This window comes from Zeugodacus cucurbitae, chromosome 2 (assembly GCF_028554725.1).
Source record: "Zeugodacus cucurbitae isolate PBARC_wt_2022May chromosome 2, idZeuCucr1.2, whole genome shotgun sequence".
Classification (NCBI taxonomy): Eukaryota; Metazoa; Arthropoda; class Insecta; order Diptera; family Tephritidae; genus Zeugodacus; species Zeugodacus cucurbitae.
In genome coordinates, this window is record NC_071667.1 from 56,853,069 (window position 1) to 57,140,337 (window position 287,269).

At 34.7% G+C, this 287,269-nt stretch overlaps 29 protein-coding genes across 65 annotated transcripts in view; 22 read left to right on the forward strand and 7 right to left on the reverse strand.

The window, feature by feature from the left end:
* Positions 1–20,822: 20,822 nt before the first annotated feature.
* On the forward strand, positions 20,823–23,454 carry LOC105209517 (17-beta-hydroxysteroid dehydrogenase 13). Of its 2 annotated transcripts, none has more exons than XM_011179936.3 (6): positions 20,823–21,062; positions 21,745–21,900; positions 21,963–22,139; positions 22,209–22,281; positions 22,367–22,673; positions 22,750–23,454. In XM_011179936.3, exons 1-6 carry the CDS (start codon positions 20,904–20,906, stop codon positions 22,820–22,822), a joined length of 945 nt encoding a protein of 314 aa, XP_011178238.2. In that variant the 5' UTR covers positions 20,823–20,903; the 3' UTR covers positions 22,823–23,454. The 2 variants fall into 2 exon arrangements, with proteins under 2 accessions (XP_011178238.2, XP_054086648.1); XM_054230673.1 differs by lacking the exon at positions 20,823–21,062 and adding an exon at positions 21,268–21,457.
* Positions 23,455–24,786: 1,332 nt separating this feature from the next.
* On the forward strand, positions 24,787–29,663 carry LOC105209516 (short-chain dehydrogenase/reductase family 16C member 6). Its single transcript, XM_011179933.3, has 6 exons — positions 24,787–25,063; positions 28,508–28,663; positions 28,731–28,907; positions 28,967–29,039; positions 29,105–29,411; positions 29,473–29,663. The coding sequence occupies exons 1-6, from the start codon at positions 24,905–24,907 to the stop codon at positions 29,567–29,569; spliced, it is 969 nt and encodes a 322-aa protein (XP_011178235.1). The 5' UTR covers positions 24,787–24,904; the 3' UTR covers positions 29,570–29,663.
* A 708-nt stretch (positions 29,664–30,371) lies between these two features.
* On the forward strand, positions 30,372–34,716 carry LOC105209515 (17-beta-hydroxysteroid dehydrogenase 13-like). 2 transcript variants are annotated; one of them, XM_054230704.1, is made up of 6 exons: positions 30,372–30,614; positions 33,229–33,384; positions 33,447–33,623; positions 33,684–33,756; positions 33,824–34,130; positions 34,647–34,716. In XM_054230704.1, exons 1-6 carry the CDS (start codon positions 30,456–30,458, stop codon positions 34,699–34,701), a joined length of 927 nt encoding a protein of 308 aa, XP_054086679.1. In that variant the 5' UTR covers positions 30,372–30,455; the 3' UTR covers positions 34,702–34,716. The 2 variants fall into 2 exon arrangements, with proteins under 2 accessions (XP_054086679.1, XP_011178234.2); XM_011179932.3 differs by lacking the exon at positions 34,647–34,716 and adding an exon at positions 34,196–34,360.
* Positions 34,717–35,300: 584 nt separating this feature from the next.
* LOC105209514 (estradiol 17-beta-dehydrogenase 11-like) lies at positions 35,301–38,792 on the forward strand. Its single transcript, XM_011179931.3, has 6 exons — positions 35,301–35,580; positions 37,578–37,733; positions 37,796–37,972; positions 38,025–38,097; positions 38,169–38,475; positions 38,541–38,792. Exons 1-6 carry the CDS (start codon positions 35,422–35,424, stop codon positions 38,635–38,637), a joined length of 969 nt encoding a protein of 322 aa, XP_011178233.2. The 5' UTR covers positions 35,301–35,421; the 3' UTR covers positions 38,638–38,792.
* Positions 38,793–38,944: 152 nt separating this feature from the next.
* On the forward strand, positions 38,945–42,163 carry LOC105209513 (estradiol 17-beta-dehydrogenase 11). Of its 2 annotated transcripts, XM_054230697.1 has the most exons (7): positions 38,945–39,910; positions 40,934–40,958; positions 41,066–41,221; positions 41,287–41,463; positions 41,516–41,588; positions 41,648–41,954; positions 42,021–42,163. In XM_054230697.1, exons 1-7 carry the CDS (start codon positions 39,864–39,866, stop codon positions 42,082–42,084), a joined length of 849 nt encoding a protein of 282 aa, XP_054086672.1. In that variant the 5' UTR covers positions 38,945–39,863; the 3' UTR covers positions 42,085–42,163. The 2 variants fall into 2 exon arrangements, with proteins under 2 accessions (XP_054086672.1, XP_011178232.2); XM_011179930.3 differs by lacking the exon at positions 40,934–40,958.
* Positions 42,164–42,377: 214 nt separating this feature from the next.
* On the forward strand, positions 42,378–45,969 carry LOC105209565 (17-beta-hydroxysteroid dehydrogenase 13-like). 2 transcript variants are annotated; one of them, XM_029038550.2, is made up of 6 exons: positions 42,378–43,136; positions 44,867–45,022; positions 45,088–45,264; positions 45,317–45,389; positions 45,448–45,754; positions 45,820–45,969. In XM_029038550.2, exons 1-6 carry the CDS (start codon positions 42,768–42,770, stop codon positions 45,914–45,916), a joined length of 1,179 nt encoding a protein of 392 aa, XP_028894383.2. In that variant the 5' UTR covers positions 42,378–42,767; the 3' UTR covers positions 45,917–45,969. The 2 variants fall into 2 exon arrangements, with proteins under 2 accessions (XP_028894383.2, XP_054086651.1); XM_054230676.1 differs by lacking the exon at positions 42,378–43,136 and adding an exon at positions 44,442–44,703.
* A 17,133-nt stretch (positions 45,970–63,102) lies between these two features.
* LOC105209518 (uncharacterized) lies at positions 63,103–66,312 on the reverse strand. Its single transcript, XM_011179937.3, has 2 exons — positions 63,533–66,312; positions 63,103–63,477 (listed from the first exon to the last, which is right to left on the reverse strand). Exons 1-2 carry the CDS (start codon positions 64,274–64,276, stop codon positions 63,262–63,264), a joined length of 960 nt encoding a protein of 319 aa, XP_011178239.2. The 5' UTR covers positions 64,277–66,312; the 3' UTR covers positions 63,103–63,261.
* Positions 66,313–67,960: 1,648 nt separating this feature from the next.
* Positions 67,961–83,897, reverse strand: LOC114803648 (short-chain dehydrogenase/reductase family 16C member 6). Its single transcript, XM_029038519.2, has 7 exons — positions 82,882–83,897; positions 72,334–72,489; positions 71,809–71,985; positions 71,670–71,742; positions 69,960–70,137; positions 68,963–69,088; positions 67,961–68,594 (listed from the first exon to the last, which is right to left on the reverse strand). The coding sequence occupies exons 1-7, from the start codon at positions 83,224–83,226 to the stop codon at positions 68,507–68,509; spliced, it is 1,143 nt and encodes a 380-aa protein (XP_028894352.2). The 5' UTR covers positions 83,227–83,897; the 3' UTR covers positions 67,961–68,506.
* Positions 83,898–90,359: 6,462 nt separating this feature from the next.
* Positions 90,360–99,855, reverse strand: LOC105209567 (cellular tumor antigen p53). 2 transcript variants are annotated; one of them, XM_029038515.2, is made up of 12 exons: positions 99,617–99,855; positions 99,338–99,541; positions 99,040–99,279; positions 97,886–97,999; positions 97,780–97,819; positions 97,676–97,702; positions 93,803–93,853; positions 93,463–93,736; positions 93,141–93,381; positions 92,796–92,911; positions 92,413–92,721; positions 90,360–92,346 (listed from the first exon to the last, which is right to left on the reverse strand). In XM_029038515.2, exons 2-12 carry the CDS (start codon positions 99,430–99,432, stop codon positions 92,327–92,329), a joined length of 1,527 nt encoding a protein of 508 aa, XP_028894348.2. In that variant the 5' UTR covers positions 99,433–99,541; positions 99,617–99,855; the 3' UTR covers positions 90,360–92,326. The 2 variants fall into 2 exon arrangements, with proteins under 2 accessions (XP_028894348.2, XP_028894349.2); XM_029038516.2 differs by lacking the exons at positions 99,040–99,279; positions 99,338–99,541; positions 99,617–99,855 and adding an exon at positions 98,241–98,625.
* LOC105209519 (putative gustatory receptor 94a) lies at positions 95,132–97,665 on the forward strand. The gene is made up of 3 exons (XM_029038518.2): positions 95,132–97,298; positions 97,358–97,516; positions 97,571–97,665. Exons 1-3 carry the CDS (start codon positions 96,339–96,341, stop codon positions 97,643–97,645), a joined length of 1,194 nt encoding a protein of 397 aa, XP_028894351.2. The 5' UTR covers positions 95,132–96,338; the 3' UTR covers positions 97,646–97,665.
* A 547-nt stretch (positions 99,856–100,402) lies between the features above and the next one.
* LOC105209520 (serine protease snake) lies at positions 100,403–102,284 on the reverse strand. The gene is made up of 5 exons (XM_011179939.3): positions 102,163–102,284; positions 101,589–102,098; positions 101,388–101,524; positions 101,203–101,312; positions 100,403–101,143 (listed from the first exon to the last, which is right to left on the reverse strand). The coding sequence occupies exons 1-5, from the start codon at positions 102,224–102,226 to the stop codon at positions 100,558–100,560; spliced, it is 1,407 nt and encodes a 468-aa protein (XP_011178241.3). The 5' UTR covers positions 102,227–102,284; the 3' UTR covers positions 100,403–100,557.
* Positions 102,285–104,118: 1,834 nt separating this feature from the next.
* Positions 104,119–106,487, forward strand: LOC105209522 (transmembrane protease serine 12). The gene is made up of 5 exons (XM_011179941.3): positions 104,119–104,921; positions 105,181–105,290; positions 105,356–105,520; positions 105,586–105,838; positions 106,161–106,487. Exons 1-5 carry the CDS (start codon positions 104,217–104,219, stop codon positions 106,368–106,370), a joined length of 1,443 nt encoding a protein of 480 aa, XP_011178243.1. The 5' UTR covers positions 104,119–104,216; the 3' UTR covers positions 106,371–106,487.
* Positions 106,488–106,490: 3 nt separating this feature from the next.
* LOC105209521 (small lysine-rich protein 1) lies at positions 106,491–108,038 on the forward strand. Its single transcript, XM_011179940.3, has 2 exons — positions 106,491–106,712; positions 107,743–108,038. Exons 1-2 carry the CDS (start codon positions 106,527–106,529, stop codon positions 107,809–107,811), a joined length of 255 nt encoding a protein of 84 aa, XP_011178242.1. The 5' UTR covers positions 106,491–106,526; the 3' UTR covers positions 107,812–108,038.
* A 109-nt stretch (positions 108,039–108,147) lies between these two features.
* LOC105209524 (heat shock 70 kDa protein cognate 2) lies at positions 108,148–115,583 on the forward strand. The gene is made up of 3 exons (XM_011179943.3): positions 108,148–108,948; positions 113,549–115,030; positions 115,184–115,583. Exons 1-3 carry the CDS (start codon positions 108,775–108,777, stop codon positions 115,445–115,447), a joined length of 1,920 nt encoding a protein of 639 aa, XP_011178245.1. The 5' UTR covers positions 108,148–108,774; the 3' UTR covers positions 115,448–115,583.
* A 342-nt stretch (positions 115,584–115,925) lies between these two features.
* LOC105209529 (uncharacterized) lies at positions 115,926–121,910 on the forward strand. Its single transcript, XM_011179949.3, has 6 exons — positions 115,926–116,179; positions 116,258–116,388; positions 116,457–116,583; positions 117,309–117,740; positions 117,810–118,144; positions 121,740–121,910. The coding sequence occupies exons 1-6, from the start codon at positions 116,027–116,029 to the stop codon at positions 121,807–121,809; spliced, it is 1,248 nt and encodes a 415-aa protein (XP_011178251.1). The 5' UTR covers positions 115,926–116,026; the 3' UTR covers positions 121,810–121,910.
* A 1,900-nt stretch (positions 121,911–123,810) lies between these two features.
* On the forward strand, positions 123,811–127,804 carry LOC105209528 (transmembrane protein 135). The gene is made up of 6 exons (XM_029038517.2): positions 123,811–124,068; positions 124,153–124,283; positions 124,360–124,486; positions 126,609–127,040; positions 127,110–127,444; positions 127,676–127,804. The coding sequence occupies exons 1-6, from the start codon at positions 123,916–123,918 to the stop codon at positions 127,743–127,745; spliced, it is 1,248 nt and encodes a 415-aa protein (XP_028894350.2). The 5' UTR covers positions 123,811–123,915; the 3' UTR covers positions 127,746–127,804.
* Positions 127,805–131,197: 3,393 nt separating this feature from the next.
* On the forward strand, positions 131,198–133,031 carry LOC105209527 (uncharacterized). The gene is made up of 6 exons (XM_011179947.3): positions 131,198–131,492; positions 131,568–131,698; positions 131,787–131,910; positions 131,981–132,379; positions 132,446–132,777; positions 132,853–133,031. The coding sequence occupies exons 1-6, from the start codon at positions 131,337–131,339 to the stop codon at positions 132,917–132,919; spliced, it is 1,209 nt and encodes a 402-aa protein (XP_011178249.1). The 5' UTR covers positions 131,198–131,336; the 3' UTR covers positions 132,920–133,031.
* Positions 133,032–133,256: 225 nt separating this feature from the next.
* Positions 133,257–133,871, forward strand: LOC105209526 (uncharacterized). The gene is made up of 2 exons (XM_011179945.3): positions 133,257–133,541; positions 133,601–133,871. Exons 1-2 carry the CDS (start codon positions 133,383–133,385, stop codon positions 133,697–133,699), a joined length of 258 nt encoding a protein of 85 aa, XP_011178247.1. The 5' UTR covers positions 133,257–133,382; the 3' UTR covers positions 133,700–133,871.
* A 3-nt stretch (positions 133,872–133,874) lies between these two features.
* On the reverse strand, positions 133,875–136,320 carry LOC105209525 (uncharacterized). 4 transcript variants are annotated; one of them, XM_054225789.1, is made up of 4 exons: positions 135,932–135,952; positions 135,403–135,554; positions 134,735–135,344; positions 133,875–134,677 (listed from the first exon to the last, which is right to left on the reverse strand). In XM_054225789.1, exons 2-4 carry the CDS (start codon positions 135,534–135,536, stop codon positions 134,330–134,332), a joined length of 1,092 nt encoding a protein of 363 aa, XP_054081764.1. In that variant the 5' UTR covers positions 135,537–135,554; positions 135,932–135,952; the 3' UTR covers positions 133,875–134,329. The 4 variants fall into 4 exon arrangements, with proteins under 4 accessions (XP_054081764.1, XP_054081762.1, XP_054081763.1 ...); XM_054225787.1 differs by lacking the exon at positions 135,932–135,952 and adding an exon at positions 135,723–135,886; XM_054225788.1 differs by lacking the exon at positions 135,932–135,952 and adding an exon at positions 135,677–135,698.
* Positions 136,321–136,540: 220 nt separating this feature from the next.
* Positions 136,541–150,176, forward strand: LOC105209530 (mitochondrial coenzyme A transporter SLC25A42). The gene is made up of 8 exons (XM_011179951.3): positions 136,541–137,045; positions 147,359–147,569; positions 147,643–147,760; positions 147,830–148,018; positions 148,082–148,201; positions 148,265–148,410; positions 149,669–149,855; positions 149,928–150,176. The coding sequence occupies exons 2-8, from the start codon at positions 147,365–147,367 to the stop codon at positions 150,079–150,081; spliced, it is 1,119 nt and encodes a 372-aa protein (XP_011178253.1). The 5' UTR covers positions 136,541–137,045; positions 147,359–147,364; the 3' UTR covers positions 150,082–150,176.
* A 2,054-nt stretch (positions 150,177–152,230) lies between these two features.
* On the forward strand, positions 152,231–158,273 carry LOC105220588 (signal transducer and transcription activator-like). Its single transcript, XM_054236077.1, has 9 exons — positions 152,231–152,390; positions 154,734–155,283; positions 155,340–155,425; positions 155,488–155,614; positions 155,672–155,789; positions 156,620–156,839; positions 156,911–157,171; positions 157,278–157,463; positions 158,022–158,273. Exons 2-9 carry the CDS (start codon positions 154,787–154,789, stop codon positions 158,078–158,080), a joined length of 1,554 nt encoding a protein of 517 aa, XP_054092052.1. The 5' UTR covers positions 152,231–152,390; positions 154,734–154,786; the 3' UTR covers positions 158,081–158,273.
* Positions 158,274–162,936: 4,663 nt separating this feature from the next.
* LOC128924149 (signal transducer and transcription activator-like) lies at positions 162,937–165,505 on the forward strand (the record flags this gene model as incomplete). The annotated part of the gene is made up of 8 exons (XM_054236079.1): positions 162,937–163,304; positions 163,364–163,449; positions 163,512–163,638; positions 163,696–163,813; positions 164,356–164,575; positions 164,647–164,907; positions 165,014–165,199; positions 165,274–165,505. Coding segments are annotated over 8 exons (1,389 nt in total), but the record flags the coding sequence as incomplete, so codon positions are not given.
* A 2,631-nt stretch (positions 165,506–168,136) lies between these two features.
* On the forward strand, positions 168,137–180,755 carry LOC105209538 (signal transducer and transcription activator). 5 transcript variants are annotated; one of them, XM_054236071.1, is made up of 13 exons: positions 168,137–168,319; positions 174,542–175,106; positions 175,171–175,256; positions 175,319–175,445; positions 175,503–175,620; positions 176,822–177,041; positions 177,114–177,374; positions 179,294–179,476; positions 179,617–179,695; positions 179,919–180,001; positions 180,067–180,177; positions 180,243–180,273; positions 180,355–180,755. In XM_054236071.1, the coding sequence occupies exons 2-13, from the start codon at positions 174,574–174,576 to the stop codon at positions 180,464–180,466; spliced, it is 1,944 nt and encodes a 647-aa protein (XP_054092046.1). In that variant the 5' UTR covers positions 168,137–168,319; positions 174,542–174,573; the 3' UTR covers positions 180,467–180,755. The 5 variants fall into 5 exon arrangements, with proteins under 5 accessions (XP_054092046.1, XP_054092045.1, XP_054092044.1 ...); XM_054236070.1 differs by having other exon boundaries at positions 168,137–168,305; XM_054236069.1 differs by lacking the exon at positions 168,137–168,319 and adding an exon at positions 174,450–174,477.
* Positions 180,756–185,859: 5,104 nt separating this feature from the next.
* LOC105209537 (signal transducer and transcription activator) lies at positions 185,860–195,260 on the forward strand. 5 transcript variants are annotated; one of them, XM_054236075.1, is made up of 11 exons: positions 185,860–186,047; positions 186,851–187,002; positions 188,362–188,523; positions 191,899–192,497; positions 192,562–192,647; positions 192,726–192,852; positions 192,910–193,027; positions 193,289–193,508; positions 193,581–193,841; positions 193,960–194,139; positions 194,417–195,260. In XM_054236075.1, exons 4-11 carry the CDS (start codon positions 191,968–191,970, stop codon positions 194,497–194,499), a joined length of 1,605 nt encoding a protein of 534 aa, XP_054092050.1. In that variant the 5' UTR covers positions 185,860–186,047; positions 186,851–187,002; positions 188,362–188,523; positions 191,899–191,967; the 3' UTR covers positions 194,500–195,260. The 5 variants fall into 5 exon arrangements, with proteins under 5 accessions (XP_054092050.1, XP_011178271.1, XP_028894346.1 ...); XM_011179969.3 differs by lacking the exon at positions 186,851–187,002 and having other exon boundaries at positions 185,860–186,061; XM_029038513.2 differs by lacking the exon at positions 186,851–187,002.
* Positions 195,261–196,240: 980 nt separating this feature from the next.
* LOC105209535 (signal transducer and transcription activator-like) lies at positions 196,241–217,735 on the forward strand. Of its 10 annotated transcripts, none has more exons than XM_054236058.1 (12): positions 197,387–197,759; positions 208,055–208,836; positions 209,376–210,293; positions 210,404–210,489; positions 210,681–210,825; positions 210,932–211,049; positions 211,374–211,593; positions 211,692–211,955; positions 212,028–212,213; positions 212,328–212,451; positions 214,765–214,903; positions 217,374–217,735. In XM_054236058.1, exons 2-11 carry the CDS (start codon positions 208,712–208,714, stop codon positions 214,805–214,807), a joined length of 2,229 nt encoding a protein of 742 aa, XP_054092033.1. In that variant the 5' UTR covers positions 197,387–197,759; positions 208,055–208,711; the 3' UTR covers positions 214,808–214,903; positions 217,374–217,735. The 10 variants fall into 10 exon arrangements, with proteins under 10 accessions (XP_054092043.1, XP_054092033.1, XP_054092039.1 ...); XM_054236064.1 differs by lacking the exon at positions 214,765–214,903 and adding an exon at positions 215,566–215,647; XM_054236061.1 differs by having other exon boundaries at positions 212,331–212,451.
* Positions 201,387–279,121, reverse strand: LOC114803657 (succinate--hydroxymethylglutarate CoA-transferase-like). 10 transcript variants are annotated; one of them, XR_008472834.1, is made up of 8 exons: positions 279,070–279,121; positions 240,015–240,066; positions 210,555–210,815; positions 210,377–210,482; positions 206,930–207,287; positions 203,424–204,020; positions 203,168–203,355; positions 201,387–201,905 (listed from the first exon to the last, which is right to left on the reverse strand). XR_008472834.1 is itself a non-coding variant. In XM_054236078.1 (2 exons), exon 1 carries the CDS (start codon positions 236,455–236,457, stop codon positions 235,135–235,137), a length of 1,323 nt encoding a protein of 440 aa, XP_054092053.1. In that variant the 5' UTR covers positions 236,458–237,081; the 3' UTR covers positions 203,820–204,020; positions 232,632–235,134. The 10 variants fall into 10 exon arrangements, 1 of the variants encoding a protein (XP_054092053.1); XR_008472833.1 differs by lacking the exon at positions 240,015–240,066; XR_008472841.1 differs by lacking the exons at positions 206,930–207,287; positions 210,377–210,482; positions 210,555–210,815; positions 240,015–240,066 and adding an exon at positions 232,632–232,736.
* Positions 232,467–271,543, forward strand: LOC105209533 (fatty-acid amide hydrolase 2). Of its 2 annotated transcripts, XM_011179959.3 has the most exons (4): positions 232,467–232,620; positions 232,791–232,839; positions 252,984–253,164; positions 269,204–271,543. In XM_011179959.3, coding segments are annotated over exons 1-4 (1,632 nt in total). In that variant the 5' UTR covers positions 232,467–232,619; the 3' UTR covers positions 270,605–271,543. The 2 variants fall into 2 exon arrangements, with proteins under 2 accessions (XP_011178261.1, XP_011178263.1); XM_011179961.3 differs by lacking the exon at positions 232,791–232,839 and having other exon boundaries at positions 232,479–232,620.
* Positions 279,122–279,130: 9 nt separating the features above from the next.
* Positions 279,131–281,834, forward strand: LOC105209532 (DNA-directed RNA polymerase III subunit RPC3). The gene is made up of 7 exons (XM_029038569.2): positions 279,131–279,875; positions 279,930–280,057; positions 280,137–280,629; positions 280,687–280,792; positions 280,860–281,209; positions 281,401–281,568; positions 281,648–281,834. Exons 1-7 carry the CDS (start codon positions 279,729–279,731, stop codon positions 281,816–281,818), a joined length of 1,563 nt encoding a protein of 520 aa, XP_028894402.2. The 5' UTR covers positions 279,131–279,728; the 3' UTR covers positions 281,819–281,834.
* A 599-nt stretch (positions 281,835–282,433) lies between these two features.
* LOC105209531 (carboxylic ester hydrolase) overlaps positions 282,434–287,269 on the reverse strand; it is a 34,640-nt gene continuing 29,804 nt past the window's right edge. For both annotated transcript variants that reach the window (XM_011179954.3, XM_011179952.3), the window contains 7 exons: positions 285,856–285,992; positions 285,632–285,793; positions 285,315–285,504; positions 284,717–285,254; positions 284,488–284,657; positions 284,141–284,421; positions 282,434–282,703 (listed from right to left, as the gene is read on the reverse strand). In XM_011179954.3, coding sequence (XP_011178256.2) covers positions 282,511–282,703; positions 284,141–284,421; positions 284,488–284,657; positions 284,717–285,254; positions 285,315–285,504; positions 285,632–285,793; positions 285,856–285,992 — 1,671 coding nt within the window. In that variant the 3' untranslated portion in view covers positions 282,434–282,510. The remainder of the gene's footprint in view (positions 282,704–284,140; positions 284,422–284,487; positions 284,658–284,716; positions 285,255–285,314; positions 285,505–285,631; positions 285,794–285,855; positions 285,993–287,269) is intronic.

Below are 287,269 nucleotides of genomic sequence, written 5' to 3' on the forward strand. Positions count from 1 at the left end.
AATGCTCAACTCATTTCAGATGCCTGCTTGTTTATTTAAAGCCATACACACACACACACTTATCTGTATATATTTCCCTCTATACATACCTACATATGTATGTACAGTTTTGTCAGCTCATAAGTATTAATAAAATATAATTTCTTTATGATTCTCCAATTGGTTGGCATTCGAGCGTTTACAAGCGCAATCATTTCAGCATCTGTGCAGGAGGTGAGTTTTCTATTTATTGATGACATGCGTGTCGCAGCTAGAACACGCTTATGCCACTCTGTACTGTACGCGCTTACGCTTACGCTTATGTGGTGCTGCGTCGTTTAAGGTTATTAAAAGTAGCTCTTTTCCAAATCATATTTTTTTCTTTTGTGAATTTGTGTTGCGTTTTTTATGACTTGAACGCTATAAATATTTTGCTGTATTTTGGAAATGTCAAGTGTTGCACGTTGCACCGTTTGAATGTGAACATATTGTTTGTATTAGTGAACAAGTGTATGCGTTTAAGTTAAAAAAAATTTTTTTTTTTCAAAAATGTCATTATTTATGTTGAAAATTTCGTTTGTGTCAACATACATATTCTAATTCATTAAAGTCAAAACGAGCATTTTTAGCTACACATATATATACATATGTATATTTGATTACGTATGAATATTAGGGATAGGTAGAAAAAAAAATATTAATATCACTCATCATAAATATATGAGTTCTTATATTTTTTTTACTGAAAATTATTTTGAATATTTATCTTTTATAACTTGTTGCATAGTGTAAAAATATTTGTTTACAGATCTATGAAAAAATCCGAATAAAAATTAAGTACAAATCTTCTTGTAATAATATTAATTATTACTTTAATAATTCTGGAAACGATTCATCGAATTTTACTCACATCGTGACGGAATATAATGTTTTGAACTCTTTCAATAAAATTCTTTATCATTGTTTTCAAAATAACCCGGTTTTAAGTTAATGTCGCCAGTGAAGCTGAATTTCTTCAGTTCCTTTATCGAATCCCTTTGGTGTCCTCAGTTGACTCATATTGATATGATATTCGACTCAGTCGACATATTATATATTATCCGCAACAGATATTTGAGTTTAATATCATTTAATATTTTTCTTATGGAGTTTCAAATTAGACTCAGAGTACCAAATATAGTCAATAGAATAGCTTAACGTCGACTCCTTTGTGGTTTTATTAACAAGCGCAACAACGCACTTTTTGCCAAATCAACCCATTTTTTATAAAAACACACAGCTTTATAGTTGACTCCATAGATATAATGATCCGATCTTTCTAGTGGGGACATGATACTTTGGTACCAATATTCATCCCTATCGCGAACAGAGTTGGCTGTTAAGGAGCTATATTATTGTGACATTTTCAAAAAATCAATTTTTTTATTTTTTCCTTATTCGATAGTTTATACTTTCAAAATTATCCCGTGAAAGCGGTAAGATCGTATCTTGAATAGTTTTTGAATGGCAGCATTCTAACGAGCGATCGCCCGCAGATATAAGTAGCTAAAGTCGAAACTTAAAACGCGTTTTTCTCGAATTGACATTTCTCAAAATTGCTGACATCATAACTCAACGATACATTTACTATACAATGATCTACGATATTTTTGATTTGTTGAAAAATGTCAATTTGGCATTTAATAACCAAAGAAGACCATAAAGACCATTTTTACCTAAAAAAATAACGTTTTTTTCCAGGACTACGTCATTTTGTCTATTTTTGAATCGTTTGGTTTGAATTTGAAATCGTAGGTCATTGTATAGTAAAAATATTTAACTTTAATATCCTTTTTGAATTTTTTTGTTTCAGCAACTCATTCGGTCGGAATAATGTCAGCAGTTAAGGGACTTTTTTGGCACTTCCGAAAATAGCGTATAACTCCGTTATTTTTAATATTTTTTTAAAAAACAAATGTTGAAATATAGCTGAAAATACACCTTATTATGTGCCAGAAACTTCGAAAAAATCCATCGAGTACTTTCTTTTAAAAAAATTCACGAAAATCGCCTAATTTTTCAGAGGTTACACTGGTATAGCCCCTTAATGTAGTTAAACGAAGAATGTTCTGCAATTTAACGAATATCATAAATGTATTTAATCTTTATCAGTTTATGCATATTGTTTAAATAAACTAGTCTAGATAGTTTTGATCATCATCTTGGGTCAAAACTCCACGATATTTCGAAAATTTTACTCTAGATATTTTAACAATTTTTATCTAGCTACTAGGCCAATTTCAACCAAACTATTTAAAATATCAAAAACCTCATACAATATAATCTTAGTACAGTTCAAATTTATGAAGAACAGGTTGCAATCTAATCTTTTGCTGTTAAAACAACTGATTTTTATTCAATAACTTGAGCATAGGTAATTAGACAATAAGAAAGTTGTATTTATAAAATTTGGTAAGCATATCACATTCAACTTTATGTAATGAGAACCCTAAAAATGCTCGACTAGGTGAGGTAAGTTCGAATATAATGATAACCGTCGATTCGATCCAACCATTGTGAAACCACCGGGACTGGAATCCTTACACCATTATATCTTCTCTGAAACACTCAGAGGTCGTGATAAATTTATTTAACTCAAATAGGACAACTTCCGCGTCATCGTCGAGGAAAACGTGACCGATCAGACAGTGACCGGCTAACACTCCTATTAGGATTCTTATGTCATACATTCTAAATTTCAATAGTCGACTTGTGCGGCTCTTATTCCATGAAGGCCATCTTAGTCTATTTGTTGAGCAAGTCAGGGATTTTTTCCACCGATACTTCATCCCATCTCAGATTTGAGAGACAAATTTCTTTATTTCCAGTATAAAAAGATAAAGAATGCGAAATGTTGCCTACAATTAGGCGCTAACTTCAATTTATCCAAGTCACATACCTAAACTCACAGCTGTGCTAAATTGTGCACTGTGATATTGTGTGTGAGGATGGAGTCATATGTAGAAGTTCACGTAAGTGAGGAAAGTTTCTGACTGCCATTCACTTGGGAGTGGCCAGGAACGATTCTTTTACATGTGGCTCAAGCAGCTCACAACTTCCGGTCTTAGACCAAGTATCCTCTGGGTAGCCAACAGACATCCGTCTGGAAGCGAGCTAAAGTGAGAAGGCGAATCCCGCTTATGCGGTTGTGCGTAGGGCTTGGGACCCACCACATAAAAACGAATAACCAGTGAATAAGAAACACAGGCCTCGGATGAGAAACCCCCCTTTTGATGACGACCACGGCAAACGTATAAAGGACTATGATTTAAGGGCATGCACCTGGAATGTCCGGACCCTTAATTGGGAAGGTGCCTCTGCCCAGCTGGTTGATGTCCTCGTAAGAGTAAAGGCTGACATCACCGCAATCCAAGAAATGCGATGGACGGGACAAGGACGGAAGAAGGTGGGTCCTTGTGACATCTACTACAGCGGCCATATAAAGGAGCGCAAATTCGGTGTGGGATTCGTGGTGGGAGAGAGACTCCGTCGTCGAGTCCTGGCATTCACTCCGGTGGATGAACGTCTAGCCACAATCCGCATCAAAGCGAGGTTCTTCAACATATCGCTGATTTGCGCCCACGCCCCGACGGAAGAGAAGGACGATGTGACCAAAGATACCTTCTATGAGCGCCTAGAACGTACCTATGAGCGCTGCCCCCGCCACGATGTCAAAATCGTGCTTGGCGATTTCAACGCTAGGGTGGGTAAAGAAGGTGTCTTTGGCACAACAGTCGGAAAATTCAGCCTCCATGACGAAACATCACCAAACGGTCTGAGGCTGATCGACTTCGCCGGGGCCCGAAATATGGTCATCTGTAGCACTAGATTCCAGCATAAGAAAATCCATCAAGCTACTTGGCTGTCCCCGGATCGAATCACTCGCAACCAGATCGATCATGTTGTGATAGATGGACGACATGTCTCCAGTGTTTTTGATGTGCGTACGCTTCGTGGTCCCAACATCGACTCGGACCACTATCTTGTAGCAGCTAAGATACGCACCCGCCTCTGTGTAGAAAAGCGCACACGTCAACAAACACAAGGAAGGTTCGACATCGAGAAGCTGCAATCACAACCGACAGCCGAACGATTTTCTACTCGACTTGCACTCCTGCTCTCTGAGAGCACTCATCAGCATCTCGGTATAAGGGAGCTGTGGGACGGCATATCAAACTCCTTACGTACAGCTGCAACCGAAACCATTGGCTTTCGGAAAAGCCAAAAAAACAGCTGGTATGATGAGGATTGTCGTCTCGCAGTGGAGAGAAAACAGACTGCCTACCTCGCAATGTTGCGATCGACCGCAACACGAGCGGGATGGGAAAGATACCGAGAGCTGAAGAGGGAAGCGAGACGCATTTGCAGAAAAAGAAAGAAAGAGGCAGGAATGCGTGAGTATGAAGAGCTTGACAAGCTGGCCGACAGGGGTAATGCTCGAAAATTTTACGAAAAGATCCGGCGACTAACTGAACGTTTCAAGACCGGAGCACACTCCTGTAGGACCCCCAGCGGTGATCTAGTGGTTGATGACCAGAGTATACTGTGTTTGTGGAGGGAACACTTCTCCAGCCTGCTGAATGGCAATGAAAGTACAACACCAGGAGATGGCGAACCCGATTCCCCAATCGACGACGATGGAACAGATGTTCCATTGCCCGACCGTGAAGAAATTAGAATAGCAATTACCCGCTTGAAGAACAACAAGGCGGCGGGGGCCGATGGATTGCCGTCCGAGCTATTCAAATACGGCGGCGAAGAGCTGATAAGGTGCATGCATCAGCTTCTTTGCGAAATATGGTCGGAAGAAAGCATGCCCGACGATTGGAATCTCAGTGTACTCTGCCCAATCCACAAAAAGGGAGACCCCACAATCTGCGCCAACTATCGTGGGATAAGCCTCCTTAACATCGCTTATAAGGTTCTATCGAGCGTACTGTGTGAAAGACTAAAGCCCACCGTCAACAAACTGATTGGACCTTATCAGTGTGGCTTTAGACCTGGAAAATCAACAACTGACCAGATATTCACCATGCGCCAAATCTTGGAGAAGACCCGTGAAAAAAGGATCGACACACACCATCTATTTGTCGACTTTAAAGCTGCTTTCGACAGCACGAAAAGGAGCTGCCTTTATGCCGCGATGTCTGAATTTGGTATCCCCGCAAAACTAATACGGCTGTGTAAGTTGACGTTGAGCAACACCAAAAGCTCCGTCAGGATCGGGAAGGACCTCTCCGAGCCGTTCGATACCAAACGAGGTTTCAGACAAGGTGACTCGCTATCGTGCGACTTCTTTAACTTGATGCTGGAGAAAATTATAAGAGCTGCAGAGCTAAATAGAGAAGGTACAATCTTCTACAAGAGTGTACAGCTCCTGGCGTACGCCGATGATATTGATATCATCGGAAACAACACCCGCGCCGTTAGTTCTGCTTTTTCCCGCCTGGATAAGGAAGCGAAGCGAATGGGTCTGGTGGTGAACGAGGACAAGACGAAATATCTCCTGTCATCAAACAAACAGTCAGCGCATTCGCGTCTTGGCTCCCACGTCACTGTTGACAGTCATAACTTTGAAGTTGTAGATAATTTCGTATACCTAGGAACCAACATTAACACCGATAATAATGTCAGCCTTGAAATCCAACGCAGAATCACTCTTGCCAACAGGTGCTACTATGGACTGAGTAGGCAATTGAAAAGTAAAGTCCTCTCTCGACGAACAAAAACTAAACTCTACAAGTCCCTCATCATTCCCGTCCTACTGTATGGTGCAGAAGCGTGGACTGTGTCAACATCCGATGAGACGGCACTAGGAGTTTTCGAGAGAAAGGTTTTGCGGAAGATTTACGGTCCCTTAAACATTGGCAACGGCGAATACCGCAGAAGATGGAATGATGAGCTGTATGTGTTGTTCGACGACATAGACATAGTCCAGCGAATAAAAAGACAGCGGCTACGCTGGCTGGGTCATGCTGTTCGAATGGATGAAAGTGCTCCAGCTCTGAAATTGTTCGATGCAGTACCCGCTGGTGGAAATCGAGGAAGAGGGAGACCTCCACTCCGATGGAAGGACCAAGTGAAGAAAAATCTGGCTTCACTTGGTATTACCAATTGGCGCCAAACCGCCAAAAGGAGAGATGCGTGGCGCACTGTTGTGGACTCGGCTATAACCGCGTAAGCGGTTTCTACGCCAGTTAAGAAGAAGATATTGAAAGCAACAATACTAAAATTTATGAGACAATATATAATATTTATTATATACTATTGACTAAACTAAGAAAACACTGTTAACAAAAATCTTGAGACAAGCAACATGAAAACATATTTCATATTTTGGTTATTTATTTCATTTGTGTATTTCCGCTGAAGAAAATTGCAGAAAAGCGCGCATATTAAAACAATAACGCCCACTTGTCGCCGACATTATTCTCGTTGCGGTTGTCATGTCAGCACTCTATGTATGTGCTATTTGAGTGCGCGCTCTCTTTCGCGTCACACGCCTCATGCATATTAATAAATACATAAGCGTTTTTGTTGTTCTTATTCTATTTTTATTTCGCAAAATTAAAGACACTCAACAAAAGCGCGAGAAATGCATGGAAATGCACAATTCAGCTTTTTGTAGCATACATTGAGGCGTTGCGGCCGCTGTGTCAACAATATGCAAGTGAATGTTGTATGTATATTAATAAAGGTATGAAAAACGTTGAGATGAAGGACGTTGCGGGGTAGTGTAAAAAAGAGATGTTCAAACGCGTCAGCGGGAAATTCAGCACAGCGCAGCATTTTAAGGTAAATATTCATACCTTCATAAATTTATAAAAAATGTATATAAGAGGATGTGGGTAGCCACCGCTGTTAATAAATGTACAATATGAATGCAAAATGCATTCGCATTTGCCGCGAATGTAGGACACACATACAAATATATACATATATATATATACATATATGTATAAATATATATAAAGCTTATACATATATATACCTAGGCATGTGGACCTGCATGTTGGTACATTTGTATTTATTATTGTAAGCATGTGTATTTTACACACAAGTTTCTGTTGGTTCATGCCACTTGCCAACGAGTGGAACTGCCAACTGTCAGTGGCATGAATTTGGTTTTAATACCGAAATTAAACTTTCAACCTTCTTTCTGCCTACTTTGCAGTTTGCTCTCCGAAGTTTTCTTGATTGTCACCGAAATTGCTGTTTTTGACTGCTTTGTTGTTGTAGTTACAGTTTGTTTTAACACAGCTTAACAACAGCTAAGCTTGCAGTGCACTGTCATTGAAACTCAAGCTGATTTGTGGCCGTGTGGGAGTTGCCACAGTGCTGGAAATTCGGAAATTGTTTACTAAAGTATTTTAGTGGCGATTCTCTAGAAAAGTAACCGAAGCAGATCTCTAGATTTATAATATAATAAAATAAAAAATATATATATTGCTTTAAAAAAGTCTCCGTGTATATGAGTGTTTCAAAAATCTTTAGAATTTGTTCTGTGAATGAGTTATTATGCCGTCAAATTTCCAATGAGTATCCCAAAACTCACGAACAAACTGCGAATTCTGTCTACTTGGTTGAGTAGATTTTATCAACTCTATCCAGAAACCGAGAAAGAGTAATTAAGGCTTGAAGACACCTTAAGGTTTCATACTAAGAGTCACACAATTGCAGCTGGTTTCCTGGTGTTAAGAAGCTTTCGTCACTACCTAACCAGTGGACAGTAATCACTTCAGCAAATAAACCACCCTAGGATACTGTGTTTGTAGAGGGAACACTTCTCCAGCCGGCTGAATGGCAGTGAAAGTATAATACCAGGAGATAGCGAACCCGAACAGATGTTCCATTGCCCGACCGTGAAGAAATTAGAATAGCAATTCCTCGCTTGATGAACAACAAGGCGGCGGGGGCCGATGGATTGCCGGCCGAGCTATTCAAATACGGCGGCAAAGAGCTGATAAGGTGCATGCATCAGCTTCCTTGCGGAATATGGTCGGAAGAAAGCATGCCTGACGATTGGAATCTCAGTGTACTCTGCCCAATACACAAAAATGGAAACCCCACAATCTGGGCCAACTATCGTGGGATAAGCCTCCGTAACATCGCTTATAAGGTTCTATCGAGCGAACTGTGTAAAAGACTAAAGCCCACCGTCAACAAACTGATTGGACCTTATCAGTGTGGCTTTAGACCTGGAAAATCAACAACTGACCAGATATTCACCATGCGCCAAATCTTGGAGAAGACCCGTGAAAAGAGGAACGACACACACCATCTATTTGTCAACTTTAAAGCTGCTTTCGACAGCACGAAAAGGAGCTGCCTTTATGCCGCGATGTCTGAATTTGGTATCCCCGCAAAACTAATACGGCTGTGTAAGCTGACGTTGAGCAACACCAAAAGCTCCGTCAGGATCGGGAAGGACCTCTCCGAGCCGTTCGATACCAAACGAGGTTTCAGACAAGATGACTCGCTATCGTGTGACTTCTTTAACCTGATGCTGGAAAAAATAGTTCGAGCCGCAGAGCTAAACAGAGAAGGTACAATTTTTATAAGAGTGTACAGAATGAGTCAGGTGGTGAACGAGGACAAGACGAAATAACTCCTGTCATCAAACAAACAGTCGGCGCATTCGCGTCTTGGCTCCCACGTCACTGTTGACAGTCATAACTTTGAAGTTGTGGATAATTTCGTATACCAGCATCAACACCGATAATAGTGTCAGCCTTGAAATCCAGCGCAGAATCACTCTTGCCAACAGGTGCTACTATGGACTAAGTAGGCAATTGGAAAGTAAAGTCCTCTCTCGACGAACAAAAACCAAACTCTACAAGTCCCTTATCATTCCGTCCTACTTTACGGTGCAGAAGCGTGGACGATGTCAACATCCGATGAGACGGCACTAGGAGTTTTCGAGAGAAAGGTTTTGCGGAAGATTTATGGTCCCTTAAACATTGGCAACGGCGAATACCGCAACCGATGGAACGATGAGCTGTATGTGTTATTCGACGACATAGCTCATAGTTCAGCGAATAAAAAAACAGCGGCTACGCTGGCTAGGTCATGTTGTTCGAATAGATGAAAGTGATCCAGCTCTGAAAGTATTCGATGCAGTTCCCGCTGGTGGAAGCCGAGGAAGAGGGAGACCTCCACTCCGATGGACCTGGATTCGCTTGGTATAACCAATTAGCGCCAAACTGCCAGAAAGAGGGATACGTGGCGCGCTGTGTTGGACTCGGCTATAACCGCGTAAGCGGTGTCTACGCCAGTCAAGAAGAAGATTGGATCAATTAACGGGCCTCTGCTCGATTTAAACGCTCAATAAGATCGGTTTATCATACAAATGAAATTCTACAATTATTTTTAATTGAATTTTAATCTACTTGAAAATCAAATACGATATACGTTCTTTGTCTGCGATTGGCTGAATTTTTGAAAAAAAGCTACGGTAGATGTCGCTGCTAAAAATATTAATCAACTGATCAAACTTACCCACTTCTCATGAAAAGCAAAAACAAAAATGTATAACAGCTGATCGGTTATCGAGTAGCCGGCAGTATAAAAGGCAAAGAAAGGTTTCTCAATAAAAATTTTAATTGATCAATTTATTTGGCTGTCTAAAAACTCTACAAGACTACAAGACACCTTGTGACATATGTTAAAGTTTCAATGTAAAGGTCACAAATTTTCAGCAGGTTCCCTGGTGTTAAGAAGTATTCGTCACTATGTAACCAGTGGACAGTAATAACTTCGGCAAATAAACTTATCTCCAAAATTGAAATTAGTGGAGCGATGGAACTAAATATTTAAGAGGTTAGGAGTAGTCAGAGGCACGAAAAAATTAGAATTTTCAGTTAATTGACTAATGGTTAATACTATTAGTGAATGAAACTTGTTTATTAAAATCCCAGCAAAAAAATATAATCCCAAAATTTAAAAAATAAGTGTTCTTTCTAACTACGAACCGAAGCTGGTCGATTTCTCTGGGTGACTGCAACATCTGATTCAAGATATGAAGTAATCCAATTTCTAAACCTTCTTAAATGAAAAGTTGCGGGTCCATATCAATAATTTCTAATGGACCGAAGACATGATTCGAGAATTGAGCATCGATTCGAGATCGAATTCTTATTTCATAAATGTTTCATTTCCCAACCGAGTTAAAGAAGATATTGTTTAAACTTCCTGATAAAACGATGAATCCCTGACAATATAATTAATGTTCCTTGGAGAATTTCAGAACAACGGCTTCTTAATTAATTAGTAAAACTCATGGGTCCACAAACACGAGTTGCACATGGGCTCTCTGACTCCAAGCACAATCCTTGAATTTATTACAATGTCGAGTTGACTCTGAGACATTATGAAGTGGGAGGACACGATAGACCACAGGTGGCAGTGAATCCCTCTAATAAATTATATTTTATAATATACGAAGTTTATGATGACATTAACATAGAACATAGAACATCGAGCTGAAAAATTTCCAAAGAACTGTTAGAACATTGACATTGGTTTCATCAGAACCCCAAGCTATAAAAGAGCAGTACCTAAGCCGATGAGATCATCAAAAGTCTGACAATAAAATTTCAAAAATGTCACGTCGGATATAGAAATTGGTAAGCATGAGTCTCTTAATGTCTTTATAACGACACTCTCTCTCTCAAATAATGGCATTTTAATAAGCAAAGTTTAAAATTTCTCCTTCGCCGCAAGTCTCCCATGAAATGCATTGACAGTGAGCTCGTAAAACTTATGCTTTCCCATTCATCAAATAAACTCACATATAAAATCAGACAAAAATTATGAGCACAAATTCCCACGAGCCGCATAAAATTTAATCAACTTCTGAAAGTGGAGTTGGAAATATTGAAGGAGAAGCGAGAGCACCTGTGTTAGAGGAAGACTCGAACAAAGCAAATATGGTTCGTACATGTGTATGTATATATATGCTTGTTTATATTTGTTCTTGTAAATCTAATTCAAGTGTGAACAAACATTTCCTGCGTTTGTATGGCTTTGCTTTGCTTTGCAATTATTGTCTTTCCCCGGCTTATTCTCTGGCAGCTAATTACCGCTTGTTGACACTTTCTCACGCCAATCAATCGCTTTATTATGAACTAAAGTCGTGACTGTTATTGTTTTTGTTGTTGTGCACATTGTTTGCTTTGTTGACATTTGATGTCACTGTGTGGCGGTAATTAACTCCTTTCCGATTGATTAAGGCTGCCGGCGCGCCAACGGAAATGTCTTGTTTGTCAGCGCGCGCTTTAATGACGCCTTCAACACTACTCTGTGTGTGTGCATAAATCTGTATTTCGACGAGGCGTGATAAGCAGCGTTCAAGGGGTTGCTTCATAACCCCACTGGAACTGGCCAATCGCGCTGATCACTCAGTTTGCCAACGAAGCGGCAAGCCGAACACGAAGTGAGATTAGGAGAGCTGGGAACGCCAGAAATTTGAAAAAAAAATGTTGAATTTAATGTAAAACAAAAAGTTTCAAATGTACTTTGTTCACACGACTACGTACGAGTATATTCATTCGCACGAGGTTTTCCATCAGCAGCGAGTCTGAGTGAATTGCCATAAAATTTCTATTTATTTTAGCGAACTTTCAATTGCAGTTACCTCAACTAATGTGCATTCAACGAGTTTTAACGAGTTATTCGCCAGCCAAATCGCTAAAATAACACAAGCTCGCTCATTCACATTCAAATGTATACGAAAATTTAGAAAGCATTTGCAAAACCTGAAATTTAAACCGCAGCAAATGAATTGATTGCATAGTGCTGTCACATCCGAGTGACATTTAAATGACAGCTCCGACTACCGACCTCTCATTGCACTCACGAATATATGTAGTTATAAATGACATTCTCATTTATTTAATCATCATTGTAGTTTTTTAAAGCGTGTCAACATACGACATTGCTTTATGTGACAGTTCTTGTAAAAAAAACAAATAAAGAGATCTTTGCATTTTGTGGAACTTGCCTTTAAACCGACTATTAGTCATCAGAATTCATTATAGTGAAATATTTGCAGACTAATAAATATTAATATTGAAATTGAAATCTTAATCAGATATCTTATTATCTGATTTCGATGAGTTTTAGAAGAGCGATGCCAAACTATAGTATAACTGCAGCATATGCAAAGTTCTGTTCCGATATGTTCATTAGTGCATGTAAAATAAACGATTCAAATCGACTTCAAAGTGCTGGTATATAGGAAGTAGGTGTGGTTGTGAACCGATTTAACCTATTATCAACAACATCAGCAACATATCATTGCGATGCAAGGAAAATATTACAAGCCAAGTTTCATTGATATTGGTCGACTAGTTTCGGAGATATGGTTTTTGACCCATAAGTGGGCGGAGCCCCACCCACTTACAATTTTGTATACCAATTTGGGAGGCAGCCTTTCCTTCTTTATAATGAAATATAAGGTTTCTGGTGTTTTCCCTTAATGAATTAAAGCATTTTCAGCATAACCTTTGTATGGAAGGTGGGCGTGGTTATAAACCGATTTCCTCCATTTTTGGACTGTATGAGGTAGTACCCAAAAGAAACAATTCTAGAAGGCTTGGTTGATATAGCTTTAGTAGTTTTTGAGATATGTACAAAAAACGTAATAAGGGGCGTAGCCACGCCCACTTCTCCAAAAAAAATTACCTCTAAATATGCCCCTTCAAAGTACGATCCTTTGTACCAAATTTTACTTCCAAAGCTTTATTTATGGCTTAGTTATGACACTTATGTGTTTTCGGTTTTCGCCATTTTGTGGGCGTGGCAGTGGTCCGATTTTGCGGACCCAAGGAACATGTGTTCCAAGTTTCATTAAGATATCTCAGTTTTTACTCAAGTTATCCGTTGCACGGACGGACAGACAAACATTCGGATTTTGACTCGTCTCGTCACCCTGATCATTTTGATATATATGTATAACCCTATTTCTAACTCGATTAGTTTTAGGACTTACAAGAAACCATTATGTGAACAAAACTATAATACTCTCTTAGCAACTTTTCTTCCGAGAGTATAAAAAGTAAACTGAGGAAAATTCGAATATGAAATTATATATATGTATTTTTCAATGAGTTAAAACTTGACTACGACCTCCAGTCTTTGATGTCCATTGTGAGTTTAACTTACTGGTGCGAGCTTGTATATTTCTAATCTTTTGTTCTTCAAGCCGCGACACACGCTCCTTACTCGACCCTAAGCGCGTACTTGGGAGGTTTTTAAATTTTGTTCCGCAAGCAACTGCGAGCGCTTGTTACTCGACTCTCTGGCACGCGATTGCGACGCGAAGAGAATGACTTGCAAGACGATTTTCAGATTAAGATTCACCTTCACGGAGGACTTTTGATACCATCACCTGGGAACTATTTCCAGTTGAGATTCTAGCAATAAATATAGCCTTAATTGCTTGAGGTGAATGTAGCTTTCCAATGGTGAAAGAATTTTTTTAAATCGGCATAGTAGTTTTTGAGTTAATTCATTACAAACATACATACAAATCTTTCCTCTTTATAATAGTAGTAAATGTAACGTTTTTTTGAAAAAAAAAAATATGTTCATTCATAGTGCTGCTAACCCTTTAGATATTTTACGACTCTCTATTGAATTCAAAATTCCGCATATTCGGGTTATTAACCGAGAATATTTTAGCCTCGAATGAAATCGGTTAAATTGAGAAAAAGGGTTCCCTTAAATTTCATACATGAGAGAGTTAGGTTTTTTGCACTCAAAAGATGTAAATACCACGTCAAATTTTCAAGTCACAATATCGTTAAAGGTGCAACCATCAGCTAAAAATGTTAGTAAAATTTCATCGCCTGGTTTTGAAATATTTCATTTTTCGAATAACAGCAGAAGACTTTCAATTACTTGGATCTCACTCGGAACTTGATTGATTGAGTCGAACAATTTTCAGCAGGTCAAATGCAAAAACGAAGATGTAATATTATACAATGAAAAACTCTTCGACCTTACGATTCAAAGAGAAATGCATTTCTTAGTATCTCATCTTGGGAATATCCACGAATAATTTAGCTTAGTACATTCTCATATAAGTCGTCTTCACAAAACTCCTTACGGATTTGGTTGAAAGGTATTCCGCCACCTGAGTATACGAGTGTGAAACCCTTCAGAAATGGCTAATTGGTTAATCTCAAGACTGTCTCCGTGCCGTTAAATCCCTGGCAGGCCTCCGTGTACATTACTTTCCCGTCATCATGAAGTTACACAATACTTCCTCTGTGAGCTGTTCAGCTATGAACACGGTGTACGTCAACCCCCACTTTTGTCTCTTTACAGAAATAATCTTGGAACCATTAAAAGCTTACATTCCAGGAGGTGGATAGCGGCTCTGAGTGCGGACCCTATTAGAATGATGAATAACAACGTCACAAAAGTGGACATGAGGGAGAAAACTGTCCCGGGCGGTTGCCTGCGGTGACGAAATCGTCCACCACAAAAGGCAGTGCGAAAGCCCCTTCGCAGATGTGGCTTAATTTTCCTTACAAAACCCGTCCACCACTTAATATGCAATCACATACAGACAATACTCGTTGCAATGAAGTATTTATGAGTAGACGAGTATCTACTACATATTGCAAAATAATTACACATAAACCACTTGATAGAGCTAACATACAATTTGCAACAACAACAACAACAATACAAATAAAGCCTACGGTTCGTGTAACTGAATAAATTTGCATATGCACAGAGTAGTTGTTGTTGTAACTGAGACCCTTCACTATACAATATTGCATTATTGTTGTTGTTGTTTGTGTAGATTGCGGTGTGGGCGGCTTCAACACTGATGCACTTTTAATAATACTTAACAATAAACAAAATGTGAAGAAAATTATATAGAATGCATGAAAAGGCACTTAGTTGTTGTAATTGTTGTAATTTTGACTATACAATCGCTTGTTGTGCCAAACAAATAATGGCCAAACACCAGCATTTTGCTTGAAGTGTTGAATGAGTGTCTACCAGCACTTGAGAGCACATGTACATATATATGTGTGTGTGTGTGTGTTTTGGCAGACAGTTCACACATAACGGTTTATAGTTATTTCATACATCAATAGGCTTTACTTCAATATGGTACAGAATTTTCATATTGGCCATTGGCCGGAAAGTGAGATATTTGCGTTTAAATATTGCATATGCCATGTTACACGCACACACACACACACACACACACACACACACACACAAACACTCGCATGCATGATCACCTGTTGCTGACACATATCCAACAAGAACAATGCGACATTGACGCTTCGTAAGTTTATGAATTTGCTATTTTCTATTTTGTATGCAACATTTCCTGTATTTTTCATGCACTGCTTCGGCCATTTAGCAGCACTCGGTGTCCCAGTATCAATGGTGATTGTAGGGTTTTGTGTTGCAAAATTGAATTTTAATTGAAATTTTAATTAAAAGTTGAAATAAAGTTTATCAAATATTTTGACAAATATTCCACCCATAGTATGTACCAAAATGTATGCAGAGAATTTAGACATAAGCAAAGACTGAATTGTATTTGTAATCATAGCTTGTAAGAATGGATTAAGCGTGTGTCATACAAAAATGTATCGAATGTGTTTTACAAGCGGAAGAAGAGTATACCAAAAATATTTTTTTGGAAAAGGACGAAATACTTTGAAGAGTGCTAAGATTTCTGGCCTAACAATGGAAAGCTGGCTTTAGTAACCACGTTGTTCATCTCACGGTCATTTCTAACACTTAAAACTAAGTGAGATAGGTACAGAGTAATATTTACCTTAATTATCCCGATGATACTGTTTTCGGACTTCTATTCGTCCATCGATCTGATTGAAATATATTGATGCTATGCTCAAAACAAGACTTCTATCCAAAGTATCGTAACCATTTAAAGACTACTTTTCTAGCTCCCATATGCCATCCCTTCAGACTAGCTTTGCACCTTTTATATGACCGTATCGGTCAATATATTGGTCTACAACTTAGCTTCTGCCGTTTTCCAATAGATGTCTTTAGGGTCAATCACTGGTCGAATAAATCGATTAATCAGTCAGTAGTCGATTATAAACTGCACTCGGTCGGCACTCGTAATAGAGATGTTTGATTGTAAGTGTTTCCCAAGATTAGATTAGATTTATTAGGGGATCGCACTGCAACCTACGGTCTATTGTGTCCTCTCCTATTTATCACAGAATACCGTCCAGTCCTGTAGCTCTAAGAAAACTTAGTAACGCTGCAGGGCTGGTGGACGCGATACTTTCCCTTTGGGGATATAGAGACCCTATTTCCTTTCTCCTTAATCCCGCAATCGCGTGACATTCCAGGAGTAGGTGCTCAGGTGTTTCCGCTTTCAAATCACAGAATCTGCACAGGTCCGTAGAGCATATCCCGAGTTTATTCTGATGACACCTTAGTCTGCAGTGGCCAGTGTAGAGTGGCACTAGTTGTCTCATTTTGTTTCTTGGGAGCGCAGCACCTATACCATCTGTGGTCTTAGACCCATCTGTGTAACATTGCTGGGTGCTTTTGCCAATGACTTCCCTAAGGGAGGAGTCCTCCCAATCTCTTTTGTTATTCAATACTAACTTGAATTTCCTTTCAAAGTGCACCTTTTTGGTAATGTTGTCCCCTTGTTTCCCAAAGAAAAATATACATATTATAGATTACATACATATATTCTAATTAAATCTTTTCAGAACTTCCTATAGCCACAATCTACCCAACATAATAATTTCCATTCATCTGGTTAACGTTGCTATGGTTTAGTAATACATATAGCTCAATAAAATTATTGGTTTCGATATTTTTGTCGATTTTAAGAACTAATAAGGTGTTTAGTTTAATGAATATTTGTCTCGATCTAACAATTTAATTCGCACCAGCCCGCGCAGGGAAAGAAATGGCAACCAAGAAAGAATAACTATTAGAACAAAGACCTTACCTATTATATATGGTTAAGCTAAGAGAACTAAGAGAATAGTTTAAAGAGAGAGCGAAACTCTCATTTTGTCATCAATATAGCACACTTATAATTGTTTGATATGAACTACCCAGTTGAGTTAACCATGGTCTCATTTATTATTCTGATCAGCTGATTGACCATTTTCATTTGATTACTCTACTGTACTGGCATGGACAATCATATTTTTCAAAAAATTTCTTCATTTTATTTAAAATTATTTTTCTTTAAGAAGTAATTAAGTCTCTAAGTAGTAACGAAATGATCGATTCGACGCTTTTCCCCACATTAAGGCGATTGGTTGCTCGCAATTGTCGCCAAACTCAACAAAAATTGTCACCAACAACTCATTTCATTTCATTTTCATCAAGTTCACATTAGCCTGAGCTCACTGTAACGCGCACTTATCTCGCCTTAAATTATAAAAAGCCCGTACTCACACCATATCACCTTAGCATGGGGTCAAAATTATTGAGTAATTATTGCTTGTTAGTCGTATGCTTTCTATTCCATTCGAAACTCTATAGTAAGTGAGCAGTGCTTGTTTTTGTTGTTTTGTTTTTTATTTGTTTCGTCAACAAACGCTTCACGCCGCTTTTTGTAGATCGAAATCTATATATAGTCTACAAATAGCGTAGTAGCGTCGCACAAAAAGTGGCTAGCCGTGATTCTAGGCTTCTTTTTTTCCTGCTGCTACAGATGTATATGCATACATACATACATATATGTATATACACATGTAGATGTTTAAAAGATTCTGTATATTTGTTTAGAAGAATATATATATGTACATATATATATGTATAATGTAGCCGCAACAAGTGTAATAAAATTGTCGGAGCAAAAACGTCTAGTTCACCGTTTGAAAATCGATTAGCAGTTAAAATTAATAGTTATATTTATATGTATATATATTATATATACTACCCCCATTCCCGAGTCACCCGCTTTAATTTTCACGAGTGTAGAATAATTGACCTTTTTGATTTCATATGGCTAACTGTAGACAAATTGCCTATGCCTATGCCTATCTGTAGACACGCTTAATTGATATTCTAATTAAATCAAAATTATAGTTTGATTCTCTGGCGTTGTAATACGATTCCCAGTAACCGACCATTATGTAACATTTGTTTTAAATCGTTACATGTGTATAAATTGTATTGCGTGTAATTTTGAATATTTTAATTAAAACACATGGGAACTAAGGCTAGTGAGCCAAATGATAACCTTAAAAATTACATGAACTAGGGAGAAATGAAGTACTTAAAGACGTTTACTTATTTGTATAATTAAAGAAAGACTAGGGACAATTAGAAGTGACTTTTAATTATTAACCGTAAATACAACTGATTTTGAAGAAATTTCGCGAGATTCGATGAATGAAAAGCAACTAAAAAGTTATGATAACATTGGTCTTAAAACCTATCCTCCGACGGAGGCACACTTGGACATTTGTAGACCCGATATTTGTGATATTAAAACTCCTATCAATGAACCTAAAGGCACATACATATATCAACAAGTGAAACTCAAGCAAAATATGAACTGAACACATATTTTTCTTGACCAATATCGAAACGTTTAGAATAAAACTCCAATTTAGTTCCATTACAACATCACGCTTATTGAATGAAGGATACTAGGGCAACTGTGAACTGATTTCATCCATTTTTGGCACACTTGGCCAACCCTTTGTAATATCAAATTCATTATATTATCATCCTAATTTGATATTTCTAGCACAACTGTTTAGATATCTACAACTGTTTAGATATCTACAACGACAGCACGAAAAGGAGTTGCCTCTTTGCCGCTATGTCTGAATTTGGTATCCTTGCAAAACTAATACGACTGTATAAGTTGACGTTGAGCAACACCAAAAGCTCCGTCAGGAAAGGGAAGAACCTCTCCGAGCCATTTGATACCAAACAAAGTTTCAGACAAGGTGACTCACTATCTTGTGACTTCTTTAACCTGATGCTGGATAAAATAATACGAGCTGCAGAGCTAAACAGAGAAGGTACAATATTTTATAAGAGTTTACAGCTGCTGACATACACCGATGATATCGATATCATTGGAAACAACACCCGCGCCGTTAGTTCTGATTTTTACAGACTGGATAGGGAAGCGAAGCGCATGGGTCATCAAGCAAACAGTCAGCGCATTCGCGTCTTGGCTCCCACGTCACTGTTGACAGCCATAACTTTGAAGTTGTAGATAATTTCGTCTACCTAGGCACCAGCATCAACAACACCAACAATGTCAGCCTCGAAATCCAGCGCAGAATCACTCTTGCCAACAGGTGCTACTATGGACTAAGTAGGCAATTGAAAAGTAAAGTCCTCTCTCGGCGAACAAAAATCATACTCTACAAGTCCCTCATCATTGCCGTCCTATTTTAAGGTGCAGAAGCGTGGACGATGTCAACAACCGATGAGACGATTTACGGTCTCTTAAACATTGGCAACGGCGAATACCGCCGACGATGGAATGATGAGCTGTATGTGTTATTCGACGACATTGACATAGTTCAGCGAATAAAAAGACAGCGGCTACGCTGGCTAGGTCATGTTGTTCGAACGGACGAAAGTGCTCCAGCTCTGAAATTGTTCGATGCAGTACCCGCTGGTGGAAATCGAGGAAGAGGGAGACCTCCACTCCGATGGAAGGACCAAGTGAAGAAAAATCTGGCTTCACTTGGTATTACCAATTGGCGCCAAACTGCCAAAAGGAGAGATGCGTGGCGCGCTGTTGTAGACACGGCTATAACCACTACCGTTACATTAAAGGTGAGTGTGATAATTGCCGAATTTCGAATATTGCTTCTTAAGATAGAACCACATGCAATTTTCTCAAAGTTAAAACCACCAGCGTTTCACATTATTTAATAAAAATAAAAGTGTAGTATTTTACATGTCATTACCTCTCTCCCTGAACTACATTACAAATGCATTTGAAGTATGCCATTATAAAGCACTTAAGCAGCCTTCATTATTACAGTTATGTAGTGTAAGTACCTTTATCAATTCTTAAGTGATTTACAATATAATTTGTGTAGTTTATTGTGGGAAAATGCAATAAAGCATTTGTACTTGAAGACTACTAAAGACTTCTTAAAAGAATAAATAATGAGTTCACACAGGCCTTTCACTTTTTATCAGCATTATCTTCGAAACAGTTCTTTGTTTAGTAGGTACATATGTGCAACTTGGTAGAAATAGTTATAGCATGTACTTATTACAATTCTTGTAAGAAAAACTTAAAGGAAACATATTTTTCTACTAAGCTATGAGCTTCAGTCTTTCCGCTTTAAGTCTAAAGTATCAGTAAATGAAATACAAGGTGCGTTTATACTGCTGGTTTCACTCTAATTCCATAAAATTTACCTTACACTCGGAATAATTTGTCTAAAGTTAGAAGAACAAAGAGTTTTTTAAGTCTCTGGCTGTGTTCGAAGTCGTTAACTTACCCACAATGAGGTGCTTCTTGGCTCTGAAGTGACTTATGAGGCATTTTGTACTATTATAGAGCACGTTCTTATCCAAAATATATTCGAAAGTTTGACACTGTCTGTCATTTTGGATTTCAACGTGAGGTGTTATCGGATTTTAGCTTATCATCGTGCTCTACAAGTATTACAGTTACATACTCACGACGACACACCCATTAACTGGAACACAGAGACGACGCTTTCAGCTGCTGACTTTTTATTTCGTCTAATTTAAACCATTTCCTTTTCATATTTTATGACTTTAAAAACATTTCGTTTTTTCTTCAAGTTTAGGCATATATTTAAACGACGAAACCGAGTTAATTTCATAGGGCAATAGTTGTGGAATGTCGAGTGCTGCTGTTACACTTAACTTGTAATTTTGCTCTTAAAATGGTTTCGGAAAATCTACATAAAATTATTGCCTGGATCTTCGTACTAATAATAGAGATATTCATATATCCAATACTCATTGTAGTATCCTGGATCGTTGTACATATTGACAATAACCGTCACAAAGAGGAAAAATCTATCAAAGGTGATGTGGCCGTTGTAAGTGCAGTGCAATTTTTAATCTAATACTAATCTCTATGTGCAAACAAAACAGGAAATAAATGACATTACCGTGTAATAGCTGAAATAAATCGAATATTATATATACATATACCAAAACGAATATGTCATGTGATTTCATATAATCGATTTATGATTTTACAAATTGCGATTAGAAATTTCGTCGTACGTCTTAAAATATGAAGTGCTCTACATATTAGTACTGTGTTCGCGACTGTATAAAGCAGTGTTCCTGAAAATTTTAATACTACTTTACTTGGCATTAACACAATTTTACTTCATACAGGACTAATGTAGAGATTATTTACAGTTTCGAAGCAAATATGATTTCATTAATGCTAACGCCATGCCCACAAGGGCGAGGCTATTTCAAAGTATAAAAAGATTAAATGCCTTAATTGAGTTATTAGACAACTATAAAATATTCTCGCTTATCATCGTATATACGAGTACTTAGCATATTATATGTCTTACTGAGTTATCATAATCTCTATTACGCGGAAATGACAAAGTTAGATTTGCGACGAATATTAAACATAATGAATCACAACGAGTTGGTTACAAAAAATGTGGCACATCTTAAATCTCATTGACAATATGCTCAACACTTTTTATTTGTATGTTTGAATACGCTATTAAAACTAAATTCAAACAAATTCAGGTTACCGGTTCAGCAGGTGGTCTTGGCAAATGTATCGCTGATGAATTGGCCGCTAAGGGCTGCCATGTCGCTATATGTGATATCAATTACGATTTGGCCGTGACAACAGCTAAAGAAATCGCCGATAAATATGGCGTCAAGACAAAAGCCTATAAGGTGAGTGTGTTGAAAGTGCCATTCAAAGAACTCAATGAGTACAATATTGTCACTTGTCACAGGTGGATGTCAGCAATTACGATGAGATTGTGGAGCTCAATGAAAAGGTTACCAGCGATATTGGCACCACCACAATACTCGTGAACAATGCAGGCTTGCTGTTGCATTCAAATCAGCTGAATCCGACAGTGCAAGAAATTAAAAGAATGATAAATGTGAATTATATGTCACATTTCTGGGTGAGTTGAAGAAACCATATTTGGAATCAAAACAGAAAACCTTTCATTTAAATTTAATATTTCTTCCAGACAAATCGTGTATTTCTGGAGAATATGAAACGTGCCAAGAAGGGACACATTGTGGCCATATGCTCGGTGGCCGGTAAGTTTCGTGTATTTTCAAACAAATTCAAATTCAAAAAATCAAAAAATCTACTACTTTTATTTACATTTACATTTACACTTAGGCATTGAAATACTACCACAAAGTGAGCCATATTGCAGTACTAAAATCGCCATACGCACCCTAATGCGTGTCTTACGCGCCGAGCTGAAGTTTAATGGTTTTCAAGATATTCGTCTCATGACCGTTTACCCTTATTTTATGAAAACAAATCCTGGAATTAAATCGATGTCTGAGACGGGTGAATATCCCAATCTCTATCCAATACTGGGAGGCGAAGAAGTGGCGAAAAAAACTGTAGCGAGTATGTTGCGTGGTGAAGTGGAAATTGCCATACCGGGATTCCTTTTACTCACATATCGCATGCAAACGTAAATATATATATATACACGACATCAGCCAAATTAATGTAAATCTAAAATATTGTTTATCTTGTTGCATTTGCAGCCTCTTGCCACAACGATTTCAAGACTGGATGCTAACTAAGATTATGTCTGCTGTTACTAAAGAGAAGAATTAAATAATTAGACATTAAAAAGAACAACAAATAAAAAAGTGCTAAGTTCGCGTGTAGTCAGTCGCACATTACACGACCAAATTGTGGGAAATATTTTTAGGTGTTAGCCAAACTTTCGTAAAGGTCTTAGCTTCTTTACTACAATTTGTTTTATATCCCAAATATTCAAAATAAAATCAACCTGAACAACACAAATTATAATACTCCTCATAGTAGGGCTGCCGTTATCAATAATTTTTACTAACAAATATTCTCACAATATTCTTGTTCACTTAAATTGTCATATTTACTTTAGTAATGTAAACCAAATCATTAACCAGATGTTAACCAGACCCACGAAAATAATTTTATAATATTAAGTTAGAACATTGTGGATCATATTGGCTATATGTAGGGTAGATCATTCAAATATCATAATAGTTTCATTCAAATATCACACATATGGACCGATCTAAACGATATATATGATATTAAGTCATTGGAGCGAGGGAAAGATATACAAAAATTTGATCACAGATGTTTCTCTCTTATTTTGAACTAGCCCAAAAATTAGTTATATATCTATACTACTATTATAAAGAGGAAAGATTTGTATGTATGTTTGTATTGAATAAACTCGAAAACTACTGTGCCGATTTCGAAAATCCTTTCACTATTGGAAAGCTACATTCACCCCGAGTAACATAGGCTATATTTATTGCTAGAATCTCAACTTTCTGGAAATAGTTCCCAGGTGAGGGTATCAAAAAGACTCCGTGATGGAGAATCTTAATCTGAAAATATCCCTGAATATGTTCCTCGGAATAGGCAATTGAAAAGTAAATAAAGATCTCTCTCGACGTACCAAAACCAAACGCCATAAGTCCTTTATCATCCCCGTACTGCTTTATGATGCGGAAGCTCAACATCCCATGAGACGGCACTAGGCGTTTTCGAGCGAAAAGTTTTGCGAAAGATTGGTGGTCATTTGAACATTGGCAACGGTGAATATCACAGACGATGGAACCATGAGCTGTATGAGCTATACGACGACATTGACATAGTCCAGCGATTAAAAAGACATCAGCTACGCTGGCTAGGTCATATTGTTCGAATGGACGAAAGCGCTCCAGATTTGAAAGTGTTTGAAGCAATACCCAACGATGGAAGCCGAGGAAGGGGAAGACCTCCACTCCATTGGAAAGACCAGGTGGAGAAGGACTTGGTTTCACTCGGTATTTCCAGTCGACGCCAAATAGCAAGAAGGAGAAATGAGTGGCGCGCTATGGTGGATTCGTAAGAGGTTCCTACGCCAAAAAAAAAATATATATATACGTACATATACCTGGAAATACGCGGGAAAATTGTGGTAATACTAATATATAAGTTATTGAAAATAGAAAAAAATAGATATGATATATATTTAAAATAAAGTTGATTGAAATATAGAAAGTGTTTTTTTTTTTCTTTTTTAATCTTTGTAATTTTAAAGAAATACCGACGAATAAAATGCGAAAATCGGTTGTTAAATATATGTTACCATATTTATAGAGGAATATTACTGGATATCTATTATATACTAGCTGTCTTCGATTGATCATTTCAGGCAGGAAGAACTAATAATTGTCAGGAATTAAAATAAAAATATTTATTATTGATTTTAACTTCACAGAAATTATAATTGTTGAAGAAACTTTAAGGCATGGGCGAACTATCGAAACTAAATGGTAACATGTGTTTTATCGATTAAAGATAAGTAATTCTGATATAACTGATCTCGATTCGAAATAATAATTTTTTTCACACTGCCGAAGCTTACCTTATGCGCCATTTTAATTAAAAACAATTTAAAAAAATAGTGGAGAACATTAAAAACGATTTCATTGGCCACCCTTTGTAATATTATCACTGTTATCAGTCATTGGAAAGCTTCGGGGAATGCTTTCGAATCAAAACAATCATTTGAGCAATAAAGATGATCAAGTCAATTCTAACGACCAGTATAGTTTCAGCGGCAGCACTGAACACAACGGTTTTCTTAATTATTCACTGCGCTAATTATAGTTTCTTATAAAATACTTAAGGATATTCGAAATCTAATTAACAATGACGTCTGATATAATTATAAAAATTCGCGCCTGGCTGGTGGTCACTCTCTTTACGTTATTGATGCCAGCCATTCTCTTCTTTTCGATGTTGATATATTTCTACGATAACTATTTAAGAAACAAAGTGTGCAAAAATATTGCTGGCGATGTGGCTGTGGTAATTATTATATTGAAAATTCATTATATATTTAGACCAACATTGAAATTTGGTTAACAAGAAACAAAGGCTATAGAATGAACGAAATAATTTTTGAATTTTTGAGAGAAATAACAGTTTTACACTTTACATCATATTATTAAAGTTAAGATTGGTTGAATTGATAACAAAGTGATTACAATACTTTACTTAAGCGTCAAGTCAAATTAGTTGTGCGTTAAAATCGTATAGAAATGATTTTAACGACTTTTAAACGACTAGTTGGAGCACTTAAGTGACACTTCTGTAACTAAATGATATTTTTAATTACTTAATTGAGTAAATATGTTGTAACATTAGTGAGGAGCTAATCATGTCAGTTGAAATCAATTTTGCATAATCCAGAAAATGGACAAGTTACAAAAGAAATCGTACACCAAAATATCAATTTATGCTATTTAATGCTCGATGTGCGCACTAATTTAGTTCATTAACAAGTGCTTTACATTATTGCGACAATTAATTTATTTCAATTATTTAATTTTTTTTTATATATATCTTCCATAATTTCTAGATGGAACACAGCGCTTCTAATTTTCTTTATTACTATTGAAACATTGGCATTAATTAAGTGACATAACTTTAATTTAATGAAGTTAATTGAACATTTACTATATTGCGCTATGAATAAAACATTTATTATATAACTAACGTTCATTTTTACACAAGTCAGCTGAAAATAAGTTGCAAAAGACTACTAGCCTTCTTCAAGTTAGGTAGCGTGTTAATTAATTAAATTACCGTAGCATACAAAGTTAAGAGGCACACCTAGTGTAATGTCCTAAAAAAAGGTGATTTTTGGGAATTTTTATCAAAAAAAATACTTTATCAATTATTTCAAAATTTTAAGAATATATTTATACATGTTTCAAGAATATACAGTGGAATTTTTGAAGAAAAAAATTAAATATATTCTAAGTTATAGTCGTCGTAAAATTCTCGTTAAACTAGATAATATTGTCTGTACAATGACCAACGTTAAAAAATTCAAAAATTGACAATATGGCGGCGTTTTAAAAAAAATAGTCGAATTTTACCCAAAATTTTGGTCGTTTTTGGCCTGCCAAACTTCGATTTTTTGATCAGATCAAAAATCGATAGGTCATTGTATGGAGAACTATATAAAGAACATGTAAAAAAAATTCGATAGTGATCGGATCATTCGTTTTTGAGTAATCACTGCAGCAAATTCGGAAAATGCTGTTTCGATAAAATCGCGTTTAAAGATAAAATAATCATTTTCACTGTTACCGAGCTTCTGCTCTTTAAATTGCTATAACTCAAAAACTATTTGAGATATCGACACTAGGTGTGCCCCTTAAGTTATTTAATGCGCAATATACGATACATAAATACGTATTAATTTAGTCAATTATCAAACAATCTTTAATAATGCGTCAATTAACTGATTAAAGCGCTGTGTGAAACGCTGATAAACTTTTTATAATTTTCTCTATTATATTGCTTGCTATTATATCAGCAATCTAAACCAAATTGGATTGGTAAATTGAGTGCCTCCAAAAATATACAAACATTTAATAAACAATTATCGCACTCTGATTGTTTAATAAAGTGACCAAATGGTAATATTTTGTTTTTTCATTTGATCATATCTACATATAATATATTTAATCATATTGTCAATGACAATTATGTATCGCACAAATTTCTTAGTGAAAGTCAAATCGTATCTTTGCAGTGCAAAATTACTTTTTATGTCACTAAGCGAAATTATTGCTACCGAGTATGGGTTAGCCCAATTGCGTGGACGGCACGAATACATAGATATCAGCATTACGAACCGAAAATATGCGTATCATAGGTTCGGCATTCCAAAAGTTAAAGTAAAAAGTAATTAAAAATGTATTATTAGCTTTCGTTATCAAACTTGAAGTGAAACAAAAACAACAGTAAATATCAAAACAAACTTAAAATAATACACACCAGTTAGCAGCTGATAGATAATCGCTAGCTGTAATCAGTTATTCGCATTATTACTGACAAATTTTTAGACATTGTTGCTATACCGGTTATCTGCGGGGTCATCTGCAACCATATGCGGAAGAAATGTCACAATAGCCTTCAAATTTTGCACAGTCGATGTTCTGCGTTTGTTTATTTTTGCAAAGTAATACAAGTATTTACAATAAATGATAACTAATTTGTAGTCAATTAATAATAAAGTAAAATAAACAACTCAACCCTTGTATAATAGACAAATGTTAAGAAAAAAACTTCATACGAGTAGTTAAGTAAATGACCGATTTAAAAATAAATTATTAAAATCGTTCGACATATTATAAGAGCTAGTATTTCCCTAGCACTTATGGTGTACAATTTTAGTGATTGAGACGGTTCCTAGTCCAAGCGATTATCTCAAAATATGTACTAATTTGATGTTTTAATTATGTCAAATTTATTGGCAGTTACAGTCACCTACTTCATTTTATTTTTGGAACAATTAATGATAAATCTTTTGCGGCGAATAAGTAACCTTAAAGACGATAGCTGATAGTTTAACCCTCATTTTGACGGATACTTGGATTGTCATATAGAGTACTAATGGGCCTGGCTGGACCCAAAAGCAAACCTAACATCATTTTGGAGAAACTTTATTTTTTTTATTTCAAATAACATTTTAAAAACTCAAATAAAGTATTCACGAAAAGCAAGTAAAATATTGAAAATAGAATTAATTTTCCTTTATGCACTTAAAGCAACAAATGGCTACGTTGTCTTGATGAAATCCAAACTCAGATGAAAGAACTGCCCTATTTTTGTTTTTCTTCATTTCAGGTGGGATTGCTTCGAGGGGTTCCAATGAAGGACAGCCCCAAGCTTATTAGCCGCTTACACAAATTTAAAGTGGAAAAAAGTTGTCAGCTACTATTGTGCGCCCAGAATTTGTGCCAGACCCATTAGTACTCAATATGACTTTTCGGTTGAAAACTATAATTTAAAAACTATTTATCAATTTTTATAAATATATATACGAACCAAATCATACTAAAATATATCATCTAGGATATCATGAAGTATTGAAACATAAACGTGTGTACTAGTATATGAAATAGTGATTTAAAGTTCAAAAAAGTCTGGCTGGACCCATCAGTACAAATGAGGGTTAAACAAGAAAGTAAATACGTCAAGTCATGTAGCCGAAGTGGTTTGCTAAGACGATAGTTGAACTCCAAATATTGATGACAATACGATAAAAAGATTGCTGTCAAAATCCAATTTTTTTATTTACATTAAAATAATTTGTTTACAGACTCTCCGTATACCAAAATCACATTTCAAAGTACATATACGTTGGACATTTAAATTTATCTTCTTTTATTTACCAAAATTCACATACTATACTCATATATATATATATATATCTATTATTCAATGCGAATCAAGGTCACCGGTGCAGCAGGTGGTCTGGGTAAATGTATTGCTATAGAATTAGCAGCTAGGGGATGCCATGTCGCTATATGTGATATCAATTACGATTTGGCTGTGACAACGGCAAAGGAAATCGCCGATAGATATGGCGTCAAGGCAAAAGCCTATAAGGTGAGTGTGTTGTATCAACAATCCAAGCAATTCAATTTATACAATATTGTCACTTGTTACATTACAGGTGGACGTTGCCAATTACGATGAGGTTGTGGAACTTAATGAGAAACTAACCAATGACATTGGCGCCGCCACTATACTCGTGAATAATGCCGGGATAATGTTGCATTCAAATCAGTTGAATCCCACAGTGGAAGAAATCGAGTTGATGGTTAAAGTCAATTACTTGTCAAATTACTGGGTAAATTGAAGAATTACATACATTTTACGTCTTCTTAAACCAAATGCATTCCTTTCTAGACAAATCGTGTGTTTCTGCCAAATATGAAGAAAGCCAAGAAAGGCAATATTGTGGCCATTGGCTCAGTTTCTGGTAATTCTTATAGAACAAATTAGAAACCAACAAATTACAAAATATCTTTCCTCAATGCTGCACAGGTCTAGTCACGCTTCCACAATCTGAGCCATATTGCAGTGGAAAGACCGCTGTACGCACGCTAATGCGTGTCTTAAGAGCGGAGCTGAAATTAAGCAATATTAAGGGCATTGGCGTGACCTCAGTGTTTCCCGCATTTCTGACAACTCATGCCGGAGTGGAGAAGTTCGCTCGCGATAGCGGTTATGCCCGAATGTATCCGTTGTACACTGGCGAAGAGGCGGCGCAAAGAACCGTACGCGGTATGCTGCGCGGTGAAGTGGAGATTGCAATGCCGGAATTCTATATGATTATGTATCGGTTTATATCGTAAGTATAATTCTAAATATAAGCAGATTTAGTATTTAAAGTTTCTTCATTAAAATTACAGTATTTTGCCGTCATGTGTCCAAGATTGGTTGGCTTTCTGTCCATCATTTGCCAAATCTACTTACTTCCGCGCAGTGGCAGCAATAAAAACAAAATGAAATTGTTGTATTTTTTTCATATTTTATAATTATAGTCAATTCCTTAAAATAAAGAGTTTAGAATAAACATTGTAGACCAGTGGTGGTCAACCAACTGCTAGTTGTTTCCCTTTAGCTCACAAGAACAATTTAAAAATTTTCGAAGTCGAACCTCGATTCAAGGCCTCAAGTGCACGTGGCCAATTTTTCACCCAAAATATAGGTGAATATGTCAGTTACTTTATAGAAATTCAGAGGAGATGATTTCCGTTAAATAGTCTGTCTCTATGTCGAAAATTGGAAAAATCTGCTGACTACTTACTCTAGCCCCCATATACCTGCTCTACGGCTTTTCAAACTTCCGCAGGCCTTTATACATTATATATCGGTTAATATGTAAGATATCTTCGCATAATTACGTGATTTGATATAATCTTAGATGTGAAATAACTTGGTGGCAAAAATAATTTAAATCGGTCCAGGAACTACCCCAGCTACCATATACTATAATATATAATATAATGATTTTCGTAATTCTAGTGGACTTTTTTGCGAATATACGGTGCGAATTGTGTGTTATTCCAATAACCTTAAATAAATAAATTGCGAAAGTATAAAATGTTCGGTTACACCCGATCCATACATATTCATAAATATTAAACAGCATACATTTTGTTGACAGGGCCATCGGTGATTACATAGACCCTGCCTTGCCTGAGCTTACTTTTCGCGCCAGTTTATTTGATACAAATAATTAATCAAAACATTAAAATAGATTTCATTAGCACGAGCTCAAGTAAAGCTACCTTTCTATAATCAGGTCACTTCGCACGATCAGTATACTTTCAGTAGTAGCGTTGATCACAACTGTTCACAGCACAAATTATTCTTCGAAAGTGCAGCATCGATGGCGTCTGATACATTAAAAAAAATACGTGCATGGCTGGGCTTCGCTCTCTTAACGTTATTTACACCGATCATTCTCTTCATTTCGGTGTTGATATATTTCTACGATAATTATGTGAGAAGTAGAGTGTGCAAAAATATTGCCGGCGAAGTGGCTGTGGTAAATATTTTATTGAAAGTTTACTATATATTTAGACATTTGAACAATAATAACGAATTCTATAAAATCACTCAAATCATTTTTGACAAAAATATCGGTTTTACACTACAGATCACATTATTGACACCTGACAAATTGATTACAAAGCTTCAAATTCAAATTGATTACAAAGTGATTACAAAGCTTCACTAGGGCGTAGGTCAAGTTTTGTCTAGAAAATACAACTTAGTGGCTTATCTTCATAAATGTTTATTTTTAGAGTAATTAATCAACAACTTTGTTTTACGAATTATTTGCGCGTTTAAATCATATAGACATGTCAATTTCTTTGATTAATTGCACATATAATGTAATATAATTGTTGTTGGTGATTGCGTCCATGTAATTCTTGTGAGTATTAATTCAGTTGTGATTAGTCAATTGAGTATTTATATTGTAATTAAATCAAAGGCTAATTATGTCATTTAGTCTCACTTTTATATAAGCCAGTTGCTGAATAAGTGCATAAGAAATCTAACTTACATAATTTTGATACCAATACAATACAATTAACTAATTAGTTTCAATAATGCGCAAATTATTTTTTAAAGGGCTATGTGAAAGCAAATAAATTTGTTAGCATTTTCTATTATAAGTTGAAAATGTCTTAAAATATATTTAAATGTATAAGCTTGAGCAAACCATTAATTGAAAACTTATCTTAAGCTCATCTTATCTTAAATAGTTCATTAAATTTGGTACCATGGTAGCTCTCTAAAAGTTATCTGCAAGCATATAAGCAAATATCCATTTTTAGATTTCGCTCTGAGCTTTGCATTATCAAAATTGAACAAAACAAAAAATCAAATAACAAAATAAGCATACAATAACAACATGCTATATACCATTATATGCAGCTACTAGCTAATCGCTAGCTATAATCAGTTATGCATTTTCAAATTTACAAAATTTTTAAAATTGTTGCTATACTTGTTATCTGCTAGCGGTTCAATATCAACTTCCATATACGGAAGAATAATTCAATGGTTTTCGCGGTCAGTCTTATGCATTCATTTATTTCAGCAAAGCAATCAAGATGGCAATGCACCAATTACAAAGCTTTTTTTCAATCTACTGACAAATATAGACATAGCTTAATGGGTGTATGGACTGATCCATTAACATTACGTGATTATATACCAATACCAATTTTGTCAGAAGATTCAAGTTGATGAATTTGCTTTCATGTTTTCAATAGAGATCAATCATTAAGGAAAACAGTCCGTCTTACAGATTTATATTTATAATTGTTTATATTCCAATTTGCAGTTTAATAAAATGTCTTCTTAAATATGGCAAGTATTTGTTAAGTGAAAGGTAAAGTCCAACCACCTTTATTTTGTTGAAAAGCTGACAATGGGACATGAATTGCAATTTTTCTGTGGATCCCACCCTTTCCTTCCCCCTTTTTCGTTAGTTATCCTACAAAATCGAAATATTTGGCTTCGTATTTCGAAATTTAGTTGATTGAAATCATCATTATTAAATATACATAGTATGTAAGTTACGAAAAACTTACTTTTTTACTTATGACCCGATCTCTCGAAACAAATAGGTTTGGTCCAATACCCAGACGAGTGTTGTTCACTATTCTTTATTATAAAGAAATTTATAAACCACAAAACGAAATATTATGATATGAATAATTACGTTAAGGATCGAAAGTATTTTATTCAAGGTTATAACAAAACTCTTCACAAAAAAAAATTTACATAAAAATTAGAAATTGTAAATAACTCAAATTCACTGATTTTTATTGTGTCACTTTTAATGACAGTTTCAGTGTAACCCCTCATTTGCTTTGTAAATTATTTTTGAATCCCGATCGATGAATCGATTTTTGGTTCATTGATTACACAGTCACACAAAATAAATGTTCCAAAATTCAAAATTACGGATCCAATACTTTTTGAAAAATTCGTCGGAATTGCTTGAAACCTGTTACTCGGGTGTTCTCGGGTATCTGGTTATGTGATCTGTGACCCCTAAAATCCCCAAGAAGCGAGTTTCAAGCGAATCCGATGAATTTAAAAATATTGCTGTCAACCATATGGGTTTTCTGTGGTTGATCTGCTAGGAGTTAAATGGACCACGGATTCGGATTCAGCGACCTCAAAAACATATGGAGTACATAGGTCACAACGAACTTTTTGTTGTGGCTGTGTTATCTCAAAACAATTGACAATTGCAATCAAACCTATGAAACGGTTTTCATTTAATTTTAAGAGTAAATTATGATTTGCGGTGAAACAATGCCACTGTTGAAATTAGAGCTTCTTGTAATTTGAATTACAGTTTTTTTGTCATTGATTTTGACAAAATGTGAAACACTTATAAGTAAGTAAAATCTTACTTCAGTTTTTGTATAATATTTAACCCACAAATTATAAATATGTAAACTGATAGTATCGAAGTGGTCTGCTAGCACAATTGCTGAACATTCTAGATAAAATAAATAAGAGATTGTATCGCTTCAAAATCTGTCCTAACTCTCTTTGAGCTTTTCAAATTTATTATTCATTATTTGTCGAAGTTAACGGATAAACATATAATCTTTTCTCCAAATCTAATCAAGGTCACCGGTGCAGCAGGTGGTCTCGGAAAATGTATAGCTGCCGAATTAGCCGCTAAGGGATGTCATGTCGCTATATGTGATATCAATTTCGATTTGGCCGTGGCGACAGCAAAGGAAATCGCCGATAGATATGGCGTCAAGGCAAAAGCCTATAAGGTGAGTGCGTTGAGACCTCAATTCAAACAATTCAATTAGGTTAATAATGTCTCTTATAATAGGTGGACGTCACTAATTACGATGAGATCGTGGAGCTCAATGAGAAACTAACCACCGAAATTGGGGCTGCCACTATACTCGTGAATAATGCAGGGTTGCTGTTACATTCAGATCAACTGAATCCCACAGTGGAAGAAATTGAGTTGATGGTTAAAGTCAATTACTTGTCACATTATCTAGTAAATTGAAGAATTATATATAATTTAATAGCTTCTAAAATCATATGCATTCTTCTCTAGACAAATCGCGTGTTTCTGCCAAATATGAAAAAAGCCAAACGGGGCCATATTGTGGCTATTAGCTCAGTGTCTGGTAATTTTTATTCACAAAAAATAGCTTCAGAACTAATTACGAAATATCTTTTCTCAATCCTATACAGGTCTAGTCCTGCTGCCACTAGCTGAGCCATATTGCAGTGCCAAAACCGCTGTGCGCACCCTAATGCGTGTCTTGCGCGCCGAGCTGCGTCTAAACAATATTACGGGCATTGGCGTGACCACAGTGTTTCCCTCATTTCTAAAAACTCACTCCAAAGTGGAAAAATTAGCTCGAGATAGCGGTTATGCCGAAATTTATCCATTGTTGAATGGTGAAGAGGTGGCGCGAAGGACTGTGCGCGGTATGCTGCGTGGTGAAGTGGAAATCGCGATGCCAGAATTCTTTATGTTCGGCTATCGTTTTATGACGTAAGTATAGTTATGAAAGTATAGGTATAGTGTTAGTTGTTATAGTTTCTTCATTCAAATTACAGTATTTTGCCGTCATGTGTACAGGATTTTTTGGCTTCTTCACCATCATTTGCTAAATCTACTTACTTACGTACAGTGGCAGCAATAAAAACAAATTAAATTTTTTTTCTTATTTTATATAGTGATAGTAAATTTCTCAAAATAAAGAGTTTAGTATAAACATTGTAGACCAGTGGTGGTCAACCAATTGCTAGTTATTTCCCTTTGGCTCACAAGAATATCGTGGTGATTGAATATTCGATTACGTTCAGATGTTATTGTTGTTTTTATAATTTTTTGTTTGTTTAATGACTTCTTAGTCATATTTATTTCTCGTTACCGACTGCCAATAAGGATTCAACTAAGTCTTTGATTGCGAAATTTAATTATGTGGCACATTTCTGGGTGATTTAAAAAAAAACGCTTTAGAATTAAATCAGAACCTATTTCATACATATTTACTGTTTCTTCCAGACAAATCATGCATGGAATGTACAAAGAATGGACATATTGCGGCTATAAGCTCTGAAGCCGATTCGAGTATTTTTATTTTTTTAATTTATAACCTAATTTGAGTAAAAATGGTCCTCATGTTCGATATCTGGGACTTAGATTGGATCAAAATTGTCATAATTTTGATTGAAATATTTTTTCCGATATCAACATTGGTGATTGTGATTGTGAAAAAATTTGATAGATTTTAATGAAAAGTAGGCGATATGATTGTTTTAAGATATTTCAAACTGCAACCTAAGAATATCAAGATAATTTTGTGTAAAAAACTTGCTACAAACAACAATAAAAACTCCTTCGAAGTCTGCCGACAAAAAGAAGTCATCCAACCGTTTCATACATATTCATAAATATTAACGAGTATAGATTTGGTTGATATAGCTATCTTTGATTAGATACAAAACTTGATTACACTCGCTCACCGATTATATACCGGAACTGACTTTGCAGTTTATTCTAAAACAATATAAATAATTGCAGTGAAGATGAAAAAATATTTCATTAACTTCTATAATTATTTAATTGTATCTTCAATGGCCTTAGTCATATTCGTGAAATGCTGATCAAAAGAATCACTCGTGCAATTCAAGAAATGCTACTTTTCTGCGATCAAGTCAATTCGCAAGCTCAGTATACTTTCAGCGGTTGCGGTGATCACAACGGTTTTCTTCATTATTCGTTGCCGAAATTATTCTTTGATAACAAATACTTAAAAAAGTTTGAAATCTTAATAACAATGACATCTGATACATTTAAAAAAATACGCGCCTGGCTGGCCGTCGCGCTCTTAACGTTATTGATGCCGACCATTCTCTTCTTTTCGGTGTTGATATATTTCTACGATAGTTATGTGAGAAGTAGAGTGTGCAAAAGCATTGCCGGCGACGTGGCTGTGGTAATTATTTGGTTGAAAGTGTAATATATACTCAAGTAAAATCTGAAATTTAGACAAAAATAACAAATAAATTCTATAAAATTACCGAAATTTTACGGAAATATCGAACTAATTAACTACAAAGTGATTGCAAAGCTGCAATCGAACGTGAAAAAAGTATATAAACCGACATAGTCGTCTATCCACATAAATGTTTTTTATAATAATTAATCTATAAATATGTTTATCGAATTATTTCCGCGTTTATTTCATATAAATATGCCAATTTCTTTGATTAAGTGCACGTATAATTTAATATAATTGTTGTTGCTGATTGCTTCCACGTAATGTTAATAACAATAATTAAATATTAATTGAAAAATTGAACAAATGTATAAAGTTCACTTACGATCTTCTAAACGTCTAGGTGAACCACTTAAGTGACATTCCTGTGAATATTAATTAAGTTGTAATTAGTTAATTGAGTATTGTAATTATACATTAGTGCAAGGCTAATTATGTCATTTAGACTCACTTTTACATAAGCCAGATGATAAATAAGTTGCAAAAGAAACCTAACTTTTTCAATCTTTATATTGTGCTAGAATAAATTCAATCATCTTCAATAACGTGCCAATAAACTGATTGAAAGTACTGTGTGAAAAGCATATAAACTGGTTAGAGTTTTGTGTTAGTGTTATTGCATTTACTGTTATTTGCCCTAATTGGTTAATAATTGAGAACAACAACAATAGTTGAGTAACAAAAAAAAAATATGGGTTGAATTGAGAGATCGGCGCAAATAGCGATCAAAATTATGTCATTTCTGTCGAACCGAAAATTCTCATATATTTTCGTCAGCTCTCCAAAAGTTATCTGCAAGCATATAAACAAATGATACATATGTTATTAGCTTTCTCTCCGACTTTTGCGTTATCAAAATTGAGCAAAGCATAACAAACAACAATACCAAATATCAAAATAAACATACAATAAAAGCATGCTATCTATAATGATATGCAGCTACTAGCTAATCGCTAACTTTATTCAGTTATGCGCTTTATTTTTGACAAAACCTTTAAAGTTGTTGCTATACTGGTTATCTGCTAGCGGTTCATTATCAACTTCCATATACGGAAGAGTAATCCAATGGCTTTCAAAATTTTCGCGGTCAATGTTATGCATTCATTTATTTTTGCAAAGCTATTATTTCAATTTGACAAAGCCTCATTTGCAAATTTTTTTTTTTTGATATACTGACAAATATAGACATAGCTTAATTGGTTTATGGACTGATCCATTAATAATACGTGATTGCATACCAATTTTGTCGGTAGCTTTAACTTCACAGATTTGCTTTAACGTTTTCAATAGCGATTAATCATGAAGGCAAACAGTACGTCCGACAGATTTATATTTATAATTGTTTATATTCCAATTTGCAATTTAATAGCATTTCATCTCAAATATGACAAGTATTTGTTAAGTGAAAGGTAAAGTCCAACCACCTTTGCTTTATTGAAAAGCTGACAATGGGAAATGAATTGCTATTTATGAGTAACCACAAGATTAATTTTTGAGTTATCGATAATCGAATTATTTTCTGAATATTGAATCCAACAAATTTTTTCGTAATAAAGTAAACAGAAATGGTTGAAACTGAGTCACTGTAGCCCTATGCTCCTTGCGGAAGTAACAGGACTAATATAATATATAAAGTAAAAAAACCGCTTCGTCCCTTTTTTGAAGTTAGTCTTTGATATTTTAACAAATTTGTTTGTCCAATACATAGCCGAGAGTTGTAAATTGTTATTAAAAAGTATGGATCTAACCACAATACAAAATAATGTCAAATAAATCGTTACGTTAAGAATCGAATGTGTTTTATTCTCGGTTATCGCAAAACTCTCCACAAAAACAATTTAAAATACAATATAAGAAATAAAAAAATTTAACATTTTAGTCATTTTTAATGACAGTTTCTAATATTCTAATATTTTCCTTCAAATCAAATTAAGGTCACCGGTGCAGCAGGTGGTCTGGGTAAATGTATCGCTACAGAATTGGCCGCTAAAGGATGTCATGTCGCTATATGTGATATCAATTACGATTTGGCTGTGACGACAGCGAAGGAAATCGCCGATAGATATGGCGTCAAGACAAAAGCCTATAAGGTGAGTGCGTTGAGAGCTCAATTCAAACAATTCAATTAGGTTAATAATGTCTCTTATAATAGGTGGACGTCACTAAATACGACGAGATTGTGGAACTCAATGAGAAACTAACCAACGACATTGGCGCCGCCACTATACTCGTGAATAACGCCGGGTTGCTATTACATTCAGATCAACTGAATCCCACAGTGCCAGAAATTGAGTTGATGGTTAAAGTCAATTACTTGTCACACTTCCTGGTAAATTATATATAATTTAATATCTTCATAAATCATATGCATGCTTTTCTAGACAAATCGCGTGTTTCTGCCAAATATGAAGCAGGCCAAGCGGGGCCATATTGTGGCCATTAGCTCTGTAGCTGGTAATTGTTAATAGTTAGTAAAAAATAGTTTAAGAACTAATTATGAAATATATTTCCTCAATCCCACACAGGTCTAGTCACGCTGCCACTAGCTGAGCCATATTGCAGTGCCAAAACCGCTGTGCGCACCCTAATGCGTGTCTTGCGCGCCGAGCTGCGTCTAAACAATATTACGGGCATTGGCGTGACCACAGTGTTTCCCTCATTTCTGAAAACTCACTCCAAAGTGGAAAAATTAGCTCGAGATAGCGGTTATGCTGCAATGTATCCGTTGTTGAAGGGTGAAGAGGTGGCGCGAAGAACTGTGCTTGGTATGCTGCGCGGTGAAGTGGAGATCGCGATGCCGGGATTCTTTATGATCCTCTATCGTTTTATAACGTAAGTATAATGATGGAAATATAGATATAGAGTTAGTATATAAAGTTTCTTCATTAAAATTACAGTATTTTGCCGTCGTGTGTCCAAGATTGGTTGGCTTTCTGTCCATCATTTGCCAAATCTACTTACTTACGCGCATTGGCAGCAATAAAAAAACATTAGAATTTTGTGTATTATTTTATTTCAACAACTAAATATTTTAAAACTGACGACGAAAATAACTTTAGCTGGTATTTCTTAGAAAGAAATTTAAATATCTGAATTAAGTCTGAATATATATTTTTATCATAAAATAAAGCATAAAATTGTCAGTTAATCTTGCTTTGTATCCTCAATATTCATAAAATCAACCCAACTAACACAAATCATCATATATGGAAAACGATGCCGAAATCGATGTAAATTGGCTGATTATGTTTACCAGCAAGCAAGTGAATAAGTCTGGCCACAATGTAAATAAATTCCGGAAATCAGGGTTAAATCACGCAAAACGCCCGAAAAAGTGTTGGAAAACGCAGCAAAAACAACAGTTATTTAATCTTTTAACATCTAGCCAATCAAACCGCAATGCTAAGATTACCACTCCTTAACTCCCGGTTGAGTCTATAACGTAAATAACATAACTCTGATTTTTTAAAGAAGTGTGGGAAAACGACACTTCATTTTGAATTTGAATTTTTGAACAGTGACCAAAAATATACGAAAATCACTTGTTAACCACCACTTGATAAATCTGGTATCCGTATATCCATTACATGCATAAACAAATATTACTCGATATCTAGCAGTTACTTTTTGACTTTGGAGTAGATAAACTTAAGGGTTTTCACGTTAACATAAAGTAATTTAGTGTCAGTAATTAATGGATCTGGGGTTCTTTTAGCACTCCTAAATAAATAAAAATAAGTCTTCGAATAATGAGAAATTACTTTTTTTTTTACTTTTGACTCAATCTCTCGAATTTGGTTTGGTCCAATGCCCAACCGAGTGTTATACATTGTAATTGCAGTGAACATTAAAAAATATTTGATTGGCTACCCTCTATAACATTTTCACTGTATTTTCACTGTTCTCAGTCATTCGAAAGCTTCGTGGAATGCTGATCAAAACGTTCACTCGAGCAATTGAAGTAAAGCTACCTTTCTATGATCAGGTCCACACGCATGATCAGTATACTTTCAGCATCAATACTGTTCAGAACAGGTTTTTTCATAACTCACAGCTCAAATTATCCTTTAATAACAAATATCTAAAGAAATCAGAAATCTTATTAACAATGACGTCTGATACATTTAAAAAAAATCGCGCCTGGCTGTTGGTCGCTCTCTTAACGTTATTGATGCCGACCATTCTCTTCATTTCGGTGTTGATATATTTCTACGATAATTATGTGCGAAATAGAGTGTGCAAGAATATTGCCGGCGACGTGGCTGTGGTAATTATTTTATTGAAAGTTTAATATATACTCAAGTAAAATCTGAAATTTAGACAATAATAACAAATAAATTCTATAAAATTACCGAAATTTTAAGTAAATATCGAACTAATTAACTGCAAAGTGATTACAAAGCTGCAATTGAACGTGAAAAAGTATATAAACCGAAATAGTCATCTATCCACATAAATATTTTTATAATAAATAATCTATAAATATCTTTATCGAATTATCTTCGCAGAAAAGCATATAGAGTTGTAAATTTCATTGATTAATAGCACGTAAATTTAAAATAATTGTTTTTGAAGACCAATATTTCTTCCATGTAATGTTAAATTCATTATTTTAATGGCAATTGGAATGTTCGAAAAATATTCAAGGTTCACTTCCGACCTTTTAAACGACCAATTTAACCGCTTAAGCGACATATCTATGTGGCTGTGAATACTAATTGAGTTCGCAATTAGTTAATTGAGTATTGAAATTGTACATTAGTGAAATGCTAACTATGTCAATTAGTTAATCTTTACCAGATGATGAAAAAGTTGCAAATAAAATCTAACACCAACAAATTAATTCAAACTATTTGAAGTTTAATGCCTTTACTAATTTAGTCAATTAGCACATTATCTTCAATTATGCGCCAATTAACCAAAATTAAAGAACCGCGTGAAAGCATATAAATTTGTTTAAATTTTCCGTTATTATCAGGACTGTAAACCACCAGAAAAATCTAGTGGGCTTTATGCCAATTATATGGGTCGAATTGTGTGCTATCTTAATAACATTAAATAAATAATTTGCGAGAGTATAAAATGTTCGCTTAAAAGCGAAGTTATGTTGTCACGCACGTGGTCGCTCGCCCTACAACCAATTAGTGTCACTTACAATTTTCACGCAATGTTATATGTCTCGACGTGATTTATAGTTTTTCCGCCTTTTTAAAAGAAATAATTTAAATTTCGCTAACTATCTAACAATCTCACTAACTTGGTATAATCCTCTCCTACGAATCGATTTAAGGTCACCGGTGCAGCAGGTGGTCTGGGTAAATGTATAGTTTTTCCGCCTTTTTAAAAGAAATAATTTAAATTTCGCTAACTATTTAACAATCTCACTAACTTGGTATAATCCTCTCCTACGAATCGATTTAAGGTCACCGGTGCAGCAGGTGGTCTGGGTAAATGTATCGCTGCAGAATTGGCCGCTAAGGGATGTCATGTCGCTGTATGTGATATCAATTTCGATTTGGCCGTGACGACATCAAAGGAAATTGCCAATAAATATGGTGTCAAGTCAAAAGCCTATAAAGTAGGTGCATTGAAAGCTCAATCCAAACAATTCAATTTGGTTACTGATGCAATCTCTCATAATAGGTAGATGTCACTAAATACGACGAGATTGTGGAACTCAATGAGAAACTAACCCACGACATTGGCGCCGCTACTATACTCGTGAATAATGCAGGGTTGCTGACACATACAGACCAGTTAAATCCCACAGTTCCAGAAATTGAGTTGATGGTTAAAGTCAATTACTTGTCACACTTCCTGGTAAATTATATATAATTTAAAATCTTCATAAATCATAAGCATTCTACTCTAGACAAATCGCGTGTTTTTACCAAATATGAAGCAAGCCAAGCGGGGCCATATTGTGGCTATTTGCTCAATAACTGGTAATTCTTACAACAAGAGTGCTAACCAGCTCAGCTAATTACAAAATATCTTTCCTTAGGTTTACTCACGGTGACACGATCAGAGCCTTACTGTAGTGCAAAGACCGCTGTACGCACCCTCATGCGTGTATTGCGCGCCGAGCTGAGGCTATATGGTATTACAGGTATTGGCGTGACCACAGTATATCCGCCATTTCTGACAACTCATGCCGGTATGGTAAAGAATGTCCGCAATAGTGGTTATGCCAAATTGTATCCGTTGTTAAAGGGTGAAAAGATGGCGCAAAGAATTGTGCATGGTATGTTGCGTGGAGAAGTGGAGATCGGGGTGCCCGGATTCGTTATGATCGTCTATCGTTTTATAGCGTAAGTATAATTATGCAAATATTGACTTAGATGAAATCTCGACTTGTTTCTTCATTAAAATTATAGAATTTTGCCGTCAATTGTACAGGATGGGTTTGCTCACGCACTTGCAGCATTAAAAAACTATTAAGATTTTTGTATTGTCTTATTTTATAAAGATAGTTTATCACAACAAATAAATGCGCACCATGCTACGGAAGCTCATGGAAGTAATGAATGTTCGAATTTCTATAAAATATCTGAGGGTTTTATTGATATTTTTGTTAAAAAATTATCCCTAGGCACTGAGGTCCGCAGTATCTGGTGCATTGAAAAGTTTTAGTCCGATTTGGACAATTTTTAGATGATGATACTTGATTTATATATAAGAAACTGAAACAATCATAAGATGTGGTAAACCGATTTCGCCCATTTTAAATCTAAAACAGCAGGATTTCAAGAAAACGTTTTGCATATTTTTTTTTATTTATCGAATTGTTCCTGATCTATGATTTTTGACCCATAACTTGGCGACGCTGCGCCTTTTTTCAATTTGTTTACCTCTTACAATGTCAAGGAACATGCGTACCAAGTTTCGTCAAGACACCTCAATTTTTACTCTAGTCATCGCTAGTTCGGACGAACTGACAGACGTTTCTCCGCTCTCCGTACCCTAATCTGCAGTCTCATAACCGCTACTGGTAAATAATCCGACATATATCCACTAGTAGAACATAAGACCTGTAGCTGGTATGCTACGTGGTAAAGTTGAGATTTGTCATACTAAAACAGATTGCATTAGCCACCCTCAATAATTATTTCACTGTATCTTCAATGTTTCCATTCATTCGAAAGCTTCGTGGAATGCTGATCAAAACGTTCACTCGAGCAATTGAAGTAAAGCTACCTTTCTATGATCAGGTCCACTCGCATGATCAGTATACTTTCAGCAGCAATACTGATCAGAACAGGTTATTTCATAACTCACAGCTCAAATTATCCTTTGATAACAAATATCTAAAGAAATCAGAAATCTTATTAACAATGACGTCTGATACATTTAAAAAAAATCGCGCCTGGCTGTTGGTCGCTCTCTTATCGTTATTGATGCCGATCATACTCTTCATTTCGGTGTTGATATATTTCTACGATAGTTATGTGAGATGTAGACTGTGTAAAAATATTGCCGGCGAAGTGGCTGTGGTAAATACTTTATTGAAAGTTTACTAAATATTTAAGTCCCGATATATGGATTTGAAAACCATTTTAAAAAAGTTTCTGGATTAATTGCCGTATAATTTATGTCACTTAAGTGACGTTTCTTTAACTTAATAAAATTTGTAATTAGTTAAGGGGGGGGTAAGGTTTGACAACTTTTTTTTTTTCTGAACCATCAACATCTCAAGAATATTGTGTTACAAGTTTTAGGTCATTCGGAGAAAAACCAACGAAGTTACAGCAGGTTGAATAACGGTGCCTCCAGCTACCTGCGCTGAAAACTTTGAATAGATTTTCCCAAATATGTCATTTTTAAAGTCGGTGACCAGCCTACAGAAAAAACTACTGCATCGATCGTTTTGAAATTTTGAACAAATATTCTACATATATATAGCTCTCGAATGACGTCGAGTTTTTCCAAAAATTTTAATTACAAACAATTTTACAATAACAAATAGGTCGTTTTTTCATCAAAAATCATCATTTTGGCTTGAAAATGGTACCAAAAATTTAAAAATTGAAAAATTAAAAAAAAACTCGACGTCAATTGAAAGATAAATTAATAAACTAAAGAAAACATTTTGATTTTTTGGTTTCGGATGATCCAGCGATGCTGTAGGCTGGTCACCACACAAGCACTTTTTTCGAGGTGCCTGCAGAGATCGACGATAAATCCGTTATTCCTCGCTATTTTTCGAAAAAACCTTTTTTAAGTATCCTTCAAATGTTGTACTTTCATATAGTAATAAGTAAAATAAACCTAAAGCAATAATTTTTTCTAAAAAAATTCATGAAAAAAGGTCTTTTTTCGACGAAACAAACCTTACCCCCCCCCCCCTTAATTGAGAGCGTAAAGCTAATGATATTACTTATGTATACAAAAAAATTAATCCTTCAATTTTGTTAGAACACTTTTTTTAGAAGACAAAATAAAATGTTTGACTGTTTTAAAGGGCTGTAAAAGCTTTTTAGAATCTTCTGTTATTGTGCTTGAATTTGCTCTCATTTCCCCTAATTGGATCATTAATTTGAGAATCTCCAAAAGTAAACCCATATTTTCAAATTTGAGTAAACAAGAGTAAAAGCTAAGAGCGAAGTACGTATTATCACGGACGTGGTCGCACGCCCTAGAACCAATTCGAGACTTGGAATTGCTAATCATTTAATAGCCATAAATTAAATTTCGCTAACTATTTGGAAAAAAAAATTCAACTACAGTGCTTTTGATTGTGCATATTTTAGAAGTGATTTTTGTGCATACTCACGCACGTGGTCGCTCGCAATATAACCGATTCGATCGACTTGGAATTTTCGCGCATTGCTAATCATCCCGACGTGGGAGCGCAGCATATAAAATTTTCATTCCATTCAATCCGCTATGCCAAAACAACACAGTAACATATTTATATACAGTACCCTCTCTTCAACTCCGAACGATCAACCTTGTGGTTCCACTACAGCAGCGTTCGTCGATCGCCTAACGATGTCCCGAGATGCACGACTAACTTTTTTACAGGCAACTACTACAACGCTCTCCGTTTATCATAACCAAGTATATTTTCTATGAAGAATAGATCAAATATGTTACCACTTCAACATCTGTACTTAACTACCACTATTTTTGAGCTTCTCACTTGAATTTTCATAATTCGTCGAAAATTATAAAATCATTAAGTTCGTAAAAAATATAATTTTTTCCTTGAAATCGAATTTAGGTCACCGGTGCAGCAGGTGGTCTGGGTAAATGTATTGCTGCAGAATTAGCCGCTAAAGGATGTCATGTCGCTATATGTGATATCAATTTCGATTTGGCTGTGATAACGGCAAAGGAAATCGCCGATAGATATGGCGTTAAGGCAAAAGCCTATAAGGTAAGTGTGTTGAAAGCTCAACACAAACAATTCAATTTGGTTAATGATACAATCTCGCATAATAGGTAGATGTCACTAAATACGATGAGATCGTGGAACTCAATGAGAAACTAACCACCGAAATTGGGGCTGCCACTATACTCGTGAATAATGCAGCGTTGCTGTATCATGCAGACCAACTGAATCCCACAGTAGAAGAATTTGAAGCGATGATAAATGTTAATTATATATCACATTTATGGGTGAGTTAACGAAACCATCTTTTAATATATACATATTTAATATTTCCTCCAGACAAATCGTGTATTCCTGGAGAATATGAAATGCGCCAAGAAAGGACATATTGTAGCTATAAGCTCTATGGCCGGTAAGTTACAAGTGTTTTCATAAAAAAGTTGATTACTTTAACTTAAATTTACATTTAGCCATCAAAACAGTGCTACAAATGGAGCCATATTGCAGTGCTAAAACCGCTGTACGCACCCTAATGCGTGTCTTACGCGCCGAGCTGCGACTTAACAATATTACGGGCATTGACGTGACCACAGTGTTTCCCTCATTTATGACAACTAACGTCGGTGTGGAGCAGTTTGCTCGAGATAGCGGTTATGCCGAAATATATCCATTGTACAGTGGCGAAGAGATGGCGCAAAGAACCGTACGCGGTATGCTGCGCGGTGAAGTGGAGATTGTAATGCCGGAATACTATATGATCATCTATCGTTTTATAGCGTAAGTACTATTATGGAAATATAGATATAGAGTTAGTATTTAAGGTTTATTTATTAAAATTGCAGTATTTTGCCGTCATGTGTACAGGATTTGTTGGCTTTTAGTCCATCACTTGCTAAATCTACTTACTTACGCGCATTGGAGGCAATGAAAAAACTTTAGAATTTTTGTATTATTTTCTTATAGAATCTTCTGTTATTGTGTTTATTTCAACAAAAAAATTTTTGAGACCAGTAGAAAATAATTGTTTCTTTTTGGCTAACGTTGTTGTTATACTAAAATTTTTTTATGGTTTTTGATAAATGACTCCGTAGTCATATTTCTTTATGTGTACAGTTAGATGGTTACAACTGACTTTCAATAACAATCCAGGTTAGTCTTTGATTACGAAATAAACTTTTCACACCGCATCCAACTTCATAATAAAAGGTATAAGCTTTTAGTCATAAAACAAAGCCGGTAGCATCTAAGTTCGAAAATAAAAAATACAAAAAGGATTGAATAATTTGAACGATGTAAGGCAAATCAATTTTGACCAACTACAATACCAACCATTTCATAGTGCCAAGGGTTAAGTGTAACAAGTTGTATTAAGATACTTATCTAGATATTTATTCAAGTTATTCCTTGACCGAATGGTCGAACGTTCAGACGACCGGGCATTGCGACTAATATTTGAAATCTATTATAAACTAAACTATTTCTCAAGTTGGATCGCTCAAGTTTAGGCGTGAATCACGGACAAAAAATGTGACATATATTATATATATATAGAAGAATAAGAAATAAGATATATAGATAGATAGAAAATGGATCACATGTGTGTATTGACTCTATGCTCGTTTCCATGTTTATTCCATGTAAAAAATTATTTTTTTAATTCAAACTTTTTTCTGTCTTATAGATACATATTTAAAGAATAATTTCTGAAATTGTCAAAAAAAAATTAAAACTCCTCCATTGTGACGTCATTTCCGGTGACCCCTCAGAAAAAAGGTGCGTCCGCATTGTCAACATAACTCCTGACAAGATCACCCAAATTAAAAACCAAAAATAAATGTTTTAGGTAAGACCATAATCTCGAGCTTGAACGAAGGAGTAGTTTTAACAATAATACCTGACAATAATACCTGACTTGGAGCGCACACCTTCCAAAGCCTATATCTATGAAACTATTATTCGGATCGAGTTGAAAATTTAGGATAATATTCTTGAGATGTTGTAGATATTAATAAGCCAAAAAACAAAAAATCGATTTTTTGAATCCACGAAACCCATGTAACCCCTTAACATTATTGATGCCGGCGATACTCTTCTTTTCGCTGTTGATATATTTCTACGATAATTATGTGCGTAAATATAAAGTATGGAAAAATATTGGCGACGACGTGGCTGTAGTAATTATTTTTTTTTGGGATTTTAAGCAAAGTTTTTAATAACAGAAATTCACTCGGAGCTTTAACTTCACCCGTCGGCGAGTCAAAAATCATTTAACAAAACTAAATTCTCAAATTGTGAGAACAATCAAAAGGACAAGTGCTCATTTAGATGACACTGATTTGCAAACATCTTGTCGTGAGTTCAGCTTCAAATAACTCACGCGTTCGCCACTTTTGCAGTACGCCTAGAATAGAATATTTATTTAAATGCGCATGAGGTCAAAGACCGTCAACTCAAAAATCATTGCACTCTAAAGACGTAAATGACAATCACAACAACAACAATACGCAACAAACAACCGTTAAAGACACGCATGCGCATTCCGCTTTTGCTATTTTCGAACACAAAGCCGCGTTCGCGCATGAGCCCACAGCACAATGCGCATACACTAACATTTGTCTATATAAAACAACAGCAACAATAAGCGAGCAATGAACCGCCGCAATAAAAATAACAACAACAACTGAACACAACAACAACATGCGCGAACATCAGGTGCCATTGCCATAACCAAAAGCTACGAATGAGCGGCTTGCCGCTGCCGTTGTCTACACGTTATGTTATTTGCTAATGCTGGGGGTCTTTTGTTGCACCACGATTCGTTGCAACGCTACGTACGAAGAGTACGCCACCAAATGTCATAATTGTAATTAGAATTTCACTTGGCGCGTCAAGCGTCTACGGCGCACCGAAGTGCAGCTTTGGGGATAATGTGCGTGCGAGTGTTTGTATGTATGTATTAATTACATATCTTTTATGTAGCGCTAAATCTGTTGCAGCTCAAAACTCCAAAACTCTAGGGTTTGTGTTGCATGTTGCATGCTGCATGCTGCTGTCTATTTACATATTCACTCGTTCACGCATGTGACAAGTGTATTTGAAATGCTCCGCTGTCTCCGCCACATAGCAGCGCTGCATTTTATTGCTCTTTGCTCCGTCTCCGTCTCCATCCTTTGACTGCCGCTTCGCATTCACTCGGCGCACAAGTTTTTTTTTTCTTCCAATGACAATTTCAATTAATTTTGTTGAGCTCGAGTAAAATTGTACTTGCAACCAGCATGCATTAAGGGCGCAGGGGGTCCAATTCGTTGCAAACGTTGCAGTGGAGTTGTTGGTGTTATTATTACAAATTCACTTTTAGTACATTAACGGCACTTAATGGCATGCAAACAAGTAAATAGCAGATGAAAATAAATATGCATGTGTGTGCGCTTGCGCAATTAAGCAACGCAAGTGCATAGGTATTTATAGCATAGGTATCTAGGCATAAATATGCTGAGTTTACATAGTTAATATTTTATTCTTTTTTTTATTTATGAGTCAGCAGTGAGATATCTAAGTTTATGCAGTAGCTTATAGTTGCAGAAATATGCTTGGTAATTCTCGATCTAACGCCAAATCATAAAAATAATTACCGAGTGGCGTCTAAAAAAATTTACAAATCAAAACATAATTTTAAGAGCATTTTACTGTGTAAGTGCTGTTGATACAGCAAGTATTAGCCTCAAAGTAAAAATCAAAATCGATTTGAGTAATTTTAATATTGCAAATCAATGTAGGAATATGTGTATAATAAATGGAATAATTCTAACGTTTAGACGCATTTAGGCCTTTAGGAACCCCATTTTGAACCACCACCGGAACTGAAATCACCTTACACTAATATGTCCTCTCTGAACCACTTTGTGGCCTTGATAATGTTAATCAATTCTACAAGTTTTATATGTAAGTGCAATTTCCGAGACATCGTCAATCAAACCGTGACCGATAATTGCAATTTTTTCTATACAAAAGACTCCGCATAAAAGTTTTAATACTCTCTACTAATAATACTCTAATACTCTGCTACTTCTTCGCAACCTCTGCAATATTCAGTGTATAATATTCCAGTCTTAAATTTCAAGAATCTGCGTCCATTCATGAAACGTTTGGCTGCTTGTTGAGTAAGTAAAAAACCGTTTCCTCCGGTATACAGCGAACTCTATGACATATTTACTAATTAATTGTCTACAAGAACTCAGAGTCATGCAGTACCAAATCTTGCAAGTTCATCTGTTTCACTTGTCTAACGATTAACTAACATTTAGATCAAGCATTATGCACTAAATATCAGTAAAGTACACCCTCACTAATTGACTATGTTTTAGAAACCTTAAAACCGCACAATTGAAACTGAAGCAACAGACCTATTTTACACAGTCTGATGATGCCGTATTTGGGGAACAAAAAATCAATTTCAAATACTTGGAATGCCTGTGTACGATTAAACAGTAGATATATCTTTGTGTTACCAATGGAAATCGATATCGACGGAAGTCAGCTTATTAAAACTGGTCAATATAATATTAAAAAATCAACCTAGTACTTCGGTAAAAATTCCTGAAATATATATTCAATATCAGCAAGTGACGACCCATGTTTTCAGAATTTAATAATTTTTACTTATTTTTTGATAAGATATTTGAATTCCAATGTATACGAATAGAACCTTTGAACAATAAGCAATTCCAAAGCAAGCTTTCAAACCGGCTTTTCTTGAAAAAAGCTATACCGCCGGAGATGCTCGAAAAGATAATGGAAAATTAAAAAAACAAAAAAAAAAAACGGACATTGTTCTGGCCAATAAACATATAGAAGGAAAAGAGGACGCTTCCTGTATTACATAAACACATTGTAAGACCAAAGGCCATGATTACGGACGAATAAAAACTATATGCCACTTAATTTTTACCACATACTTAGAATATACAGTGGAACTTCCATAACTCGAAGTTCTCCATAACTCGAACTCTTGAATTGGCAATGGAAGGCAACTTTCATACAAATTTCGTTCCATAAATCGAATTTTTCGACCAGGGCATAATACAAAATTTAAAATTGTACTATCAAGCCACAACTTATGGATTGCAAAAATCATATAACAAAGGCATGGGATACAGACGTCAAGAGCCAAAAAATATATATTTAAATTTAAAAAAACATTTAACAGAGGCGTCGGTCAGGCAACTCCGAAACGTTATTTTCGTTTTTGGGAGTATATGCTACACTTAAAGTGTCTGAAAACAGGTTTTTGGTAATCCTGGCAGCAATACGAAAAGTTGAAAAAAAAAAATTATCCGTATTGCTATGATACAGGTCGGCTAAATTTGTTGACATTTTCAAAAATGCGCTCAGGCTATATGCTACGCGCAAAATGTCTGAAAACAAAATTTTACGTAATACAATTATAAAATCTATGTACATTTTCACTATCAGAGGTATTGCTATAATACCGACTGCCTTTTTTTATTGACACAGCAGAAATTGCCTCCCACGCAGTTGCTACACTTTCGACCGTTACTACACGTCTAGTCGGGTTCAGAATCATGCAATCTAACGATTTTATAGGGTTTTTGCCGTATTGCTATGAGACAAAAATTTTGGTCGTGGGCTCTCGTACTAATAGGAAAGTGCAACAAACAAAATTACAGAATACATGTTTTAACAAATGAACATTAAATTTTAGGCGAAGTAAACAAATAAAGCTAGGTTTGAAAAACGGTATGTTTTAATGAAAATTCTATAACTCGAAGTCTCTCTAACTCGAAGTTTTTTTTATGGATTATGATGATTCGAGTTAGAAAAGTTCCACTGTATTTGTTTAGGATGTCAATGAAAATCGAAATCGACGTATTTAGCTTTATAAGAATCCGTGATTATAATATCAATAATACAAGTTTTTCGGTAAAATTCCCTGAACTGATCAATATTAGCAAGTGACGACCCAGATTTCCAGAATTGAATAATTCTCAAATATGTTTAGTAAAATACTGGAATTGCAAGTATAGTATAATAAGAATCCTTGAGCCTTAAACAATGTCAAGGTAAGATTTCACGCCGGTAAGAAAGCTATACCGCCCACAATACTCGACAAAATTATGGAAAATACAACATTTTGAATTTTCAATCGAAAAATTTTCAAAAGTTAATATACACATTCTAAGACCAGAGGTCATGCTTACAGATGAATAAAAACGATAGTACAGTATACTCTCGAAAAGTAAATTCTCAGAAAGTACATAATCGCGGAAAAGTTAATCACCTTTAAGATTACACATGCACCTCGAAAAAGTAAATTTTTTAATTTACTTTTCAGAGAGTGTGATAAAAAAATTCGAAACGAAGCAAGCAGCGTTTTTTACGATGTTGCAAAAACACTTACTCTCTTGTTTATCGCGTCTTTTTAGTAAATAAAACTCTCCTACTTGATCAACTGGTTTAAAAATGAAAACGATGAAAATCAGGTGTCAGCTTTTTGAATTGTCGTACAAAAATGGTCAGAAAATATATTGCAAAAGAAAAAAAACAGAAGAATATTCAAGATTTTTTCTCTTCATAGTAAATACATATGTATGCATGTAAATGTAAATATGTTTTTCATGTAAATCCATATGTTTTATTGAAGCAAATAAATGAATGAATTTTTTAAGTTTAAAAATGCATTTAATATTATAAAAACAGATAATTTATGTATATATTTGGAAAAGTAAATTATTCGAAAAAGTAAATTACCCTAAATACCAATCGATTTACTTTTCGAGAGTATACTGTAATAGATTTTTACCTTGTACCTAGAATATGGTTCAAACCAATTTATTTAAATATATACAACAAAAATAATTATAGTTAAAATCCCGTTAGTTTTTGCTTATAACGTATTTTCAGATCTATGAACGCAAATAATGAAATATATACAATTTATAATACTGAAGATAACATTGCCCTCTCAAACTGTCTGTCAACATGATACTTATAATTAGTACTATAGTATACAAAACATCCGCTCACAACTGCCTTTGTGAACCAATAACAATTTCGCAAAGTAAATAAAAGTTAAATCATCAATAAATAGTAAATTGTCTTACATTGTAAATAAATACGTCTAAACTTATAAATTAATTTACCGTTTACAGTTACACCGGCGAGCAGGCGATTCAAAAACCTGTTGGCTGCAAGTTTACCGTTTTATACGTTCTAGATAAAATGAGTGTATATTATGTATTACTCAGCCCACATAATTACAGGTACTATAAAAGGTTCTAATGGGTATCCAACAATAAAATGCGGAAGCTCCATAAGTATTGCAGCACCATTCTTTTTGCAAATTGGTGGTTTGACAGATCAGCCACATACCTACATACTTAAGACTTGAACAAGAATTTTGTACAATTTACCTTATAAATATTAAACTGAACACACTCCCGACATAGCTGAAGTTTAATTAACTAAAATCACTATTTACTTAGCTTTCTTTATAGACACTTATTCACTTTCAATGCATCTAATTGCAATGAATTTGCAATTTTTCACACGCGATTCAGAAATATGTGCTCGACAATGGAAATGGCGCCGGAAATTGACAAATTGACAAAACATTCAGACAAACAGTGCTGCCATAACGTTGGAAAATTTTTATGACATAACATATTGTAATAGATTTTCTTATAAATTTTAGTAAAAAACCGTATTCTGTTGACTTCAACGAATTGGAAATGAGAAGAAAAATGGTAAATATATATGTAAATATATAGTTTCAAATTTTAAAGGGTTATCTCTGAAAAAATTGTTGAAAAAAGACTACAATAATATGAATCTGGTAACGCTTGTAATCTTAGCTAACTAACAAACTGTCAATGCAAATACAGCTAAGTGTACTTACCAGTTTCCGCCGCCATTTCAACTGACGCGCAGTAGCATTCGTTGCGCTGGTGGAAAATTTGTGAAAATTGTGATTTTTACCTTAAATATCAGCATAAATAAAGCATTTTATTGCAAATATCGGTGCAGTATGTGTTCTTAATGAAAATATATATGTATGTATAGTCATTGTTTTATTATAAAATACTCAAGTGTCTTATGAAGTGTCTTGCAAGTGCCCTGCGCAGGCAGAGGAAGAAATCGTGTCAGTGCTAATATGAGTAAATGTTTAAATATAATTTATGCTTTGCGGCATGATTGATTTTCAATCATATATATTACCATAATATTGAATTTGGGTGAGTTTTTATTCATAAAACTGTAACAAATATTCCAACAATTAGTCAATAACACCTGCTGCCGGCAGCGCTGCTTTGCTTTCATAGTGAGCTTCAAAACTGTTTTGGTTGTTCTGCTATTAGAATTTGACAGTTTGGTTTGCGTTGTACATATTTATTGCCGGTATAAACGCAGTTTTAGATGCATATGAAGATATATTCGTATAATAAGACCAAAACAAATGACAAAATATAAAATATAAAATAACCGTTAAATGATGTTAAATATTTAAAAATATGTATATTGCACTAAATTAAATCTTTTTCACGAATGTAAAGGGTGATTTTTTAAGAGCTTGATAACTTTTTTTTTAAAAAAAAAACGCATAAAATTTGCAAAATCTCATCGGTTCTTTATTTGAAACGTTAGATTGGTTCATGACATTTACTTTTTGAAGATAATTTCATTTAAATGTTGACCGCGGCTGCGTCTTAGGTGGTCCATTCGGAAAGTCCAATTTTGGGCAACTTTTTCGAGCATTTCGGCCGGAATAGCCCGAATTTCTTCGGAAATGTTGTCTTCCAAAGCTGGAATAGTTGCTGGCTTATTTCTGTAGACTTTAGACTTGACGTAGCCCCACAAAAAATAGTCTAAAGGCGTTAAATCGCATGATCTTGGTGGCCAACTTACGGGTCCATTTCTTGAGATGAATTGTTCTCCGAAGTTTTCCCTCAAAATGGCCATAGAATCGCGAGCTGTGTGGCATGTAGCGCCATCTTGTTGAAACCACATGTCAACCAAGTTCAGTTCTTCCATTTTTGGCAACAAAAAGTTTGTTAGCATCGAACGATAGCGATCGCCATTCACCGTAACGTTGCGTCCAACAGCATCTTTGAAAAAATACGGTCCAATGATTCCACCAGCGTACAAACCACACCAAACAGTGCATTTTTCGGGATGCATGGGCAGTTCTTGAACGGCTTCTGGTTGCTCTTCACCCCAAATGCGGCAATTTTGCTTATTTACGTAGCCATTCAACCAGAAATGAGCCTCATCGCTGAACAAAATTTGTCGATAAAAAAGCGGATTTCACATTTCGAACCGAACACTGATTTTGGTAATAAAATTCAATGATTTGCAAGCGTTGCTCGTTAGTAAGTCTATTCATGATGAAATGTCAAAGCATACTGAGCATCTTTCTCTTTGACACCATGTCTGAAATCCCACGTGATCTGTCAAATACTAATGCATGAAAATCCTAACCTCAAAAAAATCACCCGTTATTATTTTATGTTTAATTGATGTGACATGGGAGTATTAAAAGTTAATGCTTACGAGGCTTTGTAAAACAAATCTTGAGATGTCTATACATAAAAGGTATATATACAGTGATGATCTTATAATCAATTATAAGGGACTTCGATGCCTATATTTAAAAATATAATTCATCATATTTAAATTAAAAACTTTATATAATAGAGTAACAAATTAGTATTTAATGCAGTATGTGGGAAACCTAATGAAATCTTTAAGAAAATTAATAAATCAGATTGTTCTCATAAATAGAAAATATAGTCAGCCTTATTGTAAATTTCATGTGAACGACATTCCCAATGAAAAAAACTCACACATTTGTGTGTTTTGTAACATGAATTTCACATAGGGAAAAACTCACATCTTCGAAAATTTTCCCTTATTGTAAATGTGATTTTGTTCACGTGAAACAGTAAAATTTGTTCACAAAATCAATTGTAGAGAACAAGTATCAATATTAACAATTTCATCAATATTAACAACTTTTTTAATATGAACTAAGGTAGGTAGTAGTTCTTTGGCTATATGGAACCATAGCTAAATTAATATTCGGTGGAATCCTTGTGTGGTGGAGGGCGCTTCAAAAGTCTTCAAGACTATTTTAGTGCGGGCAATGTGTTGGCTGAGATTTGGAGCAAGTTAGTCATTGATAATTTTCCAGTCGTTGCTGAATATGTTGCACCAACTGTTACTGGACTGGATATTGAACCGGCCATGATGTTGAAAAATAATGCAACTTGGTATGCTAAACATGTACGTGAGTCACAATATTTTTTACAAATAGTTAAATGTGAAACTATTGCATGTTGCGGTGTAAGACGTTCTAGTCTTTGGAAATTATTAAAAGAAGAATTTTTCCCACCACCTGTGTTAGTTAAACAGACATCAGAAGGTTATGGAGTCACAGGGAGTGATGACAATGACGCTAAGTTTGCTCCATTATTACTACAGATATTATTAAACCTCCAAGCATCATCCCATCTAAACAAGTCCCATATGATAGTTATTGCCCTAGTGTCGAGTCATACTTATTTAAAAGATCGTGTAGCATATGTGGCCTATATTTTTCTTCATATAAAGCCACCAATTAACACAAACAATCACATAAAAAACAAGAGCTGTTACCTATCGCGAAAGTTCGTCCTCAAAGAATTGCGGCTAGACGTGCCCGAGAGATTCTCTGTTTAATGAATGATGACGATGCTTTATGGATGTAAGAAGAAGATGTTGATGCGAAAGATGTTCAAAATGTGACAACTTGTGACAAGGAGTGGGGAGGGGTTAAAAAGTCCTTAAATTCGTGTGACGTAATTTATGGATGGCCCCTAAGTGCTCGCTGACTATGCGCGCGAGACTGGTAAAGAAATGTCTACCTTTCACTTTCAGTTGATACCAGTTAGATCTTCACGATTAGACCTGTGCCTGTCTACAGAGGAATCCTAGATAATAACGTAAGGCTAAAGAGCTTTTAAGGCTAGGCACGTCCGTCTTAAGTGCAGTATAATGCGAACAAGTAGAAGCACTTACACCCTTGTGATCTACTGGACAGTTGGACTTCGGCTGACTCCCAGCCTGGTTGTTACAATTGAGGCAATTCAACATTCTTTCGCCGAAGTATGCTTTGCTAGACTTAGAACAACAATCTATGGAGATTTGTCCAAAACAACAGTATTTTCATCCATAAAGTCCACTATTCACTAAACTTCAAATGCGGTTGGGGTCACTATCAAGACGGAGATTGTAATGAATCTTCAAATTTTCGAAACAATGTGGTTTCTATTAGATATTACAATATGCTTTTATATTGAAATTGATTTATTATATCTTGGAAACACTGCCGACTATCACAGATCAAACTCGATGTTGAAGGTTGCCAAGAACTTACGTCTCATATATGTTCATCCATAAAATTGTAGCAAATTAAACTAAGTCATCATCAGAGTTTCTTTTGTTTCGTCTCTATATATGATTTTTGTATAAAGAGCTCTACAAAAACTGGCTCCTCGTGAACATATGTACATGTAATAAAAAGGAATAACTAATATTTGGACAAACCCAACTACAGCTAATTAGTCCAAAAATTAACGAACTAATTTTACCATTCCATCACTATCACTTTGGCAGAGCAAGGCAAAGAGCTTCTCGTTTCAATCTCTCACAAATGGCTTTATGCAATTTTCAAAACGAGCTTCAAATATGTATGTGTATGTATGTTCATATATATGTCTAAACTCAATCTAAGTTTGAAGTACCGTTTTATGCATACCAAATAGAATCGATTTCGAAATTCAAATGTCACAAAATGACTGTCAAACTCACTCACCTTTGACAATTTCCTCTCTCTCGCATTGGTAGTGAGTGAGAGGTGCAAATTTGCGTGGCAATTTTTCTATGTATTTTAGTTATGCATGCAACAGCATTGACGATGCGCCAGGCAAATTCACATTACATATGCGCTCATATACACACATACAAACATACATACATATTTATATGGGCTGCGCAGTTGCGAATTTGCATTCATATTTCCCGTGCATGGGCTAGTGCAAAAAACGGTGTTTTTATATGCACCTACACATACACATATATATGTATGTATGTGTATTGTTAATTAAAATTTTAATTTAAGCAAAAGCGGAAGTTAACACCGTGTACGAACAGCCACATAGACGTTTTCCGTTATGTTGCATGCCACACACAAACGACGCCATCGTTGGTCGCATAAATACGAGTATAAATGTGACAATAGCACTGTCATGGGTTCCTAGTGCCCGAGCACTGGGCGTATAACCAATATTCATGGAGTCCACCAACCATTGCTATAATGTATATATATATGTATGTATGCAATGAAAATATGTGTGTGTGTGTGTGATCACATATGGATGCAATTGAATTTCATTTGTAAGAACAGTTGTTGGCTTGCAATTTAATGTAAATTCAATTTCGCGGCACTCACTTTTTGTCAGCCTCTTTTACTCTGCGCACAACCCTCGCCAACTTGTGTGTTCCTCACCATGTTTTTATCCTCACTTCTTTTCATTATATTCTTCTTCTTCTTCTTCTTCGCTATCTGTGAGTGTCAACAGTGACTTAAATGAGCATTTATTCAAATAACCGTTAGTATGCCAATATATGTATAGACGTACATATCTATATATGTAAATGAGTTCATTTGTATAAAGTTACCTGTGTACTTCAATAAATGTACCAACATATTCACTACAACTCGGCAGAATTATTGCTAACAGCAATTTTGTAGCATTAAATAATGTGCAGCACTCATTAATATGCTTACAAGTATGCCCTGTAGGAAATTAAATTGAAAAATCGAAAATTAAAAAAAAATAATATTTATTAGAAATACTGAAAAATCGAAGTATTCGCTTTGAAAAAAAAATGTCATTTGTTATATAATCGAGCGAACTGAACTCCATCTTTACTATCCTAAAGATTTAAAAGTCTTTCCTTAAAGCTTCACATAACACTTGAACGATTTTTTTTACATTTTCGAGAAATATCTTAATACTAGCTGACACCACAGTCGTTGCACTGCGTGAAATTATTTGTTTTGAAAACAAAGTTGAATTTGTATAGTGTTGGAAAACATTCATTTGCGATTTTTCTAATTTTTTTTTTTTTTTTCAATGCAACGCAACTTAATAAACAACATTTTTTGTTTTCTGTTCCGGTGCGTAAATGTACAGAGAAGATGATTTTTCAACTCGTGAATGAAATTTATGCCACACACCTCCAGCGACTGTTTTTGAGACCTATTGATTGTCATCCCAAATGCAAGTCTCATTGGAAACTGAATACGTTTGAACTGAAATGGCAAATCGTTGGAAGTCAAAGAAATTCGTGGAATCAAGCATTCTGTCCCCTTTTAAGTCCCTTTAAAAAATTCTTGCAACTATTACATTATTCGATAGCTGCTTGAAGATTGCGAAGCATAATAAATGACATAGCATTATAATGACAAAGAATTTAGAAATTTCACTGGATAATTCACAGCTTCGTCTTCATTTTCAACATGATCGATCGATGTGTATGCACACAAATATCCCGGAAGTTGACTTTAAGTCGTATAGATTAAGTCATCGACGTCGGTATTTTTGACAGTTAAAAATCTGCGTACACTCAACCAATCGTAGTTACGATAAATTTGGCTAATGTTCGGATTGATATCAAACCATTAGAAGTATTAACCGGAATTTGCCCAGTTCTTTGCAGATCTTCTGCGGTGCTATCCTGTTGCAGGAACACACGCATATTCATGGTCAATCATATGGTTTTCGCGTGCCGCCACAAGTACGATGACTTGAGACATGCGTTCAATTCCTCCGCCGCTGTTAATTTCAAAATAACAGAATGTGTTTGTCAATAACAGTATCATTACGCCACCAAAGCGATGATTATTATTCCACAGATCTTTCATTGTTCTGTCAAGTGCTTCTAGAAAATTGCGCTCATCTCATATATGTTTCATAGATTTGCATGTTTAACTGAAGCTACAATGTCGTATGTGCCGTTCTTCCAACTTCAAGTAGCGTTGCTGCAATTCCAGTAGATGCGAGAGCCAACGTAATGCCATTTTGAGATCGAATTGTTGCCAAAATCCCGTTATTTACACATTTACCACTGTTTCTTCGCTCCTATTGGTCGTGATGCTATATAGCCTATAGCCTTCCTCGATAAATGGACTATCCAACACAGATAGAATTATTCAATTCGAACCAGTAGTTTCGGAGATTAGCGCGTTCAAACAAACGAACAAACTCTTCAGCTGTATAATATTAGTATAGATTTAACCAATATAAACCATATTTCAGACAAAATCTATTTTACTTTAGCTTTTATAAATAACAACACGAGAAATTCACAGTGGGCTCTCATTCAGACATCTCTTAAATTCTCAATTTCATAGATAATTCCATACACCTTGACCTATAGTTATAATTATGGCTAAGAAATGTAAGATCGTATATTTCTCTCTATCGCTATCTTCTTCTTTGGCCTTCTTCTACAACCGTGATTCGATCTGGACCCACTACACCAATCGTCAGTTCCCTCTATCCGAGCCTATGCACTTGCTCCATCCATTGGATGCGTGGGCGCCCTTGCTTCCGTTGTCCACCTGGGTCTCGAATCGAAGTAGCTTTGCACAGAAGCATCGTTCTCCATACGTACATGGCTGCACCAGCATATTCGTTGGATTTTTAGGCTCTTAACTATATCCATGTCGCCATTGAGCTCATACAGTGCATGGTTTCATATACTTCGGTACTCCTCGCTCAAGGCTCAAAAGATCTTTGCTTCTGGAGCTTTATAGCCAAACATATTCAAGAGCACTTTATCAAAACAGCCAAGAATTCAGTATTCGGAATTTAGGATTACACAGAGAGCTTTCTCCAAAGGAAATTCAACTCCACAAGAGTTCGGAAAAGAGGATTTCAGATAAATGCCAGCTTCCAATATTATCTTAATTCTTTGTTTACTCACCTGGCACCTTATACGCCATATTTGGATCCCTGCGCCTACTTACTAATTCCGAAACTTAAAAAAATTAGTCTCTGGAGTAAGATTTCAATTAAATGAGGAGGTCAAGATGAGAAAAAGCGTCCATTTTGGCGAATGATATAGACAGATATTCTGTCGAAAAAATAGTTATGTTTCAAAAACTAAAACTTTCCATATACAATGGAAAGATCGTTGATCAAAGTTCGGTTCAAACCCAATCAGTCAAAAAAGGTTCACGTAACTTTCAGATTTTCGCTGCTGGGTATTCACTTTGAGTATATTGTGTATGCATGCAACTCGATTCAACTGCTCGACAACACATCATTACAACATTGTAATGTTGTGGGTGGGAAACAGTTGTGGCATGCCACACACGCTTTCCGCTGACAGTGTCACCGAACAAAGGGTTGAGTATCCCCACTTCATTCACCATATGGATATATATGGCAGCAAGAACCTCCGAGACAGTTAATGCAAACACAAACACCTGGACACATATGACTTGTGCACAAATAAAAATACATACATATATATGTTTGTATGAGTGTGTGCTTGTGTGTATTAATGTTTTTAAATATTCCAACGGCACATTTGCCAAGAGCAACCGCTCATCAACTGCCTAATTAAGAATTATGATTTTCACATCATTTTATGAATATGAACGCGCACACACACACACACACATACATACAATAGCCTTATTTCCATGCGCACAGCTGTAAATACACGTTGATGTGTGTTTATGTCAGCTTCGCGGTGATTTATTTGTATTAAGCGGTCGTGTTAAGTATTTATTTATGTACACAAATGAGTATTTAAAAATACATTATACTTTCAGCTTCGGCATTAAATCGTTGAAAGGCAAATGTCTGCACTCACATAAACAAGCGCGCATGCAGCTTCATCGCAAATACAAAGCTTTTTGCACGCAGTTAATATAATTGTCAATGCAAACATACGAACATATGCTCCCATTTGCCACATTTGCCGCATTTGTTGACAGTTTGTATGTAATTGATTGCGGAAAATAAAATTATTCGAGGAGTTAATGGATATTAATTTGCACGCGAGTTATTGGCAGAACTTATAGTATATACAAAGTGTATTTATGAAAGCTGTGAAGCTTTTTTTATTCAATTTTTTTTAAAGAAGCTTTTAATTTTTAAGCTGGTTTAATAATATAAATCCACTTTCCCTATAATAGATTCTCTTGCGTTCCAAAAGTCGGAGGTTTTCTTCAATCTTTTAGATATGAAATTATCTCAAAGCCTTTACCTTGGGTTTCAGTAGTACAACGATTCCGATCACTTGAAAACTTTTCCAATAAGATAAAAATAAACCGACTTCTAAAAGAAATATGTATCAGTATTGCTCATTAGTGAGATTTTCCGATATGAATTGTAAATATCTGGTGATCCAAATTCAAGAGTTTTTCAATCGCCTTTTTTGACAGATCACGCGTGATTCGTGTCAAGCTGTCATATTATTTAGGTTCAATAGTGTTCATCATACTTTTTGTTAAAAATGTGTTTCGCGCGCCTCGCTCAACTTATGATTAACATAACCGGCCTACTGAGCGTACTATTCACAACATCATCTCCCATCTTGAGTCCCAGCATTCATTATTGGATAATATTCGACCGACACAGAGCACATCCAGCACACAGTGAAGAAAATATAGCAGTCGTAGCTGAGAGTGTATACGAAGGCCGTGGAGATCCGATTCGGTGCCATTAGCAGCAACTCGGGCAGACATATGGAACGACTTGACGCATTTTACGTTGAGATATTAATTGAAATACAAAATACAGCTTCTGCAAGAACTGATGCCGCTCGACCTTCCAAATCGAAATCGCTTCGCTCTATGACGTTTTCGAGCTAAATTCTGTTCAGCGATGCGGCCAATTTCTGGTTCAATGGGTATAAAAACATGCAAAATTGTCGCATTTGGGACGAAGAGCAGGCTGAGTAGATTCAAGAGCTGTCATTTCATCCCGAAAAAACAAAGATTTGGTGTGGTTTGTGGGCATGAAATTAAACCTCGTGATCTCGGCGACATTAAGTACAGATAATTTAACGTTCTGTGTTGATCGATTGGCCACCAAGACCACGTTAGCCTTTTTCCTGTGGGCATATGTAAAATCTATGCGGACAATCCCGCTTCGATTCAGGACTTGGAGCAAAACATCACGCGTGTCATCCGTCAGTTACCAGTTGAAATGCTCGAACGAGTCATCGAAAATTAAATTCAACGGTTGGACCATCTGGGACGTAGCCGAGGCCAACATTTGAAAAAGATAATCTTTAAAAAATAAATACCAAAGAATGTTCTTTCAAATGATAATACAACAGTCCCCATTTAATTTGAATATTCTGTGTTTTTTTCTTCAAAAAAGTAGGGAACCTCGAAATAGATCATCCTTTATTAATTTTAAACAATGACTTTTAAAAACTTTCGGATCTTAGGGAATAAAGCGTGAGAATTACGCGAAGAACGCTTAAATGTTAATTTTTAAAATTTTTCAGAAGAAATTAAACATTAATTAACTATCTGCTTCTTCCCGTTCATTTATTAAACACATTACTACTATCTAAAGTGGTCAAGGCGAAAGTACATTTTTCAACAAATCGCTTTCATGAAATGCATAAGTATATAGAACTTAAATATATACATTTTGAAACAAAAACAAAATCACTTTCTAGTCTGCTTCCGCATCTTCTAAAAAATTATAAAAACAGCAATTAAAATTATCTCAAGGACCGGCTACGCGAGTAGTATTAACCGCTATCTACCAAGAACAAACAATATAGCATATTAGCATTCTTAAGGCATGCTTGAAAACAGCAAAAAGACAACAGTGACGTCAATTATATGAAAAATAGTCAGCTAACACAAAATGTACCTACTCGGCCTATATCGAATACAATTGTGACTTTCTAGTTCCGATAATTATCTGATTGCTTGTGAGAACATGTAATTTAGATATGAGCACGCAGTACAAAAAGATACCTACTTAGGCAAGCAAAACAAAAAAAAATACAACAACAAGAAATACAATAAAACAAAGCTGATAACATTTGTTCACTGTTAACTGTGACTTCCATATTTTAATATAAGAGCACATAGCATATTATATGGAGTCTGTACATATGTATTTGTGGGAAGGCCTTACATGTTTATTCGCATATTATTTTGATACATAGTATATCTACTGCGTCTAACCGAACATCGCTTCCGCAATGTCGCTGGAGAAGCATTTCGCTTCCGAACGTTTTACACAGGAGCGTCGCTCATAATCCCACAAATACTGGAAGGGGCATTGGAAGATCATCAAATAGCCGTTGGAACAGAAATAGTAGTAGCCGCAATTGCGTGGATGCGGTATATAATCGTAAACGCCACGATTGCATATCAAACGCACCGGACGATTGTACTGAAAACGAAAAATTAAATAAATTTTCTTGCACGTGGCAACACTGTCAACTTACCGGGCAGTACATATTGTCTTGGCGTACGCAATGCGAGGTCTCCTGATTGAAGTGCATGTGCCTGGGACAAGTCATCGGTAATGCAATACCATTGTAGCAGACATAGTATGCGGCGCAAGACTGCGTATTGGGTAGGTAGATAACATTTTGTAGACCATAGCGCCGTGGACACACTGGTGGTTGTGCCATTGCGATACTGGAATCGGAGCTACCCATATCGATGGCATTTTGCGCCATGCCAATGACAGGTTCGCTGCCAACTACGCCGCCACCTAAACCAAGTAATTGTTGTTGTTGTTTTGCTTGCTGCTGACTCATCACGTATCCTTCAAAAGCATTCCAATTGTTGCCGAACTTATTCTCATTATTAAAGTTGCTGTTGAAGGCATTGACGGGATCTACACGCCAACCATCAGAGCTCGAACCGCCCGGACCGTAAACTTCCTGACTGTTAAACGGTTTATTTTCACCCATCAATTGCTGTCCGACTTTGCACTCGACCGCAGCACGTTCGTCACATTTACCCTCTTTCGCATTGAAGTAGTTATCGGCGAGACACTCGCCTTCGAAGGAATTTTTGCCATCACAATAAATATATTTGGCGCAGTCGTCCTCGCTTACAACATACTTCTGATCGTTTTCAAAGCCGATGCATTCACGATAGAATTTACCATGCACCGTAACGTTCAAAATGGCCGCGTAGACAAGTAGTAACCCATGAAGCATACATTTATTTCGTAGCATTGTTGTTGCTGTTCTTCTTCAACGAATTTAGTCCAATATTTTCCGAAATTGTGTAGCTGTACTCATCAATAACGAAATTTGCGTGTTCACTTTGCGAATATCGAAAAATCACTGGAATTCACTTGTTCGGCAAATTTCGGTAGGCATTGAACAACTTCTGTGTCTTGTTATCTTCGAAGATTGCTCATTTGTTATTACCAGATATTAACCCCGCATACATGTACATGTACATACATATTTTTTTATCAAACCATACATACTCAGTTTCTTCCTCAAAATTTTGCAGAACTCTTGAACTAAATTCGGTGCAAAGTTCACCTTGGCCTCATTTGCATTATATTTCGACCACAACTACAGAGTAGTCTTTCTGAGAAAATTAGTCAATTTTACCAGCCTTTGATGAAATTTTGGAAATTAATGTAAAATGTATGCTGATAATTCATTACTTCTGCCTTAGACATTGTTTCGTCCGTTTCTCGTTCTCAGATAGATACAAAATATCATATATCATAATGTGTTTGTAGCGAAATCTTCCACAATTTAATGCTTCACAACAAAGTCCATAAAATATTAGTTTTAGAGATTATGAATCTGGTTAAATCAGCTGAGGTTAGGTTAGTCTGGCGGACCCATAAGCCAGTTTTGGTCCTTAGCGATACCAAATGGAGTTCTGTCGCAGGTTCAACGAATTTTAAAAGGTTATTTGGGCTCACTACCGATACCTCTTGCAGTCTCTCATACCGCGGGGACCCAAATGCATGCTTCATGGTTTCCCTGGTGCCTTGTTTTTGACATTTTTTGTATTCTTCGCGATCTGTCAACACCATCTTATAGGCGAGCGCCGCCACCAGGCTGTGACCAGTAAGTATACCAAGCTTGTTCCTACATTTTCTTCTATCGAGCGCCAGTAGAAATTTTGTATACTTTTGATCCACCGTTTGCAACCCAGTGGAACCTCCCAATGCGCTTTTATCTTTCTTGCCATGTTCCTGCCCAGATCATCATGTATGGTCAAATCAAGTTTCAAATCCATATTACTGTATGTACATATGTATATATTAGTGGAAGCACTTCTGAATCTCAGTTAATGGAATGAAATTCACATTCTTCTTCTTCAGTTAGCATTTGAAGCTCCGAAAATTAATTATTAATTTTTGGCTTATACCATCGCTTTCGTTAAGCTCTACACTAACAGACTCTCTAAAACAATCTCAGCTCAGATGGTTAAGGGTTCTCATTATTCAACGCCATTTTTTACGAAAAATGCCTTTAAAGAATGAATAATCAAACTGACTGGTTGTTTTAAAGTCGTACTACGGGAAGATGATTGGTTTATTCACATGTTCTGTGGCTTCAAGCGGTCGTACTTAATACAAAAAGTTAGAGTTCGGAGGCAAATCTGTTGACCTTTTGTTACTGCTACGTCACTTATCGTCATGTATCTTGGCAACTACAGGATATCAATCTAAATTTATTATCCATATAAAGGCTTTTTCAAAAGGGACTCTACAAAAGTAGAGCTCTTTTGACATTTGTCTTCAGTAAGGTTTGCCATTTCATCATGGAAAGATATACGTTCTAACATCGAGTCGAAATTATTAAAATTTACTACCGAAATTCGGAGTCAGTGGCCTAAACCGTAAGAGCGTTACGTCCTACGTAGCAATGAGGCTCATTTCTGGCTGAATGACTTCGTCAATAAGCAAAATATGCGATATTGGTCAGGCAGGAATCCACACGTACTCCAAGAGTCACCATTGCATCCCAAAACAAGTAAGGAAGGGCTAAGTTCGGGTGTAACCGAACATTTTATACTCTCGCAATTTATTGATGTAATTTTATAAAGATAACGCAATTCGACTCATATATTGGGTATAAAGTTCAATAGAATAACGAAAATCATCATAAATAGTATATGGGGACTGAGGTAATTCCTAAACCGATTTCACTCGTTTTCACCACCAAGATACAATGTATCGAAGACTATACGCTCACTTAATTTAATATTACTTATAATTAGGTATATAGGATCTGGGGGAAGTTATGACCCGATTTTTACCATTTCAGGTACAGTGAGAAACTGTTATAAGAAAAAAATTCAGAGGGAATGAATTACATTAAAATATCTGAGGTATTTACCTAAGTATATTTTCGGGGAAAAATTACCCTTAGACATTGAGTTCTTCATGTTCGATATCAGGGGCCTTGAAAAGTCATGGTTCGATTTTGACAATTTTTTCACAAGTGATGCAACAGTTCATATACAGTGTTTGTGTAAAGTTTTATTTCGCTATCTTCATTGGTTCCTAATGTATATATTATAAAGAGAAGGAATAAGATGAAATTCAAAAATGAGTTATATGGGAAGTTGTCGTGGTTGTGAACCAATTTCGTCCATTTTTCACACGTGTCATCAGGGTATCAAGAAAATATTATATACCGAATTTCATTGAAATCTGTCTAGTAGTTCCTGAGATTTGGTTTTTAACCCATAAATGGGCGACGCCACGCTCATTTTACATTTTGTAAAAAAATCTCAGTGCAGCTTCCTTCTGCTATTTCTTATGTAAAATTTCGTGTTTCTGACGTGAGTTAACGCACTTTTAGTAATTTTCAACCTAACCTTTGTATGGGAGGTGGGCGTGGTTATTATCCGATTTCTTTCATTTTTGGACTGTATAAGGAAACGGCTAATATAGACGACTACAGAAAGTTTGGCTTATATAGCTTTATTGGTTTGCGAGTTATATACAAAAAACATATTTGGGGGCGGGGTCACGCCCACTTTTCCAAAAAAATTACATCCAAATGTGCCCCTCCCTAATGGGATCCTATGTTCCAAATTTCATTTTCATAACTATGCGGACAGACATCCGGATTTTAAATCCACTCGTCATCCTGATCATTTATGTATATATAACCCCATATTTAACTCTTATATTTCTTGGTGACACAAACAATCTTTAGGTGAACAAAACTATTAAACTATAAAAATTATGGTTTGGTGCGGTTATGGGCTTCTTTCGTGATTATCATGACTCATCGGCACGTTACTGTGAATAGGATAACCGAATATTTTTGCCCGAATTGGATGATATGGACTTGGACAACATGTGGTTCCAGCAGGACAGCGCCACAAGCCCCGCAGCGAATGTCACAATCGATTTATTGAAAACCTAGTTTGGTGAACGTGTTGGCCCAGTCAATTGGCCGCCTCGGTCGTGCGATTAAACGCCGTTAGACAATTTCCTTTGGAGTTACGTCAAGTCTATGGTCTATGCCAGCAAGCCAGCGACGATTGATGAATTTCGTACGAATATCGAACGTGAAATTGCAGCAGTATCGGCCGATTTATGCTTGAAAACCGTCGAATTGGGTTCAGCGTCTGTACTTCTTCAAGGGTGCCCGTGGTGACCGAGTTCCATACATAATGGCATCGAATATATTTTCACAGGAATAAAGAGTTTCATTGATATCCCAAACGTTTTTGTTTTATTATTTTTTTTTTTTGAAACTCTTACTGAAAACCCCTTTATTTATGCGCTCCAGGTTTGTAATTATTTCAAGTGATTCCCAATCTTTATTATTAACGAATTTATCGCGATTCTATAGTCCATCACCTACCCTTATATATAGTCTTAAGCGAACCCCAGCAGATTATAATTTCAGTGGATTCACACCACATTTGTTTATGTGTTAATAATATAAGTATAATATATATATTTATTTAGTAGATATGACTAACATTGTACTCTTAAGCTAAAGATTCATTTATTACACTAACAATATAAAAGTGTAACGCTCATCGCAAACACAAAAGAATTAAAATACAATTAGACAAAAAAATACAAAATGTGATAATAAAATTAAGGATTCACAATGAATGTGAAAGAAGCAGCTAAATGCATGACTGTGTGCAGCAGCGCTGATAATGCAATAAAACGGAAGCGCCAACTGAGTGGAGCAGCGAGTGAATACACACATACACACAAACATGTATATGTATGCATTGCAGTCTGCTTATAAGTATTGTATTTCGAGGGACGCGGGGCTGCTTGTGGAGCTGCAACACACATTATAAGCCAGCAACCAGCCTGGACTACAACTTAAACACACACGCGGCTACAGTTTTGGGTGGGAAGGCACACATGTATATATGTGTGTGTCTGTGTGTATGTATGTGTGTTTGTTTGCTCGTGTGGCGCTGCTGGACCATGGATCGCCGTGTACTTATTTCCAGTAGAAAAGATGAGAGCTGCGCACATCGAAGTGGTAGAAGCGCAACAACATGTAATCCTGCCATTTAGTGGGCAACAATCTGCGTCAAAATAAAATAAAAAACAAAAACAAGAAAAAGTGGGGAAAAAAAGAGTAAGAGAGAAAAGCGAAAAGAAAAGACAAAAAAAAAAATCCGAAAATCATATGAGCAATGCAGTTAAGTGAATTAAAATAGAATAAATGGCGAAAAGTGCAGCGGCAACGCGTTTCACAATTGCAACATAATTAAATAATAACTGTTAAGTGGCGCAGTCTTGCCAGCGTTTGCGCTTTTTATGTGCGCTCTCCTCTCGCATTTTTTATTTTCATTTGTTTTTTTTTCCATTTTTATTGCGCTGCCACTTTCTTAATTGCATTTAATTATTTGCCGCGTTGGCAACAATGGTCACACACACGCGCCATACTCACCTGAGCAGCCACACTGTGAGCGCGAATATTTTCGGCACGTACACCATACGCTCGTTGTAGAGGACGCCGCGTACGATCTTCTGGGCGACGTAGGGTGTCGGCAAGCCCGGATAACTGGCCATTATGCTGGATTTTGCACAAGCAGAGTTGTTGTTGTTGTTGTACAGCACATGATTTGAGGTTAATCCAATTACATGCACGCGTTGGCATTACCAGTTGGTGATTGTCATAAAAATTGCAATATAAAATAATTAATGAATCAATAAAGGAATACACCTTCCGATATACTATAATACATGTGTGTATATTTGTATATTTATGTGGCTTCGGTGCAGGTGTTCGTGTGTGTTTTGTGGCAGTATAATTGCAAATGAGGCGGTAAAGAAGAAGAATATGTGGTAGATGTAGGGTCTGTATGCATATATGTGATATATATTAGGATGGTTCTTAAATATAGAAAATATTAGGTATTTGGGGGCTACAGGAAGAATAAACCCGATTTTGCCCAATTTTGGCACAGATGCCACTAGTAGAAAAATTAGATCTACTTTCAATTTCTTTATTATAATAAAAATTGCAGAAAAGAAACTAAAAAAAAAAATCTTAATTTGACTTATTGAAGTTTAAATATTAATTACTTTTACTTTCTAAGAACCACCCTAATGCAAGCGTAAGGATCGTAAAAGCCGCAAAATTTTGCATAACTATACTTTCTTATGTGTGTTATGTGTGCTTACAGTGCATACTTTTGATTATTACATTCTTGGAAGCTTGCCTCTCACACACACACACACACACACCTCACCACATGTATTCTAATTTCTGCCCGCCACCCACATTCTTGCCACACGGCATTAATTGCTTTTAATCTAGACGCATTACCAACGGCTTACACCTTACACATACAATATACACATACAGATATAGAGCTATTATGTAACTCTCCAAGTTTCTACCACAATATACAATAATGTTTATTGTTGTTGTATGCACTCACCCCGCATCGCTGAGTAAGGGCAAATCGCCACTAGTCTTCATTAGATAGGCATTTGCCACGGTGGTGCGTATGTAGTCGCAGTCGGAGAGGCGCAATTCGCCGCGCAACGCTTCCATAAAGCCCAAAATGCCATATTTCGTGGCAGTGTAAATGCCAGCACCGGGCAGCGGCACCAAACCTGCAATTATGGAATTTTCATATGATTAGAAGAATTTCATGCGCTATGTGATGCTATGCTATGTTTGTAATTAAATTGAAGGTATGTTGTCGGTATGTCAGGAAGCGGGCGAATACCCCATTATCGGTGGTCGTGTGCGATGCTAAAATGTCGAAGATAATTTTGATAAGCGGTTGCGTAATGATTGCAGTATTTTGAGGTATTGTTCCTCATATGTCAGAATGGATTAAAATATGGCAGAGAATAGTACTCCGAACCAAGAACCACAAAAAATTAAATGTATTTATAATGGGGTCTTGTTAAGTTAGATGTCAGCAACTGCAGTGTTATCCAAACACACCTAACGAATCGCCAAGACGCTCATGATTCGATACAGCACTTGGACACTATTACGAACTTCTTAAGTCGGTTAATGTCAATTCCAGCCACTTCGCTGGGTTCGCCAAAGAGTGCCTAAGGAAGAGGCTTGTGCGATATAGAGGGTGATGTCACAACCATAGTCTTTATTTCGAACTTATATATACCTAATAACAATTTTTATCTTATATTTATCTCATATATGCGTCTCGGTCGATTTGAAATCCATCAGGAGCAAAAATAGAGAGATTAATTTTTTGAAACCAAGTAATTGCAAATGATCATCCTTTCTGACCATGCTGGGAATGAGTCGGGGCTTCGTTGTTCTCTTGTGCTCTAGCACTAGATCACTGGACCTCTCGCGACCTTTGTGAGATCCTCTGGTGGTCTAATGTGAAGCGAAAGATGTCGGCAGAACTATGTGCACTTAAAAAGATTCATCTTGCCGCAAACTGCCATGGTTGTATTGATGAAGGTGAGGTGGATACCAAGTAATTTCTTCCGCCACTAGCCATACTTTAGATAAACACATGCGAACTTGCCGGATTAGACAATAGCCGCCTCATAAAATTTGTGATAGGCTCAAAGGGCTTCGGCGATACGTCTTCTTTGCGATCCATAGTTATGAGTTTTGAGGCATGACAATGGACTGGTACCTTTAGCTATCCATGTGGGATCCATCGCGAAACCTGTCGCGGAGGTCAGTTGTTTTAACTAACCTATCTCAATTAATTTCATTCATGTTTCCAGAAACTTGTTCATAAGTAAAACGTTTTTGGGCCGAAATTTATGAAATGGGAATTGCGATAAGTTTCTGTCTATACAAAGGCTACTACCTAACGAAATATAGATCCAGTAGAGATCAAGACTCGGTCAAAGCACCGGACTCCTTTTCGCAAAGAAACAAAAAGAAAGAAAGAAATTTATGGATCCGAACGTAAACAAGGTACATTGTTAGAATTCTAAATATTTTACTTTTATGGAGTATTTCAAACTTGAAACTGTAGATTGGTCATTTACACGAAAAACAAAGATTTCTTTCACAATAATATACAAAAGACTTCCAAAGGTCTTCCAAACAAAAGTTCTCACAAAACATTGGGAAAATATTACAGATGAACAACAGACATTATTTACCATCTATCTATCTGATATATGTATATTCAATCACTCACCTGCCAAAGCTGCCACGGCCACCACATGTCCCGATTTTCGAGCAACCATTTTCGGTAGAAACTCCTTAACAGTCTGTAAGGTTTGAGATTTTATTGTCATTTAGAAAGAAAAAACGAAGTTATTTGTATTATCACTCACCATAATATATGAACCCAAATTGACCGTAAGTATTGTCTCAATTTCATCATTGGTCAAATGTGGCGTGGATGTCATAGGCATTAAGGAAGCATTGTTCACCAAAATTTCTACAGGACCCAACTCTTTTTCGACTTTCACTGCCATCAACTGTAACTCACGCGGTGACGAGACATCTGTCTGCATAATAAAAGAAGAAATAAGAGTTATTAAGATTTGGTCCTTGACACAGGTCCATTATGCAAAAGTCACGAAAAAAACTTAAGAAAAAATCCAATAAGCGTAGCATACCTTTGCGCGCAGTCATATGCAAATGGACAAGTGGGTTCGAAGGATAATAGCCTTGCATGTAATTGGCTTATATTTACCGCTATAATTGAAAAGAAAGTGATTTTGCATGCATGTACGCACATGTGTTGCCAGATATTTGCATGTTTGTACCGCATTTATTGCCATATAAACAGACAGACACACTTGTACACTCGCCGACCTTGCAACGGCATTATACGAGCATGCACGCCTACCTACCTTATATGCTTTGGCCACGGCACTGGGTATTTTGGTAATGAGGTCAACTGTTTCGTAGCAGCCTTTTGAGTTTACATCCACAATGGCCAATTTGCAACCCTTTCGGGCCAGCTCAATGGCTATTTCCCGGCCAAGGCCATTACCTGCACCGGTCACCTGAAGAGAGAACAAAAAATTTGCGGTTAATTTTATGCAAAATTGAAATGAAATTTATTTACACGCCCATGTATGTACGTGAGCTTAATTTTATTTACTGACTACATTTTTTTGATGAAAATCTTTTATGATTCTTCTGCGAAATTCATGAAAGCAATGTTTAAATTGTTTAAAAATCTACTTTAAGCCATATCATAATGCTTAAAAATCAACGGTCTTTATCTGTGACATCATTAAACAATAATCCAATCTTATTGAACTGGCTGTGGAAATCAGAAACAAGTTGTAATTCATAGAGCTTCATAAGTAAACCATAACATGAGAACCTCTACTGTAGGAAGATTCTAGTGTTCCACGACTGTTTGTAATATTTGGTGGCATTTTGAGAAGCTGTTGTATTTCTGAATAATTCATTGAGGCTACGCTCTTTACAAAAAAACTTAGCCTGATACTGAAATTCAAAGCCACTATTAAATATCATATAATGAGTTCAACTTTACACCACAAGGGCGTTCGCCATGGACAGGAACAGGTGGTAATCACTTGGCGCTATGTCCGGGCTATATGGTGGATGCGATGAAACCTCCCATCCGAGCCCCTGTAGCTTCTGACTAGTCATCAACGAAGTGTGCGGTCTGGCGTTGTCCTGGTGGAACACTACACCCTTCCTGTTGGTCAATTCTGGTCGCTTTTGGTCGATCGCCTACTTCAAGCGGTCCAGTTGTTCGCAGTATATGGTAGAATTAAGCGTCTGGAGCAGCTCATAGTGGATGATTCCCTTCCAATCCCACCAAACACACAGCAAAAGCTTCCTGGCCGTCAATTCCGGCTTGGCCACTGTTTGGGACCATTCACCGGCCTTCGACCTCGACCGTTTTCGCTTGATATTGTCGTATGTGATCCATTTTTCGTCGCCAGTCACCATCCGCTTTCAAAATTGGTTCGTTCCGTTTCAGCAGCATATCGCAGGCGTTGATTCGGTCCAGAAGGTTTTATTGCGTCAAATCATGCGGCACCCAAACATCAAGCTTTTTTGTGTATCCAGCTTTCTGCAGATGGTTTAAAATGGTTTGGTGACTAACTCACATCTCCTGGACGATATCACGAGATGACACATGTCGGTCTAACTCGATGTTTTCCATGATTTGATCGGTATTCGTCCTCACAGTTCCTCCGCCGGCTGGCTTATCCATGGTGTCGTTCTCACCCGCTCTGAATCGTCGAAACCATTCCTCCGCAGTTCGAAGTGATAGATAAGAAGGACAGAATGATGAGACGAATGGATATTTGATCTGGATGGATGGAGGTCTATCTGTCGCATTTCTCGAGATTTATAATTTACGAACTTATTTTTCGGGAATATATAATGTTCTAGTTAGGCCTTTACATACTGAATTTTCTTTTTCTCATGCATTCTGAATGAAGAGACTATTAATTCCCCAATCATAGTAAAAAAATATTAGAATTGCCAAATAAAAAATATATTAAAACCAAATGATGTTTTTGAAAATTAAATTGCACAAATTTTTTTAATTACCAAAAATGAAATCTAAGAAAATGAAGGTCTGAATAAAAAGTAATTTATTGAAAGTATATGCCACCTATATTAAATTGACCTAATTACATGTATTTATTTGAATAGCGCCAGCAGAAAAACAAAAATACCAATTATGCACATGAATCAACAGTAGCAGTCTCAAGCTTTTATATATACATATATGTGTATGTACATATATAAACTTAGCTATAAGTGCAACGCTAACTCAATTAATGTCTTTTATCATGTAAATGTTGCGCCACTCACAGTCAAGCACTTCAGCGCACAATCAACAGCAACAACAATGCAAGAGCGCCGCCGCCACCCAGCTTGACCAACAGCGCACACGGCTGCAACCAGTAAACAGTAGCAGACAGCAAGAACTTTATCATCAAGATGATCATCAGCAATTTAATTGCTCAGCTGGCAGCCAGCAGCAACCAAGGCGACCCATTAAGCCCTCGCTGCGCGTTCATGCAGTCGCCTTTCAAAGCACAGCACCGTTAATGAAATTGAATATGCCACATGCTGTATTAGCGCATGCAGCGTTTCTTCCAACACACACACACACACACACGGGTATAAAAAATGCATGTGCTTGTGTTTTTTTTCGCTTTATTGTCTCATATTACTCATCCGCCCCAGTGAGCGGTCACTCAAAATGTCTCAAATAGCGTACGAGTGGAGTGCAATTATTAAATATACGTTTATAGTTGAATATGTAATGTGTGTATGTGTGTATTAATAAATTGACATATTTGGCATTATATTAACATTTTGCCATGGCCTATGCCGCTGACCCCTCCTACTTAATTTAGCGACTGGCGCGCAGTTGTCTGTGTTAGTTTGCCGTTGACAGCCGCCACTGAGCACGAGTCATCTTGTATGCAATACACATAGACACACCTACAATTACAATATGCTAATTGCGCTTTTAATAAAACAACAAACGAAAAAAACTCTCATGTTTATCTCTCATCATTGTGATTTTTCATGTTTTTCTCTTCACTCATTTCAATATTTCCCACATTTTTCATTGATTTCGCAATTTTTATTTTGCTATTAAATTTTAGTGCGTCTTTGTTTTTACTTTACATTGCGATTTCTGTCATTTTGTCTTCACACACGTTTCGCATTTTCGCGCTTTTGTTGTTGTCGACCTTTAATAGTGGTTGTGCCGACTTACAAGTTTTGTTTCTTTGTGTATTTTTTTCCAACAACAAAACATTTGTTGTAGAAGAGTAAAAAAAGTGGTTGTCTTTAATAGTTTCTTTTATGACCATTAAGCGTGTTAAACGATAGTAATTTAATACGAGTTAAAGAGCCTAATTGACATTAAATTTGCAGGTAATTAGTATGCAGAAGTGTGCTCCGTTAAGCGCGAAGTTGGAAACGAGTACTATTGTAATATGTAACCTTAGAAAATGTAATTTTTGAGATCACAAAGATTTTCTTCACAAAGATTTTTTTCATCGCAGCTATTCTCATAAGAGTACAACAACTATAATTTTCATCAGTTTAAGGGGTTCAAGAGTTTCGTGGGTTTAAAAAATCGATTTTCATCTCAAGAATTTTGTCCTAAATTTCCAAGTCTATCCGAATAATAGTTTCGGAGATACAGTCTTTTTTTTCATATACAACTATTTAAAAAAAAAAACAAATCAAAATGGCAAGAAATTTGACCGAAATTCTTATTTTTTTTTTTGGAAAAATGTCTGCCAAAATTTCAAATTTCATTTTGTGTCTTCCCTTCGTTCAAACACGAGTTTATGGTCTTATCTAAAACACTTTTTTTGTTTTTTTATTTTGGATGATAGTGTCAGGAGTTATGCTGACAACGCGGATGCACCTTTTTTCCGAGGGGTACCGGAAATAACGTCACAATGGAGGAGTTTTATTTTTATTTTTTTGAAAACTCCTGAAATTGTTCTTTAAATATGTATCTATAAAACAGGAAAAAGTTTGAATTGAATAAATAATTTTTTACGTGGAAAAAAATATTGAAAATAGGCCATTTTTTACGCGATAAAAGCCATGTGACCCCTTAAAACAACTTCACCACCTAATAAGTAAAAAAAAAATAGGTTACTTAGTTTTTAGACAAAGCTTTTAATAAAGTCAATTAGCTAATTCACAACATTCTCACAAAGCTCAATTAACCAAAATAATTGACTAATTTAAACGGCTGTCTGAACAAACTGTTAGCCAGCTTATTCAAAAATAGTAACTGTTATCATAACGAACTGGTTTAACAGATTTCTTAGGTCCATAGACTCACTTTTGCCTTTCAACAGTTAAGAGTTTCTGAAACTACTATACATATATATAAATATAATATATACTCGCAGAATATAAAAGAACAAAATGGTCAGACAAATACATGATCTATGTGTTTTGAATCTGACATATTTCTAGAGATTTATAATTTTCGATATTAAAAAAAAAATTTTTTAGGGCTTTAAATATCAAATGCAATACACTTATACCTATATAAGAAAATGCTATCCTATAAAGTCCAACTACATATTCTATGTTTACTGTTGAACGTTATAGTGAGAAGCTTAAAATCGTATAAAAAAAACATTTGGAATACATTTAAGTAAATACTTTCTGATCATCAATTATACGAGTATATAGCTTTTGGAAAACTTATCTGTTCAAAGTTCGACGTACTTTCAATTATAGTACGCGCCTCGATTGTCAAGAGATTGGGCATGATTAATCAATATATATGATTTATACCAGTTGTATATTCGCTACTTTCTTAAGTCTGGAGTATAAAATACAACAAAGTTGAAATACATACCGATATAAAGTAAATAAAATTGTTCTGAATCATTAGCTCGGCCATAGCTCGAAATAATGATTCATCGAACAGATTTTCCAGGTTTTCAAACACTATTTGGGGTTTTTCATAAAAAAGTGCTATCGGAAACTGAGTCAGTTGAAACCTTTAGAAACCATATGAAAAAATAACGGGAAATTTCAAATTGTCCAAAAGACCAATTATCAAATTTCCAAAAACGAAAATTCTCGTTAATTTTTGAACACATCTCATATTTCAGTAGTACGTCCATGAGATCATGAACTTTATTTTAGCGTCCTAAAGCTTACCACACATATAAAATCCGAATACATTCGCTCTTATGACGCCATAAGTTGGATAGACTTGACATAAAACCTTCTTAACAGTATTGAAAAAAAAATCCGAAAATCGTTGACCCCAGAACTTTAATTATTTTTAGAACACAAATGTTCGTCGAATAAGAGTTCTTTCCGGTAAATAGTGAATTCGAGTTCACGCAAAAGTCACGTCGAACTTTTTAAACACATTGTAAATATGTCAAAAATTCATTACACATGTAAATTTCAAATGAAACAATTCAAACGCATGATTAAGTCAAAAAAAAAATACGTACATTCATATTACAAAAAAATAAGGCTAAATTATAAACAATTACGATTGGGCACGTCTTGCCAAAATTCAGCGCAACAATAAATATATGTATTTGCTTAAATGGAGATTTTTATTTACATACATATATGTATGTAAAAGTATGTATGATTGTACACATTTTTGTATAAATGCTTGACTGAATGATTGAATATAAAAAGCTTCGAAAGCATTTCGAATATTTAAATCAACAAAAAATATGCGCATCAAAAACGCATCATGCTAATTGACGATGCCATACGAATCGAATTAACACTCATAGAAATCAACACTGCACACAAGGTAGACAAAGCCTAGAGACGCTGAGTTTTTAATGAATCACCCATGACCGGTTCATAACCACAAGTATAAGCACTTTAGATACATTCAATAAGCTCACGAAACCAGAAATCAAGTAGAATATGTCTGTCCAAATATTTTCTCTCTATGTCTATTGTAATCGATTATCCTATGTGGCTTATAGATGAGAGAGCTATGGATGTAAACTGCCTTTGAACTGCTGGAAATATCTGAAATAAAGTCGGGGAATTGTTAATAAGTCGAAGTCGAGTCGTCGGTGAGAACCGCGCAAGCTCTTAAGTCACCAATTCTCAGACTCACCATGGAAATCTTGAAGTACTGAGTTTCGAATTTCTTACGCATTCACCGTTATTTCCAGATATACATAACTTCCTGTACTCAAACTTCATGGGAATAGTTGCAGGAAAGACCTCAACGATACTTATTAGTTGTACATATTTCAAACAAAATCGTATCGAATAGTTGAAAGATCGCTGTAATCGAAGAATCGCCAGCGATAGAACACTTCAAACTGTCTAATATTATAACTATGATTTTTTTATACTTGCCTTGACTTGTTATATCGAGTTTAATTTACTTCGAAATCCCAATAGAACTAATTCCAAACTGAAATACTTGAACTAGTTATTATTAGACCACATTTTAAACTAAATTTTTTCTTTGCGCTTCTAATTTTTATTCATTGAGTAAACTCCAGTGTACAGTTCGACACATACATACACAATGAGGTTAATATCGACAGATAAATATCGTTGAGATCAAGTTCATAAAAATGCCGGACAACAGCCAAATTGGAGGCATTGAAATCGATGAGTGAGTGCTGCAGAAACGTCATAAACTGGAAATATTTTGTTGACACATACAGCTCAGCTGCTCGCAAGCGAGCTACAAGCGCAAATTTCGGATTCTTAGCGAAGCGCCGATGTATGAGAATGAGTTAGCGCTTGGCTTTGAGACCGACAGTTATCGAGTAATATTTATGTATGTGAAGTGAGCGAGAACGTCACGAGGAAGCAAGTTTCTATTGAGTTATGCGGCATCACGACATATACTATATATGGACGGACATGCTTACTGTGGCAAACGGAAAGGGGGAGGAATAAACTAAAATATGCACAGTTTAGCACGTCCGTAAAGCAACATTCCTCAAGCCGTTGCCGCTTCCCGGGATTGACCTTGAACACTAGTCTCATTTGCAAAGCAAACAAAAACACCAAAAACGAGCTTCGCAAAAATGTAATACCGTTTCGCTTTGCTTACACACTTGCCGCCAGTTGACTTTATAAATAAATAAATATGTTGTTAATTAAAGTCAGTGGCTAGAATAAACAGAAACTTGCTTACTTTTTATATTAAAATACAAAAGGCGCTCTGTATACACCGCTATAGTTGGAACTGTAAGTCAGTTGACCGTCAACAAAACCGATAGAGTTACCAAATTAATTATGAAAACAAACAAATACGTTTGTATGCGAGTGTGAGTGTGTGTGTGTCTAACTATTTTTTATTAAATGAATAAAAACAAAAGTTTGTATACAAATGTCAAATAAATATTTTCACTTTTGTTTTCATGCTTTGCCAAGCGCTTAAACGCGCCGGGCCACACCCAAACAGCTGCGAGCTCAAATAAATTTTTTGGTGAGGCGCGTTTAAAAAAAAAAATAGTATTAAAGTCGCTAGAATGTTATTGAACGAAGTCGTGAACAGCGGTATGATATGCTAATAATTGTAATTGCTTTCCGAAACCTCTGTTTACATATGCTTCAGATATGTCTATACCCGTATGACCATAAGAAAAGACACGAGTAATATTATTAAGAAAAACTTTATGACAGCGCTTCGAATTTGGGGAGCGGTTGGCATCTCGGCGACTGCTTGCAGCTGCCTAGCTATACACGCATCGATGCGTTAAGTCAATTCATTGAATGGAGCGGATGACCTAATCGCCAATGTACATATGTATATACTTAGGTAAAAAAGGTGTTACAAAGAAAATGTTAAGCGCAATGAGAATTTTAATGTGAATGAATGTATTTAATGAGAATTTTAATGTATATTTATTAATTGTTGTTGTATTATTTCTCAGCGGTAACAGCGTTTTATTATTATTATTTATTTGATTTATGTATACATTAGTTTATCGCATATTTTGCTGTTGATCGCAGATAATATGAAGATTATCTCAGATCTCGAATACAAAAAAGCTTAGCTCATCAATGCAATTGATATTATCTCAAGTAAGCAAGTAAGTACAGTCTATTAGACGGACACCTCCCTTGAGCGGACATTTTTTCATGCACGAAGTTAAATTTTTAGAACAAATGACCATCTCTTGGACGAGCAAAAATCACTCGACGGTGGGTTTCCATCCAAGAATTCACTGTAATTATTGCAATTGAAGCTTATATTGTATATATGTATAAATAGAAAGGAAGAGAAAAAATATCTTCACCAAATCAACAAAGAATATATAGAAAAATAGAACCTTAAGAAAATGCAACCATATCTATTATAATACAATAACCATATATGTACATGTCGAGGAAGATTCCCTTTCGAATGTTCTCAAAAAGTATTAGAAAATTTATATTACGACAATTTCGTCCCATTAATTTTTTCGGGGTTCATTTGACTAAAAAAATACATAGATGCCTGACGTCATAAAATAAAGGAAGTATGGGTTTTGTTTACAATAACTTAGGAAATTTGAGAGTTTGTTTCGAGTAAAATGTGGAGTGTCGCAATATTTTCCATAACAGTCTTTGATACTTTAGAGCAATTGAGTAGAGTTGAGAGTCAGATATAAATCAAGGTTTATTGCGGTTATGTAGACCATACTATGATTGATTATAAGTTTTGACGAGTTTTTATTTTTTATGATCAAGAATTATATGGCAGTTTATAGGCATATATTTAAAGGCATTATAATACACATCCACTCAACACATTCTAAATAATGAAAGCATGAAGAACTTAAATAACAAACAAACTCCCGCACAGTTTCAATGTGGACCTATGCAATATCAGCTTCCTTCAACTCCTTAGCGATAACCACAGGGGATATTTTGGTTCTATAAGCACATAAACTTAACTTAAATCGTGGTTACTGCCTCGTTCAGCATAACTACCCGAGCATTCCGCTTTATTGATAACGGAATGGCTATTGTACAACATTAAAAAGTGCTGTCGCATCCTCCACAGGGTTTAACCTTCAATTCCACTACAGTAGAACTCCAATTATCCGAACTCCGACTATCCGAATCGCCGATTATCCGAATCACAAAAAATAAACTGAAAGGCCTACCGTCTGAGAAGAACAAAAAAAAAGAATCTGAAGAAAATGAGAAACAAGAATATGGAGAGGATGATGATGATGAAGATGCGTTGTCACTAGAGGAAATAAGAAAAACGATTGTAAAAATTCCTGGTTGTACAGAAGTAAGTGCTGAAGATGTAGGAGAGTGGATGGCTTGTGACACGTCTGACCCTGGTTTTCAAATTCTCAATGACGATGAAATTGTTGTAAGTGTGAGAGAAGATGTTGAAGTGGAAGTGGAAGAAGAACTTTCTGCTGATGTTGAAGTAGACGCTGGACCATCAGCTAGTGAAGCATTAGCCGGCCTCGAGACTGCTTTGAAGTGGATGAAGAACTTTCTGCTGATGTTGAAGTAGACGCTGGACCATCAGCTAGTGAAGCATTAGCCGGCCTCGAGACTGCTTTGAAGTGGATGGAGCGTCAGCCCGAGTGTGACCACTTGCAACTGCTCACCGTCAAGCGAATGCGTGACCTGGTTGCCCGAAAACGGTTGAAGACCGCAAAACAGCTTACATTGACGGAGATGTTTAAAAAACAATGATTTTTATTTCTAAAATTGTACATAAGTACATTTTATTTATATTTAAAATATGTGAAAATTTCATGTTTCTTTCATTTAATTCAATAAAAAAAATAGTGTAATATCAAAACGTAGCTTTTATTCTCTCCAATGGCAATTTAAAAAAAAAAATCCGATTATCCGAATATTTGATTATCCGAATGGGTCCCGGTCCCCATTAATTCGGATAATTGGGGTTCTACTGTATATAGGCAAACATCTACGGGCCTATATGGAGATAAAGCTACCAGAACCCAAAGTTAAGAGTAAAAATGAGGTTAAGACTGCTCTTCAGAACATATGGACAAATATACCTTTCGAATTTACACAAAATTTTATGCATTGTTGGAAGACTGCAAGCCTTGAAAAATGCCAAAGGCGCCGATACAAAGCCTAATTTTTCTTAAATAACTTTGTAATCTTCATCAATGCAAACTGTACGCCGAAATCGAAGTTATTTTAAATGTTTTAAGTTTTAGGAGAAAGCTTAATTTTTTAGATAAGTTTTATTTACATTCAAATAACTAATAAAACGCACTTTATCTCACTTTTGTCAATATCTTAATTAGTTTAAGACATAATTAATTTCAAAATCAAAACCTTTCTCTGTAAAAGTTTTTTTTTTTGGTTCACTGTGTATGAATACACTAATTCTGTAAGACCACTAGCTCTAGTATAGTATCCACTAGGTACCCGTACATCAAAATATTTATTATGTATGGCTATCGGATACCAATCCCAGTCAACTCATGCCAGGCGCGATTCATTCTCAAAAAAGGAAATTCAGATTTTTATATGTAACTGAGTTTCCAAGTGCTAATAGCGACACCAATAGCTATTCGCAATGGGAAATCATCTTATAGTCACCAGGGCATGTAAGCCGACAACTATTCTGACACAACTAGGGTCTAAATTTCTCTCTTATAATAATTTCTCCCATAAAATAAAGTAAAAAAAAAAAACAAACCGTTGACGTTTTCATGTCGCGCAGCGTCTCATAAACAAAGTAATTCATTTCCGTTGCTTATTAAAACTTTCCCAATAGCAATATATAATATCGTTTTTTTGCACAACTGACGCTGACACACTCACCTCACTATGCACTTTATCAGGTGCTTTGCGCGCTTACACCATGCAAGTGTTTCCCCCCCCTTTATTGCCACACTACCGCTTGCTTGCGCAAACTTGAGCAATATTCCCCCCGCGCACACTGAAATTTCACTCACCACAGCCACTTTGCCGCGCACATCCTTCTCCTTCTCGCCCAACGAAAACAGGTAGTCGAGCAAATGCTTCAGAAACACGGCAAACAGGATCAGTGGCATCAGCAGCAAGAAAACGATCACCTTCAGATTGTAGATGCCACGCGCGGTCTCATCACGACGTTGCGCATTCCGTGCCGCTGTCGCCGCCGCCGCCGCCGCAGTTGTTGTCGCTGTTGTTGGCGACGCCGCGGATGCTGCATTGACGGGCGCGGTCGCTGGTGTCGATGCGGCTGCTGGTGCCGCGGCGGACGCTGGCACAGCGGTGGTCGTACGCGTAAAAGTCGTTACTTTAACCGATTCGACCATTTTATCGAAAAACTTTGGCGCTTTCAGTTTGCCAGCGATATGAAATAGTAATAAAAAGAAGATTTATTTTTACACTTTTAACTGCGTCTTTGGATTTCACTTATACTGTACATTAGACTACACTCGGATCTCGCGGAGTCTACGCACGCACTGTCACCCAAAATATGATTTCGAAATGTCGACGCGTTGCGCTAGCGATCTTGTTTTGCTCGAATGTTTGTTGTCGCTTTTTTGATTTTTTTTCTTGATTTTCTCTTGCTGGCACTTGTTATTATTTATAGTTTTCGCTTTTCTTTCCGCTGGAATTTCTTAACTGTTTTCTATGTTCATTGTGTGAATCGCTGTATGCTGTTTGTTATAGGTAGTAACTTTATTGCTTTGTTGTTGTTGCGGTGTTTGCTCCCAAGTGAACTCGGCGTAGGTAAGCGAGCGCGCGCTTTGGATCTCGACAATCTCACCCGTTCGACGCGTAAATAGCAATTGTCGCGCCGCCTGCCGTCAAGCTATTTGCGTTCGCACAGTTGCTCCGAGTGCCATTTGTAATGCACACATAAGCCAAACAAAATTTCTACTCAACTCTTTTATTTTGGCTCAAACTTTTTTTAATTGCCATAATTCATTTCATTCCTTTGGCGATCGCGCTCAACTCACGGCGCGTCTGTAAATGGTGCCCGCTTTCCTGCCGGTCAGTCAGGTTGGCATTAAAGCGCCACAAATGGCAAAACTCCCCGCAATACTTCTCAGCGACAACAACAAAAGCAAGCAAAGTCAAGAGCCCGTGTGTTGAGTGTTAGCCAGCCGAGGTGTGTGGTGTTGTTTTTGTTTTTGTTTCTATTTTCTCTTTTTTATTCTCACTACTGCGCCGCTGTTATCTTAACTTTTCTGGTGTGTTTGTTTGTCTTGCTGCTGTCTTGGCCTTGTCGTGAAATTCAAAACGCTTGCACTCACTCACTCACACGCTCGGTGAGCTTCTCCGGTAACAAGATCGGTGCGATCGAGTGCTTTTGCACCGTCGTTGATGAGTGAGAATGCTTAAGTGGTTTGAGCGCAACAAGCTCCCAAAGCCAGTAACAGTCATAACAGACACAGCAACTGTCCAATGATGTTCGGCAGCATTCCATACAAACTTGGTAAGCACCGTGGGCGAAATAGCTTAAAATGTGAACATTAATATGGATTATCATTGATTTAAATGTCCTAATAACACATTTTATTCGAGTATTCCAGTTATGCAAGCGGACATGATAACTTGGCTTTGCATCCGCTTTTTTTGTGTCGCTTGTAGTTATCTCTTCACTTCGAGTTGAGTTCTGGTGTTGAACTTACCATAATCCGATTTAATAATGAACACATTTATTTGTTGAACCCTATATTCTGGGGCTAACGCTCCCTGGCTATTACACTTCTGATTATCTCTTTCAAATGTTGTCCGTGGCTACGTCTCAAATGGTTCATTCGTTGAGTCCAATTTTCGATGATTCGTTCGAGCACTGTCTAATGACACGCGTCATGTTTTGCTCCAAAGGCCTGAATCGAAACGGGACTCATATCCTTACAGAAAAAAGTCTAACGATGTAGTATCAGACGATCTTGGTGGCCAATCCGCCGGCCTAAAACTTGAAATATTGAAATCAAGAGCGCATAGAGCGAAGCGATATCGCTTGGAAAGGTCGGAGCGGATTCAGTTCTTGCACAAGCTGTATTTTCTACGCTTTCAAATTAAGATCTCGACGACGAAAATGCGTCAAGTCGTTCCATATGTCCGTCTGGCGCTGAATCGAATCTCCACGATCTTCGTGTATACTCTCAGCTATTGCTCCTATATTTTTTTCACTGCGTGCTGGACGTGGTCTATTCGATCGAATATTATCCATTAATGAATTTTGGGCCTCAAAATGGGTGATGGTGTTGTAAATAGTACGCTCAATAGACCGCTTATGTTGACCATAAGTTAGTTGAGCGAAGCGCTTGAAACACATTCTGTACAGAACTTGAATTCTCGTAATAAATTTGAGCATTTTGTAAACGTTGTTCTGACGTAAGTCTTTCTATGATGAAATGGCAAACAATACTTAACAAAGATAACACGACAGCTCGACTTACGCGTGATCTGTCAAAAAAAGTATATTGAAAAAAGTAGCTCTACTTGGAACAACCGATATTATCATCTTCGGTTATATTACCTTGGATTCGAATTGTCAACTTTTTTTTATCACATAGGCTTTAATCTGCTCAGTAAGACTTTTTAGCATTTTTCAAGATGAGCACTTTTCTATTATTAACTGAATAGTATATATTGGCATTCCAGGTAACTTCTCTATTTGATATTTCCTTATACGATTACCTGGACCGTGTCAACAGGTTTGCGCACAACTTCAATCCAATGAAAAATCTGTGATGGTGATTTATGAATCGAAGATAATATAGAGTAACAGTATCATTACTACATCCTAAGAACATCTCTAGCATATCTTTTGCTGCAATTCATTGTACTAAACTTGATAAAAAGGTTCGTGAGCTTTGAGCTTCACTGCCGACAGGTTTTCATATAACAAAACCTAGGAACCCAGACCATAAAATAAGAAAACAAAATAAGTGAAACCCGAACTGAATGTAGCTTCATGGTATGTTCCAAATTTAGACTCGAATATGGGAAGTATTTAGCAACACAAGCATTGCTTAAACCTAAGTTTTAAAGTACCTAAGCAATCTAGAGAATTTCTAGACAAAAAATAGGGAAACACTCAATAATACTGATTATATATTAGGTCTATTTTGCTTCCGCCGTTTTTTTTTAATTTAATTTTTTTTTTGTATAAAAACGGTTACAAATGTCGATGAGCCTCAGCCACACTTTTCTTGGAATCAAAAAATAAAAGCAAAATTTCCCGCAAATGTCGAGAATTTTCAGATCTCTACAAATATTTTGTTGGGTTAATGTTGACACAAATGTCCAAGATCGATATAAAACGATTTAATCGATTTAATCGACCAGTGCTTGACCCTACAGACATCTATTGGAAAACGGCGGAAGCAAAGTTGTAGACCTAATACTTCGGCACTATTGATTATGAAATATTCATAAGATTGTTGGAACTTCCTAAACTGGGCAAAAATTAAAAGTTGTGGCTTGAACAGGAAGGTAATTTATCTTTTACAAAGAATATGAAATTCTATACTTATATTTAACTTCTTTCGAACAAATTGGAACTGTAGTATCGATCATTACGAATTCACTTAATCGCCTGGTTTTTTTTCTTCTAAAATATAATGTACCATGTTTGTCTGGAGTAATTGAATTTTTTGCAATACCTCATTCCGTTTTTTTTCGACTCAATATCTTTATATATATATATATATATGTATGTAATATTCCATATACACAGTACTTGAAAAAGTGAAGAAGTGAAAAAGCTCCGCCGCAGCACGCATTCGCCGAACATAATCAGATAAAACAGGCACTTAAAAACCTTAATGATAAAGACATTTGGACGTCATAATTGCCACAAAATGCACAAAAAAGGCAAACTTAAATGAAAAAGCAAACAAGTACATCACGACCTACGATCGATCGATCGTACGCATAGCACAGGTGCGCTGCAATAGACATATCAATAGAGACGATTGAGCAGCTAATGCCAATAACTTTATTTGAGTGTTTTTACGAGTGCGGAAGAGCAGTAGGAAGACGACACTTTGAAGGGAAATAGTTCGCTATTGATCGCTGTGCGTTGTTTACACGATTCAATAGTAAAATTGATGTTTTTCTTCTTGGATATTACGCTTTTTTTGCTGTCTACAGCAGATAAATATACAATAGGAAGGTTTCTTTATGCCGCTCACGCGCCAACACGCACAGTCAACATGCCCAAAGAGCGCTTGGATGTGCCGTAAAAGGCTTTAAAACATAAATGGCAACGACGAACAGGTCTTCCGCCTGAGTTGGCCGACCAGCAACAGCAGTTGTCAACCGGGCACACAGACACATAAACATATATATATATATATGTGTAAGTGTGTATATATGTTTAAGAGTATGTATGCGTGTGTATATTAGTATCTATATGTGTTTGCATTTCAATGCGTCGAACGAGTAGGCATTCGAAAGCGCAGTGCTCACACCAGTCAATCTTGTGACTTACTCAGTTTTGGCTTGTGGCCATATTGGCGCGTTTGCCACAAATATGCATGTTTTCGATTGGAAATGAATATTCGAACATATTTTTTTTGTTTTTGTAGGCTTGTACTGTTATTGCTTTTGACTGCGTCAGGCGCGCATGCGCAGAACCAAAGTTATTTCTATATGTTGTGATTTCAGCTTGTTACCCGACTTGGAATCTTTACATACATACATATATACTAGAAAAATTACATAAATATATTTAAATTATTAAAATATAGAAATTATATAATTTTATTATTAATATTATTTTTTGCCTTTCAAATCGCAGCACTCACTTCCAAACACCCTTCAATTCAAGCAAATGCTACAGATACTTTTCGCTTGTCGCCGCCAATGCAAACAACATTAGGATAGGTCAATGGCCAGCCAATGCGTTCGTGGTTGCATGTGCCAACGCCACATGTGGCATAAACAGATTTTTATGCTAAAAATTGCAACTCAGCATCTGTGCAATTATCATTATTTTTGTGCGAGTCGTTCTACATGGATGTATATATTTATGCATTTTCCTACATGTGTTGCAACGCGTGCAATAGCACGCATGCGCAACATGAAATTAGCATGGAAAAGACATTTGCTACAATAACAACAACAAAATAATAAGTTGTTTGCTGCAGATGACATTCTTGTGGCTTCTTCTCCGCTATCTATAACTAAGTTTTCCATGTGCTGTTGACTCTAGCAGTCTAGCCATGACTGTAATCAACTTTTGAAAAATCACAAGTCTTCGCAATTCCAACTTTGCAGAGAAAGTTCAATGGATTCTCTTCTGGTGCACATATGTTGCAACTGAATCGGAGGTATCTACCATATATGAATATATACATACTTACATTTGTTGTACAAGTAAAAAGTGTTAGAGAAGATATTATAAGTGAAATTATAAAAACAAACATTTGAAAAAAATCAATCCATAGAGTACACGAAAAATCATTATCCGTTTTGTGTTTCCGTCGTAAATCGGGATTTTCATTCAAAATTTTTCAATCCAAACCCCTCAACATAGATATATTTCCCATAGCGGTTCCTAAGCCAAACCTGCACCGGATGAACTATATGAAATATCTAAATCTTTCATCAAAATATTGGTAGCCCGTCTCCATTTTATTTTTTGACTTGTGTAGTTTATCGACACACAGGTGAGTTCCACCAAATTTACGAATTGCAAGTTCAAGCCACAGTGCTGTCGAGTCCAACCCAAAATCACATATCTTGAAGTAGTTAGTAAGAGTGATTTCGCTTTGACAAATAAAAATTTCGTTGTTCGTTTTTGGATATCATCTTCTCTATTGCTCTCCTTCGTACCGCTTCACTTGATTCCAACATCTTTGATAAGAGTTACCAGCATCAACTACACCAACAATGTTAGCCTTGATTCCAACGCAGAATCACTCTTGCCAACAGTTGCTACTTTGGACTGAGTAGGCAATTGAAAAGTAAAGTCCTCTCTCGACGTAACAAAATAAAACTCTACAAGTCGCTCATTATTCCCGTCCTACTTTATGGCACTGAAGCTTGGACGATGACAACATCCGATAAGCGACACTGGGAGTTTTCGACAGGGGAATTTTGCTCAAGATTTAAGGTCCTTTGAACATTGGCAACAACGAATACCGCGGACGATAGAACGAGAGAGAGCTGTACGAATTATACGACGACATAGACATAGTTCCACTAATAAGACAGCGGCTACGCTGGCTAGGTCATGTTGTTCGAATGGACGAAAGTGTTCGATGCAGTACTCGCTGGAGGAAGCAGAAGAAGAGGAAGACCTCCACTTCGATGGAAATACCAGATGAACAGCGATCTAGTTTCACTTGGTATTACCAGTTGGCGCCGAATAGCGAGAAGAGGGAGTGGCGCGTTCTGTTGAATTGGGTTAAAATCGCCGAAGCGGTTCCCACGCCAAATATACATATATGGAGAATACGAGAACTACTCGTTCCTTAGAATAAGTATTAGCTGTCAGTTACAATTGCTCCTTCCTGTGTATCACCGTACTCCCCTCTAGGATATTAGGACTCATTTCCTGACATCCAACATCTCATTTGCTACTCTTACTAAGTGCCATCGTCTCGTCTCGTCGAATAAATCTTAATTTCAAGCTATCGAGGTTCTGCTACACTAAATAGCAATTAAAGCGTCAAGCTAATCATCGTTGTTGTAATGATTGTAATGAAACATTACCTAAATAAATTTAGAGAGTGGAAAGTCTTTGACTCGGTTGAGATCTTAATCTGTATTGTGGAACATGTATTAAATGCAATCTGCTTATTTAATATCAAGAATGGTTGAAGAAGAAGAACTGTCTTCGCGTGGTCTATCACACGATGGCTGAGCTTTGATGATCGTTAGTCAAACGAAACGCAAAAAATCCATTTATACTATCTTGTCACCGTCAAGGTTCGTCTTTACAGCCTTCGCTAGACTAATATTGATCAAATTTGGATGCCATATATTCGGTCAACCGAGCGAATTGGAATAAATTATCCAACTCAGTATATTAGTGGACCACAATCGACCAGGTAACCATAATGAACTCGGATTTTTATTCTGTCAACAACAAGATTGCTATACTCGAAGATCTTCGTTGATGCAAGAGGTTGTTCTCTGTTGTTGTTGTTGTTGTCATAGCGGTATAAAACATAGTCCCCAACTAATTTTGTGGAATTTTAACGATTTGACGGATAAAAATTAGGTTCCATTCCGGTTACGTCGAACCAATTGTGGGTTTTCTGTAACATACGGTGGGAACCGACTATCTGTCACATGGATAAACTGCGAACCCTATCCTGACCTATAATGAAAGAACGATTGATGTTGAAAATCACACGTTTTATATAACAATTTAAGCTTCTGCTATTTTATAAGCATAGAGTTCGATGGATTTTTTTTCGTCGAAGAACCACTTCAAGTCAATGCATATAATTTATGAAAGAAAAACACAAACTTTCGCCGCGTTTTTACAACAAATTTATTGGTCATTTAAGTTGTTTATTTTTCGCACATTTTACAATAAATTTACTGGCACATATAATTCATTAAACAATAACTTAAATGTAATACAATTAAAGCTATATTTGACACAAAACAAAAACAAAGAATTCATACATCTGCAATCTGCAATCGCAATAACTTGTGGCTCAAAACAAAATTTGATAAACAACACTCAAATCATATGGCAAACTTTTATCAAGCATTTTTAAGCCAAATTAACAGTATTAAAACAAAGTAGTTCTGGTGTACATTCATTTAATTTAATTATTTTTGAATGATTTCTATGTAAATATGAAATATTATATTCACGGCCTATCCGGATGGATGGCATAATTTTATATGCATATATAAATATTTTGGCGAAATGAATGTATTGTATATTATTTGTTAGATTTTCATATTATTTTGTACACTGTACAATTGAAATACAGTTGGACTTCCATAACCCAAAGTTCTCCATAACCCAAACTCTTGAATTGGCAATAAAAGTCAAATTTCATAAAAATTACCTTCCGTAACTCGAAAGTCTCTCTAACTCGAATTTTTTTTTTGTGGATTATGGTGATTCGAGTTAGAGAAGCTCATTTGTAATTAGTAATTGTGCGTAAAATATATAATTTGTTTAATAAATTCTAGAAAAGTAATTTTTTGATGAGGTGGCAACTCGTTTGCTTTATTTCTAAAATTTTATATAAATTTATATATTTTTTTCTTTAAATAGATATCGCTCATTTACTTGAATAGTGTCACAACTCAAAAAACACGATTTTTGAGTTGAGTATGCAGTAATGTGCGCACTTTCATCGTCCATATTGCATAAAAATTGCATTTCGATGCGTAGGAATATATAAAAAAAATATAAATATAAGAATGTGCCGTTATTAAACTTGTTATGTTGCATTAGCTTTTAACCTCAATAACGACACATTTCAGTTGTGCCAGAATTAGTTATAATTTTTTTACGAAATAGCGACATATTTTGTGTTCCAACATATATTGTGAAAAGGTGAATTTGATTTTCTTTCCAGAAAGAACGAACGACACATTTTGTATTAAAACGATATTGGTGAAAAATTAATTAAATTTTTCATATTGCTTTTTTCAGCAAAAGCGACACATTTGACTTATGACGGCGAAATTTATTTATATTTTTCACAAATAACGACATAATTCAAAATGGGTCACATTTATGCCCCAGAAAAAGATTTAGTACACTCTATTTGGTCCAATTATGCCCAACATTGTATTTAATATATTACAGGCCACTAGATTTGTCAATAAACTGTTGGGATTTTATTATATTTGCTAAATAAGGGACAATTGAAAACTTTAAATCGCTCTCCGACAAAAATCGACTTTTTTGAGTTGTGACACTATTCAAGTAAATGAGCGATATGTACATATACATATATTGCTCTTAATAATTTCTCTCTTTTATAATTTCTTTTGTACCAATTTATTTTTGTAAAAAAAAAAAACAAAATTGATCATTCACAGTTATGGTTTTATTCACTTTAAAATACTTATTTTTTTTTTTTTTTGTGTAAGTAATTTCAATACGCAAACAACAACAAAAAACGTATAACTAAAAACTTACACACATTAAAGCGCTTTAACAGAAAATTTCAAAGCATACAAGGAATTGAAATATGTCCGAAAGCCCAAAAATAACATAAAGTTAACAAAAAATGGAAACCAAATGCAAATACATGTAGGCGCGTAGTGCGTAATATTTCACTGGGAAATAAATGCATACAACTTACTGGCTGGATACAAGACAAATCAGATGAACTGAACTTCAACTTCAACAAGACATTGTAAGTACACATAAAACTAGAACTAACTTTAACCTCACTTTACTTATAACTAACTATATACATAGTAGTAAAGGCAATTTTAACACTGAACTTACACTTAAAATTATTTACGCTGCAGCTTTTCTGTAACGAAAGTAAAAGTGTTGGTTAATAATAAGCACATTATTTGAAAGCTTAGCTTTATCTCACCTCTCCAACGACTCAGCTTGCGACACATTTTATTATAATGCTTGGCTTGTTGTGGTTGATCAAAGATTTTCAGCGCCACCACCTGGTTTAAGTTCTCCACCGCTTTCTGCATCAACTCTTTATCGAGTTCGATGACAAGGCGATAACCGCCGCTTGGCGTTGGCTGCAGATCAAACTCATGCGCAGTGCTAAGACCACTATCGCTGTTCTCTAAATCGCTGCTTGTGTCTTCATCTTTCAAAGCTTTTGCATGCTTGTTGTTGCAGTCATTGCTGGCACGCATTACTTTGGCCGTGTGACTGGGCATTTCTACAGTAGAACAAAGTGATTGTTTATTAATAATTATAATTTAATAAAATAATAATGTAGTGAAATTAACAAACCTCCATTCGACCTACGCTTCGTTGGCACGGCGCGTTTGCCCTCATCAGTTTCGTAGTCGCGCTTTGGACAGCTACAAATCTTCACGTCCAGCACACGTTGTGAGAGAATTTCACCACTAAACGTAATTAGAGAATATGTATGAATCAGTGGACTTTGTATCAATAGGACTTTCACAATACACACACACACACACACAAACACACAGGTATGCACTGTTGCATGCACTAACATGTTCGCAAATCTACTTAATGATAAGTCCAAAGATTTTTTTTTTTGTTTTTTTTTTTATACATATAATAAAATAATTAATATGATAAAGTTAATGTGCGTCGCCACCTACTCACCTCATGCCCTCCAGCAGAAATATAATGCTTGTCTCCCGACGTCCAATACATGAATTCTGACACGTGAACTTGATGGCGATCGTTTGCGAAATGGAACTGTCATTCTTTGGCATAGCGCTAATACCGAGCGGCATTAAAATCGAATAACGATCATTAATGCTCTTACCATCAGCTGTGCCGCAGTACTCAGCAGTAGGATTTTCACAGCGCAGCAAGCTGTGACGGCGCTGCTCTTGCGTCTCTGAAAGGTGGTTGAAAGTAGGAAAAGTTAGTTAAGTTAAAAAGTATAAAGCTCAAGTAATAGACGATGTCAACAACATACCAGTATCCTTGCTGAGATGATTCTGACAACGTACCACAGGCTCGCTCACTTCATTCTTAAAACTCATGAGCACACGCACGCGTAGTTGCTGCACCGGCAGCTTGGGCACGTACACAGCCTCCAATGAAATGATTTCATTCATGCGTATATAGAGCTTCTTGCGATTGGGCGAGTACATCCAACTCTTCTTGGCTTGAATATTACTATCGATTTGCACGTTGAATTTGTAGCCACCAATGTCGTGTTCCTCGAATGTGGGCAAAATGTCCAAATTCTAAGTGAATGTCCGAAATTAAATATTAATATTGAAATATAAATTCAAATAAATTCCACAACTCACCGGTTTAGCATCCAATTGCTGCTTCAGTATCAACTCCTGTATGGCCGATTGCTGTGGGAAGGAAAAAAGATAAAATATATTATATTATTTGAAATATATTTGTTTATTTACATATTGCTCGTAACGGCGGTATAAGTGTTGTAACTTCATGTTCTTGCACTCGCTTGCTCTGCAGTTGACTAACGACTAACTGACTGTTTGACTCACTGACAAACAAGACTATTAGTGCACAAACACACAACGCAACTTACTAAGCAAATTTTGAGGTTTCATTCACAATTTCAGTTTGTTTGTAAACAAATTTCAAAGCTACTCACTGGCGGCTCTCCTTTTGTGCTCTTATTTATCTATATGCTGAGTCACTTGTAGTGGTGTTACTACGCCATTTATGAGTGTCTCTCCATTGCTCACCGTAGTAAGTATATATGTAAGTGTGCGATACGTCACCGATACGTATAAGCAGCGATAATGCGATATTCTTGTGAAAATACTTGTAGCTTCTGGTGAAATACACGAGAGAGTTCTTTGAATACCCCTGTGAGAAATTTAACGATTTGAGCAAATAAAAAAATGCTGATTCTAAAGATTTCATTATCCCTGAAGGAAATTTATGTCAACATTTTGAACTATTCTTTTGAGACAAACGAAGCATATAAATGGGAGCGAAAGCTATACGAAATCAGAATTTAAATATATTTTCCTCAAATGAATTTATTTCTACAGTTTCCAATTTCCTACAGGGTCCGAAGGAGTTTGGAAATTCGCACTACATTGCAATGACATTACAGCTGTACGTAATTTCAGATAGGATATTGTAATATACATTAATACATTACACTTCGATAGAATTTTACTAAAGATCAGAGGATACAGTACGTGCGTCTAATCAGCTTGGTACCATGCTTTGCACTGTAAATATCAATAAAACAGCTTTTATTTTAAAGACCTGTACTATTTCCGACCATTTTTCAAGAAATTAGGGTTTTTAACGAGCTGACTTAAGACTTGTCTGTACTACATGTCATGTATGGCATACCGTCGCATCGTGTAAAGCCTGGTCTGTACACCAAATATTAGGTCTGCCTGCAAGTATGCACAAAATTGAAATGTTTCAATTTTTCTGCTCGTCGTTGCGACGGGTAGCAAAGTGTATTGTGTGATACTCAGACCGATCTCATTCTTGCTTCATTTTTGCAGTGGAAGGTTTTGTACGCATCATGGCGCGACACGATATTTCGAAAATGTATGAAGCGATTTTGTTCAAATTTTGCACATTTCTTTGCAATAACATTATGTAGTTAATGAACTAAGGATTATATATATTTTTTTATTACAAATATTTCTTTGAGCCAAAATAAGCCGAATATTTTAGTATTTTTTTTTGTTAAAAATCTGTAAAAAATTTAAATTTTAATATAATTTTTTTCCTTCGATCATTAACTAGATTTATCCATTTACTGTCGAAATATTTTTGGTTTTTTGATTTTAATATTGAGTTATAATGTCCACGGCAAGAGCCTTTTTTGGACACATGATCAGAGATGAAGTACCAACGGCTGAGTTTTCGAAATTTTTCAATAAAAATTTAAATGAAACAACCCTTAAAGGCTTATGAAACTCCTACAGGAGAGAATTCAGTAAAATTTTTACAAATATGTTCGCACCAAAAGGGTTGCTTTTGTTTTTTTGCTTTTCATTTTCAGCGCATCCCGAAATTGCAAGTAGCGCCACAATTGCATCATCCGATGCCATAACGTCCGCTCACTTCAAAGATTGCAACGAAATGATGTATGAACAACTTGTCGCATAAGTGTACAGTGAACTGACTTGCGACCCGGTATGCATACAAGTCTGCAAGTGTATTCACTGCTTTATTGAATATCCGACTGAGGTTTCACAATTATATTTAATATTAAATAAAATGATCTCAGTAACTTAACCTCACTTTATTACTACCAACCGTATTTGAGGTTAAACACGAAATTATTAATTAATAACACTATACAAGATGTCTTCACTAAGGCATAAGTATATAATATATAAACATTAAAGTGCTTCCTGACCATTAACTTGATATAACAAAACCAAACTATAAACATTACACAGTTTTCCTGTATATTACAAAGTATAATATACTACTATTAATAGGAGTATCTGTAGACTGCTTAGAATTTTATGTTGAAGATTATTTCTAAAGGCTTTCTTGCTTCATTCGGTGTAAAAGCGCGTACTTGAAGAACTATTAACTATAAACTCTGTTAAAGTCAAAACCATGACGCGCATGACAAACTCATGTTTGAAATAAAGAATAGGGGAAACTGTTGATTTGATTTGCAGATAACCACAAACAATTAAAATGCAATTAACAGCTATTTACTTGCATTTTCGATATGTTTAAAAAACGTTGAGTGGATTTTGCGCCAGTGTTCAGCCGGAAAGCAAGTAAAACAAACAACATTTGGAAAAGTTTCGCTACTGAAATCCCAAAAAAATTTAAAAAAACACTGAATTACCGTTAAAAAGTTTATAAAAGGAAATGCAGCACTTGAAATGGGTGAAAATCTGTGTGGGAATTACTATTGGCAATCTGATGTTATTCGGTTTCTCAGCGCACGGCATATCACTGCGGAATTATCGCTTTTACAATTCTTATATAACAGCGTTGTATTCACTGACAATTGCAATCGCTTTCACAGTGTGCTATGGACAAAGTATGTTGAACGATTGGCAGCAAAACCAATTTGATTTGGAGAATGTCATTAAACTATACAGTTATATGAATATCACATCAGTGATTATCAACTATTTAACAGTACTCCTACTGTCACGTACATTTGTGCGTTTCTTTAATGGTGTTTCACTTTTTGAGACGCTCAAATTCTTTGATGTCAGCGCTAAAACAGTGATTGTATCGGTAAGATTGGTTATCCTTAAGGCCATACTCATACCTGTCATATATGAGGTGACATTGATATTACAACAACTACGTAATGAACCGGACAAACATTTATTGTGGACATTATATACACTCTTGCCAATGGTGCTCTCACAAATGTTGCCGCATCTCTTCTTTGGCACATTAGTTATTAGTAAAGTGCTGATGGAAACATTAAATGAACGTTTAAGTGAAATCGCCAATGAGACCAACTGCATGCAAACTGCATTGCAGATGAAGCTGCACAAACCATATTATCGTATGCAGCGTTTTTGCGACTTGGCTGATCGTTTGGATTTGCTGGCGCAAAAATACCAAATTATTTGCCGGCAAACAACAACGTATCTACAATTGCTTTCGGCGCCACTAATTTGCTCGTTGCTTTGCAATTTGTGCGGCATCACAGTGGGTTGTTTCAGACAATATTTAGCTATTGCTGAAACGTTTGTAAACAACGAGCCCTATGATGTATTTCATGCGCTAACTAATGCAGTCTTTCTGGCCATATCGGTGATCGAAGTGATGTTACAAGGGCACATTTCTGATAATAACATTGTGAAGGTGGGTGTATGTGAATTTGAAAATTACTTTTAATGCAATGTAATGGATTTCTTTTCCAGGTGCAAGAAACTGGCTTGATACTACAACGCATTAATCTGACACATGCGGATTTACGTTTCAAACAGTCGGTAGAGGCATTTTCATTGCTTGTATTAGTGACAAAATACAAAATTCAACCACTCGGATTGCTGGAAATTAATATATCACTCATTCAAGATGTAAGTGTACAAGTACGATTTCTATACAACTTTTCAATAATATACACTTGCTAGGTTCTTTCGGCGGTTACCAGCTTTTTGTTAATATTCGTGCAAAGTGATCTTACTTTACGTTTCTCATTGAAGTAAAATAGCTACAAGATCTGATATTTAGCTTACCTGGCTGAACTGCATAAGATTATCGGACTGTAAAGAAATGAAATATGATTTGATAAATATTTATATTTAAAAAAAAATTAAAAATTTTGTTTAAACTAACTTACATTAAGTTCTTGTAGATATTTATACGGCTCATCATTTGGTCTGCAAAAATGTTTTAAAATTATAAGTATACATATTTAATACAAATTATCGCTAAATAATACTCACATAATATCCTCCTCACGGTTTAGCTCATCGGAAGGATTGGATGCATCGGAAACATGCACAACATCAGTCATGCTTGTGTCCTTGTTAGTTTGATTTGAGCTACAAGAATATTCACTGGAAGAGAGGAGTAAGCACTTTAGCTATAAATACGAACAGTTGTCGCAAGCTTATATATTATTTTTACGAAACTCCCCACATTTTAATATAGTTGCGGACCTGCCCCAAACTTTCGTCATATATAAAAAATTGTTTTTATACTGTACGTTAGATTATGAAGCAACCCAAAGATTTTGATTTTATCTCCATGTAATTGGTCCACTAGCAAGATTCTTTGTAAAAAATTATGTCAATTTACCTGATCACATGCCACGACATTGCGAATTAAAATATTAGCAGTTTCAATACAATCACTACTTTAACCACACGAACAAATTAAAGACCGAAAATAAAATATGCAGGTAAGTAAATAACAATAGCCGTATTACTGCAGAAAACTAATCTGCGCAATAGCAGTGTTGCCATCTCATGTACAAAACAAAAAAAAAACACAAATTAATGATCATCGATAATCATTTATATCAAAAACTTCATTATTAATTGTTATTTAAATATGAGAATAATGTTAATGACAAAAAATTCTTGTCATCTCTATATTTTTTATCTTAAATTTCTTTGTAAATTTATTAATTGCTTTTGGCTGAATCACTAAACTTTGCAACATGACATTTTGATCACAATCCACAAGTCAGCTGTCTACACAGTAAACCAGGGTTACCACTGCATAAGTAAATGCCTTATTTACATTTGTTTTGTAAACAAAGTGCAAAACAACTGAATCAGAAAATGAATTGAAATTGCAAAACAATTTTGTTGTTGCTAACTAAGTTATTTTCAAGATTTTAAAAGGAATTTGAAATCATGAATTTACTCCAAATATTTAAATGAAATCAATATCTCTCAATTATCTCATTTTAAAAGTTAAAAAATAATTGTTGTATGAGTTAAACAAATATGCTAAACAACACTATACCAACTGATACATATACATCTGTATGTTGTAAATACAATAATACTTTAAAGTATTTAAATTTAAAAGAATTTAAAAGAATTCTTTTAGAGTACTATATGTATGTAAATAGATTATCTCTACTTACTTGGTTATGACACTAGTTGGATAATTTTCTGGCGTTAATGGTAATGGTTTCATAATATCTATCAAATGCTCGTATCCGCAATTAGCTTCGGTAGTGAAAATGTCAAGTTCATTGGTTGTAATATCACAACTATTCTGCACACCAGATTGGGTTAAAAGCTGTTGCTGTTCGTTTGATTGAGTGTGCAGTTGCAATGTTACATATTTACTTTCTATTTCGATTTCATGTAACTGGTTAGTGCTAAAGCAGAATAAATTGTTATTATAACTTCGGCATTTAATAAACAAGTAATGCACACCTCATGTTTATCGTTGTATCTGACAAAATTGAAATCTTTATCGGGCTCACGGTAGTGTTGCTACTACAGCTACTCTCGCAATGGTTTTGAATCATCTTGGAAATTTATATCTCGACCGGAGAAATTTACAAAACCAGGCCTTGGTAAATCCTTTACCAACCTTGTAAGATGTTGTGGATTGTGGTGAAATTCGCAGCCTCTTTCCTGATAAGTTGTCAAATTCGATGTAGATGTTTATAAAGAATAATCGGAAGTTTTAGATGCGGCGGTGGCGCTTACCATTCACGTGTACCATCGAATATTATGTTCTTATAATATTTATATTCACTTATTTTATTAACAATGAAAACGACTTGAAAAATGTAAACGTAATAGCTGGAACCGTTTTTTATATTTAAACAATAGATTTGATCCCCACATTTGCTTTTTAAGCAAGTTAACACATCCAAAAGACAATTAATCTTTACTTGAATGCCAATAATTACATTTAAAGAAAAAATATGTAAAAACCAGACATGAACAACCGGCAGAAACCAACAAGTGTGTGGAACGTAAAAACTTCAATTCATTTTGCGCAATGATGCCAACTGTTTAATAAACTCTATAAAAGAAGATAGACAATTAAAGATGCCGTATTTATAGAAGATTTGTTTTAAATATTTATTATATAAAATTATAATTATTTTACTTATATATTGATCTAATTAATAGTAATAAAGTTTGCAATAAAGCTAGAACTCTTAACTCGAAATGTGAACATCAAAGTTCACAAATATACTATTCGAAGATAGCTTAATATATAGGTGGTACCCGGATTTATATACTTATATTGTTTAAGGCCAACAAATTGAAATTAAATAATTTAAGTGAATTAACAGTTAAAATGAAGTTGTAGTTTGAATGTATTCTAAATGAAATTCTTTAATTATGCCAGTTGTATGTAAATCTCTGCAAACCATGACCGGAAGTTGACCTAGTAACTAACTATTAATTTACTACTATTTTGAAAATCCTATGCTGTCACAACACAATAACAATGTATAACTAAGTAAAATATGAAACAAATAATTTTACAAAAATTTATTGCATACGCACACAAAGTACATATATGTATAAGATACAAGGGGACGTACAATTAGTAATGCAAATAAATAGTTATCATTGAGTGCAGCAATAATTTAAATTCATCTATGCCAACTTTCACAAGATTTTATGAACATTTAGTTTTCCTTAAACGCAATGCTCTCGATCCATTTCAGGTATGGGTAAACCTTTGTGTAGACTCCCGGTGCATTGGGTTTAGCGCAAAATTTACCAAACGAAGTTACGCCAATAATAAACTTTACACATTTCATTTCCGGTAATTCAGCATGCAGCGGTCCACCGGAATCTCCTTGACATGTATCCTTTCCTCCAGCCATATGACCGGCACAAAATTGTTCATCCGTAATACCGTTTGGTAAACGACGTTCTTTGTTATATAGTTTTTTACACACATTCTGGTCAATCATGCTTAACTCCACCTTTTGTAGCTTATCGGAACGTGAGCCACGAAACTCGGTGCGTCCCCAGCCAGTGGCAACCGTAGTGGCAATATCTAGATCAGGTAATTGCCAAAGACAGCCTGGTTGCACTTTCGAAGTTATTTGCACTCTACTCTCCAGTTTTATCAACGCTATATCATGATAGTGGGAGAATGATTTATACTGCGGATGCAATATAATGATTGCTACGCCAATATCTTGTAAATCAGTTGAGATTTCATCAAGATTAAACGCACCTAGACGCACCACATCAGGAGGCTTTCTAAAATAAAAGTGTATTTAAGTTTTTGGTTTCTGATTATTCGACTAATTATAACTTACACGCTTGAGGTTGCACAATGAGCTGCTGTGAGCACATACAACTCACTTATCAATGAACCGCCACAACCCCATCTTATGTCCTCGTCCACTTGAGACCAACCCAATGCGGCCTATAAGGAATAATAGATCGAGAATTAAATATAATTTATTGTACATATATATTATTTGTGTCTTTCTTAAATTACCATATGTGGATATTCGCCTTCATTGGTGATTTGGCCGCCTACAATTAGCGGCAAACTTGGTACACAGGTTTTCCCAGAAAACTTGCGCGGAAAATCGAATTTGACTCCTTCGACTTTGTCATTATATTGCTGACATTCTGAAAACAAAGAAAATAAAATATTTAATTATAAAATTAACATCTATTGGTGGTTTAATCTCACTTCTTGCGCTGGGGCTTTTGATCTCCACATGCTTCACAAACAATGGACAGCAGATTATCGGTATATTTTGACGATACGAGCACACATCTAACTTTGAACGATGCACACGATAATTGTTAATGGCATGTAGACATTGATGCGCCAAAACGCAGTACCCGGCTCTGCCATCAAAGCTACGACGACAAAAGGAGCCCTCTCGTCGCTCCACTGATATACCGATCTCATTTTTTATATTACCAAATAAGCGGTTAAAGTCAGCATCAATAAATGGAATTGGTTGTAATGTAGTCAGTGGTTTGTTGGTCGTTACTGCGACCGCCGTATTGCCGCTGTTGGACACATTATAATAGTAGGCGTTAGCAAGTTTTGTTTCACGCTTTGGCGGACGTGGTTTCGTCTCAAACATATTCATGCCATTTGGCAATTTTTCGAAAAATTTCTTTCCACCACGCCGCGAATCTGTGTACTTGGTGCTTCGGTAGTACTGGAAAATTTGTGGACGCTCAAAAGCTGAAAGACAATGTATTTTTATAAATATATTTTTGCATTTTTACATGAAAATATTAATAATTACCAATGATTAAAGTACAAAACAAATTTAAAAGTAGAAATTTGTTAAATATTCGCAAACCGCACATTGTTTTGCATAACGTGAAAAATCCAAAGGTGACATCGCCAAGAGACAACAAAGCTAGCCTGTAAAGAGAATTAATATAATACCGTTAGTTTCACATATTCATTAAAATAAATGTCAGAAAAATAGAAGTAATAACACAAACTAAGTATGTGTAAAGAAGTGGTCATTCTCTTGGACTAATATTTAATATAATTTTATGGAATTTGGTAGTGTACACTCACACTTAAACTTAATATTCGCTGTACCTTACATTTTAATATTTTTTTATTATTATTTTCACTTTATTATTTAATTTTTATTTATTAATTACAGCTGCACACAAATATTGTGCAATAAATTAGTTTATATTAAATTGAAAAAAAAAAATATGAACACTTCAAAGTATTTTCTCCGCTTCAACAACTTTCACTCTACAACTCTAAATTAATACTGACGCCTTCATACGCTGTTAGGTCCTAAGAAACCCACGAACGCTTAAAAAACCAACTTCAACCAGTCCGACTATTTGCTATCTATTACTTTCCAAGCATGGGAAGCCCTTCGAAATTTCCCTGTTGAAAATCCTGTCCGTATTACTTATAGTAGCTTATATTTACAGAAATATTTTATTTTTCATAAATACACTTCAAGGTTCGCGGTAATCCCAGCATCAATTAAAATTTCAAAAGGATATAATCGTCCATTTCTTTGTTCGCTTTATTTGGTCGTAACGAAGAGCTACCGGAAAAACCACATAAAACAATGGAACGTATACTATACCTGTGTTCGGCGCGTGTGCATTCAGGTTGGATCTTTTTTCATTAAGGACATTCTACTAATCGCGATATTTTCCTAATTAAAGATATAGATGAATGTAGTAAACATTACTGAGAAATGGTGACGCTCTTCTACTTTCCAAAGATAAGATGTTAGTAAAGATTCGATAAGTTGCAGCATCATCCAAATCTAGATTAGACACTGAAGCAGGTATGCTGCTTATGCAATAATCGTAGTTGAAAAGTCAAGTTCATATTGAACGATCAAGATCCTTTAAGGTAGAGATCGTATGAATTGTCACGTAATCGACTTTTTTCTATAAAAAACAAGAAAAAACGTTAACTGTACCGAATCTAATATACCCTTCATAGGTGCATTTCTTTTAGTAACTATGTGTTTAAGCAAATCTAAAGACGTAAGAAAAAGTAAGTAAAAAAAAGAAAACATTTTACGAATTCTTTTTAGCCGGGTTGTTTGCTAGAAACATTAAGGTTATATAGTTAACCGATCTTAACAATTTCTACGAAGATTATATTATTAACTTAAGCAGTAATCCATGTCAAATTTCGTGAAGATACCACGCCAAATGCGGAAGTTTTCCATACAAGCCCTTGATTCCGATCGTTCAGTTTGTATGGAAGCTATATGCTATAGTGAACCGATCTGAACAATTTTTTCGGAGATAAAATTATTTCTATGAACAATAACTCACACCAAATTTCGTTAAGATATGTAGTAAAATGCGGAAGTTTTCCATACAAGCCCTTGATTCCGATCGTTCAGTTTGTATGGCAGCTATATGATATAGTGGTCCGATATCGGCAGTTCCGACAAATGAGCAGCTTCTTGAAGAGAAAATAACATCTGCAAAATTTCAAAACGATATCTTAAAAACTGAAGGACCAGTTCGTATATATACAGACAGACGGACATGGCTAAATCGACTCAGTTCAACATAATGATCTAACACCAACAATTTCATTCTGGATGCACCCATATAGCCTTAATGAGCACAAAAAAAAACATAAAACACGATTTTAAAACAAAAGCCCATTTTTCTGTTCTGAATAAAAAAAATTAAAAATTAAATTAATTATCTTTTGAGTTCGAACGTTGACTAAAATTGTCATTTCAATATGGCACAGCGTTCAGTCTGGCGCTTGATAAGCTCAGCGCTGGTTGTTAAGTAAATATTGTACGAATAATTAAAATAATTACCGAACTCACGTAACACGATGCATATTAGAATACTGCTCATCTTGTACTACGGTGTGTTGTGTATACACAGCATTGGCGCGTCCGGTTTGCGAAAAACCCGAAAAGTGCACGGTCAAGGTCGCAATCCGCAAGCTGGCATTCAATCACCACCTGGAGACAATTATGACATACAGCAAGATTTGTTCTCCGCACTCGATGGCGGTCAAGGTCAAGGCAAAGGAAACGGAAATGGAAGGGGACATGGTAATAATGGTCGTGGTAATGGCGGTAATAAGAATAAGGGTGAGAATTATGACATACAAGAAGATTTGTTCTCCGCACTCAATGGCGGTCAAGGTCAAGGCAAAGGAAATGGAAACGGGAACGGAAAGGGGCATGGTAATGGCGGTAATAAGAATAAGGGTGGCAATAATGGTTTGCAAGGTTTCGTCTTGGCCACTGAGTCGGACAACAGTAACGCACCGCCAGACTGTGCAAACCCCAATGGACCGGGTAATGGACATGGACGTGGACATGCTTATGGCAAATGTCGCGGTAGGGGTAACAATAAGTTCGGTCCGAAACCACCGCCACCAGGACTCTATAAACGTTTTGCCGCCATCTACAATAATGTGGAGAGAAAAGTACATGGTGCGGCTTACGATGAGACGCTCGAAAATGATGAGGTGAATGATGATTTCAATGGAAGATCCATTGTGGCGCCCGGACAATATCCACACATGGTAGGCAAAATATATATATAAACACTATATTCATATTCCATTAGCGATAGAGAGTGCCGCATCAAACCGGTTTCACTTTTGTTTCACGCTAATCACATTTAATGATTTGCATTGAAATCATTTACGAAATTGAGGCCAAAGCCGTGCATTCAAGACAATAATAATCGAACATACACAATGAGGTCTAAATAATTAATTAATGTTGATAATCCGCGTAATTAAATAATAATCATATATTTTTTTTCTATTACTCACACAGGCTGCATTAGGTTTTCGCTCCTTCTCCGACAGCTACGAGTACAAATGCGGTGGCAGTTTAATTAATGAGGTCTTCGTTTTAACGGTAGCACACTGTTGCTACCACAGCGGGTAAGGACTACTTACAGAAATATTCTGAAAAGAGTTTTTCTATATTCTATTTTCACACTACGCAGCCAACAGCCGGAGACCGTGAAAGTGGGTGACATCAATCTGAAGAACGTTGACTTCGATGAGGTATTTCAAGTGCGTCCCATTGCCGAAGTGCAGGTGCATCCTTTATATAACGCCTCGTATTACTATCACGACATAGCGCTCATACGGCTGGCACAGCCAGTGGTGTAAGTCCCTTAACTGCCTCGAATTATTTCTGTAATTTACAATCCCACAACTAAATATATTTTAGTTACACGAACTTTGTACGTCCGATACGCTTGTGGGTTAGTGATGACATTCCTTATGATAAACTTCATGCAATGGGTTATGGTTCGACCGCCTTCGCAAAGGCACCCACAAATATCTTAACCGAGTTGGAGTTGTCCATTGTACCATTGCTGCAATGTAATCAAATTTTGCCTTCAGACACTGGTGTGCCGGAAGGGCTGTTGGATTCACAGATTTGCGCTAAAGATTATGAGCGAAATCGGGATACGTGTCAGGTGAGTTGCAAATATAGAAAATTGTGGTAGATTTTAATTGAACTAGTTCAAAAACATAACCCCAAAACTTGAGTATCTTTCAATTAGTGTTTATGTATGGTCTATCGTCAGTATAACGATAGAAGGTTATAGGTTTTCAACTAGAGATATAGCAATTAGAACATTGACTTTGGGTTTTCTTTAATTTCATATGAGTTTCGGACACAAATGAGTCCTATTTAAAAGCTTATTCGAAGTTCGGAGTGGCCTACAACTTGTAGGGTTCAATAAAGCAACCCTAGTATTATGTATACATCCTTACTATTTTATAACTATTTTTCAGGGAGACTCCGGCGGACCACTACAATTGAATTTAATGCGTAAAAATCGGAAGCACTTCCGCTACTATTTAATCGGAATGACTTCGTATGGCACATTTTGTCGCAGCGAATATCCGGGAGTTTACACGCGCATTTCCTCATACATTGAATGGATCACCTCGGTTGTTTGGCCAGAACAGTATGACAGTTACTTTCCAGAACAATTACAATAGTTGGCAACGACTTATAATACAATACAATAACCTATTTCATAATCTATGTTACTAAGGAAATCTACCGTTGTTTATTATGACAATACAAGTATTCATTTAAAATGTGTTTTAACTAAAGTATTTCTCTTCTGGAATTATTATAAATTTAATCCGTAAATGGGTGGAAAGGGCAAGAAGAAGCGTAATAGCAAAGATTCCTCTTCCAGTACTAATGGTAACGGCGAGGAGGGGGAGAAGAAAAAAGATGGTAAGAAGAAGGGCAGCAGCAGCAAATCGCTGGGTTGTGACATCTTCAATGATGTAGCGATGGAGAATGCCTACTATGTGTGTCATAATGTGCAGGTAAACGAAATGTTATTAAATACATACATACAAAAAGGGTTTTTCAATAAGAGCGCTACAGAAAATTTAAAATTTTAAATGAAACAAAAACGGTTTGGGATATCAGTGAAATTCTTTATTTCTGTGAAAGTACATTCGATGCCATTATGTATGGAACTCGGCCACCACGGGCACGCTTGCAGAAGTCCAGACGTTGAACTCAATTTTCGACAGTTTGGCATAGACTTGACGTAGCCCCACAGGAAATAGTCTAACGGCGTCAAATCGCACGGCCGAAGCGATCATTTGACTGGGCCATTTCGTGAGATAACACTTTCACCAAACTTGGTTTCAATAAATCGATTACGATATTCGCTGTGTGGCCTGTGGTGCGGCCCTGTTGGAAACAGTTATTGTTCAAGTCCATATTCGGTTATCATTGAGCGGTAGCGATTCCCACTGACAGTAACGTGACGGTCTTGATCATCACGGAAGAAGTATGGCCGAATAACCCCGCCGGCCCATAAACCACAACAAACCGTAATTTTTCGGGATGCAATGGTGACTCATGGAGTACGTGTGGATTGCTGCCTGACCAATAACGCATATTTTGCTAATTGACGAAGCCATTCAGCCAGAAAGGAACCTCATCGCTGAAGATGATTTTTCGATGAAAATCCGGATCATCTTCAAGTTGTTGCTCAGCGCAATTTACGAACATATGACGATTCTGGTGGGCCAGTGGCTTCAGTTCTTGCCTCAATTTGATTTTGGCGATTATGACGACGATAAAGTGGACGTAGAGCTCTTAAAGTTGAGGCCACTGACTCCGAATTTCGGTAGTAAATTGTTGGATCGTATATCTTTCCATAATGAAATGGCAAACCTTACTAAAGACAAATGTCGAAATGAAATATGGCGTCGTTTACTGTCCCTATCGGCCTACTTTTGTAGCGTACCTATTGAAAAACCCCTTATAAATATAAATTTAATTTATACATCGTTTATTAGGAAGAATACTTGGCTGCTATTAAAACTAATTTTATTTTAGGATTTACTTAAGACACGCGGCTTCGCTTGGCCCGATGGACAAAAGAAGAAGAAGAAGGGAAAACGCTGAATACTAAATGATATATTTTTAGCGATCTAAAATTGAAATAAATCTAAAAATATTTTTATTTTATTATTAAATTTTATTAATTTAAACTCGTAAGCCACTATACTTAAATGTTATGATTTAACGGCGAAGATACATACATATAGACATACAAATAAAGATATATGTATGTACATATATACGCACAAATGTTGTATTTGTTGTTGTACATACAATGTCTACAAACTAAAGCACCGACAGCCGCTTGCTGTCTGCCGACGCAAAATGCTCCCACACCGCCCACTCAATAATAAAAAGCGAAAAACAAAAATCAAATGAAATTCTATTTTTATGCCAGAAAAGTCATCAATATGCTCATTTACATTTTGATATCGGGAATCTAATAAACAAAATTCAAAAGCACTGTTCTAGAAGAATTTCTTTGCCACAAAAACAGAACTAAATTAACATTTGCAACAACACTATTATTTGTTGAGAAGTTTTCCACAAACAATTGGCCGAAAGCATCTTAACCACTACTACTACAATTACGACCACCAGCAACGCAGTACAGCCGAAGCAGCACAACATTCACTTTCGTTCAAAACAACTTCCAAACGTAAACAAAACTTTTCACAAATCGTGCACAAGCGCATGCGCACAGAGATTCGTGTACTCGGCGAGATCGCGCTACTACGTCGTCGTTACGAAAAGCCAAAAAAAAATCACAAATATTCGGCAAATTTGAAAAATACAGCAATAGAAGCGCGAAAGCATAAAATCGAGTGTGGCGGCAAGAAAAGCCAACAGTTTGCCGGCGCGTTTGAAAGCGAGCATTTCATATTCAATTTTTTCACAAACAGTCAAAGAACACTGCCGGAGAAAGTGCCGAGTGCAATACAGATAATATAAAATAAAATAGAAGAAGAAGAGATAAGCATTGCATTGCATTTATTTTTAGTGCATTTGAGATATTAAGCGAAAAATATGGTTAAGGCACCAGCAATCGGTATTGATTTGGGCACCACCTACTCCTGTGTGGGCGTTTGGCAGAACAACAAAGTCGAAATCATCGCCAACGATCAGGGCAATCGCACCACACCCAGTTATGTTGCGTTCAACGATACGGAACGTTTGATCGGCGATGCGGCCAAGAATCAGGTGCGTACACACACACACACACACACATAATTGAATGCAGAATGCTAAATAAGGAGATAAATAGTATTAGGCAACCATTTTCCAAAGGCTTTGCTGGTTTGAAATGGCAGTGAAAATATAAGAATATTTTTGTTTTAGTGAAGAGAGGACATTTGAAAGTCATTGAAGAAATTGTGAGAATTAAAAACTGAAAAGTTCGTGTTGTTTATATGAGAGAATGAAACATTTAAGATTAAGACTTATGCTTAGTAGTTTGAGCTGATCTTCAAATATATTGTAATTTTCAAACTTCTCGGACAATTAGTTCGAGAGACTGACATAGATATGGGGTCAATGAAAGACTATGAATTGTACTGAGTGTTGATATATTCAGACGAATGGTTGAAAAGATATTTCTCTCTACTGTCCGAACCGGTCTCTCAATAACTTTTTCCTGTTGCCAGACCTCTAAAGAACGCCGTTACTGTTGCCTATTTTGAAACAACGAATTTGCCGTTCGAACGAATAATTGAATTTTAATTAAACTTAAGGCACACAAAATGGCAGCAGGCTCAACCATGATCGAAAAAGATATGACTGATATTTGTTCTCATAAATCTCCCTTTAATCTATGAAAAGACAATTACTAGGCTTTTGGACAGTGTTACCACAAATGATACTCTCTTTAACTTAGAGAAAAGGATTGATTACTTTTTTTTCGAGCAAGCCTTCGGCAAATAACATCATTTAACTACTTTAATATGATTTAAAGTCAGTTACTCTCGGCTTTATATATAAATGGTGTTGTGAACGCGTTAAGCCAAGCCGGCTTAATGTTCTTACATAAGCAGTTCTAGATGCCATACCTTTCATCATTATTCTAAGAGCAGGTGCAAGGTTCAAAACTGCTGAGGTTGAAATAAAGAGATCCAAATTATGATTCTCAGTTTTGCAGTGCTAGATTGCTACCGTGTGGTGCGGAGATAAACCAGATATTACAAAATATATTAATTTGAGAAATATTATATATTGTATATTGGTTCGTTGGTTCGCTTTCTACAGTGTTGGTCAGAGCTGATTTATAAAAAGTAATATTTTGGTAGTTAATCCACCGGTTCTGTGACTGTGGGTATACCTCGTGTATTTTAGGGAGTGAACGGAAGTCTATGCAAGGACATCGAGTTGTATTGAATGAGGCATATAAGAGCTCAACGGCATACTCTAGTTATCGTGTCATAAACGGCGTCGAGTTGATGTGGCTATAAAAACCAGAGTAACCATGGTCCGTCTGCAGCAAGGGCCGATAGATATAATGAGTTCGACAGCTTGGTCTCCCTACTTATTATGAAATTTGATGTTCTGAACGTAGAGAAGGAACAAAAGAGTTTGTCGAAAACTGTTTCGACATTTCGACGTGTCATAAACTTTGTCTTATCGTTCTTGATTTTGTTTGTACTTTTTTTATTTTTTCAGGTCTTAAGTTAAGTGGAGGGTATAAAAAAGCTATATCATGAAACCTAGAGCTGATAGAGACAAACTGATTACAGATTTGAATTCAGCGCACCCAAATTAACTAGAATCAGTTGATAAATTCAAAGAAGCAAATTGAGTGTTGGTCTGTGTTATAGTAATTGATCAATTTCATTCATTTCAGAGACGCTCGTATTAATTTATCTGGGAATCATACATTCTCAATAAGATCCAGGGAACATCATTCCTCTTCTTATTTTATAAATGGATCTTCCCTGTCTCTAAGGCAGATTTGATTCTACAGATAACAAAGCGACACGTTCGGTAAAAAATGCCGAATATTAATTCATTTTCACTGAATTTAAATCATCCAATAATCATATCAACATGTTAGGCCTGAATACCCGTAATCTTCATGCTGCAACTTAGTGATCTAGTACAATTGTCTAACAAGTTCTACAAAAAATTACAACAAAATCGGTGAAGTATATATTTCGCACTTGTTCTTTCGCGTTTCGCCAGCCAAAAACGCATGTTAATTGTCAATTTGTAAAATTTTATTAGTTTTCACACCAAATGTGTACGAGTAATTTATGATTTCATAAATTGGTATAAATGCAAACTGTCAAAAAACGCACACAAAAAACAATGCGTTAGCATAATATCGCGCTTCGACAAGCTGTCACCATAAATATCGCAGTTGACATTTCAACGAAGCACAACCAAAAATGCAATATTTGCGACGATGTTTTTCTTGACCCTACACTTTACGGGCAAAACACAGTGTTGGGAATTGCAACGTGCGCCCGTGTCGCCGTTGGCTTGTAATCTCATTGGAATTCTTATTAAATTATGGCACATACACTTGTCAGCGCCCAGAAGCTGTAAGCCAAATTTGATGAAGCGACATGTTAGACAGCATACTCGCATACTCATAAATATATCTGTTTGTAGTAGGTGAAAAGGTGTATTAGTATGTTTGTGCATACCGACTCGTACATACATTTATGTCGGTTTAGGTGCCGTCACTCATTATTTTTACAATAGCAAATATACGTAATGAACGCCGCAGACAAGCACCCAATCGCTCGTAATGCCTTTATATGGATCTGACTGATCCACTCTCCGACATTTACTACCATTTCGATATATCTACATGACATAAGTCGTCGACACCTGTTCAGTGGCCATAAATGTGAAAGCATTCGTCATGCATGTCGTGTATATGTTCGATGCTATGTTTTGTATATATGTACATACATATGTATATGTATGAAGATATGTACTGTATATAATTTTTCCTTTTTTTAACCCAATTACCAATGTTGACCAAGTCATAGCGACATAATGTGGGAATGGTGTGAAATTTTTGGTGATCGTGTGGGTGTACGCGAGTTGTGGCATCATTTAGATTATTTCTCCATTATATATGTATACAAAGCTACATATAAATAAATAAAATATAAATAAATATCTTATAAGTCACGTCGCGTGGAACATTCTGGTTTGGTGGCACGGCCAGTGTAGAGGATGTGTGTTTCCATGTTGTTTTGTTTCAAAAATAGCATTGGCTGCAATGAAACGTTGCTTTTATGTTTATTTTCGAAAAATGTTTATAAATGTTGGCTATTTTTAGCAATGAAAAGGAAATGAAAACATAATTTAGCGATTATTTCTTTAAATTGTTATAGAATCTTATAGATGCGAAGATTTTAAAATTATGTTTTTGTAAATTTATTTTGAATTTTTTTCACTTACAGGGGTTGCTATATATATTTGTAGGAAAACAATGGATATATGTGCATAAAATATTTAAAACGGTTGTTTTGAAAAATATTCAACCTCACAATGAATGAAATGGTGTGACAAACAAAAAACGAACTAGATCCTTTATTATGTCCAAAATAGTTTTAATTGAAAATTTCTATGGGTGACTTCGTATTGTCTTATTGAAGACAAGTTCGCCTCTTTTAGGTGGTCCCTAATCCCAAAGTTGTATCAATCTAACAGTTTGAGGCATGACGATTTGTTCATGGCATTGAAACTCTCTATGACAACAACTTATGTCGGTGGGTCTTCGACAAGCCATTTAAGGGGTTAGGGGTAGTCAGAGACACGAAAAAATTAGAATTGTCAGTATTTTTTTCCTATTAACTCGTGCTATTTTACAAAAGTAATAATATGGCATTATTATAATTTTGACTATGATTTGATTATTATTTTGACTTAAGGACACGAAAATTTGAAAAAAAAAAATATAATTTCCAAAGTTATAGCTGTCTGTGTTGACCCAGTTTCAAAAAAAGCTCCTTGCGGTGACAATCATAAGTCCTTGGAGATTCATCTAAAATCAATCGGATAAAAAAATTAGTTTTATAAATAGATAATCCTGGGCCTGATCTAAGGTTTTTTTTAATTAACAAAATGGCGGCCTCAGGAATTTTTTTTTTAGATTTTCGGGAAAAAATCAACAGTTAATTGGTTTTGAAAAATCGAAATTAAAGAAAAAATCCTTCGATCAGGCCTGAGTTTATTATGTATTCTATTAATTTCATTAAAATCTACTGAACGGTTAAAGGGTTACAGTTGTCACCTGTTCAAAAAACATAGTTTTGAGAAAAACGCATTTAAAGTTTCACACCAGTGTGATGGAGCGCCCGAGCGATCTTTGTTATTTGTCGAATAACTCGAAAAGTTATTATCGGATCAACATCAATTTTTAGAGAATATTTTTAAGATATTACACGTAACGAAAATGCAAAAAAAAAATGATTTTTTGAAAATCCTGACTACCCCTAACCCCTTAAAGCTATTCACTACAATCAGATGGCAACTTTTGCATAAGAAAGACCCTACTACACAATACACTACTATTACCCCGACTACATAATATATTGATCTTCATAGAATCGCATATGTCCGCCACCATTTTTCAAATCAAGTGCTGAACGAACTTTAAAGATAAAATATTGTACACTTTTGGACCACTTTCCTTCTATAACTTTCTTTTGTTTCGTTTCTAAATACCACATATTGTTGAAAATATGTATACGTTTATAAAAATCTCCTCAATTATCTATTCTATACTAAATTCATATTACTACGAGTAACTAATAATAATACTAATTTTTTACACATTTCTGCCATTTAGGTCGCTATGAACGCCAAAAATACAGTATTCGATGCCAAGCGTCTGATCGGTCGTCGCTTCGATGATACAAAAATACAGGAGGACATGAAACATTGGCCCTTCAAGGTGGTCAACGACTGTGGCAAGCCTAAAATCGAGATCGAGTTCAAAGGCGAAGTGAAACGTTTCGCACCAGAGGAAGTTAGCTCAATGGTGTTGACTAAGATGCGTGAAATCGCCGAAGTTTATCTGGGTGGCAAGGTTACCGATGCCGTTATTACAGTACCCGCCTACTTTAACGACAGCCAACGTCAGGCCACCAAAGATGCCGGTTCAATTGCCGGTCTCAATGTGTTGCGCATCATAAACGAGCCCACCGCCGCTGCTTTGGCCTATGGTTTGGATAAGAATTTGAAAGGTGAAAAGAATGTGCTGATCTTTGATTTGGGTGGTGGTACTTTTGATGTCTCCATATTGTCCATCGATGAGGGCTCACTCTTTGAGGTCAAATCGACAGCGGGTGATACACATTTGGGTGGTGAAGATTTCGACAATCGATTGGTCAATCACTTTGTTGAGGAATTCAAACGCAAGCACAAACGCGATTTGTCCAGCAATGTACGCGCTTTGCGACGTCTGCGCACCGCCTGTGAGCGCGCCAAGCGTACGCTGTCCAGCAGCACAGAGGCTTCTATTGAAATCGATGCCTTGCATGAGGGTATTGACTTCTATTCGAAGATCAGTCGCGCACGTTTCGAAGAGCTGAATATGGACTTGTTCCGTTCGACTCTGCAACCAGTTGAGCGTGCGTTGAATGACGCCAAAATGGACAAGGCGGCCATACACGATGTCGTACTGGTGGGCGGTTCTACACGCATTCCGAAAATACAAAAGATGTTGCAGGACTTCTTTGGCGGCAAACAGCTGAACTTGTCCATCAATCCCGATGAGGCTGTGGCTTATGGTGCCGCCGTGCAAGCTGCCATTCTCACCGGTGTGGGTAGTTCACAAATTCAGGATGTGCTACTGGTTGATGTCACCCCACTTTCGTTGGGTATCGAAACTGCCGGTGGTGTGATGACCAAACTAATTGAACGCAATGCACGCATTCCATGCAAACAACAACAAACCTTCACAACATACAGTGACAACCAGAATGCTGTCACCATTCAAGTGTACGAAGGTGAACGCGCCATGACCAAGGACAACAATCTTTTGGGTACTTTCAATTTGACTGGCATACCACCAGCACCACGTGGTGTACCCAAAATCGAGGTCACCTTTGATCTGAATGCCGATGGCATATTGCATGTATCCGCTAAGGATAACAGCACCGGTAAATCTGAGAAGATTACCATCACCAATGATAAGGGACGTCTATCCAAGGCCGAAATCGATCGTATGTTATCGGACGCCGAACGTTATAAGGATGAGGATGAGAAACAGAAGGAGCGCATACAGTCGAGGAATGCTTTGGAGAGTTACATCTTCAGCTGCAAGCAGGTGGGTGAAGTACTAACATAACATGTGATGTGTCCAAGTTTCACTTAACTAGCTATGGTCATGAGACCTCTTGTGCCAAATTTTTTGTGTGTTTGATACTGTTTACCGTTAATGCTAGATTATAAATTTGTTTTAATTTTTTTTTGTTTGCAGGCCATTGAAGATGCACCCGCTGGACGTCTGACAGACGCCGACAAGACAACGGTACGTGATAAATGCACTTCGGAAATGTCTTGGCTGGATGCCAATACACTCGCCGAAAAGGACGAGTTCGACGATCATCTCAAGGAGTGTCAACGCGTTTGTGGTCCAGTAATGGCGAAGATGCATGGAGGTGCTGGCAGTGGTGATGCAGGTGCGGCAAAAGGAGCACAAGGCGGACGCGCCGGCGGACCGACTGTCGAGGAAGTCGATTAATTTAGCAATAATTTAACGCCATTCTCATACTAAATTACACGCATAATTTTAATTTCACTTTTAATTTGCATTATTTATTCCTATATTTTCTAAATTGGACAATTATATATATACGATATACAATATAATAAATTTATTTTTACTGTTAAAATGCTATATAGCGAATGTACGTAAGTAATTATATATATAATACTAATGTCTTCTATATACATATAACTTCATTACAACCAGATTACTTAGCGTCTCTTAGGCTCGTGCATAGTGTATATTTACATTCGATTTAGAATTTGATTTGATTTTCTTGTTATTGTTTGAATCGAGCATTTATAATGACGTAGTGTACCCAGCGCAGGTTCAAGCGACGATTACAAATGCGCGTACTAAACTAAGTATAGAATAAAACAAATGCAAATACAGGGCTTAGAAATGGGTGGAAAGCAAAACATAAAGGAATTCATTAAATTGACGGTCACAACTTTAATTTCGAATTAGTTCTAAACACACGCTGGTGCGCGCAAGTTCTATTTCTTTTGTGAAAATAATTCTTTACTGAGCTCGACAAATTTTCGACACTGCAACATGGTGGCCATGAGTAAATTGTTTGAGTATGTGATTGAGAACGACTTAAAGTGTGCCGACGTGTTTCACACGAACAGCTGTAAAATGAATGCGCTACACAACACATATGGATTTCTACTGTCGAATATGAAATATTTCGCGCCTATTATTGGTGTAAGTGCAGGTTTTGAAAGTGAATGCTGAAGGCTTGTCTTTCCAGAAAGTTAAACTTTTCAAATTTTTTTTATTCAGCTGCCCTTGCTGCTGCGTATACGTTCGCTAAATAAGAAGGTCCTGCAATCGACGCTGCAATATTATGTCGAAGCAGTTGTGGGCGGTACGGCTACCGGCTGGTCGATAATGATCACGATTTGTACTATGCGGTTGGTTTCACGAAAGACACCTGAGCATCTACAAGAACACTAGTAACATTTTTCAAATTGCCTTACAGACATTTATTTGGAAAATTCACCATTTTGAGCACCGTTTTGCTGCCAACTTTCATAGGCAGCTTTGGCAAATACGTTGTACCTAGTCCACGAGTTCATCGACTGTTTGCCACCACGATCTTTCAGTGTGTAAGTATAATTGTTTTTTTGTTTTTATTTTTTGTTTTAAATCAGCGAATTCCTTAAATCAGCATTAATTAAGTACTGATTCAATTACTAAGTAGTAGTTGTAGTATTATCCAGAGTAAAACCTTGATATATAAATAGGTATGTGAAACAGAGACGGGTATATTGAAAATGTTTTTGTTTGTTTAATAAAATGTTAAGTAATGTTATGCAATTATTCTGTTATATTAGTGTTCGTGGAACACATCAACGGAATAAAATTATAAAAATTATTGGCAGACAATACTCATATATGCAGTAGCCTCGAGGGAAACGTACAAAATTCACAAATTTTTGGTAGATAGTTTTTAAGTCAATATATTGATTGTAATATCTAAATAAATGAAAATAAGAGGCCTATTTTCTTGGCCACAATTTGTTTCAGCGTTAAATATTAATGAAATCAATCCAGATCTTAGTCTAGTTCGCATATCAATACATAGTTAATGGTTTCCTTCCTGTTGAATTTTCTCGCATATATTGAATTTCGTAAAAATTAAAAATATCGCTATGTGCCTCCAGTCAGACTTAATCTGGCGAATATAAGTATTCGTTTGTATAATGTAAAAACAAAAAAAAAAACAAGTGAACCCATGACCTATCAGAAGTTAACGAGATCGCATAGTAACTATTGATTTCTAATGAAAGTGTTTTATAATATAAAAAACTGTATCTCTTCATCTCATCAGACGCTCGAAACTTTGATTATTCAAAAGAGGAATGTGCTCATGAGATTGATCGCTAACTCGTCATTGCTGCGCACATTTATGTTTATGTGTTGTAGTGCCTTGATATTGAATGCCAAGCGAAGGAAAGCATTCAACGGTTTTTGGTTAATGGAACCGACGCCTCAAAATGCAACAACAGTGGATCAGGAAGCGAATGGCGACAATGGAACGTGCAACAGTACTTGCGGTCACAAAAGCAAATCCTGCAAACAATATGCACTGCAAGGCATACGAAATTTCATGATGACTGGACTAGCTTTGGACGCCATCAAAATGCTGATGGCCAATGTGCCAGCCAATGTCAACGGATTCACAGCGAAACTCTGGGTCAAATTGAAAACTTTCAAAATACGCTCGGCCGCACTGCTCACCTCGTATGTCGCCATATACAGGGTAGGTCTTTAACGCTTTCTGCTTCATAAATCGAAAATTTCATTTAATTTGAGTTGTTAATATTTACAGCTTCTGCACTGTTACTTTAATCGCAATTTCGGTGGTGACTCACAGCTCAAGCACGGCGCGGCGGCCTTTCTGAGTGGCTCATGCTTCATATTCTTCCCAAAACTGACGCTACTCTGCTATGCTTTGATCCTCGGTGTACAAATTAGCTGGAAAGAATTGACGACTTACTTGAGCGCCGAGCGTTTTGGCGGATCCTTTGAGTGGATCCAACGCCTGCCTTGCAGACAGATAATTTATCCAGCTGCGGTCGCATACTTGGTGCATACCTATGCCTTACGCAAACGTCATGCCAGCAATCTTGGTGGCATTGTCGTAGACGGCATCACAAATAACTAGTAAGTAGAGTTTCGAGAAATGTTTGGGTTTATGATTATTGCGTAGACTTTATTTCTTATACGGTTCTTAATCCACGGTTTCATATAGTTAAAACAAATCGAGATAGATAAAGAGTCGGATTGACGAGACGAGTTCTTAAATATTTTTCCGTTCGAATGTGCGTTCATAAAAACGATAACTTGGGTAAGAAGTAAGGAAGTGCTAAGTTCGGATATAACCGAACATTTTATACTCTCTCAATTTATTGACGACATTTTTTACGATAGCACAATTTGACCCATATATTCGGCATAAAGTCCATAGAATAACGAAAAACATCACAAATAGTACATGAGGGCTAAGGTAATTCCTGAACCAATTTCACTACACACCACCATTTAACCATTTTTGGTACAGAGACACACTATTAGAAGAAAAAGATTCCTTCTGAGTTACATTAAAATATCTGAGAGATTTACCGATATTTTCGGTGAAAAATTACCCTCATGCACTGCGTTCTTCATGTTCGATATCAGGGTACTTGAAAAGTTATAGTCCGATCTCAGCAATTTTTCCACAAGTGATATCGCTATTCTGCTATTATCATAGGTTCCTAATGTATATACTATAAAGTGAAATAATTAGATGGAATGCTAAATTGAGCTATATGGGAAGTAGGCTTGGTTGTGAACCGTCCCAAAATAAGAAAAGTGACTGCAGAAAGTTTGGTTTATATAGCTTTAGTAGTTTACAAGATATAATATGTATGTGTGTATGTATGTGATTGGCGTTGCAACCGTTTAGCCGGTTATAGCCGAATCGACGATAGTGCGCCACCTCTCTCTCTCCTTCGCAGTTCGGCGCCAGTTGGAGATCCCAAGTGTAACCAGGTCGCTCTCCACCTGGTCCCTCCAACGGAGTGGAGGCCTTCCCCTTCCTCCGGCGGGTACACTTTCAGGGCTGGAGTGTTTTCGTCCATTCGGACAACGTGACCTAGCCAGCGTAGCCGCTGTCTTTTTATTCGCTGAACTATGTCAATGTCGTCGTATAACTCGTACAGCTCATCGTTCCATCGTCTGCGATATTCGCCGTTGTCAATGTTCTGAGGACCATAAATCTTGCGCAAAATTTTCCTCTCGAAAACTCCTAGTGTCGTTTCATCTGATGTTGACATCGTCCAAGCTTCTGCACCGTGAAGCAGGACGGGAATGATAAGCGACTTGTAGAGCTTGATTTTGGTTCGTCGAGAGAGGACTTTACTGTTCAATTGCCTGGATTTCGAGGCTGACATTGTTCGTGTTGTTGATGCTGGTTCCCAGGTATACGAAATTATCTACGACCTCGAAGTTATGACTGTCAACAGTGACGTGGGAGCCAAGACGCGAATGCGCCGACTGTTTGCTTGATGACAGGAGATATTTCGTCTTGTCATCAGGTTAAAGAAGTTGGATAGAGAAGTCATCAGGATAGAGAGTCACCTTGTCTGAAACCTCGTTTAGTATCGAACGGCTCGGAGAGGTCCTTCCCAATCATGACGGAGCTTTTGGTGTTGCTCAACGTCAACTTACACAGCCGTATTAGTTTTGCGGGGATACCAGATTCAGACATCGCGGCGTAAAGGCAGCTCCCTTTCGTGCTGTCGAAAGCAGCTTTAAAATCGACAAAAAGGTGGTGTGTGTCGATCCTCTTTTCACGGGTCTTCTCCAAAATTTGGCGCATGGTGAATATCTGGTCAGTTGTCGATATTCCAGGTCTAAAGCCACACTGATAAGGTCCGATCAGTTTGTTGACGGTGGGCTTTAGTCTTTCACACAGTACGCTCGATAGAACCTTGTATGCGATATTTAGAAGGGCTGATCCCACGGTAGTTGGCGCAGATTGTGGGGTTTCCCTTTTTGTGGATTGGGCAGAGTACACTGAGATTCCAATCGTCGGGCATGCTTTCTTCCGACCATATTTCGCAAAGAAGCTGATGCATGCACCTTATCAGCTCTTCGCCGCCGTATTTGAATAGCTCGACCGGCAATCCATCGGCCCCCGCCGCCTTGTTGTTCTTCAAGCGGGTAATTGCTATTCTAATTTCTTCACGGTCGGGCAATGGAACATCTGTTCCATCGTCGTCGATTGGGGAATCGGGTTCGCCATCTCCTGGTGTTGTACTTTCACTGCCATTCAGCAGGCTGGAGAAGTGTTCCCTCCACAAACACAGTATACTCTGGTCATCAACCACTAGATCACCGCTGGGGGTCCTACAGGAGTGTGCTCCGGTCTTGAAACCTTCAGTTAGTCGCTTAATTTTTTCATAAAATTTTCGAGCATTCCCTCTGTCTGCCAGCTTCTCAAGCTCTTCGTACTCACGCATTTCGGCCACTTTCTTTTTTTGTCTGCAGATGCGTCTCGCTTCCCTCTTCAGCTCTCGGTATCTATCCCATCCCGCACGTGTTGTGGTCGTTTGCAACGTTGCGAGGTAGGCAGTCTGTTTTCTCTCCGCTGCGAGACGGCACTCCTCATCGTACCAGCTTGTTTTTTGTCGTTGCCGAAAACCAATTGTTTCGGCTGCAGCGGTACTCAGTGAGTTTGAGATGCCGTTCCACAGTTCCTTTATACCGAGATGCTGATGAGTGCTCTCAGAGAGCAGGAGTGCAAGTCGAGTAGAGTATTTCGTGGCTGTCTGTTGCGATTGCAGATTTTCGACGTCGAACCTTCCTTGTGTTTGTTGACGGGCATTCTTTGCTGCACAGAGGCGGGTGCGTATCTTCGCTGCGACCAGATAATGGTCCGAGTCTATATTTGGTCCTCGGAGCGTACGCACGTCTAAAACACAGGAGACATGTCTTCCGTCTATCACAAGCCAAGTAGCTTGATGTTTTTTCTTATGCTGGAATCTGGTACTACAGACGACCATATTTCGGGCCCCAGCGAAGTCGAACAGCCTCAGGCCGTTTGGCGATGTTTCGTCTTTACCCACCCTGACTCAACCTTGAGTCGTATGAGGACATCAACCAGCTGGGCAGAGGCACCTTCCCAATTAAGGGTCCGGACATTCCAGGTGCATGTCCTTATATCATTATCCTTAAAACGTTTGCAGGGGTCGTCATCAAAAGGGGGGTGTCTCATCCGAGGCTTTCGTAGATTTTTCATTGGAACTTCGTTTTTATGTGGTGGGTCCCAAGCCCTACGCACAACCGCATAAGCGGGCTTCGCCTTCTCACTTTAGCTCGCCTTCAGACTTACAGCTACTCTAACGGGTCATTTAAACTCGTCTCGTCATCCTGATTATATATAGGAGTATTAGAATCAGGATATATTTATAAACATTAGCACCCTAAGGAGGTTTGTATTGCAGTTGGGGCATAATAGAACTATTACCACTCTAATAAATTATACTGTCTGAAAGACAATAGTCACTATTTAGTTTAGTTATTTATACTACATAACTCAATGATAATAACCCATATGAAAATATAATGTCATTTTGAATGAGATTCCCAAATCACTTATAGTAGATATATCATACATCAATGCAGATAATTACCCAGAAGTTTAAAAAGTAGGAACTAGACATGATATTTGTGGTTTGATAATAATTTTAATTTGTTTTCCATTCTATTCCAGTGTGAAATTCGTACATGCAAACGTTGAGAGAATAGAGCAACTTATGGCGCAATGTACACCTACTTTGTAGGCATAATTGAATGAAATTGTAAAATTGACATTTAATATACTACTTTAAACAAATATACACCAAATTCATGGTTAAAATAAATGTTTTCAAATTTTACTGAATTTACTGATTTTGATCAGCTTTCACAGGGCATGGAAAAAATATCATTACTTTGCATTATTATTACTTTGAACTTTGAACTTTATGAATACATGTTGTAAAATGTAATAATCACTTGGTGCTAGTGGATGGTGGATGCATTAGAAGAACCTCCCAACTAAGCTACTGAAGATTCTGGCGAGTCACTAACAACACGTGTGTTGTGGTGTTGTACTGACCGAACACATTTCTTCTTCTATCAGCCAAAGCAGGCTTCTAGGCGATTACTTCCTGCCGAGTTAACAACAGCGCTCCATTCGGTTTTTATATTCGCAATTTGGCGCCAATTGGTCATATCAAGTGCAGCCAGGCCCATATGGTCTTTTCAGCGTAGTGGAGGCTTTCATCTCCCTCTGATTCCCCCAGCGAGTACAGCATCGTTTACTCTCAGAGCTGGTGTGGTTTCTTGATTCTGGAGAGCTGATTCACTGAACTACGTCTATATTACCATATAGCTCGTACAGCTCATTGTTCTACAGAATGCGCTATTCGTAGTGGCCAAGGCGGAAAGTCGTCTCCGCAAAACCTTTCTCTCGAAAACTCTTAACGCATACTCATTTGTCGTTGTCATAGCAGGACGGGAATGTTTAGGGACTTGTAGAGTTTAGTCTTTGTTCGTCGAGAGAGTGCTTTACTTTTCAGTTGCTTACTCAGTCCAAGGTAACACCTGTTGGCAACACTGAATCTGGTATAATTATTGAAATGATAGGTCCTAATTAAGAGTTCGGTTGTAATAAAACAGCTCATAGTAGATGAATCCTAACAAATGCTTAGCTATCCTAACTCTTAATCCTGGCTTGGTCGCCGTTTGCGGTAGTTCAGCCCCATTTGACTATGAGTGTTTTCGCTTGATGATGTCGTAAGTGCCTGACTTTTCAACGCCAGTAACCATCCGCTTCAGAAATGACATCAAAATTAGCGGAACTGTATCGACGGCACAAAATTAGGCCTGATTGGCTATTACAGTATCAAGACAAAAAACACTACATATTCACATTTTCAACCAACTGGTTTCAAGATTTATATGGAAGAAAAAGGGGCGAGTATGGCGAGTTTTGATGCGTGCTTAAACTAGAATTCGACCGATTAATCGGCCTTGGCATCGGCATCGGCCAGTATCAGCAAAAAAAATAAGCACCAGCATCGGCCAACAATTTGGAATCGTCGGACACTAGCTTAAACAATACTGAGTTAAGCAATCACAAAACTGTCAAGTATTTTATACAGATAGAGACAGTTCTACGCTGGCTAGGACATGTTCGAATGGACGAAAGTGCTCCAGCTCTGAAAGTTCGATGCAGTACTCGTTGGTGGAAGCCGAGGAAGAGGGAGGCCTCCACTCCGATGGAAGGACCAGGTGGAGAAGGACCTGTCTTCACTTGGTATAAACAATTGGCGCCAAACTGTCAAAAGGAGAGATGCGTGACGCGCTGTTGTGGACTCGGCTATAACCGCGTAAGCGGTGTCTACGCCAGTCAAGAAGAAGAAGAAGAAAAGATAGTTCTACAAAGCGAGATATAGATTACTGAAACCATCTATTGGAAAAAAAACTACAACATTTCTTTCAACTAGATATTTCTACTGGACCTCACATATACTCGTACTTAGTATATCTTCATTATGCAGAGATGATTTACCGCCTCTACAGTTTATAAATAGTGTATATTTCGATTCGGTTAGGAATTTGATTTGTTTTTGTTGGAATCGATCGATTCGTAATGACGTAGTGTACCGAGTGCAAGTCATTTAACGATTACAAATGCGCATACTTATAATACTTTAATAGAATAAAACAAATGCAAATGCAAGGCTTGAAAGTAAGGAAATCAAAACAGAAATAAATTCATTAAATTGACGGTCACTACTTTAATTTCGAATTAGTTCTAATTAAAAGCTGGTGCGCGCAAGTTCAATTTCTTTTGTGAAAATAATTCTTTAGTGAGCACGACAGATTTTCGACACTGCAACATGGCGGCCATGAGTAAATTGTTTGAATATTTGATTGAAAACGACGTGAAATGTACAAACTTTTTTCACAAGTACAGCTGTAAAACCAATTCGCTACTCATCACATATAAATTTCTACTATCGAATATGAAATATTTCGCGCCTATTATTGGTGTAAGTGCATGTTTTGAAAGTGAATGGTGAAGGCTTGTCTTTCAATAGACTTTTGTTCAACTTTGTTGTTGTTGTTTTATTCAGCTGCCCTTACTGCTGCGTATACGTTCGTTGAACAAGAAGGTCCTGCTAGCGACGCTGCAATATTATGTCGAGGCAGTGATGACTGGCACGGCTATCGGTTGGTCTGTAATAGTTTCGATTTGTATTTCGCGGTTAGTTTCACAAAAGACACACACACATGCAAATCTAGAGCATCGTTATTAAATATTATTTTGAATTGCCTTGCAGACACATATTTGGAAAATTCACCTATTTAAGCACCTTATTGCTGCCCACATTCGTAGGCAGCTTTGGTCAATACATCGTTCCAAGTCCACGAGTTCATCGCCTGTTCGCCATCACCATCTTTCAGTGTGTAAGTATAATTGTTTTTGGTTTTTATACTCTCGCACACATGCACAGAGTTTAATGATTTTGTTCACTTAACGGTTGTTTATAACAATTAAAAGTAAACAATTTAGATAGTTATATACATCCTAAGTGATCACGATAAGGAAGTGATCTCGTATCGTCTAGTTCAAATCTGGTTGACTGTCAGTCGGTCCGCCTGTCTGTGGAAGAGATAACTTGAGTAAAAACTGAGCTTTGTTACTTGCCACCATGAGTGGGTCGGTATTGCAAATGAAAGGGCTTCTGAGGTTTCAAAATTTTAAAAAAGTTGGCTTGACCCGTACCTAATAGGTTTTTGTATTACCCTCGCTGGTAACATTTCCCTTGATCACACCCACACCTCTTACACATGTTATACTCGTATTGAAAACTACTAATTTGTATAGTAAAACAGTTACAAAAGAGCTACACTCATATTGTTATAAAACATGGATACTAGGCGTGGCGCCGCCCACTTATGGAACAAAAATCACATCTCAGGAACTACTCCACTCAAAGAAGCAATTAATAGACTAGCGGGAAAAAACTCAGTTAGTATTATCTGCGTACCCGGTTATATAAGTATAGAAGGAAACGGAAAGGCAGATGAGTTGGCTCGCTCAGGAGAAGCTGGGACACAGTTCCCTTAAACTGCCCAGACCTTTCAGGAACATGTGCAACACGAGTCGCACCACAAAGCTACTATGGGGTAGTGTTGACACTGGGCAGACCAAAAAACAACTTACTACGTCAAGCAAAAGAGAATTAAGCTGTCATCACGGGACACCTACCTCTAAGAGGCCACCTGTAGAGACTTGGCATAGTAGAATCGGCGGAATGCAGGGCGTGCGCCGAAGATGATGAATGGACCACGCCTACTTTCCATATAATATAATTTTATAATCCAAATGATTATTGCACTTTAAAAAATTTTAATCAAAAAACAAGATATCGAAAATATCTAAAAATCGAATTATAACTTTTCAAGGCCCCAATCAAATTTAAGTGTTAATACTACTTTTTACTGAAAATATCGATGAAAATATGTGGCATTTTAATGAGAACATCCTGTTAACGCTATATCTCTGAGCCAAAATGTGTTGAATGAGGTGAGGTACTGTCTATCCCCCATAAAGCTGTTATAAGGATTTTTAAATGTCCGCTGGGCTTTATATGGCATATATCAGTCAATATGTAAGATATCTTAACAAAATTAAGTGAATCTAATCCTAAATATAGTGTACTTTTGTGAGGAAAATATGTGAAATCGGTTCACGAATTACAACAGCCCGACAACGATAAAATATACTATAAATAATGACTTTCGTTATTGTAGTGAACTTTATATCGAATATGTACGAATACAGTTCCCTACGTATAGACCTTCCCTAACCACTATTACACTAAACTTATACCAATACCAGAAAGTGAATTGCGGGAGTATAAAATGTGCGGTTCCACCCGAACATTACCCTCCCTTACTTGTTAAACAATGAATTCCTTAAATCAGCATTAATTAAGGACTGATTCAATTACTAAGGCGTACAAACACTGTGGAATTATCCAAAGCAAAGCTGAGATCTGTATATAAATAAGTATGTAAAACAGAGGCGGATATAATGAATTTGTTTTTGTTTGTTTACCAAGCTGCTATGCGTCAACAATACCAACATTTAATTAAATAAAATGCTATTTTTATTCAGTGCTCTCATTTCATATTCAACCCTCAAGTGAAAGGTACAAATTTCACCCATTTTTGGTAGACAATTTGGTAGAAGCGCTAGCATAAGTGCATAACCTCGATTGGGGACTATTTTGAAGGCGACAACATTATTGCAAAATAGTGAATATATACATATTTAAAAAATTGCGAAAATTCCCGTTATTTTTTGAACTCATATCGGGTAATGATTTCCGTCCGTATATATTTTTGCCAACAAGTGAACATGTAACTTAGACCCAATGCGGTTTGATGCGAATAATGTAAGAAATCGGTCCATATATTCCCCGATTAATTCGATTTTGTTCTTTTTTTTCTGTTTTGCTACGATTTTTACATTTATTACTTACACCACCTACCGGTTCGCTGCAACTAACCAACTCAACAGACGCTCGAAAGTTTGATTATACAAAAGAAGACGGTGCTCGCGAAATTGATCGCTAACTCTTCATTGCTGCGCACATTTATGTTTATGTGTTTTAGTGCCTTAATATTGGATGTCAAGCGGAGGAAAGCATTCAACGGTTTTTGGTTGATGGAACCGACGCCTCAAAATGCAGCTACAGTGGATCAGGAAGCGAATGGCGACAATGGAACGTGCAACAGTACTTGCGGCCACAAAATCAAATCCTGCAAACAATATGCGCTGCAAGGCATACGAAATTTCATGATAACTGGACTAGCTTTGGACGCCATCAAAATGCTGCTGGCCAATGTGCCAGCCGATGTCAACGGGTTCACGGCAAAACTCTGGGTCAAATTGAAAACTTTCAAAATACGCTCGGCCGCACTGCTCACCTCGTATGTCGCCATATATAGGGTAGGTCTTTAACGCTTTCTGCTTCATAAATCGAAAATTTCATTTAATTTGAGTTGTTAATATTTACAGCTTCTGCACTGTTACTTTAATCGCAATTTCGGTGGTGACTCACAGCTCAAACACGCCGCGGCGGCATTTCTGAGTGGCTCATCTTTCATATTTTTTCCAAAATTAACACTGCTCTGCTATGCTTTGATTCTCGGTGTACAAATTTGCTGGAAAGAATTGACGACTTACTTGAGCGCCGAACGTTATGGCGGAACCTTTGAGTGGGTCCAACGGCTGCCCTGCACTCTGATACTTTATCCAGCTGCGCTCGCATACTTGGTGCATACTCATGCCATTCGCAAACATTATACCAACAAGCTCGGTGGTTTAGTCATAAATGGTCTCACAAATAACTAGTAAGTATACATACTCAATTCCTATGATTGCCTTTCATATGTTCCACAATCGAATTCATTTTATGCGGAATATATTTCCCCAACCATGTTTTAGTTTAAGTAAATGAAATATCGGATCATTGCATCTTCATTATCCCCAATGGAGGGATATTTTGACTTTCCGGTCAACTGTATATATCGGTCAATAGTTGTTTTGCTTAAATTGTTAATTTATTATCCACTTTATTGCAGTGTGAAATTCGTGCAAGCAAGCTTTGGAAAAATCGAACAACATTTGGCGCAATGTCCCCCCGCTTTATAGACATAATTGAATAAAATTGAAAAAATAAAAATAAAAATAAAAAATAATGTAAGTTAAAACATTTTTTTGTTCACAATTTACTGTTCTCAAGAAGTGAATTTGTTTAGTTTGTAAGTATTTCTACGGTGTGAAGTATTTGGAGTAATAACCTTGTCGCACATGAGTTAATTGATCAATTAATCGGCTTTTACTTGATTAAAGTGACACATTTACTAAATTAAGCGATCGTTAATCGAGTAGCCGGCTGTGCGAAATGCAAAAACTGATTTCTCAATTATAATCTTCATGTATTAAATTAATGTGGCTGTGCGAAAAGACTATAAAATTATCTTTTGATTAATTACAGCCAACTTGGTATGTAATATAACGCATGAGCTAAGGAATAATAGCTTAAGTCGATTTCGTACAATTTTAATGCGAACGCTTACAACATTAATAGTAATTATAATTACTTAAAACATATTTTTTCGACTGAGCACGAAGCGAAATTCAAAATGAGTGTCAAAGTGAAGAGATTTAGAGATTTTTTTATCAAAATATTAAAACTTGTCTCCATATAAGATCAATAATTTAGTTTAACTTTATAAAAAATATTTTCTTCAATAACCGATTTTTTTCCCAAATTATACCGGTTTTTAGTCAAACAGCTCACAAAAAAATATTTAATACGCCTAAAAGCATGCAACATATCTGTGTTATGTCTATTACATAGACTTAAGGTTTTATGGTTAAGGTATTTACGGAAAATGTTACAAATTTCTTATCATATTTGATACGCATTTAAACAAGGTTATTGTTAACAAGTAAGGAAGGGCTAAGTTCGGGTGTAACCGAACATTTTATACTCTCGCAATTTATTTATTTAACTTTATTAATATTATATAATACACAATTTGACCCACATATTCATCATATATATTGTATAAAGTCCATTGAAAGTTGGAAACCATAATATTGGGTTAGAAGCACCGAGGTCCTCGTGTTCGATATATGGAGCCTTAAAAACCTATGGTCCGATTTCGGCGATTTTTAGAATGGGGCTGACACACTATAAACGTAGTATTAGTGCAAAGTTCTGCACCGATATCTTCACTAGTGCTTACTTTATATATTGTAATGTAAACGATTCAGATCGTCTTCAGAGTTCTGGTTTATAGGAAGTAGGTGTGATTGTGAAGCGATTTGGCCTATTTTCACAACATATCATTGGGATGTAAGGAAACTATTACAAACCAAGTTTCATTGAAATCGGTCAAGTAGTTCCTGAGATATGGTTTTTGACCCATAAGTGGGCGACGCCACGCCCATTTTCCATTTTGAAAAAAATCTGAGTGCAGCTTCCATCTGCCATTTAGTGTTTCTGACGTTTTTCGTTAGTGAGTTAACCCACTTTTAGTAATTTTCAACCTAACCTTTGTATGGGAGGTGGGCGTGGTTATTATCCGATTTCTTTCATTTTTTGGACTGCATTAAGAAGTAGCTAAAAAATACGACTGCAGAAAATTTGGTTTATATAGCTCTATTGGTTTCCGAGATATGTACCAAAAACCTATTTGGGGGCAGGGCCACGTCCACCTCTCCAAAAAAATTACATCCAAATATGCCCCTTCCTAGTGCGATCCTTCATACCAAATTTTATTTTCATAGCTTCATTTATGGCTTAGTTACGGCACTTTATGTGTTTTAGGTTTTCGCCATTTTGTGGGCGTGGCAGTGGGCCGATTTTGCTCATTTTCGACAGCAACCTTCCTATGGTGTCAAGAAATAAGTGTGCCAAGTTTCATCAAGATATCTTAATTTTTACTCAAGTTTCAGCTGTCACAGACGGACGGACGGACAGACAGACATTCGGATTTGAACTCCACTCTTCACCCTGATCACTTTTTATATATAACCCTATATCTAGCTCGTTTAGTTTTGGGTGTTAAAAACAACCGTTATGTGAACAAAACTATAATACTCTCTAGCAACTTTGTTGCGAGAGTATAAAAATATTACTAAATAAGTTATGTTAAATAAATATATGTAAATACTGAGGAAATCAAAATCAATCTGAATGTTTTTTTAAATTGATATATAAATAAATTAAAAAATAAACAATAAATAGTGTTTAGAAGAAAAATAATAATAATACTTTTTATAGCAATCAGGAAAAATATGACAATTACATTTTTAATTGAGCAAATAACTTGTTATTGATTAGTTAACAGTATCATTCTTAGAACCAATTGTTAGCAATTAGTTTATTAACATATGATAATTAAATGTTAAACATTTCGCAAATAATAAAAATCGAGTGCTCGGTCTACGCACGGAAGAATGCGCTGTATGTATAATGTAATGCGAAAACGTGTTGATCGTTACATTTACATTAATTAGCATGGCACCGCTACAAGTTAGGGTGTTAATCCCATAACGCTGTCACTTGAAGCCATAAAGAAAACCTAGTTAATTTGAATTTATGCTTTAATGTGGATGTTACGCTACTTGTGACATATTACCAGCCAACCATAGCGATATTGTAAACTTTAAATTCGTAACGGCACTTTAATTAAAGACGACAATAGTTGCGCTTGTCGCAAAACCGTTAAAAAAATACGTAAGCCTAATTTCATATACTGGTCACTGAAGTTTGTTAGTGCAGAACGGTTGTGACGCTAATACAGTAGTTAGCAACAACGACCAACGACTGAGCACCCTAAAGCTACGTTCGAGTAAAGTAAAATAATTAAGGTTTTGATACCAATGCAAACACTTGGCGTAACGAGTTCTTACCGGAGATTAACATAGAATTTACGTGTTCATCAGACCTCGTGTCATTATAGGCGAGTTAACTTTATAAAAAATTTAAAAAAAATTGTTTTAAGAATTTTACCGTGTACGCTCCGCACTAATATTAAAAAAATGTGTGTTGGAACTTGGTACGGTTAGACTAACTTGTAAATACGTAACTCAGTATTGACTGCAATATAAGGAGCTCTGTACAAATGACAAATTCATTGGTTACTTGACTAACACTCGGTGGGTCGTGAGTTCAAACCATTCTCCAGGCAAAATATGCATTTGAAAATAATATTAAGGCTTTGACAACAGAAAACTGCTCATGCAATTCAAAGAGCCGTTATTATCCGGTATTTACGAACACCTTCATGGCGCACAGGTTGAAAAAGAGATATAAGAAGCTCGGCCAAACATGTCCAACAGACATACACGGTAATTATAGCCGTAAAATAAAAACAATCATGCATTTTGACACTTGAGGATAATATTTACTTTGGCCATTTGTTTACCATACACCATACTTGAATATGAGTCGAAAGGCATTTCGTAGGGTATCGTCGTTGTCAACGCAATTGCTTGCAATTCGAGCTAATGTGTTACATCGAATCATTAATATACATATTTACAAAGTGGCCTTCGGCCTGCAACAAACTTAAGCGCGCATGGCTTGCATTAGCACACGGCGGGAAGCACTCGAATCAGTTTCTTTCAGTACGCAACGGCCGATAGACGAAATTGTTCAATAAGCTTTACGGCATATAAGTGCATTTCTTTATAATATCTACGTATATATATATATATATTTACAATATGGTGGCGATGAGCAAACTCTATGCACCACCATATAATGTTTTACCGTGTTCGGTGTTGTTATTGCATGAGGGTGTAACATGTAAGCAATTGATTTGGAGGAACTGGTATCTTTGTTCTTTGGGTTGCTTGAGGTACTTTTTACCGTTAGCAGTCGTAAGTGCACATCATTTGTTTGAATTGAAAGTGATTCGTATCCAATTAATTACATATATACATACATATTTACAGTCACCACTGGTGCTCAAGCCGCGTAGTTTGAATCGTCAGGCGCTCTTAAATATTCTACGCTACTATTTGGAAACTTCATTATGGGGTTCCACCAGCACTGCTTTGGTGTTTTCCGGTATATGCTTTTTCAGGTGATTTGAATTGATCAGTTTGTTTTTTATTAAAATCAACGAAAAATTGACTTTTTTGTAAAATTTCTAATATAATCCAACCAACCAGGCATATACTTGGAAAATACTACTTATTGAGTACGATTTTTTTGCCAACGTACTCGGCGTTCCAGTTAATTTGGTTCTATCCGATACGCACTGTGCGTCTATACGGCACTGCCACAACACAAGCGGTAAGATGTTTCTAAAAAAAACGTAATCTACAGCATTGTATTAAAGTGCGACCAAATCAACTCTTTATAGGCTTTAGAAACTTGGTTACGCAAACAAAATCATTTAATAACAAAGTCGCTGCCCCTTCAGACACTAATCTTCATGCTCTCCAGCGCCGTTATATTGCATTTTAAGCGACGTGGAGAATTCAATGGATTTTGGTTTATACAACCCATCACAAATGAATCAAAACCAAAGAACGTAGAGAACATGGAGAATCTTAAAACCAAACGAAAATGTGATGTGCATGAGGGCACAACATGTACCAAATATATATTGAATGGAATGAGCAGTTATCTAATGTATGGCATACCATTGGATTTATTGAGCACGGTATTTAAAGGAAAGATGCCGAGACGTTTGAGAGAGTTAAAGACGATACGCTTCGAAATGACTGCCTTCTTTCTCTCCTATGTGGGAATATATAGAGTAAGTTTTGTAGTTAATTTTTCTTTAATTTATTTAACTATTTCGCATATAATTCACTTTTTGCAGTTGTCAAACTGTCTATTAACGCGCTACACACTTTATGGCACACGTGAACACATGCTGTCCGCCGGTTTGGGTGGTCTCTCATATTTCTTTCTAAACAAGCTGGCGTTTGCCGTTTTGGCCTTGGTGTTGGCAGTGCAAGCGGTTTGGCAATCGTACTGCTCTCAGCATGTAGAGCAACCAGAGAATGAATTAAGTGCATTTCTAAAAAGCATTCCGTTTGCTAAATTGGCGATACCATTTAATCTCGCTTATTTGACACACATTTGTATATTTCATCGTCACGCCTTGTCCAAGGTAGCAGGTGGATTCATACGCGCATCGACGGGTAATCAGTGAGTAGAAATTATTTGAGGAATACTTATGTATTTGTGAAATTAATTTACTTTAAATTTTCTGTAAATTTTTAGATTTGAACAAATATATCAAAATTTAACAGATCTGTTGGCGGAACACGAAAAGATGCGCTTAAAGTAACTAGTTGTGTGGGGCGTTAAATGCAGAGTTATTAAACACATAAATTATGTAAAATATTGGAAACATGAGCGATTAATGAATACAATAAAACCATGTGGTGATTTTGCAAATATTTTTTAGTTGAATAACTTTTATACTTTTTTAACTGTAAATAATTAAACTATTAAATAGTTGTTTTATATAATTTATAAAATTCCTGCAATTGTTGCAGAAAATTCAGCGTTTTAAAAGTAACGGTTTATTAATTACGTCTAGTGTTGCCCTTGTCCGCAAAATGTTTTAGAAAGTCTTTGAAAGCGGTAACCCTGATACCATACAACATATTAAACACAGCTGCTGTCAAATTCATTTGCTTCGTTTTGATCCATATATTCAAATCAGCTGTTCAGTAAATCCAAAAAAGTTGTTTTACTAAGGAATCGGCATTTGAAAGTTTACAAATTTCTAAAATAAAAAAAATACAATGAATAAAATGAAAAAGAATCAAACATTTTTACAACGCAATTTGGTTACCATTGTGATGATCCCTTCCCTTATTGGCATGCATTACGCGTGGAGTGTAATGCAAAAAAATCGCACATTAGTTTCCGCCGAAGAAGAGATCGATCTGCCAGTTGTGACGGTAAATTGAACTGATACAACTGAATCAAATTCACATTCATTATCTAACATAAATTGCAGTTTGCAAAATATTGCTGGAGGCGAGTGCAAGGCGTGACGGGAAGTGAGCAAAATGTTGAAGCCACAACACCCGCTGCAACACCGGCAGCAGCAAAGTAAAATCAACTCAAATGTGCGCGTATTCGAAATAGAGTATAGAATGTTGTAAATATCACATTTTTTGGTATTTAAAATATGTATAAACACGTATTTGCCTTTCCTGTTTATGTTTGTAATATTTTAAGAGTTCAATACCCAGACAATACAGTAAAATACATTTTATTTAATAATATTCAGTGTGTTCTTGCATCAAAACTAAGACGGGTCATATATACTATATATGTACCTATCCTAATGTAAAAGTTATACACAATTAAAAGGTATTAATATGTATGTATTAAGCTTATAGCTATAATTATTCACACATTCAAATAATATGTCAAGCTTTTCTATTAAGTGTATGAATTCACATAAATACATAATATTAAAAATATTTTGCACCCCACACTTACACGCCTATTACCAGTCGATACTTGGAATAGGGTTGTTAGTAAGTAATGCAATATATATTATATACATATAAGTTTATGTATACACCTCGAGTTTAATTTAGAAAAGCCTATTATATTTTCATAATATACAAATACAACTTACATAGTAGCCTAGTTAATTAGCTGTTTATTTATATTATATAACTGAAGTTGGAAATTATTACCTGCACAAAATTTGCTGTTTCGTAAAAACATATTTTCACTGAGTCAGAGTTGAAGACACACTGAGATTATCCAATTGCCCATTGAATAGCACGTCACTTATCAATTTCTCGGCAATAATGCGTTGAGTGGGATTCATGACTCTCAACTTGGACGCCACATTTATACCGATAGCATCGTATTCATCCTCTTGCCGATGAGTTGTAGTGGTTGCATACGAGTTACCGAACAACGGTTGCAGGTGTTCACGTGCAATTTGTATGGTTGGAACTTGCTGATGAATTTGTGCGATTTGCGCCGTACCAGCTTGGTTTTGTTGTTGTTGCTGCTGTTGTTGATGCAACTGCTGTTGATGCAGTTGATGTTGTTCCAGTGAATTGACAGCCTAGTGAGCCAGCGAAAATATTTATCAATTTCTCAATATATGAACCACACAATATACCTGCTGTATTTCGCGTTGAGAATTCGTATCCAGAGACGTTATTTCCAAAACTTTGACTTCTGTTGCGTGCTGAGGTTGCGTTGTGGTTGTTGCATGTTGCATGTGCTGTTCGGTGCTATGTTGCTGCTGTTGTAACTCGTGTTGGTGCTGATGTTGATGCTGAATTTGAGTTTGGTGCTGATGCTGATGTTGATGTTGGTGTTGTTCTTCATCTTTTACAATTACACATTCACCCGCTGTAACGGTCATAGTTTTAATTTCCGTTGCTTGATTGTGATTCTCTGAGGGTGAAACTGTTGTAGCTTCCACAACTGGTTCCTCGTCAAACTCCATAGAATCGTCAACATCGAAACTTATTGTTAACGGTCGTTTAGGAGTTTTGGCATCACGCATAGCTGCAAGGCGTTTGGGATTTTGTTCGGCGATAAAAAGCAGTTTGTCATAGTACCACAATCTCGTTTCATAGTTGTTCTTTGAACTTGATTTACGAAACTCTCGTCTAAATGCAGAACGTAGAGAGTTGATCTTGCGCACAACCATCGCACGATCTGGATTCGGTTCAACTTCCTTAAGTTTTTCAACCAGACGATCATAGGCCTTATTCCGTACACTGCATATATCAAATAATATTATATTGATTTATATGAAATATTATGCATTTTATCTACCTGTGATTGCTGTAATCTGGATGTTTCGGATGCCATAAGCATTCTTCCTGCTGATATAGTTCAATAAACTCACCGAGCCAAAGCCGTGAATATGATCTTAGATCACAATGTAAAGGACTTAAAGCAGCTGACATTGTAGACTTTTAGTTGCTCTAGAAGTGGAGGAATATAAAACAAATAAATATGGCTATTTATAAATTATTATGTGGCTTTTGTAACGCTTAAGGCATTTTTAGTAAATTACAAATATACTATAGAGAACCGATGTATTAACTGATTTTGGCATCAGCTGTTAAAAAAGACTCGGAAGACTTAAATACTTATACAAGTCTGCGGATATGCTCCTTAACCTCGAGCAGGTTGAGCGAACACGCTCGGGTTCGGATGTTGTTCTCTGGTTGCGCGCCGTATAAATTGGGGAACTACAAACGCGTCCAAACAAATATTTACAATTGCGCCCGTTTATTTATTAGTACTCGAGTAGTCTGACACCAAATTTCATTAAAAATTACATTTCTTAAAAGTTTACCAGATGAATTAGTGATGAACCACAGTCGAATAAAATGTCACATTTAGCACATGCTTACCTTTTTCGTTTTATTACTCTTTCCTCTTTGACGCACTTTTCACACACGAAATATTTTTCTGAATGGAATATGTAGCAATGTAGACTACGCAATAAACACAAGTATAAGTAGTAATAATAAATTATTTTAAACTTTTGTTTATAGCATAAGTAGAAATTTCAGAGCCACTCTTGCTTTTTACTCAACGCTAAAAGTTGTTGCTGAAATGTTGTCCTGGTTGGTGATCGACTCGAACGTCCAACATACGCAACGAACATAACGAACGAACAACCATTTTGATAGCTCTACATGAGCATGAAACGTTTGCTTTAACTTGCTTTCTCACTCACACAGCTGCTGGTAATGAGATTTAGCATATGTTAGAAGGTAACAGCTGCTGCATTGTAAATAGAAGACTGCACAAGAAAAATGTGTTGATAAAGTTGATAAAGCAAAATAGACAAAATGTTGGAGACAAAACAAAAACAAATGTGAAATGTCAGAACATAGCAATTGTACAGAAGTTTCGTAATTTTTTTTATTAAAAAGAAATTGTACGTCGCTAATAATTTTAGTCAGTGGCGCTAAGTGTTGTGAGAATATACTAATTTTCCAACGTAGTGAAATGGTGAATAAGCGATTGATTGAGCAATACTAAGGAGGTTTACAAATAGCAATTGCCAAGACGTGAAATCAAGAAGTGAAAAATCCAGAAGGCGATAACAATTATTCAAACTTACATATACATATACATATATAAATATATACACCTTAACTTCCACAGTGCGCAATTATTGCAAAAAAAAAAAATAAGTTATAAAAATCAAAGATTTCGATCTAATAAAAAACAACATTAATTTGCTTTAAACACATAAATAGTAGGGCTCTAAAGTGTGAATAAGTTACAAATCGATGTGTGTAGTGTTAAGTTCAGTTGGAGCTGAGAATTTTGCCAGCCGCCGCGGAGTACTAGGAGCCATCGTGCTCTGTTCGAATCCTCCTTTCGCAGAGAAAGCATCGCCAAAGTTCTTCTAAAATATTAAAAAAAAAAACTGCAACACAATTGGATGAAGAGTGGTAAGAGTTGGTAGCAATATATTTTCCAATTGGAATATCATGACTAAGAAATAGTTCCAAACAAAATGTGATTTTCATATTATATAATTATCTCGAGGAAAAGCTAAACAAATAGAATAGGAGCATACAAATAGATATACTTATGTATATAACAAACAATTTATCTAGTTACGTTTTTTTATTTGAAACAGTATTTGTGAAAACAAAATTAAAATGTTTGTGATAATTTAAATAGATTAGTGACTTAACCAGATTTGGTACAAAAATTTCAAATTAATGATGACAGATGAATAACGATAATTTGCTTTGCATATATGTACATATTTTTTGAATATGTATGTAATAATATATAATTGTGTAAATATTTAAATATATTTAGAAGGGCGCAGTAACTTATTTGTAAATCTGAGTATTATTACGTTGCATTGCATATACATACTTACATATATAGGTAGATTGCTTTTATTTTTTATGATTCTTATCATCTTCAATCTTGAAAATTTATTTCTTATTTAGTTGAACAATAAATGAAGATAATGAGTGGCAATTTAATCAATTAAATGAGTCATTCAGGTGCTAAAAATATCCCTAATGCAGATATGTATGCAATACAACATAATTAATCTGATAAAATCCCTGCCTGATGAGATTAATTCAAAGTTTTTAAAGCTATTAAACATCATTATGTACTGTCATTAAAAATATCGCAGTATCATCTCTTAATATTATTCAAGTAATTCTTTAACATAAATGCATATAATTATTGTTTATTTCCTTTACATAATAAATTGCTATATCAGAGCTCTACTTAATTGAAACACCTGACTTCACAAACAACAATTGGAATCAACTTTTGTTGAATTGTCTAGTTTTACGTATTAATAAACAAAATATAATAAATGTGTAAATATATAAAGATGTGTGTGCTTAAGCACGTAACAGATATGATTGCAATATTTTTGCAATATTCTTTAATGAAATCTTGTTTTTTATTACTTGTTTACTTACTAGCTCTATCAGTTGCGTTATTTACCGGGTTAAGTTCAAAGTCCACATACATAATACTTCATACAAAGCGTGTTTCTGCGCGAGCCTCTTTCCACGTTTTCTTTTCTTATGCTTTGCCATAGCCATATAAATTTGTGTCTAAATATCCACAATTTCATATACCGACACAAATTTATTTAGTATGTGTTTTATATATAAAATTTGTATGTATTTACTATGTGTATAGTATGTGCGTATGCTCCCCTGAGTCGTACGCTTTTGTCGTCTATTAGCATCTCGAATTGTAGTGCAAATCTATAAATAAGTTCAACGAACAGAAACACCATTAAGTTTGCGATAATGTGTTCTATATTCATGAAGTATGTTTTACTTTGTTCTACATTATTTTTGGAATTTTTTTTACAGGAATTTCATACTAATATTCATAAAATAGATACACTTATTTATTAAATTAAATATGATTAGTTGTCAAATAAAATATAAATGTGATAGTTTTCATACAAAAAGATTTGGAACTGGTTGAGGAAGTGGTATCTTGGAAAGACTTCTTCTTAAGATTTTTTTAAGGATTATTTTAATTTGTATACTTTTACGCACATGTTGCTTTAGCAGAATTGATGAAAATAATATAATGAATTTTTAGTAATTTAGTTTTTTAGGTTATTCTGAACAAATTATTATTAAAATATAAACAAAAATCTAATTTTCACTGAATTTTAGTAATTCAGTTTTTTTTAGGTTATTCTGAACATTTTTTACATAAACGACAATGCAATAAAAAATAAAATATTTACTACAAATTATTATTTCCGAAAAATTGTGCTATTCATAAAGTATGATAGTTAAAAATTCGTAATACACTAATCAAAATTTGTAAAATTTGTAAATTAAAAAGGAAAAAACTTTTTTTTCACTATGAATCTGTTCCAACAATTTTCCAACCATGAATCCACTTAGGTAACCGCATATTCATATATTAATATAATATGCATGCATGTATGTATGTAGAAGTGTTCTAGTTCATATGCATCAAGATCAAATGATCGTTGAGCATTTGGTGCAAACCTTGAAAATTATTTAAATGTCAATTACGTGGGCAAATATACACATGTACATAGGTATGTACATGCATTTATTCACTGAATGTTAACAGACGCGTGTTCATAGCTCAATAAATAGTTGCAACTAATTTTAAAAATAGAAGAAAATTATATGGACATACACGTACATAAATTAATGCACATTTTTATACATATGTATGTATGTATGTATATTGGCGAGCATTTGCCAATGGACGTCACTGCAGGGCAACCGTTGTTGCGCACAATAATTTTCAAATCTAATGCAATCAATTTCAATTGCAAAACATTAAAAATAAGAATAATAATAACAAACACAATATAAAATGCATAGAGCAAGCGTTTGAAAGTGCACGACAACATTTCTACACTCCTATATGAAAGTGTTACAATATAGTGCATACACACCTACGTCTATATGTATCTGTATGTATTCAAAGCTAATTATTTATAAATGCACTTCAAAAGTATTTTAAACTACATAAATTTGTGCTTTTACGTATACATAAGTTTATGCATTTGTTTATAATGCAAAACGTCTTTGACAGCGTCCCATAATTGTGCGTTGCCTTCAATCAGCTGTTTTCTGTTACTGTCTTTTTTTATTTACAACACGCTTTTGCATTGTTTATCATTACGATTCTTGTTTTGAGCATATTCGTTGTGTATTGCTTTCCAACCGCTTCGCATTGTTTTGTTTACTCATACATATGACCGCGGCATGAGGTCATATTTGCCTTTTGCGTTTTGTAAACTCGAAATAAACTGGCTGCAATATTCTCATGTATGAAAATCTATTTATAGTGCACAATGAAAATTCGCATGTTCTCTGCCATTTACGAGTGGAAGTGCATAATTTTGAATGTAAAAGTATGTGGAGACCAGCTTGATGCGATTGTTGACTTTTTGGTTCTATAAAACGTATGAGGAAGTCAAAATACCTTTCTACATATGTATGTATGCGTATACATTTTTATATTCTTGTAAGAAAGGTTTTGCTGTCAGTTAAAATATTTGATATGGCGAGCTCTTGCTGCAACCCAAGGAAGCATGTCTGTCCTTCAATTTTTAATTTTTTGTTTTTTAATGAAACTCTGGGAGTGTGGTATCAAAAAAGAAATTGTTTGAATTTATATTTAATCGTCCTGCCTTTAGAATTAAATATCACGATTACTGTGCTGTAATTCATAGATTCTAGTCTCTAAAGTACAAAACTTTTAAGGGTTTACATGGAATTTGTCGGGTAAAAAAGGCCTATTTTCAATTTTTTTTCTATGTAAAAAATTATTTAATTAATTCAAACTTTTTTCTGTCTAATAGATAAATATTTAAAGAATAATTTCTGAAATTTACAAAAAATTAAAACTCCTCCATTGTTACGTCACTTCCGGTGATCCCTCGGAAAAAAGATGCGTCCGCGTTGTCAGCATAACTCCTGGCAAGATCATCCAAAATGAAAAAAAAAAAAACAAAAACAAGTATTTTAGGTAAGACCATAAACTCGTGCTTGAATGAAGGAAAGACAACAAAATTGAAAATTGGAATTTTGGCAGAAATTTTTCCAAAAGAATTTAAATTTCGGTGAAATTTGTTTGATATTTTTTTTAATTAGTTGTAATTGAAGGAGAAAATCCATCGTTCAAGCACGAGTAAATTATATCTCGAACAGCTGTGCAAAATTTCATCAAGATTGGTTGAGTAGTTTTCGAGAGCATTTGACAACCGACTTTAAAAACACTTTTCCGAGAAAATCGCGTTTAAAATTTTGAGTAACAATAATACCTAACCTGAGCGCACACCTTCCAAAGACTGCGAAACTATTATTCTGATCAACTTGAAAATTTAGGATAATATTCTTGAGATATTAAATTACAGAAGAATGCTTTTTAGTAACAGTGCAGTGTGTAATGTTAAAAATCCGCCATAGTGTGAATGATCTATTAATATTATCGTTATAATTTTTTCAAATCTTGCACTAAATAGCAAAACGGAAAATATTGAAATATGAATTAGTATATTCTTATAGCAATAGAACTTAAATCGACGCTTGTTATTGTTCTATAATAGTAACTAATTGAAGTTTTTTCGATGTTAACTTAACTTAAACTGTAAAGTCAACTAACCTGTTTGTTTTTAAAGCAATTGATATCGCAATGTAAACATGTTGATCACATACACCTTGCTAATGTATAATGCATACATCTTAACACATTTCGTTCGGCACACGTGTGTAATAGCGTTCTATACCAATATTTTTGCACGTACTATTTGTAATCAAATAAATATTTTATTGTTTAGGCACATACAACAGTACAATAAATACACAAATAAGTTATTGAAATGAAGTATTCGTCGTACATACATACTTACATGCATATGTACATGAATATTTGTACATACTTATACATATATATTTATTTGTAAATATGCATGTATGGATCTACTTATGTACATTGAATGTCACGGAAAGCTGATAGAATCAATCAATGCCTATCGCTGTACAAAGCTAATTGTAAATCATGAGGATTCAGCGCTAAACTAGAATATGCTTGTAATTATGTACACACATATGTTTTGCACTCATTAATCATTAATCTAACAAAATTAATGAGTATTTTTGTTACAAAGTAATACTTGTGCACACATGTTTGTATGTATATTTTGATAACGATTAAGTAATACTTGTTTAGTTGCACAGTTTATTACATTAAATGATCTCGTTAAACTTCAAAACCTAATCAGTTATAAGAACGTGCTGAAATCTACAAATGCATGTTCTCTGCAGTGTTCTTAGCAGCTTTAATTCATAATTAACTAATATTTAGTAAAATGGTATTAAAATAATGGTGAAACACTTAATTCCTTAGTTAAGTTGTATACATAAATATATACTATCGTACATAAGTGCTAAGTAATGTTATATAAATTTATTATTGCATATTTTTTATATTTTGCTAACGAGTCAAATACTTTATATAAAAGTATGTATGTACATTTCCCAAACGCCCACAAAGTCGGAAAAAATTCTGCTATTTTTTATAGCCACTTGACATATTTTTGGATATAAGCCAAAGATCTTTTGTTTTCACACACTAAATCCTTTTCTTTGGATTTTGGACTAGTATTTTAAATATATACCTAGCATGGCTAGCATCTATACATATTATAGATGTAAATATAAAAATGTTTACGAGAATTGGACTTTCTTGTGAGCAAACACGTGCTAAAATGCTGTAATTGTGTCTATTATTCCATAGATTATAGTAATTATATTTTCATTTGAAGTTCTATATCAAATCAAAAATGAAAACTTTCTCCTTAATAGTAAACATAATATTGCAGATTGCTCTTCCCTACTTCGCCCTACAACTCGTGTGAGAATTGTAAAAAGTGTGTTAACAATAATTTTTAATACCTTTATATTTAAATAGCAATTTCTACCATTATTCACAGCAATGCAGATGTTCACTTAAAAGGCGGTGTGAAGTTTAAATTTAGCTGCTTAAATTTACAGTTGTATAATAATTTGCACACTTTTGCTAAAATGTTGCACTTGAATGCTAGCTAATATTTGTGTATGTGTGTTTATGTAAATACTGAAAAATATTTGTTTTTGTAATAAGTGCAAATATTTTGGCCAATAAACAATTTTCATAAATATGAATATACTTAGTGAAAAAAATTAAGCTCGATTTTTTTAATAATAATGGAAACAAAGTATGAAAAAATAAATGATAAACAAAACAAAAATTAAATTTAAGAACTTAAATTAGTAATATTTTTTTAATTAGTTAGGCTGAAAATATTTCTCTTATTTTTTTCTTTTAACAAGTCTCAAAAATTAAATGAAATTAATTTAATTAATTAAAATAATTGTTGTATGATATACCTACATTTATGTATTTTTTCCATATATGTACAGTTTTACTTAGTGCTTAGGTAGATATGTATAATATTTGCTTACTCATTTATATTTGTATTCATGTGTGTGTACTTATGTGTACTTAACGGTTATCATTATCTTCAGCAATAAATTTAATTTTTACTACCCATATCAGTAGCAGATGCTTAGATTTAATTTTCGGCCTCTTAGTTATAACAATATGTTTATACATATATACATATGTACATATGTATATGTATATCTATTAACACTTATGTATGTGCATATGTATGTACACGCGTATATAAAGCTTTACTGTCGCTTGTCAAATATTAAATACCTTGTTTATACAAATGCGGTTGAGTTCACTTAATTTTTGCATAGGTACATACTATAACATATGTACATACTATTTACATAATTGCATACATAAATAGATAGTCCACTTTATATACTAATTGTTTAATTTGTTTTGTCATCTTAGGGTGTTGCAGCTTTTTTTTGTTTTCTAGCAAACAATTTTTTTTTTGGTCTAGCAAAAAGGAATCCATTAAATTGTTTCTATTAAATTGAAGGTTTCATTTTTCATACTTAGAATGAACTAATCCGAAATATGCACACTTTTGCTCGATAATCTCTTGTCATTTTGAAATTCAATTCTTAATAAATAACACTCTCATAGAAACCTTCATCGCTATTGGCGAAAATGTGAAATAGTCCTGTCCTTTGTCGTGTCATGGTGATGTTATTCTTTGTAAATATCAAAGGTATTTTATTTGACGGAAGTGAATATCAATTAAAGCCTGCTTGTGATTTCCTTTCATTTCAAGAACAATTAAATAAGCTAAGTCTTTTATAGTACTTAGAAAGGTCCCGCCTTAATGCCCCCATGTCCGCGCATATCTATGGAAATGGTATAAACAGCCGGCAAAAAATATAGAATGTTATTTTTCGCTTTCATCACATATTCGCTACATATTCAATCTCTATAGAAACAAACACTTATATACCACATAGCTGCCACTGATAATGTACAGTGTACACGTACTTATATCCACGGCGCTACGTATCAACTCACAAATACTATACAGTTACTGATTTTCTGCGTTTATAAAAATGTGAACAAACAATTAAGACTTTTGCTTTATAGAACTTTTCTACAATTGTTTGTCGATGATTATTTTGTTTTGTTATTCCTGATATATATAATACTAAAGCATATATGTGTTTAAATACATACTTACATATATACTATTTATGGACATTATTTATATGGGCATTTGTATGTAATTATGAGAAATTATGTCTATATATAAGTTTGTTCTTATGTGTTCTTCTTGCACTCAATATCTATGAATTCATTTAGCTATCTAATTACATATGTAATTAATTAGTTTTGTTGTAATTTCCATTATTGAAACCCTGTACCTAAGAATATTAACTTAGCACAGCCTCTACTATAAAGAATCTGTCTCATATCAGAAACACGTACAGTCATCCTCATTGTATGCTGATGAAGATACATATAATATAATCTATCCCAGTGGGACTTGGAAGTAGGAAAGAATTGGATACTTCCTACTGAAAAGATAAGTAGAGGTACTTTCCTACAATAATACTATCTAATTTCGTTTTTCTGATCAATGTCATTGGAGCGAAGGACCTCCACTTCGCTTACGAATTCATATGACGGAAAGTACTTTCCCACACCTAATTTTGATTAATTCAGTAGGTAGTTACTATAAACCTAATATTTCGTGTGCTTCAAAGTACTTTCCCCACACCAATATTTTATTAATTCGGTAACTACTTACTATAAACCCAGTATTTCGTATACTTCGAAGTATTTTCCTTCAAACTATTTTTTCTATTACATACTAGTAACTACTTACTATAAACCAACCATTTGCAGAAACAGTGGACACCATTAATTTTATTTAAATATTTTATTTTTTAGATTTTAATATGCAGTTTGTTTTAAAATGACGATTTTTCGCCAGTTTTAAAGCTTGTCGCAAGTCTTTAACAAACTCGCCATGGAAATATCCTTCTTTCATTGATGCCTCTGAAATCATAAAAAATTTTAGAAAATATGTATATATTTTTTCCTTTCTATAATTATTTGCCAAACAAGCAGTCGATTAACCCCTTGCATTCCTTTAAGGAGTATTTGGAATGAATGCCATCGTAGTTCAACTGAACAATAAGACTCCTTTCGAAAATACCCTCAATAGATTTAATAATCGCCGTTTTGCCTATTATATTTTTAATGATTTTTATCAATAGAAAAATAGGTATAGTATTTATTAGTCAAATAGTGAAACTTAAGGGATTATATAGACTACTTACATAGTCTGCACTGGAACCTGCCACTATATCTGCATTCAGTTTTTTTAATGCTTCCAAGTTGGACAACGCGAACACACTTCTCGTTCCATAGGAGCCCACATCTTTTTCAAATAGCTGCTTAAACATCGCCGCGTATCATCTGATAATATTATTAGTATGTACGATATGTACATGTATATAACATATTTAATAAAATTTAATGATTAATAAAATTTGATGTTAGTACTTACCTTGATAACTATATACATATGTATATATATCTCCACTTTTATTTCTTTGCACTTTATATTTATTGCTTAATTTATTTGCAACACCCACAAGCAAACTTCTTCTTTAAAGTGACAAATAACTTCATGGACGAGAACGTTTACCAAAAAATGCCGTTACTTCTTGAAAAAAAATTCAACATATCAAATACAATAACAGAAATTTGTACAAGCATACAATTTGCTGAAATCGTAAGCGGCTTAGTAGCGAGGTTGAATTAAATTTATAAACCTTTTCCTCATTGGCATACCATCAATTTACGAAGTAATCACTTTCATCTTCCATAGCCAATAAGTACTTTCAAAACTAATGAAATATAGAAGTACTTTTTCCAAGTTCCACTGGGATATAATCTAAGGAATTGGGTTATAATCATGCTAAAGAGATCTTAGTTACATATGTTATACTCTTCATAGTTTTAATAGTTCATATAGGACATGCTTGCAGATTAAAATAAAATATGTGCCAATCTTTTAAAGAAACAGTATTTTTATAAACAGATTGCTGAGCGGTTCAATATTGTTCAAAGTGCAAAATGGATTAGATAGGCGATTTCAGTTACTGCTTTATCAAGTTCAACGTAGATTATAAAGAAGAAGTATTATCGTTATCTTAGAAGGAAAGGGTGCTAAGTTCATGTGTGCAAAATATAAATAAATGTAAAATGATAGATAGATACACACAGATAAATATACATATAAATATTTGAACACTTTTGTTTTATAAAAGCTAGGTTAGAAATTTACTCGTTTATAAATTCACAATTAATAAAACATAAATACTAATAATGTCAAATATAACCCATTTCATTTCGAACCCTTTTCAACTAATTTCCAAATGGCTTTTGAACCTTATTTTGGAATTCAAGTAAACATACATGTACAACATAAACCGTTTTAACTTTTTCAAAATCTATCACAAAAACATCATTTTTACTTGCGAACTTTGTATGTACAACATGTACTCTTCGGTAAACAAAAGTCACTTCTTATCTCGCGCCTTCTTCTTATTTCATTTCACTAGTCATCTGTGCGTCATCATCTATTTAATCTGTGTGCTAATTAGCTATTCGAAACCATCAAAGTCGACACACACTAACGATTGCATTCTACAAGTAATCTGCCACTTATACTCTGACCTTCACAGCTGTGGAACATTTACGCACACTTCTTCGTGTCTGTATATATTTTTATTTATTTACATAGATGTCTATCCGATGTAAATGTACTGATTTGTAAGAAAAATGTTAAAGAAAGTAGTCAAGTTTTAAAACATGTTTTTAATTAATATGTATTTCACATAATATACGGTACTTATTATATGAGTGTGGTTGCAAAAGCTAAGAGAGTCCTTTGTTGGGTAGGTTAGGTTTATCTAACAAATCGAAAATCAAAATATCTACCTCCGCTTAAATCTACAATAGTTTAGTTTGCCACAGAAAATATTTCCTTGCATCTGATCTCTCTGAACAGTTTTATAAGGTTATTTCAAATTCCTATATAATTAAGGTTTTCATAAACACCGACATAGAGTGCTTAGTAAGTTTTTAAATGAGTGGTTCTCACAAGTATTATTGATATTTTGTCAGCAACACAAATGAAGCACAACAAATGACACCAATTTCCAGCTGCTAATTAAATTGTGAACGAAATTAGTTTTTCATCTGTTATTCCATTACGATTATGCCGCTTCGTGAAGTCCCTAATTGCTTGTATATGTATTTTCAGTTTGCAATGAGCCGTCTTCTCGAGAAGCCCAACATAGCGATGTCCATTAAGTCGTCGTCAGGTAGTCAATTGTCCTCAAGTGCTGCAGCCGCCGGTAATGCCACCGCATTAAGTGTTAGTGCCAGTGAAATAGTAACGCAAAGTGCAACGACAACAACAAACACAACACCAACACCAACCGCAGTACTCAGTTCGAACGCAACTACTAATGGTAAGTAAAGTGTAAGAGTATGCAAATCCCTACGATTTATAACTAATTTCTGTCACTTGCTCAACTACTACAGGAACCCATACAATTTTCGATGAGGTCTTTATAAGCTTGGTGTCCGGTTCGGCGGCTGGAGCTTTAGCGAAAACCACTATTGCCCCACTTGATCGCACAAAAATCAATTTTCAAATAAGGTACGTTTCGGTTTTAAATAGTCAAATTTGATTTTTCGCCTAAACGTCTTATTTAAATAATTTCTACAGTAAAAACGTTCCCTACTCATTTAAAGCGGCGATCAGTTTTCTTAAGAATACCTACGAGAAGGAGGGTATTTTGGCGTTATGGCGTGGCAATTCGGCGACCATGGCGCGTATTGTGCCTTATGCAGCCATACAGTTCACGGCGCACGAGCAATGGCGTAAGATTCTGCAAGTCGACAAGGATGGTAGCGAGTAAGTTTCTACAGTTATATACATATATAAAAATAATAAAAAAAATATCATTTTATTCACCAGCACAAAAGGTAGACGTTTTATAGCCGGTTCATTGGCTGGCATAACCTCACAGTCTATGACTTATCCACTGGACTTGGCACGTGCCCGTATGGCCGTAACGGACAAGTACACCGGATACAGGTATGCTAACGTCAATTTAAAGCATTAATTTAATTTTATAATGTAATTTTTGTGCATTTACAGAACGCTACGACAAGTTTTTGTAAAAATTTGGGTCGAAGAAGGACCGCGCACACTTTATCGTGGCTATTTCGCCACCGTCTTGGGTGTGATACCGTACGCGGGTGTTTCCTTCTTTACCTATGGCACACTCAAGCGTGAATATTATGGTGAGTTTCGAATTTAATCTAAGTCTGAAACTTAACTTAACTTTAGTCTGAAAAATTCCATGTAAGGGTCAGCGATTTTAATCGCAGCACTTGTGAAGGCAATGTTACAACTTCGAGTGTATTTTTATTAGTAAACAAGTAAGGAAGAGCTCTAAGTTGGGGTAAATGTAGTTTCATAAAGAAAATATACCACTTGACTCATATCTTCTGCATAAAGTTCACTAGAATAACGGCAATCATTATATATGTATAGTATATGAGGGGTGAAATAATTCCTCAAACAATTTCATTCATTTTCTTCACCAAGCTACATTATATTTAAGACTATACGCTCTCTTATATTAGCTGAGCTATTTCACGTAATAACCGATATATGTACATATACGGTATAGAGTTCTCCCGAAATTTTAAAATCGAACTATGTGGTACATAGGGCTCGGGAAATATTGACCCAAATTTGCCAATGGGTCGAGTACCTCACGTTCGATATATGGGGCCTTGAAAACTTATGGTCCGGTTTTTAGAAGGCCTGTTCCGATATCTTCACTGCTGCTTGACTTATATATTGTAAAGTAAACGATTCAGATTGACTTCAAAAGTCTGGTATATGGGAAGTAAGGGTGGTTGTGAACCGATTTGGCGTATTTTCACATTTCATGGGAAAACAAGGAAAATATTATGAACCGAATTACATTGAAATTGGTCCTGTAGTTTCTGAGATATAGTTTTTAACACATAAGTGGGCGGAGCCACGCCCATTTAAAATTTTATATGGAAATTTGAGTAAAGCCCATCTTTACCATGGAATTAAAGGATTCTGGTGTTTTTTCATACTGAATTAAAGCATTTTTAATAGTTTTTAAAATAACCTTTGCATGGTAGATAGGCGTGGTTATAATCCGATTTCCTCCATTTTCATACTGTATAAGGTAGTATCTGAAGGAAACGACTGTAGAGAGTTTCGTTGATATAGATTTAGTAGTCTACGAGATATGTCCAAAACACTTAGTAGTGGTCGGAGTCGTGCACATTTTAGTTTTACTAGAATCTTCTATCTTTATCGTCGGTTTCTACGATTGCCGGGTCCACATAACGGCCCGGAACGGACCTAAAATATTTTTCTGCTTCTACAACAACAACAACTATATATGTATACTGATATACAAACATCGATTAAATATAATACAAAAATTAGCTATAAGGGTATAAAAAATTGTTATTGCTGCAACTAAAAAATATTATTGTTATACATTTACAGAGGTGACAGGCAACGCAAAACCGAATACTCTAGTCTCACTTGCATTTGGTGCTGTAGCCGGCGCGGCAGGGCAAACATCCAGCTACCCACTGGACATAGTGCGCCGGCGTATGCAAACGATGGGCGTCAATAAAGGCGCCAACGATCAATACCGCACTATATACTCGACATTGAAGAAAATTTATAAGTAAGTACCAAGTTGGCGCACGTTTAAAAAATGTATTTACCGTGTATTTATTGAACATTTTATTTCTTGCAGGGAGGAGGGCATCAAAAATGGCTTCTACAAAGGGTTAAGCATGAACTGGATCAAAGGTCCGATTGCGGTTGGCATCAGCTTCTCTGCCTACGATTTAATTAAGGAGCTACTTAGGGAATTATACCATTTGAAACGTGGTCGATACGATGCGTAAATGATGAAATTGTTATTGTTTATATTTTAATGATATTTATATGTATTGTTATGTTAAATTTTCTTATTTTTTACTTGAAAAAAAAAAAAAACAAACACACACACTAAACGATATACTAAAGGACGAAAATAATTGAAAGTGAATTAAAATACGAATAACCATGCATTACTGTTATAAACTTACTGATAAGCTGAGTAAAAGCGAGCAATGTTCAATTATTTTATCTCAACATTTACAATGGATATCTCTGCATACATAGTGCATACATACATACATTTATGTATTATATATACATATGTATGTGCGTTCGAATATATTCAGTGCAATTTGCCACCTACATATGTCTATTCTATACGGAATATGAAACGGTAATCGATTCCGCTTCAAATTTGTAGCGAGCCAATGTTTTGTTCCTTTTTATATGTGTTAAAATATACAATATATAAATAAATATAAATTACGAGTAATTTAATGTTTAAAAATATAGTAAGCACAATGCGACAATAAATCTTAACTGATTTTTCATATACATACATACATAGTTATCTACAAGATACGTGCAATCTTCTAGTTACAGATTGTACAACTTACATGTCTGGATGTTATATACACATAAGGAAAGCAAAGAGTTTGGAGCTAATTGAAATCTTTTTCAAAAACTGTCTAATATTAGTGTAATTAGTTTCTGATTTATACATACATATACATATAAGATAAAAGCTAATTATTAACTATGTTGTACAAATAACAAATAACATTTAAATGCTTATATATACTCTTTACAGTTTAGTTGTGCATCCAAGTACTCGTATAAATGCATAGTACGGGATTGTTGAAGTTTCGTAGGTCTTTTGGTGGATATTCTATTGTCGAAAATATTAGAGAAATTGTAAATAAATGGACTGCTGAATTGAAAGTGTCGTCTTTTTATTGTTTTCAACTGTTAATAATATCATTTGTTTCGGAGTTGCTGAAAAGTCTTCGAAGGAATTCATGAAATTGTTGTGGCAGTTGTTTACGAAATAGTTAACCTTTGTATTATTGGGCGTTATGATGACATGTTATTGCATAGATAATGCTTGGAAAGCATTGATTAATTAAATCCATATTAGGATCTATGGCTGATCACTGAATTGAAGTTCACATTTGTTTTACAAAAAACAATAATTTGTAAATAACTACTATCGTAGGATCTCAATTTCTGTGCCCTTTAGTACACACGTTTATGCAACAAATTACTCTTGAGACGATATGATATGCGGCTTAACTGAATATGTTTGGATTAAACTGTTGAAAACCATGCAACGGAAACCGAAACAGATCCGGAATATTATACGACTAACGAATATCAACTCGGCAGCATTTCTCAAAATTATTTGGAACATGTTACAACAACAGTAAAAAGGTGGATCAGCTCTTTCTGCAAGCAACAGACTACAGTCAAAGAATTTTTAAAGTTTCTTCAAATATAACGGCCATCAAAATTTTACTTCCGTTACATTACCGTTTCGCGTATAATGCTGCTTGTGCTGAATTGGATGGCAACACCGCCTATTTCATTCACAATTGTGAGAAGGAGAAACTTATACGAATTGCCTAATTGGATATAAGTCGCATTCGAATGGTTGATGTACTTTTGCTTTATTTTAACCTTATTAACGCTTAAGATATTAATTTTAATTAAAAGAAACCGACGGGAATCATAATGGCGTTCTATGGAATACAGATTAAGAAAGTGAAATATAAAATTTCTAATAAAGTGGTACGTTTCAAAGCTAGCAGATCCAATTGAGAATTTAACTGTAGTAAAATTTGACGTTTCTGAATTTCTGACAGTTAACTAACCTTACTGTTATTAGATTCAAGCATATCCGTTTTCTATATATTCTTTGTGACAATGTACCATGAAAAGAAATATTTTTTATCAATATATCTGAAATTTTAATTTTGATAATACATTATATATATATATATATAACAGTTAGGAGAACAAAACTATTATACCATTGTAAAATACGTTGCGTGAGTATAAAATTGGTGAGGTCTAAAACCCTTTATAACAGAAAAAATCATTTTTTGATAATTGCACATATTTCATACAGAGCGTAGCAATACGATTCGATGCTACCCTGGCATATTCTTACTGTTAACCGCAAGAGCTTAGATTCGACTATTTGTGCTCGCACAGTGATTATCAGACGTTCATTGAGTGAATAGCAAAAGCTAAGTCTGCGCTAATTTTTAAACTAATTTATATTCTTCTGAATTTGTACTTGCTGCCTTAGCAAATAACAACATAACTAAGTAAGGTAAGTAAATGATCATAAATTTGTAAAAATAGCAAGTAAGGAAGGGCTAAGTTTGAGGTGTATATTTTGTAAGGATCAAAGGAGAGAAAATATATTCAGGTTTTAAAAAAAGTTTGCCAAAATACTAATTATTCTTTATTCGCCGAAATCGTGAATGGATTACAACCATAGTGTCTTATTATATAGATATTGAATTTTGTCTATTTCTTTACTATACTTAGGTAAGAGGCAAGAAGAATATCTTTAGACTTATATTCAAATCAAACAAATATTTTCATTCATCATATTGTGGACAAGAAAACAAAATATCACATACATATATATGTATGTATATATATTAACCAATATATGCGGAATAATGTCAACCGGTGGTTTCAAACTCCTTATATTAGGTATAGGGGATCTAATCGATGTACTTAACCGATTTTATTCTTTTTAGTGAGAGAATTTTCACAGCAAATTTCAAACTCAATTTCATTAAAAGAACACACAATTTTTCCAAATATTCGGCATAAAGTTCACTAGGATAACAAAAGTCAATGAAATCGTATATATGTATGTAGGATATGGCAGTGCGGTGTGTTTCGCCATTTCGAGTGAATTTCGCGAAAATCAACAACCATAACAATAATGTTTTATGTATTATCCATAACAATTTTATAGCTTTTTGCGTTTTTTGTCTGTCGTCCAGCTCTTATTTGGCTGCTATTTAAACAAATCAATATTCTAAATATGCATGACTTCAGAAATTTTTAACTATGTTTAACTTAATGACTAGTTGAGCATGAACAATAAAAAAATTATTCTCACAAAATTATTTTGCAATTGACTAGACCGAATATAAAAATATACGTACTTATATATATTTACATACATATGTATATAATACATTTGAATTCCATAAATCGAACTCTTGAATTGGCAGTTAAAGTAAAATTTCATACAAATTACCTTCCATAATTCGAAGTCTCTCAAACTTGAAGTTTTTTTGTGGATTATGGTGATACGAGTTAAGAAAGTTATCTGCATATACCATCCCGCTAACTTCGAAGTAGGTCGAAAGCTTTTACACAGAGCTTTGGACACATCTTAACTCCGTGAATCGTACGTTTCAAGTCTTTTTACTGCCGAAACAAAAATACATTTCTCTGCACTGTATTACAACTAAAAAGAGAACTATACTTTATTCAAAAATACATATATACACATTGTATAATATACTACATGATTTATTGGTTCACTTAAATAGAGACACTTACTAAGAAAGAAAACATAACTACATAAATACAGAAAAATAGATTGTTTTGCATTTATTCTTAATTTTAATTATTAATATTTTGTGACGCTATTGGGATTTTAAATTTTTTTAAAAATTGGTTGAAGAGATACTTTCGAGTTAGCTTAATGGAATTACAGATTAAAACACTTCCAATACCAATTAACTCAATTATGTTGAGGTTTCAATAATTGGGAAGTCGGCAACCATCATCTGGTTGAAAGAACCATGAAATATGTCCAAAAAATTCACTAATCTCTAAAAAATTTGATCCCAAGGTTTTAAAGCTAATTCTCGTAATTTTTTAATCTACGATTTTCAAGTCGAAGGTCGAAAAACGCTATCTCCCAAACTATAAGACCACCTTTAGGGCTAGAAGTCGATTCAGGAGACTCTTTTCTAAAATTATGAAAATAATAGTTGTACCCATACGGTCCTCCATATTAAATTTCTTTTCACTGGATAGAATTTTTCTGCCCACGGAGGTGACTATTTGTTACCGAACAATAAACCATGCATTTGTAGTTTTTGTCAGAGAAGACATCTTGTTTCATGCAATGGTCTACTATATTTCGACTTTAATTCATTTTTTTTTTTGACAATTTGACGAATCGAATTTCCTTCGTAAGTCAAGATATTAATATCTATGTCTTTTTTCCCGATCAATTAAACTTTTTCTTTTTCCCCATTTTATTCGTAATTAGAAATTATCGATTAAACACATTGAATTCTTTAAAAAACGGTAAGGTTTTACATCTCTCTTATGCAAATGATGTTAACAAACAAAATACCGTTAACTTGAATAATATTTCTATGTTTGTATATTTTTTAATAAAAATTTAGAATAATCAAAAAACCATTATTTTATTTGCTCACTTTGCTTTTTGTATTTTTGCACTGTCTTATCAGACACTTTTGATTTAGTTTTTTGTTAAATTCCGGTGTTGATAAATTGGGTTTTTTTTATGGTTGCTTCAACTCAGAGCTTGGGTTGACCTCAATGTGCTTTGTTTTCTAAACTGCCTCGTTTCTTAGAGTATTTTTTTAAATGTCTTATCAATTTTCAGTTGCTTTGTATTTTGGCGTTATCGAGCTTAGCAAGATATTCTCAAAAGCTATAATGAATGCTGAAATGATCATTTCACCTGGAACTGGAAATGGTGGAATGGTGCCGTCTTTGGGAGATGATGACTTAATACAGTTATACTCGGATTTACAACATTTGTCGGCATCCATTTTAGCATTTCAAAGCGACCAACACCAACAATCAACAGAGCGCAACGGTTTAATTATGACTTTGGGTAATCTACTTCAAGAATATGGTGTCATCCAGGACCAATTGATAGGCGCATTGAAAGCTTGGCAACGAAAACAGACATTAGCCGGCAATGGTGCACCACCTCCTAGCAATTTGGATGATATACAAAAGATTGTGGAGACATTGTTTGACCACATCACAGAGATTATACTATTTATAAATAATCTCCTACAAATGGGGAATGAGGCAATTCTCAATGAGTACTTACAACAGGCACAGGAATTAAAACATATTCTCATAGTTTCAACATTCATCGTTGAAACGCAACCACCGCAGGTGATGAGAAAACTAGCAGGAAAGTGAGTAACATTTGAAGAATGTTATAAATCAAAATTAAATTATATGATACTTTCAGAAATTCGGCAACTGTTCGCTGGTTAATCGGTGATAAATTGGACATACATTTGAGCAAACCAGTTGTAAAATGTGAAATACTCTCAGGTAATATTACGATGCAAAAGAGAAAAACACTAAAGAAATTTCATGTTTCACAATATTTTCAGAGGATTTAGCAAAGCGACTTACTGTTGAAAACATCCGTATGCCACCAGAGAGCAGTGGCACAATGACGAACAATGAATGTAAAATGATATATGATAGCAATACTAGGAAATTCTCTGCAACTTTTTCGTATGTTAAATGACATAACATTTGTTAAAGTTAAATGATTAGTTTGCTTTTTTACAGAAATCTTATGATAAGCGACGTTCAACGCTTTGAGAGAAGGGGTTCTGAATATGTTACGGATAGAAAACACTCTTTGCTCTTTTACACAACTGCTCTTTTTAATGGTCATACGATTAATGTAAGTGTATCCATAGTTTTGGGGTGGGGGCGGTGTCTAAGGTTTGTTTCGTCGCAAAAAAGACCTTTTTTCATGAATTTTTTTAGAAAAAATTATTGCTGTAGGTTTATTTTACTTATTATTATATGAAAGTATAACATTTGAAGGATACTTAAAAGAAGTTTTATCGAAAAATAGCGAGGAATAACGGATTTATCGTTGATCTCTGCAGGCACCTCAAAAAAAAGTTTATGTGCGGTGACCAGCCTACAGCATCACTGGATCATCCGAAACCAAAAAAAATCAAAATTCCTTCTTTAGTTTATTAGGTTATCTTTCAATTGACGTCGAGTTTTTTTTAATCCTTCAATTTTTCAATTTTTGGTACCATTTTCAAGCCGATTTTAGACGAAAAAATCGACCTTTTTGTTATTGTAAAATTGTTAGTAATTAAAATTTTAATTAAAGTAATTAAAATAAAAATATATATGTAGAATATTTGTTCAAAGTTTCAAAACGATCAATGCAGTAGTTTTTTCTGTAGGCTGGTCACCGACTTTAAAAATGATATATTTGGGAAAATCGATTCAAAGTTTTCAGCGCAGGTAGCTGGAGGCACCGTTATTCAACCTGCTGTAACTTCATTAGTTTTTCTCCGAATGACCTTCAACACAATATTCGTGAGATGTTGATGATTCAGAAAAAAAATAAAAAAAAAATCATGAAAAAGTTGTCAAACCTTATTGACCTTATTTGTGGAATTATTTATGATTTTCATTAACAATTGTTAATTTTGTATTTGTATTTTATACTTAACAATTGTTAATTTTGTATTTATATTTTATACTTAGAGCTGGGCAATTAGTGTACCCTTAATTGTGATAGTACACGTTAATCAAGCTAGTAATGCCTGGGCTACGATTATATGGGATAATGCGTTCTCTGCAATCGAACGTGAACCATTCAAAGTTCCAGAGAGGGTACATTATATACAAATCTTGGAGGCATTAGATATGTATTTTGGCTACCATACAGGACGTAATTTAACTCAAGATAATTTGAATACTATTGGTAAGTGGAAACAATATTTGAACATTATAATTTTCACGACATTTTCTTAATGAAATCATTAAATTTGGCAGCCAATAAACTGAGAGTGGATGAAACTGGTCAGCTCAACGATTTTATTAGTTTTTCGCAATTCTGTAAAGATAAGATGCCTAACTGTACTTTTACCTTTTGGGAATGGTTCTATGACATAAAGGAGTTTACGAAGAACGTTCTACAGGAAGAATGGACGAATGGACATATTGTCGGATTTATAAGTGAACGGGAAGCCAGAGAAATATTAACTCATCAAGACAATGGCACTTTCTTATTGCGTTTCTCGGATGATATAAAAGGTAACAACACTTTTATGCACACACATATGTATGTATGTAGTGCATGTTCATACATTTGTATATGTGTTTATTTGGATGAATGCGTTAATTTAATTATTAATTTTAGGTGGCATAAGTATTGCTTATCGTGACTGTTGTGGCGAGATAATAATGTTGGAACCATGGACCAGGTTTGATTTCCACATACGTTTCCTAGCTGATCGTATACGAGATTTGAATATTTTAAATATCGTATATCCAACGATGATGCCTAGTAATGCGGCGTTCCGTACTCCATTTCCAAGACACGATGGTAATTATAATGATTTAGTTTAGTTTATGTAGATACAGTGTAACTTCCATAACACGAACTTCTATAACTCGAAGATCCCCATAACGCGAACTCTTGAATTGGCAATAGAAATCAAATTTCATCTATATTTCCTTCCATAAATCGAACTTTTCAACCAAAGCATAATACAAAATTTAAAATTTACTATCAAGGAGCAATTTAAAAAAATCCCTATATCTTATGGAAGCAAACAAAATATGATATTACACCTATGGAATGCAAAGACTGTATAAAAATCATTATTTTACAGCTTTTTGGAAAATGTTTGTTTTAATGAAAATTTCTTTAATTCAAAGTCTTTCTAACTCGAAGTTTTTTGTTGATTATGGTGATTCGAGTTAGAGAAGTTCCACAGTATATAATTATTCGAGACTTTCCAAGAAGTTATTTTATATATAGTAGTTAGGACCTGAAAATATATATATTTAGATATATAAGTCCACACCTATATACTAACAATCACGCCTTTGTGATGTATAATTACTCTCTCTCTCTCTCTCTCTCTCTCTCTCTTTTTAGTGCCGGGTTATATAAATCGTAATACATTTATTCTGAATGTAATGGAAAATATTGATTAAAATTGCTCAGTGATCATAAGATAACTTAATTATTATTATACAAATGCTTATACATATATGTATCTACACTCTTTACATTTACATCCAAGTACTCGTATAAATGCATAATAACAGGATAGTTGAAGCTTTTGGTGTATATTCTATTGTCGAAGATTTTAAAGAAATTGTAAATAAATGGAATGCTGAAATGAAAGTGTGGTCTTTTTATTCTTTTCTATGGTTAATAATATCATTTGTTTCGGAGTTGCTAAAAAGTCTTCGAAGGAATTCATGAAATTGTTGTGGCAGTTATTTACGAAATAGTTATACTGTATGTTAAGGGGTGTTATGAGGACTTTACTGACTGAATCATAAGGGCCATAGGAAATAGTTGACGGCAGTAGTAGCGATTGCGGGCATCTGGAAACTGCACAAAGGCGATATAATGAACATCTTAGGAATGGAATAAGTTCAAATTAGTAACATTTTTTTTGTTTTTTTAAATATACAATTTTTCAACAAATTTGTTTGGCATCAATTAACAGCTTCGAGATTACTACCGTTTAACTAATTTGGGTGTGATATAACGACAACGTAATTGCTAAATTTCCTCCTCTCCTCAGGATACATAGTCACATGTGTTTCATTAAGATATGTATGAGGTATTTTTACTTGGATAATATATTAAACAAAACAAAATGTTATGATATTGTATAATAATTTGCATTGGTTTAAAATTGGAGGGGTTTAGAACCCTTGTTTACAGAAAAAATTCATAATTGCACATATTTCGGGCAGGGTGACGCAATATCATTCAATGCCACCCTGGCATATTCTTACTGCTAACCGCAAGAGCTTAGTATGCGACTATTATTTATTTAGCGTCGGCAGTTGTGCACGCACAGTGATTATCGGACATTCATTGACTGAATAACAAAAACTACGTCTGCGCGAATTTTTAAACAAATTTATATTCACCTGAATTTGTATTTGCTGCCTTAGCAAATAACAACATAACTTAGTAAGGTAAGTAAATGATCATAAATTTGTATAAATAGCAAGTAAGGAAGGGCTAAGTTTGAGGTGTATATTTTGTAAGGATCAAAGGAGAGAAAATATATTCAGGTTTTAAAAAAAATTTGCCAAAATACTAATTATTCTTTATTCGCCGAAATCGTGAATGGATTACAACCATAGTGTCTTATTATATAGATATTGAATTTTGTCTATTTCTTTACTATACTTAGGTAAGAGGCAAGAAGAATATCTTTAGACTTATATTCAAATCAAACAAATATTTTCATTCATCATATTGTGGACAAGAAAACAAAATATCACATAGATATATATGTATGTATATATATTAACCAATATATGCGGAATAATGTCAACCGGTGGTTTCAAACTCCTTATATTAGGTATATGGGATCTAATCGATGTACTTAACCGATTTTATTCTTTTTAGTGAGAGAATTTTCACAGCAAATTTCAAACTCAATTTCATTAAAAGAACTCACAATTCCAAATATTCGGCATAAAGTTCACTAGGATAACAAAAGTCAATGAAATCGTATATATGTATGTAGGATATGGCAGTGCGGTGTGTTTCGCCATTTGTGTTTGTGTGTGTGCGTGTGTGTGCGATAATACATAAATTCACTTCGAGTGAATTTCGCGGAAATCAACAACCATAACAATAATGTTTTATGTATTATCCATAACAATTTTATAGCTTTTTGCGTTTTTTGTTTGTTGTCCAGCTCTTATTTGGCTGCTATTTAAACAAATCAATATTCTAAATATGCATGACTTCAGAAATGTTTAACTATGTTTAACTTAATGACTAGTTGAGCATGAACAATAAAAAAATTATTCACACAAAATTATTTTGCAATTGACTAGACCGAATAAAAAAATATACGTACTTATATATGTACATACATACATATGTATATGGGTGATTCTACGATAAGAGGCAACTTGTGCGGCAATCAGCTTAAAGTATTATTTTTGTCCTTTATGTTGTTATTTTTTTTTTTAAATGAATCACGTCATATTAATGTAGTGTATTAAACAACATCACAATTTACCGCATAACACGACTCTACAAAAAAATATGTTTTTCTTTGTCCTAGAGTTTATGATTTTCTGATTAATTTTGAACAAAAACGACAAGAAAGTACCTTCTTTTCGTATAAAGTTTGCTTTTGTAAAAGTTATAGTAATAATACTATATTTGGGGTTTATTAAGAGATAGTACCAATGAACATAAAAGAAAAAGAAAAAGTGTGCACTTTTAAATTATTTTTTACTTTTTTGTAAGTTATTTTGATAGTAAAACTTAACTGAAATGTTTCTTTAAGTGATTTCATTTTCAATTAAAAATTAAAACCACATTTTTTAAAAAACTATCGTTAAAACGGTGTCCTAAATAAAAAAGCACACTTTTTCATGTCATATATTTTTGTTCGTCTAATTAAGATCTAAACAATGGAAATTTACTGCTTTAAAGTTAAGGTCAAATTTTGTGTTGACCCGTGTAATTAACACAAGTTTTTCTGAAATTCCTTACAAAGTCTAAAAAAGTATCTCCTCTGGCTTGTCCCATTGCTACTTTTTATTTACCTTTCGGACAATACATATATTTTTTCTATGAGAAGCTAAACCTAAACTATGTTCAATCGGAAGTAAAATAATTAAAATTAAGTATGGTTAAATAAAAAACAAAATTATTTTGTTTATTTCATATAATTTTTATACTCTCGCAACAAATGTTGCTAAAGAGAGTATTATAGTTCTGTTCACATAACGCTTGTTTGTAACACCCAAAACTAAACGAGTTAGATATAGGGTTATATATACCAAAGTGATCAGGGTGAAGAGTGGAGTTCAAATCCGTCCGTCCGTCTGTGCAAGCTGTAACTTGAGTAAAAATTAAGATATCTTGATGAAACTTGGCACACTTATTTCTTGGCACCATAGGAAGGTTGAGCAAAAAAAAGCACGCCCACAAAATGGCGAAAACCGAAAACACATAAAGTGCCATAACTAAGCCATAAATAAAGCTATGGAAATAAAATTTGGTATGAAGGATCGCATGATGAAGAGGCATATTTGGATGTAATTTTTTTGGGGAAGTGGGCGTGGCCCCGCCCCCTGCTAAGTGTTTTGTACATATCTCGCAAACCAATAGAGTTATATAAACCAAACTTTCTGCAGTCGTTTTTTTAGCCACTTCCTAATACAGTCCAAAAATGAAAGAAATCGGATCATAACCACGCCCATCTCCCATACAAAAGTTAGGTTGAAAATTACAAAAAGTGGGTTAACTCATTAACGAAAAACGTCAGAAACACTAAATTTCACATAAGAAATGGCAGATGGAAGCTGCACTCAGATTTTTTTACAAAATGGAAAATGGGCGTGCCGTCGCCCACTTATGGGTCAAAAACCATATCTCAGGAACTACTCGACCGATTTCAATGAAACTTGGTTTGTAATAGTTTCCTTACATCCCAATGATATGTTGTGAAAATAGGCCAAATCGCTTCACAACCACGCCTACTTCCTATATACCAGAACTTTGAAGACAATCTTAATCGTTTACTTTACAATATATAAAGTAAGTACTAGTGAAGATATCGGTGCAGAACTTTGCACAAATAATATGTTAATAGTGTGGCAGCCCCATTCTAAAAATCGCCGAAATCGGACCATAGGTTTTTAAGGCCCCATATATCGAACACGAGGACCTCGGTGCTTCTAACCTAATATTATGGGTTCCAACTTTCAATGGACTTTATACAATATATATGACGAATATGTGGGTCAAATTGTGTATTATATAATATAAATAAAGTTAAATAAATAAATTGCGAGAGTATAAAATGTTCGGTTAAACCCGAACTTAGCCCTTCCTTACTTGTTTAATCAACGATTTTCAAGTCGAAAGTCGAAAAACGCTATCTCCCAAACTATAAGACCACCTTTAGGGCTAGAAGTCGATTCAAGAGACTCTTTTCTTAAATTATGAAAATAATAGTTGTACCCATACGGTCCTCCATATTAAATTTCTTTTCACTGGATAGAATTTTTCTGCCCACGGAGGTGACTATTTGTTACCGAACAATAAACCATGCATTTGTAGTTTTTGTCAGAGAAGACATCTTGTTTCATGTAATGGTCTACTATATTTCGACTTTAATTCATTTTTTTTTTTTTTGACAATTTAACGAATCGAATTTCCTTCGTAAGTCAAGATATTAATATCTATGTCTTTTTTCCCGATCAATTAAACTTTTTCTTTTTCCCCATTTTATTCGAACTTACAAATTATCGGTTAAACACATTGAATTCTTTAAAAAACGGTAAGGTTTTACATCTGTCTTATACAAATGATGTTACAAACAAAATACCGTTAACTTGAATAATATTTCTATGTTTGTATATTTTTTAATAAAATACAGTTCTCTTTATAATAATTAAAAAACCATTATTGTATATGCTCACTTTGCTTTTAGTATTTTTGCACTGTCTTATCAGACACCTTTGACTTATAGCGCGGCTCTTAGCTTTTGTTAAATTCCGGTGTTGATAAATTGGGTTTTTGTATGTTTGCTTCAACTCAGAGCTTGGGTTGACCTCAATGTGCTTTGTTTTCTAAACTGCCTCGTTTTCAGCTGCTTTGTATTTTGGCGTTATCGAGCTTTTAATTGCAATCGCTTCGCAAGATATTCTCAAAAGCTATAATGAATGCTGAAATGATCATTTCACCTGGAACTGGAAATGGTGGAATGGTGCCGTCTTTGGGAGATGATGACTTAATACAGTTATACTCGGATTTACAACATTTGTCGGCATCCATTTTAGCATTTTAAAGCGACCAACACCAACAATCAACAGAGCGCAACGGTTTAATTATGACTTTGGGTAATCTACTTCAAGAATATGGTGTCATCCAGGACCAATTGATAAGCGCATTGAAAGCTTGGCAACGAAAACAGACATTAGCTGGCAATGGTGCACCACCTCCTAGCAATTTGGATGGTATACAAAAGATTGTGGAGACATTGTTTGACCACATCACAGAGATTATACTATTTATAAATAATCTCCTACAAATGGGGAATGAGGCAATTCTCAATGAGTACTTACAACAGGCACAGGAATTAAAACATATTCTCATAGTTTCAACATTCATCGTTGAAACGCAACCACCGCAAGTGATGAGAAAACCAACAAGAAAGTAAGCAACAAGATTTGAAGATTGTTATAAATCAAAATTAAATTATATGATACTTTCAGAAATTCGGCAACTGTTCGCTGGTTAATCGGTGATAAATTGGACATACATTTGAGCAAACCAGTTGTAAAATGTGAAATACTCTCAGGTAATATTACGATGCAAAAGAGAAAAACACTAAAGAAATTTCATGTTTCACAATATTTTCAGAGGATTTAGCAAAGCGACTTATTGTTGAAAACATCCGTATGCCACCTGAGAGCAGTGGCACAATGACGGGCAATGAATGCAAAATGATATACGATAGCAATACTAGGAAATTCTCTGCAACTTTTTCGTATGTTAAATGAAATATCATTTGTTAAAGTTAAATTATTATTTTCCTTTTTTACAGAAATCTTATGGTAGGGGCGGTTAAGCGCTTTGAGGGAAGGGGTTCTGAAAATTTTACGGATAGAAAACACACTTTGCTCTTTTACACAATTGCTGTATGTAAGGGTCATGCGATTTATGTAAGTGTATCCGTAGTTTAACCCACATACATATATGTATAACATGCAGAATGAAAAATATCGGTTTTTTAAATTATGATATAATGGTAAAGTCAAGCCAAGAGATCTTACATTCACCTAAATTGACATCTTGAACTTCTAAAGGATGAAGTGTATTGTGATCGAAATTTAGTTTTAGAGATGTATGTAGACATTGGTGAATGTTTGGATTATGAAGGTGCTGTCCTTTAAATAAAGAATGCTGATTTTTAGTGACGAAATAACTAGATAATAGATCTCACCAGAAACTCAAAAATTCGTTCCTGATCACACTCTTAATGGCTTAATATAAAACGAAACCAAAGAAAACTTCAAACTTCACGAGTTATAATCATTAGCATGTTTAATTTTGTCGAAAGCCGTATATTATAATTAGTAAAACGGTCATGAAAGTGAGGAGATCATAAAATGTGTTTTTCCTTTTTAGTTTGGCTAAACATTTGTGGAATTATTTATGATTTTCATTAACAATTGTTAATTTTGTATTTATATTTCATATTTAGTGCTGGACAATTAGTGCACCCATAATTGTGATAGTACACGGTAATCAATTATCATCGGCCTGGGCCACGATTATATGGGAAAATGCGTTCTCCGCAATCGAACGTGAACCATTCAAAGTTCCAGAAAGGGTACATTATATACAAATCCTGGAGACATTAGATATGTATTTTGGCTACCATACAGGACGTAATTTAACTCAAGATAATTTGAATACTATTGGTAAGTGGAAGCAATATTTGAACATTATAATTTTCACGACATTTTCTTAATGAAATCATTAAATTTGGCAGCCAATAAACTGAGAGTGGATGAAACTGGTCAGCTCAACGATTTTATTAGTTTTTCGCAATTCTGTAAAGATAAGATGCCTAACTGTACTTTTACCTTTTGGGAATGGTTCTATGACATAAAGGAGTTTACGAAGAACGTTCTACAGGAAGAATGGACGAATGGACATATTGTCGGATTTATAAGTGAACGGGAAGCCAGAGAAATATTAACTCATCAAGACAATGGCACTTTCTTATTGCGTTTCTCGGATGATATAAAAGGTAACAACACTTTTATGCACACACATATGTATGTATGTAGTGCATGTTCATACATTTGTATATGTGTTTATTTGGATGAATGCGTTAATTTAATTATTAATTTTAGGTGGCATAAGTATTGCTTATCGTGACTGTTGTGGCGCGATAATAATGTTGGAACCATGGACCAGGGTTGATTTCCACATACGTTTCCTAGCTGATCGTATACGAGATTTGAATATTTTAAATATCGTATATCCAACGATGATGCCTAGTAATGCGGCGTTCCGTACTCCATTTCCTAGACACGATGGTAATTATAATTATTTAGTGTAGTTTATGTAGATACAGTGTAACTTCCATAACACGAACTTCTATAACTCGTAGATCCCTATAACTCGAACTTTTGAATTGGAATAGAAGTCAAGTTTCATACAAAATTTCTTCTATAAATCGATTTTTTCGACCAGGACATAATACAAAATATATGTAGAATTTTACCATCGAGTCAGAATTTTTAAACAGTCGTATGGAGGCGAACAAATAATACCAAAATGCAACAAACAAAGTTCCAGTATTTATGTTTTAATGGTATATATATAAAATTTTATGCGAAGTAAATAAATAAAACTGTGTATAAATCTATGTATATTTTGTAGCTTTTTGAAAAATCTTTGTTTTAATGAAAATTTCTATAACTCGAAGTCTCTCTAACTCGAAGTTTTTTTGTGAATTATTATTTATTCAAGTGCGTTATGTCGACTTGTCTAACATGATCGAAATGCATTAAATAATAAAATGAAGCGTAGTAACGTTCTATGGCTGATCACTAAGTTGGAAAACACATTTGTATGGCCTGAAGACAGTCTGAGTCTCTGATTTGATCTTGAGATGTACGCATTGGCTATTTGATCTGCTTCCACAATGATTAAGTTTGTGTTAAAAGTAACAACGGCAACAACGAATACCAACTCGGTGGTATTTCCCAAAATTATTTGGAACATGGAGCATTCTGCTGTTACAACAATAAAAACAGTAATAAGATGGTTCAATTCATTATCTGATATCTTCACATTACAATGAGAACCGTTCTCACGAAATTTGAGTATAAGCAACCGGTACAAACATTTGATTTTTATCCGGTCAAAAGCTGTCAACTCGGCAGCAAAATAGTGAATGTTTTTAACCATTACAAAAACAACTGTTATTAAATCCATTTGTTCTTTTTGAAACCATCACACTACCGTCAACAAATTTTTAAAGATTCTTGAAAATTAACGGTCATTGAAATATATTTTATGCATGAATGTTTCCGTTCCGTTGCTATTAGCCTCATCAGCCGCTTAATGCTGAATACGATGCAACCCTGAAACTCTAATGTTCAAAATAGGTCTTGGATTGTAAATTAACAGTATTGAATGTTTATTAACAAATATTATAAGTATATGAGACAGTATGGCAACGCCGCATATTTCATTCACAATTGTTGAAATAAGATTTTTTTCTAATTGGAAATAAACTGAACTCGAACGGTTTGAAGAGTGCTTGAAATATTTCTATTGTAAATTCTATAAGTAAATGAAACTATTCAAATACAAAAAGAAGGTAGTAAGAGTATTATAAATACAATTCGGTTCACATTTCTCATTCCTCATAAAAAGGCGAAGTTACACACCTACTAGATTCAAGTGTTTTAACCGATCCACTTTGCAACGATGTAACATGAAAAGCAAATATTTTCAACGTATTTCATTGGCATTTATTTGAGTGCGCGGCCACGCCTACTTTATAAGATTTCTAAGGTGTTTCAACATCTCAGAATACAACTTAAAAAGTTTTATAAAAGTAGAAGAAAGTTTGCACAATTTCTCGTTCTCACGGAAGAACCGGCAGACGATCGGATGGACAATCAGACATCCGGAAATCGATTATGGACATCTTATTAATTTTGACTCAATCTTATATATATTTCGATTACTTGTCGGTGTTTCAAACAACCCAGTAGTTCGGCTGGTGTCAAGCGATTACTAGAGCGCTAAACCTACTAGCGATTTCATGCATTACTAGTAATTAGTCTTTTCGCTAATGATTTGTAATGCAACGAGGCATTACTCGAAAAATGAATTGGCAAAACCCACCCCTAAAAACACTACTCTGAGTTGTTTTTTTTTCATTTCGCGCTCTCTCTCTCTCTCTAGTCTCTTTTGTCACACAATTTTTTTCCAAAAATTTGACGCGTCATTTCACATTTTTCCGACTAAGAGGAAGATGCGTAATTTGCGTACGGAAAATTATAGAATATTTTTACATATAGTGAAAAAGTAATGTGCAAAAAAGTGAAAATTAATTTAATAGGTGAAAAAATAATACAATTAGATTAAGAACGCAACAACAGAAGAAGGCAAAAAAACCACGGACGGAGGCGCCAACACCGGATCATCACAAACAACAACAAAATCACCGGAGATCACCCATCTCTACAACCATAGAACCATCGCGGGATTATCTACCCATAGATCAGGTATATACTTAATATAATTGAAAACATATTATTATCTACAACCATAGAACCATCGCGGGATTATCTACCCGTAGATCAGGTATATACTTAATATAATTGAAAACATATTATTATAAGTAATATAAGAATATTTGTACATGAATTAAATAAATATATTTCTTTGTATTTCGTAAACATTTGTTTTATTTTTTGTAAAAGTGTTGTTTTCAAAAGTTTTTCTCAGGCGTAGAACCACAAGCGTTAATGGACCAGTAGAATCGCTAGTGATTTTGAATTAATGAAACCTCTAGCGTGTCCGAATTAGTCAAATCACTGGCCATTTTGAATTAACGAAAACGCTAGTGATTCTGTGTGCGATTCACTAACGATTTTGGAACTAGTCCTTTCACCAGTGACTGGTAATGCAGAGTCGCACCGCTCGATTACTCTCGTAGGACATTGCAATGTAAAAATCGTTAGTCAAATAACATTGCATGTAATCGGGCTGGGACCGGTGCTAATGATTCGGAATTAGTTATATCGTTAGCTCTTCTCCGATGGTACCGAACTACAGTTAACTGTAAGGTGAACGCAACGATCACACAGTTGTTCAATATAAAAAATTGAGGTGGTCTAAAAACCTTTTCGACAGAAAAAAGTACTGATTATTTGCAAAAATTCGTATATTTCGTACAGAGCGTAGCAATACGATTCCATGCTACCCTGGCATATTCTTACAGCTATTTAGAACCGACAATTGTGCTCGCACAGTGATTATCGGACATTCGCTCAGTGAATATCGAAAGCAAATTTTGCGCGAATTTTTGAATTAATTTATATACTACTGAATTTAATCGGGCAACAAGTGACGGAACATAAAATCGTTTGAATAAAAATCAATTCGTTTATAATTATCGCAGTGAGTTGACTGCTGTATGTAAAAAAATAATTATTATATGCATTCGATGTATATAGTATATTTAAAACCTGAATCGTAGAAGTGCGCCGCATTCAAGAATATTTATGGCATGTACATACATACATACATACATACAAATGTGCAAATTATTATTTACCCTTAATGGCAAACATCATGAAATCCATATGATTGTTCCACCATTTATTCTTATCGCTGCATATAATAAGTACACAATTAAATCAAAATGGGATGTGTTCCAAAATGTTGCAAAATGTTGTGAAAACAAGACAATTATGTGAAATTACTTTTTCTATATACATACATTCTGATTTAAATACAAATAAAATAAACGTATGAGTATTAATGATAGATTCAATGTGAAACAGCACACGTTTGTAACAATTGTGCAAAATTTTTTATATATCTGTATGTACATATGTATGCATATTTGTATATATGTATATGTAATGTGTCTAGCTATAATAATATATAATCAAAATCTAAACCCAGCTTTGACACTTTGTAGACTATTTATAATTTTATTGCTTATCGCAAAAACACATGTCTAACTTCGTTTAGCATTTAGCATTTATAAACATTAGCTATAGGCATATCTATATGTGTCTACCGCATACAAACTCTACAAATATTTATAAATATTTTCATATTATGCATTTCGCAATTTGTATGTATGCGTGTGTGTGTGTGTGCTCATATGTCGCGTCATTTTTCTGTGAATTCAACAACAACAATACTTTTCATTACAATTCTATAATTTGAATTTATTGCTGTCTAATTGTTTTTGGCAACTATTTAAATAAAACAATATTAGAACATTTTATGTCTTAGCAAGTGTTAAAAAACTCCAAATTTGCTGCTTAAAAAATATTTAGAAATTAATGAGACAGTATATAAAAAATATATGTACATATGTATGTACAAACTTTTTAGTATTCCGTGTGATAACTTCCAAGCCCTGTCTGAGCAATAATTTTTTGAATTAAATCTTTTTAGGAAATTTTGTGTATTCAAAAGCTGTTCTACATGGCTTTTGTAGGTTTTCACAAATCTTTGGTGTTAAATAGTATCCAATTTGAGTGCGATTTGTTTCGAGCCTTTTGCTGTTGAATCAAAAACCCGTTTCTAGAAAACACCCTTCTTTCGCACTGGAAAGCAAAATTTCTCCGACCTCTTAAACTGACATAAGGATGTCGATTACAACGGATCTAGCACAACGTTAACGGTATTTCGCATTTGAATTAAAAACTATAAAGAAACAAGTAAGGAAGGGCTAAGTTCGGGTGTATGTATGTGATTGGCGTTCGGGTGTAACCGAACATTTTATACTCTCGCAATTTATTGATATATTTTTATTAAGATAACACACAATTTGACCCAATTTGAAAATGCTATAATTAGGTATATGAGAGGTAGGGGAAGTTACACTATTAGAAGAAAAATATTTCCTCTAAATTAAATTAAGATACCATGGGGCACTGAATTCTTTATATTCGATATTCGGGGCTTTGAAAAGTTATAGTCCGATTTCGACAATTTTTTCACAAGTGATGCCACAGATCATATACAGTATTTGCGTAAAGTTTTATTTCGCTATCTTCATTGAAATCTGTCGAGTAGTTCCTGAGATATGGTTTTTAACCCATAAGTGGGCGATGTCACACCCATTTTCCATTTTGTAAAAAATCTGAGTGTAGCTTCCTTCTGCAATTTCTTCTGTAAAATTTAATATTTCTGACGTTTTTCGTTAGTGAGTCAACCCACTTTTAGTAATTTTCAACCTAACCTTTGTATGGGAGATAGGCGGGGTTATTATCCAGTTTCAACTAATTTCATGGTGTGTGGTGGGGTACGTAAGAGAACCGACTGTAGAAAGTTTGGAAGCTTTATTGGTTTGCGAGATATATACAAATAACCGTTTTCGGGGGTCCCAAAAAAAATAACATCCTTTGTTCCAAATTTTGCCTTTATAACTTTATTTATGGCTTAGTTATGACACTTTATGTGTTTTCGGTTTTCGCCATTATGTGGGCGTGACAGTGGTCCGATTTTGCCCATTTTCGAAAGCAACCCTCTCACGGTCCCAAGGGACATGTGTTCCAAGTTTCATCAAGATATCTCAATTTTTTTCAAGTTATCCGACAGGCATTCGGATTTTGACTCATCTCGTCACCCTGATCATTTTGATATACATAACCCTATATCTAACTCGTTTAGTTTTATGACTTACAAACAACCGTTATGTGAACACAACTATAATACTCTCTTAGCAACTTTTGTTGCAAGAGTATAATGACTACAATATCTTTTACACCGTCGGAAAACCGCAAAACCCTTAGGACTGCATCCATTTCTACTTTTTTATGTCAAAAATTAAACAAATGTCTGCGGGTGCCTTCATCTAAAATATAAAAAAAATCACAAAAACACAAGTTTCAGTAAATTTCGCAAGTACTGTCGCTCCATACAACATGACATTAGGATCTGTAGGTCTACGTGTGGTTTCCGGTGTACCATATACAGTCGCCACCCAAATCTAAATTATTGTATTTGTTCACATGAAGGTTAGTGGTATTAGTCACTGCCACTTGCTATTGGCAAAAAAAATAGATTATTTTGATTTAGAGTGCTGCTCATAGTTTCTTGTTATGTTTTGGTACTGATAAGCAGGGGGTTTTCTGTTTTTTTTTAATAATTTTGGATTAGTCGTCAGAGCTCGGGTTATATACTAAACTAACACGTTTCTTAGAGTATTTTACATTTCTTCATTTTCTCACTGAAGTGTATTTCAAATGTGTCATATTTCATAATATTTCATATAGAACACGTGTTGTAGAGTGTTAAAATATAATCACTTTTTACTACAAGAGATATACCCCCAGGGGTACATTCACTTGGTGATAACAGGTTTGCCCTGTTATCATAAAATCCCAAATCAAAAAAGAAAAAAACTCAATCATTTCCAATTAATGATTTCCCAAGTCTTCCTCCAACAACAAAAGATAATCCCAAATACGTAATGATAAGTGCATTAAATTCCCAAAGACCTATAAGTAAATATATATGTGTTTTGTTGTACATAAAGCATTAAATAGTGAAATAATTAACATATCGGAACTTAGAGACGGGAATCTGCAATTATTAGTAAACAACTATTTGTTGTTCTTTTTTTCAACAATTCTTAATAACAAAAACATAACATGACATATGCGACGTAGAAATCAAACTCCACAACAACCTGAATGAAGGAATCGTAGAACATTTAAAAGAACAAGGGGTTGTGTCAATTTTTAAATTTACTAAATATGTAAGCCAGAAGTCAGTACCTAGCGGAGTCGTTCTCCTAACTTTTAATAAACTTCACCTGCATGAAACAAATTGAAATGTCTTGGTACACAACCAAGGTAAGACCATATTATCCTAATCCCAGGAGGTATAAAAGCTGTTAAGTATTTGGCCACTAGTGATGAGCGATATGCTATTTTTAAACAATTTTACTAAAAAAAATTAATTTATGAGAATATGTACTCCAACAACCAAAGCACCCAAATTCCTTCATACAAAAATAGCGAAGGTATCACTAAAAATAATGAAAATCAAACAAAAGAAACAAACGAAAATAATTTCACCACAGTAGATCTCACCAACACATCAACAACAGCATCAGCCGATGCCTCTCAAACGCAGGCAATGATCTCATCATTGCTATCTATTTTCATTTTTATTTTTCATTCTGGGTCCTGATTACTTCACTAATGTCGTAAACTTGTCTTCTATCATTATTGATATTTACCGATGGATCTTAAAGTGATACCTCCCCCACATTTGCTGTAGCAAATGAGATAGGTCTCACCATCATTTTTTTTTGGCATCGTACCGCTCGATATTAACGGTTGGAACAACTGCCATATTAGAATCGTTACTTTGTGCCTCGAATAATGGAAAGAAAACCATTATATACAGTGACCGAAATAGCCATAGTATCCATTTTCAAATAATCAAACGATTCCCTCATGATCACAAAAAAATTAAACAATAAATTTTATTTTTATTGATCAGAACATGAACGGTGAGCGCTTCAAAACAACATTCAGTCAGTTTTTCTATTATTCAAAGATCTCTACAGATCTATCCCCTAGATTTTTCAAAAAGATAATGCTACAATTTATAACGCTCGATTAGTTAAGTCATTGATTTCGGGTCAAGACGTTAATATCATGACTTGGCCACCATAATCTCCGGATCTTAACATATTTGAAAACGTTTTGAGTAGGCCTTCTTCATAGAAAGTTTATGATGAATGAAAGCAATACGAAGATAACGAACCATTCATTGTAGCAATTATACTTGCTCGAAGTGAAAATTCGCTGAATTACATAGATTCTCTCTTTCATTCAAGGATAAAACGAATATATGAAGTTATAAGTTGAAATTATGGCCTTATTTTAAACTGATCTAAGAAAATGTTTGGAAACACATAATTTTGATTTTTTTTAATTTTTTGGCTTTTGCATGTCAACTTAATCGCCATAATTAGGTTAGGTTAGGTTAAACTGGTAGGCCAATACGCCACACATAGACCTATTTAGGTCCTTTGCGATACCAGATGGAGTGCCGTCACGTTGTCCACGAGGAGTAGTCATCCTTTAGGATGCCTGCGCTTGACGCGAATTTTAAAATCATTTGTGGCTTCACTTTCGATAAGTCTTCCAGATTCTCATATTGTGAGGCCCCCAAGTAGCGAAGTCGCTGCCTTGACAATGCAGGGCAGGTGCACAGAAGATGCTTCATTGTTTCTATTGCACCTTGCTCTTGACATTTCCTGCAGTTATCTCGATCTGTAAGTCCCATTTCCAGACAGTGACCTGTGAGTATTCCCACCAAACTCCTACAGTTTGGTGTACTTCTGGTCTACGGTTTTACACATGGCTTTAGCGGTTTTACACCCCCGTATATTTGTCCAACGTGTTAAGATTTTTCTTTTCATGCCCCTGTCCAGATCATCGAACAGACAGTGCATGGGTTTGCCAATGTTAGTCGCGTTTCCGGAAGACAGTTTTACATCATTCTTGGCAATTTCGTCCACAATCTCGTTGCCTTCAATGCCACTATGTCCTGGCACCCAGTAGAAGGGAAGACACGTGTTCCTAGCAACTCTCTCCACTGCCATCCTGGTATCCAAAACACTTTTGGCCGAAATGCAAACCGAGGTTGTTGCCTTGATTGCTGCTTGACTGTCTACGTAGATATTGACTTTGAAGTAGCCGGCTGCTGTAATGAGGGCTAGCTCTGCGGCTTTCCCAATAGCAAATACCTCCGCTTGAAAAATACTGCAGTGGTTCGGAAGTTTAAAAGGCTGCTTTACACCTAACTCCTGACATAACCTATTCCAGCACCTACCCCGTCCTCCATTTTCGAGCCAAGGGAATGATAACCTCACGCAGCACATTGAATATTTACACGATGTGCTGCGTGAGGTTATCATTCCCTTACGCCAGCCGTCTTTTTCCAGGTTCACCCGGAATCTTCTTTCCCAGTTCATGAGTGGGGTCAAGTAGTCGGTACTTGCCAAACCGCCCCTACCCACCGAGCTGTGCCCAAAAGTTCTATGTGTAAATTCTCCACCCGCCAGTATTTGCCCCACAGATTTTGCCGCATAAGTTTCGGCAAAGAGATCTATCGGCGGCAGGTTAAGTATCCGTTCAAGAGCTGCCGAGGGGTGGTTCTTAGAGCTCCCGTTATACAGATCGCTGCGAGTCGCTGAACCCTTTCCATTGGCTTTCGGTAAGTCTTTAATCCTGTCTACCACGCAATAGCACCATAGAGCAGGATTGGTCTCACTATCGCTGTGTAGCACCAGTGCATGAGAAAAGGAGAAAGCCCCCAGGTAGTGCAGAGCAGCTCCCTAAATGCATAAAGAGCATTACTAGCCTTTCTTACCCTTTCTTCCACATTATGCTTCCACAGTAACTTACTGTCCAAGACGACTCCTAGGTACTTAGTGCGGTCCTTTGGTGATAGTTCTGTTCCGTTTAGCGAGGGCCATTGAGGGATTTTCACATAATTGAATCCAAATTAAAATTTCTAAGCTGAATACTATTGTATGTAAGGGTGCGTCTAACCTATTGACGAGGAGTGTACATGTATAAGTGGAGTAATTATTTATAATTTTTTCTCTTCTAAATAAATAAACAAATAAATAAATAAAACATTTTCAGCTCGTTGGAATTTTGGTGTTATCGAGCTATTAATGAACTTCGATATGAATATGTCACCTGGAAATGATGGGATGATGCCGCCGTTTGGAGATGGTGACTTAATACCAATAAATTCGAATTTAAAAGATTTGTCGGTTGGCATCGACGATATGCGCGTATCCATTATAGCATTTCAAAGCGGCCAAATGGGGAACAATTTTTTTAATGGCTACCAACAACAACAATTAAACGATTTAATTATGACTTTGGGTAATCTACTTCAAGAATATGGTGTCATCCAGGACCAATTGATAGGCGCATTGAAAGCTTGGCAACGAAAACAGACATTAGGTCGCAATGGTGCACCGCCTCCTAGCAATTTAGATGGTATACAATTGATTGTGGAGACATTGTTGGACCGCATCACAGATATTATACTATTTATAAATAATCTCCTACAAATGGGGAATGAGGCGATTCTCAATGAGTACTTACAACATGCACAGGCCTTATATCATATTCTCATAGTTTCAACTTTCATCGTCGAGACGCAACCACCACAGGTGAAGAAAAAGGGAACTAAAAAGTAAGCGACATTTAAATAATATTATTCACAAATAAATAAAAGTGATATTATATGATACTTTCAGTATGTCGGCAACTGTTCGCTGGTTAATCGGTGATAAATTGGGCATACATTTGAGCAAACCAGTTGTAAAATGTGCAATACTCTCAGGTAATATTACGATGCAAAAGAGAAAAACACTAAAGAAATTTCATGTTTCACAATATTTTCAGAGGATTTAGCAAAGCGACTTACTGTTGAAAACATCCGTATGCCACCAGAGAGCAGTGGCACAATGACGAACAATGAATGTGAAATGATATATGATAGCAATACTAGGAAATTCTCTGCAACTTTTTCGTATGTTAAATGACATAACATTTGTTAAAGTTAAATGATTAGTTTGCTTTTTTACAGAAATCTTATGATAAGCGAGGCTAAACGCTTTGAGAGAAGGGGTTCCGAAAATGTTACAGATAAAAAACACACTTTGCTCTTTTACACAACCGCTGAATGTAAAGGTCATGCGATCAATGTAAGTATATGAATATAAAGCAAAACCGAACCACTGCCACGCCCACAAAATGGCGTGGGCGTGGCATTGCCCACTTATGGGTCAAAAACCATATCACAGGAACTACTCAACCGATTTCAATGAAATTTGGTATATAATACCTTCTTGACACCGTTTCGACACGTGTGGAAAATGGATGAAATCGGTTCACAACAACGACAACTTCTCATATAACTCAATTTTGAATTTCATCTGATTCCTTCACTTTATAATGTATTCATAAGGTGCCAATAAAGATAGCGGAATGAAACTTTACACAAATACTGTATATGATCTATAGCATCACTTGTGGAAAAATTTTTGAAATCGAACTACATCTTTTCAAAGCCCCGGATATCGAATGTGAAGAACTCAGCGTCTATGAGTAAATTTTCACCGAAATTGTCGGTAAATCTCTCAGATATCTTAGTTTAATTCAGATGAAATATTTTTCTTCTAATAGTGTGTCTCTGTACCAGATGATTAAAATCGGGTCATAACTTCCCCTAGCTGTCATATACCCAATTATAGGATTTTCAAAAATACGATCGGCTTAATAGCTTATAAATAAAAAAAAGAAATGAGCATATAATCTTAGATATAATGTATGTTGATGGTAAAAATTGGTGAAATCGGTTCAGGAATTACATATACTATATATGATGATTTTCGTTATTCTTTATGCCGTGAACTTTATGCCGAATATATGGATCGAATTGTGATATCTTTATAAAATTACATTAATAAATTGCGAGAGTATAAAATGTTCGGTAGCCTTTACTTTCTTGTTTGTAATGTCTTGTGGGACCTTTCGAAACTTTGCTTAGTAGTTTTAAAGGATTCTTTATTTCTGTATTTGCCTCGATACGTTTCTGAAAACGCACAACATACTACTTCAATTTCTTCAATTTTTTTCGAATTTTTTCGTTCTTTCGGTATATCTTCAAATTGTTTGGAAACTTGAAATGTTTGCATGGAAAGTTGTGCGTGACTGCGCAGGTGCAGGTGTTATGAAAATTCAAAAAGAAACCAAAGAACTACATGGCAGCCTAGATTGATTTAAAAATTTCTATTTTAACATGAAGGAAAGAGCACATACAGTTTTTTTGTTTGGTTAAAACATTATGTAGTTGTTCAAGATTATTGTTAATTTAGTATTTTAATTTTTTTCTTTCATATTTAGTGCTGGGCAATTAGTGCACCCTTAATTGTGATAGTACACGATAATCAAGGCAGTAATGCCTGGGCCACGATTTTATGGGATAATGCGTTCTCTGCAATCGAACGGGAACCATTCAAAGTTCCAGAGAGGGTACATTATATACAAATATCGGAGGCATTAGATATGTATTTTGGCCTCTATACAAATCGTCATTTAACTCCAGATAATTTGAATACTATTGGTAAGTGGAAACAAGCATTGGAGCATTAGAATTTTCACGACATTTTCTTAATGAAATAATTCAATTTGGCAGCCAATAAACTTAGATTGAATGAAACTGGTCAGCTCAACGATTATATTAGTTTTTCACAATTCTGTAAAGATAAGATGCCAAATTGTGTTTTTTCCTTTTGGGAATGGTTCTATGACATAAAGAAATTGACAACGACCTATCTAAAGGAAGCATGGGCGAAAGGACATATTGTCGGATTTATAAGTAAACGTGAAGCCAGTGAAATATTATCCCGTCAAGCTCATGGCACTTTCTTACTTCGTTTCTCGGATAGTACCAAAGGTAACAACTCTTTTATGCACACACATACAGTCATTGACATTTGATTAAACGCACTTTCAATTTTGTTATTATTTTTTAAATTTTCAATATTTCATAATTTTTTTTGCAATCGCACGCAGAACTAATTTATAAATCGTTTTAAAGAATTTTTTTAGTTAATTAAAAAAAAATATTTACTCGAAATAATAATAATAAAATTTAACGCATTTGACTTTTTGTTAAGCATTAGAGTGGAAATTTATTTTTCTCGTGAATATTCAATAGTTTATTAATTAATTACACTTCCACTTCTTGAGATGTTTTGAGTTTGAAAAATCTAATAGGGAATGTCTCTCTAATTGACCACGAGGTCAATTTCCATCCAACAATTTTTTTTTGTTCCTTAAGCTCAGAACCCGTATTGAATTGCACACAATTTGCGTATACCTTTAAAGGCAGTATGTATGTATTTGATTGGCGTTCAACCGTTTAGCCGGTTATAGCTGAATCGGTGAGAGCGCGCCACTCCTCTCTTTCCTTCGCAGTTCGGCGCCAGTTGGAGATTCCAAGTGTAACCAGGTCGCTCTCCACCTGGTCCCTCCAGAGGAGTGGAGGCCTTCCCCTTCCTCGGCTTCCTCCGGCGGGTACTGCATCGAACACTTTCAGAGCTGCAGTGTCTTCGTCCATTTGGACAACATGACCTAGCCAGCGTAGCCGCTGTCTTTTTATTCGCTGAACTATGTCAATATCATCGTATAACTCGTACAGCTCATCGTTCCATCGTCTGCGGTATTCGCTGTTGCCAATGTTCTGAGGTCCATAAATCTTGCGCAAAATTTTCCTCTCGAAAAATCCTAGTGTCGTCTCATCTGATGTTGACATCGTCCAAGCTTCTGCACCATAAAGCAGGACGGGAATGATAAGCGACTTGTAGAGTTTGATTTTGGTTCGTCGAGAGAGGACTTTACTGTTCAATGTCCTTATCAGTCCAAAGTAGCACCTGTTGGCAAGAGTGATTCTGCGCTGGATTTCGAGGCTGACATTGTTGGTGTTGTTGATACTGGTTCCCAGGTATACGAAATTATCTAGAACTTCAAAGTTATGACTGTCAACAGTGACGTGGGAGCCAAGACGCGAGTGCGCTGACTGTTTGCTTGATGACAGGACACCTCCAGACCCATTCGCTTCGCCTCCTTATCCATGCGGGAAAAAGCAGAACAAACGGCGCGGTTGTTGCTTCCGATGATATCAATATATACGCCAGCAGCTGTACACTCTTGTAGAAGATTGTACCTTCTCTATTTAGCTCTGCAGCTAGGATTATTATTATTTATTATTATTATTTTTTCCAACATCAAGTGTAGTCCGTAAAATTGCTTCCATTGTCTCGAAACCACTGTTTCGCTTGTTTCGACGCTTGTATGGCAAAATTGTCTTGCTGAAAAATGTACTATTTTGTATAATTTTTTTGTAGTAATAAAGTACGGCGAGAGCTTATGATTGTACGCAATGGCACCCGATACAATTACAAAACCCCCTCCCAAGTTTCGTATCATTCTATGGACATGTTTTTTGTCGGTATCCTTCTAAGAGAAGCTCAAACCATCAGGACCGTAAAGATTGAATTTCTTTTCGTCTGAAAATATGACGTATTCCCAGTCTGTATATACTTTTGAGTAAACGCCGACCTCGTCTCTATATGGAACTTCGACCCTCGATCGTTTTCTTCCATTTTATGCCACCAGTTTCACTAAAAGCACGCGCAAGGTGTCGTTTGATCACAGAAAGACATGTCTAGAATTTTTTTTTAATTATCCAAATAGCCAATTTCCAAATTTTTAAGTGCGTTTAATCAAATGTCTATGACTGTATGTATGTAGTGTCGGCATATACATATATATTGATATGAATGCGTTATTTTACTTGTATATATATTTTAGGTGGCGTAAGCATCGCTTATCGTGACTATAGCGAGATAATAATGTTGGAACCATGGACCAGCGCTGATTTCCTAATACTTTCCCTAACTGATCGTATACGAAATTTGAATTGTTTAAAGATCGTATATCCCACGATGGTGGCAAGTAATGCAGTATTCTGTACTTCACCTCCTAGACAAACTGGTAATTATGCTGTAAATCAGTAGATACGTGCATTTGGTATCATAGATGGAAACTTAATCACACTTATAAAATATTAATTTAATTCGAAAACAATACACATCGAATGGTACTTTTACAGCTATAGTCTTTTATAATTTCAGCAAAAAATGGAGATGGTTATGTACGCACTCGAATACAAGTGCATGCTAACACCCCTCAGCCCGCCAATGATCCACAAACGTAAGTGGCTTACACATTTCCTACAAGTACATGCATGAAATTGTGCATAGCTTTTGCATAAAGTTTCACAATTTGGCGAATAAATTGATATTTACTGTACATACAAAAGTAAAATTTTCAACGACTAAGGGATTGCAATACGATTTTATGTCATTTACCTAAAACACTTTTTTTATTGTAAACATGGTTGGCTAAATACATAATTTCATTATTTTTACGCCAGTTCGCCACAAACACAATCAGGAACAACTGTGTCTGATAATGTCCACATGCAGAATGGGTATAGTTTCTCAACGGAACAATCTGGTAAAATACTTATTTTTTATAAAAAGTTGTATATTATTATATATACTTTCATTATACTCTTGCAGAAAATAGTTTAGATTTTTGCGACGCCAGTTCGCCACAAACACAGTCTGGAACAACTGTGTCTGATAATGTCCACATGCAGAATGGGTATAGTTTCTCAACGGAACAATCTGGTAAAATACTTATTTTTTATAAAAAGTTGTATATTATTATATATACTTTCATTATACTCTTGCAGAAAATAGTTTCGATTTTCGCGATCCTCAAACGTGAGTTGGCTATACAATTGTCTTTCATCTAACTAAGATTTCTTAACTATTTTACAAATATTTCTATATTATTGGCAATAGTATTAATTGGCCTGATTGGGACAACTCAGGATCAGCAGCATCAGGAGATTACTTTTCTGGCATTTCTTCTTTGGAATTTGACCAATACAGGCACATACATATATATAATTAAATAATAAATTGCATTTTACGCGACATGAAACGCATAACTTAATCAAAAATAATTGTATTGAAGCACAATTATATGAAAAATATTTGTAATTTAACTAGTTTTTAGACTTACGTAATAATTTGAAACATATTTTATTGTAATTTTAATATTTGTAAATACTATATTTTTATATATGATATTGTTTTATAAATACATATGTACGTATATATATCCAATCTGTTTGTGTAAAACTACACTTGTGAAGTAGCCCGTTTTGTAAATATATATATTGAATTTTTTATAAACATTATTAACTTGTATATTTATGTATAACTAGCAGACCCGGCCACACGTTTTTGTGGCTAAGGTATACATTAAATTAGTAAATCTTTCAATGCAGAGAAAAAAAACCTTACGCATAAAGACGAAAACGTTATAGCCGATAAACTTTAAAATGATTGATAGACATTATTGTAGATCTGTGTTAAGCTAAGCGTAAATCATCATAATTTGTAAAACTTTGATTTTTTTAATCGTATATTGGAGAAAGTAACAAATGACCAAATTTCTTAGTTGACTTTATCTTGGCTTTGGTGACGATATTGTTTACCTTCTTCACAGCCAGTCTTGTTCTTTTGCAAAGTTTGATGTTGATTTATGTTACGCAGCATGATGACAACTCAAACTACTTTTAATTGCAAGTGAGTGGGGATAGTCCAGCAATTTAAAATAGTCGGTGGGATAATTGAATAATTCATCCTGGTTTGTAGCTGTATCAACTCTCCTTTAACGAAATTTTAAATTGTCGCATTAAGATCAAAGAGATCCTTGCTTTTTTACCACCAATATAGGTCATTCAATCAGCCATTTATGTTTATTATATTATGGTTTCATGTCAGGAAAAACACGATGAATAAGCTCCTCCTTTCGAGGCCATGAAGTGACAGACAGAAACCCGTTAAAATGTTATTAATCCATCGAGGTGTCAACTGCGTCGCTACCATTTTCAACTATTTCTACAATCGCAGTATGATATTGTTGGAAAAACACTCTATGTTATTTGTTAATTGGCGATTCTTTATGTGTCGCCACAAATTAGATGATTTTAGGAATGTGATTAGTTCGTCAGCAACAGTTGATCCAGGAATAGTCTGGCGAAAATCACCTGCCAACAGAATCATGGATTCACCAAAAAAATTTTCGTTGTCGCGTAAATCTTTTAAAGTCCTGTCCAGTACCTCCAGCGACTTGAATATCTGGAAAATCTTCTTTATAGCTCTTTTTTTGACGTTTTTGCAGACTGGTGTTTCGTTGATTGCAATTTAGGAGTAATTTCAAGGCCGAATTGCCGTTTGTCTGCTTACTAACAGGTGTCAAGTTGCCCATATTCCCATTATAACTGGGCGTTGAAAATGAGTGAAATCGGTTCAGGAATTACCTCAACCCTCATGTACTATACATACATATATGCTGATTTTCGTTATTCTATTGGACTTTATTTCAAATTGTGTTTAATAAAATTAGAGCAATAAATTGCGAGAGTATAAAATGTTCGGTTGCCTTTCCCTACTTATTACAAATTGTTTTGGGCTATCGACACAGCCTTATACAATTGAACAATGATAAAAATATTTTAACAAAACAACAATGACAACTTTCAAAATATTATTATTTGTATACTCTCGCAACAAATCGGACCACTGCCACGCCCACAAAATGGCGATAACCAAAAACACATAAAGAGCTATAACTAAGCCGTAAATAAAGTTATGAAAACAAAATTTGGAACATAGGATCGCATTAGATAGGTGCATATTTGAATGTAATTTTTTTGGAAAAGTGGGTGTGACCCCGCCCCCAAATAGGGTTTTTGTATATATCTTGCAAACCAATTAAGCAATATAAACCAAACTTTCTGCAGTCGTTTCTTTTAGCCGTTTCCTTATACAGTCCAAAAATGAAAGACATCGGATAATAACCACGCCCACCTCCCGCACAAAGGTTAGGTTGAAAATGACTAAAAGTGCGTTAACTCACTAAAGAGAAACGTCAGAAACACCAAATTTTACATAAGAAATGGCAGAAGGAAGCTGCAATGAGATTTTTTTACAAAATGGAAAATGGGCTGGGCGTCGCCCACTTATGGGTCAAAAAGAAAATATCTCAGGAACTACTCGACAGATTCGAATGAAATTCGGTATATAATATTTTCTTGGCACCCTGATGACACGTGTGGAAAATGGATAAAATCGGTTCACAACTACGCCTACTTCCCATATAACTCAATTTTGAATCCTTCTGATTCTTTCACTTTATAATGTATACATAAGGAACAGATAAAGATAGCGAAATAAAACTTTACACAAATACTGTATTTGAGCTGTGACATCACTTGATGAAAAATTGTCAAAATCGAACCATGACTCTTCAAGGCCCTTGATATCAAAAATGAAGAACTCAGTGCCTAGGGGTAACTCCCGAACTTAGCCTTTCCTTACTTGTTTGTTTTGTTTTTTTTTTTATAATTTTGTTGTCAATTCAAATAAAATCATCTTCTTGTTATCTTCCTCACAATTTTTCGATATTCTTCGATACTTTCTAATCCTTTCCTGGCCTTCCATAAATATTTCAAAACTAAAATTAGCCAGATCGGTTTGGCCCTTCTCGACTTTTTTCGAGACTAACGACACAAATTGTTTGTATGGGTGATTAGAAAATTGTGGATTTAAGACTTTTTCAGGCAATTTTTTAATTTTTCTCTCCGTAAGAACCATCCCGGTACCTCTAAAAACATTCTAAACAAAGAATTTGCGAAATCGGTTCAGCGGTTCTCGAGTTATGCGCTTAGCAACACATTTTGCGATTCATTTTTATATTATAGAAAATGTATACATATACATATACATATATACATAATGTTGAGAAAAGGTTTTCAATGATTTTAACTCACTCTTCAAAATATGTTTACTCCTGTAGATGTAGTGATTTAGCAGGTTTTGCATAACGCAGAAGGGATTTGTTAAAATCATCATGGATGCAATTTTTGCGGTAAAGTGGGCGTGGACCCGCCCCTACATATTTTTTGTATATATCTCGCAAACTACTGAAACTATATCAACTAAAACTACTATAATCGTTTTCTTTAGGTTCTTCCTTATATAGTCTAAAGAATGGAGGAAATCGGATTATAACCACGTCTACCTCCCATACAAAGGTTATGTTGAAAACTACTAAAAATGCTTTAATGCAGTAAGGAAAAACACCAGAATCTTTTAATTTCATGGTAAAAATGGTACAGAAGGGCTGCACACCAATTTCTATAAAATGTTTGAATTGGGCGTGGCTCACTTATGGTTTAAAAACCATATCTCAGAAACTACTCGTCCAATTTCAACGCAATTCGGTTCCTAACATTTCCTTGGCAACCCAATGCTATAGTTTGGTTCACAACCACGCCTACTTGCCATATATAATGCAACAATGCATTTGTTCACTTAGCAATCTATAAATTAAGCACCAGTGAAGATATCGGAACAAAACATTGCACAAACATTGCGTTTCTAGTGTGACATCAACCATCTTAAAATCACCGAAATCGGACTATAACATTTCAAGGCCACAAACATGAGGACCTCAGTGCATGTGATCTATTTCTTATGGAAACTATAGGTACATCTCCTAGTTATTATAAAGAAATGGTATGGAGATCTGTACTAGTGTGACTCTGTGCCAGAATTGGGCAAAATCGGATCTTCCTGTAGCCCCCATATACCTAATATACGGATTTTCCAACTTACGATGGACTTCACTTTAGCAAAATCGAGTGAACATATAAGCTTAGATATGATGTAGGTGTGTGGTGAAATCGAGTAAAAATGGTCTAGGAATTAGCTCAGCCCCCATATCTGTATAGTGATTTTCGTTATTGTGGTGGACTTTACGCCGAATATATACAAGAACTCGTATAAATGCGTATATGGTAACGGGATTGTTGAAGTTCCAACAGAACTTGGAGGTTTTCCTATTGTCGAAAATATTAGAGAAATTGTAAATAAATAGAATGCCGAAATGAAAATTTGGTCTTTTTATTGTTTTCAATTGTTAATAATATCATTTGATTCGGAATTGCTGAAACGTCTCCAAAAGGATTTATGAAAATGATGCGGCAGTTATTTATGAAGCAGTTATGCTCTGTGTTAACGGTTTTCTGCAGACTTGACTGACATGTTGGGATGGCTAAAGACAGTCCTTTGTAAATAAATATTATAGCAGGGTCCCGAATTATGTGCTCCTATTTGATCTTGATACGTATGCCTTGGCTATTTGATCTGCTTCTTTACATAATATCTTTGAATTAAGGTGTTGAGAACTATTCAATGGTAACCGGAATAGACCCGAGCCCAACGAATATCAACTCAGCAGCATTCCTCAATGTAATATCTGAATGTTTTCTGCTTGTAGTTCTAACGGCCATCAAAATATATTTTATGCATCTGTACATATATACATAAGTATATGTAAATATTTTACTTCCGTTCCATTAACGTTTCGCTTATCAGCCCCTTGTGCTGAATTGGATGGCAACACCGCATATTTCATTCACAATTGTGAGAATGAGATTTTTTGCCATTTTGAAAATAAGTTTTATTCGAATGGTTAATGCATTATTGTGATGAGTTTTGTTTTATTTTAACCTTATTAACGCTTAAGATATCAATTTTAATTAAAAGACACCAACGGGAATCATAATGGCGTTCTATGGAATACAGATTAAGAAGATAGGAGCGATTGCGATTGTTTTGAAATTGCACAAAGATGATATAATGAACATGTTATGAAAAAAAAATTTTAAATCTAAAATATTTTTTGAAATATAAAAATTTCATAAAAGCAGGTGATTTTACAGCAAATACTTCCAAATGAGATAATACTGTATTATACCTGTAATCGAACTTGATGTTTTTGAATGTCGAACAATTAACTAACCCTACTTTTATTAGATTCAAGCATAGGCGTTCTTTTGGGAAGTGAATGTGATTAGCATCCCTTTGCCATTCTTTGCAACAATGTACAATGAAAGCAAATATTTTCAGAAAATTTTGTTTCTCATTCTCTCAGAATACAACGTAAAAAGTTTTTTGAAACAATTTCTCGTTCTCACGGAAGAACAGGCAGACGAACGGATGGACAATCAGACATCCGGAAATCGATTATCGACATCCTATTAATTTTGACCCTAAAACAATCTTATACATAGTATCTCAATTACTACAGTTGCTCAATATATTGCGAGCATATAAAATTGATGAGATCTAAAACACTTTTTTACAGAAAAAAGTACTAATTATTTGCATAATTTCGTATATTTCGTACAGAGCGTAGCAATACGATTCCATGCTACTCTGGCATATTCTTACTGCAAGTCGCAAGAGCTTAGCATTCGACTATTATTTTACTTAGAGCCGACAATTGTGCTCGCACGTTCATGCAGTGCATATCGAAAGCTAATTCTACGCGAGTTTTTAAACTGAATTTAATCGGGCAACAAGTGACGGAACATAAAATCGTTTGAATAAAAATCAATTCGTTTATAACTATCACAGTGAGTTGACTGCTGTATGTAAAAAAATAATTATTATATGCATTCGATGTATATAGTATATTTAAAACCTGAATCGTAGAAGTGCGCCGCATTCAAGAATATTTATGGCATGTACATACATACATGCATACAAATGTGCAAATTATTATTTACCCTTAATGGCAAACATCATGAAATCCATATGATTGTTCTACCGTTTATTCTTATCGCTGCATATAATCAGTACACAATTAAGTCAAAATTGGATGTGTTATCAATTTTCCAAAATTTTTCAAAAAACGGAAAATTCGCAATTTTTTTTCAAAGTCCAATTTTTAGATATATTGACCTGATCATAATGCGTTCCATGCATTTAAGCTTACAGTTTAAAACGCCGCTAACTTGTTTTGTTTCCGATAAGCCAATCAGCCGGAATCGTCTAGGAAGTGCGAGCCCATTTCTCCGAGGCGGGCGTGTTCAGAACTCTGTAATTCATGTTCTACACAATATTTTTAGCTGGAAATTTTTATTTTATATTGTCGAAATGTTGATTATTAAATGATAATAAACTTAAGTCTCTATCTAAATCACTAAGTACCAGGCCGTCACACATGGGTTAACCTCCTTAATAAAACGTTTTTATACCCTGAACAGGGTATATTAAGTTTGTCACGAAGTTTGTAACACCCAGAAGGAAGCGTCGGAGGCTTTATAAAGTATGTACATATATAAATGATCAGTATGTTGAAGTGAGTTGATTTGGCTGTCTGTATATATACGAACTAGTTCTTCAGTTTTTAAGATATCGTTTTGAAATTTTACAGATGTTATTTTCTCTTCAAGAAGCTGCTCATTTGTCGGAACTGCCGATATCGGACCACTATATCATATAGCTGCCATACAAACCGAACGATCGGAATCAAGGGCTTGTATGGAAAACTTCCGCATTTTACTACATATCTTGACGAAATTTGTTGTGAGTTATTGTTCATAGAAATAATTTAATCTCCGAAAAAATTGTTCAGATCGGTTCACTATAGCATATAGCTGCCATACAAACTGAAGGATCGGAAACAAGGGCTTGTATGAAAAACTTTTCTTTTTTTTACTTACTTTTTCTTACGTCTTTAGATTTGCTTAAACACATAGATTGTACGATTGTATATATACAGTGAAACTTCTCTAACTCAAATCACCATAATCCACAAAAACACTTCGAGTTATAGAAATGTTCAATAAAACATAAATTTTTCAAAAAGCTGTAAAATATAGATTTTTGCACAGTTTTATGTATTTTCTTCGCAAAAAGTTTTACTAAAATACATTAAAACATGTATTCTGTAATTTTGTTTGTTGCAGTTTGCTTTTTTTGGCGCTTCACGTCTGGTTCCCCAGGCCTTTGTTACACGATTTAGGAAATCTATAAGTATAAAATCATATTTTTTGCTTGCCCTCATACGATATAGAGAGACTCTTTTAAAATACTGCCTCGATAGTAAAATTTGAAATTTTGTATTATGCCCTGGTGGAAAAGTTCGATTTATAGAAGGAAATTTGTATGAAATTTGACTTCTATTGCCAATTCAAGAGTTCGAGTTATGGAGAACTTCCAGTTATAGAAGTTTGAGTTATGAAAGTTCAACTGTATTTTTATATCTCTAGGTATGTATGCATATTTGTAGATATGTATATGCACTATTAGTCTAGCTATAATAGTGTATAATCAAAATCTAAACCGAGCTTTGATATTATTAACTATTAATAACGTTATTCCTTATCGCAAATAGTTATCAAATCTGCAAACGTAAATATACATGTATTCATAAGATAGCATATACATAAATATGCATACATACGTACATGTACATATGTATATATTCGTGGTTGAAGCATTTATAAGCATTAGCTATAGTTAACAGTGTCCATTGCATACAAGCTTTACAAATATTTATAAACATTTTAATGGTATTATCGAGCGAGCGATTTGTTTTGTCATTTGTATGGATATGTGTGTATGCGATCATATAACACGTCATTTTCCTGTGAATTTCACGAGAATTGAACAACAACAACAACAATAATACTTTTCATTACAATTCTATAATTTGAATTTATTGCTGTCTAGTTGTTTTTGGCAACTATTTAAATAAATCAATATTATAACATTTTATGTCTTAGCAAGTGTTAAAAAACTCCAAATTTGCTGCTTAAAAAATATTTAGAAATTAATGAGACAGTATATAAAAAATATATGTATGTACAAACTTTTTAGTATTCCGTGTGCTAACTTTCAAGCCCTGTCTGAGCAATACTTTTTTGAATTAAATCTTTTTAGGAAATTTTGTGTATTCAAAAGCTGTTCTACATGGCTTTTGTCGATTTTGTCAAATGTTTGGTGTTGAATAGTATCCAATTTTTGACGTCGTGTACGGTTTGCTTCGAGCCTTTTCCTGCTGAATCAAAAACCCGTTTCTAGAGAAACACTTCCTTTGCACTGGTAAGCAAAATCTCTCCAACCTCTTGAACAGTTCGATTCACTTGATTAGAGGCACTAATTTTTTGGTGAAAAATTTCGATTACAACTACTATTAATGGTTTTTTGATTAATCAAAAGAGAATTGTATTTTATTAAACAAGTAAGGAATGGCTAAGTTCGGGTGCAACCGAAACTTTTATACTCTCGCAATTTATTTAAACAATTTGACCCACACATTCAGCATGAAGTTAATTTGAATAAGATATGTCACATATTAGCCGATATAAGTGGAATAAATACCACCGAATTTTTGAAAAACCTATAATTATGTAGCTAGCTAGGGAGCTAGGGGAAGTTATGACCCGATTTTAAACATTTTTATTACAGAGGCACACTATTAGAAGAAAAGGATTCCTCTGAATTAAATTAAAGCACCTGAGAGATTTTCCGATATTTTCGGTGAAAAATTGGGCACTGAGTTCGATATCAGGGACCTTGTAAGTTATAGTTCGATTTCAACAATTTTTCCACAAGAGATGTCACAGACGAAATGCAGTATACATATGTGTAAAGTTTTATTTTATTGGTTCCTAATATATATACAGTGGAACTTCCATAACTCGAGTTTTTGAATTGGCAATAGCGCTGAGAAATCAAATTTCATAAAAAATTCCTTCCATAAATCGAACTTTTCCACCAGGGCATAATACAAAATTTAAAACTTTACTATCAACGGAAAATTTTAAAGGTGTCCTATATTCGTTTGGAGGCGAACAAAAACAAGAAAAACCCCCAAGTACCCTTCACAGGTACATTTCTTTTAGTAACTATGTGTTTAAGCAAATCTAAAGACGTAAGAAAAAGTAAGTAAAAAAAAAGAAAACAATTTACTAATACTTTTTAGCCGGGTTGTTTGCTAGAAACGTTAAGGTTATATAGTTAACCGATCTGAACAATTTCTTCGGAGATTATATTATTACCTTAAGCAGTAATCCATGTTAAATTTCGTGAAGATACCACGTCAAATGCGAAAATTTTCCATACAAGCCCTTGATTCCGATCGTTCAGTTTGTATGACAGCTATATGATATAGTGGTCCGATATCGGCAGTTCCGACAAATGAGCAGCTTCTTGAAGAGAAAATAACATCTGCAAAATTTCGAAACGATATCTTAAAAACTGAAGGACTAGTTCGTATATATACAGACGGATGGTTTTTGACCCATGAATGGGCGCCGCCACACCCATTTTACATTTTTTGAAGAAATCTGAGTGCAGCCCCTTCTGTCGTTTACTCTGCAAAAATTTGTTTTTCTGCTGGTTTTCGATAAGAAGTTAATGTACTTTTAGTTATTTTCAACATAAACTTTGTATGGGTTATTATCCGATTTCACCAATTTTTATGGTGTGTAATGGGTATAAATCTGCATTAGTTGGCGAGATATATACAACAACGTGTTTGGGGGCGGGCACCGCCCACATTCCAAAAAAATACATATAATATGTTCCTCGTGGTGTCCTAAGTTTTTTGTTTGCCTGGAACTACTTTAAGAATTGTCGGCCTTCGGCCACATTTGAAATCCCCTTAAGTTATTTCGAAAGTTTGTACAATTCCAATTTCCTCAACAAATGTATGAAAGAATTTATTTGTGGATTAGCACCCCAAAATATTAATAATTAAGTGAAAAAATAAATGCAAAATAATATTTTCTCTTGTATTTATGAATTCATGTTTTCTTATTTGGTAAGTGACTCTATTCAACTGAACCAATAAATCAAGCACAAGATTACACACTGTCAGGTCACTTTATAAGAAGATTAGCTCTGATTAATCAAAAAAACATTTGTTGCTCAAATATCAAAATCAAATGATTCGGACTGTACATGCAACGTGACATTAGGATCTGTGGTTTCCGGTACAATAAGCGCACAATCTTTTGTTTGGTCACTTGAAGGCTAGTGTTGGTCACTTGCCATTTGCGACTAGCTAAAAATAGATTATTTTGTTTTAAAGCGCTGCTCTTAGTTTGTTGTTATGTTTCGGTACTGATAAACAGGGGTTTTTCTGTTTTTTATGTTTTTTTTTTTTCATTTTTAATATTTTTTGATTTGTCGTCAGAGCTCGGGTTATATACTAAACTGCCACGTATCTTAGAGAAGTTTTATACTTTCGCAACAAAGTTGCTAATAGAGTATTATAGTTTTGTTCACTTAACGGTTGTTTGTAAGTCATAAAGCTAAACGAGTTAGATATAGGGTTATAAGTATATGTATATCAAAATGATCAGGATGACGAGACGAGTTCAAATGTCTGTCTGTCTGTCCGTCCGTGACTTGAGTAAAATTGGGACCACGAGAGAGTTGTCCACAAAATGACAAAAAACGTGGCAAAATAAAGTGGCATAACTAAGCCATAAACAAAGTTATAAAATTAAAATTTGATACAAAGGATCGCACTAGGAAGGAGCATATCTGGATGTAATTTTTTTGGGGGAAGTGGACGTGGTCCCCCTTCCAAATATGATTTTGTATATATCTTGCAAACCAATGAAGCTATATAAACCAAACTTTCTCCAGTCGTTTCCAAATGGAAAATGGGCGTGGCGTCGCCCACTTATGGGTCAAAAACCATATCTCAGGAACTTCTCGACCGATTTTAATGAAATTCGGGTGGAAAAACGATGGCGAAATCGGTTCACAACCACGACTACTTTCCATATAACTCAATTTTGAATTCCATCTCATTCCTTCTCTTTATAATGTATACATAAGGAACCAATGATGATAGCGGATTTTAATTTTACACAAATATTTTGAGGTGTGGCATCATTTATGGAAAATTTTTTGAAATCGGGCTATAACTTCAAGACCCCAGATATCGAACATGACGAACTCATTACATAAGACTAAATTTTCACCGAAATTATCGGTAAATTTCTCAGATATTTTAATTTAATTTAGAGGAAATGTTTTTCCTCTAATAGTTTGTCTCTTTACCAAAAACGGTTAAAATCTGGTCATAACTAGGGGAAGTTCCCATATATTTTAAATTCGGATTATCAAATTTTCGGTGGGCTTTATATCGCATATATCGGTTAATATGTGATATATCTTAGCAAAATTATAATTTAAAAATTGCTGTCGAAAATCAGTGAAATCGGCTCAGGAAATACATCATCCCTTAAATACCATATATTATGATTTTCGTTATCCTATTGGACTTTATGCCAAATATATGGGTCAAATTGTGTGTTATCTTATAAAAATATATCAATAAATTGCGAGAGTATAAAGTGTTCGGTTGCACCTGAACTTAGCCTTTCGTTACCTGTTTAAAATATCTCATGGAATATAATTTCTTAAACCGTTCAATAAATACATTAAATATATTTTCAGCCGATTTGTAATTTGGTGTTATCGAGCTTTTAATTGCAATCGCTTTGTAGGATATTCTCAAAAAGCACCATGAATATAGATATGAATATGTCACCTGAAAATGGGATGATGCCGCCATTGGGAGGTGATGACTTAATACCGTTATATGCGAGATTAGAAAAATTGTCGGGTGACATCGCCAAAATGCGTGAATCCATTACAGCATTTCAAATAGCCCAATTGGCGAACGACTTTTTTAATGGCTACCAACAACAACAATTAAACGGTTTAATTATGACTTTGGGTAATCTACTTCAAGAATACGGTGTAATCCAGGGCCAGCTGATAGATACATTGAAAGCGTGGCAACGAAAACAGGCCTTAGCTATGAATGGTGCACCGTCCCCTAGCAATTTGGATGGTATACAATTGATTGTGGAGACATTGTTGGACCTCATCACAGCTTTTATACAATTTATAAATAAACTCCAACAAATGGGGAATGAGGCGATTCTTAATGAGTACTTACAATATGCACAGTCCTTATATCATATTCTCATAGTTTCAACATTCATCGTCGAGACGCAACCGCCGCAGGTGAAGAAAAAACTAACAAAAAAGTAAGCAACATTTAATTAAAGTTATTCACAAACAAATAAAAGTGATATTATATGATACTTTCAGAATTTCGGCAACTGTTCGCTGGTTAATCGGTGATAAATTGGGCATACATTTGAGCAAACCAGTTGTAAAATGTGCAATACTCTCAGGTAATATTACGATGTTTGTTTTGTCATTGAGAAATGGGAAATACACTAAAGAAATTTCATATTTCTCAATATTTTCAGAGGATTTAGCGAAGCGACTTACTGTTGAAAACATCCGTATGCCACCAGAGACCAATGGCACAATGACGAACAATGAATGTGAAATGATATATGATAGCAATACTAGGAAATTCTCTGCAACTTTTTCGTATGTTAAATGAAATATCATTTGTTAAAGTTAAATTATTATTTTTCTTTTTTACAGAAATCTTATGATCAGCAACGTTAAACGCTTTGAGAGAAGGGGAACTGAAAATGTTACAGATAGAAAACACACTTTGCTCTTTTACACAACTGCTCTATTTAATGGTCATGCGATTAATGTAAGTTTATATTTACGCACTTTAAGCATCTAAAATAGCAATATACAATGCAATATATAAAATTGTGTTTTTTGTTGTTGAGCATTCGGTATCATGTCTTTGTTATTTTAGCAAGCTTGATTGACTTAAAAAGAGTCTATTTTAAATAAGTAATGCTCTAAATGAAGGAAAAAGATCATCAATTGTTTTTGTTTAGGTTACAACTTTATGGAATGGTTTAGGATTATTGTTAATTTAATGTTTACATTTTTTCATATTTAGTGCTGGGCAATAAGTGTACCCTTAGTTGTGTTGGTACACGATAATCAATCATCATCGGCCTGGGCCACGATTATATGGGATAATGCGTTCTCTGTAATCGAACGGGAACCATTCAAAGTTCCAGAGAGGGTACATTATATACAAATCTTGGAGGCATTAGATATGTATTTTAGCTACCTTACAGGTTGTTATTTAACTCAAGATAATTTGAATACTATTGGTAAGTGGAAACAAGCATTGGAGCATTAGAATTTTCACGACATTTTCTTAATGAAATCATTCAATTTGGCAGCCAATAAACTTAGATTGAATGAAACTGGTCAGCTCAACGATTATATTAGTTTTTCGCAATTCTGTAAAGATAAGATGCCGAACTGTGCTTTTTCCTTCTGGGATTGGTTCTATGACATAAAGAAGTTGACCAACAAATGTCTAAAGCAAGCATGGTCGGAAGGACATATTGTCGGATTTATAAGTAAACGTGAAGCCAGTGATATATTGTCTCGTCAAGCCCATGGCACTTTCTTACTTCGTTTCTCAGATAGTACCAAAGGTAACAACTCTTTTGTGCACACTCATATGTATGTATGTAGTGTCGGCATATATGTACATATTGATATGTATTTGTTGGGATGATTGCGTTATTTTACTTATACATACATAAACTTTAGGTGGCATAAGTATTGCTTATCACGACTATTCTGGCCAGATAATAATGTTGGAACCAGCAACCAGCGCTGATTTCCAAATACGTTCCCTAGCTGATCGCATACAGGACTTGACTATGTTAAAGATCGTATATCCATCGATGACGCCTAGCAATGTAGCGTTCAGTAGTCCTAGAGAAACTGGTAATTATGATGATTTATTGTATTTTATATAATTTATGTAGATACGTGCATTTGGAATTATAGTTGGAAACTTAATCATACTTATAAAATATTAATTTAATTCGAAAATAATACCAATCGAATGGTACTATTACAGCTATACTCCTGCATTGTCACAGTTATGACTTTTATCGGAGAGTTTCCAACAATGATTCAATTATTTAAAAGATTATTGTTGAGATACATGCATACGTGCATAGTCACAAGAGCACTTATATTATGTCTTTTATAATTTCAGCAAAAATTGGAGATGGTTATGTACGCACTGAAATAAAAGTGCAAGCTAACACCCCTCAGCCCCCTAATGATCCACAAACGTAAGTGGATTACATATTTCCAACAAGTACATGCTGGCTCTTCAATATTTGGAATTTAACCAATACAGGCACATACATATATATAATTAAATAATAATTTGCATTTTACGCGACATGAAACGCATAACTTAATCAAAAATAATTGTATTGAACCACAATTATATGAAAAATATTTGTAATTTAACTAGTTTTTAGGCTTACGTAATAATTTTATACACATTTTGTTGTCATTTCAATATTTGTAAATACTATATTTTTATATCTATATTTTTTATGGTTTTAAAAATACATACATCCAATCCGTATGCGTATTAAAATTATATCGATTACACTTGTGAAGTAGCTCGTTTTGTAGATATATTACTTTTTTTATAAACATTATTAACTTTAATATTTATGTATAATAAATGTCTAAAATGTTTTCAATGGTTTTAACTCACTTTTTATTATTTTTTACCTTTCTAACTGAACTGATTTAGCAGGTTTGGCATAACGCCGAAGTGTTTTGTTAAAATCGAAGTTTCTCATAATCCGAAGGAATTAATTAATCGCCAAATTGTTAATAGAAATACAGCTTTTGCATAATTATCGATCGCCACTTCACTGCACAAATTAGTATGCACTTTTATTTACTCAAAACTATAATAAATTCACAATTTTCACTTATTTTCAACGCAAGCATCGGAAACTTACTACGACTGACAGTTGAAATGGCGGCGGAAACTAGACGACGCGGTCTGACAGGGTTACCAGTTTTTTTTTTTTTTTCAAAAATAAAAAGTTCCGTCAAAAAATGTTGTAATAGATTATTAATAATTCCAATGTGCTTCAATTTAACGTTGTTTGAGAGATGAAAAGATATTGAAATATAATATTTTTTGTAATATATAATATTCTACTTAAGCGAAAAAGGCTTATTGTGTATAATTCGATAAATTGTGTAGTACATACGTAATCAACCGATCTGGCATCATTAGATTGTCAATTCACACTATGTGTTTGTGCATATGTTTTCTTTAATTCTTTATTATTTAAAATTTCTCATAATAGTTAATGTAATAATTTTAAAATTTCTTGTGTGTTTTATTATTTATTATTACGCTAAATTATAAAGTTGACTGAAAAATTCTACTATAATACTCCACAACCAACAATCTGTCATCTTTATGACTAGATAAACTGTTTCCGGCGCCATTTCGATTGTCAAGCAAGATTTCGAGTGCTCGTGAAAAGTTTGTGAAAATTGTGATTTTAAAATTAAATATAGATAAAGAGAAATAAGTATTTTGTTATACATAAAGGTCAAGTCTGATTCTTTTTATATTACTTGATAGCCTAAACTAAATAAAATCATCAACCAATCAATTGATAAATTATCCTAATGGTATATGCGTGTGTGTGTATGTGTATTCATAAATATATGTTTTCATATACAATGCTCAGTGTTCTTATTTGCAGCTCACTGCTCATGCCGCTAACAAATTGGTGGAACATCAGTATATTGGTGGAATAGAAAATGCAGCTGCAGGAGAGGCAGTGGCTGTGCGTGACAATTAAAAAAGACGAAATGGTTTGTTAGGTAAGTTTTGATTTAATTTTTTATTAAATATATATATATATATATATTGTGTTATAATTAACAATGATGTTTGACGACAAGTCCAATTTGAAAATATTAATATAATATTTTTGTTTCAATTTTGTAGGGTAACTTCGAAAAATGAAGAAAACATCTATTTACTAATGAGTTAGTAAACACAAGTGATTTCGAAATGCTTCTGTTACAATTTCCAATATGGTATATGTTTTCCAGTAAGCTATAAGACAACATCCCAAGGATTTATGGCGAATAAAGGTAAGGTACGCTAGCTAAAACACAGATTATCTGAAAAAATCTGAAAAAAAAATTGTCATATTTTTCGCGTCATTAGTTGTTTCACAATCATTCGTTTTTAACATTTTCATTTCATTGCGAAATTTTTTTCAATACCCACTTTAGCCATGTTTCTCGTTTCTTATTTTCATTCGTTTATTACGGTTGATTTTCTTGTGTTGTTATTTTTACTAATTATTTATTAAAATACTTACATATGTACAAGCATTTGTACGTACATAGTCACATACTAGTTGTTATCCGCTAAATCATGCATTGTGTAAATGCACATCGTGCATGTGGCGGCGCTTAGTGCAAGTTTTGTGTTAAGTGGGCGGTGAATCGTCTAGAGAATTGCGCTTCAAGTTGCAATTAATTAATAAACATTTTTTTACAACCAAACATGTACATATGTATGTATGTAAGTATATCCATATTATGTCTTTTACAGTGAAATGTCACATATGAACCAAGACATTCCCATCTTCATGCAATAAATTCAAAATTTTGATGGGCCCAAAGCGAATTACAGCTGAAAAAAAGTGTGTAAATAAATAAATATTGTAATTAAGTGAAAGATTTATAGTATAAGGTGCTGACCAAATGATTTTCTAAAGTTAATATATCTAGTTTATGCAGAAAAAAATAACAGTATCCTTACGGATACGCTGCAGTTTCTTCAATCCCTGAAGTTAGACTAGGTTTTTGGCTTTCTTCTTTAAAAATCTGCACTTTCTTTGCACACAAATAATTAATTCAACAGCATTTATATATTATTAATTATAAAAAAAACCTACAAAATACAAAAATTTTGTATAGGAAAATATTAGCTGTTATATAAAAAAGGAAAATTATTAACACATGCCACTATTTTTAATGTAATAAAAGTTAAATATAATTTTTGTTATAAATAATCATTTACATTGAGTAGCTGTGAATTAATTGTAAAAAGCCGGATTATAATTAGAGGAATTCCTGTTTTTATTAAAAATATGGAACGTGGCAACATTGCGCGATTGGCCATTCACAATAGTGTAAAGGTATCGATTGCGTTTGCAAATATTTTCCGTGGCTCGCATAAATAATTTAATAGATTTTATTGAAGCGCATTGTGGTTGCAACGGTTTCTATCAAACATATTATACAGCGGTTTCGAAAATGTGTATTGAAAATATTTTGATCTAGTGTTTAAATTTTACATTCCTTTCCATAATAACTGATCAACGTGTTGCGCTTTTGCTTTGTATGTTCAGCAAAATCCTTGAAAAAGTTGTTGCCGTAGGACGGGGGACGCAGAATCATAAGCGCACCCCAATCATACATGAAGGAATTATAAGATAAGAAGTCACTGATAAAACAACCAACAAAACAAATTGCAGTGAAAAGTGTAGGTGAGTTGACTGACAATATGTTGACAGAGTTGCCACGTCTGTTCAAATTGATAAGAGATGAGAAAACAATTTTAGATCGTAAGTGTACATTTTATTTATTTACGCTCCAAGTAATAGTAAAATTTTGTTGGAATTTTTCATAAAATTGCACTAAAAATATTTCGGGGACTTACATGTGTGTTAAATTGCACTGGTATCATTGAAATTTATTTTCCAAATACGTGAACTGAACGAATGAGAATTTCGAGAGAATGTTTGTTAATAGGTAGTGGAATATATTATTCACTTTGTATATGCATAACATTTAAATATTATTTTAATTAGAATTTCAAAAGCAATAAATTTAAAATTTTTGTTAACACTACTGCATATTGCATATAAGTATTTATAATATTATTGTATCTACCGTTTGTATGGCAACATTAGGATGCATGGAAATACAACCGTGTGCATAAAAATAACTACATATGACGCCGATAGCAGAGCAGAACGGATAAAGACTTCGGCTATTTCATATGTCGTAAATTTTGTTCTCGAGTTAATTTTTATTAGTGAATTTTGTTAAAACTGTGTTTAATGGTGAAAATATTGAGTTCTTAAGGATCAATACACTATATATTATTAAATATAAAAACTTCGAAACAGATGTGACAAATTTGTACGCGAATACATAATAAACGCAAAATTTTATAGTTGAAAAGGTTAGTGCGAAAATGAAGTGAAAAAGTATGTTTTAAAAATAAACCAGGAGTCGTTGTGCATATATGTATGTGTTGTATATATACATACTATTTTTATGAAAGGTTAGGACAGAGAACGCATTAAAAAGAAGGTGGACATTGAAGGTTGTTTGTGTTGATATGCAATGGTATACATATTTATAAATATTTTAAATAAGAGAGGACTGATGCAACAGAAACATGAGGTGAACCCAGGAACAATTACGAAGTTTTGTGTATTTACCTTTGTGAATTATCATTTGTGTGTAAACTGTTACTGGTAAATAAGCACCTTCAATAAAAACAGTGCGAAAGAAATCGGCTGTATATATAAATCTCAACTGTTTATTGAAAAAAGTTATCGTAGACAATTGAGACAATTTAAATCAGTAAAACTTGTTATCTATGACATATTCAAAATGTAATAAAAATATATAATATTTTATTGCGTAACTGAAGTAAACGTAACTGATATAAACATACCAGTTAATTCCAACAAAAAGTGATTCCTTTAACACCCAATATTCAATGATTACATTTATGCTCAGCAATTTAAACCATCTGAAATATTTTCTGCTGTCGATGTGTATTTCATACATACATACAATAACCTATTACGTTGTAATTCGTCGGGTTTTTCATGACGTTTCTAGTATATATTTTGTTATTCACTACGTTCTTACCACAATTATCGCTGTTGTCCTACACAATAAGTGACGCCATTGTATTAGTTCTAATATGCCATAGTTTAAATGTAACAACAAATATAAGTTCTACTAATAAATATTACTTCTGCCAGGCTACACCTTTGGCTATAACATTTATGTATGTGTGCATTAATAATATGCATATTAATCATTTTTTGATAACAAATTGTAGTGTTTTTGACACTGTTTTAAATTTTCAAATTCTTAACCTATCGACACTTATCTATATTGCAAAAAAAATAATTTTACAAAAATTTTTTGACTTTATCATCATTTGCTTCGTTGATTTAGGAAGTCTTTCAGTTTCACAAGGATAAGCGTGTTATAGGTTTGGTTGACGTTTGTAATTACTAACTTCAAAATTCACTTTTCGTTTACATCTATGAATTTTTGACGCTTTAAGAACTTGCTCAACTTGTTGCCTCTAACACACAGTTAAAAAAAATCTCGCTATTCGGTTGAAATGAGGGTGGTAGCGAGGTGTTGTTTATAACATTGTCGATTAAATTTGTATTAATTATATGGTTTGCAATGTAGTTACACCCGTTTGCTTTTGTAATAGTGTTATAAATGCATATATATATATATATATGTATGAATTTGAAGTCGTCTTTGCAATTCGTTCACTGCCTGTATGGCGCGAATACGTAAAACGAAAGCCAGCATGAACGTTCACTCTATTGCGATATTTAATTTACATATTTAGTACATTAACACAATTTTTCTTGCCGCGCAGTTTCGTAGTTAGAGATTTTTGCTTTGCTGCTATTGGCGCTTAATTACAGAACTAGTTTTTAATTTGCAATATGTTTCTGCGAAACATAGAATGAATTTATTATTTCTATTCGAATAAAAAGTATACTATTTATTTAATCATTCATTTATACCTACAGACAAATGAAATTATGCACATGATTGTGGTTTTTGTTTTGAATATATTTTTTTTTTTTGTTATTTCTTGCCGAATGCTCTAATTACCTGTTGGAATGGAAATTATAGTCACTCGTAAGCAGAGTATGGAACTAACATTGAGATTAGAAATTAACCGACCCTACCCAACATTTTCGATAATATCCTAACACCTAAAAGGCATTAACTATAATTAGCATATGCAAAGAGAAGACTAAAGTGGCGGAATAGTTGTAAAGTGAAACTTTATAAGCTTTTAATGTAATGATTCTTGAATTCTGACGAAAATATTGTTATCACAAAAATGGAATCGGGTTGTACTATATGTAGACGTCCAAATTAATAAATTAAATCAAGTAAAGCACATCTAAGTCGTGTCGCTTATTTGAAAATTTACAATTATCGGAAAATAAAAGTTTGAAAATGTGTTTTAGCACAGATAATATTGTATTTAAACATATACTTACTATATATAATGTCTTATATACTTCCGTGCAAAATCGACTGATCAATACACTTGTTTGTGTGAATGGGAGTGATGGGGTTATCAAAAACATTGATTCCAATAAAATAGCCCGCCTTTGGGCTTTTGTGTAATGCGTAACGTGTATGAACTATTGATAAGCGCTTAGTTTATTGACAAACACTTATTTTTTTAATGTGAAATATATATATATATTAACTTGTATACATATATAAATATATACATACTTATATATAGATAGCTCTGATTTCTTATTTTTGCTTTAGTGCATAATTCACTGAATTTTCGTTTGAATTAACTGGCGCATAATTTTTTAAGTAATTTGTTTTGTTTGTATTAAAAATTGTTTGCCTTTATAGTTTATACTTCCTTATAATAGCATATATTGCATTTGTTTTGTTATTGATAATTGAGAAGGAATGCAAGGATTGTTTTTCAATACAGTTGAATATTTCTGCAACAGGTGTAATTGCTGCACTTATAAAAGTTTCTAGTCATATCAGCTACCCACCAAGTAAACAAATAAACATTGAAGTAAATAGATAAGGTAAAGTGAAAAATTTCATAGTTGTCTAATTCCAAGTATATGTTTACTTTATAAGTAAAAAGTATAATTGAAATCGCGAACTAAAAGTAAAGCAGGAGAGCGAATAGAAAGGCGTTTTTCAACTTATGTACATAAACAGTTTTGACAATGCGACACTAAAAAAACATACTTAATGTCGTATTTTTTTTATGGATTCACTTTTCTTGAAATAAGTTTTAAAAAATTCTAATTTCAAACAAAAATTAAATACATTTATAATAGTAAAATTTATCTCAAAGTGTATAATTTTTATTTTATTATATACATAACATTATTACATTATTTTTTGTTACAAATAGAATTTAAAATAAAAAGTTTCCCCATTTTATTTTTTTGCAACTGTGGCGCGTGTGGGGTCCATTTTTTACATTAATTACTTCAATATTAACTTCCGCCATTTATTTGTAGCTAATTTGTTATTTTAATAAGTTCAGTTTACTCTTAAAATTTGCGTATATGTAAACATCAAGACTTTGCAAATCATTCGTTCAATGCTTCAAGTTAACTGCCATACATATGTGCATATGTAGTATGTTAATGTGCCTTGTTGTATATCATTAATTCTGTGCATTTGTTTATAACACCAGTTGAATGGGTGTCATCGAATAATGCAACGTTAGCTTTTCTTGTCCCTCCCATTACGGATGGGTATCGATGTTAAAGGCCAGTTAAAAATTGTCAGCTGTTTGTGTATGCAGCATAAAAGATTCTGCTCGCCGGTTGACATTCTTGGAAATTCGTCTGCAATGGAATTTCACAAATCATATTTTAGCAAATTGACAAATATATGTGAATAAATTTGCAACCGATATGTATGTATGTATGTATTTCAAAGTGCAATTATGCATTTATATATAATATACACACAAGTGTCTGGGTATAATGAACGCCACGATATAGTGAATAGCAAAATTTTTACATAAAATACTTTAAATAGTGAACTATAGAAAACCTCGCAAAAGTGAAAAAAAAATTTTAAAACAAACTTGAGTAGACAGCAACGGAAAATACAAAAAGGAATGAGACTTCCACTCGGGTATTTCCCTAAATTGTACTCTACTGCTTATTCCTGCTGCAAAATCAGGGTCATAGCTGTGTTTGTTTTGCCTTTCATCGCGTGCAAATTGTTTGTGGGCAAAATCTTTTCATTTAATGCTAATACATTGATAGTGCAATCATGTCTTTGAGAAAATTTCTTTATTTAAAAGAAAACCTGAAAATATTGAACAATCCGGAACGACGCCGAAATAATTATGAAAGAATCTGAATAACTTGTATTATATTACACTTATACAATATAATGAGAAATGCGTTCCAAATTTAATTATACTTCCTTGCATTTCTTTCGCTCTTCTATATTATGAAGTGACCTGCTTATTGTCTCAACTTAGTACCTCTCGAATTAACTATTCTAAGTGTTTTGGTTTTCTTCTCATTTAAAGTTCTCTAATGTGTCGTATGAATTTGACGAAATTTAGCCTAATTTCTACAATGCTTACGATTTTTTTCACTTTTTGCAAATTCCATGTGTTAAGATTATGAAGAAACTATTTAAAGCGCTGTGGTGTTCCTTCTTTGAATTGTGACTAGCGTTTTAAAATAAAAAAAAAAACACATTTGTTTGCTCTCACGCTAATAAAACACACGGTTTTGATAGTGTTATCAAATTATGATTACTCATCTAAAATCTTTCTTGCAAGTCCGTCGAAACAGCTCGTTTCGGTTATCTCACGCTGTATGACGTCGATGATCTAATTACTAATTTATTTCTGAACCGTACCGACTTAGTGGCTACAACAAATAAATATTTTGACTATTAAAAGTGATTAAACTGACTACAATAAAATTCTGCTATTGTTTGCATATCTGTTAGAATGATGATTCACCTAAGCCTATTTTTGTTGTCTCAGCAATTGTTGACACACATACACATACAGACAATTGCCAATTTTGGGTTAACCTTGAAATTGCAAAATATTGAGATAAAGCACTAACATACATACATACATATATTCATTCAATGTGAACATTAGGCGCCATGAACTCATTTCACTTTTCTACTTCAACTGAGAACTTTTGTTGCTTGCAACATTACGATTAAATAGGCAACTGCAACCTTATCGCTATTGTACAAATTTACTTAGGTCTATGCATACCGCTTAAACGTTGTTTAACAGGTTTTACCCGGCGGCTAAAAGGCGGAAATAAAAGGAAAAATGCAACGCATACAGCGACCTGCTTAACTCAAAATTGACCTACCTGTTGGTTTAGAAAATTACCCTCGCATTTCCCCCCAAAACAAACAAAGCGTCTGCACGGATTGCCTTTATTTTCAACCTGGACATTGTGTATGCACGGAGAGATCCTTATCGCTTTAGGCCACTTACGTACATACAAACATAGAAATATATTTGTTTGAGATTCGTGCTGCCCAAGGAAATTTCTTGTTTTCCCCTATCTTACTTGCAAACACACATACCTATACGCACTCACCTTCGTTTATATTATTATATATAGTGTATGTATGTGTGTGTGTGTTTTTTTTTTATTTTTCTTGTTCGCTCCATTGGTCTCACCGGTCAAATTTTATTTATTTGTTTGTTGTTGAGAAGGTTATTTATATTTTTAGTCACGTATTTTATTGTGTTTATTGCATTTGTTGTTGTATAGTAAATTGTTTTACTTTCAAGGCTCAGACGATGCGTTTGTATGCGACTTTTTCCAGCTCAAACGACGTTTTCTTGAGAAATCGTATAAATTCTATTCCGTGTGGCTTTTGCTTGATTTGCATTCATTATAGGTCGTTATGTTGCAGCGTAAAGTGTTTTCTTTTAGTGGTTTTCCATTCATCGGTCGCTAGGTGGAAACTGTGCACAAATAATATTGAAATTTAAATTTTGAACGAATTAAAAATGAATGTATTTTAAATTAAAAACGGAAACATTTATTATTATCTTGTACAATATGTGTGTGTTTGTATGGCTGCAAAAAACGCGAAATATTCTCAAGTGTTATTTTTTAATCTAAATCTTTGTCATAATATCTGTGTATGTGCATTTAATGCATATTATAAAGTGACTTCGAAAATATATGGGGCTAGACAAACAACGCGCTGTAACGTTAAGTGAGTGAGAATTTAAAATTAAATTACTCATAATATTGTGTGGTCATATTTATAAATTATCAAGCAATCAAAGTAAATGCAGCTATTGTTTAATATCATTAAATTATAACAATATATTGTTGGTGTTCGTGATTTGGGAATAAATGCAGATGGTTATTCATGCTTTATGAAAATTAATTATAAAATAATATATGTACCTACAAAGTGGGAAGTCAAAGGAAAGACAAAAGTGAAGAAAGTAATAAAAAAGTGTTGCAATAACAATTTAATGAAATGAATACTAATAAATATCGGAATATGTATATGTATACAAGTACATATACATATAAAGCTAAGAAGTGACTTTAAACTAGCCGTTAAAATGAAAAAAAAACATATTACAAAAAACAAAATTAACTTACAATTTAAAAAATTTCATTCTACGGTTTTACAACATTCGGTTATGTATTGGAGACAAAACTAATTTTTTTCGGGAGATTGAGCCATAAGTAAAATAAAATGAATTTTCCGATTTTCGAAGTTAACCTCTAAAATCGAAATATTTAGATTCAAAGTGCGGAAAAAGAACTTTAAATAAAAAAGTGTTATTAATTACTGGATATGGCTACTAAAAAATCCAAAATCTAAATTTTCTTCTTAATTTAATAGTATACAGTGCACGCTCGAAAACATGAACACTATAAAATGTGACCATCCTGAAACGTGAACACTCTTTTTTGTGCATTAACTATTGAAAAAACTGCGTACATCACAGCTGTCCAAAACTAAAATTTATCTATTTATCGTTTGTTTATCCGTGTGCAAAATTAGTACTGGCAATAGAGTGCTTTATTGTTGAAAGAAAAAGCCAAAACCCTGCATTTAAATGTGTAATTACCTTATATTTTTGGATTTTCGAAAACATGTACAATTCGCAAATGTGAACTCCATTGGTTTTAATTAATTCACGTTTTCGAGCGTGCGCTGTTATTTTTTCATCAAGCTTATATGTCAGATGTTGTAAGGGGTCCAGTATTTTTTATATAATTTTTTTTTTTCGAAAATCAACCTTGTGATCCTTCAATAGCATCAGTCATATATAAGCTTGATCGGAAAGTTTTATACACCATTGAAATAAGAGGAAAATGTAAATTGTATCCTTATTTCGATTTTTTAGTAGCTACATCCAGTAATTAATAATACTTTTTTTTTAATTTCTTTTTTCGAACTTCGAATTCAAATATTTCAATTTTTATTTCGACAATCGGAGAATGCAATTTCTTTTACTTACAGTTGTCCACAAAAAGTAGGAGTGCGCTCATGAACAAACCGTATCTTTATATTTTCCATAATAAAAATGATTTTTGTTTCAAATTTTTTACACAATATAATCGCTAATGATGTACTAATATTTCCATGGTCCATTTTTTATCAAGACTTTTGTAAAATAAACTCAAAAAATAGATCCACAAAAAATAGGAGTATTCCATGTAAAACACTTTCAAAGCTTTATTGAATAATTAATAATTCATTAAATGGCTTCAATTTTTTAATAGAAGTCCACCCGTCCGGGGTATAAAGTCTATAAGATCCTGCCAACGTTTGAATGATCGTCCTTCCAAACCTCCTTCACTACCAGCGACAAATCTCTCAAATTGATTGGTTTCCGTTAAGTATAACTGTTTTTGATATCGGTACTCATGTTTTTAAAGAAGTTGAGGTCAGGAAACTAAATAGTCCAGCCCGTAAACTCAATTGCGTAGACACCTAACCACTTATATGCTCACTCTCTGGTATGCTTAGGCAAATTAATAATGTTAGTGTACCCACATCAATGGTTTATTCCATGAGGGGTATGGTAGCAATACTTTTTCTAATATTTTGATATATTCCATTTTGTTTCGTCCTGGATGCTCCTAGCTAATGCATAGGGATACATTTCGCGGTAATATCCTATAGTGTGATCACCTGTATTGCATTTTTTGCACTTTTGTTCACGTATTTCATATTTATTACTATAATGAGCAGATTATTCTACGATTTTCTAGAGCTCCTTACACGTTTTCAGTAATTTTCTTAATTTTTTTGATTACTTCTCGAATTTTTGCGGTCTAGTGCTATCCCTACACCCAGATAAGAAAAACACATTGATTAAATTAAACTTAATTAATTAAAATTGCTCCTAGATTATGGAACTCTATTTACTTTTCTTTGTTAAAATTTTTAAGTTATAGTTAATTTTTTTAAAAGCAAATGTCTAACACTCCTATTTTTTTGTGGAATGCAAAACCAAGTACTTCTGAAAACTTCCAAAACTGTATTAAAATAACGGTTAATAGATATTGATTGGTATTATAAAGCCAGTATCCCGTTATATATACCGTTTTTTATACTATAAATTTCTCCAGATCCTAAAGGCAATCCTAATATTGGCACTCCTATTATTTTGTGGACAACTGTATGACTCAATCTCCTGTGAAAAATTAATTTGGTCCAATACCCAGGACAAAATTCGGTTTTGCCGTATAGTGTATTAATATAAATGTCTAATATGGCTATCAAAATATAAGGCAAATATAAATGTATGGATGATTAAATTTTTAACAAGTTATTGTTATAACACTTTGCCGTTGCTTCCCTCAACTGATTGGTTTTCACATACCCGATATAGCGGTTGTCTGATGTAGCAGCATACAAAAAGTTATTTTAGAAAGCGCTCAAGTTAACAATAATTGGCGGGATATAAATCGTTGTTCGATTCTGTTACATATAACAATTTGACAGGGTATATCGTGATAACTTTTTGATTGTGTCGGTTTAGCTGTTTGGTGTGGTTGTTATCTGCTCTATTGCTATCATCACACTTTTTATGCATAATTTTCTCAAAATTTTGTTGGATATTTTCTTCTATTGAGTAGGTGGCTTGTAAAATTGTATAAGTAAAGTTCCGCGAGAAACTCAGTTTACGAATTTAACATTTCACGTACTTTTTTACCATCTCAATAAAGTATATTTACTATCTGAAATGATTTATGTTTAATATTTTCAAGGCTCAATAACGGAATGATAAGCTAATTGAATATAAATGAACATAATATCTACATTTGTGTACGTCCATACATTTAACGAACGTGTGTGATTCCCTATATACATACATATGTATGTATGTAAGTATGTACGTACTATATGCTACATAATAAATTCCAATGAAAAAAGGTCGCTGAACAACGCTACCAAAAATGTTTACCATTTCAAAAATAAATTTTTATATTTATTGTATGTGTATATTTTGTTATTTAACGGCTTTAAAACATAGTCATTTGTTATGAAAAAATTGATAAATATTTAAATAGAGTATTTCCCTGAAATCTTAACCGCACAACAGATTTCCAAGAAATCTGTGTTTTAGGTTATAACGAATATGAAACAACTAATACCTACCAATCTCCTTATTCAGCACTGTATTGTATTTAAAATGAAAGTGAACTCAAATATTTTGTACTAAATAAAAATTATACAATTGAAGTGTGGTGCACACATGAGCAAAACTCAACTCATATTATTTGCGTAAAAATGTTTCATTCTTGATTTGCGGAGTACAGACGTAGGCGTGCATACATATATATACCATATAACAAAGATATATGTATGTACATACGTATACATACATACATAAATTGCATTTGTTTAATATTGTTCAAATCACTAAATTCTAATTGAAACTATATGTGTATACGCTTTGCTAATTTGCCACATTTCGCTTCTTTCCTCATTCATTTTTTTTTAGTTTTTCATTATAAAAACAAAAAAAAAATAATAATCAAATTCGCATGCACGAAAATTGGACAACCAAAAAAAAGAACAAATAAAACAAGTTATAAATACAAAACGAATCGATTCATCCACTCATCCACACTGCTTGGTGCACGGTTAATTCAGATTTATAATATTTTCGGATTGTGAAGTGCGTTCATTGGATACGGTTTGGTTATCAGACACACTAAAGAGTGCATGGGACATTGCACATCAACATCACTACTAAAATCACCACCACCACCACAACTATCACTACCACTACAATAACAACAGCAACTACTACTCCCAACTTCAACTTCAACCACAGGCATTAATGTCAATATAGGCGCTTTAATCAGTATAAAAACGCAATTAGTTAAGTTGCAGGACATCATAAGCATCTCAGCGCCTTCTACTGCATATTTGTGGCCACGCATGTTGTACATTGACCGAAGCAAATAAGCAAGAACAAGCTAAGGGTATTGTTGCGCGCGCGAGATATATTTTGCATACATACAAGTAACGTGAGAAAAAAAGAACAAAATTAATAAATTTGCAATCGAGAGTCGGTTATATAGTAAATCAAAAATAAGCTAATTGCACATACGCACACACATACACACACACACACACATCGCTGCTCACCACAATGAGTCTGTGGAAGAGTATCGCTCTCTTTCCAGAGCTTGAAAAGCGCATGACTCAATACTACGACGTCAAGGGCCTCGCCGAGATACGCGTGCAATTTGCACCGTGGATTGAAGAGATAATAATGTAAGTAAAAAGAAAACAGAAACAGAAACAGAAAATAGACAACAGTAGAGTGCAAATGGAAGAAGTAGATAATGTGTGTGGCAGGCGTGTAAACTCGCCTTGCGGCAATCTAGCCAAACTTAGCATTCATTTATATATGTTATAACAATTGCATTAGCATAATTAAACTCAATGCTCTCGCCACACCGGCTGCATAAATAAATTATATGTATTTCTGTGTGTATGTATGTATGTTTCTAATATGTCTAGTATTTGTGTAAGCGTGACTTATTTGTTTGAATCCTCTGTGCACGTACTCGTCGTTCGAAAAATATGTGCAATTTATATACCAATCATTTAAAATCTAGAAAGGGTTGGCTTAGTTAGGATTAGTTGTGTTTAAATTTAAAATATGTTTTGCTTAAAATATACTATTGTATCGGTACATTGTTGAGTTTATAAAATTTTTTTGAAATTATTTCCATAAGTCAATATTATGTGCATACACATACATACAAAAGTACTTTGGTGCACTAACAACACTGTTGTGTGTCTTACAGGTCCAATCACGAACCGCCGAGTAACGAAAAAAGCTTCGAACTATTAGTCAACACATTCTACGAGGGACTCAAACAGAAACTCATTACATTGGATGGTGATAGTTTATTGAAATTTAAACTTCGTGAAATTGTCGCACATCTCACACAAACCGCACCCGTCGAGCTATTTTCATACGTGCGTAACGGTTTACTACGTGAAATTCAGGCATTAAAGGAAGGAATGCCTCAAAATCCCTACATGTATAATTCAAATATTATTGGTGGTCATGTGAATGGTATTGGCGGCATGAATGCAGGTAATCCCTATTTAAGCGGTGGCGGCGGCGTCGGCGGCGTCGGCGTTGGCAACGTTAATGATGTGCATATGACCGATGATGCGTATACCTTGCCGGCGCGCATACAAAAATTAGCCGTCGATGTGGAGAATATGCGTTTGGCTCTAACGAATTTTCAAGCTGAACAGGATTCGGTGTACAATTATTTTAGTGATTTCAATCAAACGCGTGCAATGATGTCGCCACAAGAGATACAGGAGCGTGAAAATCAATTCAAGGGACAGTATCTTATTTTATCCGAACGTAAGCAGGTGGTCGTAACCGATTTGCGACGCGTTATCAATGAATACGATAAGGTGCAGGACCAAGTGATAATGGCATTGAAAATGTGGCAACGTAATCAAGCGTTGGCTGGCAATGGTGCGCCATTCCATGATAATTTAGATGACATACAACGCTGTATAGAGATGTTGGTGGATATGATTGCCAAAATTCAATCATACGTTACTAATCTGCTTGCGATGGGCGATGATCCCGCATTGACTGATTCGCTAAATCACGTGCGTTCCATACAAAGGATACTAGTGTTGTCCGCTTTTATAGTGGAACGTCAGCCGCCACAAGTGATGAAAACACATACGAGGTTAGTTACAATACAATTTTCATATATACATACATACATACATACATATAGATAAAGATTTTTGTAAAAACGTGTATGTAAACCTGCTAATTTTGCATGCCTCATTTTAGATTTGCTGCCGCTGTACGATGGTTGATTGGCCCACAACTCGATATTTTTAAAACTAGTCCAAATATTGAATGTGTCATCCTCTCAGGTAAAAAAATAAAATGAAAAAAAAAAAAATGTTTTTATAATATAAAAGCACAAAACGACACTTACCTTTGACGTAGCGGGTAACAGGTGTTCCATGTGCCATATCATCAATATAATTTATGTCATATATATACTGGATATTTTACAATTTCATATGCAATATTAATACGTCAATGTTTTGCTTTGTTCCAGAGGCCCAAGCTCAACGACACGCTGCACTTAACAGCACCACCGATATGCAAACAACCGCTCCACCGCAGTCTTCTGGTGAAATCTTGAATAACATGAGCACTATGGAATTTCAGCATGCTACACGCGTATTTTCAGCTAGTTTTAGGTAAATTATATAATTATACATATATAATATATATATTTGTGTAAAATATATTACAATATTTGTGTAAAATATTTGCTAACTGAAAAACACTATTTTAACTCTACAGAAACATGCAATTGAAAAAGATTAAGCGTGCCGAGAAGAAAGGCACAGAGAGTGTTATGGACGAGAAGTTCTCTTTACTATTCTATACAACTGTCGTTTTCAACGAATACAAGATAAGCGTAAGTTAAAAAGGAAAATATTTCGTTAAATTGTTTATTATAGAGTGCGCGCTCGAAAACGTGAACTAATTAAAATCAAGGCAGTTCACATTTGTGAATTGTTTATTTAAATGCAGGGTTTTGGCTTTTTCTTTTGCCAGCCAATAAAGCATTCTGTTGCCAGTTCTTATTTCCCACACGGATGAACAAACGATAAATTTCAATGTTGGGCAGCTCTGAAGTACAGGAAAAGTGTGTTCTCGTTTTAGAGTGTTTATGTTTTCGAGCGCGCACTGTAGTTATTTTATTTTAATTAAACGTTAATTAATTTCATTTCCCGTTCAGTGCTGGACACTTTCTTTGCCAGTTGTTGTGATTGTACACGGCAATCAGGAGCCACAGTCTTGGGCCACAATCACTTGGGATAATGCATTTTCCGACATAACGCGTGAACCCTTCCAAGTACCAGAGAAAGTACGCTGGGCGCAATTATCTGTGGCTTTGGATACGAAGTTTGGTTCGGCGACCGGAAGAAATTTAACCGAAGATAATTTGAATTTTCTTTGTAAGTTACATTGAGTTAGCAGCACACGCTTGCTTGCTTGCTTCGTGTATTAACAAAAACAATTTACTGATAAAAATCATAATTTTTGCGCGTTTTAGATGAGAAACTTTTCCGCAACGATGCTGGCGAACATAATGAGTTCATAACATGGGCTCAGTTCTGCAAAGAACCTTTGCCAGATCGAACTTTCACCTTTTGGGATTGGTTCTTTGCCATAATGAAATTGACAAAGGATCATTTGTTGAATCTGTGGAAAGAGGGTCTTATTGTTGGTTTCATCAATAAACGCAAGACTTTGGAAGAGATTTTACCAAGGCAACAATATGGCACGTTCTTACTGCGCTTCTCCGATAGTGAATTGGGTAAATATCACGTTGGATTCATTTGCAAAACGGAAATAAGCTAATTATTTTGTTATTTTTGTTGCATTTTAGGTGGTATAACGGTGGCTTTTGTGGACGATCAGGGCAATAAGCTTATGCTGGCACCTTGGACGTCACGTGATTTAAATATCCGCTGTTTGGCGGATCGCATACACGATCTGAACGTATTACGTACTGTCTATCCAAAGATGTTGCCACGTGATGAAGCATTTGTAACCTTCTATTCACACCACGTCGGTAAGTGTTAATTTGTACACATTGAAAAATATGGTATGCCCATAATTTCCTCTCGAACTCCGAAATTTGCTTTAACTTATATCGTTCGTTATATTAAATAAACTCTGTTTTTAGAAGAACAAACAACACGTGATGGCTATGTTCCAAATACAATAAGAGCACATGTGCCGGCCATAGAGGGGGGCGGTTCCGTGGTGGGCACACCGCTGCATCAGTCACAAGATATGTCGATACCAAAGTGAGTTTTTGTTGTTGTTCGTTATACAATTAATATTTGCTTTCATTAATTTTCGAAATTAAATTATTCTATATAATACTTTTTCAATTATTACTTACAAAATTTCCGTATTTATACGTATAATGGGCTGCTTATATACCATACTTTTATCTGACTAAAGTAGTATATTTTTGTTGAAGATTTTGGTTAACAATTCTTTTGTTTTTAACTAGTTGGTTTTATCTTATTTGCCAATATTATTGTCAAGTCATATGTGTTGAGATTATTTCTTAGTTCTCCGAAAAGGAATTTCGTTTAGAATGGCCTTTGTTTGATGATATTTGAAATTCAAGCATTGCTTAAAAGTCAATTTGATACGTTTGAGCGCGGTTTGAGGTTATCCTATTCATGCTTATTGCTATTTAAATTTGAAATGATGTAGGTCGTCCATTGAACAGTTAAAATCTAATTTGTCTTATTGTTGTTCTAATAATATAAAGGATTACCTAATCCTTTGGATTTTCATAATCCGGTAGAGGAAGAACGCTAAATTTTTATACTCTCGCAATAGTTTTGTTCACATAACGGTTGTTTGTAAGTCATAAAGCTAAACGAGTTAGATATAGGGTTATATATATGAACATGATCAGGGAGACGAAACGAGTTCAAATCCGAATGTCTGTGTGTCCGTCCGTGCAACCGATAACTAGATTAAAAATTAAGATATCTTAACGAATCTTGGTACACATGTTCTTTGGGACCGTGAGGCTATTGCTATTGGATGTTAAGTGGGTGTGGCCACGCCCAAAATAGGTTTTATTTTCTATATATCTCGCAAACCAATAAAGCTATATAAACCAAACTCTACCCGTATGTACCCCATCACACACCATGAAAATAGTTGAAATCGTATAATAACTACGCCCAACTCCCATACGAAGGTTATGTTGAAAATTACTAACGGAAAACAACAGAAACACTGTAACCGGAACGGACCCGGATTTTTATCCGGCCAAGGACTGTCAAATCGGCAGCATTCCTCAAAATTATTTGGGGAATGTTTTATGCCGCTACAACAACAACAACAGAAACACTAATTTTACAAAAGAAATGCAGGAGAAAGAAGCACTCATAATTTTTTAAAAAATGGAAAATGGGGCGTGGCTTACACAAATACTGTATTTGAGCTGTGGCATCACTTTTGAAAAAAAAAAATATCGAAATCGGACTATAACTTTTCAATGCCCCGGATATCGAACATGAAGAACCCAGTACCTAAGCGTAATTTTTCACCGAAAATATCGTTAAATCAGAGGGAATCTTTTTCTTCTAATAGTGTGTCTCTGTACCAAAAATGGTTAAAATCGGGTCATAACTTCCCCTAGCTCCCATATATTTTCATTCGATATTGTAAGCATACATAAGTGCTATGAATCAATAATACTGTATATATAATGATAAAAGGTGTAATTGCGACCGGAAGTGGAATTTCTCGCTGAACTAAATATGCATAACTGCACGTCAAAGTTGTTATATACTATTTTGACACGAAAAGGTGATTTTAAAATTTCTCAACTGCTCGAATGTTGGTTTGGCTTTCGTGTATTTCTAATACACATATTTTTATTACAAATTTAAATAATTTCCCACATATGACTTGTGCAATGTTTCGTCATATTTTACGTAATTCGAAGTTATTATTTTGTATATTATATTCTTGTTCTTGTTTTCGTTTTTGTTTTTGTTTTTTAACTTGGCAAATGAACTTAATTTGTATATATTTGTATTTTGCTTAAACCTTTGAACACTATCTCTATAAATGAACCTTGCTTTTGCTCTATTTGAAAAGTAGATCGCAATACTTTGAAAATTAACTATCTCACCTGTTGAATTAATAAATATTTTATATATATATATAGTTTTTTTTTGTATAATGATGACCGGAAATCAAGCTTTTTAGCAAAAATCACTAATGGTGCGTTGTTTGCATTGGGTTGTTTCATTTAATCAAAGCTAAGCTCAAATGAGGTCAGTCAGCGCAGTTTTCGTAACGACTGTGCCGATTTTGGAAAATGTTGATATGTTTAACAGAAATAACAAAAAACTCTAGTCTATTTTGTGTATAAAGTGTATGATTTATTTCTGAATGTAACTGAACACAATTTTGTCTTTTATTTTTCTCCCGATTCTTCTGGCTGTCCGACAACTATACTCTCGACAACTGCGCGCATCTTAAACATTTTGCCACTACACACACGCTTAACCTCACGTTCGTTCTCCCTGTGGTGTGATGAAATCACCTCACCCTGTTTTCTAAACACACAATATCGATAGTAATTATATCGATGAACTTGGCTTCGATTGGAGTATCATCTGAAATGGGTGGGCTGTATGTAATTGGTATGATAAATGGTCAAATGTTTAGTGGAGTGTGCAACATGTCGTGCAACAGTTGCTCAAGACTTTTAAGCAGGTATTTTTTCTTAACATTTCGTTTTCATTGATTTGGTAACATGTTTTTTTTTTCTTAAACCTTAATTGAAAGTGTTGCACTACTGTCTTGAAATGTGGTATAATGTGCTGTTATGTTCTATTTTTTTTTTCATTAATATTACGTTTTTTTTGTACGTTTATAAGCAAAGCAAATTGATGCGTGCGTTATCACAGCCATTCAACCATTTAGCCATATAGCCAATCAATGCAAGTCACCACTCAAAACTTCTCATTACCACCATCTATTTACCTAGTACTAACTAATTTCTATTTAATTAAATACACAATTTCCGCCATTACTTTTGGGTAATTTAGATTAATAATTTATGGAGATTATTGAACGCTTATTAAGTAATGCAAAAAAAAAAAAAATATATGAAAATAGCTTAACGAATAACGGTAAACGGTACTGTGTTGGTAAGAATATAAGCACAATGCGCTATTTCACCACTACCGCCAACAACAATTGCATACCATTTTTTTTTTTATTTCTAATTACAATTAATTTATATAATAATTGTAGCATAGTGTTAAGTGCTTTTCTACTTGCGATTTCGCATATACAAAACCGTTTTTTTATTGTTTTTGCTTCAAATCCCACAGGCTTAAGCAACTTAAGTTCACTTTCTTCACTACTTCTAGGTACTATATGCAATTATGATGTCTAAGTTCTTAACAATTTCTTTAGAAAAAATTATCACTAATTCATGGATATGTGACCTACGTACGTACATACTTACAGTCTGTGTTGTTGTGCATTAAAGTAGTAAAAAAATCAAAAATCAAACAAAAAACTTTTAAGTTTTCGCCACTTAGTTCATGCTCTAACTCATTCATACGTAAATTGTTGCAGTCGTCCATTTTACTTTCCAATGACCAGCTAACAACGCGAAAATTTCTTGGCAAAGAAATAATATTGTCGCTGTGCCGCCGGTTTTTTCACACTCATACTCATAAACATTTTGTTGTCATTTGTTGCGTATTGAAAAACATTTCGCTACTACCGTTAGAAATCGTTTGAAACGAGAAACTAAACTAAGAAAAAAAAGTATTGCCATCTATATCAAACTAACCACACCACCACCACCCAACTAATTAATTATAAGCTGCCCTAGCTGTTTAGCTATGGAAGTTCTTTTACTACAATAATTACGTATATAGTAAATACATACATATATGTATATATATATATATATAGAAAAACATTCTCTAACTAACATATTTACAGATTTTTGCTAATTTTCATTTTAATTTCATTCGATAACAAAAAAAAAGCATTAAGAATAACTTTTGCTTGCATTTATTTAGATCGCAGAGTAACACCCTAATGCATCTTTGAGTACGCACACACATTAATACAATCACCTACTTGTAAAACAAAAAATGTAGAGAACATTGTGTACCGAACCAAAATGAAACGATTCGGAAACATGTTTGGGCAAATACTAAAAAAAAAAAACAAAAAAAAAATCTTACAAATTCTGCTTCACTTCTGCTACTCAAAATATGCGAACGATTTGGGAAATTAAGCGCATGCCATATTTAAATGCTGTGCTTTGAAAAAGCAAGAAACACAAAAAATGTGAAACAAAAAACCAGAAAAAAATATATATATAAAACAGAGAAAAAAAGCATATTACTGCACTTGCATTCAAAAAAAAAAAAATTAAAAAATCAAATTTTAAAACACTTGTAAAATCGTTAAAAGTGATGACATTATGAAAGTGATCATTACAACAACAAAAAAAAACATAAAAAAAAACACTTTTAACTTTTAAAACACTCTTCAAGTCAGTTGCCACAATAATTCTGCTGCAAAAAAAATTTAATTGAAGAAAAAAAAAATTAAATTAATTATAAAAAAACAACAACAAAAAAGTCACAAATTCAATTATTCGCAATTAATGTGTGTACTTGCATGCCCACACAATGTCTTTGCATATTAGTAGCCGCTATACTACAGTATAGTGATAAATGTGAATGTAAATGTATTTGGCCATGACCCCCACCCACCGTGTATTAAGTGTTCCATACTACATAAATGTTAATATATATGTGCTTTGCAACTGTTTTTGATGTTGCATGCCAATGCTGTGCTATTGCTTGTTAATTAACTGTACACATTACACAGAGCGATTTAAGCGTTTAAGAGCATGCTAGGACTGATTTGTGTTGACCTGTTGTGCAGATAACTAATATAAGAGTGTAAATTTAATAGCAAAGCTGCAACACTTGACTTTCCTTTTCCACTAGCAATTGCATTTCATACTTTTCATTTCATTTCATTGCATTTAACACGCCTATCAATGTAGCTTTAAGTAGTAATTGATTTTCAATTTTCATACCAGTATACATATATATAGTAATATTGATATTTATACATTTTATGTGCTGTTGTTTTACTATTTAATATCTATAATTTGTGTTTTTGTTTATATTTTTTCTCTCAGTTTTAGTGATTTTGATGCAATAATTTATGATGGATGCGGTTAAATACATACAAACGCACGCACTGATTTACATTAAAAATAAAGAAAAACACACACGTTAAGAAATTGATTGAGAGGAGCAAGGAAAATAATAACAATAACAATAAAAAACAACAAACAAATAAACAAATACAAAAAAAACACATAACTTATACTACAAAAAATACATTTTAACTATTTGCCATCGTTATATAAAGTATATAATTGCTTAGAAATTGTTGCTTTTCTATTGACTTTATGAATTTTACAACAACAATAACAAACATTTGCATATATATAACACACATATGTATATGGCAAGAGTAAGCGGGAGAGTAACGAATTAATTAGCAAAGTAAAATTAAAAAAAAAATCCCTGCATTAGTAACTATCAACAATTAACAATACACATAGTCCACACATTTAACAACCGTTAAACAATTGCCGAGCAAAAAAAAATTTTTTAATTTTTTTTTGAAAACAACATTGCCGCGCATATATTGTTAAAATTCGCTGAAAAATTGATGTTGCTGAGTCTGCGCAACTTGAAAGTCATCGCGCTAAACACACACACACAACTAAAGCAGAATGCCATAGCATTAATGGTTTGAAGGAGTACACAAAGAAAAACGGTTTAATGCAAAATACTTCGAAAAGGATACTTTGCAGTTTTATCATTTTGTGAGCGCATGGTATGTACATATTTACATTTTTATTTACTCTTCGAATAAATTTTAAGCTCTATTATTGTTTAAAATTAAAAATTTTGTATTTTTAATAAGAATTTTTTTTCTATCTTAACTAGTGATTTTAATATAAAATCTCTTCTAATTTGATATAATAACTTTTTTTTTTAATAAAAATATAAAATAATAGTCTTAATCTTAATGATTCTAATACAAATATTTTGTATACACAGTATAATAATAGCCAAAGAATTATCACAAAACTCAAAAACAATAAAAAGGGAAACTTAAGGGGTTATACCAGTGTAACCCATGAAAAATTAGGCGACTTTCGTGAATTTTTTTTAAAGAAAGTACTCGATCGATTGTTTCGGAGTTTTTTTTGCACATAATAAGGTATATTTTCAGCTACATTTCAAAATTTTTTCTTTACAAAAATATTGAAAAATAACGGAGTTATAGCTGTCTTCGGAGGTGCCAAAAAAAAAAAAGTTCCCTAACCGCTGACATGATTCCGGCCGAATGAGTAGCTGAAACTAAAAAATTCAAAAATAGTATTAAAGTTGAAGCTATTTCCTATACAATGAACTACGATTTTTGAAAAATATCAAAAATTGCCCAAATGGCGTAGTTCTGAAAAAAAACTTCGTTTTTTTAGGTAAAAAAATGGTGTTTTTTTTAAATGCCAAATTGACAATGTTCAACCAATCGAAAAGATTGTAGGTCATTGTATAGTAAAGCTTTCACAGGATATTTTTGAAAACTATTGAATAAGTATCAAAAAAATAAAAAAAAACGATTTTTTGAAAATGTCACACTGGTATAGCCGCTTAAGAAGTTAAGTGGATTTCAGAGGCTAAAAGCAAGGGTATTTTTTTATTTATTAATCTAGTTAATGAACGAAGGAAAAAAGGAAATATTGAAATTTGATTTTTTCATAGGATTTTAACCAAAAAAACTCACTTTTTTCGCAATATATTGGCTCGAAAAAAAATAGTTGTAATAAAAAAAAAAATAAACCCCTTGTTTATTAACTAGATAATGTCATTTCAAAGAACTGTGCAAAATTTGAACAAAATCGCTTCATAAATTTTTGAGATTTCGTGCCCACCGACTTGAAAAATTTAGTTTTGAGATAAACGCGTTTAAAGTTTTACATTCATACTGAGCTGGCCTGATGGGCGGGACTTACAAAGGTTGTCTGATATTTTTGAATAATATTTCCAACATATTGCTCCAATTAATAAGATTTTTTTTTTTAATTTCGAAAATTTGAAACCCAATAGACCCACAAAAAATCTTAAATTTGAAATATATATAATAAATATTTAATGTTGATAAGAACTCAATGGTGGAAACGGTAGCAAATCTTGAAAAGCGGTACAAATTTAGACCGGAATCAAAAGTTTGGCAATAATTTGTGAGCAGCCAGTTGCGAAAGTTTAGGTTTCAGTTTGCAAAATGTCAAACAGATTCGACTTTATTCGGCGACTGTTCTAATTGGCCCTAAAGAAGTGATATAGCGCCAGTTGCCAGTTACTATTTTCAATACGTTCGAGAAGAACTTGTTTTTTTTTATAATCGCCCATATTCCCGTTGTCGTTATCGTTTTAAAACGACTTAAGAACGCCTATTTGGCATTCCTGTTGGCGTTAACGACATTTATCGAAAATAAATTGAGATTCCCCAATTTGAAACGACTATAGAAACGACATAGAAACATTCGTTTTTTGTCGTTGCTATAATTGTGAGCAACATAGAAACGACGCGGTTGTTTTGAAGGAATATTTGGAGTGAAGATGAAAATTCCAAATCGGAAACAGTTTGAAATTTTAATTTCTGAAATGGAAAAATATCCTGCATATGCCAAGGACTTTAGAAAAGGGATAAATCCTTTAAATTTCGATTTTTGGGAGGGATATTTTTTTCTAAAAAAAAAAATAAATCCATTCCACCGCCATCTCGCGTCGGAAATTGTTGGCATTAATAAAATTGCATTTTTATATCTAAGAATATATTTAAGATATGAAAGATCTTATAATTCAAAATGAAGAAAAAATAGTACTTCAACAAGAGGAGGAGTTAATAAACAGATACCCATTTCTCCTTTGGCTGGACCACTAGGTAGAGTAGTCGGATTAGCCAGAAGCAAGGAGCATGAGACGCTGGAAGTATGACATATTTTAGAAGAAAGTTTGGAGGACGCAGATGTCACCACTACTTCTTTTAAAAAATCAAATAAAGATGGAAGACTAATATTGTTGTACGTAAGTACAATAATTACAGTGATAACGTTATTTAGAGTCAATATAGAATGGCATAAAATCCATTAAGGACTGCTTTAAAAATGTGTCTCGCTGCATAAGAAAGAAATTTTTATATGGGAAAAGAGCTCCGTATAGTATACTATATAAAATATGTAGACAAATTTTGATAACTTTTCTTAGGCGTTACGATATACTTCAAGAATACCAATTTAGGAAAGGAACGACGATAAGAACGACAACGACTTAGAAACGACTATATAAACGACAACGACAACGGGAATAGGACCGAATATAGGCATTTTGCCCTCAAGGGTTTGAGCATAAAGAAAATAAAAGTTATAAAATATATATTTACGCACAAATACACAATAGAGGTTATTATATAGGGTATATGTGACACTGTGGTAAATATATATTATATACAGTTGAACTTCCCTGACTCGAGCTCTTGAATTAGCAATGGAAGACAATTTTCATACAAATCTTCTTTCATAACACGAAGTTTCACTAACTCGTATTTTTTTTGTGGACTATAGTGATTCGGGTTAGGGAAGTTCTACTGTATATCTTTAAGTATATTTTTGTATTTTTAAGTAGTATTGAAACCTCTGATTTGAATGTAAAAATTTGCTATAAATATATATAAATATGCATACATAAACTAAAACTGGAATTCAATTGGACGAATTGAAGCATGGCGCTGGGAAATATATTTCTTGAAAATCCGCCGTAATAAGTCAATTTTTGAAACAAAAAAAAATTTTTTTTCGTATCATCATTACGTGCAGTAGTCCTATTTATATACTATAAATATTTTGAAATTTTGTACTTTTTTTTACTACAAACTTAAGTCGTTCTTTTTTTTAGAAAATAAAAATCTGAAGTTTATAAAAATATTGAAATAAATATTTCACCATACATTTTGCACATAAACTAATCTATAATGTAATTGCAGTGTGAATACAAATGAAATATTTTGACCTGAAATACAAGTTACTTGGCTGTCTTAAATATATAGTTAATTACAAAAAAAAGAAAACTAAATCTAGAATAAAAAAAAAATTAAAATTACGAATTTACACACACGAATTTAGCGAAAGCGCTGAGCCAATTTTAAATTGATGTTTTACACGTGTATTTTTAACTATAACTAAAATATACTATCTAGCTAAATGTTATTTAAATGAAATTTTAAATGTTTACAAGTAAGAAAAAATAATAAAATTATTAAAATATTATACATAAATATACATATATGTATATATAGATGTATAGCCGCAATGTGTGAGGTGTGCTAGTAATTATGGGAAATACATTATTTTCTCTTTTTTTACAGACACACATTGTTAATTATAGATTTAAAAATATACAATGTACCTAGTATAAATGTAGTTATTTGTTTTTACCATTTAAATTTTGTTTAATTAACATTTTTTTGACAATTTTCATTTCATTAATATTTGTTATTCATTTCTATTTACAGTGTACACTTTCATGTCGTTTGTCGTTGCTGAAAATATGATATGATATTTACATTTACCGTTATGCATGCTGTTTCGCTGTTTCCTTGAAATTATATATTTAGTCGTATAACTGCTATACACAAAAACAAAAACAAAAAAAAAACATATTTTTTTATATATTTTTTTTCGCTGTACACTACTACTCCTTACTCTACTACGAAACACTTTTAGTAAATAACGCATAGTTTATACAAGTATGTAAATGTTATAGTTTTATACTCGCCGTTGCCTTATATAGTTATATTGAATTTTCTCATTTAATTTGTGTTTTATAAATCTATTTGTAATAGTGAAATGAACTCTTTTCGATGTTTCTCGAGTGCTTGAAATTCTTTAACACCGATGATGATGATACTTGTTGTTTTGTGGTTAACTAAATGTAATTGCAAAAAAAAAAAAAAAATAATTTATAATAAAAAAAATGAGAAAAATATTATTAATAATTCAGTGCATGCCAACTGCTGCGAAGAAGTGTCCACAATATAAAATTTATGAAATTTAATATTCAATTCAATGAAAATATGTATATTTGTTTTCGCACAAAAATTAATACGAAACAATATAGATTAATGAAGAAAGGAAATGATAAGAAAAAAATCACAACTGACTAACTGATTGGTCGCTATGTTGTATGTTTGACGATAAGTGTGTGTATACTACTTAGGCGTAAGTGTAACTAATTTAAGTAAATAAATTTAAGTTATTGATTTGTACGCGTTTTTACAGCAGCAAAAATCTAACTGTATACTATATTTGTGAATTATAAAAACCGCTACACGACGAATTGTCTCAAAAGGTGTATGTTATGTTTTGCGCTAAGCTATTCTATGCTATTCTATATTGTGCATATTGTTTATCACAATTATCTTTTAGTTAAACGGTTTTTATATTTTAATTATTATTTTTTTGTTTAATTAACTTTTTTTATTTTAATTTAATTTTTTTTATTTTTATTTAATTTTTTTATTTAAATATTTTTTATTTATTTATATATATAAATATATGTATACATATTTTAATTTTTATATTTTTATTAATTTTTTTTATATTTTTATTTGAATTCTTTTATTTAATTTTTTTATTTTAATTTCTTTTATTTTTATGTAATGTTTTTTATTTAAATATTTTTTATTTATTTATATATATAAATATATGTATATATATATATATATGTATATTGTATATATGTATATTGTATATATATATATATATATATATATATATTTTAATTTTTATATTTTTATTCATTTTTTTATATTTTTATTTGAATTCTTTTATTTAATTTTTTATTTTAATTTCTTTTATTTTTATGTAATGTTTTTTATAAAACTATTTTTTATTTATTTATATATATAAATATATGTATATATATATATATATATTAATTTTTTTTACTTTTATATTTTTATTAAATTTTTATATTTTTATTTAATTATTTTTTTATTTTAATATTTTTATTTACTATTTTTGTATTGAAAATTTTAAATTTTTAAAACAATTCGGTATTTATTAGATACATGTGGTATGACGAAATTTTGACTTTTTCTTTAGTGAACAGTATTTGCTGACTTTATTTACATTGGCATATTATCATTATTTAAAACGTTGTATTATTTTAATTCTTTTTTAAATCTTTTTAATTTAATTTTTTTAAACATTTCTTATATTTCCATTAATACTTTTATAACTCTTATTTATGTTTATTATATTATTTTAATTACTTTAACTTTTTTGGCGGACTTGTGGAGGACCACATGCGCCGTTAACATCAACATTTTCTTTGCTTTGACAACAATTCACGCATATGTATGTAGTAAAGTAGTACTTACTTAACGTAATTATAAGCAACCAATTCGTAATAATTTCTAATGTTCTCAATAAACAACAAAAACAAAAACAAAAAGCAGAAGAAGAAGAAGAAGAAAATCTTATATTTGTATGTGCATTAATTTGCTTTAAATTTATAATTATTGTATACAATAATTTGTGATGCTTATTTTACAAAATCAAAAATGTATGAAACATATATATAATTGGCTTCCATGCTTCATGTCTCTAGCAATTAGCTTATTACGTTAAATTCATGTTAAGTTTTTACTTTGTTTTTTGTAACAAGTACTATGTTAAATAATGTGCGATATACAAGCTTGTGCTTGTAAGGAAAAATATTTGAAAAACAAAGAATAAAATTTATTTGAAAATATTTGCATTAAATGTGGTGAAATTTGAAACGATTTCCGAAACAAAAAACGAGAAAACGTGTAAAATTACTAAGAATAAATAGAAAATAAATTTAAGTGAACAGGATATACGTAAATATACATTTATTTATACAGTTAGCGATATTAATATGCGCAATGCAGAATTTGAGGTTATGTCGAAGGAATATATGGTATATAGCTAACTGAAAGGATATTAATAAACGCAAAGCCAAAAAACGAAAGTTGAATTTTTGAGGTTATGTCGAAGGAATATATGGTAAATGGCGTTAAAACAACAACAACGGTATGAAAGCAGTCACTACAATGAAACCAAGAAAGTATGGATACACGTTTTCAGCTGTGCAGGTGTCGAAAGCGTGGAAAGAAATTATTTTGAAAATATATATTGCAAAGACATGATTTTTAACAAATCTTGCACTTTTCAATAAAAAAATGAAAAATAATCCACAATTGACGACAATGGGGCACGTTCATTTAATGCGCATATTAATATCGCTAACGGTATGTTTACAGAGAGCGACTACTATTTATCGCATATAAAGTCATATATTTGTATTTGTATTTGTATGTACGTTTATGCATAGAAATATACATTTTACAAAAAATAAAAATATTAACTACTTACTATACACACATACACATTTAACTAAATAATAATAATGATAAATGAAATGCAGTGAATAAAAAATGAAAATTTTTAAATAAAAATGAATAAATAAGTGCAAAAGGCAGCGAGTGTTGTTGTAATTGAAAAATTGATTTATGCTGTAAAGTGATTGAGAGAACTAGTTCTTAAGCACCCAAAAGAAAAAGATTGTGTATAAATGTATGTGTACGAAATATATCGAATGTTGACATGTCAGTGGCTTTTTATTAACTACAAACACACACACACACACACATACACATAACTGAACTTTAAAGAAATGAATGTGGAATTTTAGAAAATCTCATAACCAACAAAAAGTTAAAAAAAAAAATAAATATTATAGAGCAAACGTTGGCACTTTCATACACACACACACACACACACGCTAATACTTTGTACTTATGTACCAAACTATATTATTAACAGATTTGCAACTAGATTTCTACTATTTTAAATACAAAAGTAATAAAAAAAAAACCAAGAAGAAAAAGTAGAAATTTTATAAACTTCAAATCATATATTTTTTCAAAAATTCTCGTCGTTTTACTATTGCACACACTATTAATGCAATTCTCTACACACACACACACACACATACAAACACTTACATATTTAGTAAATAACAATACATATTTGTATACAAAAAAATTAAGAAGAATTAATTGCATACATCGAAATAAATGAAATTACATTTTATTGCGCAGAAGAAAGAAGAAGAAAAAAAGAAAAGAAGAAGTAAAAAAAAAAACAAAAACTAATAAATATCATCGCACAAGTGCACATACTATGTAGACATTTTTTGATGGTGAATTGTATGTAACAAAAGCAAACATTTATTTACAGCAACAAAGTAAAATATTAATTATTAAATATTAATAATAATTATAATAAAATATATTGAATATGTGTCATTGACGTGTTTCTAATTGGTTTATTGTCATGTAAACGACTAAGAGACCAACTGGTTATTTTATCAATAAACGTAAAATAATTATTAAAATAAAATATGTGATTTTGTCTTTTTTTTTTAAACAATTTGTATAATGGAATTGATGATGTTCTGTTTGTTTTGCACAAGTTTCTTAGTCCATATGTGATTTGATTCTAGCAAAGTATTCTCAGAAATATTATATTGAATGTTTACTGTTACAGATAACTTATAACACTATACAGCAAGATCGACTTTTTTTCTAGGTATAAAAAAGGGCATTCTCTGATTTTCGAAGTTATACTCCAAAATGGAAATATTTGTTTCGAAGTTCGAAAAATGGCTTTTTTTTAATAATAGCAGTCATAAGGGCAGCTCATTTTCGGGCCATCGTAGGCAGCTTGAAAATCGTTGTTGCACAGTGTAATAATATAGTATTAGGTCTACAACTTTGTTTCCGCCGTTTTCTAATAGATGTCTTTGGGGTCAAGCACTGGTCGATTAAATCGTTTTATATCGATCTTGGACATTTGTGTCAACATTAAGGGGTTATATACAGTTAAACGGCCGAAAAAAAGTGAATTTTCCAGATTTTTTTCTGAGAAAACTTTTCAATTTATTGATCCAAAAATTTATACACATATTATGGTATCTTTTAACTGTAACTGTTTTAAGACTTAGTTTTAGTAAAAATATTTATTTGAAAAAGAGCTACAGCTGATCTCCAGGAGCTCCTCTCAAAGAAGACGTTTTGCGGTAACCACTATATCTCGGACCTGGATCATCCGAAATTAAAAAACCAAACAGATTTTGTTAAAATAATGTTAAATCTAGTAATTAATCGAAGGAATAAGCAAAATAAAATTTTTTGACAAAATGGCGGTTTCTCAAAAAAAAAATCGATTTTTCACCGAAATTTCGGCCTTAAATTGTTTATAAAAAAAAAATATTTATCGGAGAGAAAAAATCTACGATTAATTACTAAAAAATATATTTAAGAAGGTCGTGTTAAAATTTGAGACTAAAACATCATCATCGACTTTGAAAACATCATTTTGAGAAAAACGCGTTTAAAGTTTGGACCTTGTACTTAAAAGCACTCTGAAACGCCTTTTCAAATTTTTCATTTGCTTGTAACTTTGAAAATATTCACCGGAACGATATGAAATTTTCTGTGTGTATTCTTAAATATATGTACATTAAGAAAATGAAATAAAAAAAAATCGATTTTTTGAAAATTCTAACTGTATATAACCCCTTAACCCAAAAAAAAATTTGTAGAGATCTGTTTGCATCCCAAACTTATTCTCAACTGAAAATGTCACTTTTTTAGCCGAGCTCTCGACATTTGCGGGAAATTTTGCTTTTCTTTTTTAATTCCAAGAAAGGCTCATCGAATGCTTTCGGAAACGTACGGTGAGGATGTTCTAAGTGAAAGAACATGTCGCGAATGGTTTCAACGTTTTAAGAATGGCGAGGGAAGCGAAGCGAATGGGTCTGGTGGTGAACGAGGACAAGACGAAATATCTCCTGTCATCAAACAAATAGCGCATTCGCGTCTTAGCTCCCACGTCACTGTCATACCTTTGAAGTAGTAAATAGTTTCGTCTACTTGGGAACCAGCATCAACACCGATAATAATGACAGCCTGGAAATCCAACGCAGAATCACTCTTGCCAACATATGCTACTATGAACTGAGTAGGCAATAGAAAAGTAAAAGTCGACTAACAAAAACTAAACTCTACAAGTCCCTCATCATTCCCGTCCTACTTTACGGACATCCGATGAGACGGCACTAGGAGTTTTCGAGAGAAAGGTTTTGCGGAAGATTTATGGCAACGGCGAATACCGGTATAACCGCGTAAGCGTCGTCTACGCCTGTCAAGAAGAAGAAGAAGATATGAAGTCGAAGACCGGCGTGGTGGTGGAAGGGAGAAGATTTTCGAAGATGCTGAATTGGAAGCATTACTCGACCAAGATGAGTTTCAAACCCAAGAGGAATTGGCCGAATCGTTGCAACTGACAGCAAGAGATGTCGAACAGCTGCTTCAAAGGCACAACCGAAAAGGGATTTTTACATAGCTGGCGGTGAAAAATGGGTCCACTACGATAATCCTAAGCGAAGAAAGGCATGGGGAAAGCCTGGACATGCCTCCACGTCAACGGCAAAACCGAACATACACGGCGCCAAGGTCATGCTCTGCATTTGGTGGGACTAGCTGGGGTGATATATTATGAGTGACCACCACAGGATATCGATACCGAATGGAATTGATGCGTTTGAGTCGTGCACTAAAAGAAAAACGGCCACAGTACGAGGAAAGACACGATAAAGTCATTCTCCAGCATGACAATGCTCGGCCTCACGTCTCGAAAGATGAGGAGTTATTTCGTCACGGAATACGCATGCTGCCAGAAAGATGGTCAAAAGTAGTAGCTAGCGACCGCCAATATTTTGGATAACATTTTTGTAACCGTTTTTATACAAAAAATCCTTAAATTACAAAAAAACGGCGGAAGCAAAGTTATAGACCTATATATAAACTTCATTAGTGTACACTTTTGACCGTGTTTTACTATTTGTAGCTAGTATTTGGATATTGTCCGACAAATGGAATAGCTTACAGTTTAAACCGACCTCCGAGCTTTTTTAAGAAGCTTTTTAATGCCAAAAATACGTGGTATCTGCACATCTGTAATCTTTACGATAGGGCAATCGAGACACAGATCAGTTCATATAGTACCAGTACCTTTAAAAAGGTTATAGAACGATCAAATCTTCTTCTTTACCACTATAACCGTGGGCCGGTTTGGATCAAGAACACAAAATTTCTATTTGGTTCTTCCTTTGAATATGTAGGCGCTTTTACTTCTGTTATCCACCCATGCGTTTCGAATCGAAATATATTTTCACTGGAGAATCGCCTTCCATACGTACGATATGGTTTAACCAGCGCATTCGTTTTATTTTTATGCGCTTAATTATATTCATGTCGCCGTAGAGCTCAAACAGTTCATGTTCTATCTTCTCTCAACTTCATTCAAGCTGACGGTTCCAAAGATCTTGCGGAGAACAGTTCTCTCGAATGCTCCAAGTACCTTTTCATCTCGGGTTGTCATTGTCAATGTTTCTGCGCCGTATAATAGGACGGATGTGATAACTGTGTGATCAATAAGTCTCTGAGCATAAGTTTTGTTCGTCGCAAGTGGGATCGGCCTCTCAATTGCCTACCGATCCCAAAGTAGTACCTGTTAGCAAGAGTTATTCTGCGCTTAATCTGATTCCGAGATAAACAAAGTCCTTAACATTTTCAAATGTATAGCTGCCAATAGTGATGTAGTTTCCGAGGTGCGAGGAATCTTTGTGTGAGGCTTCCAGGTACTTCGTCTTGCCCTCTTTCTCCACAAGACTAACATCTTTTGCTTCTCTTTCTTGGGTGGAATAATCTGCCCTGACTGCTCTGTTGAAGTCAATATCATCCGCACATCACAGTAGAATTGTCCTTTTAGAATAGATAGCGCGTATCGCTTTTTAAAACTTCTAAAACCTCGTCTCTTATCGAACGGCTGGGAGAGGCACTTCCTTAATTGGACGGAGCCAATAGTTGTATGGGTTTCGCAGGGATACCAAATGTAGACATGTTGTCGGCAATAGGCAGCTCCTAGTCCTAGTCAGTGCTATTAAAACAGCTTTGAAGTCGACAGAAAGCTGATGGATGTCGATCTGTTTGTCGAGGGGCCTTTTTAGGAGTTAACGTATTGTCAAAAATTTGGTCAATGGTGGATTTGCCAGGTCTAATGCCACTCGGATAAGGTCCAATCAGTTTATTTACAATGGGCTTAAGTTTTCCACACAATAGTTTCGAAAGAAGCTTATATGCAATGTTAAGAAGGCTGACCACGCGATAATTACCGCTGACTGCGTGGTCTCCCTTCATATGGGGACCAAATCACGCCTTTCCAGCTCCTCGTCGCCTTTAAACAGCTCATCCGGTAAACCGGATTAGAACGATATAATCGCCAGAATATATTGACTTTTGTGTACATATACAAAAGACAATTCAGAGTATCAGCCCTATTCTGTGCACTTGACAAAATAACAAAAAAATTGGAAATTTTTTCAGATTTTTATCAAGTAAGAATTTTTTTGGTATTCTATGACAATTTTGATAAAATAAAAAGCTTCAGAACGCATGCTTTTCCCCACACGTGTGGGAAACAAAAAATGTAAACAGAAACAGCTGATTTCTGTCCAATTATATTGATTAGAATTGAAGAATTTATTTTGAATTATTTTATAACGCAAGTTTTCACATGCTTTTCAATATTTATTGCAAAATAGTTAATAATTTAACTTCAATTTCACAATAAATCCTTTGCTCTTGGTCTAGACGTGAGGTTTCTGAGAGAGCGCAAATATTCCATGCTCCGAATCTCGTCGTTATTTGGATGAGTGTTTGTTTTAACCGAGCCTTCTTCATTATGGCTTCGTTGATAAGTTTGGTTTACGATAGACCGGTTATCATCCTATCTATCCGATTCTGATGTAGCGAGAATTCTGAGATATCGACTGAAGCTTTTCAGGCCTGATGCAACCCCATTTACTCCCCATTTACTCTATATAGATGACAAGGTTATACCGCATTTACGCGGTCGCCAGAGCCTCGCTAATCTCTCTAACCAAACAAGGAGAGCCGCGAGTAAATGAGGTTGATTGATAATCGGATGACAGAGGCTATATATTCGCTTTTCCATCCCAGCTCCCACCCCTAGTCTTTTGCTCCCCCTCAAAGCCACAGAATACTACATAATATAATACATATACATATGTCCTTTATAATATATTTAAAACTATTTGGAATGCAATTTTGATTTAGTTGGTTGTTATGTTTAGCTTCAGAAAGGTTCCTTGGGGACTACGAAATCTAAACTTTGTTCTTTATTGGCAAAAATTTGTTAAGCTGTAATGCATGCAATATCTAGAAAACAATTTCGTCAAAGTTAGCCTCATTATCTTCATTTTTGTATACAAAAAAGAGAAAAATAAACTTCTTAATATAAAAACGGCTCAATAACGCGAGCCATCCACATGTTTATATTTTTCCTCTTTGTACAAAAATAACGACAAATGTAAAATATCTCCATTGCAACAAATTCACTTTCACAACTATCCACAGCGAGATATTTTATTTGTCAAGAGCATTTTACTTCTTAACAACTTATAAAGAAAAGAGCTTTTTATTTTAGACACAGAATACGAAATGCTTGATAAATTTCAATTTTTTACAAATTAGAAATTTGTTGAATTTGTAAAGTGCACAGAATAGGGCTGTATATGTACATATAATTAATTTTATGAACGGTTCAAATGTACAATGTTATATACACTCATTTACTCGCACATTCGTTCATTGAAACGTCTCCAAAGGTCTTGAAATTATAGCATATTGTAAATAATCAGTGTTTGTGCATATTGTATTTGTAAACATGCGGTTCAAATAAATAAATTATAGTAAACTGAGAAATGTAAATACATAAATGGTACCCGGCATTGTTACATAATTACTTGGGTGACCTAAAGACTTTCAATGTTTTACAATTTTTAAATCAACTTAGAACAGTTTTAGTTTGATGGTGTCATGATTCGACTGAGACGTTTATACGCCACTAATTGCAGTGTGAGTAGAGACCGTGCTCCCGTCTTTTGGGATCTTATTGAAAATGTACTTAAAATCATTAAAAATTAAAAAAAACTAATGGGATATTTCCAAAATAAAAAAATGAGGGAGTTTTTTGGGTAAGTCTATACTACAAATCGTGTAATCGAAGGTATAAATGTATCTTGAAAAAAAAAAAAAGGTAAAGGCAATGAATCGGAAAAAAAGGAATCAATATGAGCACCTCAGTCAATGAATTTTTCTAATCAGATTTTTAATGAATTTCGTGATCTTAGACCTAAAGAGGTAATCGCGAAATAGTTGGAAGATCTCTATAATCGGTGTATCGCCCTCGACGGAGTTTTTTTAAGCACTATGAGTGATTTTTTTATCACTAAGTTTTTAAAGGCTAGGTAAGTTAGGACCGCTATTGCGAGGCGGTCACGCGGTCGGTTTTCAAAAACAGTGGGTATGCTTAGCCATTCGAATGATGTATAATTTATGAATCTCTTGTAGGAACAACCTTATAGTTTACAGTCACAATATGTTTACAGTCTGAAATACGATTCGGTCGTAGTTGGCATCTCTTTTTACTATTTATTAATAATTTACTATTAATTTTCGCGCATTCGCAGTCGCTGCACAACACACATAAGTACAACAATATCGACAAGGTGAATCCACAAACCGTCGCTGCCACCACCAGCCTCCATCGCCGCCGCCCACAATGACAGTTGTAAACATGCATAACAACAATGTAAACATAAACATCGTTGACATCGTCTTCGTCTTCGTCCACTATGTTCGTCCAAGCGTTTTGAATGGAAAGTGTGCGCCAGCGAGAGAAAAGGGCGCTAGCATTGACATTTGAGCGTCGAAAGGAAAATAAAGCAACACTGCATAGAAAATAAACTGTGAAATTTCTTGGCTTTAAATTTCTACTCTTTGCCGGCAGTTGTTGTCTTGCCTTTAAAGTGCTATTTATCAATGTGCGAGTGTGTGTGTGTGTGTGTGTGAGTGTGAGTGTGAATTTTGGTTTGATTGTGCAATTATGGCGCTGCCAGTGCAAGCCAAGCGGCGTAGAAACTCACAGATGCAATCCAAGTAGTTTCATTTCGGTTTCAGCAACGGCTGTGTGCGGCGGACATTCTCCGACATTTCGTATACAGAACATAATCATAGTTTGAGTCGCGCTTTTGTGCACTGTGACGGTGATTACAATTGATTAAGTACATTAGTTAGTGGTGCTGTTAGTGGATTAACTAGAAGAAAGTCACCAACCGAACGATTGAAAAGTAAGTGCTACCTCGATTCTGCTCCGTGCTTCCTTTGAGTTGTTCGTGTCGCTCATTTATGTTTTCTATTCATTTTTTCATCATCTTGCTTTGATTCGATTTTCTCACATCTTTTGCTACAACAAAACAACAACAACATAATTGTTATGGTCATTTCTTGCTGGCATTAGTGCAACTGCTTAAATCGATATTGACATTCGCCGATCAGTTTTTATTTTTGTAAGTAAATATTTTTTTAAAAACTTATATTTTAAACTATATTTTTTTGTAACTAATTTTACGATTAAGTAGCGTTAAATTTATCTCGATTAAAAAACTATAGAATTCTGATTTACGACTTTGTGTTAACTTTTATATGAAATTTTGTTAAATCGAAAAATTTTAAATATCCGCAGAAGTAGGGTTATGTCTTGCTCAAATTTACCAATTATTAGTGAATAGTCAGTCGTAATACGGCAGTAAATCTTTGAGTTGTATTCTGGTAAGAAAGGGTTTCTTAAAAAATCCTATCAGCATTGCTAAAACAGTTAACAGTTGATAAACGCTATATTTATCCGATAACGTTCACGATGAACAACATAAATAGATACAAATGTAGGCGTCAATCTGGTTGAAAATCGGGTTTTAATACATATGTAGACATTTTAGAAAGGTGTTTAACTCATTCTGCGAAACCCATCCATCTTTCATGTTTCACAAGAGTGCAAGTGACATTTTTCTTTAAATGGAACGCGGCTATGTATGGCCAGATCAAAATACTGCAATTGTCTCCTCCATATTAAATTAATATGTTTAGAACAGATCGAGTGCCTTAGTTTAAAACCATATCTGATGTTAAATAACACGGAAAGTTGTTCATAAATTCTGGTTAAATAGTTGATTTACCTAACATAGCCGTAAAATTTTTGAACAAGAAAACAAAGAGACGGATTACAGGTAATTAATTTCTTCAAAGATGGCCTTAAATTCGAAATAATCTAAATATCATAAAAATTACAAATAAGCCACTCAAGGGATATCTGAAGATGTATACAGCTTAACAAAAAATATTACTAGCATAGAGTTGCCACCTAGTTCTATATATGATTTAAAGATTTGTCATAAATAACAAAATGTGTAACCGTTGAAAGGCATTTTAACACACTTAATACAGAAAATATTTGCATAGAGTTGCCACCTGATTTCAAATAAAATAAACACAATTTAATAATTTTCCATAACATGTCTGTATAAAACTTAATGAATTTCAAAGTGTATAACAAATTTATAAATATATTAAAGGGAACCTTTTAAAGTTCGAAATACGAGGAGTGTTCAAAAAATACCGGGAATTTTCGTTTTTTGAAAATAATATATTTTAAAATTGGTATACATTATTGTTGTCACCTTCAAAATAGTCTAAATTCGATATGCGACACTTATACCAGTGATTCGTTCAATCGCCGAAACAGTTCTGAAACTCGAATTTTATACTCTCGCAACAAAGTTACTAAGAGAGTATTAGAGTATAAGTGATAGGGCTGAAGCGTGGAGTTCAAATCCGGATGTCTATCTGTCCTTCCGTCCGTCCGTCCGTCTGTGCAAGCTGTAACTTGAGTAAAAATTAAGATATTCAAGGTGAAACTTGGCAGACTTGTCAGGATAGCCTTTGGTTCTTCCAGCGATTTTTCATAAGCTTGTAAAACGACTGTCCTTTAAGGTTCTCTTTATTTTTGGAAATAGAAGAAAGTTAAAGGGAGCCATGTTTAGCGAATATGTAGGCTGGGGCATAGTACAGTGTTGGTTTTGGCCAAGAATTCACGAACAAGCTAGAAGTGTGACCTTTTAATAAACGAAAATCGCTAAGCTCATAAGAAGACGTTACTTATCAGGTATCTAGGTGCATCTGATAAAATAATTTCATTTTTTGACAATTGGTAAAAATGCAAATTTTGAAAATTCCCGTTATTTTTTGAACACATTTCATTTGTACAAATTTGATAAATAACGTTGTCACCTGATTTAATACGTAAAAAAATAATCCGTTATAAACAATTTAATATGATTCTAAATAAGGTTTAAAAGTTGTAATTCACATCGTTTATTAAATTATCCCGTTATTTCGAACAGAAGAAAGCAAAGAAAAGAATGATTCTAAATAATTAACTGCGTAGGCGGTTAAGAAGATTGTTGTATATGAGTTCATTGCTGAGAAATTTTGTTTACAATATTTTTGGATTTTGGATTTTGTTTTCAAACCTCAATTAAATATTCAAACCATAATCCATCTTTGGTATCAACAATTACCAAATATAATCGACAAGTTCATTGAGATTCCGAGTACAAATTTACATTTATTTTTGTATATTCATAAAAAACCGTGTCGAAAAATTATTATAAGAATTTACCAACAACAATATTATGTTTAAATTCTAATTTTGCAATTTCACTTATTAAACTATAAATGCACTTTAGTCGAACTGGGTTATTATCACAAGTGCATCTGTATGTAAATATGTGCATACAAATGTGTGTCTATTCTATGACTTTCTTATCTCTAAGTTCGGCAATCTGTTCGGCACTGTAACCCAAAAGCTGTGATAACACCTCATCTGTATGTTGTCCCATGAGAGGTGGAGCTGTGCGTGCGTCATTCTTAGACTCACTGAAGACGACAGGTGGTCCCACCACTTTAACACTGCCGTCGCAGGGATGCGGTAATGTTTTCACCAAACCAATTGCCTGTATATGCTCGTCCTCGAATACCTCGCGTACATTATTTACGGGTCCCACGGGAAATGAGGCGCCTTCGAATTGTTGCATCCAGCGCTTCGATGTCTTCTGCGCCAAGATATGCTCAAGCAACGCAATCAATTCCGCACGATTACTAACACGATCCTTATTCGTTTTGAATTTCGCATTCTCGGCAGTGTCGGCGATTTCGAGTAAACGACATAATTCACGGAACTGATCGTCACTACCAGCACCAATTGTGAGATAACCATCGGCGGTTTTGAAACTCTGATACGGCACAATGCTCGAATGTGCGGTGCCCCAACGATGTGCCTCAATGCCGGCATTCAAATAATTGCTAGCCACATTGATTAGCAGCGACACGCCTGTGGATAGCAGATTGACGTCGATTTTTTGACCATGCCCTGTACGCTCGCGCTGCAGCAATGCGGCCAAAATGGCGCCATGCGCATACAAACCGGTCGCTGCATCGGTAACTGCCACGCCCACCTTGCATGGTGGACCATCAGCCTCACCGGTTATATGCAAGAGACCGCCAATAGAAGAGGCAATCACATCGTAACCCGGTCGCTTAGCATACGGACCCACCGAACCGTAACCGGTCATCGAACAATAGATGAGCTGCGGTGCGACCTTGCGCATTTGCTCATAATCCAAACCATACTCCGCCAATTTGCCCGGCACATAATTCTCCACGAGCACATCACATTTCTGTGCGAGCTCATAAATGATTTCCTTACCACGCTTTAAATCGATAGCGGTACTCTTCTTGTTGCGATTAATCGCCAGGAAATAGGTGGAATCCTTACTGTGCGTCAAAAATGGTGGTCCCCATTTACGCGACTCATCGCCACCATAAAATGGGCGCTCTATCTTGATGACTTCCGCGCCCATATCGGCCAGCACCATGGTGCAGTAGGGGCCTGAGATGATGCGCGTCATATCGAGTATACGCACGCCCTTAAGCGGGTGTTCGGCAGTGACCGTTGACGTGCCGCTCTCGCTACTCGTTGCAAAATAATGACAGCCCATGACTTGCTTGTTTACATGGTGGCGCAGTACGGCACGCACCGTGTAAGGGAGGCGTGTAGCGAGCGGAAGCATTTTCCAATTCAGTTCCAATTCTTATAATTATTGTTTGATTGCTTGTAAAAATTACTACCTTAGTATGTATGTATATATTGAATTCAGGCGCTAATATATGTTGTTATGTTTATCTGTCTGCCGGTTATTTGTTTATAGTTGTTTTTGTTTTCTTTAGCTATTCTTTTATTTTTGTTTTTGTTTCCACACGAATTCACTTCGGCTAACAAGAAATGTATCGCGCAACCGCTTCTCCACAGGTTTTTCGCAAAACTAAATATACACCTCCAATTCGACAGCCCACTAGTGACAGCGGGAGAGCCTTTACGACTTTCTACCGCATACATATTCACTTCGTGATAAAATGTTGTTGCTTGCTCACCGCTTATAAATTTCTATGAGTTCTATGAGTCGTGGCGCTTGGCGTTCTCACTGTTCTGAATTTTTATTTTGTTTTGATTATGAATTGCGTTTTTTATCACATCTCCTCCCTTGCACACTTCATTTAGTTTGATGTATAGATACTCGAGGTTTCAATGAATTCACAAGACAATTTCCGCAACGAAGCTTTAGTAATGAGTACAAATACTTTTGTAATGCTTTATAGAAACGACGTGTTGCATATAACAAATTTTAAAGATTATCACAAGACTTTTGGATTTCAATTCCACTAATCTAATTTGCACAAACAAGCATAAGTGTGTTGTTTACTTTTGTTTCTGAGTTATTTTTTGAGTGACATTTGCATTAGCAGTCGAATTATACATTTTAATAAACAAGTTGCTACTTGCTAGATAAGTTTGAGATAAGAAAAAGAGATAAGTGATAGAAATAAAAAGAAGAGACATCATTTCAAAATTGAGTAACTTACAACATTTCATTTTATTTAAGTCGGAAAATTTTAAATTAAGGCAGTAGTCTGCTTTACAGGCTTCAAAAATCGATTTTTTTGTTTTGTTTTAAATCTCTTCCAAAACTATCCAAGAATATGTCTTTAAACTTTCAGAGGCCAATTCGACATATTTTCGAAGCTAGAGCAGTTTTAGTGGCTGAGCGTCGAACAGGTGCGAATGCTCAGGCAGACTTTAAAGCGCGTTTTTTTCGAGTTTTCATTTTCACAAGTGTAAGAAAACGGTGCCGGCGATAGCCAAAAGAATGTATGTCCGATCGAAAAAAACCAAAGTAAAAACTACTTGTTTTGCAACTTAAAGAAATTTTTTTTTTCTTAAAAAAGTGAATTTTTTTTTTCAACCTTCGAAAAAATTTGGAATTTTATAACTTGTTCGGTATTTTTTAGTTCTTAAAAAAAAATACTTATAAAAATTAAAAAAAAAAAAATTGGTTCGACTGTTTCAGATGCATTGCACGACCTCCATCAGCGGCACCGATTTACAAATGCAGACTCCAAGCGCTCCAGAAAAATACTTACAACTTTGAAAAATTTTCAATATTTTTTAATAATAAATATTGTTTTTAAGCCTTAAATATAGTATACTATCGTCTTAAAATTCCGTTTATCGCAATCATTTCCTTCCCTTTAAAAAAAAAAAATTGCTAAAAAACGCTTTTTTTCATCACATTATCGGGCGATATGACAGTCTTTGGAACAAGTCCGTCGGGTCAAATCAACTGTTTTGGTAGTGCTTTGGTCACTAATTTGCACCAGTGGATCAATGTTTGGTTGACGGACATGAAGCTCTTTTGGGTTGCATCTAAACAGCGTTAATCACTATTGTGTAGACGTGCAGTTCCGCGCCGTTAGCTTACTCGTACAGGATCCACTAGTTATTTTGAAATACCTACTGTTTTAGCACACGCACCTCTAAACGGCAGTCTCCAATATGATGAGATTTTAACTTTTTTCACGTCATCCTCCGACAACTTTTTGGGCACTTGGGTCTGTTTACTTCTTCTTCTTAACTGGCGTAGAAACCGCTTACGCGGTTATAGCCGAGTCCACAACAGTGCGCCACGCATCTCTCCTTTTGGCGGTTTGGTGCCAATTGGTAATACCAAGTGAAGACAGGTCCTTCTCCACCTGGTCCTTCCACCGGAGTGGAGGTCTCCCTCTTCCTCGGCTTCCACCAGCGGGTACTGCATCGAAAACTTTCAGAGCTGGGGCACTTTCATCCATTCGAACAACATGACCCAGCCAGCGTAGCCGCTATCTTTTTATTCGCTGGACTATGTCTATGTCGTCGAACAACACATACAGCTCATCATTCCATCTTCTGCGGTATTCGCCGTTGCCAATGTTTAAGGGTCTGTTTACTTGGACATACTGATTTTTACGGTTGGAGAACTTATTTCTTCTTTAATAGGAGGGTTAGGTGATTAGAGTATGCGCTTGATCTATTATACGTCTAAATCAACTTTTTTCTGTGCATTGAACCAAACTAAATTTTTCGAAGATATTTAGTCTTAAGTAAAAAAAAAATAGAAGTCCTTATCTTTCGAGTCGATCCAAGTATCAATACAATTTTTGACTTCTTCATAAGATTTGATGTGCTCGTTAGCTAGACCGTGTGCCATCGATCGGAACAAGTGGTAGTCAGATGGAACAACGTCTGGAGAATACGGCGGATGGGGTAAGATCTCCCATTTCAGCGTCTCCAAATATTTTTTGACCACCTTTGCGACGTGAGGCCGAGCATTGTCATGCTGGAGAATGACTTTATCGTGTCTTTCCTCGTACTGTGGCCGTTTTTCTTTTAGTGCTCGGTTCAAACGCAGCAAATGCGTTCGGTATCGATCTCCTGTGATGGTTTCACTTGGCTTTAGCAGCTGGTCTTGGCTTCATAATCACCATTCTTAAAACGTTGAAACCATTCGCGACATGTTGTTTCACTTAGGCCAGCCTCACCGTACGTTACCGAAAACATTCGATGAGCCTCAGCCTCACTTTTCTTGTAATTAAAAAAGAAAAGCAAAATTTCCCGCAAATGTCGAGAATTCGGCTCAAAAAGTGACACTTTCAGTTGAGAATAAGTTTGGGATGCAAACAGATCTCTACAAATATTTTGTTGGACACAAATGTCCAAGATCGATATAAAACGATTTAATCGATCAGTGCTTGACCCTAGAGACATCTATTGGAAAACGGCTGAAGCAAAGTTGTAGTCCTAATAGTTTGTTTCGAAGTTCGAAAAAAGGACTTTTTAATAAATGATTATTAACTAGAGGATATAGCAACTAAAAAATCCCAAATATGAACAGATGCTATGAAAGGTCAAAGTTTGATCTTCGAAATAAAAAAAATTATATATCGAAAAATACTGGACACCTTATAACACCTGTAATATAAACTTGACAAAAAAGTTTTATAAACCATTGAATTAAGAAGAAAATTTAGATTTTGTCTATATTTTGAAAAGTTCTTTTTTCGAACTTCAAATCGATTTCGTATACTTCGAAAATCTTCGAATGTGAATATTTCGATTTGCAGGCTTACTTCTTACTTCGAAAATCGAAGAATACACGTTTTTTACTTAGGACTTAATCTGCCGGAAAAAGTAAGTTAAGTTCAATACCCAGCCGAGTGTCGTATAGTGTTATCGATTAAGACACAACTTGCTTACCTTACTTATTGAAACTCATCGTGTGATGAAGCTATGTGCTTATCGGACCGCCCTTTTAGTTAGTACAACCGTTTACAATGTAAATAAATAAAATGTAATAATACCGTTAATACAACGAAATCAAAAAGCACTTGCATGTATTGTGTTCGGGTATAAAATTTCTTATTTTGAATATTAATTATGAGAAATTTTATTTCGCCTAAAACCAGTATTATCCTCAAAGAGCAAATGAAATATTATTTACAATATAAACAAATACGATATCGAATGGAAAGGTCAAAGAAACACTTATTTTACCGCAAGCGTATACACATATGAATTATGACACAATTTCATAAGGCAAATCTATGTATGTATGCACAAGCACTTTAATATATATTTTTAAAGTATTTATAACATACATATCATAACATATCATTGTTTACCATTAATTATTATTATTTGTGTGTAGTTATGGTTTAGTGTTTTTGTTTCCATTTTTGCGGTTAAACAATTAAACTGGTTCAAGATTTTGCACATCAAACCCGTATTAGTAACAACACGAAAATGGCGAGAAACACACAATCGTCGAAGAGATGAGTGTGCTGGCGCTGAATGCTAGCATGTAAGATAGCGCACGTAAAGTGAACCTTAAAAACTCAAAAAACCTCAAAAAAATAATACATATTACTAAAAAGTTAATAGCTGCGCACGATGACCTTTACCTAGTTAACATTGAATGCACACGAAATAGTGAAACGAACGACTCCGGCACATGCGTATAATGCTCGTAAAAGTTTGTAATATACAAAATATAGAAATTGTATCTGTCCTCAAAGATTGTAAAACATACGTAATATCGCAGAAAAACTTCAACTGAAGAAATCATAATAGTTAAGTTTAAAAAATGTATAATTGCAGTTAAACAGTGCGAATATTTATTAACTCCCGAATTCTTGGATTAAATTTATTTTTTATAACCTTAATTTTAATATATATTCTTAATATTATATCAATCATAACGATATGACGGGTTAATAGTGCAGAAGTCATTTCTCGATTCGGTTTAACACATTGTCTGCCAAACGGTTTTGACGAAAACCGTCCAACTTCCGGGTGCCAATCACATTTTTATACTCTCGCAACAAAAGTTGCTAAAGAGAGTATTATAGTTTTGTTCACATAACGGTTGTTTGTAACACCAAAGTGGTCAGGGTGAAGAGTGGAGTTCAAATCCGAATGTCTGTCCGTCCGTCCGTCCGTCTGGGCAAGCTGTAACTTGAGTAAAAATTAAGCTATCTTGATGAAACTTGGCACACTTATTTCTTGGCACCCTGAGGAGGTTGCTTTCGAAAAAGGGCAAAATCGGACCATTGCCACGCCCAAAAAATGGCGAAAACCGAAAACACATAAAGTGCCATAACTAAGCCATAAATAAAGCTATGGAAATAAAATTTGGTATGAAGAATCGCACTATGAAGGGGCATATTTGGATGCCATTTTTTTTTTGCAGTGGGCGTGGCCCCGCCCCCTACTAAGTTTTTTGTACATATCTCGCAAACCAATAGAGCTATATGAACCAAACTTTCTGCAGTCTTTTTTTTTAGCCACTTCCTAATACAGTCCAAAAATGAAAGAAATCGGATAATAACCACGCCCACCTCCCATACAAAAGTTAGGTTGAAAATTACTAAAAGTGAGTTAACTCACTAACGAAATACGACAGCACACTAACTTTTACAGAAGAAATGGCAGATGCAAGCCGCACTCAGATTTTTTTACAAAATGGAAAATGGGCATGGCGTCGCCCACTTATGGGTCAGAAACCATATCTCAGGAACTACTCGACCGATTTCAATGAAACTTGGTTTGTAATAGTTTCCTTACATCCCAATGACGCCTACTTCCTATATACCAGAACTTTGAAGACGAAGAAAGAAAGAAGAAGAAGAAATAAGTTTTTCAAGTTTAAAGAGAATTAAAACCTATTTACGAAATACGACAGGTCAAGATAGGCTTAATGGTCTAGCATCAATGAATATTCATAGGGATATTGATCTGTCAGTTGATGAAATACTAGAAGAATTCTTTCAAAAACCAAGGAAAATATAACATGGAATGTGAGATCCCGTGTAATCTTCAATTAATCACTGAGCTTCCGCGATACTGCTTGTACAAATGTAGAGAAAGTTTGAATTATATGAATAACAACAAAAATCTTGTAACTTATTATAATTGCTTATAATGTGATGTGATTTTTTTATCAATAACCTCATTCCAAACCCATATCAACAAACATATATTTTTCTCTGAGTTTAGGGGGTGTTTTAACACCAAACACACCCCACTTTCCCCCCAGGAGCCGCCACTGCTCCTACTTATCCAGACTAGAACCCGACGTACCGCATGACACTATCTCTTTGCATGTCCAACGTACTACTCAACTATGGTCTGACCCTGTCAAAACAGTTCGTTTCCTGGGCCTCCCGTTAGATGACCTCGATGACAACTAAAATTACGTTTTTCGCTTCAATGAGAGTCTAGATAATCATTATAACAACAACAACAACGAATGGCGAAACTATTGCTAATTTTGTTAAAACCTTTAAGGGTGGAAAAATGCTTTTCAGGCCATCGTATTCTCGATCAAAGTGAAAAATATATAATTGCTTTTTGAGATTTTTTTTTATTTCACTTTATAGAATATAAAAAGTCGAAGTTTAAGCAAAGGAAAGACGGAGTTCAGAAAGGACTTTCGGGAGTTAGTGTTGTGACGTCACGATACCTTACAAACCCTTCGTTACTTGAAATGACGTAGTACATAAACAGGCTCACGGATGAACTTTGGACAGTCTTCTGGTTTATAAAGTTAGTTAGTCGTTTAAATATTTTTATTTATTTAACCGTATATAAGTACATATGTATGCGTTTCAACAACAAAGTAAAACAAGCTTATGGGTTTGGTCAGAATCTAATTTTTTTGAGGTGATGAGTTAGCATAAAAAGTTATGTATCACAACTAAAAGCAATGGCAATGACATTTTCGTTAGATACGTCATTTAATTTACAATTAAAACACTGAAACACATTTAATTAAAAATACTGTAGAGTACTACTATAGTATTCAGTGTGTACAAATTTATAGTTTATCAGCCAAGTTTGTCGCTATTTTAATAACAATTATACTTATACACAGATATGTATATCAAGCTGTGCGTACACGCATACAAAAATAACAATAAAGTTGCATTAAAAAAATCGTAACGCTTCCTGGAATACAACGGCAAGCACATTAAGGCCACAATTGGAAATTTCCACTGAGGCTTTTTAGTGCGAATCTACAAGTAGTCTCGTTTAATTTAGTCAAATGGAAAACCCATTTTTAAATTGCACTTTAAGACGACCTCAACAATGAAATGGAATGCCGAAAGTGCTGACCACAATTGGACAACTGTGTGCGCTTGCGCATCGTGTGTTTTTTTAGTGCTGACTCATTTCAGTTGCTACAGTTACTTTAATGCAAGCACCTTGAGCAGAACTTCTGTAATTAATTTCATTGTGTTTTATGAACTCGTTTGCTTTCCCCAAGTAAATTTCCATAAGGTCGCTGTCGCTAAGGTCAAACCTTTCAACAGTTATTTCGATAAAGCATTTGATAATAAAATTTGAAAATGAAATATTTGAATAATTTAATTTACGTGTGTATGTGCATGAAAATACATATATGCTTGTAATTTATTAAGTTTAATTACTCGCGCTTAGTCGATTGCGAATATACATTTTTACAAGGACTAGTACATATTGGAGTAACGTTTTAATCCATTGAAGCATCCTCGAAGATCAAGATTAAAGAGTATTAAATGTTTCGGGTTATCAGTGCAAAGAGAGTTCGATGGATAAGGCTATTCCAAAATGGCCTTATCCAAATGGGATAAGACTATCGGGACAAAATTGTCTCTTCGATATATCTTCGGTATATAGTATGCATCTTTGCAAAGTATCATCATATCACAATCCACTCAATCTTACCACCCTCAATACGATTTGATGCTCATTTCTTGTAAATCACATAATTTCTTACTTTAAATATGGTTAAATCAATTTATCAATTAATTTATTATTCATTTATTAGGTCTACAACTTTGCTTCCGCCGTTCATTCGGCTCAAAAAGTGACATTTCCTGTTGAGAATAAGGGATGCTAACAGATCTCTAGAAATATTGTGTTGGGTTAATGTTGACACAAATGTCCAAGATCGATATAAAAAAATCGTCCATTGCTTTACCCTAGAGACATCTATTGGAAAACGGCGGAAGCAAAGTTATAGACCCAATATAAACTACTGATTATTTTAAGTAACAAATAATTGATATGACGGTACCAAATGAGGTAACAAATAATTGATTTCAACAAATAGTAACCGCCTGCGAAAAACGAATGGAGAGAGAGAGAGATTTCTCATTGTTGTCATCGAGGTCATCTAACGGGAGGTGATTGAGGGGAGGTGATTAGTGTCATGCAGGGACTATAAACATCTCCCCTCAGATAACGGTATTAACCACACTGCTAATGAGTGACATATATGTTTAATCCATCATTTACACATCATTTACAAATAGATTTCGTTGCGTCAGCTCATCACTATATAATTTGAATAGATCCATAACTTCGTCAAATAAATACGCAAATTATTATTATAAAGAAGGTTTTCAGATTTCTTGAAATATTTCAGTTTCCCTAAATTCCTGGTAATTGGTAATTTATTTAGTATCTTGTTCTGCCGATAATTCATCATTCATTACTTCGTAAATATTATTTATTCTGCGAAAAACAGTTATCTTCTATAATATAAAAATGAATCGCAAAATGTGTTGCTAAGCGCATAACTCAAGAACCGCTGGACCGATTTCGCAAATTCTTTTTTTAGAATGTTTCTAGAGGTACCGGGATGGTTTTTACGGAGAGAAAAATTTAAAAAATTGCCTGAAAAAGTCTTAAATCCACAATTTTATAATCTCCCATACAAACAATTTGTGTCGTTAGTCTCGCAAAAAGTTGAGAAGGGCCAAACCGATCTGGCTAATTTTAGTTTTAAAATATTTATGGAAGGCCAGGGAAAGATTAGAAAGTAAGTAAATATGGATAAATTGTGAGGAAGATAACAAGAAGATGATTTTTTTTGAATTGACAACAAAATTATAAAAAAAAGAAAACAAAAAATAATTTTATTTTCAAAGTTGTCTTTGTGGCTTTGTTAAAATATTTTTATCATTATTCAATTGTATTCATCGAAAGCCCAAAACAATTTGTAACAAGTAGGGAAAGGCAACCAAACATTTTATACTCTCGCATCTTATTGATGTAATTTTATTACACACAATTTGAAATAAAGTCCAATAGAATAACGAAAATCCTCTTATATAGTATATAAGGGCTGAAGTAATTCTTGAACCTATTTCACTCATTTTCACCAATAAGGTAAACGGGAATAGGGGCAACTTGGCACCTGTTAGTAGGCAGACAAACGGTACTTTCGGCCTTGAAATTACTACTAAATTGCAAATCAACAAACACCAGTCTGCAAACTCGCCAAAAAGAGCTACAAAGGAGATTTTCCAGATATTCAAGTCGCTGGAAGCACTGCACAGGACTTTAAAAGATTTACGCGACAACGAAAATATTTTTGGTGAAGCCATGATTCTGTTGGCAGGTGATTTTCGCCAGACTATTCCAGTTATTCCTGGATCAACTGTTGCTGACGAACTAATCACATGCCTAAAATCATCTACTTTGTGGCGACACATAAAAAATCGTCAATGAACAAATAACATACGAGTGTTTCTCCAACAATATGGTGGAAATGGTAGCGACGCAGTTGACACCTCAATGAATTAATAACATTTTTAACGGGCTTCTGTCACTTGATGGTCTCGAAAGAGGACCTTATTCATCGTGTTTTTCCTGACATGAAACCACAATATAATAACCATAAATGGCTGATTGAATGGCCTATATTGGTGGTAAAAAACAAAGATGTCGATGATCTTAATGCGACAATTTAGGATTTCGTTCCAGGAGAGTTGACACAGCTACAAACCCGGGTGACGTAGTCAATTATCCCACAGAATATTAAAAATTGCATTGACTATCACCTCTCACTTTGCAATTAAAATTAGTGTAAGCTGTCATGGCTATGAAAATGGTAATCATAAATAAGTCACCGTAACAATCTTGGCTTGGCCAACTAGCAAATTTGCTAATTTGTAATTATGATGATTTACGCTTAGTACAGATCTACCATAATGTATATCAACCGGCTATAATGTTTTCGTCTTTGCGCGTAAGAATTTTTTGACTATATTGAAAAAAATTCTAAATTAATGTATACCTTAGCCACAAAAACGTGTGGCCGGGTCTGCTAGTATTTTATATAATTTTTGTATGTGTAATAAGCTACAAACAATTTTATTCAAACACCGAAACATCTTTTCGGTCCGAAAATTTTTAGAAGGCATAAACATGCTTTTGCACTTCACATCATTACGTAAACTGTTGGTTTGTTTAGTGAATTTGCATTCGATTTTGTCAACTCATGTATTTGATACGTGAAAATTTGCATCACGTCCAAAACACACAATACACATCTTTAATTGCTTTTTTGACGTGAATTCTAAAACATTAAAGCATTACATACGAACAATTATTTATTTATTTATTATTATTATGAAAGCATGACTCACAGGAAACACACGCAGAAATTTCAAAGAGTCTGTGACAAAGTTCCCAAATGATTTATGTATGTATGTTATTGGCGTTCAACCGTTTATCCGGTTATAGCCGAATCGATGAGAGCGCGCCACTCCTCTCTTTTCTTCGCAAAATGATTTAACCAAAAGAAAATCTAGCAAAATATCTTAAGTGAATTACATTTGAGCCAATAACAAAGGGGCTTCTCACCAATATATGGGATTGGCGGGGGAAATACACAAGAGCATTTTTTCATATCATTTGATCTATATTTAAAGTCTGAAATTAAGCAACGCGAGTTGAATATCAGGAAATAGAAATAAAATATTTGGCTTCTTTGTAAATTACATTCACATTGTATAATGTCATAAATGATTAACGCTTGAACCTTCAGGAGATGTGCTTCTTGTGAGTAAGTGTAAGTGAAACAAGTAAGGAAGGACTATAATGACGAAAATTATTATTATAGTATGTGAGAGCCTGTGTTATTCCTGCTTCTGATTTCTCTCTTTTTTGTGACCAAACTACATTATATCCAAATATTAACCGATATATACGGTATAAATGTTTGAAAAACCTAATACTTGGTATATGGGAGCTAGGGGACCTGATTTTAACCATTTTTGGGACAGAGTAATGCTTTTATAAGTAAAATATCTCTGAATGTTTTTAGAATATCTGAGAGATTTGTCGATATTTTCGGTAAAAACTTAGCCATAATCACTGAAGTCAATCATGTTCGATATCTGGAGCCTTGAAAATTTATGGTCCGATTGCGACAATTTTTAAATGATAATATTCCGATATCTTCTGGTTGGTTCTTGAAAGTGAACGCATTAGATTGAATTCAATATGTTATATGGTTATCATGATAATAATGTACCAAATTTCGTTGAAATTGGTCGAGTAGCTCATGAGAAATATTTCAGGCTCAAAAATTACACAACCACACAAACAAAATTTTGGTCATGACCTGTGATTCCACATCAGATTCAGAATTTTGACATAACCGCAGAAAACCAATATGGCGGACAACATTTTTAGAGCTTCATCAGAATCGCTTGAAACGAATCCGGTGTCGGTTTTCAAATATTCAAAATGGCGGACGCTATTTTGAAAAATTCAGCGGTATCGCTTGAAACTCGCTACTCGCGCGTTTTCCAAGGCGCTGAAAACGAGTCCGGTGCCGGTTTTTCAAAATTCGAAATGGCGGATGCAATATGGCGAATTTTTAAAATGTGTCCACCATATTGGTTCGCCATTTTGAATTTTTGAAAAGTAACGTCAAATTCGTAATCAGCGACCCCAAAGTTAGGAAAAGTCCAAAATATTATAAGGTTAAAATTGTTCAAAGTATCAGAGAAATTAGTCCGAGAATAATACCGAAATGGTCCTAAAATCGTTTAAAAAAATACATTTCGATAAATAAACAAGTCTCAACTTTTCCCGTGGGGATCAAATCTTATGCTTTTTAAACTTTTTGACTTTGATACCCATTTTGGGATATTTAATGCAACTTATAAATTTTATTTATTGAAATAACAAGTGGCAACACTTCTCAAATAAATTTCAAACTACACTCTCATTGTAGCTTTAATCATAATGAAGAATTATAGCTCAAGATTTTGAGAACTTCAACTAAAATGCCAAAATAAAATAAAAACAAGTAAGGAAGGGCTAAGTTCGGGTGTAACCGAACATTTTATACTCTCGCAATTTATTTATTTAACTTTATTAATATTATATAATACACAATCTGACCCACGTATTCGTCATATATATTGTATAAAGTCCATTGAAAGTTGGAACCCATAATATTAGGTTAGAAGCACCGAGGTCCTCATGTTCGATATATGGGGCCTTAAAAACCTATGGTCCGATTTCGGCGACTTTTAGAATGGGGCTGCCACACTATAAACATAGTATTTGTGCAAAGATTTGCACCGATATCTTCACTAGTACTTACTTTATATATTGTACAGTAAGCGATTCAGATTGTCTTCAAAGTTCTGGTATATAGGAAGTAGGCGTGGTTGTAAGCGATTTGGCATATTTTCACAACATATCATTGGGATGTAAGGAAATTATTAGAAACCAAGTTTCATTGAAATCGGTCGAGTAGTTCCTGGGATATGGTTTTTGACCCATAAGTGGGCGACGCCACGCCCATTTTCCATTTTGTAAAAAAATCCGAGTGCAGCTTCCATCTGCCATTTCTTATGTGAAATTTAGTGTTTCTGCCGTTATTCGTTAGTGAGTTAACCCACTTTTAGTAATTTTCAACCTAACTTTTGTATGGGAGGTGGGCGTGGTTATTATCCGATTTCTTTCATTTTTGGACTGTATTAGGAAGTGGCTAAAAAAAAGGACTGCAGAAAGTTTGGTTTATATAGCTCTATTGGTTTGCGAGATATGTACAAAAAACTTAGTAGGGGACGGGCCACGCCCACTTCCAAAAAAAAAGGCATCCAAATATGCCCCTTCATAGTGCGATCCTTCATACCAAATTTTATTTCCATAGCTTTATTTATGGCTTAATTATGGCACTTTATGTGTTTTCGGTTTTCGTCATTTTGTGGGCGTGGCAGTGGTCCGATTTTGCTCAACCTTCCTAGGGTGCCAAGAAATAAGTGTGCCAAGTTTCATCAAGATATCTTAATTTTTACTCAAGTTACAGCTTGCACAGACGGACGGACAGACCACTCTTCACCCTCATCACTTTGGTATATATAACCCTATATCTAACTCGTACACCAACTCTCGAGATTTACGAACAGAAGAAATCTCTTTCATAATATGCAGTTATAAAGCGTTGTTCCAACATTTTACTACAGCATGACACATTAAAAAGAGGTATTAAATTGAAAATATCAATTTTTGAGAAAGTGAGGACTTGACTTTATCTTACAAACTCATTTTACAAAAATTTTCACCAACTTATTAGGTTCGATAAAATATGTAGTTGAGAGTGTAATCCCATTGTGATCAACTAAGAAAGAGACCAACTAACGGTGGAGTGCTTGATCATAAATTAATAAATAGAGTACGCAGAGAGCTTCGAACAATGCTTTTCGACAATGGCACTTTGGTGGACAAACAAGAACAATTGTAGACTTAAGTCAAATATATCGGGTAGACAACCAATCTACAGAAGTTAAAAACTTAAGCAAATTCATACATATATGCCCTATAGCACTTTTATCGATAAGCTTAAGTTCACAAATATGTATGTGACAATATGTGAGCGGAAATAGTATATTTATAAACATATCTTCAGAGCAAAAGCACAATAGCAACAAATTGAACAACAACACAAAGTGCATTGATTCCAATTATCATAAACAGAGTTTAGTGAAGCAAATGTCCGATTTGATGAAAGCAGGCCGCCCAGAAGCGCTTACGCCGAGTATAATGGCGATAACAAATGACTTATCAACCAGCAGCTAAGCAAATAGCTGAGACAATAGCTCAGCAAAGAGCGGCAATCAATTGCGAAAACAACGAATAATAACAATAGCGTATGCAGAGAGCGCGCTGTGATTTATAAAATTGAGAAAGCGAAACGAGAGCGGATTAAAACTTAATTTAGGAGAGAGCGCGCTGAGCTAAAGCTAATTGCAAGTTCGAGTGTTGTGTCTCAAGCGGCACTTAGGAGACAATGAGATTTATGATTTAACACAGAAGGCTTAGAAATCGCCAAAAGCACTCATCATAAACGTGCGTTTTCCACTCAAAGCCGACTGCAATGCCACTTGTTGCACTCATTTGTTACTCACGAACACTCACTGAGTTCATGGCGCGCAATAAGTTGTTGTGTGGTGTGCGGTGCTTTGCGAAAATCCATTGCTGTAAGTTGTTGTAAGCTGTAACCCTTTGAGCTTAGCGCCGCGCCGGCTGCTGACTTCTGATGAGAGCGAGCTGCGCTTAAATGATATTGCCAAGTTGTTGCAGAAATTATTTGCTCAGCGTATTTCGAGCATTAATGGTGTGGCATACTGCGTAGCGCGTACAAGTCAAAACGAAATCGTAACAAACCGAATACCAAACGTTAATCAGCCGTGACTGTGCGTGTCAGCGGGTGCGCGTGTGTGTGTGTGTGTATATTTATATTTTTGATGCAATTGCAGTCAAATCGATTTTTGTCATTTTTGCTGCAAAAGTAATTTGAAAAGAATTGCAAGAAATGAGATAATATATTAACGAAGCGCCTGCGAAACAAAAGACTTAAGCAACGAACGCGTTGGCCTTACGCTTGCCTAGCCAAAGGCGTTGCGCATGCGCAACATAAACAAAATCGCCAAAAGTGGAAAATAACGAGTGATTTGGTTTTTAAACAATTCAATTAAATAAATGTTGCAAAATAAAATTGTTTATTGAATTTTTGTGCCTAAATACATGAAAAAATATATGTAAAAATTAATAATATGCGCGCATCATACATCTATTAACTGCTGACCAAAAATACAGCAATACATACAAATGTGCATTACAAAATAACAGACAAAACAAGTTTCCATAAACGCTAGTGTGTTTGTGTACAAAACTTTTGTGTCAATTTAGGTCGAGAATGTGTTTTTCGGACAGCTTCGAAGCGCAGAAAAATACGGAAAAAATGTTTTTGAGCGAATTTTTGCATAAAAGTAATGAATGTTGAAAAGTTACTAAAAAATAAATAAATTAAAATTACTACAACGCGTTAATAAATTAAAGCAGCACGAAAATAAAATTCAAAATTATATGAAATGTGTGAAAATATTTTAAAATAAATAAATTAAAAAAATAAAAAATATAAAATAAAAAAAAAATAAACAGAAAATAATGTAAATTTTTTTTTAAATAAAATTAACAAATTAATGTAAAATAAATCAGCCAAAAACGTGCAAAAAATATTTTATACTACAATAACTGCAGAATTATTCAACAAAACGCATTTTTAACAATAACAAAAGTCGTATTTGTGTAGAATAAAATCAAATAAATAACATAAACTGCTCATTCGACCAGAAATTCTAAGCAATTTGCCCCAAGGCGATTGCAGAAACTCGTGCAAAGTGTGGCAAGTGTATTCGCAAGAGGCCTTCCCAGCTGCAGCAGCTGTCACTGCCACTGCCACTCCCCGCGCCTGTATTGACACCAAAAAACTACATACTAACACACAGTTAAAGCCGAGGCAATCGCGCTGAAGTTGTAAACGCTAAGGAACATTGTGCTACATGCCACCAATTTGTCGATTGTGCAACAGCGCTGTGTGAACAAAAGCAAAGAAAAATTGCTGAAAATATTAATGTAAACAACTCTTAACCGCAAATATACAATCACAACAACAACAGCGTAAACCGACGAAATTGCAACGAAGAATCATTTATCCGCAAATCTGCAAGCATCTTACTGACATCGAGTGTGTGTGTGTGTGTGCGCTTGTGCATGGCATATTGCACAATTCTTCGCCGATGTCTGGTGAGCAATTAAGCGCGCTTACAGCGTTCGCCAGTCAGTCAGCCAACCAGCCAGCCAGCCCGTACAACACGCCATGCCACTGCCAAGCCTCTGGCCAAGTCAAGCACCTGAACGCGGTAGCCACTGAAAGCTGCATAGCATCCACATATGCTGCACTCTTGTTGTTGTTGGTGTTGGTGTTGCTGTAATCATATGTGCATATTATACATATGTATGCATGTATAGTAGTGTCTAGTATTTGTGTTTCTAAGCCATTGCTTTTGTATCTGTGTTCATCACTGAAGTGCTGTGTGTCTATTAGCAATGCATCGCAGCTACGCAACAGAAGCACACAGACACACACCAACAAACATAAACACACAGATATACAAAGGCCATGCGAGCGCTGGTGTACTGGTTTTGTAATTGCAACCGATTGCAATGAAGTAAAAATAAAAATAGTAATAATAACCGAAAAAATACAATAACCGAAAAACACAACGAACGAAACTTTGCCAAAAGTTTCAGAAACAAAAATCACATAAAAATATTTAGCGAAGAGTAACCAACAACAAACAAACAAGCATTTAATAGTTGCATGTATTGGAAAATCAACGCAAAGCTAATAAAATAAAAAAATCAACCGAACCCACACACTCAAACACATACATTGCCGTGTGACCTATATACTTAGTTATAAATATACTTTAAGTTGTTGTTGTAGCTATAGTTGTTTTTGTTTTTGTTATTTTCTTGTGAAACGTGTTAACATAAAATCGCCAAAATTGCTGTGCTACTTTGTTCCAGGATTATGGGGTACATCATGCGGCGCTTTCTGCGTTCGGCCATGATCGTCTTCAGTTGGTTCGTGGTGCCCTACAGCCGATTCACCAACATCAAAGTGAATCGCAAAAAGTTGCCGCCCATACGGAGTCACCTGCTGGAAATACCCGCTGTCGATTTGGCCAAACTGATTCGCAATGGAAAGGTGAGTGAGAGATTTGTTTTTTTTTATTTATTTTAGTTTGTTATTCTTTTGTTAATCACACTAAACGGCACTATTTACTCAACGTGCTCAAATAGTAATGTTTATGATAGATTATAATATGGCTTAGTAGTACAGAGAGTCTCAAATTTCTAAAGGTTTTTGAAATTGGTATTTTTTTTTTTTTAATTCAACGTAACTAAGGGTGCCGAGTATCCAAATTATATGAACGACTCAATAAATGTAAGCCCGTAAATACGTTAAAGAACTTTACATAGCGAATGAAAGTATTTGGGGTTTCCTACAGAAATTCCAAGGATTTCTGATATCAACAATAGGTATAATACAAGGTGTGTTCAAAAAATAACGGGAATTGTAAAATTTCCAATTGTTCAAGATCCAATTGTCATTATTTTTATTTTATTTTTTATGTTGATATACATGCCTCGGAAGTGCGAAAAAAATTTCTAGCAGCCGCTAAAAACACTTATTTATGAGCCTGGGGCTTTTCGTTTGTTAAATCCCAAAAATTGTGTTTCGACGATTGGAAGAAGCGCTGGCTTATCGAATTTGGACAACATCATTCGGCAATTGAACAGTAAAGTCCTCTCTCGATGAATCAAAATCAAGCTCTACAAGTCGCTTATCATTCCCGTCCTGCTTTACGGTGCAGAAGCTTGGACGATGTCAACATCAGATGAGACGACACTAGGAGTTTTCGAGAGGAAAATTTTGCGCAAGATTTATGGTCCTGAGAACATTGGCAACGGCGAATACCGCAGACGATGGAACGATGAGCTGTATGAGTTATATGACGACATTGACATAGTTCAGCGAATAAAAAGACAGCGGCTAACCTGGCTAGGTCATGTTGTCCGAATGGACGAAAACACTGCAGCTCTGAAAGTGTTCGATGCAGTACCCGCCGGAGGAAGCCGAGGAAGGGGAAGGCCACCGAACTGCGAAGGAAAGAGAAGAGTGGCGCGCTCTCATCGATTCGGCTATAACCGGCTACACGGTTGCAACGCCAATCACATACATTAAAGCAGACGAACGAATGATTTTTGAAAAAACCAAAATTCTCGTTATTTTTTGTACAAACCTCATAGTCGCCAGATTTGAACCATACTTCTTCTGTGGGGATATTTGAAAATGTATGAATATTGTATCATGTATCTTAAAAACATACTAAATCCATAAAATAGTTTGAGGTCATGCTCCGGTTGATTGAACTTTTGATTTGTAAAAAATTATAAATAATATGGTCTTAAAATGCCAATGATCTTAACTAGACTGGTGCAATTTAATTTTACGGTCATCCAACAAAATTTCACGAATTTTTGCGATTCTTTCCTGTAAAGAGTGCATCACTGTACTGGAACGATTACAATGAACTCAGCAACGCAGTACCTGATCTGAATGTATTGGAGAAGATATGTACCAAGTAATTGAGATTTTTGTTTTGTGACACGATTTAGTATTCAGCCAATAATTATTTATCATCCATATTAATACAACTTGATTGAGAGTATTCTTCAAATTTAAAAATACTGTGACAATATTGATACAATTTGGTACCCCCTGCCGACTAAGTAAAGCACGACCAAGCCTCAGGTGGAAGGATCAAGTCGATGTAGACCTGACGAAGCTTGAAATTTCCAACTGACGACTTCGTTTGCAATGCGTGTGCAATGCAGAAACGACTGTCAAGGGCTTATTGACGTGGCCAAACCGAAACCAGGTTGTGGTGCCAAATTGGTGATGATGGCAATATTAAAAGAACGTCAGTTATAAGAAAAGCAGGAATGTTACAGACAGGGATGGCATCCTCAGTTTATTTGAAAGGCATAATGTCTTTGTAGAATCGAGATGTTCTATGAAATACATTATAGATAAATATATTTGCTTATAAGATATTGTAGAGAAGTACACTAATACACTACTTCAAATTGATGATAATTCAGAACATTTTGATATCCGAAAGATCTTGATCAACTTATTGCGCTATGATCACCTCGTCGTCTTCCAATTTCCCTATGATAATGCTCAACATTTATCAGGATCAGTGAAATTCAAGTAAAAAACTAGATGCTCAATGGTTAAATTAGCCGAGTACATTAATCAATGATTCGTCGAAGTACATCAATTTCAGCTATTCAGCTTCAACCACTGTACTATTTTGCTATATATTTATATATATTTTATTATCTATTTGCTTTTTCACTTAACTCACTTTCACTTCGTTCTATTTGCAACGACGCTTTTATTACAAAATTAAAAGTCTGCCTTCCTCACATTGGTAACATTTTGCAAAGCTCATTAAAATTTATGAATGAAACTTTTTTTATTCAAATTTGTCATATTTACATTTGTATTCGTGAATTCCCAGACAAACATGGGACCGGTTTAGTTAAACGAAATTGGCATAAATTAATTAACTAAAATTTCATGGTTTTATTTTCGCAAGGTTTGTAATAAAAGTTGTATATGGAGTGTAAGAAGCGGGCGCGCCTATGTGTATTTGCGTTTTCAATAACATAAAATGAAAGTATTCTGCACAATTCTAAAGCATTGCCGGTAATTATTATTAAAAATTAAGTTTGTCCTTTTTCAAATTTGGCTTTAAAAGATGGCTGGATTTTAATTAAAAAAATAATATTTTTTACTGTGTTTATTGGCATATTGGGTACAGTTTGGCCAATCCCCTGTACTTTGCGGTGAAAAGGTGTTTATGATACGTGTAAAACACAAAAAATTTACTGAGCTCCTCAACAAGGTTTGTAGAGGTTTTAGCACTCATTGGATAGATAAATCCATAATGGAAATCTTCGTCACGGGTATCAGTCATAATACCAAAACTAATCAACCATCCGAAACGAAGTCGAAATTATATCCGACCAAGGACTGTTAGCTCAGTAGTTTAAATTATAATTTGGAAAGAGTTTTCTGATATTTAACAGCAACAATAAGTCAACACTAGCTTCTTTTATTACACTATACGGCAAATTTCTGGATATTTTATCTTTCTCGCCGTATATGTTCACCGTATTTCAAAGTTAGCTTTTAAAAGCGTTAATTATAATGATTTTTAATAAGTCTGTTTTCGATATTCGAAGGCAAATATTTCGAGGCTAATTTCAAAACCCGGAAAATATTAGGTTGGATAATATCTTCCTTCCGCCTTTTTGTCTTTTGAATTTCGTGGCTTTGTATGAAGCGCTACAGAGCTCGTATCTGGCAATACTATAAATCTTTGAAAGGTCTTGACATAACCTACAAAACGACGCGTTAAACAGTTATAGCGTTATTTTAAAGTTTTCCTTCGTTAAAGGCAAATCCGCTAGAGAAACGTTCCGTGAGATTAATGGTGTTTTGAGGGATGGTACGCTATCACTTCGAACTGCGGAGGATTGGTTTCGACTATTCAGAGCGGGTGAAAACGACACCATGGATAATAAGTCAGCATGCGGAAGACCTGTAACGAGGAATACCGATTAAATCATGGAAAACATCGAGTTAGACCGGCATGTGGCATCTCGTGACATCGCCCAGGAAATGGAAGTTAGTCAGCAAACCATTTTAAACCATCTGCAGAAGGTTGGATACATAAAAAAGCTTGATGTTTGGGTGGCGCATGATTTGACGCAAAAAAAAACCTTCTGAACCGAATCATTTTTGAAGCGGTTGGTGACTGGCGACGAAAAATGGATCACATTCCACAATATCAAGCGAAAACGGTCGTGATCAAAAGCCGGTGAATCGTCCCAAACAGTGGCCAAGACGGGATTGACGGCCAAGAAGGTTTTGCTATGTGTTTGGTGGGAATGGAAGGGAATCGTCCAATATGACCAGACGCTTAAATCTACCATCTACTGCGAACAATTGGACCGCTTGAAGCAGGCGATCGACCAGAATCGTCCAGAATTCGCCAACAGGAAGGTGTAGTGCTCCACTAGGACAACGCCAGACCACATACTGCGTTCATGACTCGTCAGAAGCTACGGGAGCTCGGATGGGAGGTTTTATCGCATCCACCATATAGCCCGGACATAGCGCCAAGTGATTACCACCTGTTCCTGTCCATGGCGAACGCCTTTGATGGTGTAAAGTTGATCTCAAAAGAGGCTTTTAAAGAGTGGCTATTCGAATTCTTCGCAAATAAGGAAGGGGGAAACAGATTATCGAACAAAACGGTGCATATTTCAACTAAATCCGACCACTGTAACACTTTTCATAAAGCGGGAGGTGGTTATTTATCAACCTAATATACTTTTTTTACATAAGACTCAATCTCCCAAAAAAAAATAAGTTTGGTCCAATACTCAGCTGAGTGTTGTACAGTGTTATTATAAATTAACCAAGGGAACCACCTTCTAAATTAAAAACGAGTTTTAGAATAAAAGTTATATATATTAAAAAACATACATATGTACATATAAACATGCTTTAGTTTCTTTCTAAGCGTGTCCAAAGCATTATTGCAAGTCACAATACTTAAATAATAATTATGAAATAATACTTGAGTATTGACTAGAATTATAGCACGGTATTTAAGCATTTCTACTACAATTTATAATAATTAACTGCTAATTACTGCAAAAATAAAACTAACATTCTATAGAAGCATTTACAAATCGACTGACTTTGGTAACAAAACAAAACTTGTGCACAACGGAAAAACACAAAAATAAATAAAATAGATATCGTAGTAGTCTAAGCTAAACACCTTTTCCCCGCTCACTCTGAGGCGGCAGTTAAAATATGAGCGTATTATTTAAGTAATTCAAATGAATGGCAATTAAAATGATTTGTTATGATTACTGCGGCATATACAAAGACAAAACTGCGATTAGCACGAAAGAACGTTTTAAAGATTGATAGTGATGCGGAAAATGTAGGAAGTTCAAAGCTGATATGAGTTTATATACAGTATGGTTGCTTAATTGACTCCTGCTTAATTGGAATGCCTAATCGAGTGGAAAAAGTGTCAAGTCATGTGCGCACATTATTGCTTAATATTTGAAACATTTATCTAAACGAGAAACTGAATGAAGTGTGGCGCTGGAAGAGGTATACATCAACATCGCACAAGTTTTGTATAAACTTCTATATTAAAAGAAATATTCTCGCTTAATTTTATTGAGAAGTATATTTCATTAACCGCTTACGGTAAAAAAAAACAACCGGAAGGAATCGTTACGTTGGTTATATGGATACTAGTTGAGTGTAAATGTATATTTCTTCCATTTTGATGATTTTTCAACTTTTCACAAGCCATACGATCCTCACATACTAGGCACATACCACAAAATGAAGTGAAGTTTGACTAAAACCGACTGATATTAATTTCGCATTTTTCTTCTTCAAATATATCCATAAAAAATAGTAAATAAAATGCATACAAAAAGCAATTGTAGTTTCTTTCAATTGCAACAAATTGAGATTCGTGAGAAATATTTACGTAACTAAAACGTGCCACACGCTACAAATGTTATCTAATTGTATGTGATATGACTTAATCTATAAATATTAGGGTGTACATTACATTAGGGTTTACATTAAATAATATGTAGCCATAATACAGAGGTAGTCAAAATTATTTACACACATTTTTTTTGCGTCAAAAGTATTTACACACGGCGATTTGGCCTTTATCCTTGGACTTGGTTTAAGCTAGAGTAGTAATTGGATTCTATTGCATTCATAACAACCTAACTCAGCCTTAAAATATAAAAATTGGTGAATAAAATGTCGAAAACAAAAGAATTAAGGATTATAACTAGATTGGAGGCTGTTACTAAGTTTAAAACTCGGGTTTCGGCTTCGGAGTTAGTTAAAACTTATAGAATTTGATGGAATACTGTTTATAATGTTATTAAAAAGAAGGAAACGAAGTATTGCAAGGACAATTTAAAGAGAACTGGACAGAAACCTGTGATAACTCAAAGAGAATGCCGAAGATTAGTAGGAACTGTCATACAAAATCCTAGAAGTAGTCCTGTTAATATTGCAGTAGCATCGAATCAGCATATTGCATGAACAGCCAATGATGCTACACTGCTAAGGACATTTAAAAAATGCATAAAGCTGACCACTTCTGAAACCAAAAAAGCTTTATTTCCGAAACCACAAAAGCGATATGCCTCTCATTTGCCTTAAAATGCATCCTAAAGCCTGTCGTGGGCAGATAAGACTGAATTTCAGTTCCAGGGCTTCTTTAGTAAACGCTTTATGCATTTACCACGAATTGAGAAGAAGAATAATGCAGTTTAGACGCTAAATAAAGTCGGGAGAGACATTATGATTTTTCGAAATTTTTTTGGAAATTTTCCTTACTTCTGTTTTGAAGAGTTGATACTAATTTAGGGACCCTAAATCATCCGGATATATCAGAATTCACATAACCATGCCATTCTAGTGGTCCGTCGGCCTTTTCCAACTATTGACTATATTTTACTACAGGACAATGCTCCATTTCATGAAGGATCTTTACCTACGAAAGTTTTAAATGAACCAAATCAGGTTGACCTCCGCACAGCCCTGACCAAAACTTTAGTCAAAATGTTTGGTCTTTCATTAAATATCAGAGGACAATTGATATAATAACCGAAAACGCTGAAATTTCAGACATTTGGTCTAAATTAACAGTTAACTTAGCGCACAATTGTGTTGAATCAATTCGGACCATAAAGCAGGCTGTTATTGATGCCAAAGGCGGTGTAACCAATTATGAATTTATCGCCTTAGAATAGTAACTTAGACTAAACATTAAAATTAAAAAAAAAAATTATCATTAAATAAGAACAGGATAATAGAGTTCAAGTTGTGTGTCAGTACTTTTGACTACTGCGTGTCTTCGGTTCATTTGCGTATTTCTCCGCCATAGCAATTCTAGCCAAACTGACTTCATTCGCTCAGGAATAGATCAAGGTTTACAACAACATAGCATTTTGTTACCCTGCGACAACAACAACAACAAGCGAAAGCTTTTTGAGTAAAACTTGTGAAAAAACGTCCGATGTGTAAATAATTTTGACTACCTCTGTATATTGATTGTAGAGTGCAAATAAACTATTTTTTTTTGCATCATTGTCATATCTTCAATAATAACTCTAGCATAAAAATATACTTTTTTTCAATGGAGTATAATATAAGGCAACCGTATTAAATATTGAAAATAGTCAGCTTTGAGGATTATGAGGATGAAGAACAGATAAGCCAGTGACTTTTTGATTAAAAAGTCAGTTTTTTTATCTCTTTCATATTTCCATTATTCATTTTTCCATTTAGATTGTTTTTATAGCATTTGAAACCAAAAATATATACATAAACTATCACTGACTTATCAAACAATCCTCGCAATGATTATTAAAATATTATTATTATTTTTTACGAAAGATTTAAAGATTAAACCATTTATATATACATAATATTATATATATGTATGCATGATATACATACATATGTACATATGTATAGATTTCAATAAATCCAGCATATGCCAATGGTAGACATTCATCTGGGATTTATAATTATTGACAGTTGAGTGCTATTACTGACGCTTAAAATACTCATATATTTATAAATACGCAAATATGATGACATTTAGAGATAAGCAATTAATAACGCTTCAGGGGGTTTTGAATAACATAAGTATTTAGATTAAAACGCAATATAGTGATTTTGATTGTTCGTCAGTGTAAAATTTTTTTTTCACATACGGATGATAAATAGTTGTATATTGTAAATTGATCAGGAAGACGAGACGGGATCTGTCTATCCTTATATAAATAAGAGATAAATAAACAATTTGACGCCAAGAAACTTTAACACTAAACTCGCAAAAGTAGAGTAATACTAGGTTAAGTTAGATTGAAAGACTGATCATTGCTTTTAGGTCGCAGCGGAACCCACTTGGACAGCTGGTTGAATGCTGGTCTTTTGTGATGCCAACAAAAAGCACTCCTATCTATCTATACCCCACTTATCAACAAACCGCTTTGGATCTTTCGCAAATTTATTGAGTCGACTAATGTCCATTCGCTGGGCTCGGTGTACCTACCGAGATACTACGAGTTTAGTTTGGCGAAAGCTGGACATTGGAGGAAAAAATGTCAAGATGATTTCACCTCGCCCTACTTTACGGTTTTGGCAGCTTGACAAAATCCTTAATCTCACCGCATGCGTGACGATGTCCAGTTAGCACTCCTATGCTTGCTTCCTTGCTGAGACAGAGCAATTCAAAGAGCTCTTGCGCTTTAGCCCGGGCCAGAAGGATCTTGCAACCACACAAGATTGTAAACGGTAAACGCTGAGTTCAAGCGAGTTCTGACTGTTCAACGCTCGAACGCAAGTGGACCACGAACTATCGACTTATAAAAAAATAAATAAAGATTGAAGATATTGATCATTGAAACTCACTGTCCTAATGGATTCTTTGACTTTAAGAATTGGTAAAATTAACCTCATCACATTGATCATTAGAACCCTACCACTACAAAGGAATATTTTTTGCCGGGCACAAAAAAATTTTGTAGACCTAATACAATTCAACCAAAGTAAAGTAAAACTCCGTTATCTAAGAGAGGTTGGAGCAGAACAAGAGATTTCCAACCGTTCCAAATCCTTGCTTATAAACCAAATCCAGCACACAGGCAAGAATTCCATCACAGCTTGGTGTCCATAAGACTTTAAGTGAGAAATAGGCCGATACAATTCAAGATCAGAAAATTATGAGAGTGAGACCTGACCTCTCTGCAAGTTGAGGTTATTTTCGAAAAGAGGCAAGGTAATTTCATAAAGTATATATAGAACAAAATGTTTAATACACAATTTTACATTGACTGCTCTAGAAAAATCTGTGCCTCAAAAAATACCGCCTATACAATTATATGTATGTATGTATGTATTATATGTATAGTCAACCATTGAAACTATTGCGATTTATGAAATTTGTGCATTATTTTGCAATTCTTTTATGATTGTGACGCAAAAACTGACGTTTCCATTAGCTTCGGCAATAAGTAAACCGACAATCCTACGTAACAAGTAACAATGCAAATGCATATGCTGATATACATATATACAAGCTATATACAATATAGTATGTATGTTGGTTTGTTGCTAAATAATTGGGTTGCTCTTCACGCTCAATGGTTTCGATTGTTTATGCGCGCATGCGTACATTTGCTCATTCATTCAACAAAGTATGAAGTATGAAATATATTGACATGTCGGCACATAAATGCGTGTATATAAGATTTACACGTTCAGAAAAAGACGTGCTTATAAATAGTATGGCTTTAGACACATGTAGTAGTTATATATGTAAGTAATATTATTAACTGTTTTTTCTGTTTTTTTGTGGCTCAACGAAACAAAATTCACCTTGATTGTCGCTTGCACCGTCCGGCACAACAATGTAAGTGAACGACATACACATGTGTATGTTGGTATGTACACGCACATAACCTCATTGTACTATAAACAAACCATGTGCAGAATGGCAAAAACAAAATAAAAATATTTTGCAGATTCGTAATTCTAGTTACATACATATGTATATACTATATAAATATATATATGCGCGCACTGATCAAGCTCAACTTGCTGTCAAATAGTCAATTTAAAAATAAAAGCGTAACAGTCAAATTCAAAGCCAGTCATGTTGCCAGACATTTTGACGCTGCTTATTTCACAGCTTTTATACATACATACATATATACATACATATATTGCCAATAGTTGCGTTATTGCATTTGTTGAACGACCTCCATCGGTATCAATATCGTGCGCGAGCGGTGCCCTATGCACGCAGCAAAAACACGTATGCAGACGACAATTAGACAAACATAAAACCATACAAAACTAAAGAGTCACCGCCTCTATTGTCTCTGCTGTCAAGCGCTTGGATTACCCACTAAGCTCTGCGTTTGAATTCAAGCATTTGTCTGCGATTACGCTTGCTCTCGCAGCGGAGCTTGCAATTGCGATTACGGTCGCTGCCCTACATAAGCGTTTGAGGTCGTTTCTTGCCAGCGATGAAGGTAGTGAGTGAGCACGAGTGATGCATCTTTTTCATTGGCATTCTCATTAATTACGATTATATTCCATATTGTCATTTGACATCTACACATTAATATACACATATATATATGTACATCTGTTTACTACCCAGTAAAAAATCTTTGAATTAATACCAAAATCGAGTAATAAAGGAGTAATGATTTGTTCATCCATTTCGAGCATTAAGTGAGCAATAAAGCCATTTTCGTTAGTTTTTACAAAAATCGTTTGTTTCCTCGCTTTTTGATACATTTTGGAGGAATAAACGAGGTTTATGAGAAAAGATAAAGCGTAACGCCTAATCATAACTGTTAATTGTTATGAAATTCTTTTATGTTCTAGAAAAGCGTATTTTGTCAATTTAAATTAGTTTGAATTTTGCAAACAACGCGTCAACGTGAATCAATTTTCGCGAATATTTGTATAAAGTTGTTATACGGGTAAAAAGTGATAAATTATATTATAAATGTATTAATTATTTATAAAAAATGTGTGAATATATTTATTCTTAAGACAATTAGTGAAAAAATAAATTTAAAAAAAGTCTACCAGTTATCGAGAAGCTTCTTATGAAGAGGCGTCGAAACCAAAAGAAATTTTGATATTAATGCATTTGAATAATCAGAGTGAAACTCCTTTTTATAATAATTGTACATAACAAAGTTGAATTTATAATAAATACTAAAACTGAGTATATTGGTCCATCAAAGCCTTCAGACGTAAGAGCTTTACTTACCAGAAGAGCTGATAAAAAACAAAAACTTTTGTTTTTCGGTGAGATCTGAGTTGTTTATATTTCGTTTAAGTAACTAACATATGCTATTTTTTTCATATTTTGCAGAATCCGTTAAAGCAAATTTTACATTATTTATGGACTTTTAAATCAAATCCATGAAATTCACTAAAATCTGCTCCGACTTCAACTCTTCGTAAATATGAAAAATACGTCTATTATTTAGCCACTCTTAACATTATTTTGAAATATCATAACTATTTCTGTTAAGTGAATTACTATTTCTTATATCTTAAAAATGAAGAAATTAATAAAAATTTTCATCTATTTACAACACTGTTTATATTTTTGTGTGTCGGATTTCTGCTCTTTTTCGTACTCTTTCTAGAGACAAAGAAGATTACTCCCTCTGCTCTCGTTTCGGAGGTCAAAAAGAGCTCAAAAGAATGCTCGGTTTGCACTTCATTTGGAGTTTAAAAGGAGTGATCCCTCGTAAGGACATGCTATATTAAAAAGGAGTAATAAATGCATGAGTCTCTGAGCAATGTGGAGTAATCCATGGCTCGGAAAGGAGCGATCTAAGATTAATCTTTGGATGATCGGATTTTTTACTGGGTATATACTATATGTGCAAATATGTCATATGATGTTTCTGGTATTAATGCACGTATGTGTTGAAATTAATATGTTTTTATGGGTTTTTGCTTTTTCATAAAATTTATACATAAAATATGCACAAACACAAATTTATTTTTGGTAATGCGAATCTGGAATAAAATTGGGAAGGCTTCTGACTCATATCAAAAATTCATGCCATATCTATTTTATCATCGGTAGGAGGAAAATATATAGGGTTTAGGCCAATTATTAACCAATTGCAACCATTTTTGGTAAGAATATATCTATCAAGGAATATATTATCGCAAAAATTATTGGGATATTATATATATTCAGATAAAATCTATTAGTACAAATCCACCTAACCACTTAAGACCAACTGAAACGATCTGCCCTAATTTTATTAAGAATTCTCAGTTATTAAAGAATATATGAAAATGTGTTAAACGTCGTAGGTCGCTTTACCAGATTCATTACCATATAATTTTTAAAAAGTGGTCCAGTATTTTTCGAAATATATATATAATATAAATATATTTCGAAATATTATTATTAATGGATCACATTCGACAATATCAAACGAAAACGGTCGTGGTCAAAGGCCGGTGAATCGTCCCAAATTGACGCCCAGGAAGGTTTTGCTTTGTGTTTGGAGGGATTGGAAGGGAATCATCCCCTATGAGCTGTTCCCATATGGCCAGACGCTTAATTCTACCATCTACTGCGAACAATTGGACCGCTTGAAGCAGGCGATCGACCAGAAGCCTTCAGAATTGGCCAACAGAAGGTTGTAGTGTTCCAACCAAGACAACGCTAGACCACACACTTCATTGATGACTCGTCAGAAGCTACGGGATCTCGGATGGGAGTTTTTTTCGCATCCACCTTATAGCCTGGGCATAGCGCCAAGTGATTACCACCTGTTCCTATCCATGGCGAACGCCCTTAATGGTGTAAAGTTGAACTCAAAAGAGGCTTGTGAAAAGAGGCTGTCCGAGTTCTTCGCAAATAAGGAGAAGGGCTTCTACGAGGGGGATATTATGAAGTTACCATCTAGATGGAAACAGATTATCGAACAAAACGGTGCATATTTGAACTAAACCCGATCACTGTAACACTTTTTATAAAGCATTGAATAAAGAGCAAAAAAAGCGGCCAACCTAATATATTGTAGTTCAGAATATTGAGGGAGTAATAAATTTTCATACAAAATGGAGACTTCTTGCCATCTTAGTCCATTTAATTTCCATGTGAGTGTGATGGAACTATTTTTCAATAACCGAGGTTCAAGTTACCCTCAACTTTAACAACGGTCTCTCCTAGAAAAATATAAATGAACAGACAACTTTGTTTGTGCTATTAAATTTCATATTTTTTTCATCACTCTTTGCGAATAATATCAAAGCACATTTAAAGGAAAAGCCCGTCTAAGCATCTAAAAAAGATAGCCATTTACACATATCTATAAGCAATAAACACTAATTATGAAAATTGCATTATTCTACATTAATTTAGAAAATTTAGCAAAGTTTTTAGACCGAAACCGTGAGCAAGCCTCTAAAAGTTAGTCAAGCAGAAAATGAAGCTTATTCCTTAACGAGAAACAATGTGCATTTGTTCTGTATCAATAAATATCTAAATTAATAAATATTTAATATCAATGAAATGAATGGCTATCCCAGGGGGAACCAAATTAGACAATTAAGTTAAATGAAACCGCCATTATGAATCACTGGTTATAGGCTCCTTAAGTTTTTGTTTACTTCATGAAAAAGACCCCCAAAACAAAGTCTCTACCACAGATGAGATAAAAACACTAAATTTCATCAAAAACGAAGACCACCACCATCGTTTAGCTATATTAAGAATGACGACAAAAGTCTATGATAGATGAGACTTATATAAAAATTGATATATTTATTTGTTTGTGTTTTTTTTTTCAAAAAGTAATACTTTCCATAAACAAATTACTGTTCAACTCATTTATCAAATTCGCTATCGACTTTAATTACTTAATTTATATTCTATCCGAAACAGTCGTCAATGAAAATATGGAATGTAAGTCCCCATATTGGGAATTGCACCGTCATAACAAAATTTCTTGATCGCGATAATATTTCCACAATAATCAATCAAAGTGCAAGGCGCAGCATCAAACGCTGCGTTACGAGCGCTGCATTGGCATATTCATTTCCTTCAAAGTGTTATTAGTGGGGTGTTAGTGTCAGTTTGAATAATAATTCGCAATGAAATGGAGTGTGAAACATATCTATTAAAATTAACAACAGCTAATTAAATGCAATGTTTTTTTTTTCGCACACGTAAATAAACCGCTTGCCACTAGAAACGAGCAATTCAATCGGCGCTAGCGATTACTTGACGATCAGACGCTATTAGTATGTAGTCCGTTCACATGCATGGTCGGGACTTTAGGGGCGAAGGTGAGGTGTCAAGAGGTGATAGCAGAAGGCAATTTGAAACAATGGGTGTGTGTGTGTGTTTTCACTGACATTTACTGGATATTATGCAAATTTATGCCAGTCAGCCGCAAATGAGGTGGGACAATATCTGAATTCCATTCAATTAAAGGCAGGCTTGGCTTGTGTGAATAAATTCTTATACATATGTCTTTAGGGTGCGAGATATTCATTTAATAATTTAATGTATTTGTTAATATTTTTTGCATTTAATTCCCAAAAATACTGATTTTTTTAGAGGTTAGAATTGAATCCAAATATTTTGATATTTGAAACATGAATTGTGCTGTGCTGAACAGATAATTTCATTGTCAATTAAGAAAATTAAGTAGTTTAAATAGCCTTGACTGCAACAAAATTTATTTGAATGCCATTTAGAGTATAATTGATACTCAATTAGTGGAAACTTTTCTACGCACATCTGTGAAATTGATTCAATAAGAAAGCTAAAGTTTTTGTTCAATAAGGAAATCGAAATTTAAGTCCTTAATTATAACGAAATTTACTAATTGTCAATTAGCGCTAAATTGCCTTTAAATTAGTGCTAAATTTTCTATGTGAAATTAATACAATTAGTAAGAGAAAGTGTCAAGCAGAAAACGAAATACAAATGATAGGAAAATGAACTTAAATGTTAATGAAGAAAATATTTGACAAATATTAAAGGTTTATTAATGAAAATGCTGTAAAATATTAATAATAATTCAATTAAATTAAAAATTACGATTTGTTCGATATAAATCACTACTCACATCGTAAGTTTGAAAATTCTTATATTAGGTATATGGGGAGCTACAGGAAGAATTTACCAGATTTTGCTCAATTCTGGCACAGAGGCACACTAGTAGATAAAACAGATCTCCTTTAAATTTATTTAGACTATCTGAGAGATTTAAATATATTTTCTGTAAAACATAGGGCACTGAGGTCCTCATGTTCGGTATCTGGTGTTTTGAAATGTTATAGTCCGATTTCGGAGATGGGTTATGTCACACCAGAAACGTAATAATTGTGCAAAGTTTTGTTCCGATATCTTCACTGGAGATTAATTTATAGATTATAGAAGATATAGATGAATCAGATGGACTTCAAAACTGTGGTATAAGGAAGTATGCGTGATTATTAACCGATTTCCATTTTAAAACTATGACATTGGGATGCTAAGGAAATGTCACGGACCGAATCTTGATAAAATTGATGATGAATTGATCGAGTAGTTTTTGAGATATGGTTTTTGACCCATAAGTGGGGGAGCCACGCTCATTTAAAAATTTGCATAGACATTTTAGTGCAGCCCTTCTGTACCATCCTTACTGTCTAAAGTATTTTTTAGCAATTTTCAATTTAACATTTGTATGGGAGGTAGGCGTGGTTATAATCCGATTTCCTCTATTTTTAGACTGTACAAGGAAATGGCTAATGAAAACGACCATAGAAAGTTTGGTCGATATACATAGCTTCAAAAGTTTACGAGAAATGTACAAAAACCATAGGAGGGGGCGGCGCCACGCCCACTTCCCTAAAAAATTACATCCAAATATTACTTGTATATCTCTATTTATGGCTTAGTTATTAGTTTTCGCCATTTTGTGGGCGTGGTAATGATCTGATTTCGTCCATTTTCAATAGCAACCCTCCCACGGTCCCAAGAAAACAGTTATCTTTGCACGGACGGACGGACAGACAGACAGACTCGTCATTCTGATCATTTATATATACCTAACCCTATATCTAAGTTGTTTAGTTTAGGACTTACAACCAACCATTATGTGAACAAAATTGTAATACTCTCTCAGCAACTTTGTTGCTAGAGTATAAAAATATGTAAGATAAATATAAAGAAAATACATCACGTGCAAATAAAGCACACCCTAATGTGTACATGTCGAATGAAAGTCTCTGCGACACATTACTCATTCATTGTACCGATCAGATCGTACATCTTGTTAGCTTGCGAATATCTCATACTTTCTTTCAATTGAACAAATACTTGCTTTTTTACTTTTGCAATTTTTTTGTGAGCGATCGCAGATGTTGCTTTAAATTTAACTCATTTATTAATTTAATGATGCAATACTTGTATAGCTATCCATTTGAGTACTAAAAATAAAGGCAATAAATTACATGCTCGTTTATTTCTCTTCCGCAGATCAAAAGCGAAGAGGTGGTCGAGGCGTATATCGAGCGGTGTAAGCAGGTGAATCCGTTGATTAATGCGATTGTGCAGGATCGCTTCGAAGAGGCGCTTGAGGAGGCGCGTGAAACCGATCGCCTCATCGCGTCCGGTATCAACACCATTGAGGAGATGGAGGAGAATACTCCTTTGTTGGGCATACCGGTAACGGTGAAAGAGAGCATCGCTGTGAAGGGTTTGACTAATCAGGCGGGACGCGTTTTCAAAACACCACAGATTGCCAAATCAGATGCGCCTGTGGTGGAGCAGATCAAACGATGTGGCGGCATTATAATGCTGGTATCGAACACACCGGAACTGTGCTTGCTGTGGGAGACCTACAACAATGTGACGGGACAAACGAAGAACCCTTACGATTTGAAGCGCACGCCCGGTGGCTCATCGGGTGGTGAGGCCGCTTTGCTAGCGAGCGGTGCTTCGCTTTTGGGACTCACTTCCGACATTGGTGGTTCATCGCGTCTGCCCGCCATGTTCAGCGGCATTTGGGGACACAAACCAACACCATACTCTGTGTCGTTCAAGGGTCACCATCCGACCAGTGATTTCCCCAAATGGGGTGATTTCTTCACAATTGCGCCGATGACACGCTACGCTAAGGATCTACCGTTATTACTCAAATGTATGTTGGATCCCACCGGACCGAAGCTGACACTTGAACGCGAACTCAGCCCACAGAGCATACGTTTCTTCTTCATGGATAACGATGGTCCATCGGGCATGATGCGTCCGCTGAGTCGCGATTTGCATGCCGCCATCAATCGTGTGGCCACCGATTTCAATGCGAAACGTGTGAATATACGAAAAATGAAACTCTCACTCGACATCTCACTGTCCGCCATGTTGACCATGAAGAACATCGAAACGATCTATTACAAAACCGAAGAAGGCGAACGTCCCAAAACCGTGTGCACCGAAACTGTAAAATACTTCTTCGGCTGTTCGGATAGCATACTGCCGTCGGTGATATTCGGACATTTGCAGAATTTCATGAAAATCATACCGAATTCACGCCACAAGCACTTGGCCACCATCATTGAGGCGCTCAAGACTGAATTCAAAGAGCTGCTCGGCAACGACGGTGTCTTTCTCTATCCAACCTTTCCGAATACAGCGCATCGGCATTATCAAATCTATCACAAACTGTTGGAGCCCATGTATATGGCGATATTCAATACGCTGGGCTTGCCCGTCACCAACTGTATGATCGGTTTGGATCGACGTAATCTGCCCATGGGCATACAAGTGGTGGCGAATCCGGGACAGGATCACCTGTGCTTGGCGGTGGCGCGTGAAATGGAGCGACGCTATGGTGGTTGGGTGCGACCGCCCTCCGAGGACTCGGCGAAGCGGGTGTAAAGTAAGAAAGTGTGCAATTAAGCGTATGAGCGCGCATATGGTTAAAGAGCGAGGTAGCTAGTGCTGGATAGGTTTGCATATAAAACGGGCTGTACAGACATACATATCTGGAAGATTGGTGACATGGTGCCTCACTTGTGCTACGCATGCGCTGAGTTTAGTAAAGCTCTTGAATGTCAATTTTCGTAGCTTTGCAATGCGACTGATGTTACGTTTTACAAAAAACCAGGATATTTTTATAATTTTATGTAGTTTTAAATTAACTTGTAAATCGAGTGCATCACATTTTTGTATAATAATTATAAAGCAATTTGTATTGTCATCACGAGTATTTATATAAAAACAAAAACACACATTTTTTTCATAAGCAAGACTTTTGTATATTTCAAAAATACATTTAATGAGATTTGTTTTCCTTATTTAGGTTTCAGTTTTGTTATTATTTTATTATTAATTATCATTATATGACATTGTTATATGCAAAATATTGTATTGCTATTTAGACCTTAAAAATGACATTTATAGTTAAAGTATACCGTTTGTAAATACTAGGATATACGCCTATAGCTGTAGAAAATGTCATACATCACGCACACTAACACATTTTAATATTATTATTATCTTCAAAATGCACATTTTACAAGTACCGCACAAATATGTCTTAATTAATTAATTAAGCCAACAACAATCCAAAAATGATTATCATACACATTTATACATTATGACTATTGTAAAAAAAAAAAAAATTATAAAATAATTGTTATATGAGTACTTGAAAACAAAAAAAAAAACATAATAATTATAGATTGTATAGATACATATAATACATACAAACATATGTACATAGTTATAAGCAAGCATGTGTGCTGAGTAATTGCATAACTAGTACGACCAACGGATTTCGAATAAACAATCAGCGAAAATTTCGAATATACTAGACTGCACAATCTTTTCAATCTAATTACCCAGAAGCGCTTGGCCACACAAATTAAATTTTGCGTTGTGGTATATTAAATTTATAAATTTTCGTATTTGTGTTTTGTTTCCAGTTTTTTCTTTTTGTTTTATGGTGTTTTTAGTGTTGTTGTTGTTTGCTATTTCCTTTATTTCAGTACTAATACTAAGAATGTTGTGTGTAATTGCTGTAAATTTTCGCAATGCTTCAAAGCGTATTTGCAAAAAGAAGTTGACCTCCGCGAACACGAAAATGCGCGTGAAAACGTTCATATCAACTACATTACATACATACATATACACATAAATACATACATATGTATGTAGATACATATATTAAGTCACTGAAATTCGAGCAAATTTAATAGGTTCCTATTGTACAATAAATGTTTACACACACTCATAAATATTCCCATAATTGCCTCTAATGTCTTTGACAACGTATTTATGTCGAGTGTAAGTGCCCGATTACGATACGTTTAACTGATGAATTTACGAGCCTTGCAAAATTACCGTTGATATTCAAATTAATTACTTGAAATAAGTTTTATATGTTGGCTGTGGTTCGCAATAGTTTAGCAATTCTAGATTTTGAAAGATTGAATTTTTATAGGGACCTTGAAAAGCTATAGTCCGATCTCGACAATTTTTCCACAATGGATGCCACACCTCAAATACAATATTTGTGTAAAGTTTTATTCCGCTATCTTCATTGGTTCCTAATGTTATATATTATAAAATGAAGGAATAAGACGGAGTTCAAAATTGAGTTACATGGGAAGTTGTCGTGGTTGTGAACCTATTTCGCCCATTTTTCTTTCGTGTCATCAGAGTGTCAAGGAATTTATGTAACGAATTTCATTGAAATCGGTTTAATACTTTCTGAGATATGGTTTTTGATCCATAAGTGGGCGACGCTACGCCCATTTTCCATTTTTTTTAATCTTAGTGCAGGTTACTTCTGCCATTTCTTCTGTAAAAATTAGTGTTTCTGATGTGTGTACTGGGGTACGTAAAGGAAATGACTGCAGAAAGTTTGGCTTACATAGCTTCATTGGTTTGTGAGATATATACAAAAAACTTATTAGGACCGCGCTTACTTTCTCAAAAAAAAAGTACGTTTGATCATTTATACCAAATTTTACATGTATAACTTTATTTATGGCTTAGTTGTGACATTTTATAGGTTTTTCGTTTTTCACCATTTTGTGGGCGGGTTCCAATGCTCCGATGTATGACGAAAAAAATAATAACGTTGTTTTTCGAAAAATACTGGTCTAATTTTTAAAAGTTTTATTTGGTGGTGAATGTGGTTAAACGACCCTTTTCTTGATATGTGCACTTATTTAATTTCAGTATAAATCTTCCAGGAAAAAATTACAAGCTGTAACTTGAGTAAAAATTAAGATATCTTAATGAAACTTGGTACTTGACAGGAACGTTGTTTACGCAGATAGGCGAAATCGGACCACGCCCACATAATGGTGAAAACTGAAAACACATAAAGTGCCATAAATAAAGCTATGATAAAAATTTGGTATGAAGGATCGCACTATGAAGAGACATATTTGGATGTAATTTTTTTGGAAAAGTGGGCGTGGTCCGCTCTTAAAAAGTTTCTTGTACATATCACGTGAACTAAGCTAAAGCTATTATATCAACGAAACTCTCAGGAGTCGTTTCTTTTAGGTACTACCATATACAGTCCAAAAATGGATGAAATCGGATTATAACCATGCCCACCTCCCATACAAAGGTTGTGTTGAAAACTAAAAACTTTTGACTAGGGATCAAAAATCATATCTCCGATCGACCAATTTCAATGACATTCGATTTGTAATATTTTCCTTGCATCCCAATGATATGTTGTGAAAATAGACCAAATCGGTGCACAATCACGCCTACTTCTTATATACCAGAACTTTGAAGACGATCTGAATCGTTACTTTACAATATGTTAAGTAAGCACTAGTGAAGATATCGGAAAATAACTTTGAATAAATACTGAATTTATAGTGTGGCATCACCATTCTAATAATCGGCGAAATCGGACCATAAGTTTTCAAGGCCCCATATATCAGTCCTTCTAATCTCTTTTTTACCGAAAATATATGTAAGTCTTTCAGATATTTTGAGGAAATTCAGGGGAAACTTTTCTTCTAATAATATGTCTCCGGGCCAAAAATGGGTGAAATCGGGTTAAAACCTAATATACCTAATATTAGGGTTTCCAACTTTCGATGGACGTTATACCATATACATATATGACGAATATGTGGGTCAAATTGTGTGCGATATTAATAAAATTAAATAAATAAATTGCGAGAGTATAAAATGTTCGGTTACATCCGAACTTAGCCCTTCCTTACTTGTTAATGGGGGTTTCCATTCAGCTAAATTTCGAAATTGGAAGTCGAATATTTCGATTTTGGTAGCTAACATCGAAAAACACCGAACATACTTTTTTTACTTTTAACTCAATCGCCCACAATCAATCAATTTGGTTGAATCAATACCCAGAAAAAAGAAAAACCGATTTTACCGTATAGTGTTATGAACCAAAAAGTGGCATTTCATTTTGCCATTTGAGGCTACAGTACTGGTATGATCCGGTAACATATAACGATTATGTTTGAAAATTATATAATTATGAAAGGTTGGTATGCCTCATTTCCCTATTCTATTAAATTTATGGCATAAAACTGCACAGAACAAAGTAATCCAAATCAAACAAAGGCGACTTAAAAGGGAAGGTATGCTCATGAAGAACTTAACTAATGTAAAAATAAATTAATTGTATAAAGAGGTTGGACTAGCTTATCTGGAATCAATATTTTTTTCAGAAAGATGCTCAAATTTGTATGGATTTCTATACAGAGAACTTCGAGATAAACATTAACTTGGAATTGAATAAAAAATAAATTAAATCTAATAATGTAGTTATAAATTTTTAATATGTTATATTAGGTGAATTTATTAACCTATAGCTTATATTTATGATATCAAGCTAGAAACTTCGACAATTCGCAGAATAATGTCCTACAATCTATCTTATAAAGGGTGTTTTTTTAGACATATTCAGTCAAATAAGTACCCGAAAATTATCATTTTACATTTTCCCGTTGAGAATATTTCAAAATTGTTTTTTCCAGGTTGTCACAACTGTCAGCCACTATTCTGTCAATTGCTATGTGTCATTTAGTTTATTTACGGCGTCATTAGGAACAAGTCAACCTTTGGTATGCGTTGCGATTTTATATGCCCCTCTTTGAACTATTTACGACATGGTTGAATCACCAAATGTTTTTTCCAACGTTTTGGCACAAGAAATTACATTTGGAACACAATATTTCACACAAACTCTTTGTTCAATATTTTTATCCATTTAAAATGAGAATTTCCGGGTACTTATTTGACATGGTGGTTTGTGTTTTTTTGTGAGGTAATTCAATATTATTGCCAAGAATTTAGATTTGTTATAGAATGGTATAGAATAATGATTTGTTTAATGATTTCAAGCAAGTGACCGTCGGGAGGCCCAATTTTAGACAACCTTTTGCAGCAATTGGGGTCGTACATATGTCAGCAATAAACATTGTTCCAGAGTAAGTCGTTCATTATGAAACCGCAAATCATATCAAGTATAAATCAAGTAACAGCTATCAAAAAACCAACTCCGAAAAAAGTATTCCCTTATTGAAAAATACACTTCTAAACAAGTAAGGAAAGGCTAAGTTCGGGTGCAACCGAACATTTTATACTCTCGTAATTTATTTAGAGATTTATCTATATTTTTGGTGAAAAATTACCCTTAGGCACTGAGTTCTTCATGTTTTATATCAGGGGACTTGAAAAGTCATGGTTCGATTTTGACAATTTTCCCACAAGTGATGTCACAGCTCAAATACAGTATTTGTGTAAAGTTTTATTTGGCGGTTCCTTGTGTTACATTATAAAGTGAACGAATCAGAAGGATTCAAAATTGAGTTATATGGGAAGTAGGCGTAGTTGTGAACCGATTTCGCCCATATTCCACCAGTGTCATCAGGGTGTCAAGAAAATATTATATACCGAATTTCATTGAAATCTGTCAAGTAGTTCTTGAGATATGGTTTTTGACCCATAAGTGGGCGGCGCCACGCCCATTTTCCATTTTGTAAAAAATGACGGACGGACAGACAGATATCCGGATTTGAACTTTACTCGTCACCCTGATCACTTTGGTATATATAACACTATATCTAACTCGTTTAGTTTTAGGACTTACAAACAACCGTTATGTGGACAAAACTATAATACTCTCTTAGCAACTTTTGTTGCGAGAGTATAAAAACCGTCATAATTTGCCGCCAGAATTGTTCAATTTGAAGGAACTGAATTTTTCTAATGGGATATTTGATGTTTCACTATCTATAAATAATAATTTGGCCTTTTGTTTTTCCCATGACTCTTAAGATATGTAGTAATTGGAAGAACCCTGCTACTACAAACATTAACATTTCCGATTTGGAGCCATCAATCATCAATACGTGAATCCAATCTCAATCCTCTCTGCTTAGGTAAACAAGACTTTCAAAAGAAATAACATTACTAAATCATTCGACGTTAACTCTTATTGAAAATGTAAAGAAATCTTTCCCGCCTAATCAGTTTGATATAGCGGAACTGAATAGGGAAATCTTTAGACGTAGCTAAAATCAAACTCAAATCGTTACTATTCAAACAGCACTATATGACTCGATGTACATACATATTCTTCGACCAACACCAATACCTTGGGCTGAGAACGGTCCGTTTTGAAGAAATGTTCCCATTTCTAGACATAATTAGTAGTTTTTCAAATTTTCCCAACTCTACTCAATTCGTCCCTGTATAAACATAATAACAATTAAACAATTTAAACCCGATATTGAAGTAAGATAAACCCCTTCATCAAGACTTCCCGCTCTTAACAACATTCTACTACATGAAATAGTTGCTATTAGATTATGCTGACTAAATAAAATACACATTTGTTATATTTTGGGGACAAATGAACGTTTTTATCTGACTTTTAAAGACATGACCTTTTATATGCCACCTTGACAGCGGCTTCGAAATGTGCGATTGCAATAAAACATTTCTACGAGTAAATGGTTAGATACCGTTCGTAAGTATGTATGTGCGTTCATGGCTTACCTAGAATTCGAAGAAGTCAGTCAGATATATAACTACATACACATTAAAGTATTTGTTATGAAGAATGTTTTTCTTTCAGCCACGTTTTGAGAATTTTACTTCAAACTACTACAACAACACATAGATAGTGCATCTAAACAACAGTCAATATGTACATACATCTGTGGTAATTTCTTCATATGCAATTCCAAGCCAACAAGCATTTCATTTTCCCCATACCACAAACGTTCAAAAAAACCAGTAAGCTGATTTCCAAATTCTTAACAGGTAAGTGGAGACCATAATTAATACCTGCTGTTGGTAGACAAAATGTATACAATATTTTACAAAACATCTTCGGCGTTGCTGAGCGTTTAGCAGTAGCCAAATAAAAAGCTAGCTACCTAAGCGTAAAATTTTTCGTAAACGCTGAGCATTGAAAACCTAATCTCCATTGATGGAAGCATCGCTAGCTCGGCTGCGCTCTATCTACTCTCTACACTGGAAGTGGAATTTTTTACAATCACGACCGTGTACTCTCGGCAGCCTTCACCCACAAGCGCGCTCAAGCGGGTTTTCGGTAAAGAAACGCGCTCTATGTGGTACTGCCACTGGAAAGGCTGGCATTCAGTGCGCACAATCTCTATTCGGGTGTGCTTCATGCCTTTCGTTTTATAAATATTTCAGCGCAACATCGTAAGTGACCAGCGGTTAGCAGTTGCCAACCGTAGAAACTATCTTTCACTTCATTTTCGGCAATCAAACGAGGCTAAAGCATTTTTAGAAGTCGCTACTTTTAGAGCGAGGCAGTCATTTATTACTATACTTATCTGAATTCTTGCATGTCTATACATATATATTCATATGTATGTTTGTATGTATAAGCATAGGATTGATTAAAATTTTTGCTTTCAATAACGAGTGTAATTAAAGTAATTCTTATTCTGCGCATTTGAGGTGGTAAATCAATAAATCAATATTTACACACCGTGATCTCGCAGATATATTAAATATAAAAAATGTGTCTAATACCGTGTTGAGTCAACCGAAAATAATTCATGGTGACTTTAACCCCGTAGGACGCGTACACGTGTTTCAAAGATTTGTGTTAGTTTTAATTGTAGATTACTAGTTATAATTGAAGTTTAATTGCTAGAAAATATGTAATAATCTCATTTCAATTGCTATGAAACAATTAACGTACTTTGTATGTACATAATTGATTAATTCTGTTTTGCTACAGCGTGGCATATCTTGGCCACGTGGTCAGATATGCTTTTGCAACATTGGTTCTTTAAATGCATGGATATCAAACATGCCTGAGCTCCAAAACAATTTTAACTGGAGCACATGTGTAGATACATATTAATTCGTAAATATGTATGTATATATTTATTTATGTATCTAATGTGTGATTAATTTATAAATTTAATTGTTCATTGACTTAAAAGTTTACAATTTATGCGTCCAGTTGTATTTGTTAATTGATAATTGTTACAAATGACTCGTTTAATGATTAAGTAGGTAATAATAATTCTTATTTGTTCTTAATTGTGGTTTTTAATATGATAATTAATGCTGGTACATGTATATACATATGTATGTAAATATGTACGAACATATGCTGAAGTTATTAAAGCAAAAGCTGACTGACTACATGACCCTAACAGCCACTTTGCATGACTTTTTGAAAATGTTTTCTGCTAAACTTACAACAGAAAACCAGAATCTTTTCAACTAACTAATCTAAAACCACAAACTTTTTGATGGAAAATTTACAAAAATCAGAGAAGCATGTTCCGTATTTACTCAATTCGATTTTGAATTAATTATTCTATTTAATTCTACTTTTTGCTGCTACTAAAATTACTATCCTAAAGCGAATACTTTAATTTTTTTAATATTGCTTTTCTGAAGCCCTGTCCGTGGATTTTGTAAATATATTTATCCTGGCTGCAAAAGATATATAGAAAAATATCAGTTAAAAGCGGTAATCCTCTAACATGAAAATTCAAACCTTTAAGTACATTTCTAATCTGGAAAACAGTCTAACAAAAATTGTTTATCCAATTGAAGATACTTTAAACACAGTTTAAATCTAACATACATATTAACCTTCCCGGAAGCATACATATTCTATAAATACCTTCAACAAATAGTCCTAAAGTAAATTCATGGTCCTTAATACTTATATGCATGTACATATATACATACATATGTATGTGTTGTTAGCAAAATTCCTAGGAATTGTACATACCTACAACTACATAGTTTGACTTTTGTAACAATTTACTTGTACATATTTATTGGTAATGAAGTTATAAAATACAATAATCATTATCTGTAGCACTTACCCAGTGAGAAACCAGGGGTCCGCCACTTCTTGCAAATTCTCATCGCTTTGATCAAAATAAAACCCTCCATTGGTTTGCAAATTCTCTTAATATATACATTTTACACAAGAACAGCGAAATTTCTTTAAATTTTCTATTTTTTACACGAACAGCAATCTTTCTTGAAAATGTGAAAATAATTTCTTTCCGTTCTGTCAATTTCTTTTTTTTTATTACAAAAGGGCGCAATTTTCTATTCCACCTGTCATGTTTTACGATATTGTAATGACCCTGTGCGAAAAATTATTGTTAATATTGAGAGCGTACGATACACTTAATCACGATATTTGCGATACTCAGTGAAGTTAAAAGTTATCGCAAGTTAGCTATTCTGTGCTTATCTATTGTAAAAATATTTTAAAATTTAGATAGCTTTTTACTTTTTAAAACATATTACATTATAGGTACATACATCTAATACCGTAAATTGTTTAAAGTTAAAGTTATTTATTTTCAACATCAATAGCACCAATGTGGCAACACCCAACAATTGATTAAACAGCTGACAAAGCGTGAAATATTTGTAGCACGCTTTCTGTTGGAAATAAACAATAATTTTGAAGAAAATAAATAATTAATTTATGTATTAAATGTGAAAATAATACACAACTACCGCCGAAATGTCTATAGAATATGCTAATCTCTGTTCCGTGGTGGTGAAGCAAGTATTCGGCGAGACAGTGCAAATCGTAGCAGATTGTTTATTTTGTGCGGTTTCGCGCACATTGCCGGCTATTATAAAAACAACAAACCTATCACGCAAAGAGGTAATGAAATGTAGTTATAGAAAACAATAAATGTATATTAATATTATTATTTAGGTGTCGCTTGCATTGGCAGTGCTGATTAAATATCAGCTAGTTACGTTTATACCGTGTGAGACAAATCCCTTTTTGGCGGAGTATTCGCTGAAACGTGAAGAAATTTTTTACATACTACGTTATCCAGGGTTAGTGAAGAACATTTCCCTTTATTTACTTAATAAATAAATTTCCTTAATATAAAATAAAATTCTATTTTCCACACAGTTATGTGCAATTGATTCATACAAAGTATGGTGCCGTTGGCGCCGCCATTGCGGAGGAGCTGCTGCATGGTGGTCCGCAAACTGCTACCAATGTCTTGCTTAAATGCATTGCAAACTCAGAAGTCAAGGAAAAAGTCGAAAGTTATCGTGACAATTTCTTGACAATGGTTAGCGATAATTATTTAATACGTCTACCACAACTACAAACGGGCGAAGAGGACACGATTCCTAAATTTCAAATTGACGCATATCAGTACTTTGTGCCACCAGATATAAATCTACATTTCATAGCGCAAGTGCAGGCGGGTAAAGAAAATGTGGAGAAAGCTGCAGATGCAGGCATTTTCTGGCACTTAAATTTCAGTCGTTTCCATCAAGATTTTCGGGATGCAGTTATGATTGGTGCGATTGAGAAAAAACTTGGTGCCAGCACTGGTGAATGTTTTAAATATATATTGAAGCAAATGTATGAACGCACAGATCCCTGGCAAAAGGTGACTATGAAATATTGTTATTTAATAAAATGATATTTAATTATATTTGTGTTGCAGGAATACTCCAATCCATTCACGCTAGCCGAAATCAAGCAATTGATTGAAAAGAAATCCAACAATCTGGATTTGATTAAACATCTGGATCAATACGTTACGCTGTTAGGTTTGTAGTGTTAATTATATTATTATTTATTATATAAAGCTTATTATTCTATATATGTTTTGAACAGCTGATGATCCGTTGGGCTTCATACGCAAGGTCGGCGATATGGGCGCTGGTCAATATGTTGTAGATTTAAATCGCGCTTTTGAGGAGTTAACGTTAACTTGGTTTGGTCGCGTAATAACCGAACATTATGGTTCCAAGGCGTCGCGTATATTTCGCATTATTTACATGAAGAAATTCATCGAACAAGAAGAATTGCAAAAGGAGGCAATGATACCAGCGCGTGAGGCAAAATTGCTATCGTACTACCTATTTCAAGATCAATTTATACAAATAAAAACGATAAGAAAAGCGGGTGGTGGTGGCACGGGACCGGCTAAAGCTTTCTTCTTGTTTCACTTCAAACCTAGACAGGTAATTGTTGGTTTCAATTTAGTACTTTGTTGAGTTTTAGACTTTATAAATGTGCACCTCAAATTGAAGAAATGTTGGAGAAGCTCAAATTTTTTTTTTAATTTTTATAGAAACTGTTTTATATTTTTCCGTTATAACCTAACCTAACCTTATAAACTAAATAATTTTTTTTTGGTTTCTTTTTTTTTCAGAGCGTACGCATGATATTAAATGTCTGCTATAAAGCTTTGTATAACACAATTGAGCGCTCCAATTTCGAAAAGTCGGAGCATAAACGCTTAATTGAGAAATCACAAAAGTTGGATAGCATTGTTGCAACAATGAAGGAACGTGGTGAATCGGCCGAATACATAGACGAAGTATATACTGTTATATAATAAATATTAGCAGCAAAAAGATATGTCATTAATAAAAATTTTCTTCAATTTTATAACGCAGATACTCGAAACCTTAACGCCACCTGAGCGAGAAATACTGGAAAAGGTGAAATCACGTCTCAAGACGCTCTCGAAAGCCGAAATAACATTAGATAGTAGCATATTTTTACTGCAAATGTATTTGTTTCACACGAAAGCGCCCACTTCACTTACAAATAAAGACAAGAAATAAACTCTTAAGTAAAAGATTTTTAATTTTTTTTTTTTTAATTTAAATTTTTTTAAATTTATATTTAATTTTATTTGACTTTATAAAAAATATGTTTGTTATTTGATTTGTAAAAAAATTTGGACTTAAAGTTTAACGCGATAACTTAATGCACTGCAACATCTCAAGAAATTTGACTATATACAAATGAAGGAAAATAACAGTAAACTACAAAGAAACTTTAATGTGTGTGTGTCAATATGTGTGTAGGTGTACAAACATAAATATTGTAAATGCACTGGTCGCACGAAATGCTGTGAATTGTTACTTAAATGCTAAACTACAAATAGTAATGCTAATTATAAACTAATAGTAAATTAAATTAATGCTTTTACGATGCAAATGAATGAACTATTTTAGTTAGATCATGGATATTGGTGACGAAAGTGATGTGTTGAAATTTGATGTAGTGTTTAATAGTTGTTAACAACAAAAAATATTAAAAAAATTTATATTTTTTTCACAATTTGCGCAGATAATTACTGAAAATTTCAAACACATCGGTGTTCTATAACTTTTGTATGTATGTATGTATGCTATGCTGCTTTTGTTATAATACGTCACAGTTTATATTAGTTTATGGCATTATGAACGAAATATGTTGAAAAGAAAGCGGTGCACCGTTATTTATAAATAATAACATGAATTTTATGTGACTACATGGCAGCACCGTTAAAGTGTTCATACATATAATCCCAGAATTGTTGTCGCTCTGACTCCGGATTACTACGCATCTTCAGATTAACCGAAATGTCCAAGTAATTGATGTCTTCCATCACAGTCTGTGGATTTATGGGCGTCCAGTTTGTGGTCAACAATGTGTCATCCACATTTTGTGGCGTTGGGTTGCTGAGTTGAGAAATAAATATTATAAAAACAAGTAAGGAAAGGCTAAGTTAGCGTGCAACCGTACATTTTATACTCTCGCAATTTATTGATGCAGTTTTATGAAGATAACACAACATTTGACCCACAAGAACAACGAAAATCACCATCATATATAGTATATGAGGGGTAAGGTAAGTCCTAAACCGATTTCATTCATTTTCACCACCTATATATATATATATATATATCCCAGACCTTTATACCCCAGACTATACGCTCACGTAAGATATTTCGCATATTAATCGATATATTCGGACTAAAGTCCACCGTATTTCTGAAAAACCTATATTTAGGTATATGGGAGCTGGGGAAGTTTCAACCCGATTTAAATTGTTTTTGGGTACAGAGACAGACTATTAAAAGAAAACAATTTCCTCTGAATTAAATTATATTATCTGAGAGATTTACCCATATTTTCAGTTAAAATTTACCCTTATGCGCTGAGTTCGACATGTTCGATATTTGGGGCCTTGAAAAGTTATAGTCCGTTTTCGACAATCTTTTCACAATTGAAGCCAGAGATGATATGCACTATTTGTGTAAAGTTTTATTCCACTATCTTCATTGGTTCCTTTGTATACATTATAAAGTGAAGGAATCAGATGGAATTCAAAATTGAGTTATATGGGAAGTTGTCGTGGTTATGAACCGATTTCATCCATTTTTCACATGTGTCATCAGGGTGTCAAAAAAGTATTATAAACCGTATTTCATTGAAATCGGTAGAGTAGTTCCTGAGATATGGTTTTTGACCCATAAGTGTGAGATGCCACGCCCATTTTTCATTTTGTAAAAAATCTGTGTGCAGCTTCATTCTGCTATTTCTTCTGTAAAATTTGGTGTTTCTGACGTTTCTCGTTAGTGAGTTAACCCACTTTTAGTCATTTTCAACGTAACCTTTGTATGGGAGGTGGGCGTGGTTATTATCAAATTACACCAATTTTTATGGTGTGTACCCCATATAGGGGAAGTGACTGCATAAAGTTTGGTTTATATGGCTTTATTGGTTTGCGAGATATTCAGAAAAAACTTATTTAGAGGCGGGGCCCGCCCATTTTCGCAAACAAATTACATTCAAATATTACTTTTATATCTTTATTTATGTCTTAGTTATGATACTTTATAGGTTTTCGGGTTTCGCCATTTTGTGGGCTTGGCAATGGTCCGATTTCCATTTTCAAAAGCAACCCTCTCACGGTTCCAAGTAACATGTGTACCAAGTTTCGTCCAAAATTTTCATTTTTACTAAAGTTATTGATTGCACGGACGGACAAAAATATTTAACTCATTTAGTTTTTTGACCTATGAAGAACCGTTATGTGAACAAAACTATAATACTATATGTTCAACTTTGCAAGTAAAACCGAAATATAAAATATTTCATTCCAAAACACTCACCCATATTTAGCGAAATTGGTCCACATGCGCACCATGCGGTTCTTTACAAGCACTTCGGTCGAGCGGGGATCCAAGCTCAAGTTGAAGAAGCCGAACTTGAATAAGTAACCCATTTCATCGCCATGACACACACCGGGACGCGTAAGGCCCAACATGCGCTTGTACAGGCCCAACGCGCCATCGTACGAGAAACGATACATATAAACAGGCGCGCTGCCGTATCTGGCGTGGTTGCGCGCGGTCTTGCGTATGCCCTGCAGGAACATCAGATCCGTTAAGAGCTGCAAATTTAAATAATATTAGTAATTAACCAAAAGTTAGGTTAATGGCAGATTTGAGATACGCACAGCAATCATTTCGTCCACGGATTCAATGCCCACTTGCTTGTTACCCAAGTAGAATTGACGTATGTCGCGCGTTACGCGCTCACGTCCGTCTGTAACATTCAGGTCACGTGGCACCATGCGCGAAAAGTCATTTTCGATGATCTCCAGTAATTTTGGATTCTTACGTAGTCCTGTTGAAAAAGAGCGATAATTATAACTGAGAATATTTTTTGTTGTTGTTTTTTCTCACTTCGTATGAAGAGCATGGCTTCGTGTGTATTATAGCCCGTCATGTACGGCACATTGCTGTGGAACTTGTGTTGTTCATACATTTCGTTGGGATGCTGTGTCATGAATGGATCCTCATAGTATACTTCTCTTCCCTCCTCCGTATTCCAATAACCCTCGACCACCGGCACAAATGGCAAGCCGATATTGTTGCGCGAGTCCTCAACTGTAAGCGTTGTCGGCGCTGCCTCAACTAGCTTCATAGCGGGCACGCGTCGCAGAAATTCCAATATCTCTTCCGTGTCATTGGCACCCACATAACCCAGATTGGCGGCTAAACGGAAAGCGCGTTCTGACGAGCTATCGGCCATGGACCAGGGATTCAACGCTGAACCACTTTGTGAGATCGCACGGTGGAATAGACCTTCGGCGAGTGGTGAGAGGAGCAGCATTTGCACGGAAGAGGCACCAGCAGATTCACCGAAAATTGTCACTTGCTTTGGATCACCGCCGAAAGCGGCAATGTGTTCGCGTACCCACTTCAAGGCAAGTATTTGGTCCTAAGGCAGAAGGAAGTCTGCTTAGTTTTTTTCGTAAAAGAATTTATTTGCTTTGCTTACCTTCAAGCCCTGATTGCCTGGCGCATCTGGACCTGCAGTCAAGAAGCCGAGTGGACCTAAGCGATAGTTGAGTGTGACCAAAACCACATCCTCTGCAACCAAATAGTCTGGACCATAAAGGAAAGTGTTGCCAGAGCCGAAGGAGTAGCCGCCGCCATGCAGCCAGACCATAACAGGCCGTGGTTGTTCACTGTAGTGCAAGTTGGTAGAGTTCAGAAGGTGGAAAAGTAATTATAGAAATATATAATATATGCAAATATATAAATAATTCATTTGTATCAACGTTTTGTTACTAAAATCTCAGTTGAACCACTCACTCATCCTCTCGTGGTAGACGTGTGGTAAACACATTCAGAAACAGACAATCTTCGTTGCCTTTGAACGTGTCCAGTATCATATTCTTGTGCGGACAACTGTTGCCCTCACGTGATGCATCACGTACTCCAAACCAAGGCTTTTCAGGCTCAGCTGCGCGGAATCTGAAATGCAATATAACTTCTATTTCAACAGATTCTTGGTAATCTCAATGCAGTAACTTTACCTTCTAGCGCCTGTGGGTGCCTCGCCATAGCGTATGCCCTTGAAACTGTAGTAGCCGCCGCGTTCGCCAGATCTGTACTTCTGAAAGCGTCCTCGAATTTTACCCAGCGAGGTCTGGATTACAACATTTGTGTCCTTCTGAAATAGTTGTATACAAAGATGTATATAATATAGTTGATGGTCTGAACTCTTAGAAACCCTTTTAGTATGGTCAAGTTTCGACCACTCTCGATAGGATTAACAATTCAAACTCGACAATAATGTTGTTTTTGATCGACAACTGGCATAGACTCATGTATAAAGTGTTATTGATATAACGGATTCCAAGACCACACCCTAACAAAGTTAGAACGCTGATATTTGGACGGATAAAATACGGTTCACTTCTGCTTTAGTGAAATTCGATTTGACCATCAATTCGACATACAAAGTTGGCGCCCCGTTACCAAACCGCAAATCACAGCCCACTCAATGCTAAAGTTCTACCAATCGTTTAACTAGTAAACGTAATTGCCATACAAGTCTTACTACCTTGTCCGACTTAAGTATGTAAATATTAAAGAATAAATGTAAAACTTGAAGGCCAACAACAAATTTTCGGCAGTTAGAATATTACTTACAGTCTTAGGGAAAATTTTCAACACATCTGACAATTTAGAACGACACTTATAAATTTTTGGGTGTAATTATTAAGCACCACCTCTATTATGCAGAAGACTTCTTTCTTTGAAATATTCTGAAGGAAGTGTAGAATGTTTCTAGAGTACAGTGAAACTTCTCTTTTACGGACACTCACCGTCGATCGATTTTTGACTGCCTAAGAGAGGTGTGCACCTAAGAGAGGGTAATTTGTTCTAAAAATTTAATTTGATGCATGAAAAATGTCCGCTCAAGGAAGGTGTCCGTTAGGAGAGGTTTATCTCTATTTTATTCCGCTGTTTAGGACTTCAAATATGTGAAATGATTATAAATATCGATTGTCCATGCTCTTTAAATGAAGCTCAATTTTAGTTTATCAGCATTTTTGAAATATTTTATGTGGTAGATTTTTAAATTCCGCTGCTAGACTTTTCGACGGGACTGTATACACAAATTAAAAATTCTTGATATATTCAGCACAAGGTAACAAATTGCCAAAAATATGCGCAAGACAACAGCTGCAAATCTAGCGCTTGTGGTTAGAACGACATTTTAAACTTGCTACTTGAACAGCATTTTTGGCAAACGGTGTCAATGAGCTCAAAAGAATCTAGTCGCTTTAAATCACATTCGAAAATGAATGTGTGGTTTTCCCTTGTTTGTTCTTACGAGCCGTAGATTGTAACTAAATTTGTTGACCGAGATTGCTGCCATAGTTGGATGTCAGTTCTGAGCTCATGGTGACAGGTGAATCAAAAAAAAATTTTGGAGAAATA

Coding starts and splice junctions, on each gene's coding strand:
- LOC105209527 (XM_011179947.3), top strand. CDS start 131,337: ATGGTGGCGATGAGCAAACTCTATGCACCACCATATAATGTTTTACCG. Junction 131,911..131,980: donor GCACTGCCACAACACAAGCG/GTAAGATGTTTC, acceptor AACTCTTTATAG/GCTTTAGAAACTTGGTTACG. Junction 132,778..132,852: donor CGCGCATCGACGGGTAATCA/GTGAGTAGAAAT, acceptor GTAAATTTTTAG/ATTTGAACAAATATATCAAA.
- LOC105209533 (XM_011179959.3), top strand. Junction 232,840..252,983: donor GCCGATCAGTTTTTATTTTT/GTAAGTAAATAT, acceptor ACTTTGTTCCAG/GATTATGGGGTACATCATGC. Junction 253,165..269,203: donor AACTGATTCGCAATGGAAAG/GTGAGTGAGAGA, acceptor TCTCTTCCGCAG/ATCAAAAGCGAAGAGGTGGT.
- LOC105209567 (XM_029038515.2), bottom strand. CDS start 99,432: ATGATTCAAAACCATTGCGAGAGTAGCTGTAGTAGCAACACTACCGTG. Junction 98,000..99,039: donor CCAACTAGTGTCATAACCAA/GTAAGTAGAGAT, acceptor CCTCTCTTCCAG/TGAATATTCTTGTAGCTCAA. Junction 93,737..93,802: donor AGCAATTGGATGCTAAACCG/GTGAGTTGTGGA, acceptor ACATTCACTTAG/AATTTGGACATTTTGCCCAC.
- LOC114803657 (XM_054236078.1), bottom strand. CDS start 236,457: ATGCTTCCGCTCGCTACACGCCTCCCTTACACGGTGCGTGCCGTACTG.
- LOC105220588 (XM_054236077.1), top strand. CDS start 154,787: ATGAATGCTGAAATGATCATTTCACCTGGAACTGGAAATGGTGGAATG. Junction 155,284..155,339: donor ATGAGAAAACTAGCAGGAAA/GTGAGTAACATT, acceptor TGATACTTTCAG/AAATTCGGCAACTGTTCGCT. Junction 155,615..155,671: donor AAATTCTCTGCAACTTTTTC/GTATGTTAAATG, acceptor GCTTTTTTACAG/AAATCTTATGATAAGCGACG.
- LOC105209538 (XM_054236069.1), top strand. Junction 179,696..179,918: donor CCCGCCAATGATCCACAAAC/GTAAGTGGCTTA, acceptor TTTTTACGCCAG/TTCGCCACAAACACAATCAG. Junction 180,274..180,354: donor GATTTTCGCGATCCTCAAAC/GTGAGTTGGCTA, acceptor TATTGGCAATAG/TATTAATTGGCCTGATTGGG.
- LOC105209522 (XM_011179941.3), top strand. CDS start 104,217: ATGCATATTAGAATACTGCTCATCTTGTACTACGGTGTGTTGTGTATA. Junction 105,291..105,355: donor CACTGTTGCTACCACAGCGG/GTAAGGACTACT, acceptor CACACTACGCAG/CCAACAGCCGGAGACCGTGA. Junction 105,521..105,585: donor CGGCTGGCACAGCCAGTGGT/GTAAGTCCCTTA, acceptor AATATATTTTAG/TTACACGAACTTTGTACGTC.
- LOC105209535 (XM_054236058.1), top strand. CDS start 208,712: ATGAGTCTGTGGAAGAGTATCGCTCTCTTTCCAGAGCTTGAAAAGCGC. Junction 210,826..210,931: donor GTATTTTCAGCTAGTTTTAG/GTAAATTATATA, acceptor TTAACTCTACAG/AAACATGCAATTGAAAAAGA. Junction 211,050..211,373: donor TCAACGAATACAAGATAAGC/GTAAGTTAAAAA, acceptor TTTCCCGTTCAG/TGCTGGACACTTTCTTTGCC.
- LOC105209516 (XM_011179933.3), top strand. CDS start 24,905: ATGACGTCTGATATAATTATAAAAATTCGCGCCTGGCTGGTGGTCACT. Junction 28,664..28,730: donor TCAAGGCAAAAGCCTATAAG/GTGAGTGTGTTG, acceptor GTTACATTACAG/GTGGACGTTGCCAATTACGA. Junction 29,412..29,472: donor ATTATGTATCGGTTTATATC/GTAAGTATAATT, acceptor TTAAAATTACAG/TATTTTGCCGTCATGTGTCC.
- LOC114803648 (XM_029038519.2), bottom strand. CDS start 83,226: ATGGTCGAATCGGTTAAAGTAACGACTTTTACGCGTACGACCACCGCT. Junction 69,089..69,959: donor CCCTTACTCAGCGATGCGGG/GTGAGTGCATAC, acceptor TGCAAAATCCAG/CATAATGGCCAGTTATCCGG. Junction 68,595..68,962: donor CTCACAGTGTGGCTGCTCAG/GTGAGTATGGCG, acceptor ATTTTGACGCAG/ATTGTTGCCCACTAAATGGC.
- LOC105209565 (XM_029038550.2), top strand. CDS start 42,768: ATGTTTCCATTCATTCGAAAGCTTCGTGGAATGCTGATCAAAACGTTC. Junction 45,023..45,087: donor TTAAGGCAAAAGCCTATAAG/GTAAGTGTGTTG, acceptor CTCGCATAATAG/GTAGATGTCACTAAATACGA. Junction 45,755..45,819: donor ATCATCTATCGTTTTATAGC/GTAAGTACTATT, acceptor TTAAAATTGCAG/TATTTTGCCGTCATGTGTAC.
- LOC105209525 (XM_054225789.1), bottom strand. CDS start 135,536: ATGTCAGCTGCTTTAAGTCCTTTACATTGTGATCTAAGATCATATTCA. Junction 135,345..135,402: donor CCAGATTACAGCAATCACAG/GTAGATAAAATG, acceptor TGATATATGCAG/TGTACGGAATAAGGCCTATG. Junction 134,678..134,734: donor CTCAACGCGAAATACAGCAG/GTATATTGTGTG, acceptor CTGGCTCACTAG/GCTGTCAATTCACTGGAACA.
- LOC105209517 (XM_011179936.3), top strand. CDS start 20,904: ATGGTTTCGGAAAATCTACATAAAATTATTGCCTGGATCTTCGTACTA. Junction 21,901..21,962: donor TCAAGACAAAAGCCTATAAG/GTGAGTGTGTTG, acceptor CACTTGTCACAG/GTGGATGTCAGCAATTACGA. Junction 22,140..22,208: donor ATTATATGTCACATTTCTGG/GTGAGTTGAAGA, acceptor TATTTCTTCCAG/ACAAATCGTGTATTTCTGGA.
- LOC105209521 (XM_011179940.3), top strand. CDS start 106,527: ATGGGTGGAAAGGGCAAGAAGAAGCGTAATAGCAAAGATTCCTCTTCC. Junction 106,713..107,742: donor ATGTGTGTCATAATGTGCAG/GTAAACGAAATG, acceptor ATTTTATTTTAG/GATTTACTTAAGACACGCGG.
- LOC105209528 (XM_029038517.2), top strand. CDS start 123,916: ATGGCGGCCATGAGTAAATTGTTTGAATATTTGATTGAAAACGACGTG. Junction 124,487..126,608: donor CCATCACCATCTTTCAGTGT/GTAAGTATAATT, acceptor CCAACTCAACAG/ACGCTCGAAAGTTTGATTAT. Junction 127,041..127,109: donor CGTATGTCGCCATATATAGG/GTAGGTCTTTAA, acceptor TAATATTTACAG/CTTCTGCACTGTTACTTTAA.
- LOC105209530 (XM_011179951.3), top strand. CDS start 147,365: ATGAGCCGTCTTCTCGAGAAGCCCAACATAGCGATGTCCATTAAGTCG. Junction 148,411..149,668: donor ACTCAAGCGTGAATATTATG/GTGAGTTTCGAA, acceptor ATACATTTACAG/AGGTGACAGGCAACGCAAAA. Junction 149,856..149,927: donor ACATTGAAGAAAATTTATAA/GTAAGTACCAAG, acceptor TATTTCTTGCAG/GGAGGAGGGCATCAAAAATG.
- LOC105209515 (XM_011179932.3), top strand. CDS start 30,456: ATGGCGTCTGATACATTAAAAAAAATACGTGCATGGCTGGGCTTCGCT. Junction 30,615..33,228: donor TTGCCGGCGAAGTGGCTGTG/GTAAATATTTTA, acceptor AATCTAATCAAG/GTCACCGGTGCAGCAGGTGG. Junction 33,624..33,683: donor ATTACTTGTCACATTATCTA/GTAAATTGAAGA, acceptor ATTCTTCTCTAG/ACAAATCGCGTGTTTCTGCC.
- LOC105209524 (XM_011179943.3), top strand. CDS start 108,775: ATGGTTAAGGCACCAGCAATCGGTATTGATTTGGGCACCACCTACTCC. Junction 108,949..113,548: donor GCGATGCGGCCAAGAATCAG/GTGCGTACACAC, acceptor TCTGCCATTTAG/GTCGCTATGAACGCCAAAAA. Junction 115,031..115,183: donor ACATCTTCAGCTGCAAGCAG/GTGGGTGAAGTA, acceptor TTTTGTTTGCAG/GCCATTGAAGATGCACCCGC.
- LOC105209532 (XM_029038569.2), top strand. CDS start 279,729: ATGTCTATAGAATATGCTAATCTCTGTTCCGTGGTGGTGAAGCAAGTA. Junction 280,058..280,136: donor TACATACTACGTTATCCAGG/GTTAGTGAAGAA, acceptor TTTTCCACACAG/TTATGTGCAATTGATTCATA. Junction 281,569..281,647: donor CGGCCGAATACATAGACGAA/GTATATACTGTT, acceptor TTTATAACGCAG/ATACTCGAAACCTTAACGCC.
- LOC105209518 (XM_011179937.3), bottom strand. CDS start 64,276: ATGCTACGAAATAAATGTATGCTTCATGGGTTACTACTTGTCTACGCG. Junction 63,478..63,532: donor AAGACAATATGTACTGCCCG/GTAAGTTGACAG, acceptor TTTCGTTTTCAG/TACAATCGTCCGGTGCGTTT.
- LOC105209519 (XM_029038518.2), top strand. CDS start 96,339: ATGCAGCACTTGAAATGGGTGAAAATCTGTGTGGGAATTACTATTGGC. Junction 97,299..97,357: donor CTGATAATAACATTGTGAAG/GTGGGTGTATGT, acceptor TTTCTTTTCCAG/GTGCAAGAAACTGGCTTGAT. Junction 97,517..97,570: donor ATATATCACTCATTCAAGAT/GTAAGTGTACAA, acceptor TACACTTGCTAG/GTTCTTTCGGCGGTTACCAG.
- LOC105209537 (XM_011179969.3), top strand. CDS start 191,968: ATGAATATAGATATGAATATGTCACCTGAAAATGGGATGATGCCGCCA. Junction 193,028..193,288: donor TTAATGGTCATGCGATTAAT/GTAAGTTTATAT, acceptor TTTCATATTTAG/TGCTGGGCAATAAGTGTACC. Junction 193,842..193,959: donor TTTCTCAGATAGTACCAAAG/GTAACAACTCTT, acceptor CATAAACTTTAG/GTGGCATAAGTATTGCTTAT.
- LOC105209526 (XM_011179945.3), top strand. CDS start 133,383: ATGAATAAAATGAAAAAGAATCAAACATTTTTACAACGCAATTTGGTT. Junction 133,542..133,600: donor TCGATCTGCCAGTTGTGACG/GTAAATTGAACT, acceptor CATAAATTGCAG/TTTGCAAAATATTGCTGGAG.
- LOC105209529 (XM_011179949.3), top strand. CDS start 116,027: ATGGTGGCCATGAGTAAATTGTTTGAGTATGTGATTGAGAACGACTTA. Junction 116,389..116,456: donor ATCACGATTTGTACTATGCG/GTTGGTTTCACG, acceptor ATTGCCTTACAG/ACATTTATTTGGAAAATTCA. Junction 118,145..121,739: donor GACGGCATCACAAATAACTA/GTAAGTAGAGTT, acceptor ATTCTATTCCAG/TGTGAAATTCGTACATGCAA.
- LOC105209513 (XM_011179930.3), top strand. CDS start 39,572: ATGCTGATCAAAACGTTCACTCGAGCAATTGAAGTAAAGCTACCTTTC. Junction 41,222..41,286: donor TCAAGTCAAAAGCCTATAAA/GTAGGTGCATTG, acceptor CTCTCATAATAG/GTAGATGTCACTAAATACGA. Junction 41,589..41,647: donor GGCTATTTGCTCAATAACTG/GTAATTCTTACA, acceptor ATCTTTCCTTAG/GTTTACTCACGGTGACACGA.
- LOC105209520 (XM_011179939.3), bottom strand. CDS start 102,226: ATGTGCGGTTTGCGAATATTTAACAAATTTCTACTTTTAAATTTGTTT. Junction 102,099..102,162: donor GTTTTGTACTTTAATCATTG/GTAATTATTAAT, acceptor ATTGTCTTTCAG/CTTTTGAGCGTCCACAAATT. Junction 101,313..101,387: donor AAGGCGAATATCCACATATG/GTAATTTAAGAA, acceptor TATTCCTTATAG/GCCGCATTGGGTTGGTCTCA.
- LOC105209514 (XM_011179931.3), top strand. CDS start 35,422: ATGACATCTGATACATTTAAAAAAATACGCGCCTGGCTGGCCGTCGCG. Junction 37,734..37,795: donor TCAAGACAAAAGCCTATAAG/GTGAGTGCGTTG, acceptor CTCTTATAATAG/GTGGACGTCACTAAATACGA. Junction 38,098..38,168: donor GGCCATTAGCTCTGTAGCTG/GTAATTGTTAAT, acceptor AATCCCACACAG/GTCTAGTCACGCTGCCACTA.